General features: G+C 37.7%; 2 protein-coding genes and 1 pseudogene across 10 annotated transcripts; 2 read left to right on the forward strand and 1 right to left on the reverse strand.

Moving 5' to 3' along the window:
• Positions 1 to 5,549: 5,549 nt before the first annotated feature.
• On the forward strand, positions 5,550 to 210,648 carry KLF8 (KLF transcription factor 8). 9 transcript variants are annotated; one of them, XM_074323664.2, is made up of 9 exons: positions 5,834 to 6,342; positions 25,366 to 25,424; positions 73,549 to 73,644; positions 80,225 to 80,352; positions 134,814 to 134,887; positions 153,007 to 153,571; positions 157,112 to 157,223; positions 157,894 to 158,033; positions 204,332 to 210,648. In XM_074323664.2, the coding sequence occupies exons 5-9, from the start codon at positions 134,816 to 134,818 to the stop codon at positions 204,511 to 204,513; spliced, it is 1,071 nt and encodes a 356-aa protein (XP_074179765.1). In that variant the 5' UTR covers positions 5,834 to 6,342; positions 25,366 to 25,424; positions 73,549 to 73,644; positions 80,225 to 80,352; positions 134,814 to 134,815; the 3' UTR covers positions 204,514 to 210,648. The 9 variants fall into 9 exon arrangements, with proteins under 9 accessions (XP_074179763.1, XP_074179765.1, XP_074179764.1 ...); XM_074323662.2 differs by lacking the exons at positions 73,549 to 73,644; positions 80,225 to 80,352 and adding an exon at positions 5,550 to 5,827 and having other exon boundaries at positions 6,222 to 6,342; XM_074323663.2 differs by lacking the exon at positions 73,549 to 73,644.
• Positions 210,649 to 227,567: 16,919 nt separating this feature from the next.
• LOC109438891 (exosome complex component CSL4 pseudogene) lies at positions 227,568 to 229,084 on the reverse strand (annotated as a pseudogene).
• Positions 229,085 to 241,095: 12,011 nt separating this feature from the next.
• UBQLN2 (ubiquilin 2) lies at positions 241,096 to 244,536 on the forward strand. Its single transcript, XM_019719056.3, has one exon. The coding sequence runs from the start codon at positions 241,386 to 241,388 to the stop codon at positions 243,258 to 243,260; it is 1,875 nt and encodes a 624-aa protein (XP_019574615.2). The 5' UTR covers positions 241,096 to 241,385; the 3' UTR covers positions 243,261 to 244,536.
• The last annotated feature ends 43,822 nt before the right edge of the window (positions 244,537 to 288,358 follow it).

Here is a 288,358-nt window from a genome sequence, read left to right on the forward strand (position 1 = left end):
CTTGATTGTGGTAATCATTTCACAATGTATACATATCATCACGGGTACACTTTAAACATATGTAGTTTTCTCAGTTATACCTCAGTAAAGCTGGAAAAATATAATTTGCTTTAAGATGACTCACTTTCTCCATGTTGATGGCTATTTTTCTTAAAATTTATAAGAGCACTTTATATATTAAGGCCATTAACCTTTTGCTGCATGTGTTCCAAATACTTTCACCCAATATGTCCTTTGCCTTTTAATCTTTTACTTTGTGGGGTTTCCACAAGTGTCATGTTTTAAAATAGCTTTCCCATTCAATTAAAAAATTTTTTTTCAATTATAGTTGACATACAATATTATATTACTTTCAGGTGTATAGCATAGTAATTAGACATTTATATATACCTTATGAAGTGAGCACCCTGATAAGTCTAGTACTCATCTGATACTATACATAGTAATTACAATGTTATTGACTATATTTCCTATGCTGTACTTTATATCCCTGTGAGTGTTTTTATAACTGGCAATATGTTCTTCTTAGTCCCTTCCCCTTTTTCACCCATCCCCCAACACCCCTCCCATCTGGCAACCACCAATATTTTCTCTGTATCTATGAGTTAATTTCTGTTTTGTTTGTTTGCTAATTTTGTTTTTCTAGATTCCACATGTAAGTGAAATCATATAGTACTTGTCCTTCTCTGTCTTATTTCACTTATTCTCCTCTGTTCTTTACAGTTTTTTAAAACATTGTTAATGGGCTTCAGTTATGTAGAATTGGATTAATGATAATCCTTGGCTCTTGACAAAATATCATTATTGACTCTTTTATGTCATTTATTTAATGTTCTAAGAAATATCTGTGAACCCACCTCTCAAAGCAAAACCTAGTGCATTACCAATAACTCATATCTACCTATGGGTATCTCTTCTCTTCCATTCTCTTTTCCCCTCTCAGAAGTACTCTGAATATTGTATCTATCCTTCCCTTGCCTTAAAAATAGTTTTATCTCATATATATATATATATATATATATATATATATATATATATATATATATATATATATGTATGAATAGATAATAAATTGCTTAGTTCTACTAAATTGCATGAGACTACAGTTAATTTTCACTTGAATAATTAATAGAAGCAAGCCGGGTAAATGATAATTAGAAGAGTACTTCAGGTGGAAGAATAGCATGTGTTAAGGCCCTGAGATGTGAAAAAGAATGAGTCTTGAGGGACTATGTAGAAAGGAACTCCAGTGACTCTGGAGTACTGAGGCCTAGGGGAAGAATAATTGAAGATGAATTAGGAGCAGCAGCCAAGGGCCAGATTACATAGTGCTTTTGGATCGTGGTAAGGATCTGGGCTTTTACCCTAAGTGCAATGGAAGTCATTAGGCAGGGAAATGACATGGTCTGGTTGGCCATTTAAAAAGGTTAATATGGCTACTCACAAAAAATAGATTGAGAAGAAGAGGTAGATTGAGGTGGGTACTATTATTGTCCCCATTTTACAAATGAGAAAACTAAGGCTCAGAGAGAATCCATATATGGATCTAGAATTCAGAGAGGTTTGGTTTTGAGACACAGATTTAGGTATTCATCAGCTTATATACAGAGCCATAGAACTGAATAATATCACTTAGGGAGAGAATATAGATAGAAAAGAACAAAGGGTTAAGCAGAAGCCTTGAGGCACTCTAACATTTAGACTTAGAGGAGTAGAAAGAGACTAACATGGAGTAGTCAGTGAAGTAAGAGTAAAACCATAGAATTATTTTTGCATAGAAGCCAAGTGGAAAACAAGAACTGCTTCAAGAAAACAGCAGTCCCACATATCAGTGAAATAATAATATAAAAATGAAAGCAACAAAGGAACAAGACAAACAAATGAAGAAACAAAAACTCATAGACACAGACAACAGTTTAGTGGTTATCAGAGGGTAAGGGGGAAGGGGGCAGTAGATGAGGGGAAAGAATCAAATATATGGTGATGGAAAGAGAACTGACTCTGGGTGGTGAACACACAATGTGTTGTATAGATGATGCATTACATAATTGTACACCTGAAATCTATGTAACTTTACTAACAAAATGTCACCCCAATAAACTTTAATTAAAACAAGAAAGAAAGAAAGCAGCAGTGGTCAACTATGCCAAATGTTGCTGAAAAGTAAGGTGAATTAAGGACTGAAAAATGGCCATTTGATTTACCAACATGGAGATGGTCAACCTCTACTTCCTTAGCCATCTTAGGGCATGCACAGAAGAGCTTGAGAGAAATATTATTATCTCCTGTGTTTTTGTGTGAAGAAGCTAACGCTCAGAGGGGTTAGGTAACTTGCCTCAAGTAAAACAGCTAGGGAATGGCAAACTTGGAACTGGAAGTCTTATTCAAAACCCAGTCTTTTTTCCACTACACCACAGCTCTTTTCATATCTGGAAGGTTTTTTTGGTTTGCTACATGACTGACTGAGTGTGTATTGCAGACCTGAATTCATTTCAACATGCCTGGAGTGTATATTATGTGCAAAGTTCTGTGGTAGTCACTGCAAAAGATTCGAAGCTGAAAAAGACACAGACCATACTCCAAAGGAGCGTGTACAGTCTTGTAAGATAACATCTGTTTAACTATGTTCTAAGACAATGTGGAAGTAATGGAAGTATAGAAAAATGAGGATTTGTGTTAGGTCTGGACCAATGAATTGATGGAGAGCTTGTTCATCTTTCTATTTATTGCTATACACTCACTATGTGCCTAGCAAAAAGTTGGATTTAGTAAATATTTGTTATAACACGTATTAAATAACAACTTTTTGACAGGTACATGGTGATTATATAGCAGTAAATAGGAAGTAGACTCTGGCTAAAATAAGTAATAATAGTAAAATAAAAAACACATTAGGTTAATAGGGAACATTGAAAAGATAGTGAGGTATCTCAGAGGTAAGGGAAGAATTGACTCAAAGGGCAGGAATAAAGTCAGCTCTAGGTATAAAAGCAATATGAATTTATTGATCTTCTCTCCAGCTTTAATGTGACTTCCCCACCAGTAACCCCAGATTCTGTTTCAATTCAAAAGGTCATGTGCCCAGGAGAGAGAAACTGATTGTCCCAGTTGAGTCAGGGGTCTTCCCCTGGAATGTTATTATGCCCAAAGGTTCACATATCACTGACATCAGACATATCCATTACAGAACAACCTATGATTTCAAACCACTTACAAAGAAGGTAAATCCTTGCTAATTGAACATCCACTACATTCTATGTTATATCTACTAAAATCTGACATCAATAGGAATGTGTTCACTTTTTCCAGAAGATTGATATTCTAAGCCTTTTACTGTCATAAGAACTTCCTGACATCAGTAAGTTGACCAAAAGGAACTGACAGGGAATTTCTGAGATAGAAGGAGCCTATGGTAACCATTAATTCAATCTCATTGTATAATGAGAAATATGAGGCCCTTGCATGCAATCTTACATGCAGCCACACAGCAAATAAGTGGTAGAATTGGGTTATAGGAAAGTTCTGACCTTCAGTTCTGTGGGCCCTTTTTTTGCCTATACTCCACAGTGCTTAGCACTGTGCTGAGAATATAACCATGGTATCTTTCAAACCCACCCATGGTATCATGCTCAGGTATATGCAGCGACATAGCAAGAGGTATCTGTCATCCATGGCCACAAGTTTAGAGAATTGGGCCAAGCTGAGTAGCTTCTATGAGCAGGCGGATAGCTGAGTTAGGACACACGATGGATAAGCAATCAAGGACATGTCAATGACAGCTTAAGACAGGCCTAAAAGACAGAATTTTTATCATTCTCAGTTTTCTCTTCTTGAAGCTAATCAGCCCTAGGTCCTTCCATTGGAAAGGGGAGTGATTGCCTCTTATGACTTGTATCAGGTCATAGCTTACCGAATTGCTCAAATCATCCTCCTTGCTTTTGGTAACAAATGTCCATAATTACAGCTGCTCCCCTTCATCTTTAACCAATTAAGATCCAGCAGCTGGGGTGTCTGCTCTTCCCAATATCATGACTGACTATAAGGTTAGTTGAGGAAATACAGTGTAGTGGGAAAATATGTGTATCTGGAGCCATATTACCAGTTCAAATCCCAGCTTCACCATTTCCTAAGGTGTAATTTTTGGCAAGTCACTCTAGCTCCCTGGGCTTTTGTTTTCTCACCTGTAAAATGAAGATAATTATACCTGCTTCATAGGGAGGTTGTGAGAATCAAATGAGTTAATACATCCTTGGGAACATGAGAGAACATAGAGAGGTATTCTGACTACAAAGTAAGAAACACATCTTGAGACAAAGATTCTATTCATTCAGATGACCAGGCCCTCAAGAACTATGCTTCCTAGAGCTGATTTGACAAAACCAAAGACATTTAAGTCAACCACCAGAAAGCAACTGCAAACCTTAAGAGCCAACATAAAAGTACTCTGCCACTAGGTCACTGTTCCAACTACCATTTCTAACTCAGCCCAGAGGCAAGGTATCCAGATGGATGTTCTAAGGGAGAATAGATTGGTCAAGTGGTTCATAACAGGTGCATCTCTTTTTGCTGCCTTTTTTTAAATTTGATTTTTGTTTAAAAACAGATAACACCCAGCTAGATCACAGAAGATATCTCCTTCAATCATTCTTTCATCAACTATTTAGTCCCTACTATATGGCAGCCACTGTTCAGTATGCTGAGGATAGTGCAGAGAACAAACAGATGAAATCCCTGCTTTTACTGAGATTATACTCTAGTGGGAGAGACACTTTACCACACAAGCAAATACTCATATAAGATTCTTTTAGATTGTCATCAGTGGTATCATAAAAACAAAATGGGATATAGTCACAGAGAGTGCCTGGGCCATGTGTTACTTTAATCTGGGTGGTCAGGGAAAACCTCCCTGAGATCTGAAGGATATTGGAGACCACTATGGGTAGAATCAGATAAAAATAAAATGTATTGCAAAGTCCCGGAGGTCAGACAGATTTTAGCATATTTGAATAAAAAGGAGATCAGTGTGCCATATGGAGAATGAGCAAGGTTTTTATAAATCAAGTCAAAGGTAGGAAGGAACTGGATATAACAATGGCGGCTGGGACCAGAGTGATAGTAACAGAAATGGCGGCAAGTTGTCAGATTCTGGACATATTTTTAAGACAGAGCCAACAAGATTTCTTGAAGAGTTGGATGTGAAGTGTGAGAGAAAAAGAGGGAGTTAAGGATGACTCAACGCTTGGTGCTGCGCAACCAGGTGATGCCATTAACTAGAATGGTGAATTGCATTAAATATGATTTCTGATGATGCATTCTGGAGTTCCACTAATAATTGTGGATGGGACCTCAGGGCCCTTCTCTGACTTTAAACTGCCTAGTTATGGAGTCCAGTGGTGGTGGTGTGGGACGGTTGTTTTGGGTGAGTTATAGGCATGAAGCACATTTCTGGGAATCCCTGCCCTTTCTCCCCCAATTCTAGTCTGAAATCTCGAGACTTACACAGATGAGAGACAAAGAAGACTGAGCATACCGGGCTAGGCCAAACGGAAAGGCCCCAGAGACAAGGGATCTGCTGTAGCCACTTCAGTCCATCAACTATACGGAAGTGGGCGGCGCCAGAGAGGGCGCTGCAGAAACTTTCTTGGCGATTTGGCAACCTAGGGAACCACTTTTACTAGAAACAAAGTAAAGAGATGGGGTTGGGTATGGCCGGGCCTGGCCCGCCCGGAAGGAGTCTGGGTGGAGCCAACTATGAAAGCTTCGGAGCAGAGGGGGAGGGGAAGCCGCCACTAGCAACTAACCTCAGCTTCCCAAACTCAGCAGAAAGGTCGGAAGCATTTTTGGAAAGGCCAGGAGCCCCGTGATTCTGTCTGCCCGCCAAAGACAGACGAAAACCCAAGTTGTGCGATGCAGCTTTAAAGGGGCTGGTGATTGACAGAATGTGTAGCAGTGGATGGGGTGGAGCCGCTGGGTGGGGTCTGGGACCGGCAGCTGGGAGAAACCAAAAGGAAGAAAAAAGAAAACCATTGCCCCTGATATCGCTAATGCCGGGCGGGGGAAGCTAGCTAGAAAGGGAGGAAAAGAAGGGCTTTAGAGCTCACCTCCATTCCTACCCACGGTCAACTCTCTCAAACCCTTCTGTCTCCTTTTGAGATAATTAAAATCGAGTAGACACCGGCCCTAGTCGGTGCCCATTCCCTCTAACTCTTCCACTGAACTAGGTTTGTAGTACGAAGGAGTGAGGACCCCGAGTCCATCAGCTCAACCCCAGCCCCGCCCCGTCCGTTGGCCCTGGCCCCGGGCTGGATGAAGAGGATGCCTTCGGAGGCGCAGAATCCGAAAGTAAGTCCCTTTCATTTTGATTACCCACCCCTCCCCTTCCTTTTGCCCCCCCTCACTGGGGTATCACTGGACAGCAAAGAGCCGCCTTATAGAAGGAGACTCGTTCATGGAGGATCCAGAGGGTGGAGCAGGGTGGGGTAAGAAAAGGAGGGAAGGGGAGGAGGGGTGGCGCTTCAGAACCTAGGGGAGCTGCTACCCACGGGATAGGCGAGCTCAGTTTGATGTTTGTATGGTTAGAGCCTGGGTTTCCCCTCAAGTCATTAGAACCTCGACTTACCCCTCCAGGCGTTCTTTCTTTTTGTCACACTCCAGCATCCTTATCAGGTTGCTTAAAGCCTCTAGCTGTGAGTTGGGAGGGCTCCATCTTGCCTGACTTCTTAAAGGGACAGTGCACTAGTTCAACTGAGGGAAATCTGTACTGGAAATTCAATTTCGAGAAGGATGGCAGTGACTCGCCTTACTATGCAACTACGAGTGTTGTGGGTATTTGTATGGAGAGGACAGCTTTTTCTCCATACTAGCCTCCAAACTTGGTTCCAATATCTAGTTGATTGTCAGGTTGTGCACCCTGAGCAATGTTGCCAAGTTACACATTAGTTAACTGCAGTCAATTGGCAGTTTTAGCTGACAGATAAAATTTCTGTTTCCTGAGACATGCCATGGCAGTGCAGGTGATTTGAAAAAGTTAATTCATTCTACAAATATTTATTGAATGCCAGATTCATTGCCTGTGGCTGATCCCACTAAGTGGTGTCTATAATATGTCCAGACCTCATAGAGTGGTGTCACTGACTCCATTCTTAACAGATTGGTGGCCAGGGTTTGTTCCTAGGATATAGAGATGAATGTGGGAGTTGATTTCCAACATTTACCTAGCGTCTGTCATGTGAAAGTTCCGGTGGTTCATGTTTATTGTCTTTCCTTTAGTACCAGTCATCCACATGCCCAAGCCCAAGTGACTGGGAGATCCAGCAGGAAGAGATAGGAACTCAAGTCAAAATGGCATGCAAAAAGAGAGGGGCAGGATGCTTCAATAGGGAAGCCAAGCATAGCTTGGCTCATCTGCCATTGTCATGTCCATGTCCAGTCAGGAATATTGTGTTGGGGAGGAGGGCTTCACTATCTCTGTTCTGATGTTAAATAAAAGAACTGATGTGATGGAGACTTGTTAGAAGGCTTCAGATGAACCAGCGACATCTCTTCCATGTTTGTCTCTCACTTTTCTGCTTGGTGGTGGGGAGGGAGGACTGGATGGAGCCTAATGATATCACACAGGTTAAAGAGATAAAAATGTGTTGTTAGAGGTTTTAGGGCTAGTATTTCACTCTGAAAGTTTCTGTTTGGTCAATGGAATGATCCCAGTGCTCTGCAGTTTACCAATTTAGCTGTCTCTGATATTAAATGCAAGTCACAGAACCCCTCCTTTCTTTAATGTGTTGGGTTTCATTGCATCCCTAGTGCCAATTTGCATCAAGGGCATGTGTTAGTTCTAGGTTCCTAGGCAATATTTAGCTGAAGTAACTTCCTCCATCTCCTCTCTCCTCAATTGGTCTTCCAAACCTCAAAAGGACCTTATTCTTTTTTTTTTTCCCATCAGGTTCTCTCTCTCTCTCTTTTTTAAAGTACCCTGTTTCCCCGAAAATAAGACTTAACTGGACAATCAGCTTGAATGCGTCTTTTGGAGCAAAAATTAATATAAGACCTGGTATATTATATTATATTATATTATATTATATTATATTATATTATATTACATTATATTATAAAGACCCAGTCTTATATTATAGTAAACTAAGACCGGGTCTTATGTTAATTTTTGCTCCAAAAGATGTATTAGAGCTAATTGTCCAGGTAGATCTTATTTTTGGGGAAACATGGTAGTTTCAGGTGTACAAAACAATATAATAGACATTTACACCCCTCACAAAGTGATAACCCCCCTCCCTCAATTTACTACCCCTCGGACATTGTGTATAGCTGTTACAGTTCCACTGACTCTGTTCCTTATGCTGTATTCCACACCCTGTGACTATATATATATAAAATTATAGTTGACATTCATTGTTATTCAGCTTCAGGTGTACGGCACAGTGGTCAGGTATCTACACCGTCCATGAGGTGGTCTCCTTAATAAGACAAGTAAAAGGATCTTATTCTTAATGGCCATATCATTGAGTCCACTGGATTCAGATAAAGAAGAAAGCCTCACTTAGGGTTCTTTCTCCCTAAAGTCACTGGCCTATGGGCTCCTAAAAAGAAAGGATACATTAATTCAACTGGAACTCTCCTTGTTACTTTCATCAGTGGGAGTACAGTCTTGTCCCAGAACCAAAAACCACTTGTACATGTCACACCCACTGAACTCTGCTATCCACATGCTTGCATGGAGGGTGGGGAAGGAACTATGTGCTGGTTCCATAGCCAGCCTTCTGCATTTGGTATGCATGGAGTATGTTAGAGACTGCTGTGCTTCCATTTTAACATTTGATTGTCCCTTTGTGTTCATGTTGGTTTATTTTCCTTTGGGAGAGTTTCTAGTTGCAGGATACGGGAAACAGGCAGTTCATAGCTGTCATAAAATACCATCGCTGAAATATAGTTATTTTCTTCCTAGGACAATGAAAGGTTTGTGAACCCACTAACAAGTACCACAGGCAAGCAATATAAATCCTTCTCCAAGGTGTTGGAGTGGCTTCCCCAGAGCAATTTAAATTGTTTGGTGTCATTCATTCTGCTTCCTGGGATTGGAGAGAATTTCTGTTTATGTGAAGGCAAAAAAGGGTTCATGGGGGATAATTGCAAAAAAGACATTTTGTTTTCTCTCTCTCTCTCTCTCTCTCTCTCTCTCTCTCTCTCTCTCTCTCTCTCTCTTTCTCTCCTCACCCCTGTCTCCCTCTCCCTCCTTCTCTCCCCTCCTATTTTGCTAGTAGTTTTGACCCCCATTTCCCCTTCTAAAATGCCTATATCTGGTGGGCTAGGCTATTCTTGCCTAGACTAGTACAGCTTGCCTATGCATTTACTTTGGTCTGAGTTCCTTCCTAGTTGCTGCTCAGCCTTCAAGGGTAGGGAGCTGTGATATACAAAGGTATCTACACAAAAGTACATTGTGTTATAATATTCATTAATTAATCCATTCAACAAACACTGAGAATCCACTCTGTGCCATCACTGCACAAGACTGGGACATCTGAGCAATTAACAAAACAAAGCCCCTGCCCCTTTGAAGATTATATTCTAATGAGGATGGGTTGATGGAGGGGAAAGCCATTAAACAATAAAGGTGTTTGTTGGGCCATGATAAGGTGGGAGGAAAAAAATAAGGCACTTGAGATTGAGGAGATGTATGTGATATAGTTAAGGAAAACTTCTCTGACATGGTGATATTTAAGAATATATCTGAATGACGTGAGAGAGCCAGGCATGAGAATACATGAGGGAAGGATGTTCTGTACAGAGAAAATAGAATGTACAAAGGCTTGGTGTGTTCAAGGAATAGTAAGAAGGCCAGTATCACTGGAGTGGAGAAAAGGAGAATGGTAGGACAGTGCAGTTAGAGAGACAGAGAGGGTCTGATCATATACTACCTTGTAAAGATTTTGGCTTTTATTCTGAGTAACATAGAAAGCCATTTTTAAAGAAAATAAATAAATAAATCAACAATTATTTTACTTAAAATTCTACTCTAGTAAGGAGGCTGAATCTTCAATTGTTCACCTTAACATAATCAAGATGATTTATATTTTTATGCTTTGGGTACAATATTCCTTTGAAGAAAATTGCTGAATTCATGTCAACTAATATAATTTAATTTCATATTAACCATTGTTTTATAGCATAATTATCTTAAAAAGGTTTCAAACACATTTGAAACTACTTAAATTAAAAAAGTCTTTTCAACATACTTTAATAAAAAAATCACACTAAATTTATTAGCACTAGAAGAATGTTTAACCTTTTTAAGAAAACATCATGAGATTTTGTAGCACTGTTTTACTCTGTCGTGAAATTGTGAAAATTATTCACTCGGAAACTTAACTTTCAGTCTGGCTGGCACACATTATTTCTTCTAAGCTATTCACTATCCTTCTCCCCAAGTCCTTCCCAGTGGGGAAGTGTTTTCATGTATTGTTTCATTTAATCCTCATAATAACCTTGTAAAGTAGGTACTATTATCACCATTTTATAGACAAAAAAAACGTGAGGCACAGAAAAGTAAAGTAACTTACCCAAGGTCACATAGCTAGTAAGTGGAAGAGGATCCATTCTCTCCTACACCTTCTAAGAAGTTGTTCCATCAGCTTCCTTCTCTCCTCTCTTCAATTTCTTTTTCTTCTTTGGTTCTCCCACCTGCCCATCTGCCCCTACCTAATATCTCTAAAATTTATTGAAGACCTACTCTGTGCCAAGCCCTGTACTGAATACTTTACCAGTATAAATTCATATAATGCTCACAACAATCCTATGCAGTAAATACTATTATTTTCTACATTGAAATTGGGGCACAGAAAAGTCAAGCAACTTGCCCAAGTTTGCACAGCTAGTAAGTGGAAGAGCTGAGATTTGAACCCGAGTCTACAAATTCTATACTTTGAATGATATGCTATACTGCCTAATGTTCAGCTTGCAAACACATTAGTTCCCTGATCTAAATCAATCTTTCTTTCTTCTTCTTTTTTTTAAAGTAATTGGGGTTTTTGCAATATTTTAACCTTTTTTATTTTATTTTATTTTTTTTTAAGATTTTATTGGGGAAGGGGAACAGGACTTTATTGGGGAACAGTGTGTACTTCCAGGACTTTTCTCCAAGTCAAGTTGTTGTCCTTTCAATCTTAGTTGTGGAGGGCGCAGCTCAGCTCCAGGTCCAGTTGCCGTTGCTAGTTGCAGGGGGCACAGCCCACCATCCCTTGCAGGAGAGTCGGGAGTCGAACTGGCAACATTTGTGGTTGAGAGGAAACGCTCCAACCAACTGAGCCATCTGGGAGGCAGCTCAGCTCAAGGTGCCATGTTCAATCTTAGTTGCAGGGGGCGCTGCCCACCATCCCTTGCGGGACTCGAGGAATTGAACTGGCAACCTTGTGGTTGAGAGTCCACTGGCCCATGTGGGAATCGAACCGGCAGCCTTTGGAGTTAGGAGCACGGAGCTCTAACCGCCTGAGCCACCGGGCCGGCCCTAAATCAATATTTTCTTTAACAATACTCACTCAAATCACCACCCCATTTTTTTTTTTTTTTTGCAGTTCCGTTTAAATCATTAATGAAACTGCTTTTGCAAAGTTACTTAAAGATCTCCTAAATATCATGTCCGGTACTCTCTCTTTAGCTTTTCAATATACTTGACGACTACATTTGAGGTTGTTGTACATTCCTTCCTTCTTTAAAACCTTCCCTTCCTTGTCTTACATGACAGTACTCTATCTTGGATTACCACCAACCTCTCTGACTGCTCTTTTCATTCTCTTCTCTTGCCACTCTATAATCCTTATTTGCGCTATCTCATCCACTTAAGAGTTTCAACTTCCATTTAAATGCCTGTATGACAAATCTGCATCTCCAAGCTGAATGTTTTTCCTGAGCCTGGAGCCACCCATTCATTCATCTGTTAACTGAACATCTTAACTTGATACATGACATTTAATATGTCTAAAACTGAATTTATCATCAAACCCTCCACTCTCATTTCTATCCCTGACCAATAATCACATAACCAACCAAACAAGAAAGCCTAGAGTCATCTATGACTCTTCCTTCTTCCATTCCAGATTTTGCTTCTTGAATCTTTGTATCCTCTCCATCCCTACTTGTAGTCTTTGCTTAATTTTTCATCATGTCTGACCTGCCCTATTAAAATAGCTACTTTACTGTTTTGTCTGCCTCCAATTTCCATGACCTTTGTTATGGGTTGAATAATGTCCCTCATAATGTGTTGGAGTCATAATTCCTAATACCACAGAATATGACTGTATGTGGAGACACAGTATTTATGGAGGTAATCAAGTTTAAATGAAGTTGTTAGGACAGGATTAAGATCCAGTATGACTGGTATCCTTATAAAAAGGGGAAATGTGGACACAAAGACAGACTCACATAGAGGGAAAAATGATATGAAGAGACATAGGGAGAAGACAGCTGTCTGCAAACCAAGGAGAGAGGCCTAGAACAGATCGTTCCCTTACAGCCCTCAGAAGGAGCCAACCCTGCTGATCCCTTGATTTTAGACTTTGAACCTCCTCCAGATCTGTGAGACAAATTTGTGAGATAACAAATTTCTGTTGTTTAGGCCACCCAGTTTTTAGTACTTTGTTATGGCAGCCTGAGCAGACTAATAGAGATTCCAAACTGGTCTACATATTAGGATATTTCTAAAGTACATGTTTTTATCTTGCCAGTCCTATGATCAGAATCCTTCAAAGACTCTACATCACTTACAATTTAGGATTAAAATCCTGCATTTTCGTAAGACACTTCACAGTCTGTCCTCAACCTACCTTTCATGATTATTGCCTGTGACTTTTCCTCATCACAGGAGCTACATTAAACTAACTGCTACTACTTGAACGTGCCATGGTCTTTCATAAATACCATGTCTTTGTTCATGCTATCAGCACTTCCAGAAATGTCCTCCTTCTTACAATATGTATTACCTCACCTCCACCTTTCCTTCTACCCCATCCTTCTCTTTTTGGTAAGCTCCTATGCATATCATGATAACCAATTCAAGTGTTATTTTCTCTGTGAAGCCTAGCTGCACCTTGAAGTATAGGTAGGATTTGGATAGCCAGAGTGGAGCGGAAAGGATATTCTAAGCAGGAAAAACCACATAACCAAAGGCAGTTAATGAACATCAACATAATGTGGGCTAGAGGAGAATGGAGTAGGGTTAGGGAGGGTAGGAGGTTAGAGAACTCTTTGCTTTTGGTGATAATATAGGTGGGGCAAAAGCAGCTGCTAGAGAGAGCAGCAAGGTCAGTATTCTCCCTCCATAGTGTCTCAGGGAAACAGCTAGTTCTCTAAGAATGTTATTATCTAGCTAATATCACCTGATGTGAGATGGTTTGTATTTTGTTCCTTGGAAAGTTGTATGTATTTCTAATAGCTCCCTGAGTGGGGAGCACTTTTGCTGGTCATTGATGGCATTGTAGTAGAGCAGTATATAAAAGGTGGAATATTTCATGAAAATATAGGTTTGCAGCTTTCTTGAAAAACTTGAAATGTATTGCATCACTGGGCCTATACTATTGCATAATGACAGTCACCAGAAACTGAGCAGCAGCTGCCCCTTTAGACATTTTATGTATTCATTTCTATTATTTGGTTGCAAAAGGCAGAAATTAGCTGGAGCTAGTTGAAGTACAAGAGGAATGTGACTGGATCTTGGGAATGAACTGGGTTTTGAAAATGGGAAGTTACTGGGAATCCAAGTTGATTTTCTTTCTATGTTTCTTATCTGCTTAACCCTGCATATCTGCTTATTTTTTCTCTCTTAGCATATTAGAGCACAGAGTGGGTAACAGATAGCTCCTTTATCTGCTGAGTTCATATGTTACAGTTCCGTCACACAGAAAGGTACTGGCTGGCTGTTTCAGTTCCAATTACCAAGTAACGGAATGTGCACTGATGGACCTGGCTTAAGTCAGTTGCCTACCCCTAGATAAACGATCTCTGGCCAGGAGGCTAGGGTCATATAATATAAACTAGGGGCACACATTTGTAAATCAGAGAGGAGTTGTAAAGGGATCATTATGTGTGGATCAGACTTCGAAATGTGTCCCCTGTGCCAAGCATTATTTTGGTCCACTTTGTAGCAGCTTCTTATGTTCTCATGGAGGTCTTTCAACCTACTGCAGACAGCCTATACGATCTGCTTGCGAGGTTAAGTCCTGTTATTTTGGGAGTGTGTAGGGTTCAATGCACCCCCACTGGACTGGTCCTTTCTTGTGATGAATCTGTTCCTATTACTATACAGAGCAATTTGTTTTGGCCAAAGTTGCCAGAAGACCTCTCCCTGGCTTTCTTTTAGTACTTTGAATCCCACAGGGCTTCCTTCTTCCAGTAGCTTAAAATCATCTTATCAATCATTATAGTCACCTAAAGGCCAGTGAATAGGTCCTGGTGAGTGCATTCTTAAGGAGTTAACAGCCCTGGATAACAAGGGGTGGTAGTCTAAATGAGAGCACCTAATGGTGATATGCCCAGGACTGAAGAAATAGCAAAAGTTTCATTCATAAGTGTAATGCCTGGGCTGTAGAATTATACAGGATGACAGGGATTTACTGTGTTTTTCTTTCTTAGATACCCTTGACTCACAGGAGCTTTCCAAGTTTTGTGGTTTCCAGCTAAGGCTTTGCACACTTGTTGTTTCAATGATATTTTTTCTTTCAATTTTTTTGTTATTACCAAGCATTATTTAGTAATAGTGTCAGGTATACAAAGCAACGTAATAGTTAGACATTTACACCCCTCAAAAAGTGATAACCCTCCTCCTCCAATCTACTACCCCTCTGACATCTTATATAGCTGTTACAGTTCCATTGACTATCTTCCCAATGCTATGCTCCACCTCCCATTTATATATATATATATATATATATATATATATATGTAAAATTATAGTTGACATTTAACATTATTCTACTTCAGCTTCAGGTGTACAGCACCACATTGGTCAGGCATCTACACAGTCTATGAAGTGATCACCCTGATGCGTCCAGTGCCCATCTGGTACCTTACATAACCTTTGTAACATTTTTTATTATATTCCCCGTACTGTATTTCATATGCTCATGACTATATTGTGTCTACTAATTGGCACTTTCTAATCCCTTCACCTTCTCCCCCTCTCAGCACCACTCCTGTCTAACAACCAACAGTTTTTTTTCTATGTCTGAGTCTATTTCTGTTTTGTTTGCTCATTTACACTGTTCTTTAGATTCCACATATAAGTGAGATCATATGGTATTTGTCTTTCTCAGTCTGACTTATTTCACTTAGCATAATATTCTCTAGGTCCATCCATGTTGTTGCAAATGGTAAGATTTCATTCTTTTTTATGGTAGAGTAATACTCCATTGTATAAATGTACCAGTGTCTTTAGCCAATCATCTATTGATGGGCATTTCAGTTGTTTCCATATCTTGGCTATGGTGAATAGCGATGCAATTAACATAGGGGTGCATATATTTTTTTCAGAGTAGTGTTTTATATTTCTTTGGATAGATACCCAGGAGTGGAATTGCTGGGTCATAAGGGGGTTCTATGTTCAATTTTTTAAGGTACTTCCATACTATTTTCCATAGTGGGGGCATGAATCTGCAATCCAACCAAGAGTGCATGAGGAATCTCTTTTCTCCACATCCTCGCCAACACTTGTTGTTTGTTGATTTGATGATGATTGCCATTCTGATAGCAGTGAGGTGGTTTCTCATTGTGGTTTTTATTTCTATTTCTCTAATTAATGAGGATAAGCATTTTTTCATATGTCTGTTGGCCATCTGTGTGCCCTCTTTAGAGAAATGTCTTTTCATGTCCTTGGCCCATTTTTTTATTTTATTTTATTTATTGATTTTTAATTAAAGTTTATTGGGGTGACACTTGTAAGTAAAATTACATAGATTTCAGGTGGATAATTCTGTATTACATCGTCTATAAATCCCATTGTGTGTTCACCACCCAGAGTCAGTTCTCATTCTAACACCATGTATTTGATCCCCCTTACCCTCATCTTCAACCCCCCAGCCCCCTTACCCTCTCGTAAACCACTAAACTATTGTCTGTGTCTATGAGTTTCAGTTTCTCATTTGTTTGTCTTGTTCTATTATTGTTTTTGGTTTATATACCTCATATCAGTGAAATCATATGGATCTCTGCTTTTTCTATCTGACTTATTTCGCTTACCATTATACTCTCAAGATCAGTCCATGTCGGCACAAATGGTCCTATACCATCTTTTCTTACCGCCGAATAGTAGTCCATTGTGTATATATACCACAACTTCTTTATCTCTGGGTGGTGAACACACAATGGGATTTAGGATGATGTAATACAGAATTGTACACCTGAAATCTATGTAATTTTACTAACAATTGTCACCCCAATAAATTTAATAAAATAAAATAAAATAAAAAGTCTTATAGTTTTCAGCATATAGGTCTTTCACATCCTTGGTTAAGTTTATTCCTAGGTTTTTTTTTTTTTAAATTTTATTTTATTAAATTTATTGGGGTGACAATTGTTAGTAAAATTACATAGATTTCAGGTGCACAATTCTGTATTACATCATCTATAAATCCCATTGTTTGTTCATCACCCAGAGTCAGTTCTCCTTCCATCACCATATATTTGATCCCCCTTACCCTCATCTCCCACCCCCCACCTCCCATCCCCCTTACCCTCTGGCAACCACTAAACTATTGTCTGTGTCTATGAGTTTCTGTTTCTCATTTGTTTGTCTTGTTCTTTTGTTGTTTTTGGTTTATATACCACATATCAGTGAAATCATATGGATCTCTGCTTTTTCTGTCTGACTTATTTCGCTTACCATTATACTCTCAAGATCAGTCCATGTCGGCACAAATGGTCCTATACCATCTTTTCTTACCGCCGAGTAGTATTCCATTGTGTATATATACCACAAATTCTTTATCCATTCATCTATCGAAGGACATTTTGTTTGTTTCCATATCTTGGCCACCGTAAACAAAGCTGCAAAGACATTGGAGCACACGTGTCTTCATGTATAAATGTTTTCAGATTTTTTGGGCAGATACCCAGGAGAGGGATTGCTGGGTCATATGGTAATTCTATTCGTAATTTTTTGAGGAACCTCCACACTGCCTTCCATAACGGCTGCACCAGTCTGCATTCCCACCAACAGTGTATAAGGGTTCCTTTTTCTCCACAGCCTCTCCAACACTTGTTACTATTTGTCTTGTTGACAGTAGCCATTCTGACTGGGGTGAGTTGATATCTCATTGTGGTTTTGATTTGCATTTCTCTGATGATTAGTGATGTTGAGCATTTTTTCATATGTCTATTTGCCATTTGTATGTCCTCTTTCGAGAAATGTCTCTTTAGGTCCTCTGCCCATTTTTCAATTGGGTTGTTTGTTTTTTTGTTGTAGAGTTGCATGAGTTCCTTGTATATTCTGGATACTAGTCCCTTATCGGAGGCACTGTTTGCAAAAATCTTCTCCCATTCAGTTGGTGGCCTCTTTATTTTGTCAATGGTTTCTTTTGCTGTGCAGAAGCTTTTAAGTTTCATATAGTCCCATTCGTTTATTTTAGCTTTTACTTCCATTGCCTTTGGAGTCAAGTTCATAAAATGCTCTTTGAACCCAAGGTCCATAAGTTTAGTACCTATGTTTTCTTCTATGCAGTTTATTGTATCAGGTCTTCTACTTAAATCTTTGATCCATTTTGAATTAACTTTGGTACATGCTGACAAATAGCAGTCCAGTTTCATTCTTTTGCACGTGGTTATCCAGTTCTCCCAGCACCATTTATTGAAGAGGCTGTCTTTGCTCCATTGTATGTTTTTAGCTTCGTTGTCAAAAATTATCTGTCCATATTTATGTGGTTTTATTTCTGGGTTCTCAATTCTATTCCATTGGTCTATGTGTCTGTTTTTCTGCCAATACCATGCTGTTTTGATTATTGTAGCCCTGTAGTACAAGCCAAAGTCAGAAAGTGTGATATCTCCATTATTGTTCTTTTTTCTTAAGATTGCTTTGGCTATTCGGGGTCTTTCGTGGTTCCAAACAGATCTGATGATTTTTTGTTCTATTTCTTTAAAATACGCCATTGGGATTTTGATGGGGATTGCATTGAATTTGTATATTGCTTTCGGTAATATGGCCATTTTAACTATGTTGATTCTTCCAATCCATGAACACGGAATGTCTTTCCATTTCTTTGTGTCTTCTTCAATTTCTTTCAAAAATGTCTTATAGTTTTCAGCATATAGGTCTTTCACATCCTTGGTTAAGTTTATTCCTAGGTATTTTATTCTTTTTGCTGCAATTGCAGAAGGAATTGTTTTTTGTATTTCTTTTTCTGAGATTTCATTGTTAGTATATAGGAATGCAATGGAGTTTTGTACGTTGATTTTGCAGCATGCAACTTTACTGTATTCGTTGATTGTTTCTAATAGCTTTCTGGTGGAGTCTTTAGGGTTTTCTATATATAGCATCATGTCACCTGCAAAGAATTTAACTTCTTCATTCCCTATTTGGATGCCTTTTATTTCTTTCTCTTGCCTGATTGCTCTGGCAAGGACTTCCAACACTGTGTTGAAAAGCAGAGGTGATAGGGGACAGCCTTGTCGTGTTCCTGAACGTAGAGCAAAGGGCTTCAGTTTTTCTCCATTAATTATGAGATTAGCAGAGGGCTTGTCATATATGGCCTATATTATGTTAAGGTATTTTCCTTCTATACCTATTTTATTAAGTGTTTTAATCATAAATGGATGTTGTATCTTGTCAAATGCTTTTTCTGCATCAATTGATATAATCATATGATTTTTGTCCTTTATTTTGTTTATGTGATGTATCACATTGATGGATTTGTGGATGTTGAACCATCCTTGTGCCCCGGGGATGAACCCCACTTGGCTGTGATGAATAATCTTTTTAAGGCATTGTTGTATTTGATTTGCTAGAATTTTCTTTAGGATTTTTGCATCGGTATTCATCAGAGATATTGGTCTGTAGTTTTCTTTTTTTGTGCTGTCTTTACCAGGTTTTGGTATCAGGGTAATGTTGGCCTCATAAAATGAGTTAGAGAGTACTGTCTTTTCTTCAATTTTTTGGAAGAGTTTGAGCAGGATTGGTATTAGATCCTCTTTGAAGGTTTGGTAGAATTCACTGGTGAAGCCATCTGGTCCCGGACTTTTGCTTTGGAAAGGTTTTGGATGAGTGATTCAATTTCTTTACTGGTGATCGGTCTGTTTAGATTTTCCAGGTCTGCATGGTTCAGCCTAGGCAGGCTATATGTTGCTAAGAACTTGTCCATTTCTTCTAGGTTATTGAATTTGGTGACGTATAGTCCTTCATAGTATTCTTGGATGATCCTTTGTATTGCTGTGGTGTCTGTGATAACTTACCCTTTTTCATTTCTGATTTTGTTAGTGTCTTCTCTCTTTTTATCCTAGTGAGTCTAGCCAACGGTTTGTCAATTTTGTTTGTTAATCTTTTCAAAGAACCAGCTTTCGTCACATTAATTTTTTTCTATTGTCTTTTTGTTTTCTATTTCATTTAGTTCTGCTCTGATTTTTGTTATTTCCTTTCTTCTGCTGACATTGGGTTTCATTTGTTCTTCTTTTTGTAGTTCTTTTACGTGTAACATGAGGTTATTTATTCGGGATTTTTCTTGTTTCTTGAGATAGGCCTGTAACGATATAAATTTCCCTTTTAAAACTGATTTCGCTGCATCCCAAAAATTTTGGTAGGATGTATTTTCATTGTCATTTGTTTCTATGTATCTTTTGATCTCTCCTCTAATTTCTTCTTTGACCTGGTTTTTCTTTAAAAGTATGTTGTTTAATCACCATGAATTGTGTTTTTTCCTGCTTTCTTTTTTCAGTAGATATCCAATTTCAAGGCCATGTGATCAGAGAATATGCTTGGTATGATTTCAATCTTGTTAAATTTGTTGAGGCTGATTTTGTGTCCCAATATATGGTCTATCCTTGAGAATGTTCCATGTGCACTAGAAAAGAATGTATAGTCTGTTGTTTTAGGATGAAATGCTCTATACATGTCAATTATATCCATATCATCTAATCTGTCATTTAGGGCTGCTATTTCGTTATTTATTTTCTGTTTGGATGATCTATCCATAGCTGTCAATGATGTATTTAAGTCCCCTAGTATAATTGTGTTTTGGTCAATTTCTCCCTTTAGTTCTGTTAGTAGTTGCTTGGTATATTTCGGTGCGCCCTGATTAGGGGCATAAATATTGATGACTGTTATGTCTTCTTGTTGTACAGTCCCCTTTACCATTATGAAATGTCCATCTTTGTCTCTTGTTATCTTTTTCACCCTGAAGTCTCTTTCATCTGATATCAGTATGGCTACACCTGATTTTCTCTCGATACCATTTGCTTGGAGTATCAATTTCTGTTCTTTCACTTTGACTTTATGCTTGTCCTTTTAGCTGAGATGTGTCTCTTGGAGACAGCATATGGTTGCGTTTAGTTTTTTGATCCAGTCTGCTACTCTGTGCCTTTTTATTGGTGAGTCCAGTCCATTTACATTTAAGGTGATTATTGATATGTAAGGATTTCCTGCCATTTTATCTTTAGTTTTCTGGGAAGGCTGTTTCTCCATTATTTCTTTGCCTTTTTGTTGTTGTCCATTATTTCTGTGTGGTGGTATTCTATAATGTTTCCCTCTGTTTCTTCTTTTATTACAGTACATATTTCAGTTCGGGATTGTTTTTGAGTGGTTACCCTTAAGTTTATGTAAAAGAAAGTTTGATATTTAGAGTATTCCATTTTCTTCAGCACGCTTCCTCTCTCCATTCCCATATTCCAGTTCAGGCCTTTACTCTCACCCTTTTCATGCTGTGGTTTGCACAGATTGTCCTTGTTGATGGTGGTCTAATAGCCTCCTTTAGTATTTCTTGTAGTGCAGGTTGTGTGTTGGAAAACTCCCTCAACTTCTGTATGCTGGAAAGGTCTTTATTCCTCCTTTATATCCAAAGGATGTCTTTGCTGGATATGTTATTCTTGGCTCATAATTTCTCTCTTTTAATAGTTTGAATATTTGGTTCCACTCCCTCCTGGCTTAGAGTTTCTGCTGAAAAATCTGATGATAATCTAAGGGGCTTTCCTTTGTAGGTTACCGTCTTTTTTCCCTGGATGCCTTTAGGATTCTTTATTTGTCATTGATTTTAGACAGCTTCAATACAATGTGCCTTGGAGAAGGCTTGTTGGGATTGAGGTAATTAGGTGTTCTATTTGTTTCTTGGATTCGAGGATCCAGTTCTCTCCACAAGTTTGGGAAGTTCTCATCGACAATTTGTTTGACTGTATTCTCTGTTCCCTTCTCTCTTTCTTCTCCCTCTGTTATGCCCATAATTCTTATATTGCTCTTTCTGATGGAGTCAGAAAGTTCTTGTAGAGTTCTTTCATTTCTTTTAAGTCTCGAGTCTCTTTCTTTTTCCATCCGTGTCATTTCCAGGTTTCTATCTTCGGTGTCACTGATTCTTTCCTCTGTCTGGTCAACTCTGCTACCTAAGCTGGCTATTTGATTCTTAATTTATTCTATTGAGTTCTTAATCTCCAGAAATTCCATTTGGTTCTTTTTCTAAATTTCAATCTCTTTCGTGAAATGCTCATGTTGTTCTTCGATTGTGTTTCTGAGTTCATTAAACTGCTTTTCTGTGTTTTCTTGCATCTCGTTGAGTTTTTTCAGAACTGCAATCTTGAATTCTCTGTCATTTAAGTCACATATTTCCATGTCTTTAAGTTCCTTTTCTGGAGACTTTTCACTTACTTTCTGAGCTGTCTTGTTGCCTTGGTTATTCATGGCAATTACTCATTTATTATTTCTCTTCCTAGACATCTACAGGAGTGTCTTCTGCAAGAGGTTGATAGGAAGAGGTCTTTCTTTTGTTTTCCAGTACTTGCTGGTAGAATGTTTTATTTTCTCTTTGACTGCAGGCTTTCTTTTTCTCTCACACGGTAGTGCTATGTTTTCTCCGCACTATTGCAGCTTCTCGCACAATGGGGGGATTCCCTGAAAGATGGGCTTCTCCTCTGTTAATAGTTCGCTTGGGTCACAGGACGCAGTGTCCGTGTGGGTATGCGTATAGGTTTGAAGTTCCAAAGCTCTTCCTGCACCAGATTCAGAGCCCGTGTGTTTCAGCAGTTCTGTTTACTCCTGTAGGGATCCGCCCTGATAAGTGGGGCCAGGGGTGGGGTGAGTTGTGAGAGGTGGCCCAGAGCAATGGCTGCGACCACCACCACAGTGGGTCCTGTTTCCACAGCTCCCTCCCCTCGCCAGAACTAGTTGGGCTGGGAATCTGTGTCTGTGGTCCACAATTCTCAGAACAGCAAATATTGTGTTCTTTTGATCTGACACTGCTATTGTTCGGCTTCTAGCACTTGTCAGGTGGGGTCTGGGTGAGCTCTGGGATGGTAGGGAGGCGGCAGCTTGTTTCAGTGCCTAAGGCTTTCATTTTCTGCTTGGCAGTGAGAGTTTAAATCACCGTTTTCAGCCTTCTTCTCTCAGTCTTTTCTGCAAGGTCTCTGCCGTGAGCATTGGGTTCAGCTGTGTTATATGCTGCCCCCTCAGCCCTGTGGGCCATAAGCAGAGCCCTAGCAGTCCGAGTTCTTCCCTCTCCCGCAGCTGTGGAAGTTCCGGGATGCAGCGAGCTCGGAGCACTCAGCTAGGTCTGAGTCCTGCACCTGCGTGGCTCCGTCTCCGCACTTCACCCTTCCCTCCTCCTCCAGTCTTGAGATCGCCCATCTTTAGGTGAATTTAGCAGTGGACCTTTTCGTCTTGCCTCTCTGCTGTGCAGGGAGTCCTTTGTGGAGTTATGGTTGTTCTATTAGTTGTAAATTCCAGGGGAGATTTACAGAGGTTCACCTCACACCACCATTTTGATGATGTCTCCCCAATTCCTGTTCTTTTTCATTAAACCCAAAGGTCATGTTTAGAGTAAAACTGTAACCCTTGTACTTTGTCAGATCTCCCCATGCACTCTCTCATTGCACCTTGTCAGATCTCCCCATGCACTCTCTCATTGCACTTTGTACTTCTCATTTTTAGCACATATAAAATTTTAATTATATCTTCACAAAAAAAAATGTTTTCAAAATTTTGTGTAAATACTCATGTGAGGGATTGCTGGGTCATATATTAATTCTATCCTTAAGTTTTTGAGGAACCTCCATATTGCCTTACGTTGAGCTTTATTTATAGTGGCCAAGACATAGAAACAACCAAAGTGTACTTTGATAGATGATTGGATAAAGAGAATGTGGTATATATACACAAGTGAATATTATTCTGCTATAAGAAAAGATGAAATACTGCTATTTGTTACAACATGGATGGATCTTGAGATTAGTATGCTAAGAGAAATAAATCACACAGAAGAAGTCAAGAACCATATGATTTCATTGATTTGTGGGATATAAAACTGAAAGCAACAAAGGAACAAGATAAACAAAGAAACAGAAACTGATAGACACAGACAATAGTTTAGTAGTTACCAGAGGGTAAAGGGAGAGGGAGGTGGTAGATGAGGGTAAATGGGGACAAATATGTGGTGATGGAAGGAGAACTGACTTTGGGTGGTGAATACACAATGTGATATATAGATGATGTATTATAGAATTGTACACTTGAAACCTATGTAACTTTGCTAACCATTGTCACCACAATAAAATAATTAAAATTTTCAAATTAATTAGTGTTCATTTTTAGTGTCTACCATCCCCACTAAACTTGTCGTCTCTGAGAGCAAAGACTGTTTTTGTTTTATTCATCAAAGTACTTAAAATGGTTTCTCCACATGGTTGACACAATATTGGTTGAATCAATTAATAGGTATCCTAAAGCATTTGAGTGTTTGGTGCAGAATAGGTACTCAATTAATATCTCAAGAAAAGATGAAATAGTAGCATTTGTGACAACATGGATGGATCTTGAGATTATTATGCTAAGCGAAATAAGTCAGACAGAAAAAGTAGAGAACCATATGATTTCATTGATATGTGGTATATAAAACTGAAAACAGCAGAAGAACAAGATAAACAAATGAAAGAACAAAAACTCATAGACATAGACAATAGTTTACGGGCTACCAGAAGGTAAAGGGGAGGGAGCTCTAAAAGAAGATGGACGTGGTCTAATATATGGTGATGGAAATAGAACTGACTCTGGGTGGTGAACACACAATGTGAGATATAGATAATGTATTACAGAATAGTACACCTGAAATATATGTAACTTTATTAACAGTTGTCACCCCAATAAACTTTAATTAAAAAAAATAAAAAACCAAAAAGAAGTTGTGGTATATATACACAATGGAATACTATCCGGAGGTAAGATGATATAGGAACATTTGTGACAACATGGATGGATCTTGAGAGTATAATGCTTAGCGAAATAAGTCAGACAGAAAAAGCAGAGAACCATGTGATTTCACTGATATGTGGTATATGAACCAAAAACAACAAAAGAACAAGACAAACAAATGAGAAACAAAAACTCATAGACACAGACAATAGTTTAGTGGTTACCAGAGGGTAAGGGGGCTGGGAGGTGGGAGATGAGGGTAAGGGGGATCAAATATATGGTGATGGAAGGAGAACTGACTCTGGGTGGTGAACACACAATGTGAGATATAGATAATGTATTACAGAATAGTACACCTGAAATACATGTAACTTTACTAACAGTTGTCACCCCAATAAACTTTAATTTAAAATAAATAAATAAATAAATAAATAAATGTCTGTTGAATGAATGAATGAGTGAGTGAATGCATAGATAAAGGCTACAGGTATGTTGTTCTAACTTGTCATGCTATGCCTATAAACTGCACCTTAGCTCAATAACTAACCTCAATCCAATTTACTCCCATGACTTTGAAGGATCCACTAAGGCTATCAGTCTAATTCAGAATGGCTTTCTTTTCAGATATTTAATTTGTGCTTAGACCAATATGATTCAAAAGAAAGAGAATGGTCTTCTCTGTTCATTGGGAGAATATGAACATATACGAAACAAAAAGAACAATCCAAAACTGTGTATGGTATACAATTTAATTGCATGGCAGTGTGGAGTGATTGAAAAAGTACTGGACAAGATGATCAAAGACCTCATTTCTAATTAGACATTGTTGATTTACATCTCTGACATATCTTCTCATACTTTATTTCTTCATTCCTCTTCCTGGTGGCTGATTTTTAACAACCTTATAAAACAGATTTATGTTTTGCTTATTGTGGACTGTTGCTGCCTCTCCTTTGAACAATCTATGTTTTAACCTTTTTTCTCATTACTCTTTGTAGCCTGAAAATTATTCTTCATGACAGAAGGACAACAACAACAAAAAAGAAGAAAATGGAAGGTGAGGAACAACTTTCCATATGACATTTATCAAATTTATACTACTGACCTTTTGCAAGTTTCTACCTATTCCTTGCTTATTTTGCTCTGAACATAACCAAAGGATGGCCTTTCTGTTACCGTTATTATTATTTTTGCAACTATGGAGGGAAATCAGTTCCAATTTCTTTTCAGAGTAAATGGGAGAGGAAACTATCTGGAACAGAGATTAAGAAACCAGAGATAAAATGATTTGTAGAAAAGAAAATAATACTTATAGAGTAGTTGTAAAGGTTTAAATGCACCAGTAAATGTTAGGTGTTTGGAATAAAGCCTAGCACACAATAAATACTTAATAAATGTTGGCTATTACTATTTGGATGGTAACTATGATGGTAGTTGGATCAGTAAGTATTCCAGCAAAAAAATAGATGCCACACTCATATCGAGTAATTTAAGGATAGTTTAATACTAGAACTACTTACAAAGGTGTGAACAAGGGATAAGGAAACCACAAAGGGTAATGTAATACCCTGAGAATAATAACAGTAGGTGCTATTAGTACTCTTATGCCTGAATGGGTGCAAGTAGGGAGTGATTCCTGTAACTCTGAATGAGTAGCTACAGCTATTCTCCTAGAAGCTGGGAGAATAAATGGCTCAACCACACTCTCTTCTCTCCTTCCAAATCCTGCTGGTACCTCTAATTGGCCAAACCTCAACCAAAAGCAAGAGAAGAGTGGAGCCTGTGGATGGAGTACATATAAGCTAGCCTCCAGGGACACAAAGCAGGGTGGACAAGGTCGAGGTGTGGATCTGGAGAACAAAACAGGAACTATCACCACAGTCATGATACAGGTATAGAAGGTATGGTCTTCTAGGTATAGAAGATAAGTTGTAAGGAATTTATGGTATGACCAACAACTCACCTATGGAAACACCTGGAGATTTCTGTGGGAAGATATGTATATTAGTATACAAATAAAAGTCACCCACTTTGTCCCAAGGTTTAAGTAATGACTAACCCAGAATGCTGCTGCCCTGATGGAAGCTTGTCTATACTCTATAAAGGTTATACGTATATTTCTTTAGACTTTTCTTAGTCAAATTACCTTAGACCACTCTTGAAATCCTTTGTACCATTTTAAAGGAGCAGCTGTGTTGCTGGTGTTTAAGCGATGACTGAGGAAAGCGGTATGTAAAAGCGAGAAGAAGGTTGTTTCACCAGCTGATACTAAAAAATGACTGTAGGCTTAAATAGTCAACATTGTACACCTCTCTTCCTCCACCACTACCTTTCCTGATACTCCATTATTTTATTATCAAGGAATGATATGGCTACATACAATTAAGAGGTAAATTGTGCCTGAAGACTTCAGAGAACACTTGAGTTGTTAGAAATCAGGGACAGTTTTATGAGAAGTATGACTTTGAGCTAGGCTTCGAATAATAGATAAAGGCTTTTAAAAAATATAAAGCCAGTATTTTTGTTTTATCTCATCTTATTTCCTATATGATTTAAAAGATAAATTCATAAATCATAATTATACATCTATGTTAATGGGAGCGCACAGGGTAAAAATGTGTTTTTCTACATGTATAAAGATATCCTTTGTTGCTGTTGCTTTTTTTAATAGTGCAACTTATGTGTTTCAAGAGGACACAAAGTTGGTAGTATTTACAGTCTTTTAAGATAAACTGCTTTTCAATGAGAGCTTGGTTTCTGGTACTTTGAGGTTCAGAAGACATAGCTAGAAAATCTACTACTGTGAAAAATGAAGACTGCTAAAATCAAATGGGAGGGGGTACTCTGTGTGTGTGTGTTGTGTTTGTGTGCATATATTTTGATTGCCATCTGTCCTTCAGGCATCAGAAGGAATTTAATATTTTGTCTAGATATCGTTAGGCACAAAAGATATTGCAGTACAACTTTGATGCTATATGCATTCTGTCATTTTGCTAGCACTGATATGGTTCTCAGGTCCACTATTCTATTAGATCTATTAATCCATTTATGTTATTTTTTGTTGTAACTCTCACAAAGTGAAGTGCTTTTTACCAAGAATGTGCTTCAGGTCTACTTTCTATTTTTAAGACTTTGTATTTAGTTTTCATAAATTGTCCAAGATTGTGGTGGCTATAATTTTGTATTGGTCATAGCTCCTTTTCTTTTTTTTGAGGTAAGAACACAACATGAGATCTACCCTCATGTTAATTATGACAGTATAATGTCCTCAGTGTTCTCCCACTTTGTCATATATGGCTGGATTTCCTTATATTTTAAGGCTGAATAATATTCCGTGGTGTATGTATGTGTGTGTATGTATACATATATATGTATATATGTGTGTGTGTATATATATACATGTACACCATGTACATATAACATTATACATATACACACATATATATACATATATACATATATACATATATATATATATATATATATATAAACACACACATGTGGTGCCAAAAATGTATACACATCTTAAGAAAGGAAAAAAATATTAAAATTGTAATACTCAATATATACTGATAACAATGGATGAATACAAGTCACATTTGACTTTTGCAATTACAAGAGGTGCTCAAAGTGGTTACCATCAGCATAATTTTAATACAGTTTTTTCCTGTCTTAAAATACATATATGCTTTTTGGCATCGTGTGTGTGTGTGTGTGTGTGTGTGTGTGTGTGTAAATATATATTGTAGAAATTTCTTTATCCATTCATGCACATGGACATTTTGGAGGGACATTTAGGTTGTTTCCACATCTTGGCTATTGTGACTATTACTACAGTGAACATGGGAGCACACATATCTGTCATCCTAATTTCAATTCTTTTGGATAAATAACCATAGATGCCATTGCTGTATCATATAGTAGTTCTATATTTAATTTTTTTAGGAACCTTCATACTGTTTTCTATAGTGGCTACACATATTACATTCCCACCTTAGGTAACGAGGGTTCCCGTTTCTCCATATTGTCACCAAAAGTTGTCTCTCTTTTTTAAAATTTTTATTGAGGAATATTGGAGAACAGTGTATTTTTCCAGGACCCATCAGCTCCAAGTCAGGTCGTTGTCCTTCAATCTAGTTGTAGAGGCCACAGCTCAGCTCCAAGTCCAGTCACCGTTTTCAATCTAGTTGCAAGGGGCACAGCCCAGCATCCCATGTGGGAATTGAACCGGCAACCTTGTTGTTAAGAGCTTGCGCTCTAACCAACTGAGCCATCCGGCCACCCTAAGTTGTCTCTTTTTAAAAAATAATAGCCATTCTAACAGGTGTGAGGTGATATCTCATTGTGGTTTTGATTTACATTTCCCTGATGATTAGTTATGTTGAATATTGAGCACATTTTCATATACCTGTTCGCCATTTGTATGCCTTCTTTGAAGAAGTGTCCATTCAAGTACTTTGCCCATTTTTTAAATTCTTTTCTTTTTGCCAATGAATGGAAACAATTTCTTAAATATTTTGTATATTAACCCCTTATCAGATATATGGTTTACACATATCTATCCCATTCTGTAGATTGCCTCTTCACTCTGTTGTTTTTCTTGCTGAACAGAGAAGCCTTTTTCAGTTTGATGTAGTGCCACTTGTCTAAATTTGCTTTTGTTTCCTTTGCTCTTGGTATCACATCCAAGAAATTATTGCCAAGATCAGTGTCATAAAGTTTTTCCCCTAAGTTTTCTTGTAGGCATATTACAGTTTCAAGTCTTACATGTAAGTCTTTAATTAATTTTGAGTTGATTTTTGTTTATGGTGTAAGATAAGGGTTCAATTTCATTATTTTGCATGTGGATATCCAGTTTTCCCAATATCATATGTTGAAGAGACTATCTTTTACTCATGGTGAATTGTGGGAGTCCTTGCTGAAGATTAGTTGATGTGTGGATTTATTTTTGTGCTCTCTACTCTGTTCCATTGTTATATATGACTATTGTAATCTCAGTACAATACTGTTTTAATTATTGTAGATTTGTAATATATTTTGTAATCAGAAAGTGTGTTGTCTCCAGGTTTGTTTTTCTTACTCAAAATTACTTTAGCTATTCAGGTCTTTTCTTGTTCCATATGAATTTTTAGAATTGTTGTTTCTACTCATGTAAAAAATGTAATTGGGATTTATGATAGGGATTGCATTGAATCTATAAATTACTTTGTGTACTATGGACATTTTAACAATGTTAGCTCTTCCATTTAATGAACTTTGGATAGTTTCCATTTGTGCTATTTATTTATTTATTTATTTATTTTTAAACATTAATTTTTTAAAACAAATTTTTATTGGAGAATATTGGGGAATAGTGTGTTTCCCCAGGGCCCATCAGCTCCAAGTCCTTGTCCTTCAATCTAGTTGTGGAGGGCACAGCTCACTGGCCCATGTGGGAATTGAACCAGCAACCCTGTTGTTCACAGCTTATGCTCTAACGAACTGAGCCACCTGTCCACCCTCCATTTATTTTTGTCTTCTTTAATTTCTTTCCTCAATGTTTTGTAGTTTTCATGTACAAGTTTTTCAGTTCTTAAATTTATTCCTAAATATTTTATTCTTTTGATACTATTATAATTGGGAATGTTTATTTTTTAATTTCTTTTTTGGATAGCTCATTGTTAGTGTATTGAAACACAATTGACTTGTGTATTGATTTTGTATCCTGAAACTTTACTGAATTAATTTATAGATTCTAGCAGGTTTTTTTTTTTTGTTTTTTTTTTTGGTGTTTTTTTTTGAGTCTTTAAGGTTTTCTATACATAAGAACTTGTCATTTACAGAGCTAATTTAATTTATTTCCTATTTGGATGCATTATATTTCTTTTCTTCCCTAACTGCTCTGGCTAGGACTTCTGGTACTATGTTGATTGAAGTGATGAAAGTGGGCATCCTTTCCATGTACCTGATCTTAGAGGAAAAGTTTTCAGGTTTTTATTTATTTATTTATTTTTTAATTTTTTTACCATTGAGTGTGTTGTTAACTGTGGGATATTCATATATGACTTTTATTTTGTTGAGATAATTTTCTTCTGTTCCTAGTTTGTTGAGAGTTGTTATCATGAAAGAATGTTGAATTTTGTCATATGCTTTTCTGCATCTGTTGAGGTAATATTGTAATTTTTATTCTTTGTTCTGTTAATATGGTATCATATTGATTCATTTTCCTATGTTAAAACATCCTTGAACCCAAGGTTAAATGCAACTGAATGGGAGAAGATATTTGCAAACAACACCTCTAATAAGGGGCTAATACCCAAAATATATAAAGAACTCATACAACTGAACAACAACAAAAAACTCCAAACAATTCAATTAAAAAATGGGCAGGCCACCTGAACAGACTTCTCCAAAGAAAACATACTAATGGCCAACATATATATGAAAAATGCTCAACTTCACTAGCTATTAGGGAAATGCAAATCAAAACAACAATGAGATACCACCTCACACTTGTTAGAATGGCTATTATCAACAAAACATGTAATAAGAAGTGTTGGAGAGGTTATGGAGAAAAAGGAACTCTCATACACTGCTGGTAGGAATGTAAATTGGTACAGCCACTATGGAAAACAGTATGAAGTTTCCTCAAAAATTAAGAATATGGGTGCCAGGGGTGGCTGGATGGCTCAGTTGGTTAGAGCACGAGCTCTGAACAACAGGGTTGCCGGTTCAATTCCCACATGGGCCAGTGAGCTGTGCCATCCACAACTAGATTGAAGACAACAAGCTGCCGCTGAACTTTCAGATGGGCAGCTGGAAGGCTCAGTTGGTTAGAGCATGAGCTCTCAACAACAAGGTTGCCGGTTCAATTCCTGCATGGGATGGTGGGCTGTGCCCCCTGCAACTAAAGATTGAAAATGGCAACTGAACTTGGAGTTGAGCTAAGTCCTCCACAACTAGATTGAAGGACAATGACATAGAGCTGCTGGGCCTGGAGAAACACACTGTTCCCCAATAAAAAAAAATTAAAAAATATGTTAAGGCTATAAAAAAAAAAGAATACGGGTTCCGGTCAAGATGACAGAGTAGGTAAATGCTGTGCTTGCATCCTCTCATGACTACATAAAATTACTACTAAACTACAGAACAACCATCAATGAGAATCACCTGAAGTCTAGCTGAACCAAAGCCCTACAACTAAGGACATACATTAGAAGACACCTCAAGACTGGTATGAGGGGTGAAGACATGGAACAGGATTGTCCCATACTCGTGTGTGACCATTAAAAATTGGGAGAGATATCTCAGCTAAAGAGGTCCCCCCTGAAGAAGCAAGGGGTTCCAGTCTCACACCAGACTCCTGAGCCTAAGGTTTTAGTGCCTGGGAGAGAAATCCTCTAACTTCTGATTGTGAAAACCAGTAGAGATGTGGCTGAGTGAGACTAGGATGGCTGCATTTCCAGGTGATCTTCTTAAAGGGCCCACACATGGATTTACTTGCTGATGCACTCATTTACTCTGAGCTCCAGCACTGGGGCAGCAGCTTGAAAGGTGTCAGGGACATACTGGGAGGAACTGAATTATCTGGCTTCAGGGCCAGGGCTGAAGGAGCAGCTTTCTCCTGGATGAAGGAGCTGGCAGAAGCCGTTGTTTCTTTGTTGAGCCCTTCCCACTCCTGGCATGCAGATGCAGACATCCACCATGTTTGAATCTTCATCAACTTGGCTAACACCGTTCGTTTGCCCCACCCTGGTGATTCTCTGAGACCTTGCCTCACCCAACTTTGGACACAACTAAGCTACTTCCAGTGGCTTTTCCATATATATGGTCTGCATTGCCTCATGCTGCTGACTTTCCTAAAATCTCTCGAAGGTTCACAAAACCCAAACAAGCAGCATCTGGCTTCGGCATGTTCCATACATATGGCTGAGCAGCCCTAAACCCAGACCTAGGGACACATGGCTTTGGTTTGTGGCTTGGCATCTCAAGGCACCTCCAAGCCTAGTGTGGGCAATGGCCATCTATGGATTGCTTTATGGCTCATTTCAGGTGGTCCTGGGCAGAACACAGGCTGCATCTGAACTTGGCTTGAAGTGTGTCCTCTCCCAGGAGCCTTGGGGCTATTATGTCCAGTGGCCAGTTTTGTACCGAGCCAGAGCATCACCCAGCTACCTTCAAGGATAACATACCCTCAAGGCAGACTGAGCAGGCACCAGAGCCATGCTAAAGTGAATCCTGTGCTTAGTGTCAGCCCCTGCGGAACAGTTCCTCCTCTATAATCATAGCCAATCCTCATAACCAATCAGCCTGAGTGTTAATATCTCCCATTGAAATTACAACAAAATTAAGACAACACTACAAGATGAGGGCACACACCACCCACACAAGGGACACACCTGGAGCACCCAGCTCTGGTGACCAGGGAGACTGTGGTACTGGACCCCAAAGGACACCTACTACATAAGGCCACTCTACTAAGACCAGGAGACATAGCAGTCTATTTAACATATAGAAACAAACACAGGGAAGCAGCCAAAATGGGGAGACAAAGAAAAATGTTGCAAATAAAAGAACAGAACAAAGCTCCAGAAAAAGAACTAAACAAAATGGAGACAAGCAATCTACCAGATGCAGAGTTCAAAAGACTGGTTATAAGGATGCTCAGTTAACTCTGGGAGAACTTCAACAAAGAGATAGGAAACATAAAATTGGGGCTAGAAAACATAGAAAAGAACCAGTTAGAAATAAAGACTACAATAACTGAAATGAAGAGTATATTAGAGGGAATCAGTTGTAGATTAGATGAAGCAGAGGATCGAATCAGAGATTTGGAAGATAGGGTAGCAGAAAACACCCAATTAGAACAGCAAAAAGAAAAAAAGAATCCCCCCAGTTGACGATAGTTTAGGGGGCCTCTTGGACAACATCAAGTGTACCAACATTTGCATCATAGGGGTACCAGAAGGAGAAGAGAGAGCAAGGAATTGAAAACCAATTTGAAGAATGATGGAAAACTTCCCTAACCTGGATAAGGAAATAAATATACAAGCTCAGAGAGTACAGAGAGTCCCAAACAAGATGAATGCAAACAGGCCCACACCAAGACACATCATAATTAAAATGCTAAACGTTAAAGACAAAGAATTATAAATGTAGCAAGAGAACAGCAGGTAGTTACCTACAAGGGAGTTTCAATATGAATTTCAGCTGCTTTCTCAACAGAAACTTTGCAGGCCAGAAGGGATTGACACAGAATATTGAAAATGATGAAAACCAAAGACCTACAAAAAAGATTACTCTACCCAGCAAACCTATCACTTAGAATCGAAGGACAGTCGAAGAGCTTTCCAGACAAGAAAAAGCTAAAGGAGTGTATCATCACCAAACCAACATTACAAGGAACATTAGAGACTTTTTTAAGATGAAAAAATAAAAATAAAAAATATGAATAATAAAATATATAATGGCAACAACTGCATATCAATGAACAATTACTTTCAATGTAAATGGATTGAATGCTCCAACCTAAAGACCTAGGGTAGCTGAACGGATAAGAAAACAAGACCCTTACATATGCTGCCTACAAGTGACTCACTTCAGATTGAAAGACACACACAGACTGAAAGTAAAGGGATTGAAAAATATATTTCATGAAAATGGAGCCCCCTGCCCCCCACAAAAAAAGCTAGGGTAGCAATACTTATACTAGACACAAATAGATTTTTTTTTTTCTGAAACACATTTTATTTTTTTTTAATAGATTTTTAAACAAAGACTATAACAAGAGCCAAAGAAGGACCCAGTAATCCCACTTCTGGGTATTTATCCGAAGAAACCGAAAATGCTACATCGAAGGGATGTGTGCATCCATATGTTCATTACAGCATTATTTACAATAGCTGAGATGTGAAGGCAACCTGGGTGAACCTGAATAGATGAATAGATAGAAATTAGGTGTGTGTGTGTATATATATATATATATATATATATATATATATATATATATACACACACACACACACAATGGAACATTACTGAGCCATAAAACAGAATGAAATCTTGCCATCTGCAACAAAACAAATGGATCTAGAGCAGGGGTGTCCAAACTGCGGCCCACGGGCCAACTGCAGTCCATGATCCATTGTTAATTGGCCCGCAGCAAATTCCAAAAATATATTGAGTTTACTTAAATAAACCAGGTGAGGCAATACGTACTTCACCTCAAGTGAGTGGCCCGGCTGTTTGTGTATTTTACCGCATATGGCCCTTGGTGAAAAACGTTGAAAAAAGTTTGGACACCCCTGATCTAGAGGGTATTGTGCTCAGTGGAGTAAGTCAGAGAAAAACAAATGTCATATGATTTCACTTATAAGTGGAATCTAAAGAACAAAATAAACAAACTAAGTAAAGAGAAAGAAACTCATAGACTCAGAAAACATTTTGATAGTTGCCAGATGGAAAGGGGTTGGGGGTAGGTGGAAAAGGGGAAGGCATTAAGAAATACAAATTGGTTGTTACACAATAGTCATGGATCTGTAGGGTATAGCATAAGGACTATAGCCAATAATATTATAATAACATAACAGTACACTGATTAAGCATTTATTACCATATGACCCAGCAATGGGTCAACCCAAATAATCTAAAATCATTATCTGTAATGGTATGTGTACCTCTGTGTTCATTGCAGCATTATTCATGGTGGCCAAGACATGGAAACAACCCAAGTGTCCTCCGATAGATGATTAGATAAAGAAGATATGGTACAGAACAAAATAATATTATAATAATGTATAGTGTCAGATGGGTACTAAATTCATCAGTGTTTATGGGAGGGGGTTGGGGGGCAGGGTGATAAAGGTGAAGGGATTAGAAAGTAAAAATTGGCAGTCACAAAATAGTCACGGGGATGTGAAGTACAGTATGGGGAATATAATCAATAGTGTTGTATAAAGACTGTGTGTAGGGTGTGAGATGGGTACTGGATTCATTGGGGGGATCATTTCATAGATTATATAAATGCTTAACCAGTGTGCTATATACCTGAAACTAACATAATATTGAAGGTGAACTATAATTAAAATATAAATATTATATATATGTGTGTGTGTATATATATGTATATATAGACATATATATATATATATATATATATATATATATATATATATATATATAGACATATATATATATATATATATATATATATATATATATATATATATATGATCATGGGATGTAAAGTACAGCACAGGGAACATAGTCATTGGTATTGTAATAGCTATATACGCTGTGAAAGAGGTAGTAGACTTGGGGGTCATCACTTTGTGAAGGGTATAAATGTCATATGTGGGATATAAAGCTGAAAGCAATAAAGGAATAAGACAAAAACAAACAGGCAAAATCCGATAGACATAGACAACAGTTTAGTGGGTACCAGAGGGTAAAGGGGTGGTTGGGTGATAGAAGAGGGTAAAGGAGGTCAAATGTATGGTGATGGAAGAACTGAATCTGGGTGGTAAACACACAATGCAATGTATAGATGATCTAGTATAGAAATGTACACTCGAAACCTATATAATTCTGTTAGGTTGGTGCAAAAATGATTGTGATTTTGGCAGTTATTTTTAATCTTTTAAACCACAATTACTTTTTAAATTTTGTTTATTTTTTAGTTTTGTATTTTTTATTAGTTTCGGGTGTACAAAACAATGTAATAGTTAAACACTTATACCTCTCACAAAGTGATAACCCCCTCCCCCAATCTACTACCCCTCTGATATCGTATATAGCTGTTACAGTTCCACTGACTCTATTCCTTATGCTGTACTAATTATATATAATTATAATTGACATTCATTATTATTCAGCTTCAGCTTCAGGTGTACACTGCAGTGGTCAGGCACCTACACCATCCATGAAGTGGTCTCCTAAACCGTAATTACTTTTGTACCACCTAATACTAACCAATGTCACACCAATAAATTTAATTATGAAAATGGGCAAAGGACTTGAAAAAAAAGCAGCAATGGTAAAAAGAAGCAAAGTAGCACATAATTAGACTTGTCATCCAGAACTCTATTCAGAGAACTGTAGTAGGTCAGGCTGGATCTTATGGTTAAGTGCAGAGGCCTATGGGGCCTTTTTCCTCTACCTAAACCCAATCCTGAATCTCAGGGCCTTACTTGACAGTTGGCTGCAGTGTGATAAGAGACCACACAGATGATCCTGATCAATAAAGGAGAGTAAAGAATTGACCACAACCATGTTCTGATGTATCCTGGCATCTGACCAGTCATACAAGTATTCATTTCTCTTAGAGAGGAGTTTAGAGGTGGATGGGAGGAGCAGCAAAGAGTGTCCATGTATTATCTCTATCATCTAGAATTCAACATGTACTAAACATCAAGGAATTGTCATGTAGTATTTGAATGTAATGGAAATCAGTATGTAGTTAGTAGGGGGCGCTGTTTAAGACAGCCGCTTTGTTTAGAGAAAGCAAGGGCTCTGGGGTCAAAAAGGTTGTGAAGGACAGTATAAGGCATGTTAAGGATTTTGGTGTTTATAAACATCATGCTGCAGCAGTGTGGAGTATTCCTAGAAGAGAGGAGAGACTAGTGGCAGCAAGACTGTGTAGAGGCCTTTGTAATATTCCAAATGTAAGATAGTATAGGTCCTTAACTAAGGTAGTGGGCACTGGGCTGAAGAGAGGTAGGTATATTCTTAAAATTAAATAAGATGAGGTGATGTCATCAAGATTTGGTTATTGATTTATTGTGGGAGGGGGGAGATAAAGGTGATGCCCATGTTTCTGATTTGGGCAGTAGAGTGGAGAATGATACCAAGATAGCAAAGGAAGAGCAAGTTTTACTGTGTGGATGCAGTATCTGACTGCAGATGTTTTGTTTCAGAGTGTCCATGTTGAGATGCTTCTGGAACATTCAGACAGATGACTTATTTTAAATATACCGTGTTTCCCCGAAAATAAGACCTAGCTGGACAATCAGCTCTAATGAGTCTTTTGGAGCAGAAATGTATATAAGACCTGGTCTTATTTTACTATAAGACTGGGTCAATACAATACAATACAACACAACACAACACAACACAATACACAATACAATACAATTAATATAATGTAGTCCTGGGTCTTACATTAATTTTTGCTCCAAAAGATTCAATAGAGCTGATTGTCCAGTAAGGTCTTATTTTGGGGGAAACACGGTACATACATGCAATCGTTTTGCATTTTATTAAGTACTTTCATTCTATTCCTGAAATGAAAGGCTTGATCTACCTCTCCTCCCTTCCCTATAAGCATAGCTGTGTACCTGCTCCACTAAACTAATCACCATTCCAATAATATAGCATGCTTCTTCACTTTTGTATGTCGTTTCTTTTGCCTCAAGTGCCCCCTTTCGCTCTCTCTTCAATCAGAATATATATGTTAACATTCTGATTTGCTGGTATTTTATTGTAGTATAGTATACATATAAGAGACTGCAGAAATTATACATGTACAGCTCAATGAATTTTCATAAACTATACATATCTGTGAAACCAGCACCCAGCCAAAAGAAACAGAAAATTACCAGCCTTTTTAAAGCACACCTAGCTGCCCACTTCCAGTTACTACATCCCAAGGGAAATCATTACCCTGACTACTAGCATCATAAATTAGTATGGCCTGTTTTTTGAATTTTATATGAATAGAACTATATGGTCCATATTCATTTGTATCTAGCTTATTTTACTCAACTTTAAGAGATTCACTGATACTATTGTATGCAGCAGTGGTTTGTTTTTTTCATTGCTCAGTCATATTCCATTGAATGAATATACCATAAATTATTTAATCTTTCTAAGGTCAATGGACATTTGGATTGTGTTCAGTTTTGTGCTATTGTGAGTAACTCTGTATGAGCAATTATGTGTATGTTTTTTGCTACATATGTACACTAATTTCTGTTGGGTATATATAAAGGAGTGAAATTGCTGTGCTATAGGTTGTGCATATGATTAGTTTTAGTCAATACTGTCAAACTGATTTCCAAAGTGCTTATATTGATCCATTCTCTTTTTACCCTAACTTCAAAAATACTGTTTCTTTCAATTAAGTCTTTGGCAATTGAGTAACAGAGATGCCAGAATTAGGGTATCTGGTAGGAAATATATATTTCAGAAATATGACTTAATAGGCAAATGAGTAGTATGTAAGGTTGGTATCTTCTAATGAAAGTCCAGATTCTGAAGCCATATATGTACCTGAACATGTAATAGCCTCCCCTTGGCATTGAGCTTGGCCAAGGGAATAGCTGTGTGCAAGTCCAAGATATTCCTCAGAAACATTTTGTAGCCTCATTCAGGACATGAGAATTGAGGAACTGAGGTCCCAACAATTTGTATACAGGAGCATAGAGTAAAATAATGCAGCCTGGAAAAAAATCAAAGCAGGTATTAATAATATTCAACCAAATCATTAAAAAAAACAAGAAACAAAAATAATCCTCACATAAAATATTTGAATTTAATAATGTAGTATCTTCTGTGACATAAGCAAGAATGGTGGAACTAGGGCTGCCAGAATACCTCTCATCCATGAAAGCAATGAAAGCCCTGGCCAAAATGGTCAAAATCAATGTTTTCAGAGCTCTGGAAATTAACCAAGCCTTGCAGAAGTCCACTGAATATTTATTTAAAACTTCTAAATCTCAGTAACAGCAGTAAGTTTTGTAACATTTTAACTTGTTCTATTCTAACGCCTCCTTCCCAACTTCACAGTAGTCTTGAAAACTAACAGTATGCAATCACAGTGGAAACCAGCCACCAGGAAGCCAGTAGAGGGAGCAGAATGGGGTTGGAGCTTCTTCAAACTCTCATTTCCAGAAAGTTGTTATTTGATCTCTCTGGCAGTTCCCTACAAGACCCCATATGCAAGGCTGTCTTTAACTGACCCAAGAGCTTCCCCAGTGTCAGTAGCCAATTTAACTCCCTTGGGGCATTTGTCAAAAATAATCAGATAAGATTATTTAACATCATGACTGCCTAAGGTACTAGGTAAGAGTTCCTGAGCAAACAATAGGTAAGCCAAAAAAGCTCAAAAGTAAAATTAGATGTCCATACGTGTTTTGATGGCCATACAATGTATAAAGATGTAATGTGTAGGAAAATTATAGTACAAAATATGGAGAAGGAAATTGAGCTTTATAGGAGGAAACTTTTTGTATACTATTAGAATTATTTAAAAATATAGTAAAAGAAACAGGGAATTAAGATGGTATGTTGCAAAATATTTAATGGAAGAAGAAGCAGTAATGGAGTAGAGAAACAAAAAAGTAATAAAAAAAAGACATATAGCAGAATGGCATATGTAAATCTGACTTTATCAGGAATTACATTAATTATCAGTAGATAAATTCTCCAAACAAAAGGAAGAGATTGGAACAATGGATTTAAAAACATGACCCAACTATATGCTGTCTGCAAGAGATACACTTTAAATTCAAAGACACATATAGGTTAAAAGTAAAAGGATAGAAAACACATATCAGGCAAAACAAACTTTAAGAAAAAATTGTTACTACATGCAAAGAATGACATTTTATAATGATAGAAGGGTAAATGGACTAAGATAATATAATAATGGTAAATATATATTATATATTCACCTAAAAACTGAACCCCAACATACATGAAACAGAAATGTACAGACTGAAGGGACAAATAGGCCAATCAACACTGAATAGTTAGAAACATCAATACCTAACTTTCAATAATGGATTGAACAAGTAGACAGGAGATCAACAAGTTAATAAGAGACTTGAATGTCATTATAAACCAACTAGATCTAGCAGACATCTATAGAAAACTCCAACAACTCATTCTATGAGGCCAGGATTACCCTAATACTGAAACCAGATGAAGACATTACAAGAGAGGAAAGTACACACCGGTATCATATGCTCATGAACATAGAGGAAAAAATCTTCAACATAATATTAACAAATTGAATCTAACTATGTACAAAAAGAGTTATACACCACAACAAAGTGGGATTTATTCCAGGTATCAGGTATGCAAGACTTCCAAATATATATATTAGAATATGAATATATATATATACATATATATATATATATATATATATATATATATATATATATATATATATTTGGTATCAATAGATGCCAAAAAATATTTGATAAAATCCAACAAACATTCATGATAAAAACTTTCAGCAAACTAGGAATAGAGAACTCCCTCAATTTGATGAAGAATATCTACAAAATTCTACAGCTAACATCATACTTTCATACTTACTGGCTAGGAACTCAATGCTTTTCTGCTAAGATCAGGGACAAGGCAAGGATGTCTGCTCTCACCTCTTCTATTTCAACATCATATTGGATGTCCTACCTAATTCAGTAAAATAAGAGAAGGAAATAAAAGGTATACCTATTGGGAAGAAATACATAAAACTGTTTTGTTGTTGTTGTTCTTGCAGATGACATGAATGTTTATGTAAGAAATCCCAAAGAATCAAGGAAAAAAAAAAAACATCTCCTGGAACTAATAAGTGATTATATCATGGTTGGAAGATTCAAAATAAATAACAATAGTCAATTGCTGAAGTTTATACTATTAATGAACAATTGGAATTTGAAATATAAAACACTGTCATTTATATTAGCACCAAAAAAATGTAATATGTAGTTACAAATCTAATGAAATAGGTACACACACGATCTATATGAGGAAAACTACAAAACTCTGATGAAAGGAATCAAAGAATATGTAAATATATGGAGCAATATTCCTTGAACATGGATAGAAAGATGCAATATTGTCAAGATGTCATTTATTTCCAACTTGATATATAGATTCAACACAATCCCAATAAAAATCCCATGAAGATTCTTGTGGATATTGACATGCTGAGTCTAAAGTTGATACAGAAAGCTAAAAACAAAGAATGGGCAACACGACATTGAAAGAGAAGAACAAATTTGGAGGACTAACACTACCCCATTAAAGACTCTTTTATAAAAGCTACATTAGTTAAAATATAGTGGTGTTGGTGAAAGAACAGGCAAATAGATCAGTGGAAGAGAACAGAGGGCACAGAAACAGGCCCATACAAATACAGTCGAACTGATCTTTGACAAAGGAGCAAAAGCCAGTCAATGAAAAAAGGATGGTCTTTCCAACAAATAGTTCTGGAACAACTGGATATCCCATGCAAAATCATGAGTCTAGACACAGACCTTATGTCTTTCACAAAAATTAACTCAAAATGGATCATACACTTAAAATGTAAAGACCAAAATTATAAAATACTTAGAAGATAACATTGGAGAAAATTGTGATGACCTTGGGTTTGTAATGACTTCTTAGATACAAAACCAAAAGCAAGATAAATGAAAAAACGATAAGTTAAGACTTCATTACAATTATAAACTCCTGCTCTGCATAACACTGTTAAGAAAATGAAAAGACAAACCACCAACTTCAAGAAAAATATTTGCAAAACACATATGTAATAAAAGACAGGTATACAAAATATAAAACATACTTAACACTCAACATTAAGAAAATGAACAACTGGATTGAAAAATGGGCAAAAGATTGCCAAAGAAGATATATAAATGGAAAATAAACCTATGCAAAGGTGCTCAACATCATATGCCATTAGGGAATTGCAAATTAAAAAACTATGAGATACCACTCACTACACACCTATTAGAATGATGAAAACCCAAAACACTGACAATGCTAACTATGCAAGAGGAACTCTCATCCATTGCTGGTGAGAATACAAAACGGTACTGCCACTTTGGAACACAGCAAGACAGTTTTATTTTATTTTTATGTTTTGTTTTTTCACAAAACTAAACATACTTTTACCATACAATTCAGTAATTGAAGTCCTTGGTATTTATCCTAATGAATTGAAAACTTATGTCGACACAAAAACCTGAACATAAATGTTTATAACAGCTTTATTCATAATTGCCAAAACTTGGAAACAACCAAGGTGTGCTTTAATAGGTGAAAGAATAAACAAGCTCTGTTTCTATATTCTATAAAATGGAATATTATTCAGCAATAAAAATAAGTGAGCTATCAAGCCACAAAGTAACATGGAGGGACCTTAAATGCATGTTCCTAAGTGAAAAACACCAATTTGAAAAAGCTACATCTGTGTGATTTAAACTATATGATGTTTTGGAAAAGACAAAACTATGGAGACAGTAAAAATATCACTGGTTGCAAGGCATTCAGAGAGAGGGTGGGAAAACCAGGTGGAGCATAGGTGATTTTCATGGCAGTGAAACTGTTCTGTATGAAACTGTAATGGTGGATACATGCCATTATACATTTGTCCAAAACTATAGAATATATAACCCAAAAAGTGAACCTGAATGTAATCTATGGATTTCAGTTAATAATAATGTACCAATTTGGCTTGTCAATTATAGCAAATGTACCTCACTAATGCAAAATATTAATAATAGGGCAACCAAGGGGTATGAGGTGGCTAATAAAGGAACTCTCTATACACTTAAATTTTTAAATCTAAAACTATATTTAAAATAAGGTCTATTGATTTAAAATTTTCTGTATGTATTTTATTTGGTTCAGATTCTGAATTCTTCATTGATCTATTAAAATTAGTAGCAGATTTATTTTATTATACCTTTAAAATGCATTTTTATATATGTAATAGTCCTGTCTCATCTGTCAGAAATATCTTGTCAATTCTTATAGATTTGTTTTTCCGAATGAATTTTGTAATTGGCTTGCCTAGTAAAAGAATCCCATAGAGTTTACAGTAAGATAATATTGAATTTATAGATTTTATGAGAAAAACCTGTATCTTTAAAAAATTGAGTCTCCTTACACAAGAACAGAGTATCTCTTTGCATTTATTTAAATATTGTTCTATCTTCTATAGTAATTTAAAATTAGTGTGTTTATATAGGTCATACACATGTATTTTTAGGTTCTTTCTTGAGTTCTTTTATTACATTGCTAATATGAATGAGATCTTTCTTTTCATAGTATTTTCCATCTATTTTAAATGTAGATTTTGATTTATGTATATTAACACGTTGCGTACGGATCAAGAGAATCTTCATTTTTTTCTGAGCCATGCGTTAAGGACGGATAATGAGAATTCTCGTTTTTACTGTTGACTCTTTTTACTTTGCATATTTTATTGAATTATTTGTGTTTCGTTAATATCTAACGGGCAAATGTCGTTAATGAATAAAGTCTGCATCATATGTACACTTTTTAGAATTCATATTATTTTTTTTTCTAAAAAAATAGTGATTTTGAATCGGATACATTTTTTCACCCATGAGTCATTTCACGTGTTACATTCACAACAGTGGATGTGCGAATAAACAGAGTTTTCCAGAACTGGAGTGATTTGTTTATAACATTTGGAACCTTAGTATCCCTTAAGCGATTTTGAATTATGTTATTTTTGGAAAAACATTGAATTATTTTATTTAATTCTTCGGTGATACCTCATGAAATACATACTGTCCCACTGCACAAAGGAAGCTGCTTTCTGCAGTATCACACCAGGAGGGATTACTAACATCATAGGTGAGTAAATCCTAAAAAATTCCATAGAAAAATAATAAATGACATAGAAGCATTTACGCTTTATAGAGAACAGTGCATTCTAAAGTAGTTTCTTTTAAAAACCTGCCGGAACAGAGGGGTATGAGGGATTTAAACCCCGCCGTACGCAATGTGTTAAGTTTATAACAAGCTGTAAACAATAGTTTTGGACAGTAATTTAAGAGTAAACCTTTCTAAGTACATTCTTAGCGTGTTACAATAAGGTTATGCCGTCTGACATAGGTCACTTGTCTTGATTTTCAACTTTTGGCTCGATCATTGATACCCAATGATGAAAATACAAAATAAAAACAGATAGGATGGTGATAAGAGGGAATGCATGCTGGTTTTAACTTACTCCAGTTTATTGTTTGGACAGCGAAAAGGTCATTCCTGCCCAGTTTGACTCAATGAATATGTTAAAGTCCTACATAAGTATTTGTAATTAAGTGTGTGTGTGTGTGTGTGTGTGTGTGTGTGTGTGTGTATATATTTATATATATGTAGTTTATATATATATATATATACATATATATACATATATACATATATACATATATATATATATATATATATATATATATATCCCATAAAGTTTCACTAATGATAAATTACTTCACACAGAGTCAGAGTTGAAGAAAAGGCACCTCCAAACACCTTCCAAGGGTGGGGAGGGTAGAAGACTAAGAATAAAGGTTAATAAACTTAAGCCCATCTTATGAAGACTCTGAACCTGTAAGACTTAAAATTGTTAATGAAGGAACTCAAACATTTTAATTTGAAATAATAATAGCAGCTTTGTTGATTTATCAGATTATAAAAATAGTACATGCTTATTTTTATATCAACAAATACAGAAAAGTTAATATAAAAATTTAAAATGTCTGTCAAATAGAGGATTAACATTAAGATTGTGGTGTTGGGCAGAGGACTTGAAGAGACATTTCTCCAAAGAGGACATACAAATGGCAAATAGACATATGAAAAAATGCTCAACATCACTAATCATCAGAGAAATGCAAATCAAAACCACAATGAGATATCACCTCACCCCAGTCAGAATGGCTATCATCAACAAGACAAATAGTAACAAGTGTTGGAGAGGCTGTGGAGAAAAAGGAACCCTCATACACGGTTGGTGGGAATGCAGACTGGTGCAGCCGTTATGGAAGGCAGTGTGGAGGTTCCTCAAAAAATTACGAATAGAATTACCATATGACCCAGCAATCCCTCTCCTGGGTATCTACCCAAAAAATCTGAAAACATTTAGAGATAAAGACACGTGTGCTCCAATGTTCATTGCAGCTTTGTTTACGGTGGCCAAGACATGGAAACAACCAAAATGTCCTTCGATAGATGAATGGATAAAGAAGTTGTGGTATATATACACAATGCAATACTATTCGGCAGTAAGAAAAGATGATATAGGAACATTTGTGACAACATGGATGGATCTTGAGAGTGTAATGCTGAGTGAAATAAGTCAGACAGAAAAAGCAAAGAACCATGTGATTTCACTGATATGTGGTATATAAACCAAAAACAACAAAAGAACAAGAGAAACAAATGAGAAACAGAAGCTCATAGACACAGACAATAGTTTAGTGGTTGCCAGAGGGTAAGGGGAGTGGGGGATGGGAGATGAGGGTAAGGGGGATCAAATATATGGTGATGGAAGGAGAACTGACTCTGGGTGGTGAACACACAATGGGATTTATAGATGATGTAATACAGAATTGTACACCTGAAATCTATGTAATTTTACTAACAATTGTCACCCCAATAAATTTAAAAAAAAAGAAAGAAGATTTTGGTGTTGATATCAGTCATTGACTCTCTTGATTTGCCATGACATAAAACAAACCCTTATAAATTCAAAAAGTAAAAGTGGTACATATTGACTCATGTAATCAATTGGTGGTTTGTTCAAAGGAGGAGCTGGCCTCAGCAGGGAAATGAGATGTTATCGTCTTTTTCTGTGTATTTATGTGTCTGTCTCTCTAACTTTACCACTGTGTTACTCTTTGAATGTTTCTCTGCATTAGTAGTTTCCAAAATATTTGGGCCTTGGATGCCAAAAGACTTTGTTTACGTGGGTTTTGCTATTAAATTCACTGTATTAGAAATTAAAGTTGAGAATTTTAAAAAGAAGTATGTCAAAAAGAAATAATTAAATTATTCACAATTCAATAAGCAGGAAAAAAAACGCAAAAAAGGAACAAAAGAAAGATGGGGCAAATAGAAAACAAATAGCAAGATAGTAAATTTAACTATTACCATATTAGTAATCATATTAAATGTAGGTTGTATAAAAACTGCAGATCAAAGGCAGTGACTGTCCCACTGGTAGAAAAGCAAGACCCAACCCTACAAGAAAAAAAGAACACTTTAGAAATATGAAGACACAGATAGATTAAGAATAAAAAGATGTAAAAATATGTACTATGCAAACACTAATCAAACGAAAGTTGAGAAGGCTATATTTATTTAAGGCAAAGAATATTATCAGGGATAAAGAAAGTAATTTTATAGTAATATAAATTCATAAAGAAGACATAAATGTGTTTATACAACTAATAGAGCTTCAAAATACTTGAAGCAAAAACAGAGAAAACTGAAAGGAGAAATGAACAAAGTCACAATTATAGCCAGAGATTTTTCATCAATTACTTTTAATAATTGATTGAAAAATAGAATTAAAAATGTATACAAGACTATAAGATCACTACACTATCAAACAACTTGACCAGATATGAATAGAACATTCTATCTAAACAGAGCAGGAAACACATTCTTTTAAAATGCAATTGGAACATTTACCAAGATAGTTTATGTCTGAGGTCATAAAACAAGTCCCAATAAATTTAAAATGATTCAAATTCTACAAAGTATATTCTCTGATGATCAGAAATGATTATTTTTAAAAATTTAATAATGGAAAGATATCTGGAAAATCTCCAAACATTTGGAAACTAAACAATGCACTTTAAAGTAACCCAGTAATCAAAATAGAAATTCGAAAGTAATTGAATAAAAATAAAAACATGACATCAAAATTTTCCAGATGCAACTAAAGCAGTTTTTAAAATTAAATTTCTTGGGATGACAGTCATTAGTAAAATTACATAGGTCTCAAGTGTACAATTCTATAATACATCAGATTATATATATATATATATATATATATATATATATATATATATATATATATATATATATACACATTTTGTACTCACCACCCAGAGTCAGTTTAGAGGCAAATTTGTAACACTAAATGACTATATTAGAGAAGAAGAAAGGTTTCAAATCAGTGATGTCATCTTTTACATTATGAAACTTGGAAAAGAATAGCAAATTAATTCCAGAGTGAGCAGGATGAAGTATAATAAGCAGAAGAACAGAAACTATTGGAAGAGAAAACCAGAAAAGCAATGTAGAATAGCAGTGGTTCCTAGAGAAGATAATAAAATTGATAAACATCTAACTTGCCTCAGGGGGAAAAAGAGAAAAGAGAAATTATTGGTATCCACAGTGAAAAGGTGGACATCACTACTGATCCTATAGACATTAAAAGGATAAAGAAGGACTACTGTATAGAATTTAATGCCAAGAAATTTGACAACTTTGATGAAATGAACAAATTCCTTCAATGGCACAAATTATCAAAACCAACTCAAGAAGAACTAGATAACCCAAATTGCCCTATATTTTAAAAATAAATTGTTTTTTATAAAATAAAACTTTCCTAGAAAGAAAACTCTATGTCCATATATCTGGTGAATTACACCAAACATTTATAAAAGGAGTAATACCAAGTCTACACATTTTTTTCCCAGGAAATGCAAAAGAGAACATTTCCCAACTCATTCTATGAGGCCCTGATACCAAAACCTGACACAAGCATTGTAATAAAAGAAAACTACACACCCATATCCCTCTTAAAATTTTAGCAAATCAAATCTAATAATGTATTAAAGGACACTATATCATGATCAAGTAAAATTTAGCCCAGGAATGCAGGATTGGTTTGACATTTGAAAAATCAATCAGTGTATTCTTACCATATTAACAGATTAAAGACAAAAAACATGATCATCTCAATTGATACAGAAAAAGTATTTGACAAAATTAAATATCTATTCATGTGGAAAATTGTCAGCAATGTTAGATTAGAAGGGAACTTCCTCAATCTGTTGAATAGCTACAAAAATTGTGCTGTCATATTTACTGGTGGAAACTAAGTTATTTTCCCCTAAGATCAGAAGTGATGCAAGGATGTCCACACTGCTTCTATTAAACATTTTACTCAAGATTCTAGCCACTATAATAAGACAAGAAAACTAAATAAGAGACAATCAAACTGGAAAGAAAGAAGTAAAACTTTGTTTATAGAAGACATGATTGTCTACTTGGAAAACTAAAAGGGCTCTACAAAAAAATTAATATAACTAAGAAGTGAGTTTAGCAAGGTCACAGGATACTAATATTAATTGTATTTACCTAAAGCATCAATGGACAATTTGAAATAAAAATTTAAAAAATACCAATTAGAATAATATAATAATGTTATGTAATTAGATATAAATTTGATAAAAGATATGCAATACCTGTATACTAAAAATCAAAACATATCACTAAGAAGAATTAATGAAGATCTAAATAAATGAAGAGATATACCATGCTCATGGATTGGCGCACTCAATATTAAGATGGCATATCTCCTGAAATTGATCAATACATCCAAAGCAATTCCAATCAAAATTCTAGCAGGATTTTCTATAAAATTTGGCAAGCTTGTTCTGAAATTTATGTGGAAACATAGAGACCTTAAAATAGCCAAACAATTTGCAAAAAGAAATGACATTGGAGAATTCGCACTACCTGATTTCAAACTTAGTGTAATGCTACAGTAACCAGAACATTGTGATATTGATGTAAATATCACTGTATAGATCAATGGAACAGAAAAGAAAATCCAGAAATAGATAAACATATATATGTTCAATTGATTTTCAACAAAGTAGTCAAGGTAATCCAAAGGAAAAATATAACATTCAAAAAATGATACTAGAATAATTGGATTGTCACATGCAAAATAAATAAATAAACAAACAAACAAACAAATAAATAACCTCATTCTTTACATCATACCACAAAAATTAACTCCTTAGAGATCTTAGATCTAAATGGAAGAACTAAAATAATAAAATTTCTAGAAGAAAATATAGAAAAAATTCTCATTGACATTGGGTGCGGCAAAAATTTCTCAAAGTTTCTTAAATGGAACAAAGAAAGCCATGTGAGTCCAAAAAAATGTAGACTTCATCAATATTTAAAACTTTATACTTCAAAAGACCCTTTTAAAAATTACAAAATGGGGAAAATATTCGTAAAGCACATATTAGATAAAAGAACTGCATCTAGAATGTATTTAAAATTCTTACAACTCAATAACAAAAAAAGATAAATGAACTAAAAAAATTGGCAAAAGGTGTGAAGAGATAATTCACTAAGGAAGATATGTGGATGGCAAATAAGGACATGGAGAGATAGTCAAAATCTTTAGTTATAGAAATGCAAATTAAAACTACAATTAGATGCCACTATGTACTCTCAAGAATGGCCAAAATTTAAACAATAACAATGACAATAACACACATATGCACACTGATCATACCAAGTTTTTTCATGAATATGGGGAAAATAGAGCTCTCATTCACTGCTGGTGGGAATGTAAAATGTAGAAACACTTAGGAAATCTTTTGGGCAGTTTTTAATGAACTTATACCATATGACCCAGCAATCACATTCCTACAAATTTATCGAAGAGAAGTAAAAGCACACAAAGTTTTGCACATGAATATATACACGTATATTTCATCAGTTGTATTTGTGATAGCCAAAAACTATAAACAACTCAAATGTCCAGCAATAGGTGAATAGATACATTTGTGGAATATCCATAAAGTGAAGTAATACTGTAAACTGTTGGTAAAATGAAACAACAGAGATGCATCTCAGAATAATTATCCTGGAGACGTCATCAAAAAGGGGGTGTGAAGTGAGCCTCTGTAAATCTCCCCTGGAATTTACAAGTGGAACAACTGTAACTCCACAAAAGACTCCCTGTACAGCAGAAAGGCAAGACGAAGAGGTCCACTACTGAATTCACCTAAAAGTGGGTGAATCGCACTAACAGGGGAGGCGGGAAGGGAGAAGTGCAGAGACGGAGCTGCGAGGGCGCAGGACGCAGAACTAGCTCAGTGCGCCGAGCTCGCTGCTTCCCGGACCAATCGCAGCTGCTGGAGAGGGAAGAACTCAGACTGCTAGGGCTCCGCTTATGGCCCACAGGGCTGAGGGGACAGCATATAACACAGCTGAACCCAACGCTCGCGGCAGAGACCTCGGACAAAAGACTGAGGGAAGAAGGCTGAAAACGGTGGTTTAAGCCCTCACTGCCGAGCAGAGAATGGAAGCCTTAGGCACTGAGACTAGCGGCCCCCTACCTACCCTACCTGAGGCCGCCCCGCCCCCACCTGCCCTGTGCTAGAAGCAGAACAATAGCAGTGTCAGATAAAAAGAACAGAATATTTGCTGTTTTGAGAACTGTGGACTCAGATGAAGATTTGCAGCCCAACTAGATCCAGCAAAGGGCACGGAGCTGTGGAAGTAGGACCGGCTATGGTGGTGGTCGCCACCATTGCTCTCGACCACCTCTCACAATTCACCCCGCCCCTGGCCCCACCTATCTGGGCATATCCCTGCAGGAGTAAACAGAACTGCTGAAACAAATGGGCTCTGAATCTGGTGCAGGTAGAGGTTTGGAACTTCAAAAGCTCTCCACATACCCACACGGACACTGCGCCCTGTGACCAAGGCGAACTATTAACAGAGGAGAGCCTGTCTCCCAGGGAATCCCCCCATTGTGTGAGAAACTGGAATACTGCAGAGAAAACATAGCACTTCCATGTGAGAGAGAAAAAAAGGCTGCAGTCAGAGAGAAAATAAAATATTCTACAAAAAGTACTGGAAAACATAAGAAAGACCTCTTCCTATCAACTTGTTGCAGAAGCCACTCCTGTAAATGTCTAGGAAGAGAAATAATAAATCAGTAACTGCCAGGAATAACCAAGGCAACAAGACAGCTCAGAAAGAAAGTGAAAAGTCACCAGAAAAGGAACTTAAAGATATGCAAATATGTGACTTAAATAACAGAGAATTCAAGATTGCAGTTCTGAAAAAACTCAACGAGATGCAAGAAAACACAGATAGGCAGTTAAATGAACTCAGAAACACAATCAAAGAACAGCATGAGCATTTTAAGAAAGAGACTGAAATTTTAAAAAGGAACCAAATAGAATTTCTGGAGATTAAGAACTCAATAGAAGAAATTAAGAATGAAATAGCCAGTTTAGGAAGTAGAGTTGACCAGATGGAGGACAGAATCAGTGACATCGAAGATGGAAACCTGGAAATGACACAGATGGAAGAAGAAAGAGACTTGAGACTTAAAAGAAATGAAAGAACTCTACAAGAACTTTCTGACTCCATCAGAAAGAGCAATATAAGAATAATGGGCATACCAGAAGGAGAAGAAAGAGAGAAGGGAACAGAGAATATATTCAGACAAATTGTCAATGAGAACTTCACAAACTTGTGGACAGAACTGGATCCTCAAATCCAGGAAGCAAATAGAACACCTAATTACCTCAATCCCAACAAGCCTTCTCCAAGGCATATTGTATTGAAGCTGTCTAAAATCAACGACAAAGAAAGAATCCTCAAGGCAGCCAGGGAAAAGAAGACAGGAAAACTACAAAGGAAAGCCCATTAGATTATCATCAGATTTTTCAGCAGAAACTCTACAAGCCCGGAGGGAGTTGAACCAAATATTCAAACTATTGAAAGAGAAATTATGAGCCAAGAATAATAACCCAGCAAAGATATCCTTTAGATATGAAAGAGGAATAAAGACCTTTTCAGACATACAGAAGCTGAGGGAATTTTCTAATATACGACCTGCACTACAAGAAACACTAAAGGACACTATTCGACTGCTATCAACAGGGAATATTGGTAGCAACCAAAACGAAAAAAGGGGGAGAGTAAAGGCCTGAACCAGAATATGGGAATGGAGAGAGTAAGTGTGCTGAAGAAAATGGAATATTCTAAATATCAAACTTTCTTTTACATAAACTTAAGGGTAACCACTCAAAAAACAATCCAGAACTGAAATATGTACTGTAATAAAAGAAGAAACAGAGGGAAACATCATAGAATACCACCACACAGAAATAATAGACAACAACAAAAAGGCAAAGAAACAATGGAGACACAGCCTTACCAGAAAACTAAAGATAGAATGACAGGAAATCCTCACATTATCAATAATCACCGTAAATGTAAATGGACTGAACTGACCAATCAAAAGGCACAGAGTAGCGGATTGGATCAAAAAACTAAACCCAACTGTATGCTGTCTCCAAGAGACAAGTCTCAGCTACAAGGACAAGCATAGACTCAAAGTGAACGGGTGGAAATTGACACTCCAAGCCAATGGTATCCAGAGAAAATCAGGTGTAAACATACTGATATCAGATGAAACAGACTTCAGGGTGAAAAAGGTAACTAGAGACAAAGATGGACATTTCATAATGGTAAAGGGAACTATACGACAAGAAGACATAACAGTCATCAATATTTATGCCCCTAATCAGGGAGCTCCGAAATATACCAAGCAACTACTAACTTAACTAAAGGGAGAAATTGACCAAAATACAATTATACTAGGAGACTTAAATACATCATTGACAGCCATGGATAGGTCATTCAAACAGAAAATAAATAACGAAATAGCAGCCCTAAATGACACATCAACTGAAACGGACATAATTGAGATATATAGAGCACTTCATCTTAAAACATCGGACTATACATTTTTTTCTAGTGCATATGGAACATTCTCAAGGATAGACCATATATTAGAACATAAAATCAGCCTCAGCAAATTTAAGAAGATTGAAATCATACCAAGCATATTCTCTGATCACAAGGCTTCGAAATGGGATATCAACTGCAAAAAAAGCAGGAAAAACACACAAATACATGGAGATTAAACAACATACTTTTTTGTTTGTTTGTTTTTTATTTCAGGTGCACAAGACAAAGTAATACTTAGACGTTTATCATTTATATCCCTCACACTGTGTGAACCCCCTCCCCCCATCCACTATCCCTCTGACAACGCACAGAGTCATTACAGTTCCACTGTCTCTATTCCTAATGCTGTATTCCGCTTCTTGTAAGTATATATATGCATATATGTATATATGTGTGTGTATATATATATATATATATATATATATATATATATATATATATACATATAAAATTATAGTTGGCTTTCATTATTGTTCAGCTTCAGGTGTACAGTGCAGTGATCAGGCATCTACATCATCCCTGAGGTGGTCTCCATCGGATGTGTCCATCGGATACCCTACAAAATATTTACAACATTATTTATTACGTTCCCCAAATTAATTTTCAAAACCCCGTGGCCATCTTGTGGTTACCGACTGTTTTCTAATCCCCTCACCTACCCCCTTATCCCCACACCCCCGCCTATCTAGCAACCCTCAGTTTTTCCTCTATGTCTCCAAACCTGTTTCTGTTTACTTCATTTACTTATTCTTTTCTTTAGATTCCGCATATAAGTGAGATCATATGGTATTTGTCTTTCTCTATCTGACTTATTTCACTTAACATAATATTCTCTAGGTCCATCCATGTTGTTGCAAATGGTAAGATTTCTTTCTTCTTTATGGCTGCGTAATACTCCATTGTATAAATATACCACAGTTTCTTAATCCAGTCATCTACCGATGGGCATTTCCGTTGTTTCCATGTCTTGGCTATCGTGTATAGTGCTGCAATAAACATAGGTGTGCATAAAGAGTTTTGAATTGGAGTTTTGGATTTCTCTGGATAGATACCTAGGAGTGGGATTGCTGGATCATAAGGTAGTTCCATTTTCAGGTATTTGAGATACCTCCATACTGTTTTCCATAGTGGCTGCACCAATCTGCATTCCCACCAACAGTGCACAAGCGTTCACTTTTCTCCACATCCTCACCAGCACTTGTTGTTTGTTGTTTTATTGATGATAGCCATTCTGATTGGGGTGAGGTGGTATCTCATTGTGGTTTTATTTGCATTTCTCTGATGGTTAGTGAAGTTGAGCATTTCTTCATATGTCTGTTTGCCATCTGTATGTCCTTTTTAGAAAAATGTCTCTTCATGTCCTCTGCCCATTTTTTAATTGGGTTGTTTGTTTTTTTGGAGTTGAGTTGAGTGAGTTTTTTTTATAAATTTGTGATATTAACCCCTTATCAGATATATCATTGGCAAATATCTTTTCCCATTCAGTAGGATCCCTTTTTGTTTTATTGATGGTTTCCTTTGCTGTGAAAAATCTTTTTAGTTTGATGTTATCCCACATGTTTATTTTTTCTCTTACTTCCCTCTCTCGAGGGTATATATCACTAAAAATCTTACTCCGGGTAATGTCTGTGAAGTTTCTTCCTATATTTTCTTCTAGGAATTTTATGGTTTCAGATCTTACATGTAAGTCGTTAAGCCATTTTGAATTTATTTTTGTGTATGGTGTAAGGAGGTGGTCTAGCTTCATTTTTTTGCATGTGTCTGTCCAGGTTTTCCAGCACCATTTATTGAATAGACTGTCTTTACCCCACCATACATTCTTGCTTCCATTGTTGTAGATTAAATGGCCATATAGGCATGGATTTATTTCTGCACTCTCCATTCTGTTCCATTGATCTATGTGTCTGTTTTTATGTCAGTACCATGCTGTTTTGATTACTATAGCCTTGCAGTATAATTTGATGTCAGGTATTGTTATACCTCCCACTTTGTTCTTATTTCTCAAGATTGCTGAGGCTATCCGGGGTCTTTTATGGTCCCATATAAATTTTAGGATTGTATGTTCTACTTCTGTGAAAAACGTCGTTGGTAGTTTGATAGGAATTGCATTGAATATGTATTTTGCCTTAGGCAGTATGGACATTTTAACTCTGAATTCTTCCTATCCATGAACATGGTATATGTTTCCATCTATTTGTATCTTCTTTCATTTCTTTCTTCAGTGTCTTATAATTTTCTGAGTATACATCTTTTACTTCTTTGGTTAAATTTATTCCCAGATATTTTATAGTCTTTGAAGCAATTGTAAATGGGATTGCTTTTATAATTTCTCCTTCTGATGTTTTATTATTGGTACATACAAATGCAACTGATTTCTGAATATTAATTTTGTATCCTGCTACTGTACTAAATCCATTTATCAGCTCTAATAGTTTCTTGGTGGAGTCTTTAGGGTTCTCTATATATAGTATCATATCGTCTGCATATAATGACAATTTTACTTCCTCCTTACCGATTTAGATGCCTTTTATTTCTTTTTCTTGTCTGATTGCTGTAGCTAGAACTTCCAGCACTATGTTGAATAAATAGAAGTGGAGGTAGTGGGCAACCTTGCCTTGTTCCTTATCTTAAGGGGAATGGTTTTAGCTTTTCCCCATTGAGTATGATGTTAGCTGTGAGTTTATCATGTATGGCCTTTGTTATGTTGAAATATGATCCTTCTATTCCCACTTTCTTAAGGATTTTTATCGTAAATCGCTGCTGGATTTTATCAAGTGCTTTTTCTGCATCTATTGGTATGATCATGTGATTTTTATTTTTCATTTTATTAATGTGGTGTATCACATTAATTGATTTGCAGGTGTTGAAGTACCCTTGCATACCAGGGATGAATCCCACTTGATCATGGTGTATGGTCTTTTAATGTATTGCTGAATTCTGTTCGCTAGTATTTTGTTTAGGATTTTTGTATCTATGTTCATTAGCGATATCAGCCTATAGTTTTCTTTTTTTTGTGGTGTCTTTGTCTGATTTTGGGACCAGGGTGATAGTGGCTTTGTGAAAAGTGTTTGGGAGACCTCCCTCCTTCTGGATTTTTTGGAAGAGCTTGAGGAGAATAGGTGATAATTCTTTTTTGAACGTTTTGTAAAATTCACCTGTAAAGCCATCTGGTCCAGGGCTTTTGTTTGTTGGGAGATTATTGATTACTGATTCAATTTCCCTGGTGTTAATCAGTCTATTCAGGTTTACTGTTTCTCCTTGAGTTAGCCTTGGAAGGTTGTGCGCCTCTAGAAAATTGTCCATTTCTTCCAGATTGTCATATTTGTTGGCATATAGTTGCTCATAGTAATTTCTTAAAATTTTTTGTATTTCTGTGCTGTCTGTTGTCACTTCTCCCCTTTCATTTCTGATTTTATTAATTTGGGTCCACTCTCTCTTTTTTTAATGACTCTGGCTAAAGGTTTTTCAATTTTGTTTATCTTCTCTAAGAACCAACTCTTGGATTCATTGATCTTTTCTATTGTTTTTCTGGTTTCTAGTTCATTTATTTCCACTCTGATCTTTATTATCTCCTTCCTTGTACTCCCTTTGGGCTTTTTTTGCTGTTCTTTTTCCAGATCCCTTAAGTGTGAAGATAAACTGTTCTTTAGTGATTTTTCTTGTTTGTTTAGGTAGGCCTGCAATGCTTTGAATTTCCCTCTTAGGACTGCTTTCGCGGCATCCCATAGATTTTGGGTCGTCATGTTTTTATTTTCATTTGTCTTGAGATATCTTTTCATTTCTTTCTTGATCTCCTGCTTGACCCATTCATTATTTAGTCACATGTTATTCAGCCTCCATGAATTTGTGTGTCTTCCAGTTTTTTTCCTGTAGTTCATTTCTAATTTCATAGCTCTGTGGTCAGAGAAGACAATTGGTATGATATCAATTTTCTTAAATTTATCAAGACTTGTTTTGTGGCCTAACATATGGTCTATCTTGGAAAAAGTTGCAGGTGCGCTGTAGAAGAACATGTATTCTTCAGCTTTGGGGTGAAATGCTCTTAAAATATCTATTAAATCCAAGTGGTCCAATGTGTCATTTAAGGCCATTGTTTCCATATTGATTTTCTGTCTGGAAGACCTGTCCCTTTTTGTCAGAGGTGTGTTGAAGTCCCCTACTATGATAGTGTTACTGTTGATCTCTGTCTTTATGTCAGTCAACATCTGTTTTATTTATTTAGGTGTTCCTATGTTGGGTGCATAGATGTTTACTAGGGTTATGTCCTCTTGTCAGATCGATCCCTTTATTATTGTATAGTGCCCATCTTTGTCTTTTAATATGTTCTTCATTTTAAATTCTATTTTGTCAGATATAAGTGTTGCAACTCCACCTTTTTCCTCATTTCCATTTGCCTGAAATATCTTACTCCAACCCTTCACTTTCAGCCTGTGTGTGTCTTTTGATCTGAGGTGAGTCTCTTGTATACAGCATATGCAAGGGTCTTGCTTTCTTATCCTCTCAGCCACCCTATGTCTCTTGATTGGAGCATTTAATCCGTTTATATTTAAAGTGATTACTGATAGGTACCTAGTTATTGCCATTTTTAAATTTGTAGTTAGATTGTTTTCATCTTTCTTCTATTTACAGAAGTCCTTTTAGTATTTCTTGCAATGCTGGCTTTGTGGTAATAAATTCCTTTAGCTTATTCTTTTCTGGGAAGCTCTTTATTTCTCCGTCAAATTTAAATGATAGCGTTTCTGGATAAAGCAATCTAGGTTGTAGGCCTTTGTTTTCCATCACTTTGAGTATCTCCTGCCATTCCCTCCTGGCCTTCAATGTTTCTGTAGAAAAGTCATTTGATAGTCTTATGGGAGTTCCCTTGTATGTAACCCTTTCTTTCTCTTGCTGCTTTTAGGATTCTCTCTTTGTCTTTCACCTTTCCCATTTTAAGTATAATGTGTCTTGGTGTGGATCTGTTTGGGTTTATCCTGGTTGGAACTCTCTGCACTTCCTGGGCTTGTATGTTGGTTTCCTTCATCAGGTTAGGGACGTTTTCGGACATTATTACTTCAAATATGTTCTCAATCCCTTGCTTCTTCTCTTCACCTTCTGGTATTCCTATGATGCGCATGTTGTTGCGCTTGATGTTATCCCAGAGGTCTCTTAAACCATCTTCATTGTTTTTTATTCTTTTTTCTTTCTGTTGTTCTGTTTGGGTGATCTCTGCTAACTTGTCTTCTAAGTCGCTGATTTGATCCTCTGCTTCATCTAACCTGCTGTTAGTTCCTTCAAGTGAGTTCTTTATTTCGGTAATTGTGTTCTTTATTTCTAACTGGTTGTTCGTTATGATTTCTACATCCTTCTTGATGTCGTCTCCAAGCTCCTTAAACATTCTTAATCAGCAGTGTTCTGAACTCTGTCTCTGTTGGGTTGGTTTCCTCTGTTTCATTTGGTTCCATTTCTGGAGGTTTCTTCTGTTCTTTTATTTGGAACATGTTTCTTTGTTTCCCCATTCTGGCTGACTCTCTGTGTTTGATTTGATGTATTAGTTAGATCCCCTAGAGTTCTTAGTTCTTGCTGGGTTATCTTATGTAGTATGTGTCCTTTATATTTGACTTGCACTACTTCATTCTTCTCCTTTGCGTGTGTTCCAAAGGTGACTCTTGCGTTGTGTATATTGTCCTGTTAAAGAAGATCTTTAATTGCTTTTCACTTGTGAGTAGGTGGGGTTAACTCCTAGGCTGACTAGTTGGGAGACTTGGCTCTGCCCACCGCAGGGTGTTCTCCTGCATGAGGGCTGACAGCTTAAATGTGGTTTGGCCTCTATGGGCTCTTGTGCCTGTAGAGAATTCCCTCTGGGTGTGTCACTTGTTTGTCAAACCCGGTAGGCCTCTGAATATGTTGAATCTTGTGCCTCTTAAGCTGGGCCCTGGTAGGGTAGTTTCAGAACAAAGAAAATCACCAAGCACAACAACAACTACAAGAAAGAAAAAATCAAATACATTCACGTGTAAAAATAACCGACAACCCCCACTTAACACAGGCAAAGATATCAAAGATTTAAAGACAAAACAAAAGAAAACAAAAAGCAGTGCCAGACTTGGCTTAAGCCCACCAAGTAATCTCTAAGTTGTCCTCTGCTGTACCAAAGAGTCCCCTGCGTATTGTGCAGGCAGAGCCGGTCACCTCGTGCCCAGAGTGATGTTGGGACTGCAGATTTAGATGCAGGGGCTGAGGGGTGTGGATGGTAGTTTTTACAAATACAGTGCAATTTCTGCCCTTGCCTGCACATACGCACACTGAGAGTAGCACCACCAGCCTTGTATCCAGTTCTCCTGAGTCTTAGGGCACTTCTTCCGTGTGTGTGTGTGTGTGTGTGTGTGTGTGTGTGTGTGTGTAGCAGGCATGAGATTTCTGAGCTGCTGAAAGCCCAGAGCTGCGCCTGCCACTTACTGCTGATCCCTGGGGGTGCCTCCACAGTTGTAATTACCCCACCCTAGGCAGGCCAGACAGGGTGGGGGCTGGGGATGGAGGGGTCTTCTCTCTCCCAGCCCAGCCATGTCACCCTCTTCCCGCAGGCCAGAAAAGGTGGTGGCTGGAGGTCGAGGAGTCTCTTCTCTCCTAGCCCAGCAAAAATCACACACTACCCAGCCTCTTCCCTGGGTCAGAGCTGCCCGACAGTCTTCCCAGAGCCTGAGCACTAAGGCTCCTCTGTAATCTCACACTACTCCTCAGTTCAGGGGCCAGTTTAAGTGTCTGGAAGGGCGGGGGTCAGATTGGAACAGCGGGGGTTGGGGTTGGGGGAGGAGGGGCCCAGGTATGGAGTTTGTGTCCTTGTCCGGCCTAGGGCACAACTGGAAGTATCAGCTGAGGTTATTGCCTCAAATGCTGGATATGCTGCCCCCTCGGCGGGAGAGATCAGCTGTGGGATGCATGGAAATAGCCCACCTCCTGGCTTTTGTGTTCTCTTTTCCGTCCTGGAATCCCCTGCATCTCTGCAGCTGCAGATCCTGGCGGTGTTTCCATTGCTGCAGATGCTGGCCGAGGTGCCACAGCCGAAGGTGCGGGCCACGTCCCCACAGGCACAGGTGCGTACTGCAGTTTCCACTGCCGCAGATGCGTACTGCCTCCCCACAGCCGTAGATGCAGGCCACGTCTCCACTCCACTCCCATCCCTATTCCCCTGGTCGTCCAATTTGCCCACCTGCAAGTAATCCTTGAACAAGTCTCTTAGCTGTTCTGCGTGATGAGCAGAGAGCCCTTTGATGGGCTATATGTCCCGTTTGTGATAAGATCCGGAGGAGAATTCAAAAAGTGTGCCCTGCTGCCGCCATTCCTATGATGTCACTCCAAACAACATTTTTAAAGAACGACAGGGTCAAAGAAGAAATTAGAAGAGAGATCAAAAGATACATAGAAACAAATGACAATGAAAATACATCCTACCAAAATTTTGGGGATGCAGTGAAAGCAGTTTTAAGAGGGAAATTTATATAATTACAGGCCTATCTCAAAAAAGAAGAAAAATCCCAACTATATAACCTCACGTTACTTATTGCAGAACTAGAAAAATAAGAAGAAATGAAACCCAAGGTCAACAGAAGAAAGGAAATAACAAAATTCAGAGCAAAACTAAATGAAATAGAGAACAAAAAGACAATAGAAAAAATTAATGTGACAAAGAGTGGTTCTTTGAAAAGATTAACAAAACGGACAAACCCTTGGCTAGACTCACTAAGATAAAAAGAGAGAAGACACTAATTAACAAAATCCGAAATGAAAAAGGGGAAGTTATCACATACACCCCAGAAATACAAAGGACCATCTAAAAATGCTATGAAGGACTATATGCCACCAAATTCAAAAACCTAGAAGAAATGGATAAGTTCTTAGAAACATATAGCCATCCTAGGCTGAACCATGAAGAAATGGAAAATCTAAACAGACCCATCACCAGTATCGAAATTGAATCAGTCTTCCAAAACCTTACCAAAAGCAAAAGTTCAGGACCAGATGGCTTCACTAGTGAATTCTACCAAACCTTCAAAGAGGATCTAATACCAATTCTGCTCAAACTCTTCCAAAAAATTGAAGAAGAGGCAGTACTCCCCAACTCATTTTATGAGGCCAACGTTATCCTGATACCAAATCCTGGCATGGACAGCACACACAAAAAAAAGAACTACAGACCAATATCTCTGATGAATACAGATGCAAAAATCCTAAACAGAATTCTAGCAAATCGAATGCAACAATGCATTAAAAAGATTATTCATTACGACCAAGTGGGGTTCATCCCCGGAGCACATGGATGGTTCAACATCCGCAAATCAATGTGATACATCATATAAAAAAAATAAAGGAAAAAATCAAATTATTATACCAATAGATGCAGAAAAGGCATTTGACAAGATACAGCATCAGTTTATGATTAAAACAATAATAAAATGGGTATAGAAGGAAAATATCTTAACCCATTATACCTTAATAATAAAGGCCATATATGACAAACCCTCAGCTAATATCATAATTAACGGTTAAAAACTGAAGCCCTTTGCTCTACATTCAAGACGAAGACAGGGTTGTCCCCTATCACTACTGTTTTTCTTTTTTTTTCTTTTCTTTTTTTAAATTTATTTTTTAAATTTATTGGGGTCACAATTGTTAGTAAAATTACATAGATTTCAGGTGTACAATTCTATATCACATCATCTATAAATCCCATTGTGTGTTCACCACCCAGAGTCAGTTATCCTTCCATCACCATATATTTGATCCCCCTTACCCTCATCTCCAGCCCCGACCCCACACCCCCCTTACCCTCTGGTAACCACTAAACTATTGTCTGTGTCTATGAGTTTTTGTTTCTCATTTGTTTGTCTTGTTCTTTTGTTGTTTTTGGCTTATATACCACAGATCAGTGGAATCATATGGTTCTCTGCTTTTTCTGTCTGACTTATTTCACTTAGCATTATACTCTCAAGATCCATCCATATTGTCACAAATGTTCCTATATCATCTTTTCTTACCGCCGAATAGTATTCCATTGTGCATATATACCACAACTTCTTTATCCATTCATCTATCGAAGGACATTTTGGTTGTTTCCATGTCTTGGCCACCGTGAACAGGCTGCAATGAACATTGGAGCACACGTGTCTTTATGTATAAAGTTTTCAGATTTTTTGGGTAGATACCCAGGAGAGGGATTGCTGGGTCATACGGTAATTGTATTCGTAATTTTTTGAGGAATCTGCACGCTGCGTTCCATAGCGGCTGCATCAGTCTGCATTCCCACCAACAGTGTATGAGGGTTCCTTTTTCTCCACAGCCTCTCCAACACTTGTTACTATTTGTCTTGTTGATGATAACCATTCTGACTGGGGTGAGGTGATATCTCATTGTGGTTCTTATTTGCATTTTTCTGATGATTAGTGATGTTGAGCATTTTTTTCATATGTCTATTTGTCATTTGCATGTCCTGTTTGGAGAAATGTCTCTTCAAGTCGTCTGCCCATTTTTCAATTGGGTTGTTTGTATTTTTGTTGTTGAGTTGCATGAGTTCTTTGTATACTTTGGATATTAGCCCTTTATCGGAGGCACTGTTTGCAAAAATCTTCTCCCATTCAGTTGGTGGCCTCTTTATTTTGTCAATGGTTTCTTTTGCTGTGCAGAAGCTTTTAAGTTTCTCATAGTCCCATTCATTTATTTTAGCTTTTACTTCCCTTGCTTTTGGGGTGAAATTCATAAAATGCTCTTTGAACCCAAGGTCCATAAATTTAGTACCTATGTTTTCTTCTATGCAGTTTATTTTTTCAGGTTTATGCTTAAGTCTTTGATCCATTTTGAATTAATTTTGGTACATTGTGACAGATAGCAGTCCAGTTTCATTCTTTTGCACGTGGCTTTCCAATTCTGCCAGCACCATTTATTGAAGAGGCTGTCTTTTCTCCATTGTATGTTTTTTGCTTCTTTGTCAAAAATTATCTGTCCATATTTATGTGGTTTTATTTGTGGGTTCTCAATTCTATTTCTTGGTCCATGTGTCTATTTTTCTGCCAATACCATGCAGTTTTGATTATTGTAGCACTGTAGTACAAGCTAAAGTCAGGGAGTGTTTTACGTCCAGTATTGTTCTTTTTTCTTAAGATTGCTTTGGCTATTTGGAGTGTTTTGTGGTTCCAAACAAATCTGATGTTTTTTTGTTCTACTTCTTTAAAAAATGCCATTGGGATTTTTATGGAGATTGCATTAAATCTGTATATTGCTTTGGGTAATATGGCCATTTTAACTATGTTGAGTCTTCCAATCCATGAGCACGGAATGTCTTTCCATTTCTTTTTGTCTTCTTCAATTTCTTCTAAAAATGTCTTGTAGTTTTCAACATATAGGTCTTTCACATCCTTAGTTAAGTTTATTCCTAGGTATTTTATTCTTTTTGCTGCAATTGCAAAAGGAATTGTTTTTTGTGTTTCTTTTCCTGAGATTACTACTGTTTTTCAACATAGTATTGGAAGTCCTAGCCAGAGCAATCATGCAAGAGAAAGAAATAAAAAGCATCTGAATTGGGAATGAAGAAGTTAAGTTTTCACTTTTTGCACATGACATAATGCTATATATAGAAAATCCCAAAGACTCCACCAAAATGATATTAGAAACAAGTGAATACAGTTGCCTTCTACAAAATCAATGTACAAAAATCCACGGCAATTCTATATGCTAATGATGAAATCTCAGAAAAAGAAAAAAATTCCTTTTGCAATTGCAACTAAAAGAATAAAATACCTAGGAATAAACTTAACCGAGGATGTGAAGGAACTGTGCAATGAAAACTGTAAGACGTCTTTAAAATAATTTGAAGAAAACACAAAGAAATGGAAAGACATTCCGTGCTCATGGATTGGAAGAATCAACATAGTTAAAATGGCCATATTACCCAAAGCAATATACAGGTGTAATGCAATCCCCATCAAAATCCCAATGGCATTTTTTAAAGAAATGGAACAAAAAATCATCCGATTTGTATGGAACCACAAAAGACCCCAAATAATGAAAGCAATCCAAAGAAAAAAGAATGATGCTGGAGGTATCACATTCTCTGATTTCAGCTTTTACTACAGAGCAGAAATAATCAAAACAGCATGGCATTGGCAGAAAAACAGAAATACAGACCAATGGAATAGAATTGAAAACCGAGAAATAAACCCACATAAGTATAGACAGATAATTTTTGAGAAAGGAGCCAACAACATGCAATGGAGAAAAGAAAGCACCTTCAGTAAGGTGCGGGGGCTTTCCAGTAGTGCAGGGAGAATTGGAAAGCCACATACAAAAATGAAAATAGACTGCTATCTGTTACTGTGTACCAAATTAACTCAAAATGGGTCAAAGACCTAAATGTGAAAAAAAATAAAGAGGGAACAAACTGAATGAGAGAATGTTTTTTCAAACAACACCTCCAATAAGGAGCTAATATCTAAAATATGTAAAGAACTCATACAACTCAACCACAACAAAACAAACAATCCGATTAAAAAATGGGCAGAGGAATTGAATAGACATTTCTCCAAAGAGGACAGACAGATGGCCAATAGACATATGAAAAAATGCTCAACATCACTAATCATCAGAGAAATGCAAATAAAAACCACAATGAGATATCCCCTCACCTGTTAGAATGGCTATCATCAACAAGACAAATAGTAACAAGTGTTGGAGAGGCTGTGGAGAAAAAGGAACACTTATACACTGTTGGTGGGATTGTTGATTGGTGCATCCGCTGTGGAAGGCAGTGTGGAGGGTTCTCAAAAAATTAACAATGGAATTACTATAACCCAGCAGTCCCTCTCCTTGGTATACACCCCAAAAATCTGAAAAGATTTATCCATAAAGATATATGTGACTTGATGTTCATTGCAGCTTCATTTACGGTGGCCAAGACATGGAAACAGCCAAAGCATCCTTAGATAGATGATTGGATAAAGATGTGGTATATATACACAATGGAATACTACTGTGCCTTAAGACAAGATAAAATAGTGCCGTTTGTTACAAAATGGATGGATCTTGAGATTATTATGCTAAGTGAAATACAAGTCACTCAGAAAAAGTCAAGAACTGTATGATTTCACTGATATGTGGGATATAAAACTGAAAGCAACAAAGGGACAAGAGAAATAAATAAAGGAACAAAAATCATATACATAGACAATAATTTGGTGGTTGCCAGAGGGTAATGAGTGAGAAGGGTGGTAGATGAGGGTAAAGAGGGTCAAGTATATGGTGATGAAAGGAGAACTGACTCTGGGTGGTGAACACACAATGTGATATATGGATGATGTATTATAGGATTGTCCACTTGAAACATATGTAATTCTACTAACCATTGTCACTCCAACAAATTTTAATTTTAAAAAGGAGGGGGAGGAAAACAGTGTATCCCACCATGGAAAGTCACTAATTTAGAAAGATAAGCAGAAACAGAGGGGTAAAGAAACAATGAAAATACAGAATAACCAGAAACGAATCACTAAGATGGCATTAGTAAGTCCTTACATATCAGTAATTGCTTTAAATATAAATGGATTGAAGTCATTAATCAAGATGCACAGAATGGCTAGGTGGGTAAGAACACAATATCCAACTATATACTGCTTACAAGAGACTCACTTCAGCTTTATGAACACACATAATGTAGGGATGCATCTCATGCAGGTGGAAAACAAAAGAAAGCAAGGGTAACCATACTTACATAAGACAAAATAGTCTTAATGGTAACAAGAGACAAAGAAAGTCATTATGTAATGTTAAAGGGTTCAATATATCAAGGAGATATAACAATCATAACTACATCAGAGACAGAAAATGTATTAAGCGAATACTAACAGATTTGAAGTTAGAAATAAGAGGACATCACTACCCTATCCCACCTTTAGGAATAGATAATTTAAACAAATATCAATATGAAAATGATGGACTTGAACCATACATTAGACAAAATGGACCTAACAGACATAGAGTATTCCACCCAACTGCGGGAGAATACACATTCTTCTCAAGTGTACATGGAACATACTTCAGGATAGATCATATGATAAGACACAGAACAAGTCTTGGCAAATTTAAGAGGATTGATTGAAATCATACCAACTATCTTTTTTGAGCACAATGGTATGAAAATAGATTTCAACAGCAAGCAAAAAGCTGTGAAATCTACAAATACGTGGATATTAAGCAACACACTCCTGAACAACCACTGAATCAAAGAAAAACTCAAATAGGAAATTTGAAAAAAATCTTGAAACAATGAAAATGAAAAAAAAAACCAGCAAATGCTGTGAGATGCTGCAAAAGCAGTTTTGACAGGAAAGTTATAGAAATAAATGCATGTATTAAGAATTTAGAAGGATCTGAAATAAACAACCTAACTTAACACCTTAACACCTCAGGAAGTAGAAAAAGAACAAAGTAAGCCCAAGTTACCAGAGGCAGGAAATCATAAAGATCAAAGTGGAAATAGAGTCCAGAAAACAATTTAAAGAAATCAACAAACCCAAGAGCCGTTTTTTTTTTTTTTTTTAAAGTTAACAAAATTTGTAAACCTTTACCTAGATTACCAAGAAAAAGGAGACAAAACAAATCAGAATTGAAAGAGGAAACATTACAACTGATACCTACAGGACTACATAGGGTAATAAGAGACTATTATGAACAGTTATATGCCAACAAATTAGATTACCTAGAAGAAATGGATAAATTCCTAGACACTTAACAACCTAGCAAGACTGAATTAAGAAGATGAAAAGCAAAAAGACCAAGAGTAAAGGAACTGAATCAGTAATAAAAAGCCTCCCAACATAGAAAACACCAAGACCAGTTTCACTGATTAATTCATCCAAACACTCAAAGAAGATTTAATGACAATCCTTCTCAAAATCTTCCAAAAAAATAAATAGGAGTGAACACGTACAGACTCATTCTACAAGACCAGCATTACCCTGATACCAAAGCAAGATAAGGACATTACAGGAAAAGAAAACTATAGACCAACATTACTAATAAATATGGATGCAAAAATCCTCAACAAAATATTGACAAACTAAATTCAGAAACACTTTAAAAACATTATACACCATGACCAAGTGCAATTTATCCCTGGGATGCAAGGATGGTTTAATGTATGAAAGTCAATAAATGTGATACACCACATTAATCGAAGGAAAGATAAACATTGCATGATCATCTCAATAGATACAGAAAATGTATTTGACTAATACAGCATCCTTTCGTGATAAAAATGCTCAACAGATTGGATGTACAATGAGCTTATTTTAACATAATAAACACCATATATGTCAAGCCCATATTTAACATGATACTCAATGGTGAAAACTTGAAAGCTTTTCCTTTAAGATCACAAACAGGATGAGGATGCTTATTATCATAACTGTTACTTATATGATACTGTACCACTGAAACTAATATAATATTGAATATTAATTGTAATTTAAAAAAATACTAAATCTCCCACTTACTAGTTTTCAACATTAGGCAAATTACATCACATTTCTGTGCCCTAGTTTTCTTTTTCTTCTTCTTTTTTTTTAATCTGTAAAACAGGGATAATAATAATAACTACACAGGATTGTTGACTTAATATTTGTTGACTTAGTAAAGTGCCAGGATCATAGTAAGCACTCAGAGCATGTTAGCCATGATTATTATGATCTCATTACTCTGCACTCTTGTCTGGGTTCTCATCACTTCACACATGATTTACTACAATAGCCCTTTTCCCCCTTAATTTACTTAATTTTTTAAAGATTTTTATTACAATATAGCTAACATACAACATTATATTAGTTTCAGGTATAAACCATAGTTATTCAACATTTATACACCTAAAGCAATGATCCACATGATAAGTCCAGCAACATCTGACACCATACCATGCTATCACATTGCTGACTGTATTTCCTATGCTGTACATTACATCCCCGTGACTTATTTGTTTTATACTTGGAGACTTCAACCTCTTATTCCTGTTCATCTTTACCCCCCTTTTTCAATTGTTTTCAACTACAGTCGACGTTTAATATTATTTTATATTAATTTCAGGTGTATAGCATAGTGGTTAGACATTTGTGGAATTTAAGAAATGATCCCCCTGACTAGTCTAGTACTTAACCTGGCATTATACATAGTTATTACCACATTATTGACTACATTTCCTATGCTTTACTTTACATCACCATGACTATTTTTTAACTATCAATTTGTACTTCTTACTCCCTTCATCTTTTACACCCTGCCCCCCAAATCACTCCCATATATCACCCCAACCAATCTGGTACCCATCTGACACCATACATTGTTATTACAATATTATTGACTATATTCCTTATGAAATATCCTACATCCACATGACTACTGTGTAACAACAAATTTGTACTTCTTATCCCTTCACGTTTTTTCACCCTGCCCCCAACACTCTCCCATCTGTCACCCCACCAAATCTAGTACCAATATGACACCATACATAATTATTACAATATTGTTTACTATATTCTTTATGCTATACCGTACACCCCCATTATTACTGTGTAACAACCAATTTGTACTTCTTAATGCCTTCCCCTTTTTTACTCATCCCCGACCCCTCTTCCATCTGGCAATCATCAGAATGTTCTCTGTATCTATGAGTTTCTTTCTGTTTTGTTTATTTTGTTCTTTAGTTTCTACATATAAGCGAAATCTAATTGCATCTGTTTTTCTCTGTCTGACATACTCCACTCAGCACAACTCCCTCCAGGTCCATCTGTGCCATCACAGATGGCAAGAACCCATTCCCTTTCCTGGCTGAGCAATATTCCATTGTATATATGTACCACTTTCTCTTTATCCATTCCATCCACAAACACCCAGGCTGCCTCTACATCTTGGCCATTGCAAACAATGCTGCAATGAACATATGGGTGCATATGTCCCCTCGAAGTAGCATTTGAGTTTCTTCAGATATATACCCTGAAGTGGGATTACTGGTTCTTTCTTTCTCTCTTGTTATAGCCTTTGTTTTAAGGCCATTTTGTTTGGTATAAGTGTTGCTACTTCAGCTTTTTGTTTTGTTTTCCGTTTTTATCATTTCCATTTTCATGAGATATCTTTTTCCATCCGTTTACACTCTGTCTGTGTGTGTCTTTCACTCTGAAATGAGTCTCTTGTGGCAGCATATGTAGGGGTCTTGTTTTCTTACCCATTCAGCCACTCTATGTCTTTTGGGTGAAGCATTTAATCCATTTACATTGAAAGTAATTGTTGATAGATATGTAACTATTGCCACTTTATTATTCATAATTTTGATCTTTTTGTTTTTCTAACTTAAAAATGTTCCTCTGACATTTCTTGTAATACTTGTTTGGTGATGATGAACTCCTTTCGCTTTTTTTTTTTTAAATTAAAGTTTATTGGGGTGACAATTGTTAGTAAAGTTACATAGATTTCAGGTGTACAATTCTGTAATATAATGCATCATCAATATATCACATTGTGTATTCTTGTCTGGGAAACTCTTTTTCTGTCCTTTGATTCTAAATGATAGTTTTGCTGGGTAGAGTAATGTTGGTTGTAGGTCCTTGCTTTTCATCACACTGAATATTTTGTTCCAATCCCTTCTGGCCTGCAAAGTCTCTGTTGAGAACTCAGCTGACAATCTCGTGGGAGCTCCCTTATAAGTTAATACTTGCATTTCTCTTGCTGCTTTTAGGATTCTCTCTTTGTTGTTAACCTTTGCCATTCTAATTATAATGTGTTTTGGTGTGGGCCTGTTTGGGTTCATCTTGTTTTGGATTCTCTGCACTTCCTGGACTTGTGTATCTATTTCCTTCACCAGATTAGGAAAGTTTTCAGTCATTATTTCTTCAAATAGTTCTCATGGTCTTGCTTTTTCTCTTCTCCTTCTGGTACTCCTATGATGCGAATGTTGTTATGCTTGATGTTGTCCCAGAGGTCTCTTAAACTATCCTTATTTTCTTTTTTATTCTTTTTCTTTTTGCTGTTCCAATTGGGTGTTTTCTGCTACTTTGTATTCCAAATTGCTGATTCAGTCTTCTGCTTCATCTAGTCTGCTGGTTATTCCTTCTAGTGCATTCTCATTTCAGTTATTGTGTCCTTCACTTCTGACTGGTTCTTTTTTATGGTTTATATGTCCTTTTTATGCTTGCTATCTCATTGTTGAAGTTATCACTAACTTCCTTGAGCATCCTTATAACCATTGTTCTGAACTCTGTATCTGGTAGGTTGCTTGCCTTCATTTTGTTTAGTTCTCTTTTGGAGTTTTCTCTTGTTCTTTCACTTGGGGTGTATTTCTTCATTTCCTCATTTTGGCTGCCTCTCTGTTTGTTTCTACGTATCAGTTAGATCTGCTACATCCCCCAGTCTTGTCCGGGAGGCGTTATGTAGTAGGTGCCCCATGTGGCCCTGTGGCACACTCTTCCCGGTCACCTGCACTGGGTGCTCCAGGAGTGTCCTTTGTGTGGATTGTGTGTGCCCTTCTATTATAGTTGAGCCATGGTTTCTATTGTCATGTCAGTGGGTGGGATTGATTGTCAGGCTGACCTGCTGTGGAGTTTGGCCGCACCCACAGCTTATAAGTTGTTGTGCAGGGGGCTTACACCACTGACTGGGATTCACTCCAGTGGGCTCTGGTGCCTGTTGAGACTGCCCTTTGGGTTTGCCGCTTGTGGGGCTAATTTTGCAGTGCTCTTATATATTCTAAAGCCAACCTCCAAGTTTGTTGATTCTAGAGCCTCTTGTGAGGGGTTCCACTGCAGGCCCAGGTCACCCACTGCCTGTGACTGGCCGGGGACTACCTGGTAAGAGCTACAAAATGATCTGTGGTTGGCCGCTGCCTGTGTTAACCTGGAGGCATGTGGGAGAGGCCACACTGTGAACCAAGGATGTCTACCACCAGTACCAGGCCTGGGGTAGTTCTCCAGAGTTCCAGGACACCCCAAGGCCTGCTGCCACCTGCCAGCTCCCTTAAGGCTCAGCCACTGATAAAGCCTTGTGCAGTATGCAAGTTGGGTGAGGCAGGGTCTCAGGGAGTTACTAGAGTGGAAAGAGTTGTGGTCACCAGGTAAATGTAAATTCTGGTATGGTGCCAATGCTGCGCCTGAATCTACTCAGGAAAAGTCTCAGAGCATAAATGTTGTATAACTATTGTGTACACCTTAAGCTATTATAATATTGTATGTTAGCTATATTATAGTAAAAATCTTAAAAAACATAAAAAAAGGGTCTCAGAGCACACCAAGGCCAGTTACCTCCCACCTGTGGCCTGTGGAATAGTTTTCCAAGGTTGAGTGCAATGCAGGTTTGGCTGGCTGCTCTTAGAGAAAGTGCCTCTGATGTTGGGTGGGGTGGGATCCCATTGATTCAGCATGGCAGAGCTTCAGAGCTCACTACACCAGTCACATTCAGATTTGGCCATAAGCATAGGAGGAGGGCTCAACACAGGAAAGATGGTACCAGCCTGCCAGCTGCACACTAAGAGGATACCTCACAGGCAAAATGCTGACTGTCCTCCAGCCCTGTCCCAAGCCACACAACTCAGTCAGCCCCCTGTATGTCTTCGACACTTCCCAAGTTACTGTCCCTCCTCTGGATCCCAAAGTGAGTGCCTGGGAGTTAGAGAGTCTGTGCACAGGCCCTTGAAGAGGATGCCTGGGTTTCCTGCTGCCTTCCATCCCACCTGGATGGTTGGAATCCCCACTGTTTTTCACAGCTGGATATTGTGGGGGCTCCTCTTCCTGGCACCAGTACTCTGGGCTGGGGAGGCTGGTGTGGGATGGGTCCCTCACTCCTCTGGGAGGAACTTCCACTGCTGAGATACCCCTTTTTGTTCTCAACTGTCACATGGAGGTTTGGGGTTAGCCAGTTCCGTGTCTCCACCCCTCCTACCAGTGTCCACGTGGCTTCTTTTTCATATCCTTAGTTACAAAACTTCTGTTCAGCCAGACTTAAGATCGTTCTCCAGGTTGTTCTATGATTTATTTGCAATTTTAATTTGTTCATGGCAGGAAGCAGGCCCAGTGTTTTCCTACCCTACCATCTTGGATCTCTGCAGTAGCCTTTACATGAGTTGCCACACACATTTTTTAAAAGCATCTTCTTGTCTCATTACTCTTCTGTTCAAACATTTGAACAGATAGTTTCCTGTTTATCAAATGAATAAATACCTGTGTGAGAGGATCTTTGTGTACTTAGTGAATATTAGATAGGATGAGTGAAGAATATAAGTTAAATAATGTGTGGACTAGGTTCTGGTAGAGAGTACATTGTTCAAATGCTGAAAAAAAGTGGCTTGTGCACTGACATGCTTGCTCACAGAGTTATGGGTGCCATTTATAATGGACTCCAAGAAAGGGAATAATACACTAAATTAAAGAATAAAGATGTACACCAAGTCAATCTTCGCTCCCCATTTGAAACAAGTACTGGATTGCTTTCTATGTTTACATGTCAGTAATCATTTTATATTTTATATACTCACTAAATGTGTTAAAATTGTTTTTTAAAGTAGGGAAAAGAAAATTTGATATGAAGTCCTGGTTCTGCTACTTGTTAGCTGTGTGAACTTGTACAGCAGTTGCCAATGAGGCAGCAATCAGTTGCCTCATATGTAAAACATGAATAATGATACCTTGTTGGTACCACTTCATCAAAGCATATAATAAGTGTAAGCATCTAGCCTGACAACATTATTCATCCTCAACAATTGGAAATTGTCATTGTTAGTATTTTTATTCAATATCTATAGCAATCAACCAATTCATAGTGGAGACAAAAAATAACAAGATAAACAAGTAAGAAAATTTCAAATAGTGATGAGCACTATGCAGAAAGTGAAAAAAGGTAATGTAGATAGAGGTATAAATGTGGTTGGAAGTATAGTCAGGAGGCAAGTCATGTAGGACATTATAGACCAAAATAATGAGTATAAATTTTAAGTATTGGTTAGCCATTGGAGGATTTCAAAGAGTTTTTAGATTATTGGTTGACATGGAAAGAACACCAGAGCCATTTGTGATGGAAAGCTGAATTGTTTGATAAGCACATTTACTAGCCAAGCACCTCTCTTCAGCACACAAACTGCACAAGTATAAAATGTGAGAGTTGTAGTACAGTAGTAGTATCCATTTTTAAAATTAAGAATGGTACTCAAATTTAATTTGAATCAGCAGTGAGGTATGACTATAATGATGATTCTCAAGTATTAGCATGCAACAGAATTACCTGCAGGACTTGTTAAAACACTCTTCCAGATTATTTGACTTAGTGGGTCCAGAGGTGGGACCTGAAATTTTGTATTTCTACAGGTTCTTAGGTGATACTGATGTTGCTAGTTGTGGGACCACACTTCGATAACTGCTGGGTTACAGAAACACAAAATAAACCTCATGAGACCTAGGCTATATTAAAATGCATCCAGTACATCATTGGTGTTTGAGGATTTAATATTCATCTTTTCAGTTATTCATGAGTGAGTCCATAACTTATAGTAATTTGTGACATCTGGCTCTTTTTGTGCATCTTGAGTCTATATTACCTAGCACTGGCACCATCTTCCCTATTTCTATCTTTAGGATAAGATGTTCACTTTCTTCCAACGTTCCTGGATGGTCAAATCACCAAGTAGTCATTGTCAGCAATCAATGAATATAATCATTTGCAAAATCATGGTAAGCAGTGGTTACGAGTGTTATTGGAGTATGAGCAACATTTCCAAGACTTTAGCGATATACAGAGGGTGCCAAAAAAATGTATACACATTTTAAGAAAGAAAAAAACTATATTAAAATTGTGATACTCAATATATACTGATAACAAAGGATGAATACAAGTCACGTTGGACTTCTGCAATTACAAGAGGTACTCAAAGTGGTTACCATCAGTGTAATTTTAATACAGTTTTTTTCCATTCTTAAAATGTATATACATTTTTTTGGCACCCTCTGTATATAGCATCTTCAAGACTTTTGCCAGATTAATGTACTTCTATTTTATTAATGGTTTTGTTTATATCCACTCCGTTGGGTTTTTGTTTATAATTTTTATTGGGGAATGTTGGGGAACAGTGTGTTTTTCTAGGACCCATCAGCTCCAAGTCAAGTCGTTGTTTTTAATCTAGTTGTGGAGGGTGCAGCTCAGCTCCAAGTCAAACCGTTGTTTTCACTCTAGTTGTCGAGGGTGCAGCTCACAGGCCCATGTGAGAATCGAACCGGTGGTGACCTTGGGGTTATGAGCACTGCATTCTAACCCACTGAGCCAACCAGCCACCCCCACTCCTTTGTTTTTGCTTAGCTTTGTCCTAAGTGTTGATGTTCATAATTTATGGATTAGATGTGCTAGTAATGTGGGCGTATAGTAAAATAAATGTATACTATTAAAATAAACCATTATTTATCCATGTAGCAACTAAAAGCATCTCACATACCAGCAGTGATATACATGTCAGGGTTTGGGAAGTATTGGAGTAGAGCAACCTTTTGATAGTGCCTAATTAATTCATTCAAAAATTATTTGTTGAATCTACTCTGTACTGGGCACTGTTATAAATGCTAGGGATACAGCAGAAAAAATCCCTTTCTTTATGAAGATTGTCTAGTGGGATAGAAAAAAACATAAATAAGATAATTTTTCAGATATTAATAAGTGCAATCTTCCCCCACACCCACCCACACACATGCACACTGGGATAGCAGGTTAAAATAATGTCAAGGGAGATACTTTAGCTATAACGGTTATGGAAAACTCTGGAGAAAGGACATTTTAAGGAGTAACAGCCGATACATAGGCTCTGAGGAGGAAACAGAGGGGACTATTTGAGAAACAGCCAGAAGGCCCATGTGGCTAGAAGCATAGTGAATGGGGGAACATGTTAGTAGGAGTTAAGGTTGGGCATGTAGGTTGGGTCAGAACATGTGGGACTTTGTAACCCATGGTCAAAGGTTTGAATTTTATTCTAATTGCTGTTGGAAACATTGGACAGTAGTAAGCAGGAGAGTGATATAATATGATCAGCATTTTAAAAAATCACTCTGTCTGCTCCAGAGAGTGGATTCTAGTGGAACTGGAAAAACCAATTAGGATTCTATTATAGGTGAGAGATGATGGTAGCCTAGAGTAACCTAGTAGCAGTGGAGATAGAAGTGGTCAGATATATAATAGGTTTGGGGGCTGGAATTGATAATATGTGGTGATGGATTGAATATAGAGTAGGGGAAAGGGGAGGGGGAAAGAAGAATCAAGGATGGCTTCATGGTTTTTGGCCTGAGAAATTGAAAAAATGACATTGTTATTAATTGAGATGGGGAAAACTACGGAAACAGAAGGTTTGGGGAGTAAATCAATGTTTCTGCTTTGGACATGCTAAATTTGAGATAGCAATTAAACATTGATATGGATCTATGAAATGGTCAACTATGTATACAAATCTGGTGTTCAGGGAAGAGGTTCAGAGTGGAGATACAAATTTGAGAGTCATTATCATCTAGATGATATTAAAAAGCCATGCACCTGGATTTAAATGATCATGATAGAGATTATAGATATAGAAGAGGGGCCATGTCTGAACCTGGAGGCTTCAGTATAGTGAGGGATATTAAACTAATCACACAATAAAGAATTGCAAACCAATATAGTTTTATACATGATTATTTCACGTTCTGTGGAAGAACTAAGGTACAGCAATGATAATAGCACTGAACTCTGATTTATAGGTCTTGCTCTGACACTAACTTGCTAGGTGACCTTGCATAAGAAATTGCTCCTTTCTAAGCCTCAGTGTGAAATGAGGAGGGTTTGCAATTATATGACTTCTCAGACCTCTTACAACTTTGATTCATGGACTTCTATAGTCCTGCAGATGAGACAGTAAACTTTGGGTGTGACTACCTATGCCAAGAAAAATGAAAAGTACAATCATTTCATATTGCTCATGGACATAGACTAGCTTTTTATATAAAATGCCTGGGCCGAAGCAAGTAACTTCTCTGTACTTCAGTTTGCCTATCTGCTTTGTGAGAAGGATAAAGTACTTAGAAAATTTTAGTTCGTTATTCTAGAAATGACTTATTTTCTCAAGTTTCCTGAGGTGAGAGTGAGGGATACATGGGGTGGCGAAAAGAAGCATTAAAATTTTATACCAACAAACGAAAGGTGGTGTGATATAAAATATAATTTAATTTGGCTTCAGGAACCTTGGGTTCTAGTGTTATTTTTTTACCCACTAGGCTGGTTTATTTTGTGTGTTGGTCTTTTCTCTGCACTTCAGTTTTTCTTATCTCTAAAATGGAGAAGTTCTACAAACTTACTGCTTTCTAGTAAACTTTTAAAATTTTGAACAGTTATGGATTTCTTTGAATGTGTACTAATATGTATGGTAGAAGATTCTGGTTTTCCATTGGTAATGTATTCTCATTTTAAAATTATTTAATTGTTATATGAGTCAATTAAAAAAACCTATTAAGTAAATAGTCAAAGTTATAAAGGTGAACAGTAGATAGGCTCTGAGCGGTCTCTTTATTATTTTGTTCTTGATGGCTTAGGTGCATTTTATTGGTTTTCCCTGAGGTCTTTTTCTGAGCCTCAATGAGTCTCAATTTTTCTCATCCTCAAGATGGAAACAAGACAAATTTGTAAAGGAGCATCTGCTGAAATGTTTATGACTGGGTCTAAGTTTGAAAGTCTACAGCTAAAGTTTCTTTAACATGCTGGAAGACATAATCAAAGAAATCTTTATTCCATATGCATTTTGAAGTGATATCATTCCTAATTAATGAGTGATAGAGGTGGACTTTACTATTTAAAGGAGCTAGGAGCGGTTTTAACTCATACAGGCGTTGAGGGCAGGCATTATATAGTAAAATATCTTTAAGTGCACCAGATGTAGCTTTAGTGGACTGAAATGGTATCTGGGTAAGCAGAGTCCAAAGCTGCCATTTCTATAATTATATCACTTACTGAGTACTTACCTTGTGTCAGGCAAAGTTCTAGGTGCTTTATATCGAATGTCTCATTGGATATTCATGACAACTTTATCAGGTAAATGCTATTAATGTTACTTTTTCAGATGAGAACACTTAGGCACAAAATGATTAAATACTATCCCCAAGGTCACATAGCTAATAAGTAAAAGAGTTTGAATTCAAGCGTGCATCCTTTCCTGTCTCTTCTGAGAAGCTGTTCCATTAGCTAATCCCCCACAAAAGTTACCAAATATACTTGATTAAATATGAACCCATTTAACTCATGGTCAGGATATATCTTCAGCAACATTTTCCCCCCTGATCTGTCTCTTTACCCTGTGCTTTCCCAACTCTCTTCTTTGGGACCTAGACTGCTTATGCTCTAAAATTAAAGTGGATATTGTATGGCATTGGCAGCTTGAGATGTAGCATTTGGCTAAAGGGATCCTACAGGCTTGAGTCCTCACATGGAGCTGGACCTGGTACAGGCAGGTATGATGAGTTGGAGCCAGACAGGGACTCTGAGAGGAAGACTGGTTCTGTTCCGATATAGTACTTATGAGAGAAAGGGTGGCCTGATGGAATCCAATGATAAGAATTAATGAAACGGCTAGTGAAAAAGAATTACTTTCATCTCCACTCAGTTAAGAGCTGATTATGAATTCTTCCTTTCCCAATGGTGGCCTTGTTTTCTGCCAGAAAATGGTGTTGTGGACAAAAGGCCAGAAACTGTAAGTTCCTAAAGAGAGCTTCGAAAACTGGGGGGTATTGGGAAAGAGGGTGAGCATCAGTTTGGTGTGGTTATATTCTTCAATATAAATAATAAAAATGTTTTTTAAAAATTTTCCAGTTTTATTGAGATATAATTGACATAACATTGTGTAAGTTTAAGGTATATAACATGATTTGATACATGTATATATTGCAAAAGGTTTATCACAATAAGGTTAATTAACACATCAATCACCTCACATAATTTTTTGTGGTGAGGCCATTTAATATGTTCTCCTAACAACTTTCAAATATATAGTACAGTATTGTTAACTATAGTCATCAGGCTGTACATTAGATCCCCACAACTTATTCATCTTTTAACTGGAAGTTTATACACTTTGACTACCATCTCCCCACTTCCCCCACCCTCCAGCCCCTGCCAAGCACGATTTTATTCTCTGCTTCTATGAGTTTGACTGTTTTATGTTATATATATAAGTGAGACCATACAATGTTTGTTTCTTGGTCTGACTCACTTCACTTAAAATAATGCTCACAGGGCCGGCCTGGTGGCTCAGGCGGTTAGAGCTCCATGCTCCTAACTCCGAAGGCTGCCGGTTCGATTCCCACATGGGCCAGTGGGTTCTCAACCACAAGGTTGGCAGTTCAACTCCTAGAGTCCTGCAAGGGATGGTGGGCTCTGCCCCCTGCAATTAAGATTGAACACGGCACCTTGAGCTGAGCTGCCTCCTGGATGGCTCAGTTGGTTGGAGCATGGGCTCTCAACCACAAGGTTGCCAGTTCAATTCCTCAACTCCCGCAAGGGATGGTGGGCAGCGCCCGCTGCAACTAAGATTGAACACGGCACCTTGAGCTGAGCTGCTGCTGAGCTCCTGGATGGCTCAGTTGGTTGGAGTGCGTCCTCTGAACCACAAGGTTGCCTGTTTGACTCCCGCAAGGGATGGTGGGCTGTGCCCCTTGCAACTAGCAACGGCAACTGGACCTGGAGCTGAGCTTGCACCCTCCACAACTAAGACTGAAAGGACCACAACTTGAAGCTGAACAGCACCCTCCACAACTAATATTGAAAGGACAACAACTTGACTTGGAAAAAAGGCCTGGAAGTACACACTGTTCCCTAATAAAGTCCTGTTCCCCTTCCCCAATAAAAATCTTTTTTTTAAAAAATAATAATGCTCACAAAGTCTATCCATGTTGTTGAAAATGGCAGGATTTCCTCTTTTTCATGCCTGAATAAAATTAGACTGTATGTATTTCTATACACACAAATACATATATGTGTATACATGTATACATACAAGCATACTGTGTGTATATGTGTGTGCACACACGCATGCGTGCACGTGTGCATGAGATCTGACAATTAAGTTTGCGAACTTGTTGTAACTATGTTGCTAACCTTTTTTGATATCAGAAGGATTATTCATTATGAATTTGTAGCAACTGGACAAACAGTTAACCAAGTTTACTATTTGGAAGTGCTGAAAACGCTGTGTGAAAAAGTTAGACGGCTTGAACTTTTCACCAACAATTCATGGCTCTTGCATCACAACAATGCACCAGCTCCCAGGGCACTGTCTGTGAGGGAGCTTTTAGCCAGTAAACAAATAACTATTGGAACACCGTCCCTACTCACCTAATCTGGCCCCCCAATGACTGCTTTCTTTACCCAAAGATAAAGGAAATATTGAACGGAAGACATTTTGATGACATTCGGGACATCAAGGGTAATACAACGACAGCTCTGATGGCCATTCCAGAAAAAGAGTTCCAAAATTGTTTTGAATGGTGGACTAGGCAATGAATGGGTGCATAGCTTCCCAAGGGGAGTACTTCGAAGGTGACCATAGTGATATTCAGTAATGAGGTATGTAGCACTTCGTCTAGGATGAGTTTGCGAACTTAATTGTCAGAACTTGTGTGTGTGTACATACTGTGTGTGTGCACTGTGTGTACATATGAGATATATTTTATATAATAAATATTACTATATATGATAAATTGATGATATGTATTTGAGATATATATAATCACATTTATTCATTTATCCATCAATGGACACTTAGGTCATTTCCACATCTTTGCTATTGTGAATAATACTGCAGTGAACATGGGGATGGAGAAATTTCTTCAAGGTAGTGATTTCATTTTCTGTGGATATATGTGGAATTGCTGGATTATATGGTAGTTCTATTCCACTCAGAAGTGGAATTGCTGGGTTATGTGGTAGTTCTATTTTTAATTTTTTGAGGCATCTCCATACTCTTTTTCATAGTGGCAGTACCAGTTTACATTCCCTTCCACACTACACAAGGGTTCCCTTTTCTCCACATCCTCACCAACATTTTTTTATATCTTGTCTTTTTTTATAATGGCCATCCTAAAGGAGTGAGGTGATATCTCATTGTGGTTTTGATGTGCATTTCCCTGATTATTAGTGATGTTGAGCCACCATATTATAGAATTAGAGTGTTCTTATTTGACTATATACTTACCTCATTGTGTGTTTTATATTTTTGTATGTATCATGTTATTAATTATTGTTCTTTTCTTTCAGCTTGAAGAACATTTCTTTCAGCTTGAGAACATTTCTCGTAAGGCAGGTGTAGTGGTGAAGAACTCTCTCAGTTTTTGTTTTTCTGGGGAAGTCTTTATCTCGTCATTTCTGAAGGACAACTTTGCTGGGTAAAGTATTCTTGGTTGGCAGTTTTTTCTCTTTCAGCACTTTGAATATATCACCCCACTCTCTCCTTGCCTACAAAGTTGCTGCTGAGAAATCTGCTGATAGCTTTATGAACGTTCCCTTGAATGTGAGGGTTTTTTCTTCTTGCTGCTTTTAAAATTCTCTTTTTCTTTGATTTTAGACAGTTTTATTATAATGTGTCTTGGAAAAGGTCATTTTGTGTTGAAAATTTGGGGGTAACCTATGAACTTCATAAATCTGGATATCTAAATCTCTCCCTAGTTTTGGGAAGTTCTCAGACATTATTTCTTTCTAAGCTTTTTGCCTCTTTCTCCTTCTCTTCTCCTTCTAGGACTCCAATAATATTAGGTTGGAGCAAAAGTAATTGTGGTTTAAAGGATTAAAAATAATTGCAAAAACCGCAATTATGTTTGCACCAACCTAATACATAGATTCGTTCTTTTAATGGTAGCCATAGTTCACAGTCTTTCTTCATTCTTTTTCCTTTGTTCTCCTCTGAATAAATAATTTCAAATGACCTATAATCCATGCTACAGATTCTTCTGCTTGATCAAGTCTGTTGTTGATGCTCTCTGTTGCATATTTTTAAAAATTTCATTCATTGTGTTCTTTGGCTCCAGAATTTCCGATTGGTTCTTTTTATAGTTTTTATCTCTCTGTTAAACTTCTAGTTTTGTTCATGTATTGTTTTCCTGATTTTGTTTGCATTATGTTTTGGTGTTTTCTTGTAGCTCACTGAGATTCCTTTAAACAGCTATTTTCAATTATTTATTAGATATATAGCAGATCTCCATTTCTTTGAAATCAGTTACTGGAAAATTATTGTGTTCTTTTAATGGAATCATTTTTTCCTGATTTGTCATGTTCTTTTGTGTCTTGTGTTGCTGTCTTTGTATTTGAAACGGTTACCACCTTCCATCTTAATTGATTGGCTTAAAGGGAAAAATACCTTCTGTCTACTCTGTTAGGGATTCTGAGGGACTTTTTCTATAGTACACATGTTCCACACTCTTTGTCCCCTCTTCGGGGGGAATTCTTAAGATTGTGTGCCTTTTCTCAGTACTGAAAAGCCAGTCTGAGTGCTGACAGCTGCCTCCCTTCTTGCTTTCCCTAAGGTGGCACTGAATGCTCAAGCTTGTGTGGTTTCTCCCAATACTGTAGAGTTGGACCAGCTTTCTGTGCATGCTCACTGGCTGTCTGCAAAGGCTCCTTCTCATTGTCCTTGAAGGGGGGCATGGAAAAGGAGTTAGCCATGGGGTGAGGGTGTGTGTGGCTGAGGCATGTGGAATATTGGGCGTGCCCATGGGCCATTTCTGGGTCTCTGAAGGTTAGGTATCCCCAGCAGTGCATGGGCATACCTGTTGATGAAGTCCATGAAGTGGTTAATAGGATACATGTCTCTTTGATGGCCTCCGAGAGCCACTTCCTGCCCCTCAGTTGTAAAGCATACCTCAGTTTTTTGGTTGGGTCAAGAAATAAATGGGTCTTTTTGGCAGTGTCGCAGGTGAGGAAGCTGGTCCCTCACTCACATGCTCTCACTTTTTTTCTGTGAGCAAAATCATGGGTCAAGAAAGTCTCTCTTGACACTGAGCTGTGTCACTTGGTGGAAGTGTGACACAGGTAAAGTGAAACTGCTACACTTAATCCTTTCAATGCGTCTACACTTAGATGTTTCTGCTCCAACATTGTGACGGACTTTTCTGCTGGACTCCAGGACTTCCACAAATGTACTCTTGTCCATGGGTGATTGTCAAAATCAGTGGTTTTTGTTTTGGGCATTTTTGTTTGTTTGTTTTTGCCAGAGAAGCTGGTAGAAAACTCCTACTACCATTTTGATGATGTCATTCTTCAGTTTGCTGTGACTTGGAAACTGCATTTAGGCTGTCTATCTGGCTTCAGATAGAGGCTCTGTGAATCTCCCATTGTGGCAAGAGATTTATTTTACTTTGGAATTATTTTCTAGAAAAAAACCATTTGGATATAATCTTAATTTCTGTGAGAAATTTCACTGTGTTATTGTGGACAGAGGATGGATGAACAGACATGAAGCCCCACAGGCAATCCAGAGTTAAAGGTCACACTTCACAAACTGAGTCCCAGATTACCGCCTGCTTTTCTCATTATTCCTGTCAAATGGGCCTGCATTAAGGAAATTAACTGGGACTAGGTGGTACACTTGGACCAGGATATTAGTGTAGAGTGTGGAAGCATTTGAAATAGTCTTCCCTTAAAGTATTTTAATGGTTCATGGACATCATAACTTGGTAGAACTTCCATCTTACACTTTCTTTGGTGCAATATCATGCTCTAATAAATTCCTATATTGTGTTTTTGAGTGGTCTTTCTGATGAGCTAGAATTCTCCAAGCCCAGAAACACCTTGTAAGAACCAGAGACATTGATATGACTGGCCTAGCTCATTTCAGTGCAAGTTCCTACCTTCCTATTTCAACTTCCTGCTCTCCTACATTTGAGCCCCCTCTCAAACTTTATCAAGTCTATTTTTCGTTGCAATCATATCCATCCAGCAAATACTCCCTGAGCACCTACTGTACTGCAATGCTTTTGCCGAGTGCTGAGCAGCAAATTCAGGTGCCTTAGAACTGAGATATTACATTTGCTGGGTTTTTGTATTCTGTGACAGAAGCACGATCCTGACTGCTTACAGAATTATAGTCTATCTTGGTCAGCTTTATTGTCTCTGGAAAGGAGGACAAGAAGAGCTTGGATGATTAAAATACATCTAATCGCTTTCTCTGTCTAACGTATTTCACTTAGCATAATACCTTCTAGGTCTATCCCTGTTGTCACAAATGGTAAGATTTCATTCTTTTTTATGGCTGAGTAATATTACATTGTATGTGATTTCACTTATATGTGGAACCTAAAGAACAAAATAAACAATCAAAACGGAAACAGACTCAGATACAGAGTACAAACTGATGGTTTCCAGATGGGAGGGGTGTTTAGGGGGCTGGGTGAAAAAGGTGAAGGGATTAAGAAGAACAAATTGATAGTTACAAAATAGTCACAGGGATGTACAGTATAACATAGGGAATATAGTCAATAATGTTGTAATAACTATGTACTCATATAATGGCAGGTGGATACTAGACTTATTGGGGGGATCACTTTGTAAGTTATGTAAATATCTAACTACTATGCTGTGCACTGGAAACTAATATAAAATAATATTGAATGTCAACTGTAGTTAAAAATTTAAAAAACACACATCTAATCTCAAGTTGCCATTGATTTCAACCTTTTCCTCAAATTAGAACTATTAATTAGAAACGGAAAGGCAATTTATTTTACCTTCTTGTTAAATATGTCACTTGCAGGTAGCAATATTTTAGAAGTAAAAATTCCCAAAAGCAAGAAGTCTGCAAGATCATAAGTTCTTGATTAACTGAGAGATTGGCTGTCTCCCTGTAGTGTTCAAATTCATTCATCTTTCACTTTTTAAATCTAATTTATGTAATAATGTGGTATGTTAGGCTCTGACGTCAGACTACCTAAATTTAAATCCTAGCTTCTCTGTTTCTTAACTGTACGACCTTAGACAAGTTACTTAGGTACTCTGGGTACTCACTTTACCTACCCTATTGAGCTGCTGTGAGTTTCAAAAAGGGCCTAATAGCTGCAAAATACCTGATACAGTGTCTGACATTTAGCGCTTAATATAAGTTAGCTATTATTATCAATGTGTGCCATGAGAAGGGAACTGCTAAATTCTATTACACCATGAATGACTTGGAAAATCAGATATACCTTAGTCTGAAATAGAAGTGATAAATACTTATGATTATTACCTTTTCTATTATTCTTAAAATATATTTTATTTGTTATCTTTTTTTAAGCCTCTCAGTGTTATTTCCACTTGCTCACTATAACATCCCTATAGTATAGGTAGACTGGAGATTTTTTAAATTAAATTTGTCTAGGTAACATTGGTTAATAACATTATATAAATTTCAGGTCTACAACATTATAAGTCTATATCAGTATATTCTATTGCATACTCACCACCAAAAATCTAGTTTCCTTTCATTACCATATATTTGATTCCTTACACCCAGTGGTAACCACCGTTCTATTGTCTTTATCTATAAGTTTGTTTTTGTTTTGTTTTGTTAGTTTATGTGTTACTTTTTGGTTTGATATCCCACATATGAGTGAAATTATCTGGCTTTTGTCCTTTTCTGTCTGACTTATTTCACTTAGCATGATACTCTCAAGATCCATCCATGTTGTCATACATGGCAATATTTCATCTTTTTTTTCTTTTTTTATGGTTTAGAAGTGTTCCATTGTATTTCACATCTTCTTTGTCTTCTGGTGTGTGTGTGTGTGTGTGTGTGTGTGTGTGTGTGTGTATCACATCTTTTTTATCCATTTATCAGGTGATGGACACTTAGGTTGTTTCCATGTCTTAGCTATTGTAAATAATGCTACAATGAACATAGGGGTACGTATGTCTTTACAGACTAGTGTTTATATATTCTTCAGTTAAATACCCAGAAAAGGGATTGCTGGATCATGGATCATATGGTAGTTCTATTCTTAGTTTTTTAATGAACCTCCATACTATTTTCTACAGTGGTTGCACTAATTTACAATCCCACCAGCATTGCACAAGGGCCTTTTCTTCGCTTCCTCTTTGACATTTGTTATTTCTTGTATTTTTGATAATAGCCATTCTAACCGGTGTGAGTTGATATCTTCTCCCATTTGGTTGGTTGCCTTTTTGTTTTGTTTATGGTTTCTTTTGCTGTTCATAAGCTTTTTAGTGTGATGTAGTCCTATTCGTTTATTTTTTCTTTTTGTTTCACTGGCCTTTGCAGTCAAATTCACAAAAACACCATTGAGACCAACGTCCAGAAGCTTAGTGCTTATGTTTTCTTTTACGTATTTTATTGTTTCAGGTCTTACATTCAAGTCTTTAGTCCATTTTGAGTTAATTTTGTGTGTAATATAAGATAGTGGTCCACTTTTATTCTTTTGCATTTGGCTGTCCAGTTTTTCCAACACCATTTATTAAAGAGACTTTTCTTTCACCATTGTGTGTTCTTGGCTACTTTGTCATAAATTAATTGCCCATATATATGTGGGTTTATTTCTGGGCTTTTAATTATGTTCCATTGGTTTGTGTGTCTTTATTTCTGTCAAAACCATACTATTCTGATTACTATACCTTTGTAGTATAGTTTGAAATCAAGGAGTATGATACCTCCAGCTTTGTTTTTTCTTCTCAGGATTGCTTTGGATATCCAGGGTCTTTTGTGGTCCCATGCATATTTGAGGATTTTTTTGTTTTATTTCTGTAAGAATGGCATTGGGATTTTGATAGGGATTTCATTGAATCTGTAGTTTGCTTTAGGTAATATGGACATTTTAGCAGTGTTAATTCTTTCAATCCATGAACACAGGATAGCTTTCCATTTCTTTATGTCTTTTTCAATTTCTTTCCACAATGTCTTTTAGCTTTCAGCATACAGATCTTTTACCTCCTTTGTTAAGTTTATGTCTAGTTATTTTAATCTATTTGTTGTGGTTATAAACGGGATTGTTTTCCTCATTTCCCTTTCTGATATTTTATTGTTAGTGTATAGAAACTCAACAGATATTTTTATATTGATTTTGTATCCTGCAACTTTATTGTATCTACACATATTTATTATTTCTAATAGTTTTTCTTTCTTGGTGGAGATTTTGACCTGAGTTAACTGAGGTTTAAAAAGATTAGGTGATTTGCTTGGAGTCACATTAGAGAGCCCAGATCTCCTAACTCCCAGTTTCAGATTCTTCCACCACACAACCTATTGTTCTCTGTTAGTTATCAATGTAAATGTTAATTGTCATTTTTATCATCAATAAAATATAATGGAAAAACTTGTATGGGGTGATTAAATTTTGCCAAAAGTATTTTTCTTCTTCTTCCTGGCTACATAATGCAAGCTTTTTAGAAGTAGTACACAATTATGCACGTCTGGTTTCCCTTTTTACCACTGTTTACCTTCTTTGATAAAGGCTGAATATATATATATCTAAGCTGAATCTGTGATACTGTGCCAGAAGTTTCTAATTTAGTTTGTTTTTGATAGTGTGTGTATATTCATTGGCTGTGTATGTATATCTCAATCATGATCTCTATATATGTAACATAAACTCATAGGTTCACAGATGGGTGGGAGATCTGAAAGTCTGAAATAGGGGGGAATTCCTAGAAAAGGTGTGGCTATAGAGCAAGTTGCGTGTAATTTTCTTTTGCCAGACCCAGCCTGGCTTTTATTAAATCTGTGAGGGCTGCTATCATCTGAGCCCTAGAATCAAGAAGTATTTGACATAGTTTGAAGTGAGAAGGCCTGTGTGTGAAAGAGAGGGGAAAAATGAGAGACTGGTCTACTTCCCACAGAGTGTTCTTCCCTCCTACAGGGGTCCTCTTTGACAGGAGAGAGCTTTGATTTCCTTTCCTTTCCTTTTTTTTTTTTTATTAGTTTCAGGTGTACAAAGCAACACGAGAGAGCTTTGATTTTCTTTGCCAAGCCTGAGGAGGGGAAAGATAATGGAGGGCAAGTGAAAACACTGCCACCGTCTTTGCTGCCCAATCGCCAGGGAGCATGATGGATGTTGTGAGGAGGCAGTTGAGGAGAGGCAAGCTAGCTATAAAAAGGCAATCACATTGCCACACCAGGTTCCATTTATTTCCAATCATTTAAAAGCCTTTGGGTTTTGATTTTTGTTTTAGTGTAGCATAGTTTTTGGATGATGATTAGTTTCTCAGTTACCAAAGGAGATGGCTTCTCCAGTGTGCCTGCAAACAGAAGAGTGAGTTGTGAGCTTTCAGGTCTGAGGTTGCATGAGGTAGGAGCCATATTCTTTGGCTACCAAGAAACTGGGAAGACCACAGGTGGCCACCTCATAGGTGATAGCTACTCCATTTGGAAATTTTTACCTAGTGGAAGGTGTTTAAAAAGGCACCTATAAAGAATGTGTATGTGTATGTGTGTATATGTTTTCTTATCTGTTGAAATCTATGTGTGTTTGTATTTCGTTAGCTTTAGTTCCTCAATGGCCCTTAACCACAATTTCAACTTGCATCATGGCTATTCCCATTCTTATCTTTCTTCCTATGATTGTTTGGCTACCTTAGAGGCCCTGGCTTCCCCACTCACCATCTCACTCCAGCTCTATGTCCATGCCAAAGGGTGACTCCTCCATAAATTCCATCCATGCCCCCTAACCATACCAAATAAAAACGATAAATTTTAAATGGCTAATTGACAGTCTCTCAAATCAGTGTAAACAAAAGCATCCCTGAAAACTTTACTTTTAACTAATCTGTAATCCACAATCTAAGTAAAACAGTATTCTTACAATGTAAATGCAGTTTCAAGACAAGTCCTTTAGTCTCCCTACCTTCTCTCCAACCCAGCTTACTGCCCCTAAGCTTCTCTAAAGTGAGAATTCTAGATGCTACCACTGCCTTGCCTCCCTTTTCTCCTATTGTGCCATGCAATTCCATTTTTACTCCTAACCTGGATGCAGCAGTGCCCAGCTTTAGGTAGGATACCCAGGGAGATTCAACTTCCAGCGATGACCCTCTTGGAGGCTTAGAATCTCACTTTTTAGCCTTGGTAATACACGAAACTTTTGTTGAATCCTTTCTATTCTTAAACTAACACTATCGCTCATTGTTCAGCTGACCTTTGTGCAGTGGCTTATCTTAAGGAATAACCTATTCCAAGCAGCTGGCCAGATGTCCACCTAGTTTTGTGTGCTCCTCTACCTGCACAAAGGACTGAGGATAGGGAAGAAAAGGAAAAATATTCTCCAGTTGCTCCCTTTATGCAAGCTGTGCAAAAATTTCCATCATCCCCTAAGCCCTTGGATGATGGGGATTGCCAGTCCTAGCAAAATGCCTTTGCTTGTACCTTCCTGACTCCTCCCACTAGTCCATCAGGGTCTTTCCCCTCCTTTTTATCAGAGTGGTAGAGTTAGAGAGTATAGCCCACCTTCTTTCCTTTGAAGCCCTAGGGAGAATAAATGCTGCGTTCTGGAGGACATTTTTCCAAGGGAGGATGAGAGTTTCACCTTTCCCGTATTTTCTCAGGGAATCCTGCTTCATGTTGAGCAGTGTGACTGCAGCATGCCCTGGACCTAACTAAAACAATATATTCAAACCCTATACAATAAGGCTTCCTGTCCAAGACTGTGAAAGGGATATTCAAGAAAAAAAAAGGATAAAAGGCATGGGAACGGGAGAGGATGGAGTGAGAGTCTAGAAAGGAAGAGGTTGGAGGAAGTGTAGGCTGAAGTAAGAAAAAAAAGGAGAAAAGTAAAGAAAGGGGTGAGAAAGGGAAAAGAAAAGGTCCCTGAGTGGGCAGGACTTACTTCCTTGTCTGTTTGTGCTATTTTTGCTTTTGGATGTCTGTCCCGAGTCCTTTGGTTTTCATCTGGCTATAATTCTCTCAGCCTTCCCTGAAAGTTTAGTTCTTCTGACCTACATATTTTTTTCACAGAGACAGAAAAACAGAACTGTGATTTATCCTGTCATGCTTCTGCCTTCTTTAGCTTTTTCAAAGGCAGCCCAGTATGGCAAAGAGCCATGTAGCCTACGTTGGCTGAACTTTAGGTTTAGATAAAGACTTCTTGCCCCAACAAGTGCCTCATGGCTTTCATTAACACAACAGCACCTACCATGTTTCCTCAAAAATAAGACCTAGCAGGACAATCAGCTCTAATGTGTCTTTTGGAGCAAAAACTAATATAAAACCCAGTCTTATTTTACTGTAATATAAAATATTATATTATATAAGACCCAGTCTTATTTTACTATAACATAAGACCGGATAATATAATATAATACCAGGTCTTATATTAATTTTTGCTCCAAAAGACTCATTAGAGGTGATTGTCTGGCTAGGTCTTATTTTCGGGGAAATAGGGTATGTAAATTTGATGTGGTTTGTAGCATACTTCAGAAATCAGTTAATGGTGCTTAGTTAATATGGTCTTAAATGGAAGGGTTCTCAGTTCAGCGAAATACCTCCATTTAAATACCTTGAAAATTTACTTCCAAATGTATTGAAGATAGGAGAGATATCTTGTTGAGTGTCTTTATTGTACAAGTCCTTGCATTTAGTAGATGCTCAGTAAGTTTATGGAACCAGTATCTGTGTCTGCAAAGAATACGTGGTAGTTTATTCTCTGGCTATGTTTTAAGTAAAATTTGATAATTTTTATTACCCTTAAAGTTCTGTTCCTTGTCAACCAAAATGTTGGTAAAGTCACCAAAGTTTATGGGCCACTCACTAAAACATTATTAAAGTCAGTCGTATACCATGCCTTGTGCTATAAGCTGTAGGACAGATGAGAAAGAAAACTTAATGAGGGCTCATAGTCTATTTAAGGAGGTAAGACTCACATACAAAGAGCAAAATTTGGACACCTTATATTTGGAAGTCTACATGCTAAAGCGTAAAGGTTTGGGAGTCAGTCCAATCTGGATTACAAACTTTATCTCACTATTTCTAAGCTGAGTTCCTTTGGGCAAGTGACTTAACCTCTTTAAGCTTATGTTTTCTCATCTGTAAAAATGAGGGTTCCATACAGAAAGGAAATGAATGAGACGAAGTATGTAAAGCACCTGGTACCTGGTAGGCACTTCATAATGATAGTATTAATAATGACTATTATTCTAATACTCTTGTACAAACCTGCTCTAAAGAAAGATGAAGGTTCCTACATCATCTTTTCTTACCGCTGAATAGTATTCCATTGTGTATATATACCACAAATTCTGTATCCATTCATCTATCGAAGGACATTATGGTTGTTTCCATGTCTTGGCCACCGTAAACAAAGCTGCAATCAACATTGGAGCACACGTGTCTTTATGTATAAATGTTTTCAGATTTTTTGGGTAGATACCCAGGAGAGGGATTTCTGGGTCATATGGCAATTCTATTTGTAATTTTTTGAGGAACCTCCACACTGCCTTCCATAGCGGCTGCACCAGTCTGTATTCCCACCAACACTGTATGAGGGTTCCTTTTTCTCCACAGCCTCTCCAACACTTGTTACTATTTGACTTGTTGATGATAGCCATTCTGACTGGGGTGAGGTGATATCTCATTGTGGTTTTGATTTGCATTTCTCCGATGATTAGTGATGTTGAGCATTTTTTCATGTGTCTATTTGCCATTTGTATGTCCTCTTTGGAGAAATGTCTCTTCAAATCCTCTGCCCATTTTTTAATTGGGTTGTTTGTTTTTTTGTTGTTGAGTTGCATGAGTTCCTTGTATATTCTGGATATTAGCCCCTTATCGGAGGCACTATTTGCAAAAATCTTCTCCCATTCAGTTGGTGGCCTCTTTATTTTGTCGATGGTTTCTTTTGCTGTGCAGAAGCTTTTAAGTTTCATATAGTCCCATTCGTTTATTTCACCTTTTACTTCCATTGCCTTTGGAGTCAAGTGCATAAAATGCTCTTTGAATCCAAGGTCCATAAGTTTAGTACCTATGTTTTCTTCTATGCAGTTTATTGTGTCAGGTCTTATGCTTAAGTCTTTGATCCATTTTGAATTAACTTTGGTACACGGTGACAAATAGCAGTCCAGTTTCATTCTTTTGCACGTGGCTATCCAATTCTCCCAGCACCATTTATTGAAGAGGCTGTCTTTCATCCATCGTATGTTTTTAGCTTCTTTGTCAAAAATCATCTGTCCATATTTATGTGGTTTTATTTCTGGGTTCTAGATTCTATTCCATTGGTCTATGTGTCTGTTTTTCTGCCAGAACCATGCTGTTTTGATTATTGTAGCCCTGTAGTACAAGCTAAAGTCAGGAAGCGTGATACCTCCAGTATTGTTCTTTTTTCTTAAGATTGCTTTGGCTATTCGGGGTCTTTTGTGGTTCCAAACAAATCTGATGATTTTTTGTTCTATTTCTTTAAAATATGCCATTGGGATTTTGATGGGGATTGCATTGAATCTGTATATTGCTTTGGGTAATATGGCCATTTTAACTATGTTGATTCTTCCAATCCATGAGCACGGAATGTCTTTCCATTTCTTTGTGTCTTCTTCAGTTTCTTTCAAAAATGTCTTATAGTTTTCAGCAGTTTATCAGTCTTTCACATCCTTGGTTAAGTTTATTCCTAGGTATTTTATTCTTTCTGCTGCCATTGCAAAAGGAATTGTTTTTTGTATTTCTTTTTCTGAGATTTCATTGTTAGTATATAGGAAAGCAATGGACTTTTGTACGGTGATTTTGTAGCCAGCAACTTTACTGTATTCGTTGATTGTTTCTAATAGCTTTTTGGTGGAGTCTTTAGGGTTTTCTATATATAGCATCATGTCATCTGCAAAGAGTGATAATTTAACTTCTTCATTCCCAATTTGGATGCCTTTTATTTCTTTCTCTTGCCTGATTGCTCTGGCAAGGATTTCCAACACTATGTTGAAAAGCAGAGGTGATAGGGGACAGCCCTGTCGTGTTCCTGAACGTAGAGCAAAGGGCTTCAGCTTTTCACCATTAATTATAAGATTAGCAGAGGGCTGGTCATATATGACCTTTATTATGTTAAGGTATTTTCCTTCTATACCTGTTTTATTAAGTGTTTTAATCATAAATGCATGTTGTATCTTGTCAAATGCTTTTTCTGCATCAATTGATATAATCATATGATTTTTGTCCTTTATTTTGTTTATGTGATGTATCACATTGATGGATTTGCGTATGTTGAACCATCCTTGTGCCCCGGGGATGAACCCCACTTGGTCGTGATGAATAATCTTTTTAATGCATTGTTGTATTCGATTTGCTAGAATTTTATTTAGAATTTTTGTATCGGTATTCATCAGAGATATTGGTCTGTAGTTTTCTTTTTTTGTGCTGTCCTTACCAGGTTTTGGTATCAGGGTAATGTTGGCCTCATAAAATGAGTTAGGGAGTACTGTCTCTTCTTCAATTTTTTGGAAGAGTTTGAGCAGGGTTGGTATTAGATCCTCTTTGAAGGTCTGGTAGAATTCACTAGTGAAGCCATCTGGTCCCGGACTCTTGCTTTTGGGAAGGTTTTGGATGACTGATTCAATTTCGTTACTGGTGATCGGTCTGTTTAGATTTTCCAGTTCTTCATGGTTCAGCCTTGGAAGGCTATATGTTTCCAAGAACTTGTCCATTTCTTCTAGGTTGTTGAATTTGGTGGCATAGAGTCCTTCATAGTATTCTTGGATGCTCCTTTGTATTTCTTGGTGTCCATGATAACTTCCCCTTTTTCGTTTCCGATTTTGTTAATCAGTGTCTTCCTTCTTTTTATCTTAGTGAGTCTAGCCAAAGGTTTGTCAATTTTGTTAACCTTTTCAAAGAAACAGCTCTTTGTCACATTAATTTTTTCTATTGTCTTTTTGTTCTCTATTTCATTTAGTTCTGCTCTAATTTTTGTTATTTCCTTTCTTCTGCTGGCCTTGGGTTTCATGTGTTCTTCGTTTTCTAGTTCTTTAAGGTGTAACATGAGGCTGTTTATTTGGGAGTGTTCTTGTTTCTTGAGATAGGCCTGTAATGAGATAAATTTCCCTCTTAAAACTGCTTTTGCTGCATCCCAAAAATTTTGGTAGGATGTATTTTCATTGTCATTTGTTTCTATGTATCTTTTGATGTCTCCTCTAACTTCTTCTTTGACCCAGTCATTCTTTAAAAGTGTGTTGTTCAATCTCCATGTATTTGTGTTTTTTCCTGCTTTCTTTTTGCAGTTGATATCTAATCTCAAAGCCTTGTGATCAGATAATATGCTTGGTATGATTTCAATGTTCTTAAATTTGCTGAGACTGATTTTATTTCCCAATATATGGGCTATCCTTGAGAATGTTCCGTGTACACTAGAAAAGAATGTATAGTCTGATGTTTTAGGATGAAGTGTTCTATTAATGTCAATTGTGTCCATTTCATCTAATGTGTCATTTAGGGCTGCTATTTGGTTATTTATTTTCTGTTTGGATGACCTATCCATAGCTGTCAATGATGTATTTAAGTCTCCTAGTATAATTGTGTTTTGGTCAATTTCTTCCTTTAGTTCTGTTAGTAGTTGCTTGGTATATTTCGGTGCTCCCTCATTGGGGCATAAATATTGATGACTGTTATGTCTTCTTGTTGTACAGTCCCCTTCACCATTATGAAATTTCCATCTTTGTCTCTTGTTATCTTTTTCACCCTGAAGTCTGTTTCATCTGATATCATTATGGCTACACCTAATTTTCTGTGGGTAACATTTGCTTGGAGTGTCAATTTCCACCCTTTCACTTTGAGTCTATGCTTGTCCTTGTAGCTAAGATGTGTCGCTTGGAGACAGCATATGGTTGGGTTTAGTTTTTTGATCCAATCTGCTACTCTGTGCCTTTTTATTGGTGAGTTCAGTCCATTTACATTTAGGGTGATTATTGCTATTTGAGGATTTCCTGTCATTCTATCTTTAGTTTTCTGGTAAGGCTGTGTCTCCATTGTTTCTTTGCCTTTTTGTTGTTGTCTATTATTTCTGTGTGGTGGTATTCTATGATGTTTCCCTCTGTTTCTTCTTTTATTACAGTATATATTTCAGTTCTGGATTTTTTTTGATGGTTACCCTTAAGTTTATGTAAAAGAAAGTTTGATATTTAGAGTATTCCACTTACTTCAGCACGCTTACTTTCTCCATTCCCATATTCTGGTTCAGGCCTTTACTCTCCCCTTTTATGTTTTGGTTGCCACAAATTGTCCCTCTTGATGGTGGTCGAATAGCCTCCTTTAGTATTTCTTCTAGTGCAGGTCATGTATTAGAGAATTCCCTCAGCTTCTGTTTGTCTGGAAATGTCTTTATTCCTCCTTCATATCTAAAGGATATCTTTGCTGGATATATTATTCTTGGCTCATGATTTCTCCCATTCAATAGTTTGAATATTTGGTTCCACTCCCTCCTGGCTTGTAGAGTTTCTGCTGAAAAATCTGGTGATAATCTAATGGGCTTTCCTTTGTATGTTATCGTCTTCTTTTCCCTGGCTGCCTTGAGGATTCTTTCTTTGTCGTTGATTTTAGACAGCTTCAATACAATGTGCCTTGGAGAAGGCCTGTTGGGATTGAGGTAATTAGGTGTTCTGTTTGCTTCTTGGATTCGAGGGTCCAGTTCTGTCCACAAGTTTCGGCAGTTCTCATCGACAATTTGTTTGAATATATTGTCTGTTACCTTCTCTCTTTCTTCTCCTTCTGGTATGCCCATTATTCTTATATTGCTCTTTCTGATGGAGTCAGAAAGTTCTTGTAGAGTTCTTTCATTTCTTGTAAGTCTCAAGTCTCTTTCTTCTTCCATCTGTGTAATTTCCAGGTTTCTATCTTGGATTTCACTGATTCTTTCCTCCATCTGGTCAACTCTACTTCCTAAGCTGGTTATTTCATTCTTAATTTCTTCTATTGAGTTCTTAATCTCCAGAAATTCTATTTGGTTCTTTTTTAAAATTTCAATCTCTTTCGTAAAATGCTCATGCTGTTCTTTGATTGTGTTTCTGAGTTCATTTTACTGCCTATCTGTGTTTTCCTGCATCTCGTTGAGTTTTTTCAGAACTGCAATCTTGAATTCTCTGTCATTCAAGTCACATATTTCTGTATCTTTAAGTGCCTTTTCTGGAGATTTTTCACTTTCTTTCTGAGCTGTCTTGTTGCCTTGGTTATTCATGGCAATTATTGGTTTACTATTTCTCTTCCTAGACATCTACAGGATGTCTTCTGTAACAGGTTGATAGGAAGCAGTCTTTTTTGTTTTCCAATATTTGTTGGTAGAATGTTTTATTTTTTCTCCGACTGCAGCTTATTTTTCTTCTCCCACACAGTAGTGCTATGTTTTCTCTGCACTATTCCAGCTTCTCACACAATGGGGGGATTCCCTGGGAAGTGGGCTTCTCCTCTGTTAATAGTTTGTCTAGGTCACAGGGCACACTGTCCCGGTGGGTATGTGTAGAGCTTTTGATGTTCCAAAGCTCTTCCAGCTCCTGATTCAGAGCCCGTATGTTTCAGCAGTTTTGTTTACTCCTGTAGGGATCCGTCCAGATAGGTGGGGTCAGGGGCGGGGTGAGTTGTGAGAGGTGGCCCAGAGCAATGGAGGCGACCGCGACCAAAGCGGGTCCTGCTTCCACAGCTCCCTCCCCTTTGCTGGAACTAGTTGGGCTGCGATTTTGTGTCTGTGGTTCACAGTTCTCAGAACAGCAAATATCCTGTTCTTTTCATCTGAAACTGCTACTGTTCCGCTTCTAGCACCGGGCAGGTGGGGGCGGGGCGCGCTCTGGGCGGGTAGGGAGGGGGCGGCTAGTCTCAGTGCCTAAGGCTTCTGTTCTCTGCTTGGCAGTGAGGGCTTAAACCACCGTTTTCAGCCTTCTTCCCTCAGTCTTTTTTCCGAGGTCTCTGCCGTGAGCGTTGGGTTCAGCCGTGTTATGTGCTGCCCCCTCAGCCCTGTGGGCCATAAGCAGAGCCCTAGCAGTCCGAGTTCTTCCCTGTCCCGCAGCTGCAGTAGTTCCGGGAAGCAGCGTGCTCTGAGCACTGAGCCAGGTCCTCGTCCTGCGCCCGCGCGGCTCCATCTCCCCACTTCTCCCTTTCCTCCTCCCCCCGCTCCTGTGAATCTCCCACCTGTAGGTGATCTCGGCAGTGGGCCTCTTCGTCTTGCCTGTCTGCTGTGCAGGGAGTCCTTTGTGGAGTTATTGTTGTTCGATTCGTTGTAAATTCCAGGGGAGCTTTACAGACTCTCACCTCAGGCTGCCATTTTTCCTCGTCTCCTTTTCTCTTTCAAGATCTTCATTTCCCCAGTTGTAAAACTGGACAAAGTATACTATAAGTGGGATAGTTCAAATCCAGTTTATGGGCAATGGTATAGCGTAGAAGCACATTATGATCTTGGAGTATGATAGACTCTCTGGCCTTGCACTCAATGGTAAGCTCTCTGAACCTCAGCTCTATCATATGAAAAAAAGGGAAAAGTAATTTGTGTGTTGTAGTATTTGGAGGAAGATGAGATGAGATCATGCATACAAAGTTCCCACAGTGCCTGGTATTTGTTTTCTATTCAATAAATTGTAGTGATGTTTATATTTTTGACAGATTTTGGTTTTGTAGTTTTGTAATGAATGATACCTCAGAGAACACAAAAGTCAGGTAGACTTAAAATGCTTTGGGAAAGACATGAAAGCTGCTCATCTTCATCTGTTCATCTTAACTTGTCCCATTCTTAACCTAGCTAAAGCACAACTCAAAGTTCCCATGATTGTCACCAGCCTGCTCTCCCAGCTGCTCCTTTTTAGTAAATTGCAACTTCTTTCAGTTGATTAGGGAAAAATATTAGAGTCATCATTATATTCCATATGTAATAAGTACATTAGCAAATGCTGTTAACTTTAACCTTATAAAACAGAATATCCTAAATGCAAGCACTTCTCACCACCTCCAGCATACCACCCCTGGTCTGAGCTACCGCAGTGTATCCCCTAGCATATTGTAATAGCCTCTTAACTAGTTCCTTCTATTCTATCATTGACCCTAAAAATGTATTCTTAATACATCACCTGGAGTGATACTGTTATCACCTAAGTTAGATCAGGTCAGTACTCTGCTAAAAGCTCTCCAATGGCTTTCCATCTCACTCAAACTGAAAGCCCAAGTCCTTACCTTGGCATGTAAGAAACTTCATGATTTTGCTCCTGTTCTTTCTCTGACTCCATCTCCTACCCTCTCTTCCCATTCACTCACTCTGATCATGCTACAGGAACTTTGAACTTGTTATTCCTTCTGCTTAGAATCCTTTTCATTGCAATATCCAAATGTCTTATGTTTTCTTTCTTTCAGGCCTCTATTTAAATATTACCTCCCTAGAGAGGCCCATGTAAAATAGTAACACTCTCTCTAGCACTCCCCATCCCTACTACTCTGTCTTATTTTCTCTGACATACGAGGTTGTACAATTAAGTTTACAAACTCATCCTAGAAAAAGTGCTACATACCTCATCGCTGAATATCACTATGGTCACCTTCAAAGTACTCCTCTTGGAAAGCTATGCACTGACGCCAGTGCCTAGTCCACCCTTCAAAGCAATTTCGGAATTCTTTTACTGGAATGGCCATCAGAGTTGTCGTTGTATTACCCTTGATGTCCTGAATGTCATCAGAATGTCTTCCTTTCAATATTTCCTTTATCTTCGGGTAAAGAAAGAATTCATTGGCAGCCAGATCAGGTGAGTAGGGATGGTGTTCCAATACAGTTGTTTGTTTACTGGCTAAAAACTCCCTCACAGACAGTGCCCTGGGAGCTGGTACATTGTCGTGATGCGAGAGCCATGAATTGTTGGTGAAAAGTTCAAGTTGTCTAACTTTTTCATGGAGCCTTTTCAGCACTTCCAAATATTAAACTTGATTAACTGTTTGTCCAGTTGATACAAATTCATAATGAATAATCCCTCTGATATAAAAAAAGGTTAGCAACATTGTTGCAACAAGTTCACAGACTTAATTTTCAGACCTTGTATTCTGTATTATTTATTGTTCATTTCCCATGACTAAAATTTAACCTCCATAAGAGACCTTGTTATTTTTTTCACTATACCCCTGTGCTGAAGAAATGAGTGAACAATTTACTGAGTGCCCACTATGCTAAAGACACTATGTATAACCAGGACTACAGGTAATACATGAGCTCTAGCTTTGAGGAGTTCAAAAACTAAGGTAAGATGAAGGCCCTCAAATAAATAAATAAATACACAATTCCTATTATAATGCTAAATGCTATAATAAACATCTTTAGCAGGTGCTGTGTTAGTTTAGAGGATGGAGCATAACTGCATGAAAAATGACAAGAAAGTCTTCATCAGGAAGACTACAATTTGAGCTGAATCTTAAAGGATGGATATTCTCCAAACAAATGAGGCGCTGAGGGTGGTGGTGAGAGCGATGCATTGAGAAGGCATTTCAGATGGAGAGAAGAGCAAATAAAATGACATAGAAATATAAAATAAAACAGCAGCAGCTGTACATAAAGAGAAAGATTTAAAGATAGATTTGAGAAACACTTCAGGCTAGGGTATTGAGTGCACGTGGTGGGGGAGGGGGATTGTTGCTCATTTTTCTCGAGGGACTTATCTTTCCTCAGCCCAATCAAAGAGTAAAGGGAATAAGAAGAGCATGTGAAATGTGTAGTTTTACTCACTGGGGTGGAGCTCTGATAGACTGGAGGAGCTACTGATGCTTTTGAGTTATTTGAATTCTGTCCTTCAAGCCCGGATTATGTTTCTCAGGTCAGCATATCTTCTACTTCAGGTAAGGAACAAAACAAAAGAAAACATGTTATTAGAGTTAAACCTTAGTACAACTCACCAGATTTGGATAAAATTGTCAAGATGTCCTTTCTCCAGGGCTTTGACAAGTAAGTATATTAGTTAATTACTCCAGAGTAACTTTGCTTGTCCACAAGAGACCACTTGTCACCCTAATCCCAACCCCAACAGATGAAAGATGAAAACGCAAATGTATTTCCATTATTTGACATAATATAAAGAGCTTGCTCTTTAAATCAATGCCTTAGCATTTATCCGTTTGCCACTTTTGAGGACTTTATACCCATCTACGAGCCAACTGATACCCTCTGGTAATGTACCAAATGGGATAAAAATTATGTTATTTGTCTGTGTATTTAGTCTTGGGTGTGAAGGTTTCATTACACTGATAAATCAGATTGATCAGAAATACAAAGCAAAACGAACCAAAACCCAAATCCACGGTGCAGTTGGTGTGGAAATAAATACAGCTAATGAGAGAATTGGATTTAGTGTCATATTGTAAGGTGTTGTGAAATTCTCAAATACTCTTCATTGAACAGATGTGAATTCAGTGACAGCAGTGTGGAAGGAAGTATAATGAGGACAAAGAGAAGTAAAATACTAGCTGCACATTTAAAAAAAAATCTTATGCAAGATTATATTTGGGGTAGGTTAAAAGGGGTTCCAGTGGTAAAGTTGGGCAGTGAAGGTGATTCATTTTTCTATGTCTCCTAAGTCTAATTAGTTGTAAAATCAAAATGTGTCTTTTCTAAATCTCTATTATATCCATCTTTTCTTAGTTCTCAAGGTTTTCATGCTTGAACCAATACAGTTGTCTCATAAATAGTTTATGTGCCTCCAGTTTGACCTGATTCCACATATGCCTGAAGGGTCTCAAGTAATGTCATTTCCTTATGTTACTTCCATGTTTCCTGCTAATTATTATCATTAACCTGTGTCTGACTTCCATAAAAAGATCATTCCAATGGGAACTCTCCCTCTGGTCTGTCTGCTTTCTTCTCTCTCCCAGGAACAGAGTTTGCTCCTTTCTGTTCACACAACTTGCTTTAGCTAGAAACTTCACAATAATCCAGCAACAGTAGTTCAGATCCATGGTGGAGAAGAATACAAGGAGGTAGAGATAATGAAATAAGAGATGAGGTGGTAGAGTAGAATACAAAATTGTAGACACATGTAGGATGTGTATCAGCATCCAGTCTTCCAGGGTTAGATTGCTCAGGTTTGACTTTTAGCCTACTTTTAGGCTCTGTGAACTAGAGAAAATTACCTATCTTCCCTGTGCCTCAATTACCTAGCATGTAAAAGAAAATAATATGTGCCTATCTCAGAGATTTGTTATATTAAATGAGGTAACATAGGGAAAAATGCTTAGAACATTTCCTGGCTCATAGAAATACTCAACAAGTGATGATGATGATGATGATGACAACGATAACGTGGACATGTTTGTTCTATCTTTGGATACTTGTAAGCAGATTTCTAGACATTACATTTCTGGGTAAGAGGGTATTCACATTTTAAAATTTAATAAAAATACTGTACCAATTTACATAGTCACCAACTATGCATGAATTTGTCTGATTCTTCACACTCTTGCCAATATAGAGTATTATCAATTTTGTAAAACTCACCAATCTGAAAGGCTGAAAGCCTCTTATTATTTTTTAATTTGCATTTGTTTGACAATTAATTATGATTAACCTTCAGGCCATCTATACTTTACTGTGACTTGCCTATTTGCATTATTTGCTCACTTTTTGTGGAGGCGGAGAGTTCATTAAATTGTATTAGGTATAAGAATTTAACTGTTATTTCCAAACAAATAGCCAGTTGACTCAGTGCCATTTATTAAATAATCTATCTTTTTCCAGTGAATGTTTTTTAAACATTTGTGCCTTCTTTTTTAAAACAAATTATTGGGGAACAGTGTGTTTCTCCAGGGCCGATCAGCTCCAAGATGTTGTCCTTTAATCTAGTTGTGGAGGGCGCAGCTCAGCTCCAAGTCCAGTCGCCGTTTTCAATCTTTAGTTGCAGGGGGCACAGCCCACCATCCCATGCTGGAATTGAACTGGCAACCTTGTTGTTGAGAGCGCACGCGCTCTAACCAACTGAGCCATCCGGCCGCCCCTCCGGAAGCTCAGCTGCAGTTCATTGTCTTCAATCTAGTTGTGGAGGGCGCAGCTCACTGGCCCATGTGGGAATTGAACCAGGAACCCTGTTGTTCAGAGCTCACGCTCTAACCAACTGAGCCATCAGGCCGCCCCACTTTTTCTAATGAATTTTAAATGCCACCACATTTATCAAATACTAAACCCTCGTATATACATGTGTCGATTTTTAACCCTAATATTTCTGTTTATCTAATTATATGCCATTATCACACTGTTTTATCTTCTGTAACTTTATGGTATCGTTTTTGACATCTGGTAAAATAAGACTGTTTAACATTTTTGGGAATTATATTAATTGTATACCTTAACTGGGGGGGGGTACATAAATGCCTATTTAGTATAGTTTGAGGACAGTATCAAGCTCAAATGTTGCTTAATAAATATTATGTTGTGATGCCTTCACTACTACCTGGTAATGGTGAAAGTGACCAAAGGTCTCATCTGAAATTCTTCTCTCAGACTGCAAATGTAAGCAAAAATTCCATGCCAAGTATTCACCTCTCAAGAATCCTATAATTTCAGCTAAAATGGAATGCTTATTTTGCCTTGAACATCTTATGGAACTCAACACTTCTGTGCTCTTGTCACATGCTATTTCTATGTGGACTATCCCTCCTCTTTTTTCCAGCAAACTTGTATTTATCCTTTAAAGCTGACTCCATTTTATCCTTTCTCTGTTATGCTTTCTCTAATAGGCACGTAACTTTTGATGCAGCCTATAAAATAAACCATTAAACTATCTTTTTGTTTGTTATTTTTAACTATAGGCTTTTCTCCCCCACCACTCCACTGAAAATGTTCTTGTCAAGTTCACCAATGACCCCCAAGTTACCAAATCCAATAGTAAATTCTCAGTTTTCATATTACTCAAATTACCTGCAGGAAATGATAGCTTTAATCACTCCTTCTGCTGGAAAAACTTTTTTCATATGTCTTCTGTGTTTCTATGTTCTCTTGGTTTTCCTCCTAGCTCTCTGGCCTGTCATTTTAGTCTTCTTTCCTGAATCTTCCTTATCTCCCCCACCTCTAAACTTTGGAGTTTTACTAGGCTCAGTCTTTAGAGCTCTTCTCTATCTTTTGAGATGCTGTCATCCAGTTCCGTGACTTCACATACCATCTGTATGCCAGTGATTCCTAATTCTAATGATCTACTTGATATCTTGTATGTCTGTTAGACATCTCAAACTTAATACATCCAAAACTTAACTCTTGTTTTCCTCCCCTCATCACCAAACCTGCTAAACCTGCAGTCCTATATATTTCAGGTAATGACAATTCCATCCTTTCATTTGCAGAGACACAAAACCTTGAAGTAAACTCCTGGAAGTCTCTAAAACTCTACATCCTGTCCACAGCAGATCATATCATTTCTGCCTTCAGATTCTAATTTTCTCAACACCTCTCACTGCTTCCTTCATCCAAGCCATCGTCATCTTTCACCTGGATTCATGCAATAAATGACTTAGTGGTCTTTTTGCTTGTCCCTGGTCTAAAGTGATCCTTTTAAAACATGGTTATCACTCCTCTCCTCAAAACCCTCCAGTGGTTTTCCATCTTAGGCAGGGTAAAAATCAAAATTTTGACCATGGCTCCTAGGACCTTGTGCACTCTGGCCCTCTGCAACCTTTCTGATCTCATCTGTTGCCACTCTTCTCTTTGCTATTTGCACTTCAGCCACACCGGCCTCCTCACTGTTCGTAGAATGTGCCAGACATGCTGTCACCTCAGGGACCTTACACGGACTGTTCCCTTGCTTAAAACATTTCCCCCCAGATCTTGCTATGTCTTATTCCATTATTTCCCTCAGGTACCTGCTCAAATGTGACTTTTATAAAAAGGTCTTCTTTTATTAAAGTAGCAACACTTGTCTACTCACTCTCTTTTAATTTGCTTGCACTTAGCACTGTCAAACCTTATATATCTGTTTGTGTTTATTATCTATCTCCTCAACTTGAATGTAAATAACACAAGGGCGTGGATTGGTCTTTCTTATTCACTGATGTATCACACAGTGTCAGAATAATGTTTGGCACATATTAAATAAAGTGCTGATGGATATATAAATGAATGAATAAGTTAGTGAATAGTGTGCATGAGATGCCGTAATTTCATCCCACTTCTCTGTCATATCCTTGAGCTTAATTCCATTACTAGGTTTCACCTCATCCCTTATCAGTCTTCACTTCCTCACATTCCTGACCCAAGGGGTAAGTCCTAGTGATGGAATGAGAGTAATGGATGTGTGTTATATACATCACTTGAAAATAAAACAGGAAGAAATAAAAAATTTTTGAGAGATTCTTTTAGGACTTCTGGACAAGAGGGCAGAGTAGGCAAACTCTGTGATTGCCTTCTCCTATGATCACATCAAAATTACAATTGAATTGTAGAACAAACATCACTGAGAACCACTGGAAAAACAGCTGAACAGAATTCTTATAAGTGAGGATATGCAGAAGAAGCTGCAGCCATGTGGAGACTGGTAGTAAGGACAGAGATGCTGAATGGGCATATCACACACCCACCGTGTGCTGATTAAGAATCAAGAGGGATCCTAGCCCCACACCAGGGTCCACAGCTAGGGATACCAGTAATAGGAAGAGTAGTGCCAAAAACATCTGGTTGTGAAAACCAGAGGGGATTGCATCTCAGAAAGACAAAGGGCCGCTGGAGACTGAGATGAGCTGTTCTTAAAGGTCCAGCATACAAACTTGCTCACAAACTCACTTGCTCTAAGCTCCAGTGCAGGGGCAGCAGCTCAAAAGTGCCAGGGACATACAAGGAGAAACTAAATTGACTAACTTCAGACTGAGGGCTGGAGGGGCAGAGGTCAGGGCAACTCTAGGATGGAAGCACTGGCAGATTCCATAGTTCCTTTATGGAGCACGCCTCCCACCCAGTAGGTGGGCACCAAATGTGCTCTCCATTATCCTGGCTAACCTTGCTCTATGTTTCTCCAGCGGTCAGTCCCAGAACTAATAGCTAGAAATCTTTAAGAGGCATATTTCAGTTCAACGTAGTAATAGCAAAAATTCATATACTGCTTACTCTGTGCCATGTACTGTTCTAAGCATGTTACATGTACATGTATTAAGTTACATAATCCTCTCAATATCCTGTGAGTAGGTAGTATTATTAATACTATTTTATAAATGAGGACATGGAGGCCCAGATACATTAAATAATTTATCCAAGATCACCCAGCTAGTAAGTGGTGAAGCTAAATTTCACACCCAGATGTCGTGGCTCTAAATTATTCCATTCTATATAGTCAATAATGTTGCAACAACTATGAGTAGTTCCAGGTGGATACTAGAATAATCTGGGGGATCACTGCATAAATTATATAAATATCTAACCACTATGCTGTATACCTGAAACCAGTGTAAAATAATATTGAATGTCAACTGTAACTGAAAAAAATAAATTTAAAAATTATTCCATTCACAAACTTTTATTGGGTACTTGTCATGTGACGAGTACTGTGCTCAGAGCCAAAAGTGTAAAAATGATTGAACTACTGATGATTGAACTCCTGACTTCAAGAAATTGACAGTCAAATGGATGAGACTTCTATGAAAAGATAGATGTACTATAATGCAGTGAGCCCTATGACAAAAATATGTCAGAGTGCTATAAGGGCTGAAAGAGGGGCCCCTAGCCCAAACTGAAGGTTCAAGGAAAAATTCCTGTAGAAGTATGTTCATAAAGTATGTTCATAAAGAGTATAAGGCTTCATCTAGGCTTGGTGGAAAACTTCCATGATCTATTAGCAATTCTGCCATGGGCACTAAAGAGGAGGCAGGCTTGCTATATATTGATTTGGGAGTTAAACCCTCCTCTAAACCAAGGTGTCTAATAAAGGAACTTCTGAATTGGAAGGAGAATTGGATTCAATAATTGTTTGCTAAAATGAAATTATTTATATTTCACCTTTATGATTTAGACCATATTTGAGTATCAGCTGTACCATTATTTGCTTAATATGCTTTCTTAAATAAACTGACTTATTTTACTAGAAATTTTTTTCATCAAAAATAGCACTACCATAAATAAAAAGCCACTTTTGCTCTCCATAAATAGAATGCAACCATAAAAAATGCATACTATTAGAAACTATTTATGTATGTACCACCTAAGAATTCTTTATATCACTATTGGTATATATATATAATCTCACATGTTGAAAAACACTGGATGAAATAATCTCTTTGGGTCCCTCTCACAGCAACATTCTTTGCTTCGGTGACTAACTCTTACCTCCAATGTGTATTTCTAATGTTTTATTTTCAGCATATCTGTGTATATTATTTCTACCTGTTGTTCACATAGCTCTGATCGTTTTAGCTGTGTGTTCATACCAGGAAAAGAGGTGTAATTGCTTGTATCTCCATGATGACATACTAATTAGACTCTCATCCCAAATCAAGTCATTTATCTCACTTTAGAAAGTGAATTACTATTGCTAATCTTCCTGCCTTACTCTTTTAGATTCACTGCTAGCCTTACTTGAGAAGATAATGTCCTGTCATTGTGGCTTCATGGTAGGCTGCTCCAGTATTTGTTATTAACTTGAGGGTAGAGACTACCACAATACAGGGTTATTTGGGCAAACAAAGAGCAATAGAAGGAAAGAATAAAGGTGCAGTACTTCAATAGATGTGTTAAGAGAAATATTTTAAGAAAGCACCAAAGACATACTCCTCTCCTTCTTTCTTTTCTCCCTTTTACCTTGTTTCTCCGAAAATAAGACCTAGCAAGACAATCAGCTCTAATGAGTCTTTTGGACCAAAAATTAATTTAAGACCCAGTATTATGTTATATTATATTGTATTATATTATAAAGACCTGGTCTTATTTTACTATAAGTAAATATTAAAGTATTTTATTATAAGTAAAATAAGACCGGATCTTATATTAATTTTTGCTCCATAAAACGCATTAGAGCTGATTGTCCGGCTAGGTCTTATTTTCAGGGAAACACGGTACTTTCTGAGAGAAGTGATAAGACTCTAATGGGCAGAAGGATGAAGATAATCTCCCATTGGTTTGGGGGATAATGGGAGATGTACACAACCCCTCTGTTAGGAAAGTGAGAGATACTTGTAATACAAGGATGATAAGCATGAGCGTGCTTTGTAAGGCCTGCAGGGCCCTGACGTCTCTCTGGATTAACACAGTGATGAATAAGTTTCTGTTCTATTTATACATTTCCTTAGACAGTCTTGTATATTTATTTGTTTAATATGAAAGTAAGAATGCAAGTCTTTTTCTTGTACACTCATTAGGATCCTTCCCTGATTCAGGAATATACATTTTAGGGACCAGTCTAATGATGTTATTTTTTCCTGCAAATGAGGCTGAGGCTACCAGTTTTTCTGGTTTGGCTTGGTTGATGATTATAAAGCCTCTTACTTCTTCCAGTTTATGGGTGTGTAGAATCTAGGGTCTAAACTGGTACAAAAAAATCCATGCATGCCCAACACCCTACCCCCAACACACAAGATAAACACACACACACACACACACACACACACACACACACACACACACACAGATTCCCCTAGTCAAGCTCTTTGCTCATAAAGTTAGCAGCCTGAGGCACAACTAAACTTGTGGGAGTTAGCAGGCCTGCCAGAACTTGCCTGGGATGGTGCTCTTCAAGAAGAGTTTCAAACCCTGGTCAACTGTTCCTGGCCCATTGGCCATTCCTAAACTGAACTTTATTAATAATTTTATTATAATAATTTATTAATTATAATTTATTAATAATAATTTTATTTTAATAAATAAATTAATTATTTTATTAATTTAATTTATTAATTTAATATTAATTTATTAATTTAATAATTAAATTAATAATAATTTAAAATTATTAATAATGATTTATTAATAATAGTTATCCTTTATTGAGTGCTTTCTTTGTGCCAAACAGTGTGTTCTGTAGGCTATAATCTCCTAAGGGACAGATCCTGGATGTGGAGAGTCTGAAGCTGATACAATTTTGGGGACCCTTTTTAAGAAAAACACACCGTTTGATCCCTTCCAGGGTCTTGGAAAGTGCCAATTCAAATGAAAGGCCTTGAAGCTCAAGCTTCATTAATTTCACTGTAAAGCCACCTCTGCATTTTATTAATCTTTTTGACAATTCCGAGAAATAAGTACTAGCTGTATACCTTTAGAGAAGTGAAGTCACTTACCCAAGGTTGTACAGCTTATAAACTAAGTCATTGTTTTTCTCCCAGTCTCCTTCCAAGCTTTCTCCTCTCAGCTAACTCGATTTCCTTCTCCAAAATATCCTTATCCTTTTCGGACAGTAAGCTTAGCACTGACCTCTGGGATGTGTGAGGAACTTAACACTGCTTCAACATTAGCAGAGGGGCAAAAAGTCTAGAAAGAAGAATATGCCCTCTGGTAAGCTGCACAGCAAGAAGAACGTGGGTGAGGAGGGAAATTTTGTTCCTTGAGATAAGCTATGCACTGGTTTCAGCTCCACTTTTGTTGTTCCAGGAACAATTCCTTGAGAATGCAAGCTTTTCTGTTTATAAGCCGCTTGACTTCTTTCCCCTCCCAAGACCAGCTCCACCCTGCAGGGGTCCCCAACTCCCTTTGCTCTCCCCACCCTTCCTCATTTCACCCTATTCTGCTCCACCTTCCTCTCAGCCCCAGCTCCCAAAGCCTTTTTGTTGTCCTTGTTGTAGTGGGAGCAGGGAGGGTGGAGTCTTCTTGATGAGGCTTTTCCTCCCCTCCCTACAGGCCTCACACTGTGCTCCACCCTAGTAGTTTGTCAGCTGGCTTTAGTGAAAAGAATTCTGCAGGAGAATGAAGTGGAGGAGGGAAAGGGAAGAACAAGCATTTAGTGGGCCCTGACAAATGGGGTGTCTGCATATTTCTTAGCTGTTCATTAGGTTCCATGCTTAATTTAACTCTTACTCCTCATCTGAAATTTTGGGTATATAGAGGAAAACACAGGCCACTACTTCAACCAGGGAGTCTCCCTAAGGCTTATGGTGGGATGGAAGGAGTTGAAGATATTACCAATTGCTATTTGGTTTTTAAGCCATCTAATACGAAGGAGAACCTGTGATACTTCCTAGAAAGAGAGGGAAACTTATCACAATTTCTCGTTCTCCATACCTGCTCCCCAACATCCTTTGACTTATACAACACCAGCCTCATGCTGATTAGTAATGTGTCTAGAGGCAAAGAATATAAAAGAAATGTCTTGCCTTTGCCATTAACTGTGGTCATGGGGTACATAGTTCCATGTGAGCCATCTTTGAGTAGTAATCTGAGACAGAAGCCAGTTCTAAAAGACTAAAGGGAAATGTGAACTAATGTGCTGTGTATAGTGAACCAAGAGCCTCACTGGAGGCTCTCGGAGAAGATGGATGTTCTAATTTCTCCCCCTGACACCTAGCATGGTTCTTGATATAGCACAAGTGCTCAATACATTTAGTTGACTAAATGGATGGAAGAATGGACAGGAAAGAATTGGGGGTTTGTTTTTCCAAGTTTCAATAATTTATGTTTTTCAAAAACTGAATTTGCCATCTGAGGTCATGGTTTTCCCTAAAAATTAAAAGCAAATAAACAAAAGACATAGGACTTAAAATAAATTAGTAAAGAAAAACCTTTAATAAAAACATGAACTGTTTAGATATCTGTAAATGACTAAATATTCTTTTTTTCTTTTTGTTGTTTTGTTTCTTTAATTTATTTTTTAAATTTATTGGGGTGACAATTGTTAGTAAAATTACATAGATTTCAGGTGTACAGTTCTGTATTACATCATCTATAAATCCCATTGTGTGTTCACCACCCAGAGTCAGTTCTCCTTCCATCACCATATATTTGATCCCCCTTACCCTCATCTCCCACCCCCCACCTCCCTTACCCTCTGGTAACCACTAAACTATTGTCTGTGTCTATGAGTTTCTGTTTCTCATTTGTTTGTCTTGTTCTTTTGTTGTTTTTGGTTTATATACCACATATCAGTGAAATCACATGGTTCTTTGCTTTTTCTGTCTGACTTATTTTGCTCAGCATTACACTCTCAAGATCCATCCATGTTCCTATATCATCTTTTCAAATGTTCCTATATCATCTTTTCTTAACGCCAAATAGTATTCCATTGTGTATATATACCACAACTTCTTTATCCATTTATCTATCGAAGGACATTTTAGTTGTTTCCATGTCTTGGCCACCGTAAACAAAGCTGCAATGAACATTGGAGCACACGTGTCTTTATAAATGTTTTCAGATTTTTCGGGTAGATACCCAGGAGAGGGATTGCTGGGTCATATGGCAATTCTATTCGTAATTTTTTGAGGAACCTCCACACTGCCTTCCATAGTGGCTGCACCAGTCTGCATTCCCACCAACAGTGTATGAGGGTTCCTTTTTCTCCACAGCCTCTCCAACACTTGTTACTATTTGTCTTGTTGATGATAGCCATTTTGACTGGGGTGAGGTGATATCTCATGGTGGTTTTTATTTGCATTTCTCTGATGATTAGTGATGTTGAGCATTTTATCATATGTCTATTTGCCATTTGTATGTCCTCTTTGGAGAAATGTCTCTCCAGGTCCTCTGCCCATTTTTCAATTGGGTTGTTTGTTTTTTTGTTGTTGAATTGCATGAGTTCCTTGTATATTTTGGATATTAGCCCCTTACCGGAGGCACTGTTTGCAAAAATCTCCCATTCAGTTGGTTGCCTCTTTGTTTTGTCGATGGTTTCTTTTGCTGTGCAGAAGCTTTTAAGTTTCATATATGACTAAATATTCTTGAGGAGATTTTCCAGACTGAACAAGGAACTCATTATAACCTTCAGGCACACCTAGCCTAGACAATAATTCTAGTGGTTACTCTTTTCAAAATTTTACTTCAGTTATTTGCTCATTTTCATCTGCACATCACAAAAATGCATTCATTATTGACATAAACAGTTCAATGTCCATTAATGCACTTGAATATAAGAAAAAACTTTTCAGTGTTACTGAAAACAATGTTGGTTGAAGTGGTGAGAATTCTATGCTGAGTAGAACTCCCAAAATTTTATACATTGAAGTACTAAAGTTCCATGGGATAAAGTGATTTATTTTCAAATGCATAGAGAGTTGTACACTTGTCTATATGGCTCCATGCCAAAACATCTTATCTTGATAGCTGGGCAGATGGTAGAAAAATGTGATATAGTAAGATAGGGAGTTCTTTATTGAAACCTCTACTACAGGGATATTCTTTCATTCAACAAATACATACGCATGTTACTTAGTCTCTATCCCTTAGTTTTCTTATCTCTAAAATGGGGATAGTAATAATACCTACCCATAAGGTTGTCAGGATTCAATGACACACAGTGTACACACACACACACACACACACACACACACACACACACACACACTGTTGGACAAATAACTCATCCTTGAAAAACTGGTACATACCTCATTGCTGAATATCACTATGGTCACTTTCAAAGTACTCCCATTGGGAAGCTATGCACCCATGCCATTGCCTAGTCCACCCTTCAAAGCAATTTTGGAACTCTTTTTCTGGAATGGCCATCAGAGCTGTCATCGTAGTACCCTTGATGTCCTGAATGTCATCAAAATGTCTTCCTTTCAATATTTCCTTTATCTTCGGGTAAAGAAAGAAGTCATTGGGGGCCAGATAAGGTGAGTAGGGATGGTGTTCCAATACAGTTATTTGTTTACCAGCTAAAAGCTACCTCATAGACAGTGCCATGTGAGCTGGTGCATTGTCGTGATGCAAGAGCCATGAATTGTTGGTGAAAAGTTCAGGTCGTCTAACTTCCAAATATTAAACTTGGTTAACTGTTTGTCCAATAGGTACAAATTCATAAGGAAAAATCCCTCTGATATCAAATAAAGGTTAGCAACATCGTTGGAACAAGTTCACGAACTTAATTGTCAGACCTCGTACACATATATGGCTTAGAACAGAGCTTGGCACATAGTTAATGCTCAATAACTATTACTATTTTTAATAATGTTACCTGGCACCCATGTTACAGAAATGATGACACCTGGTGTCTAACCTCAGGGACTTTATAGTCTACTAGGGAAGAGCAATAATGTCAATGAATATGTGCCCTGAGGTAGAGAAGTTCACAGAGGAAGCAATAGTCAGTTCTGCCAGAAGAAATTAAGTAAGGAGGGGAGTTGATCTTGAGTTAATCCTTTCAACAAGGTAGACAGATTGCTTAGGCCATTTCAAACAGAGAAACTGAGGTAAGTCAAAGCATGGAGGATGGAAACAATCTGGCATTCTCAGGGATTTGTAATACAGGTAAGGCCCAGCAAAGTATCAGAAGTTCTGCTGCTTGAGAGGTACACAGGATCCAGATAACAGATTAGAGGATGAGTCCCAGGATTCTGCCTTGGATGTTGGCATGCGTGGTGACGTCATTCAGGTAGTTGGTGAACTACAGGAGGAAGAACAGACAGTTTGGGGCAGAGTAAGAGAAAGTGAGATGGTTAAAAGATAGGCAGAAATATAAAGCAAGTGAGCATATATGTGTTGGAAATACTGGGCTTTGAACATCAGTTTTCTTATTTTAAAAAAGGGGCTTGAAGAGTACATTAGTACCTATTTCCCAGGGTTGTTATCAGGAATAAATAAGAAATGATGAATACACTTGGCCCAGTGACTTGTCCATATGTATTAGGTACTGCATACAAGGTAGCTATCATTATTTCTCCTGTCTCTGCTCCCTCCCTCTCTCCTTTGTTTCTTGTCGCTCTTATCTTTCCTCCCCTTTAAAAGAATTGTGGTAGAGAAGAGGCACTGAGAAGGGACCCTGGTTGCTTGAGACTTCTTGGCCTTCTATTAAAATGAGATAGAAAGGGATTTTCAGGCAAGGGCAAAGAAATCCTGGAAATGTGACTGTTATCCTATGGATTTAGCTCTACAGGACTCTTCCCCAATCCCTGATTGAGAGGCAGGGCTTTGAGAATTCTATTCTTAGAGGACTGGTATCTGGGAGACTATAAAAGAGTCTTCTGTATTCACAATTCCTTCAACTCCCTCCTTTTCCCATCCATTCTTTCACTCTTGCATCTTTCCTATCTCTTGCTAGAAAATGCCCCCAGCTCCATTCTCCTTTGCTCTTAGTCTTCTCCCTGAGAAGATACTGTGACCTGGCTGTCCTTGCTGGTGTCTTACGGTTACCATGGAGAGCTAGGAGGGTAAATATGATTCTAGTTAACCAGCTTTCTGGCTTTTCCCTTTCCCCATTCCTCTCTTCGTAGACAGCCCACACCCCCAATCCTTGCATCCCTTTCACCCTCCCCTGATGAGTTAGCTTAACCCAAAAGGATAAGTGACCAAGCAATGTGCTTGGAAGCCTCTTTCAGGGACGGAAAGAACTTAAATCGACTCGGGTTATACCTCCTGTGGCTAGAGACTGGGACAAGCGACCTCCAGGGGCAAGGCCAGAGCTCTCCGCCCAGGGCCCCGCCCCACCCCCTCCTTTCTTCCTCCCTTTCTTAGCCGCACCCTTCTCCTACCAATTTACACTCTCCTCTGGCAGCCGTCTGTCCCTTTTAAGGAACTCCACCCTCACGATAGTCACACCTCTTTTGGGTGTAGCCTGGCCAGAGAGGAGTCACCCCACTCACTCAGGTTGCCCCGCGAGCACTTTAGGTTCTGCTCCGCAGGAACCGGAGGTCCCCAGTGGGGCAGCTAGGTGTCTCCAAGAAACCACACCCCAGAAGACTCGCAGAAGTTGTTGCCATTTTTCGCTGAAGCCCCTGCCCTGGCTGGGATGCCCCTATGTTTCCACCAATTGTAGGCATTTGCCCCTCCCTGCTTTCTTTTTAGGAAGGCGCTGGCGTGTGAGGTGGCTACGGCAGCAGTATAGGTTCCTGTCTTGAAGGAGTCCTTGTCCTCCTGAACCTTGCATTCAAGAAGTGCTTTGGAGTTTGAGTTGGTTTTCTTGGCTCCAAACCCGGGCCTTCTCCTCAAGGGTGTGTGGAGTTTAGAGGATGGGTGGAGAGTGGGCTTGGCCGGAACTGAATTGGTGGAGGTGAAAGGGGAGTGGAGGATTCTCAGCCTTGGCCACTTCGGCTCAGCGAACCCACTTTATTTTTAGCCGAGGAAAAGAGCTGCATTGGCAGCAGGAAGAAGATTTTAGGAAGTCGGCTTTCCTGGCCCCCCGATTTGGGGTTGCATGCTTGAGAGTTTTGTTTCCCTTGTTTCCAGGGTGGCCCAGCTTGGTCTGAATCGACTCCCTCTGCCTGGCCCTCCTCCCCATTTTCTAGCCAGGAGAAAAAGAGGAGGTGGGGGGCCAAGAAAGAGAAGGCGAGAGAGAGTTGCAGGCGCGCCGTCAGGGGCGGGTGTGAGGGAAACAGCTGTCTTGCAATCAGCTGAGGAGTATGAGCCTCCTGGAGGACGGCATGAGCTCCGGACACTGCAGGAGTCCCCAGCTAATGACATAGGCGGTAAGTGACTCCAGGATTAGAACCCACCCAATCTCAGCTTCTCAGCCTAGATTCTACCCCCCATCCCCACTTCTATTCTTTAGGTTTTAGCAGCGGGGGGGGCATGGGTGGGTTGGGGAGCAAGGGTACAAACTCTATGTGGAATCAAATTAAACTCGGGAAAATGACTGCTGAAGAGCTGAGCAAAGGGGCTGGGAAGTGGAGGGGTTCTTTGGGGGAGCCTCGTGGGAGAAATGGAAGGGGCCAAGAGTGGATGGATTTGTCTAATTTAGTCAACCCTGGCTCTGCACTCTTACTTCTCCTTAAGCAGTAAAGTTTGTCTTTGACTTAACCCAACCCAGCCAAAGTTGCAGCCAGAGAAAACAGGATTCAGAAGACCAAAGTTCCCAGATAACCCTGTTAAGCAGTAGCGGGTACCTAGAGATGTTTCTAAAAGGAAGGAGAAGCGGGTGTTGAGTTAAGGTTTGAGCCTAAGCTCTCGGGGGCACAGAGCAGCGAGGCCCTGGAGGTAGCCGTGGGGGAGGAGCTGTTTTGGGTGTGCTGGCTCTTTAAGAAGGGGCTGGGCTTGGTTGGAGGAGGAAGCCTTGGCCCTACCCTAGCTCTTTAAGACTTGGCCAAGACGGTTGGTTCGTAGGTTCCTGGGTTTGTGGAAGAATGGGCTGAATTGCTGGAGCTAATAGACTTGCAGTGGTCACTTGGAAGAGCTGTCTTTTTTTTTAACCTAAGAATTTGGGGAAAATTAAATCACAAAATAAATACAATTTATTCTTTGGAAAAATATATTCAAGGAGATGTTCAAAGGAACGCTCCCTTATTTCCTTTGGTATTGTCTACATTGTAAAGAAAAGCGTTTATTAAGCACCTGTGTGATGTCACTCTGTGATAATTACTGGGTAAACAGACTAATCTCTAAGTTTGGATTTGAAACTAATGGAAACTATGATGGTTTGGAGTAGCAGACATAACTGCTTTGAAACTCATACCACCGCTTACTTGCTGCATTACCATGGGTATTGCTTTTCTTCTTTAGAGAATGTGGATTAATAATCTTACATAAAAACATATTTTGGTAGATTAAATACCATTGGGTATGTGACAGAGGCTGCCTGCCACTCCATGTATAACTTAGTTTCACTTCCTTTTCCTACTATGTTTGAGTCTCTTCTTTCTGAAACACTGCTGATAGAATTAGTTTGCTGTCTATAAAACCCCTTTCAGATGGGGTGAAAGGAGACCTCAGAAGATTGAATTAGATTGCCCAAAGGCTGAAGTTAGAACATGAGTTTTCTTTACTTCTGATTTAACATTGTTCCCACTGGACTTTAGCACCTCTGAGAGAAAGGGCCACTAGCCTACCTTTTCCCTCATTCTTTGGGCAATTTACACAGGATGATACAACCAACAGGATGTTTGGACAACAGAAACCAGTGACTCACAAATGACCTAATCCCGTTCTTCAGAATTTTAGGGGAACCCTTATATATGAGGGTTTTTAATCTTTGGTGACTATTGGGGGACACACGAAATGGGCTGGGAACAGTGTCTTCAGGTTAGCTTGGCAGGCAGACAGGCAGGAAACATAGGAAAGACAGAAATATAAATTTAAAAGTAAAAGTGACACATGCATCTATTCCATCCTCAAAACCAAACTAGATAATGGCTCTACTTTCAGAACTCTGGGGAGCTACAGGTCCTTCTTATTTAAGCTTCCAGGATACATTGCAAAGAAAATTGGGGGGAAATCATTAACTAGATCACCACCACCACTCCTCTATCCCCCAACCCCTTCATTCTAGTATATGGATTTCTGAGATGAGGCCCTTGTTGGTGCAGCTAATTGAATTCCAATAATCAAGCCACCAAACCTAGTCTAGTCATCTTTCTCTAGGTTGTGTTTGCCTGGTGGTGAGGTAGAACAACCACTTATCCCTTCTCATTCTGGCTGGAGCTTTATTATTTGACACATTTATATATTCACCCTTGCCTTGAGTCAGTTATAGTTTAGTATGTCACTTAAATTGACAAATAATGAGAAGATTGCCTTTGGGTGCATAATTCATTTAGCAAATATCTATTGGCATACTGTGTGTCAGGCACTGAGAAAATTGTTTTCTATTCCTTCCATCTTAAATATCTTCTTTTTGCTCCCCTCCATCTAACCCCCAATCTTCCTTCAAGCCCTATTTTAGTTGTTAGCCCCACGTCAAGCCTTCCTTATTTCCTCAGCTGTTCCTTAGAAATTGTACATCACTGTTTATTCTGCTCAGTTGATACTTATCATAAATGAACTGCCTTAGAATGTACTTATTTTCATGATTTTTCCTTAAAACAGTATTGATAGTATTACCTCCATTGTTAATCCGAAATTAAAAGCCATCTCTATGACAACTTTCCTGGTCTTTGCATATGGAAATAAACTCTTTTGAGATTCCATATCACTTTACCTGCATGATCTGGAACCTAAACTACACTCCTCCCTATATTATGGTCATTTGTGTACATATCTAAACCCCTACTCCTTTTTCAGACAGAAATGTGCTTGAGGGCATGTGCTATGATTGTATCTTCAAAGTGTTTACCTAATTAAACACTGTAAACATATTTTATAGATGATCTTTTAAGATTTAGTTCCAAAATCACATGTTTTTGTCAGTGAAGGAAAACTTGATTGGGATGATTGACCTAGGTGATAATCTAGTACAATTGGCATCTCATTATTAAGTAGAGTGTGACTGAATAACATTGTATAGGACTCATTAGTTTACCAAAGATGATGTGTGCCTTGTTTGATTTACTTTCTGATTCTCATATAATAATGTTTCAATTTGGGTTTTATATCTGAAATTGGATTTCTGATGTATGTGTTATCTACAACTCTGCTTTATCATCTAGCCTCAGTTTACTCACCTGTAAAATGATGTGATAATTTGGGTGGGGATTGGAGGGATGAGTAGAAAAGGCAAAGGGATGAAGAATTGCAAATTGCCAGTTATAAAAACAGTCATGGGGATGTAAAGTACAGCATAGGGAATATAGTCAATAATATTGCAATAACTATGTATGCTGTCAAATTGGTATTAGGCTTATTGGGGTGATCTCTTTGTAAGTTACATAAATGTCTAATCACTGTGTTGTACACCTGAAGCTAATGTAATATTGTATGTCAACTGTAATTGAAAAATAAAATGATATGGTAATTTTTTATTACAAATAATGTAGGTAAAACACATTGGACCCAGTACCTGACTTCTAAATATTTCATAAGTGAAGGGTCTCATCATTTTTGTTACTTTAAATAATTTATTTAATTGAATGCTGCTTGTGTGTTTGGAGAAGAGGAAGGTTGGTTAGTTGGACAAGAGGCTGGATTTAAATGTCTGTAACATGCTAGGTGTTTTGTATAATAAACTTAAAGATATTATCTGTGCGCTTAGACAAGACAGATGTACTGTAGGCAAACCAAACTCTGTAGTTATTAAATACTTTAAATTAAGGAGCTATAACCTAACTCTAGAATCAAATCCAGGTATTTGATACATCAGATAACTAGCATTTTGCCATTTTGTTGTAACCTCAATCTCGTCATTTCTGAAATAGAATTTGTCATTATCCTTAGACTCTTCCCTCACCCTTCATTCAAGTCTTCCCTTTTTCAATTCCCTGGTTCTGCATCTTACCATCATCATAACTTGGTGAAGTTATTTAAACTCTATACTTGAGTTTTCTCATCCATAAATTGAGAATAATAGTAGAAACTACCTCAAAGGGTTGTAGTAAGGAAACTTAATTTTGTAAAGCACTTAGAAGAATATATGACAGTGTAGTAAGCAGTGGGGAAATATGGTTGTTGTAGTTCTTATGCACCATACTAAAACATCTGGCATTAACTTTCCCATCTTCCTCAGTCCCCTTATATATTTAGTTGCCAAGTGCTTTTTACCCCCTTTGTATCTGCCATCAGTTCCTTTCTTTTTATTCTATCTGACACCACCTTAATTTAGCCTAGAGGTACAAATAGCCTACAGACCAAAAACAGTGCACACATGTGTTTTGTTTTCCCTAAATTGTTAAAACTTTCATTAAAAATTTATTTTAAATTGGTAATAAACTCCACATTGCTCAAAATTCAAAATATACAAAAGGATATACAATGAAGAGGTTCCCTCCTAGCCCTATCCCCTAGCCTCCTATTTTGCCTTATTGGAAGCAACTAAAGTTATCTGTTTATTAGGAATCCTTCCATGGACATTTTATGCATATCAAGCAAGTGAGTATATATATATGGTGCCAAAAATGTATACACATTTTAAGAAAGGAAAAAAAAACTATTAAATTTGTAATAATATACGAGGTCAGAAAATTAAGTTTGTGAACTTACCCTAGAAAAAGTGCTACATACCTCATTGCTGAATATCACTATGATCACCTTCGAAGTACTCCTCTTGGGAAGCTATGCCCTGACACGAGTGCCTAGTCCACCCTTCAAAGCAGTTTTGGAACTCTTTTTCTGGAATGTCCATCAGAGTTGTCATCATATTACTCTTGATGTCCTGAATGTCATCCAAATGTCTTCCTTTCAATATTTCCTTTATCTTTGGGTAAAGAAAGAAGTCATTGGGGGCCAGATCAGGTGAGTAGGGAGGGTGTTCTAATACAGTTATCTGTTTACTGGCTAAAAACTCCCTCACAAACAGTGCCCTGGGTGCTGGTGCATTGTCGTGATGCAAGAGCCATGAGTTGTTGGTGAAAAGTTCAGGTCATCTAATTGTTTCACACAGCGTTTTCAGCACTTCCAAATAGTAAACTTAACTAACTGTTTGTCCAGTTGGTACAAATTCATAATGAATAATCCCTCTGATATCAAAAAAGGTTAGCAACTTGGTTGCAACAAGTTCGTGAACTTAATTGTCAGGACTCGTATACTGATAACAAAAGATGAACACAAGTCACGTTTGACTTCTGTAATTACAAGAGGTGCTCAAAGTGGTTACGATCAGTGTCCAGACACTTCTGATTACAGCAAACTACTGCTTGAGTAATGCTGACCAAAGTGTCCACTTATGTACTTTTTTTTGGCACGCCCGTTATTTTCTTCCCTGTTCCCTTTTATACACAGACAGTAACACACTCTCCATATATTGACACCTTGCTTTGTCTACTTAAAAATATACTTTGGAGAATTTTCCATATATGTATGTAAAAATATACCTTATCCTTTTGTGTGACTGCATAGTTTTTCTCTACCTATATGGATGAGTCAGTCTCCTATTGAATGACATTTAAGATATTTCCAAACTTTTCAGTGTTGTTTGTGATAGCAATAAAACAACCTTGTACATATGTATAGTGTTCTAGGGCTGTCATAACAAAATACTATAGACTGGGTGGCTTAAACAACAGAAATTTATTTTCTCACAGTTTTGGAGGCTGGAAGTCTGAGATCAGGGTGCCAGCATGGTCAGGTTCTGGTGATGTTTCTCTTCCTAACTTGCAAATGACTATCTTCTCCCTGTGTGCTCACATGACATCTTCTTTGTGCTCCTGGAAAAAGTGAGTGAGCTCTCTGATGTCCCCAGGGCACTAATCATATTGAATGAGAACACTACACCTATGACCTCATTTAAACTTATGCTTCCATAAAGGCCCTGTCTCTAAATACAGTTATATTGGGGGTTAGGGCTTCAACATATAATTTGGGCGGGACATAGTTCAGTCTATAGCAGTATATCAATTTGCCCAGAGCTACACTTTAAAAAAATGGTTGATTGACATTATGTTTCATTTAAAACTCTAGAATTCCATCTTCCCTTGAATAATGAGAACTGGACCAATGTCCCATTTTGTTAACAATTGCCTAGAATTCATGAACTGCTCTCTTCCTCCCCTTTTAGACAGGACATGTGTTCTCATGTTACCATATTCCTCATCTGGCCTAGGTGGCCTTAAACTTCCTGGCCTCTATAGGTATTGAGTTTGTGACACCTGTGTAAGCTCTTACCCTGATACGTATGAAATATCCCAATAGCTTATCATTCTACCTTGATCCTTTCTGCCTTCTCTATTTTATAGACCACTGCTAGGATATCTTCCTTAAACACTTTTTTTTTTATTATGCCACTCTCCCTTCACTCCACAATCATTTACTGGGTGCCTATAAAGTTTCAGGCATCATGCTTAAAATCTGGGGTTAGGGTGGTTCACAATTTAAATTGGAACCTTGCCTTCATAGAGTATATAGTCTACTCTTCTTCTTATCTAGATTTCCTTTCTGTCTCTTGACTGATCCTAGTTCCTCAAGGCCGATCTCACTACAGACCATTTCTTTGGAATATTTTTCTGACAATTTCACTTTCAGTTACCTTCTTTTTAAATTAGTCCTCATAACCTCAAATCATAATTCAGCACTGCAGCATTTATTATCTTGTAATGTTTGGTTGCTATTGTTTTATGCTATGTGGTGAGTTTTTATCTCACCACATAGATGGGGGATCTCAGTGAAGTATGTCTTATATAAAGGGGGCAGCCATTGATCAGCTCCAACTAATTTTTCTCTTGTGCCAATGTAGATTCCATGTTGTAAGATATTTTTAAGAAAAGCGAGAAATAGAATATTTTTAAAAAGAAACCTGTTTTTGAAAGGTTATAAGTTAATTTGATTTTAAGTTTTAACATCACTGTGAGAACCAGGCCAGCATCTGCAGTGGGCTGTGAATTTTGTCTGCCTGACCTATACTGCAAATTTCTTGAGGTAGAGACCAGGTGAAAACCTGGTAATATTTGCTCTCACACATACATACACACAGTGTCTACTACAGTGTTGGCTGTTTAGTAGGTTCTCTGTAAAGACTTGATTATCATCAGTCAGTACTTTAAGTGGGCTGTAATTTCCAGCAATAATATATCAGTTCTGCTTTCTCCAAATACCTAACATGTGCTTTTGAAAACAATTATCAGGACAGGCTTCTTTTTCCCTGCTTCTTTTTTTCTAACTGTAACCATCCACATTTCTTGACCTAGCTCCATTTTTTTTCAATTGATCCTTTATCTCTCTAGAGTTTCTTTCATTTTTTTCCGCTTTTCTCTTCTACATTTCCCTTAAAATACCAAGTAACAAAAAGAAACAATATCATCAAAAAGCTCTTCACAATGCTGAGCATGTACTTAACTTTTGATTATTTGGGGGCTGATATTCCAGCTCTTTTTGTTTCTTTCTGTGCTGTGAATGATCTTTGCGTAGTTGTTTCATCTTCAATTAGAATGGGAATGTGTGACGTGAATCTATTCATTGTCTCGATTTTTAAACTAGTTCTGATAAATATACACAATATACCTCTTCCAGTTTTTTGTAACTACATCCTAGAATCAATATGTAGCCTTGAAAATAAAATTATTATTATTAATTATTGGTTCCTTCATTCACCTGACATCCTGGGGTCCAACAAATTAAGATGTGTAAGGACTCTTCTAGGACTGCTTGAATTGGTATTCTTGAGCTGGGTAGCCCAGACAGTAAGTAGAAAGGCCTTTTAAGAGATAAAGTCTCTGCTCTTAAGTCCCTAAGCATAGACAAGGACTACTATATTGTTGTACATTCTTTTTGGTTGCTGCAATGGCACCAGGTTGGAGGAGACTGTTGCATGAATTAATGGTATAAAATAATGAAGTGGATTGCATGAAATTGCATGAAATTTTACATTATGTTATAGAGCAGTGAGATTGTACTCTTGTGGCTCTTTGTTGTTTTTCTAAACTGATGCTTCAGGGACATGCTGGAGCTCTGTATTCCTAGAGATTTTGTCTGATGATTAACATTGCAATTGGTGGAAATACTTTAATACTCTTTGCAAATATTCAGTAATAGAGCTGACTGCTAAGGTATAAGAATACCTCCATTATTATTATTTTCAACATCTTCAAACTATTGCAAAGTGCAGGATAGTAGCAATTACTTTAAGGGAGAAAATGAGCTTTGGTATCAGATATCATCCCTAGATTCAAATCCCAGTAATTTACCAGCTGTGTGATCTTGGAATTACTTAATTTCTCTGAGCAGAGGCTCATGTATATAATAGAATCAATAGTAGTGCCTATGTCCCAGGGATGGTGAAGACTAAATATGCCCCATTGGAAATGCCATAGGAATGAAATGACATAATATCTTGGATTTTCCTAAAAATACCCATTGAAGTTGGGGGCGTAAGTGGGTTAGGGGTACAGATGAAACAAGATTTTCCATGAGCTGAAACTATTGAAGCTTGTATTAGGCACATGGGCATTCATCTTTACTTTGGGGTACATTTAAAATTATACATAATAAAAAGTTGTTTTTTAATACTGTGGGAGTGAGGCTCAAGTTTACCTGATGGTTTGTGGAGAACGTAATTGTCCTTAACATCAGCCTCACAGACTGAGCAGAAACTTGGAAAGGCATTCCAGATCTTCCATCTATGTATTATAGAATGTTATAACTGGAAGAGACCTAATGTTATACTGGCTAAGTAGTTTACTCAAAATAACATTGCTAGATAACAGTGGAGCCTGGACTAGAATCCAGATTTTCCAGCTTCTAGTTAAAGATTTTCCCATTGTTTCACACTACCTTCTTTAACTGTAGCACTTTTAATATAAGTTCTATCAGTTTATTGTAAGATTAATTATTGTTTAAAAATAAATTTACCTACTTTCATTCTTTTGCATGTGGCTTTCTAGTCTCCCAGCCCCATTTATTGAAGAGGCTTTCTTTTCTCCATTGTATGTTTTTGGTTCCTTTGTTGAAAATTATTTGGCCATATATATGTGGCTTTATTTTTGGCCTCTCAGTTCTAATTAATTAGTCTGTGTGTCTGTTTTTCTGCCAAAACCATGCTGTTTTTGACTAGACTGTTATTAGTCACCTTACAAAAAATTAACTCAAAATGGATCAAAGACCTAAATATAAGATCTGAAACAATTAAATACATGAAAAAAAACACACACAAGTACCAAACTTATGGACCTTGGTCTTAGGATTTTGTGAATCTGATCTCAAAGGCAAGGGAAGTAAAAGCTGAAATAAATGAATGGGACTATATCAAACTAAAAAGCTGCTGTATAACAAAAGAAACCATCAACAAAACAGAAAGGCAACCAACTGAATTGGAGAAGATATTTGCAAACAACACTTTCAATAAAGGGCGACTATCCAAAATGTATAAAGAACTCATATAACTCAATAAGAAAAAACACAAACCAATTAAAAAATTGGCAGAGGACCTGAACAGAGATTTCTCCTAAGAAGACATACAAATGGCCAACAGATACATGAAAAGATGCTCAACTTCAGTAGCTATTAGGGAAATGCAAATCAAACCGCAATGAGATATCACCTCACGCTTGTTACAATGGCTGTTATCAACAAGACAAGTAACAACAAGTGTTGGAGAGATTGTGGGGAGAAGTGAACTCTTATACACTGCTGGTGGGAATGTAAATTGTACAGCTACTATGGAAAACAGTATGTAGGTTCCTCAAAAAATTAAGAATAGAATTACCATACAACCCAGCAATTTCTCTTCTGGGTATCTACCTGAAAAATGTGAAAATATTTATTCATAAAGACATGTACCCCTATGTTCATTGTAGCATTGTTCACACTGGCCAGACATGGAAACAACTGAAGCATCTTTTGATAGATGATTGGATAAAGAAGATGTGGTACATATATGCAATGGAATAGTACTCAGCCATAAGAAAAGATGAAATACTGCTATTTGTGACAACATGGATGGATCTTGAGCATATCATGCTAAATGAAAAAAGTCAGATGGAAAAGATCAAGAACCATATGATTTCACTCATGTGGAATTTAAAACTGAAAGCAACAAACAAACAAGACACACACATGAACAAAAACCTCATAGACACAACAGTATGGTGGTTAACAGAGGGAAAGGGGGGTCAGAAAGAAGGTAGAAAAAGGTACAGGGGGTCAACTATATGGTGAAGATTTGACTTTGGGTGGTGAACACAATGCAATATACAGATGATGTATTATATTAACAGTATGTACACTTGAAACCTATATAATTTTATTAACCAATGTCACCCCAATAAGTTTAATAAAATTTTTTAAAAAGAAAAAAATAAATTTACTTGTTTGATTGAGGTACAGTACAAGGGGACTTGTTCTAGAAATCTGAGGTTATATTTATGTAATACTTTTAAATCCGTTCTTTCAATAGATCCTCAGAATGATCCTGTGATGTAAGCTAGCAGAAGTTATTTCCACTTTCTGCATTAAGTGATCGGAATTGTCCAAAGTTATTCAACAATTTGATGATTAAATTAGAGCTAAAATTCAGGGCTAGAATTCACTGAACCTCACATCCAGTTGTATTATTGGTTTTAGACTTTTATAATAATTCCCCTTAACTTTCATCTTTTCCAGAATGAAGAATATTAATCTTTAGCACATTTCAAGGGATTTTTCTTTTGTATTCATTTTCTTTTTATGGAAAAGAAGATGGGACTTAGCATCAGCATCTGAGAAGGAAGGAAAGTGGCTGGAAGCACTGGTGGCTATGCAGGTGATTTTGTAGAACACGAACTCATGGGAGAATGGAGATAAATATATAAAAATCATAAGAGAGTTATTGTTATTACAAATGGTTTGGATCTTAAAATGTGACTGTATGTACGTTTATGTACTTTATTTTTGGATTTTCTGACAAAACTAATCCTAAAAACTTATATAGAGATTTTACATTTACATCTCATAAAAATTTTTTTACATGTGTCATTATGATGGTTTTCATGACATCCCTCTGAGGGGACAGGGCTAGGCTGATATATCTCCATTTTGCAGATAAGAAAAGTGAGGCATGGAAAAGTCAAATGGCTTGCCCAAAGTTATACTGCTCTCTTTTGGTGTTTCTTATCACTTTATCGTTTTATCGCATCACACTGTTTCACTACTTCAAGCTTAGTAATAATGCAATGTTCAATTTCATTCTTTCTTTCACTGTCATTCACACATGATATGCCTTGTCTGTCTTCACTTACTTTTGTGGTAATACAACTCGTATGTTCTCTCCTCTTAAATTCACATTCTTTTCAGCATTTAATTTGGCCCCTACCTCCTTTAATCTCATTCCATGAAAGCTGAGGAGGCAAGCTGCAAGTCTTTCCTGTCTTGAATCCACTTCTGAGTACCTGCTCTAGTGGTGGGTCTTATAATTTGGACTAAGTAACTCAGACACACTCCAGATTTTGTGTATTTTGAGACCCTTGAACGGGAAAGTCATAGTGAGCTACCTGCTGAGATGCTGCAAATGGGGTGTTTTAGAGTTTGGATTTTCCAATGGTTCCTATAGAGATATGTATGACCTTGTTTAGAGGAAATGAGAGAAATCTGAGGATTTTTCATTAGGTAGTTTGTTTCTAGCAACCATGTACCCTCCATCATGTGAGCTGCTTCAAGCAGAAGCTGGAGAATCCCCCTGGCACCCAGGTCAAGAAGCACTGTAGCTTCATTATAGCTCTAAACTGCTGAGGTTCAGATGTTATTCTGCCATTTACTCGCTGGGTGATTTGGGGATAAACTACTTCATCTCTCTGTTCTTGTTTCCTTATTTTAAAATTTTGGAAGTAATGTGCCTACTCTTAGAATAATGAGAATTAAATAAGCTAATATAAGTATTTCTTTTGGCGGCTGGTTGGCTCAGTTGTTTAGAGTGCGGTGCTCCTACACACCAAGGTTGCGCATTCGATCCCCACATGGGCCACTGTGAGCTGTGCTTTCCACAACTAGATTGAAACAACTACTTGACTTGGAGCTGATGGGGCCTGGATAAATAAATAAATAAATAAATAAAAAGATACCCAAGGTATGTTTCTACTTCTGAAATGTACCAATTAAAAAAATAATAAGTATTTCTTTTAAAAGGACAGTCCCTGGCACATAGTAAGTACTCAGTGAGTATTGACAATTATTGTTCCTTTATCACCATTCTATTTTTTTTGTTTTGTTTTGTTTTTTTCCAGATTTTATTGGGGAAGGTGAACAGGACTTTATTGGGGAACAGTGTGTACTTCCAGGATTTTTTCCAAGTCAAGTTGTTGTCCTTTCGATTGTAGTTGTGGAGGGTGCCGTTCATCTTCAAGTTGTGTCCTTTCAGTCTTAGTTGTGGAGGGCGCAGCTCAGCCCCAGGTCCAGTTGCCGTTGTTAGTTGCAGGGGGTGCAGCCCATCATTCCTCACTGGAGTCGAACCGGCAACCTTGTGGTTGAGAGGGCACCACTCCAACCAAATGAGCCATCCAGCTCAGTGGCAGCTCAGCTCAAGGTGCCGTGTTCAATCTTAGTTGCAGGGTGCGGAGCCCACCATCCCTTGCTGGAATCCAGGAGTCGAACCGGCAACCTTGTGGTTGAGAGCCCACTGGCCCATGTGGGAATCGAACTGGCAGCCTTCGGAGTTAGGAGCATGGAGCTCCAACTGCCTGAGCCACCGGGCCGGTCCATCACCATTGTGTTGTTAATGTCATGCTGCAGAGTAGCCTCAATTCTGAAGATTTTTCCAGAGGCCCATCCCAAAACTAGTCTCCATCCCCCTGGAAGATATACAGTTAAGCTATCTGAAAATATATGTGTACTCTAGTTGTTCTTTATCTTTTTCTGATATTAAAAATAGATAATAATTTTTAAAAACTACCTATAATCTCAGAACCCTAAAACATTTTTAGTAACCCTAAAACATTGGTTTTCATTTTTCAATAGTTCCAGCATTTCTTATGGGTCAGCTGCTGAAAGTGAATGATATCTGCTCAAGATCTTTCAAAATGACTAGTTTGTTGTCCGTAAACTTGTTTTTCTTTTAGTAGACAGGTTTGTTTGTTTGTTTAGAAAGCAGGTGCTCACCAGATTTGGGATATTAGAAAGTAGTGAGGGAACACTGTAATTTGAGTAAGAGGATAAGAGTTCTAGTTCTGATTCTATCACTTCTAAACTATGTGACCTTGAGCCTCCAAATTCATTATCTGTGAAATGGGAATGGTATGTGAAAGCTGTTGATTTCTCTACTGTAAAGCTATGTAGGTGCACATGAGGGATTATTATTTGTGTTGTCTAAATGCTCTATCTTGTTAAGATACTAAGTACTTTCTTAGGTCTGTGTCAGGGTTCCAAATGCTTGCCTTTCTTTTGAAGTTGTAGGCCTTAGTGACTCTGCTGTGCTTCCTTCCTTAAAGGTTTAACTTAGCACTTCATTACTAGTCATTTTTTCCCTCTCAGAGCTGGCCAAAGGGTGAGATTAGCCAGCCAACTGCTCCTTAAGAGGCACTGTTCACATTCATAAAACAAGCAGATTGTTATGGAAAATGCCAGTTGTGTAACAAAATAAACTTGGGAGCATAATATAATCTTATCAAATTTCTGTGGTCAGGGTCCCTGGATATCTCTCCTGCCTGTGTGATTCACATCTCAATAGCCCAAGACATACCCTAACCCCTTTGGGTATTTCCTCCCCACTTCACTGATGGGTTCTGTGCAGCTGTCTGTTCCAAGCACCTCCAACTCTAGAGAGAAGCAAAAGGCTTATAAAATCCTCTAAAAAAATTAACTGAGCTTTCTTTAAGACCATTCTTATAGGTCCTAATTTCCTTCAGTTTTAAATTTGGCTGACTAAATATTAAAGAAACATTTTTTTAAAGAGAAGGTTATAAACCTTCCTAATAGCTTTTTAAAAATATTCACTCCTACCAACATTTAGTATGTCATCTAAGGTTAACTAATGGCTATTCCAATTGACTGTCCTTTGGGTGAGAAAGCACTAACCAAAAATGGATGAGATATTCCTAATTGTCAACTATCCCCTTATGCCATTTGCCTAAAATATTTGTGATATGGATGGGACAAGAAGTATTTTTCATACTCCTTGATTATTGCTATTAAAATGTTTAATATTATAACATTATTTCTATTCAATAACCTTCCTTATTCCCAAGATCATTCATTCATTGGACATTAGCACATTGTATGGATGAGATACTCTGCCAAAATATAGGGTTACAGAGAAGAACAAGACTAGGTAACTGTTGAGGGGCTCACCTGATGGTGAGGGAAACAGACAGATAATGCCTCTTTGTGCAAGACACTGTTATAAACACATGAACACATATTAACTTGATAAACCCTCACAACAACCTGGCACTATTATTCCCATTTTACAGATGGGGAAACACAGGGAGGTAGAAAAACTTGCCCAAAGTCTTATGGTTATAAAGTTGCTAAGCCAGCATATGACCCTAAGGCACACACTTCAGATCTCACATGTTTTTACCACACTTGGGTAGCAATGTGGAGTATGGACTAGAAAGGGAAGTGACTGAGAGATGATGAAGGGCTATTTAAGAGATATTTCTGCAGTAGAATTTATTGCAGCTGATAACCAGTTGGCTAGAGATGGAGAGAGAGGAGTGAAAGGTGACTGACCCTCTGGTTTTTAGACTGAGACTGGGTTGATGGTGGTACTAAAAATTTAGATTGTAAATATAAGAGGGAGTAGGTTTGAGCCCATTGAGTTTATAAAGGACCTGTTTGATGACTAGGAGATATCCTTCTGTGCCAGAGCTAAAGATACTGGCCATCAACAATAATAATGGTGGTGATGATAATAATAACTAATTATATTGAGAACTTTTCATATGCCAAGAACTGTTTTAAGTACATTTATGTGTATTAATTAATGGAACCCTCACATCAACTCTATTAAATCTACCATTACCCCTCCTCTTAACAAGCTATTGATAAGCTAATAGCTTGTTAAGAGGAGGGGTAATGGTAGATTTAATAGCTAATACTGATAAGCTATTTAGCCCCTATGAACCTTAGCGAAGGTTCATAGGGACTAAATAGCTTATCAAAGTCACTCTGGTTCCTCAACCCTGCTATCTTGCAATCCATATGAATTGATGACCAGATGGGAGATGGCTCTTGTAAGTTGTCCCAGCTAGAAATAATGAAGTGTAATTGAAGGATATCTGAATGGAGAAGAACCGAATTCTCTCCACTCTCCTACAGATTTTTCTGGTAGCAACCAAGCAAGCTCTTTTGGCTTCGTGGTGCCTTCCTCTGGACTATATGAGAGTTATCTGACCTAACATTCTTTTTCTACCATTGCACCTCCTTTTTCACTCCTCCTTGAAATCAGACAATGCTGCCTTCTCTGGCACCTCATACTTCATACTTAATTACACCTCAAACATCTCTCATAATAACCTCTCTAATTTTCTTTCATTCTTTTACATTCCTGTCCAATTCCTATACTTAAGAAAACACATTTCCTTATTCTACTTTTCTGTCTCTCAAAGACCTTCAGAAATGTATTGAACACCTACCATGTGCCAGGCACTGTTCTAAGCCCTTGAAGTACATCACTGGGAAAAAACATCAAAGATGAAAATCTCTGCCTGCAAAGAGCCTACAGTCTAATGGAAATCAGAGTTTTCTGCATCTGACTTCTGTGCTTATTTCTTACTATACTTGTTCCTCCATTAACCCCCACATTTACTCCCAAGAGGCTTCATAGAAGCCTTAGGCCTTTGCAGAGAACAGTTTGAAATCTTTTAATCCTGGATGAAATTGAGGCTTAGAAAGAAAGAGGCTTTGACAAAGCTTGTGGGATGTGATTCCTGGGCATCTAACTCCCAGATCAGTGCCTTCTGCTACATTTGTTGACTCTCCATGTATGGTTGACGCATATCTAAAACTGATAACAACATGCCTACTATAACCTTTGACATATAGTAATTATGCAGTACCTATTTGGTGAATGATGGGTGTATATGTGAGCATTTCTACTCAAATGATTGGATCAAAGAAAAGAAAATCTACGCACTTTGGGATAAAATTGGAGATATATTAGTGTCAAAATTCTCCAAACTCTTTGATAGTGGCCCCGAAGTTTTCTCATAATCCCAATAGATGATACTTTTGTGTTGTTGCCATTTAAGTAGAACATGTTTCCATAATTCCTGACTTTCAATAAATAAAGGAATTGATTTTAGGTTTATCTTTTACTTTTTTATGGCTATGTTATAATATTATATTCTTGCTAATTGTACATTTGTTATATGTTAACTGCATTAGGTTTCTCTTAGAATATGCAACTATTTAAATTTTTTAAAGATTTTTATTAAAATATAGCTAATGTACAATATTACATTAGTTTCAGGTGTTCCATGAACTATTAAACATTTATATGCGTAAAGAATTGATCACCATGATAAGTCCAGTAACCATCTGATGCCGTACCACACTATTGCAGTATTATTGACTATATTCCCTATGTTGTACATTACATCCCCATGACTTATTTCTTTTATACCTAGATATTTGAACCTCTTATTCCTGTACACCTTTTCTCCCATTTTTAGTTTTTAATTACAGTTGACATTCAGTATTATTTTGTCTTTTTTTAAAAAAAATTTTTTTTAAATTTTATTTTATTAAATTTATTGGGGTGACAATTGTTGGTAAAATTACATAGATTTCAGGTGTACAATTCTGTATTACATCATCTATAAATCCCATTGTGTGTTCATCACCCAGAGTCAGTTCTCCTTCCATCACCATATATTCGATCCCCCTTACCCTCATCTCCCACCCCCCACCCTCCTTTATTTGAGATGTACAGCATTGTGGTTAGACATTTATATAATTTAAGAAGTGATCCCCCTTAGTCTAGTACACACCTGGAACGATACATAGTTATTACCATATTGTTGACTATATTCTTTATGCTTTACTTTACATCCCCATGACTATATTGCAATAACCAATTGTACTTTTTTTCTTTTCTTTTAAAAATTAGTTTCAGGTGTACAAAACAATATAAGGATTAGACATTTTCACCACTCACAAAGTGATAACCTCACCAAGTCTACTACCATCTCACTTCGTACATTACTATGACAATATCATTGACTATATTCCCTATGCTGTACTTTACATCGTGTGACATATATATATATATATGTATATATGTATGTGTGTGTGTATATATATATATATATATATATATATATATATATATATATCCGAAGAAAGTATATATATATATATACATATATATACACATATATATGTATATATATCCGAAGAAAGTATACACATTTTAAGAAAGGAAAAAAAGTATTAAAATTGTAATACTCAATATATAGCAATAACAAAAGATGAATACAAGTCATGTTTGACTTCTACAATTACAAGAGTTGCTCAAAGTAGTTACCATCAGGTTAATTTTAATACAGTTTTTTCCTTTCTTAAAATGTGTATACATTTTTTGGCACCCTGTGTGTGTGTGTGTGTGTGTGTGTGTGTGTGTATAAAATAGTTGACATTCAATATTATTTTATATTAGTTTCAGGCATACAGCACAGTGGTTAGGCATTTATATAATCTCTGAAGTGATCCCCCCAACAAGTCCAGTATCCATCTGACACCCTACGTAATCTTCACAACATTACTGATTATATTCCCCATACTGTATTTGACATCCTTGTGACTATTTTGTCACTACCCAATTTGTACTTCCTAATCCCTTCACCTTGCTCACCCATCCCTCAAACCACCTCGAATCTAGCAACCATCAGTTTGTTCTCTGTATCTATCAGTTTACTTCTATTTTGTTTGCTCATTTATTTTGTTCTTCGGATTCCACATATAAGTGAGATATTATGGTATTTGTCTTTCTCGGTCTGACCTATTTCACTTAGCATAATCTCCTCTAGGTGGATCCATGTTATAAGTGGTAAGATTTCATTCTTCTTTTTTTTCCCATTATACATTTTAACCCATTGCTTAATTTGACATTGACAACAGCTCTTTGAGGATAGTAAATGAAGTATTATTTCACCATGCTATAAAGGTCCGGGAAGGTAGGAACATTAAGGGACTCATCCAGGTTACACAGCAAATAATAGAACCAGAGCTAATCTAATTTCAGATTCCCAGTGCAGTATCCGTTTTACTACATCTCATCATGGATACCAACTGTGAGGGCTTAAGCTGCCATGCTTATTGAAGAATAAAAGTATGTTCTCTCCTTTTATTCCAGAACATGTTTATTTGTTTTGTTTTATTGTGTATGTGTATGTATGTGTTTTTTGTTTTTTGTTTTTTTATTTCATTTTTTTATGGCAGAGAAATACTCCATTGTATAAATTTACCACAGTTTCTTAATCCAATCATCTATTGACGGGGATTTTGGTTGTTTCCATATCTTGGCTATTGTGAATAGTGCTGCAGGAAACATAGGGGTGCATACATTTTTTCCAATTAATGTTTTGGGTTTCTTTGGATAAATACCTAGGAGTGGAATTGCTGGTCATAAGGAAGTTCTGTTTTTAATTTTTTGTGGAACCTCCATTCTGCTTTCCATAGACAGCAATTTGCAATCCCACCCAGTGCATGAGGATTCCTTTTTCTCCACATCCTCACCAGTACTTGTTGTTTGTTGATTTACTGATGATAGCCATTCTGACAGATGTGAGGTGATGTTTCATTATGGTTTTTATGTGCATTTCTCTGATCATTAGTGAAATTGAGCATCTTTTCATATGTTTATTGGCTATCTGCATATCTTCTCTGGAGAAATGTATATTCAGATCCTTTGCCCATTTTTTTAATTGCATTGTTTGTTTTTCAGTGTTTAGTTGTATGAGATCTTTATAAGTTTTGGATATTAACCCCTTATCAGATGTATCATTGGCATATATCTTCTCCCATTCAGTAGGATTTATTTTTTGTTGTTGTTGATGGTTTCCTTTGCTGTGAAAAAATTTTAGTTTGATGTAGTCCCATTTGTTTATGTTTTCTCTTGTTTCCCTTGCCCAGGGAAATATCTGTTTTCCCAAAAATAAGACCTAGTGGACAATCAGCTCTAATGTGTCTTTTGGAGCAAAAATTAATATAAGACCTGTTCTTATTTTACTATAATATAAGACCAGGTATAATATAATATAATATAATATAATATAATATAATATAATATAATATAATATAATATAATACTGGATGTTATATTAATTTTTGCTCCAAAAGGCGCATTAAAGCTGATTGTCCAGCTAGGTCTCATTTTTGGGGAAACATGGTATATCAGTTAAAATATTACTAAGAGTAATGTCTGAGAGTTTAATTCTTTTATTTTCTTCCAGGAGTTATGGTTCCAGATCTTTCATTTAATCCATTTGGAATTTATTCTTCACATGGCATAAGAACATGGCCCTGTTTCATTTTTTTGCACATATCTCTTCAGTTTTCCCAGCACCATTTACTAAACAGACTGTTTTCACTCCAATGCAAATTCTTCCTTCCTTTTTCATAGACTAAATGACTATATAGGCGTGGATTTATTTCTGGTCTCTCCATTCTGTTCGATTGGTCTATGTGTATGTTTTTATGCCAATACCATGCTGTTTTGATTACTATAGCTTTGTAGTATAATTTGATATCAGGTTGCATGATACCTCCAGCTTTGTTCTTATTTCTCAGGATTTCTGTGGCTATTTGGGGACTTCTATGGTTCAATATAAATGTTAGGATTATTTGCTCTAGTTTTTTGCAAAATGTCATTGGTATTTTAATAGGGATTGCGTTGAAGCTATATATTGTTTAGCATGGACACTTTAACTATATGAGGTCTGACAATTAAGTTCGCAAACTTGTTGCAATGATGTTGCTAACCTTTTTTGATGTCAGAGGGATTATTCATTAGGAATTTGTGCCAACTGAACAAACAGTTAACCAAGTTAACTACTTGGATGTGCTGAAAAGGCTGCATAAAAAAGTTAGACGACCTGAACTTTTTGTGAACAATTCATAGCTCTTGCATCATGACAATGTACCAGCTCACACGGCACTATCTGTGAGGGAGTTTTTAGCCAGTAAACAAATAATTTTATTGGAACACCATCCCTACTTACCTGATCTGGCCCCCAATGACTTCTTTCCTTACCCAGAGATAAAGGAAATATTGAAAGGAAGACATTTGGATGACATTTGGGACATCAAGGGTAATATGCCGACAGCTCTGATGGCCATTCCAGAAAAAGAATTCCAAAATTGCTTTGAAGTTTGGGCTAGGCTATGGCGTGGGTGCATAGCTTCCCAAGGGGAGTACTTTGTAGGTGACTATATTGATATTCAACAGTGAAGTATGTAGCACTTTTTCCAGGATGAGTTCGTGAATTAATTGTCTGACCTTATGTGCCCCTATGTACATTGCAACAGTAGTCACAGTCGCCAAGACATGGGAACAAGCAGTGTCCTTTGGTAGTGACTGGATAAAGAAGATGTAGTACATATATACAATGTGGTACATATATACAGAGGGTGCCAAAAATGTATACACATTTTAAGAAAAAAAATTATATTAAAATTTTAATACTCAATATATACTGATAACAAAAGATGAATACAAATCACATTTGACTTCACTTCTGCAATTACAAGAGGTGTTTCCAGTGGTTACCATCAGCATCCAGACCCTTCTGATTATGGTGAACTACTGCTTGAGCAATGTTGACCAAAGTGTCCACTTGTATACATTTTTTTGGCACCCCAGTACAATGGAATATTACTCAGCCATAAGAAAATATGAAACACTGCTTTTGCAGCAACACGGATGGATCTTCTGATCATTCTAAGTGAAATAAGCTAGACAGAAAAAGTTGAGAATTATACAACTTCACTCATTCTCGTATGTGGGATATAAAACTGAAAGCAACAAACGAATAAGGCAAACAAACAAAGAAACAACCACTGATAGACAGAGACAGCAGTTTTGTGGTTACCGTAGGGTAAGGGGGAAGTGGGTTGGTAGAGAGGGAAAAGGGTGTCAAATATATGGCGATAGAAGAGGAACTGATTCTGGGTTGTGAACACAGAATGCAATATATGCATTATGTATTATAGAAATGTATACTTGAAACCTATGTAATTTTACTAACCAATATCACCCCAAGAAATTTAATTTTTTTTTAAAAGGATGTAGAGAGATAAAACACTACTTTAGAGAGAATTGTTGCTAATGTGTAAACAAGTTCATTACGGTAAATATTCATACAGGAGTATGGAACACTTTAGAATGAGAACTAGGCCAGGAAGGGGCACATTCTGGAAACGATACAGCTATGCTCGTATTCCTATGGATGTTTCGTAGATTGGAGAATTTGGAAGAAACAGATTCACATATATACAGACTTTGAGGAAAGGGGACAGCTTATACCTTTGAGGAAAAGTCAGGGCCATCTTGATTAATAGAATATATAAATTAGAATGTTGTCCAAATAGTGACTTCTCAGTATCTAGTAAGTCCTGAAAAATAATGTTCATAGAACACAAACAGGTGTAACCAAGGGTAAATGGCATACAGTATGCACTGGGTTAGATAATATTTTAAAATTGTCTTTGTCTTGTCTCTTTTCCAGATATGGATCAATTTATAAACAACTTGCAGGTCCAACTTAATTCAGAAAGTGGCTCGATGCCTGTATTGAAACAGGTCAGTTGTCGAGAAAATAAGATACTAATATTCTGCCATAATAGTGCTGAGTACCTCATAATGATTTTAGAGCTGAAGGTCATTTTTCTTTCTAACAACATGATGGTTGCCTGATGGAAAGGGTTGGTTGGGAGGGTGGGTGAAATAGGTGAAGGATTTCAGATATACAAATTGATAGTTACAAAATAGTCATGGGAATGTAAACTACAGCATAGAGACTATAGTCTAACCACTGTGCTGTACATCTGAAACTAACATAAAATCCTACTGAATGTAAATTGTAACTGAGAAAAATAAATAAATAATTCTTTAAAAAGAACTACCAATTGGTTGTTACAAAATAATCATGGGGATGTAGGGTATATCATAAATAATATAATCAATAATATTGTAATAGCTTTGTATAGTTTCAGATGGGCACTAAATTTATCTGGGTGATAGATGGGAGGGGGTTTCGGGAGCAGGATAAAAATGTGAAGGGATTAAGAAATACAAATTGGTAGCTACAAAATAGCCATGGGGATGTAAAGTAAAGCATAGGGAATATAGTCAATAATATGGTAATAACTATGCATAGTTCCAGGTGGGTACTGTACTAGTCAGGGGGATCACTTCTTAAGTTATATAAATGACTGGGGGCGGCAGGATGGCTCAATTGGTTAGAGCGTGAGCTCTTAATAATAAGGTTGCCGGTTCAATTCCCACATAGGGATTGTGGGCTGTGCTCCCTGAAACTAAGATTGAAAACAGCGACTGGGCTTGGAGCTAATCTGCGCCCTCTACAATTAGATTGAAGGACAATGACTTGGAGCTGATGGGCCCTAGAGAAACACACTGTTCCCCAATATTCACCAATAAAAAAGTATTATATAAATGTCTAACCACTATGCTATTATGCTGTACACCTCAAATTAAGATAATAGTGAATGTCAAAAAATAAAATAAAAAGAGGGAAATTCTTATTCCTACAGGCCTACTTCTAGGACAAGAAAAATCTCTAATAAACAATTTAACCTTACATCTAGAGAAACTGGAAAAAGAAGAACAAACAAAGCCAAAAGTGAGTAGAAGGAAGGAAATAATAAAGATCAGAGCGGAAATTAACAAAACAAACATTAAAAAACAAAAGCAATAGAAATGATCAATGAAACAGGGCTGGTTCTTCTAAAGGATAAACAGAATTGATGAGCCTTTAGCCAAACTAATCAAGAAAAAAAATTGAGCAAATAAATAAAAACAAATGAAAGAGGAGAATTTACGACGGACACCACAGAAATACAAAGGATTATAATAAAATACTATGAACAACAAGTTACATGCCGATAAATTGAACAACCTGGAAGAAATGGATAAAATCCTAGAAATATACTATGTACCGAGACTAAATCTGGAAGAAACAGAAAATCTGAACAGATCAATAACTAGTAACAAAATCAATCAGTAATAAAAAAAACTCCCAAAAAAACAAAAGTCCTGGACCAGATTGCATTACAGGTGAATTCTCCCAAACATTCAAAGAAGAATTAATACCTGTGTTTCTCTAACTTTTCACAAAGTAGAGGGAAAGTTCCCAAGCCCATTTTTTTTTGTAGCCAGCATTACCCAAAACCAGACCAAGACACTGCAAAAAAAAACCTACAGGCTAATATCCTTGATGAACATAAATGAAAAAAATGTTCAATAAAATATTAGAAAACCTAATTCAGCAATACATTAAAAAGATCATACACCATGATCAAGTGAGATTTATTCCTGTGATGTGAGGTTGGTTCAATATCCACAAATCAATTAACTTGATACACCACATAAACAAATGAAGGGCAACATCATATGATCATATCAATAGATGCAGAAAAAGAATTTGACAAAATCCAACATCCATTTATCATAAAAATTCTGAGCAAAGTGGGGATAGCGGCAACATACTCCAGCATAATAAAGGGCATGTATGACAGACCCACAGCTAACATCATACTCAATGGTGAAAAGCTGAAAGCTTTTTCTTTCAAATCAGGAACACAACAGTGATGTCCACTTTCATAGCTTTTATTCAACACAATACTGGAAATCCTAGACACAGCAATCAGACAAGAAAAAGAAATAAAACCCATCCAAATTGGAAAGGAAGAAGTAAAACTGTCATTATTTGCAGATGACATAACACCACATGTAGAGAACCATCAAAATTCCACCAAAAAAGTATTAGAACTAATAAATGAATTTGGTAATGTAGCAGGATACAAAATTAATATTCATAAATCAGTTGCATTTTTCAATATTATATTAATTTCAGGTGTACAGGAGAGTGATTAGATATTTATATAATTTAATAAATGATAACCCTCGCTAGTCTAGTACTCAACTGGCACTATACATAGTTATTACCCTATTATTGGCTATATTCCCTGTGCTTTACATTCCAATGACTGTTTTGTAACTAACAATTGGTACTTCTTAATCTTTCACCTTTTCCATCCTGCCTCCCAAACCGCTCCCATCTATCACCCCAACAAATATATTAATAGTTCTAATATGACACCATACGTAGTTATTACAATATTGACTATATTCCTTTTGCTATACCATATATCCCCATGATTAATGTGTAACAGCCAATTTGTACTTCTTAATCCCTTCCCCTTTCTTATTCACCCCTAATCCCCCTCACATCTGGCAACCACCAGTATGGTCTCTGTATCTATGAGTTTGTTTCTGTTTTGTTTGTTTATTTTGTTCTTTAGAGTCCACATATAAGCGAACTCACATGCATCTGTCTTTCTTTGTGTGACATACTCCACTCAGCACAATACCCTACAGGTACATCCATGACACCACAGATGGCAAGAACCCATTCCCTTCCATGGCCAAGCCATATTCCAATATTCCAATGTATATATGTGCCACCTATTCTTAATTCATTCTTTCATCGACAGGCTGCCTCCACATCTTGGACATTGTAAACAATGCTTCAATGAACATGTGATGCACATGTCCCATCAAAGTAGAATTTGGGTTTCTTCAGATAAATACCTTGAAGTGGGACTACTGGGTCCTTTGTCTCTTATTATAGCTTTTGTTTTAAAGTCACTTTGTCTTGTATAAGTATTGCTGCCCAGCTTTTTTTGTTTTTGGTTATTTCATTTCTATTTTCATGAAATATCTTTTTCCATTCCTTTACTTTCAGTCTGTGTGTGTCTTTCAATCTGGAGTCTCCTGTAGGCAGCATATATAAGGGTTTTCTTATCCATTCAGCCCACCTATGTCTTCTGAACAGAGCATTTAGTCCATTTACATTGAATGTAATTGTTAATAGATATGTAGCTATTTTCATTTTGTTATTCATAATTTTGATATATATATATTTTTTCCATTTTAAAGAAGCCTCTCTGACATTCCTTATAATACTCATTTGGTGATGATGAACTCCCTTAGCTTTTTCTTATCTTGGAAGCTCTTTATCTGTCCTTCAATTCTAAATGATAGCTTTGTTGGCTATAGTAATGTTGATTGTAGGTCCTTGCTTTTTCATTATGTTGAATATTTTGTGCCAATCCCTTCTGGCCTGCAGTCTCTGTTGAGAAATCATCTGACAATTTTATGGGAGCTCCTTTATAAGTTATTGTTGCCTTTCTCTTGCTGCTTTTAAGATTCTCTCTTTGTCTTTAACCTTTGCCATTCTGATTATAATGTATCTTTGTGTGGGCCTGTTTGGGTTCATCTTGTTTGGGATTCTCTGCATTTCCTGGACTTGTATATCTATTTCCGTCGCCAGGTTAGGAAAGTTTTTTGTAATTATTTCTTCAAATAGGTTCTCAATCCCTTGCTTTCCTGCTTCTTCTGGTACCCCTATAATACAGATGTTGTTAGGCTTGATATTGTCCCTGAGTTCTCTTAAACGATCCTCATTTTTTGGATTCTTTTTTCTTTTTGCTGTTCTGATTGGGTGTTTTCTGCTACTTTGTCTTCCAAATCGCTGATTTGATCCTTTGCTTCATCTGGTCTGCTGGTGACTTTTTCAAGAGCATTCTTCATTTCAGTTACTGTATTCTTCACTTCTGACAGGTGTTTTTTTTTTGGTTTCTATATATTTTTTATGCTTGTTATCTCTCTGTTGAAGTTCTCACTAACTTCCTTGAAAATCATTGTTTTGGACTTGGTAGCTGGTAGTTCTTTTTCTGGAGTGTTCTCCTATTCTTTCATTTGGGAAGTATTTCTTTGTTTCCTCATTTTGGCTGCATCTCTGTTTCTATGTATTAAGTAGATCTGATATGGCTCATAGTCTTGGCCAGGTGTCCTTATGTAGTAGCTGCCCTGGTACTGTCTCCCTGGTCGCCTGTTCTGGGTGCTCCAGGAGTATCCATTCTGTGGGTTGTGAGTGCCTTCCTGTTATAGTTGAACCTTGATTGCTATTGGAACATCTGTGGGTGAGAATGACCCTCAGGCTGATTGGCTATTGAGTTTGGCCACACCCACAGCTTATAGGTTGCTCTGCAACCGCCTTACCCAACCAAGTGGGATTTACCCGATCAGACTCTGGTGTCTGTTTAGACTGCTCTTTGTGTGTGCTGGGTTAAATGGATAGTGCTCTGCTATGGTCTGAAGCCAATCTCCAAGTATGTTAGTTCTGAGGCCTCTTGGAATGGGCTTTGATGCAAGCCCAGGTCACCCACTGCCTGTGACAAGGTGGGGACTACATAGTAGGAACTCCAAAGTAATTTGTGGTTGTTTACTGCATGTCCTAAAGTTTTAGGCACATGGGAGAGGCCACACTGTGAACCGAGGATGGCTGCCACCATACCAGACCTGGGGTAGCTCCACAATAAGCCAGGACACTCCAAGGATGGCTGCCACCTGCTGGCACCGTTAAAGTTCAGCCACTGAGAAAGCCTCATATGTTAACGAGTTGAATGATGCATGGTTTCACGGATTCACTTGAGTAGGAAGAGTTGTGGTCACCCGATTAATGCAGACTCTGGTTTGGTGCCAGTACTGAGCCTGGAGCTACTCACCAAAAGTCTCAGAGCACATTGAGCCAGTTGACACCTGCCTGGTGCCTGTGGACACCAATAGTTTTCCAGTAAATAGTGCAATGTGTGCAGGGTTGGCTGCTCATGGAGAAAGTGCCTTTGGTGTTGGGTGAATTGGGTAGGGTGGGATCTCAGGGTGTCAGCAGGGTGAAGCAGCAGAGCTCACCAAGCCAATTAGATTCAGTTTTGGCCTGTGAGGGAGAGGTCAACAGAGGAAATATGGTGCCTGACTGCCAGCTCTTCGGGAGGAAGACTCCACACAGGTAAAATGGTGGCTGTCCTGCAGCCCTCATTCCAAAGCTACAAACCTCACTCTGCTCCCTGTGTGACACCTTCGAAGTTACTGTCTCTCCCCTGGAGCACAAAGTGAGTGGCTAAATGTGAGAGAGTCTGTGCACAGGCTGATTCAGAGGACGTCTGGGTTTCCTGCAGCCTTCTGTTTCAGCTGGATGGTTGGAATCCCCACTAGTTTTCACAGCCAGATGTTCTGGAAGCTCCTCTTTCGGGCCCCAGTACTCTGGTCTAGGGAGGTTGATCTGGGGTTGGGTCCCTCGCTCCTTTGGGGATAACCACCTGAGATATTCCTCCTGATTCTCAACTGCCACACAGGTTTGGGGCCAGCCTGTTTTGCATCTCCACACCTCTTCCCAGTCTTGATGTGGCTTCTTCTTTATATCCTTAGTTATAAAACTTCTGTTCAGCCAGACTTCAGATGGTTCTCTAGGTTGATAGTTCTATAATTTAGTTGTTATTTTAATGTGTTCATGAAAGAAGTCATACACACTATTTATCTACTCCACCATCTTGGATCTCTCTCAGTTGCATTTTTATATACCAACATTTAACTATTAAAAAAAGAAATTAAGAAAACAACCCCATTTATAATTTCATCAATAAGAATAGGGGTGGCCAGTTAGCTCAGTGGGTTATACTGTGGTGCTAATAACACCAGGGTTGTTGGTTCAATCCCTGCATGGACCACTGTGAGCTACACCCTCCTTAAATAATAATAATAATAATAATAATAATAATAATAATAATGATGAAAATAAAATACCCCAGGATAAATTTCACCAAGGAAATGAAGGACCTGTACTTGGAAAACTGTAAGAGAAGAAAAAAACTAAAGAAGACACAAATAAATGCAAGGATATACCATGCATTTGGATAGGAAAAAATATCATTGTTAAAATGTCCATGCTGTCCAAAACAATCTACAGATTCAATGCAATGCCTATGTAAATAATAATAGAATTTCTCACAGAAGTAGAACAAATAATGCTAAAATTTTTATGGAATGAGAAAAGATTTTCAAAAGCCACAGCAATCTTGAGAAAGAACAAAGTTTGACATATCACGCTACCTGATATCAAAACATACTGCAAGGTTATAGTAATCAAAACAGCATGATACTGGCATAACAACTCATATAGATCACTGTAACAGAGTAGAGAGCTCAGAAATAAACTGACACCTATATGGTCAATTAATCTACGACAAAGAAAACAGCAATGACAATGGGAGATGACATCATAAAAATGGCAGCATGAGGTGAGCCTCTTGAAATCTCCACTGGAATTTAAAACAAATTGAAGAGCTATAAATCCACAAAAGACTTCATGCGCAGCAGACAGGCAAGACTAAGAGGTGCACTACTGAAATCATCTAAAGGTGGGCAAATTACATGAGCAGAGGAGGAGGAAGGGAGAAGTGTGGTCATGGGGATACACGGGTGCAGGACGCAGACCTAGCTCAGTGCTCCAAGCTTGCTGCATTCCAGAACTACCGCATCTGCAGGAGAGTGAAGAACTTGGACTGCTAAGGCTCTGCTTATGGCCCACAGGGTGAGGGACAGCTTATAACACAGCCAAATCAAAACCTCATGGCAGAGACCACAGAGCAAAGACTGAGGGAAGAAGGCAGAAAATGGTGGTTTAAGCCCTCACTGTTGAGCAGAGAACAGAAGCCTTAGGCACTGAGCCTAGCCTCCCTCTCCCTACCCTCCCAGAGCTCAGCCCACCCCCACCGGCCCAGTGCTAGAGCGGAACTGCAGCAATTTCAGATGAAAAGAACAGAATATTTGCAGTTCTGAGAACTGTGGTCTGCAGACACGGACTCGCAGCCCAACTACTTCTGGCAAAGGGGAGGGAGCTATGGAAGCAGGACTGGCTGTGGTGGTGGTCGCTGCCATTGCTCTGGGCCACCTCTCACAACTCACCCTGCTCCTGGCCCCACCTATCTGGGTGGATCCCTGCAGGAGTAAACAAAGCTGCTGAAACACACGGGTTCTGAATCTGGAGCATGAAGAGCTTTGGAACTTCAGAATGTCCCACAGAGGCAGCGCCCTATGATCCACACGAACTATTCACAGAGAAGAAGCCTGCCTTCCAGGGAATCCCCACATTGTGTGAGAAGCCGGAATAGTGCAGAGAAAAAGTAACACTACAGTGTGAGAGAATAAAAGACTGCAGTCGGAGAGAAAATAAAACATTCTACCAACACCTACTGGAAAACAAAAGAAAGACCTCTTCCTATCAAACTGTTGCCGAATTCACTCCTGTATATGTCTAGGAAGAGAAGTAATAATCATTACTAGCCACGAATAACGAAGGTAACAAGATAGCTCAGAAAGAAAATGAAAAGTATACAGAAAATGAACTTAGAGACATGGAAATATGTGACTTAAATGACAGAGAATTCAACTGCAGTTCTTAAGAATCTCAACGAGGTGCAAGAAAACACAGACAGGCAGTTTAATGAATTCAGAAACAGAATCAAAGAACAAAATGAACATTTTACCAAAGAGATTGAAATTTTTAAAAAGAACCAAATAGAATTTCTGGAGATTAAGTATTCAATAAAAGCAATAAAGAATGAAATCGCCAGCTTAGATGGTAAAGTCTAAAGATGGAATGAAGAATCAGTGACATCAAAGTTAGAAATCTGGAAATGACACAGATGGAAGAAGATAGAGACTTCATACTTAAAAGAAATGAAAGAACTCTACAAGAACTTTCTGACTCCATCAGAAAGAACAATATAAGAATAATGGGCACACCAGAAGGAGAAGAAAGAGAGAAGGGTACAGAGTATATTCAAACAAATAGTCAATGAGAACTTCCCAAACTTGTGGAAAGAACTGGATCCTCAAATGCAAGAAGCAAATAGAACACATAGTTACCTCAGTCCCAAGAGGCATTCTTCAAGACACATTGTATTGAAGCTGTCAAAAATTAACAAAGGAAGAATCCCTAAGGCAGCCAGGGAAAAGAAAATGGTAACCTACAAAGTAAAGCCCATTAGATTATCATAAGATTATTCACCAGAAACTCTGCAAGCCAGGAGGGAGTGGAATCAAATATTCAAACTACTGAAGAGAGAAAAATGAGGCAAGAATAATATATCCAGCAAAGATATCCTTTAGATATGAAGGAGGAAAAAAGACCTTTCCAGACATACTGAAGCTGAGGGAATTTTCTAACACATGACCTGCACTACAGGAAATACTTAAGGAAGCTATTCGAGTAGTATAAATAGGGATAATTTGTGACAACCAAAACACGAAAGGGGGGAGAGTAAAGGCCTGAATCCGAATATGGGAATGGAGAAAGTAAGCATGCTGAAGAAAATGGAAGGCTTTAAATATGAAACTTTCTTTTATGTAAACTTAATGGTAATCACTTACAAAAATATAGAACTGAAATATATAACGTAGTAAAAAAAGAAACAGAGGGAAAAATCATGGAATACCACCACACAGAAATAATAGTCACCAACAAAGAGTCAAAGAAACAATGGAGATACAGTCTTACAGAAAACCAAGCATAGAATGCTACAAAATCCTCACATATCAATCACCCTACGTGTAAATGAACCAAACTCACCAACAAAAAGGCACAGAGTAGCAGATTTGATAAAAAAAACTATACCCAACCATATGCTGCCTTCAAGAGACACGTCTCAACTGCTAGGACAAACATAGACTCAAAGTGAAAGGCTGGAAAATGACACTCCAAGCAAATGGTGTCAGAGAAAATCAAGTGTAGCCATATTGATACCAGATGAAACAGACTTCCGCATAAAAAAGGTAACAAGAGACAAAGATGGACATTTCATAATGATAAAGGGGACTACACAACAAGAAGACATAACAGTCATCAATGTTTATGCCCCCGATCAGGGAGCACTGAAATATACCAAGCAACTACTAACAGAACTAAAGAGAGAAATTGACCAAAACACAGTTATAGTAGGGGACCTAAATACATCATTGACAGCTATGGATAGATCATTGAAACAGAAAATAAGGAAAGAAATACCAGCACTAAATGACACAGTAGATGAAATGGACATAATTGACATTTATAGAGCACTTCATCCTAGAATATCAGACTGTGCATTGTTTTCTAGTATACACGGAACATTCCCAAGGATAGACTATATATTGGGACATAAAACTAGTCTTAGCAAATTTAAGAAGATTGAAATCATACCAAGCATATTCTGTGATCACAAGGCTTTGAAATTGGATATCAACTGTAAAAAGAAAGCGGGAAAAAACACAAATACATGGACATTAAATAACATACTTTTAAAGAAGGACTGGGTCAAAGAAGAAATTAGAGGAGAGATCAAAACATATATAGAGACAAATGAGAATAAAATACATCCTACCAAAATTTTTGGGATGCAGCGAAAGCAGTTTGAAGAGGGAAATTTATATCTTTACAGGCCTATCTAAAGAAAGACGAAAAATCCTAAATAAATAACCTCACGTTACACCTTAAAAACTAGAAAAAGAAGAACAAATGAAACCCAGGGTCAGCAGAAGAAAGGAAATAATGAAAATCAGAGCAGACTAAATGAAATAGAGAACAAAAAGACAATAGTAATATGAATATGACAAAGAGCTGATTCTTTGAAAAGATTAATAAAATTGACAAAGCCTTGGCTAGACTCACTAAGAAAAAAAAGAAAAAAGGCAGTAATAAACAAAATCAGAAATAAAAGAGAAGTTATCACAGATGCCACAGAAATACAAAGGATCATCCACGAATACTGTGAAGGACTATATGACACCAAATTCAATAACCTACAAGCAATGGACAAGTTCTTAGAAACACAAAGCCTTCCTAGGTGAATCTCGAAGAATTGGAAAATCTAAATACAGTGGTACCGCGGTTTTTGGACGTCTCCATTGAGGAAGATTTCGGTTTATGAGCGCCGTAAATATTATGGATCTATGGTATCATTAGATAGTAAAATTCATGTGACGCTTGCAGTTTTAGGGGTTGGTTTTTAAGGTCTGGAACGGATTAATCCATTTTTCATTACTTTCTATGGGGAAATTGTGCCTTGGTTGTCGAACGTTTCAGAGCTCGAACAGTCTTCTGGAATGGATTATGTTCGAAAACCGAGGTACCACTGTACACCGATCACCAGTAAGGAAATTTAATCAGTCATTTGAAACCTTCCCAAAAGCAAAAATCTGGGACCAGATGGCTTCACTGGTGAATTCTACCAAACCTTCAAAGAGGATCTAATACCTGTCCTACTCAAACTCTTCCAAAAAATTGAAGAAGAGACAGTACTCCCTAACTCATTTTATGAGGACATTAACTGGATACCAAAACGTTGTAAGGATAACACACAAAAAAGAAAACTACAGACCAATGTGTCTGATGAATAGAGACGCAAAAATCCTAAACAAAATTCTTGCAAATCGAATGCAACAGTACATTAAAAAGATTCTTTGTAATTTTACTAACAATTGTCACCCCAATAAATTTAATAAAAAAAAAAAAAAAGATTCTTCATCACGACCAAGTGGGGTTTATCCCAGGGGCAGCATGATGCTTCAACATATGCAAATCCATCAATGCTATACATCACATAAACAAAATAAAGGGAAAAAATCGTGATTATATCAATTCGTGCAGAAAAAGCTTTTGACAAGATACAACATGCATTTATGATTAAAAATCTTAATAAAATAGGTATAGAAGGAAAATACCTGAACATAATACAGGCCATATATGACAAACCCTCAGCTAATCTAATAATTAACGGTAAAAAACTGAAGCCCTTTGTTCTACGTTCAGGAACACAACAGGGCTTACCCGTATCACTTCTGCTTTTCAACATAGTGTTGGAAGTCCTAACAAGAGCAATCAGGGAAGAGAAAGAAATAAAAGGCCTCCAAATTCAGAATGAAGAAGTTAAATTGTCACTTTTTGCAGATGACATGATGCTATATATAGAAAGTCCTAAAGTTTCCACCAAAAAGCTATTAGAAACAATAAACAAATATAGTAAAGTTGCCAGCTACAAAAGCAACGTACAAAAGTCCATTGCATTCCTATATACTAACAAGGAATTCTCAGAAAAAGAAATACAAAAAACAATTCCTTTTCCAATTGCAGCAAAAAGAATAAAATACCTAGGAATAAACTTAACCAAGGGTGTGAAAGACCTATATGCTGAACACTATGAGACATTTTTAAAAGAAATCAAAGAAGACACAAAGAAATGGAAAGATATTCCATGCTCATGGATTGGAAGAATCAGCATAGTTAAAATGGCCATATTGCCCAAAGCAATTTACAGATTTAATGCAATCCCCATCAAAATCCCAATGGCAGTTTTTAAAGAAGTAGAACAAAAAATCATGAGATTTGTTTGGAACCACAAAAGACTCCAAATAGCCAAAGCAATCCTAAGAAAAAAGAACAATGCTGGAGGTATCACACTCCCTGACTTTAGATTGTACTACATGGCAACAATAATCAAAACAGCTTGGTACTGGCAGAAAGGTAGACACACAGACCAGTGGAATGGAATTGAGAACCCAGAAATAAACCCACATAAATGTGGACAAATAAGTTTTGACAAGGAAGCAAAAAACATACAATGGAGAAATGACAGCCTCTTCAATAAATGGTGCTGGGACAATTGGAGGGCCACCTGCAAAAGAATGAAAGTGGGCTGCTATCTGTTATCATGTACCATATAAATCAAAATCAATCAAAAACCTAAGCATAAGACCTGAAACAATAAACTGCATAGAAGAAAACAGGAACTAAACTTATGGACCTTGGGTTCAAAGAGCATTTTATAAATTTGACTCCATAGGCAAGGGAAGTAAAAGGTAAAATAAATGAATGGGACTATATCAAACTTAAAAGATTGGGCATAGCAAAAGAAATCATCAACAAAATAAAGAGGCAACCTAGTGAATGGGAGAAGATTTTTGCAAACAGCCCCTCCAATCAGGAACTAATGTCCAAAATATGCAAGGAACTCATGCAACTCAACAACAACAAAAACAACAACAACAAACAGCCCAATTGAAAAATAGGCAGAGGACCTGAAGAGACATTTCTCCAAAGGACACATACAAATGGCAAATAGACATGAAAAAATACTCAACATCACTAATCATTAGATAAATGCAAATGAAAACCACAATGAGATATCACCTCACCCTAGTTAGAATGGCTATCATCAACAAGACAAATAGTAACAAGTGTTGGAGAGGCTGTGGAGAAAAAGGAACCCTCATACACTGTTGGTGGGAATGCAGATTTGTGTAGCCCGTATGGAAGGCAGTGTGGAGGTTCCTCAAAAAATTACGAATAGGATTACCGTATGACACAGCAATCCCTCTCCTGCGTATCTACCCAAAAAATCTGAAAACATTCATACATAAAGACACGTGTGTTCCAATGTTCATTACAGCTTTATTTACGGTGGCCAAGACATGGAAACAACCAAAATGTCCTTCGATAGATGAATGGATAAAGAAGTTGTGGTGTATATATACACAATGAAATACTATTGGCAGTAAGAAAGGATGAAATAGTACCTTTTGTGACAACATGGATTTATCTTTAGATTATAATGCTAAGCAAAATAAGTCAGACAGAAAAAATAGAGAAGCATATGATTTCACTGATATGTGGTGTATAAAACTGAAAACAACAAAAGAACAAGGCAATAAAATGAAGGAACAAAAACTCATAGACATAGACAATAGTTTAGGGGTTACCAGAGGGTAAGGGGTAGGCGAGTTCTAGAACAGGGTAAATGGGGTCTAATATATGGTGATGGAAATAGAGTTGACTCTAGGGTGAACATATAATGTGAGCTATAGATAATATGTTACAGAGTTGTACACCTGAAATCTATGTAACTTTAGTAACAATTGTCACCCCAATAAAGTTAATTTTAAAAAATGTACAATGTGATAAAGACAGTCTTTTCAATAAATAGTGTTGGGAAAACTGGACTCACACACACACACACACACACACACACACACACACACACAGAGCAATGAAATGAGACCATTTTCTTATACCATATACAAAAGTAAACTCAAAATGGATTAAAGTCTTAAGACCATAAAACTCCTAGAAGAAAACGTAGCCAATAAACTTTTTGATATTGGTTTTAGAAGTATTTTTTGAATATGTGTCCTAGGGCTAAGACAACCAAACCCAAAATGAGCAAATGGGATTACATAAAACGAAAAATCTTTTGCACCTCAAAGTAAACCATCAACAAAACTAAAAGGCAACCTCCAGAATGGGAGAATACATTTGCAAATGGTACATACTATATAGGATTAATATCAAAAATACATAAAGAACCTATACTGCTCAAAAAAATGCAATTAAAAATTGACAGAAGACATATGTATGCGAGACGTTTCTCCAAAGAGGACATATAGAGGGCCAGCAGACACATGAAAAGATGCTGAACATCACTAATTATCAGGGAAATGAAAATTAAAACACATGTCAGAATGGCTATCATCAATAAATCAACAAATGACAGGTGTTGATGAGGATATGGAGAATGGGAAGTCTCATGCACTGTTGGTGGGATTGCAGATTGGTGCAGCCACTATGGAAGACAGTATGGAGGTTCCTCAATAAATTAAAAATAGAACTACCATATGACCCAGCACTTCCACTTCTGTGTATTTATTTAAAGTCATCCAAAGCACTAATTCAAAAGGATATATGCATCTTGATGTTCATTGCAGCATTATTTACAATAACCAAGATATGGAAGCAACCTAACTATCCATTGATAGACAAGTGGATAAAGAAGATGTGGTACATGTACACAATCGACTATTACTCAGCCATAAAAAGAACAAATCTTGCCATTTCTGACAACATGGATGGACCTAGTTAGTATTATGCTAAGTGGAAGATGTCAAACTGGTAAGACAAATCCCGTATAATTTCATTTATATTTGGCATCTAAAAAACAAAATAAACGTATAACGAAACAGAAACAAACTTATAGATACAAAGAACATTTTGAAGGTTGCCGAAAAGGAAGGGGTTTGGCGTGATGGGTGGAATAGGTAAGGGATATATTTTTACAAATCGCCAGTTATAAAAACAGTCATGGGATGTAAAGTACAGCATAGGGAATATAATCAATAAAATTATAATAGCTATGTATGGTGTCAGATGTGTACTATTGGGGTGATCACTTCACAAGGTATATAAATGTCTAATCACCATGTTGTACATCTGAAACTAATAGAATATTGTATGTCAAGTATAATTGAAAAATAAATTCCATCCATGAGCAAAATAAGTCAGACAGAAAAAGCAGAGAACCATGTGATTTCACTGATATGTGGTATATAAACCAAAAACAACAAAAGAACAAGACAAACAAATGAGAAACAGAAACTCATAGACACAGACAATAGTTTAGTGGTTACCAGAGGGTAAGGAGGGTGGGGGTGGGAGATGAGGGTATGGGGGATCAAATATATGGTGATGGAAGGAGAACTGACTCTGGGTGGTGAACACACAATGGGATTTATAGATAATGTAATACAGAATTGTACATCTGAAATCTATGTAATTTTACTAACAATTGTCACCCCAATAAATTTAAAAAATAAATTAAAAAAAGAAAAATATATACACAATGGAATACTATTCGGCGGTAAGAAAAGATGATTTAGGAACATTTGTGACAACATGGATGGATCTTGAGAGTGTAATGCTGAGCGAAATAAGTCAGACAGAAAAAGCAGAGAACCATGTGATTTCACTGATATGTGGTATATAAACCAAAAGCAACAAAAGAACAAGACAAACAAATGAGAAACAGAAACTCATAGACACAGACAATGGTTTGGTGGTTGCCAGAGGGTAAGGGGGGTGGGGGGTGGGGGGTGGGAGATGAGGGTAAGGGGGATCGAATATATGGTGATGGAAGGAGAACTGACTCTGGGTGATGAACACACAATGGGATTTATAGATGATGTAATACAGAATTGTACACCTGAAATCTATGTAATTTTACTAACAATTGTCACCTCAATAAATTTAATTAAAAAAAAAAAAAAAAAGAAGTCAAAAAAGAAAAAAGAAAAAAAAGAAAAATAAATTAATAAGCTACTATTAATTCCAAACAACTGGCCTTCCAATATTTCTTTCAAAGTCTTGTGATGATGTCAGAAGAGGAGTAATGATTAAAGCCCTATTGCTAGATAGCATTTTTATGAAGAATTGGCAGAGCACAAGCTACGTTTAGTCTACAGAAGGACAACTCATGATGGTTTGCTGAAGTCGGGGCCTGGAACATCTTATCAAGTCAATAAAAATAGATTATTTTTCAATTTCTGTACTTTCATCATTCAGTTTCCATTTTGGATTTTCCTGAATAATATGTTTTTCAATAAAGTGAATAGCTATGGATCAAGTACCAGCTAAGCAAAAGACTATGAACTAATAGCATTATCTAGGCAACACTCATGGTGTTTGAGATGACACCTGTTTAACAAAGGACAGTAAGTTTGCTAAAGTAATCTCTATTTTATATTTAGAATTCAAAACTTTAGCTCCCTTATGTTTGTGGACCTAATGCATAGATTCCCAAAATCCCTAAATATTTAACTAGATTCTTTCTAATGAATATTGGCAGACTTAGTGTTTATTTCTACATCTCCATGCACAATCAATATTCTTTTAGAAAATGGTACACTTCACCTCTCCTTATGCTTTCTGTTGTAACTTTATTTCTCCATGTTGCTGACGTCCATGATAGAGAGCCTAGAGAAATACTTCTTCCTATTCTTTATTTTTTCTTTTTTTTAAATTTAATTTTATTAAATTTATTGGGGTGACAATTGTTATGGGATTTATAGATGATGTAATACAGAATTGTACACCTGAAATCTATGTAATTTTACTAACTTCTTCCTATTCTTTAGAGATTCTTAGGATTCTGCCTCTTTAATCTGGGAAGAGGACTAGTCAGATGAAGAGATACGTAGGAAATGTAGGGAAAATAGGAGCTTAAGCTGATTTAGGGAATTCAGAGGGTAAGGAATTTTTGAGTTCAGCCGAGCCATCCTTGACAACTTCCTCTCCCTATCCTCCCCCTCCCAACCACCAATAGAATTTTAGTGACCCGTTACCTGGGTGGAGCATATCCACCCATGAGGGATTACATTAGAAGTATGTGAAACAGTGGGACAAATCACAGGGGTAATGTCTTAGAGGAGCAGATTGAAGCAGTATTTGGACCACAGACAAGGCCAGAGTTGTGGTGGGAGGTGGTAAATTAAAAAACAAAAAAAAACAAGAGTGTCATAGCATAGTAGAGGTAGAAAGCAGATGTCAATCTGTCTAAATTCTGTAGACGAAACATAGATGCTTCTTTACTCACTCCCAGCATAGTCTAATGGTTTTTTAAATGAAGTCAGAATAAGAGGTCACTGCCTCTCCTTGACCCTCATCATTCTCTGAGTTCAGGCCCTTATTATCTCTTACCTAAATTTTTAAAAATCATAACTAATATATTATCTAACCTTTAAATATCAACAATAATTCTTAATATCATCCAATATCCAGTCAATATTCAAATGTCTCCAATTGTCTCAAAAACATCTCACCAAAATTTTCCTCTTGCTTCCTCTTTGGTCTCTTTAATTCTAGTCTTATTTCTCCTTCAATCTATCCTTTATTGAGGAGCTAGTTAAATCTCACAGAAATAGCTCTGCTCATGTCACTCCCCTTCTCAAAACAATTATATTTTATCAGCCAGCCATTCCTTGAACTCCACGTTCCCTCGTATTCCAAATGTACAAAATAAAAGATAGTTGGATTTTGTGTAAAAGATGCATTCTTGGACATCTCTCATAATTCAGAACTCCCATAACTTAAATATAATCCTGACAGAGAATGGAGCCTTGTTTTTTTACTGGCTAAAGTAGCACCACCATCTCCAAGGGCATCTTCAAAGTCCAGAGTGTTGCTCTGCAATGACCTATGCAGTTCACAGTACTCTTGACCTTTGAATTCATGGATTTCTTAGAAAGTTTTTAATTAGGTTGAGGTTTTATGTTATTTTATAACATATGAAGTTCTCATTTAATTTGTATTTTTTAAATTTAAAAGTTGGATAGTTTGATTTTGCGTATAATACAACTGACTGTGCTGCATCATTATTTCCTATGCATATTGTCTGTTATATCTCTACAGACAAGAGTATCTTTCTTACCACGTCTCTGTCTAGACAATTCATTAATTCTCTTAGACCTATCTAAAATTCAGTTCCTCTTTGAAGCCTTCCCTGATCCTGTCTAGGTAGAATAAATCATTCCATTTTCTTTTTCTAAAACACCTCCTGTATGTCTGCTGCATCACTTATTATGGTATGACTTTTAAGCTACTCACATAATTCTATCATTATAGTTAGTATATTAGTATGCACTTTGTGGCTATACCTTATTCATGTGTGCGCTCACTGGCTTAGCATCTATAGTGGATGTGGAGAAAGTGTTGACTTTAATTAATTTTTCATAATTATTGTAAAGATTAAAGAAAACAATCTGTATCAATTGCCTGATGCATTGCCTAGTACTGGTGCTCAGTAAAGTTTCCCTTCCTTTTTCGTCTTTAGTGTACTCCTGCTTCATTTCTTTCAACTCTATATATTCTGTCCATGAAAAGATAATGAAAAGTTCTTTCATTGCTCACAGATCTCTTCTTCAGGGCACTAACACTGACTGTTTTGCATCTCTCATTTGTTTATTTATTTATTTTATAGGTCACTGGCTCTGTTCAGATCAGAGATACCCCAAAGACAGCAGACAAAGGTAGTGTGACATCTCCACCACTCCTGGATGCTAGCCCCATGGAGAACTCATCACTTTTTAATGACATCAAGATTGAGCCACCAGAAGAACTTCTGGCTAATGATTTCAACCTGCCCCAGGTGGAACCTGTTGACCTCTCCTTTCACAAGCCCAAGGCTCCTCTCCAGCCTGCCAGCATGCTGCAAGCTCCAATACGTCCTCCCAACCCACAACCTGCTCCCCAGACTCCTGTAGTGTCCACATCAACATCTGACATAGGCACTTTAGCAAGCATCCCTACCGTACTGACTCCAGGCTCTATCCTGGCCTCCTCTCAGGGCACCAGTGGCCAGCAGATCTTACATGTGATTCACACTATCCCCTCAGTCAGTCTGCCAAATAAGATTGGTGGCCTGAAGACCATTCCAGTAGTGGTGCAGTCGCTGCCCATGGTGTATACTACTTTGCCTGCCGATGGGAACCCTGCAGCCATTACAGTCCCACTCATTGGAGGAGATGGTAAAAATGCTGGATCAGGTGAGCATCAATGTACCCCTTTCCTGGGCCTCACCTTCATCCATCTATTCTCTCTTTGAGTTGTTCTATCACCTCTTTTTACCCCCTCCAATTATCCTTGCACAGCTTCAAGAGTAATCTTTCATAAATACTGTTTTTTTCCATGTGTCGTCAATACTTAAGAATGTACAGTGACTCTTTTTTGTTTACCCCATGCTTCTCAAACTGGGGTATGCATATTCTTGAATGAAATACTACGTATCTTCCTGGAACCTATATATGATTTGATAGTAAATAATTCTAAAACATTTTATTTTTTAAAAATGATTTTGTTAAAGAGAAAAATGTAAAATTTGAATAACCTTTTAAGATAAAACACAAACTTCAAAAATAGTTTTAAGCTTACTAAGGCACCCACATTGGGATTTTCCAGAAGAATGTGTTTACTTTTCTGTGCCATTAGGAATGCTTTGGTGGACACGTTGAGAATGTTTCTAGCCCTACATACTTACCGTGTTTCCCCAAAAATACAACCGGGTCTTATATTAATTTTTGCTCCAAAAGATGCATTAGGACTTATGTTCAGGGGATGTCATCCTGAAAAATAATGGTAGGGCTTATTTTTTGGTTAGGTCTTATTTTCAGGGAAACACGGTAGCCAGCCTTAGCTCCTGCATATCCCAACACTGTACGTTTTCTCTTCCCTGCAGATAAAATAGTCTTTGAAATATTGCCATCTTCCCTGTGTTCCTCCTCATTTAGCATCTATTACCCTCCATTTTTCTTTTTTTCTTTTTTAATTGGGGAAGGGGAACAGGACTCCACTGGGGAACAGTGTGCACTTCCAGGACCTTTTTCCAAGTGAAGTTTGCTGTCCCCCCAATTCCAGCCGTGGAGGGTGCCGTTCAGCTTCAAGTTGCTGTCCTTTCAGTCTTAGCTGTGGAGGGCACAGCCCAGCTCCAGGTCCAGTCGCTGTTGCCAGTTTCAGCGGGCCCAGCCCACCATCCCTTGCAGGACTGAAGGAATCAAACTGGCAACCTTCTGGTTGAGAGCCCACTGGCCCATGTGGGAATCGAACCAGCAGCCTTCGGAGTTAGGAGCATGGAGCACTTACCACCTGAGCCACCGGGCCGGCCCCATTTCACTTTTTTACTTGCCTGTATTGCAAGTATATGGGCATTCTTCCCAACTGAATTAGTAAATTCCTCAAGGACAAGACTGCATCTTACTTCTCTTTGTGCATCTCCAGAGAACCTAACACAGTGGTAGTAGTTGTCTTGCAACAAATAATTTGATGAAAAAACTGGAAAATGTGTCCTGGAGAGAGTTCATATGCTGTAATGTTTCCTTTTGCTTTAATTTTAACAATAAGTTCAGAATCCAGAAAGGTATAAATTAAGTCTCCCTTCTACCTCAATCTTCCAGTCACCCTGTTCCCCTCCTGGAAGCATATCTACTTTAGTTTGTAATCGGGAATGATCAAAGAAAATTATATGACTTCTTGAAGTGGTTCAAGATATTTAGCTTCATCATGTCTGCAGAATTCCAATCAGTTTTAAATGTTGTGTCTTAAGAAGGATATTGGGAAATTGGAGTATAATTAGAGGAGAGAAATTAGGATGGTGAGAGGATTCAAATTCGTGTCAACTGAGGAACTGGTAAATGTTTAGCGTGAATTAAAAAGACCAAAGGGGGGCCGGCCCGGTGGCTCAGGAAGTTAGAGCTCCGTGCTCCTAACTCCAAAGGCTGCCGGTTCGATTCCCACATGGGCCAGTGGGCTCTCAACCACAAGGTTGCCAGTTCGACTCCCGCAAGGGATGGTGGGCTGTGCCCCCTGCAACTAGCAACGGCAACTGGACCTGGAGCTGAGCTGCGCCCTCCACAACTAAGACCGAAAGAACAACAACTTGAAGCTGAATGGCACCCTCCACAACTAAGATTAAAAGGACAACAACTTGACTTGGAAAAAAAAAAAAGTCCTGGAAGTACACACTGTTCCCCAATAAAGTCCTGTTCCCCTTCCCCAATAAAATCTGTAAAAAAAAAAAAAAAAAAAAAAAAAGGACCAAAGGGGAGATATGTGAGTGGAAAAGAATAGGAATCAGAATATGTTATATGTATACACACACACATTTACTAAAAGTTTTCTCCCTTTGAAATTCAGTGCCCTATGTTCATTCCATCACTGAATGTAGAAGGCTGAAAAACAATGTCCTAAGCATCAAGTTGCTGATACTTTGCAGTATTCTTTTGAATAAAAATGCCATCATTGGCTATTAGTTAGTTTTGGTAATGATAAGTGTTCATAATCATCTTGTTTTGGGGAATCCCCTGAGGGGGTTAATCAAAATATGGTTATCAGTTCTCAAATAGGGAGGGAGAGCCAAACGAAAAAGGAAATGGGAAAATAAAATTCTCTGTTTGAGAAGGTGCTAATATGAAGACAGTGATAGCACCAAGGGATTGTTTGACAGGGCTTTGAATTCCCCCCATAATGCCATCAGTCCACCAGAGCCACTCTAAATAAACAGAATAAATTTTACAAGTGTTTAATGTAGTTTCAAGCTAAGTTAAGACCATTATTATTAGCCCAGTGATCTCCCAAATACTTTGGGTCGGGGAGGTGCACAAAACAATTAGAGCACAAGAAGAAATTATCAAAATGTACATTTGCATTTTCTCACCCCTTACGTGTTATTTTTGCTTATTTTTGATAATATACACAAAATTTTAATATACATTTATATCACACACACACATGCAGACACACATGCATATTGAGATACTTGCTTAACACTTTTTAGTGAATGATACACAATCAATATATAGAGACAACTGCACTAGCCAAGTCCTCCCCAGTTCAGTCTTATTGCCACCCTTAAGTTTCTTCTATATAGAAGTTTTGAAGCTTTAACTAGATCTAGGAGACTGTTGACCATCTGATTGAGTTTTGTTAGGGGTCAGAAACATCAGTAATTGATAATAAGAAATATTCGAGGGCTTCTCCCAACATAGGTGGAAGGGAAGGATATAACATATATCAAGCACCTGCTAGGTACTAGGTATGTGTTTCATCTCATTGACTTGTTTCCATTTAGGAGCACAAAAGCCAAAGGATGTTCTCACCACTGGGGTGAGCCTAGATATTGATCTTAGGATAGTCATGGAACTATTTAGAGAGTTCGGTTCAATAAACATGCATTAAACCTGACTTTTCAGCAGACCCTGTCCTGGGGGCTGGAGATAGAGTTGAATCATAATTAGACTCTATCCTTGAGAAAGCTATCCTATCTCACTCACTATCCTAGAGAAGCTTATTCTAGTGGTACAAGAGTGTTCCTTAGTATACTTCCCTCAAAGGAATTTCTGTTCCCTGCTACGCTAAAAATTTCAGATGTTCTTCTCTTGCTTCTATATAACTACATTTCTTCTATCTTTGCTTTTTCATTATTTCTCTTTCTTGCTGCTACTTCTCATTGTGGGTCAAACTGGGAATCCTGGAAATGATGAAAGAGACATATATATTTTGTAGCCCACACTGCTCCTTTTCTTTGCTTTTAGTGAAAGTTGACCCCACCTCCATGTCTTCACTGGAAATCCCAAGTGACAGTGAGGAGAGTGCAAACGAGAGTGGATCCTTGGCCTTACAGGGTATTCAGGGACTACAGCAAGAGTGAGTACTTTTGTCTTTATTTCAGGTCTGTCTCTGGGTATATATGTGTGTGTCTGTGGTAGAAGTGGAACAAATTCTCAAACACAATAGTAAGAATTTGAGGACAATAAAATATAGGAAAACTGCCTTCCCAGTAGTGGTTTGAGTTTGTGTGCACACATGTGCATAGACATGCATGTTATGGCAGAGTTATGTTCTAATTATAGATCATCAGTTTTAACCCTTGAAAATTCTGCAATTTCCTACAAAGCACAGTTGCATACTATTTCTCTAAGTTTAAAGCAGCCTTTTCTTCCAGTGTTGGAACTAATGAAGTAGTTGGCTTGGGTTTTAGCAAAACATGTTGTATGAAAAATACCTTTCTTGAAACATAAGAACGAGACTTAGAGTGAAATGCTCACGCTGTTTGGGAACAGAACTACCCAAGGAAACATTGCCACTTCCTAGAACCTGCACTTACTGAGCAGAATGGCCTAGTTGAGGGAATTGCTTGAACTATTTCAATTATTTCTTTTGGGGGCCTAATGTTAAATTTGCACAAATTAAATGCATGTATGAGGTGGTCCCATTGTATATAAGTCTATTTATTTAGCCTCCCCTTTGAAATTATTCTTTGGCCCTATTTCTCTCTTTTCTTTTTTTCTTTCTTTTTTCTTTTTATTTTGCTCAGACCAGCAGCAATGACCCAAATGCAGGGAGAAGAGTCCCTTGACTTGAAGAGAAGACGGATTCACCAATGTGACTTTGCAGGATGCAGCAAAGTGTACACCAAAAGCTCTCACCTGAAAGCCCACCGCAGAATCCATACAGGTCTGCCCACCTCCACCCCACCCCCAACACACACACACACACACACACACACACACACACACACACACACACACACACACACACAGCCTGTGAGAGATAGGAAGAGAAGAAAGCTTCAAACAGACTGATCCATTTATACTCATGTGCACAGGCTCCATTCATGGCTTTTACTCTATGTCTTGTTCCAACTCTAAGGTAATTTTTATAAAGCCTGCCTATGAATACACTAAGTCTGGTGTCTTCTGAATAGTCATCATTCCATTGAGCACCTGGGTGTCTTTCTAATTGAGAAGTCATAACGCTTATGCAAAGATTAAGGCAGCTAAGACATTACTCCCTCCCTTGCTACCAGAGCCCCACAGGTTTTATGAGTATTGAAAAGCTCAAAGGTAGTTTAAACTAAGTGAAATTATAAGAAGCTTTTGGAGCTCAACACCAACCTATAATACACCTTTGTTACATTAAGAAAAATGGTGCACATTAGAAAAAATAAGTAAAGTAGACCAGCTGGGGATTGTGTCAAACTGGGGGACACCTTCCCCATCTGAAGGAGAACTGTCAATCAACTCCAACTACATATTACCAAACTTCTCAAATTTTAAAGAAAAGCAGCAAATAAAGGCTTTTATGTCAAATGTCCTAGACTTTGAATGTTAGCATCTAACTAAAAATTTTGTATAACACCATGAATTCAAACAAAACCTGCCTACATACCAGATATAGCTTGTCAGTCATCAATTTATACTCTCTGCCTGGGAGACTCCTCCTCCTCCCAAATCATCTCCAGCTAAGAATTGAGACTTGGACACCCTGGACAAGGAAGGGACCCTCCTGTCTTAGAAACATATGCTGTGTTACATTTGCTGTGTTAGGATTTGTATAGAAGGACCCAGAGTCCTAGTTGCTATGCCCAGAGGCTATGATCAGGTGACTGATCTCCAGGTTGCATTGCCCCAACATTCCCACGACAATCATCCTATTAATTGATGTTTTGTTTGCTTCCTCTCCATATTGAGTTGTTGGATGGAGTCTTATTCCACTAACTACAGAGGGTGCCAAAAAATTGTATACACATTTTAAGAAAGGAAAAAGCTGTATTAAAATTGTCATGCTCCACAGACAATGGTTTGGTGGTTGCCAGAGGGTAAGGGGGGTGGGGGGTGGGGGGTGGGAGATGAGGGTAAGGGGGATCGAATATATGGTGATGGAAGGAGAACTGACTCTGGGTGATTAACACACAATGGGATTTATAGATGATGTAATACAGAATTGTACACCTGAAATCTATGTAATTTTACTAACAATTGTCACCCCAATAAATTTAATAAAATAAAATTAAAAAAAAATTGTCATGCTCAAGATATACTAATAACAAAAGATAAATACAAGTCACCTGCAATTACAAGAGCTGCTCAAAGTGGTTACCATCAGCATAATTTTAATACATATTTTTCCTTTCTTAAAACGTGTATATAATTTTTGGCACCTTCTCTATATATGTATATGTGTATATATAGTTGAAGCTGTGAGATGGGAATAAGCTTGCCTTGCTCTAATAACTGACAGAAGTCTAGCATAGCTAGGACATATTTAGTGCAGTGACTGGTGGTGGAAGCCTTGAGGTGCAAGAGTGAAAGGGGGAAGACCACTTAAGAGGCTACTGTAATGATCCAGGCCATAAATGAATGAATGAATGAATAAGTAAATAAATAGAAATATATTTATAAACCTGAATTTTTAACATGTAAAAGTAGAATAGTTTACTGGACTCTCATGTACCCCTGTCCCAGCTCAACAACTGTATCAGTATATGGCTAATTTTGTTTCTTCTATACCCCTACCAAGTCCCCCATCCGCACTGCATTGTTGTGAACCAAATTTCAGACATTCTATTACCTTAGTCATAAGTACTTCATAATATATCTTTAAAAGACAAAGATTTAAAAATAAACACAATATTAGTAGTACATAAAAATTTCTTAATATCAAATTCCCCCAGTTGTCTAATAAATGTTTTTTTGAAAGTTTGTTCAAATCAATATCTAAACAAGGCTCTTACATTGAATAACATAGTTAATACAAGAAGGAGCCTACTGTGCAAAAAGTGTGAGAAAAGAGTGTTGTTCTTAGCTAGGTAGAGTACAAAAGCGGTGAGATGGGAATAAGCTTGCCTTATTCTAATAACAGAAATCCAGCATTGATAGGGCATATAAGTGCAGTGGTTGCTGGCAGAAGCCTTGAGGTGCAAGAATGGAAGCGGGAAGACCATTTAAAAGGTCACTGTAGTGATTCACGCAAAAAATGATGAGTCTTGCTAGGATGTTGGGAATGGATGTGGAGAGAAGGAAGTATATTGATGATTGAGAGGGCATTGATGACTCTCAAATTTCTGTTTTGGGTGACTGAGGTGGATATAGGTGCTATTTACAGAGATAGTTTGCCAATGATAACACAGTAAGTGGTAAAAAGCTACCTGGAATTACACCTTGGCATGCAACCTAGGTATACTTTTCTCTATTTCTGGTACTCCACAGGTTCTTTAGAACAGGAAATTGCAGAAACTCCTGATTCATTCCAAAGATTAAGGTTCATTTCAAGGGGTCCCAGAAAGTGATATATCTGTCTCTGGTAGATATTCTCTCAGCAGAGAGCCATGAGGCTCTTCCTCATCTGGATACTGCCTCTGGCATGCAATGAAGCCATTCATCTCTGAGTTGACAGTCATACAAAGCAGAAAATACTGATACAACAATTGCCGTTAATTATACTGTCAAGCCCCAGTTTTTAATAATGGCATCACCCATTCACCTAGACTCAAAATTTATCATTGATTAACATTCTCTTATGCCCTCAATTATGTGTTTCTAAAGCTGTATTATTTATTTCTTCAAATAGCTCTTTTATTGAGGATGTAGACATAATTTCCAAGAGCATATATTATAAAACTACACTTGTGGAGTTGACATCCCAGTCTACCATTCAGCTGAAAGTTACTTCACATTTTTTTGCCTCAGTTTCCTTATGTGGGAATATTAATAGTGTAAAAACACTTAGTGGAACATCTGGCATATAGTAAACACTCAGTAAATGTTAGCTATTATTTATGTTCTTTCAATTCCAGATTCACTGCCACCTGTTAAGCTTTTTGTCTTAATTTATTCTCCCCCCCAATTTTATTGAGTTATATTTGACCATTAAAAATATATATATATTAAAGATGTACAATTTGGTGATTTGATATACATATACATTGTGAAATATTAACTGCAATCAAGCTAATTAACATATCCATCACCTCACATAGTTACAGTTTTTGGAGTGGTTAGAATGCCTAAGTTCCACCCTTGTAGCAAATTCAAGTATAGGGTACAATATTTGTTAACTGTACTCACATTGTTGTACATTAGATCCCTGGGACTTATTTATCTTGCAAAACTGAAACTTTGTATTTCTTTACCAACATCTCCCCATACCCCACTCCTAGCCCTTGGTAACCACTTTTCTATATTCTGTTTCAATGAGTTTGACATTTTTATAGTCCACATATTGCATGAGACCATACAGTATTTGTCTTTCTCAATCTAGCTTATTTTACTTAGCATAATGTCCTCTAGGTTCATCCATGTTGTTACAAACAGCAGGATTTCCTTCTTTTTTAAGGCTGAATAATACTCCATTATGTGTGATCAAACAATATGGTGAATGTTTAAATAAAATAAAAAAAATTACAGTAAAAGACACATTGCCATTAATCCCCCTTAAAATAATCCCCCTCGCTTTGAATACACTTATACCATCATTCTTGCCACTTTCTGAAGCAGTTCTGGAAGTCCTCTTTTGTGAGTGTCTTTAGTTGCGCTGTCGTGGCTGCCTCAATGTCCTGAATCATTTTGACTTTGGGGAAGAGCCAGAAGTCGCACGGTGCCAGATCCAGTGAATAAGATGAGGACACACCGTAATGTTTTCATTTGACAGAAATTGCCGTATACCAGAAACAATGTGTGACATGGAGCATTGTCATGATGGAGGATGATTTATGGCACACTAAAACACACCTTCTCTGCACCACAGCTAACACCCAACTGACAGCACCAAACAAGTTGAAGCTTGTCACACACTGTTACTAAGGTTTGACATTCTGCTTCCTGTATTGAAGATCCCTGCCTTTCTGTTGGATGGCACTTGGCAGCAGCATTCACCATATATTGTGATCACAATGGAAAGGCTCTGTGTCACACATCACTTCTGGTATGGCAATGTCTGTCAAATAAAAATGTTATCACTTTGTGAGGGGTGAAATGTCTAACTATTACATTATTTTGTACACCTGAAACTAATAATTTTAAAAAAAGAAAACATTATGGTGTGTCCTCAATCACCTATTCACAGGAGCTAGCACCATGCGACTCTAGCTCTTCCCCAAAGTCAAAATGACCATGACAGGTAAATGTTTTGAAATGACTGAGGACATCGAGGTAGCCACGACAGTGCAACTAAAGACACTCACAAATGAAGACTTTGAGAACAGCTTCAGAAAGTGGCAAGAATGATGGCATAAGTGCATTTGAAACGAGGGGGAGTATTTTAAGGGATATTAATGGAAATGTGTCTTTTACTGCAATAATTTTTTTATTTAAACATTCACTGTATGTTTTGATATATATGTGTATATGTATATACACATATACATATAGAAGAAAACACATATACATATATGTTTTCTTCTATGCAGTTTATTGTTTCAGATCTTCTGTTTCAGTCTTTGATCAATTTTGAGTTAATTTTGGTACATGGTGACAGATAGCAGTCATTTCATTCTTTTGCACCTGTCTTTCCAATTCTCTCAGCAACTTTTATTCAAGAGGCATTGTTTTATTCATTATATGTTTTTGGTCCTTTGTCGAAAATTGCCTGTCCATATTTATGTGGGTTTATTTCTGGGTTTTCAGTTTGACTCCATTGTTCTGTGTGTTTGTTATACACACACACACACACACACAGAGTGCCAAAAGAAGTACACACATTTTAAGAAAGGAAAAACCTGTATTAAAATTGTAATACTCAATATATACTGATAGCAAAAGATGAGTACAAATCACATTTGACTTCTGCAATTACAAGAGGTGCTGAAAGTGGTTACCATAAGCATCCAGACAGTTCTGATTGTGGCAAACTATTGCTTGAGTAATGTTGACCAAAATGTCCAATTGTATATATTTTTGGGCATCCCTGGTATATATACAGAAGGTGCCAAAAAATGTACACATTTTAAGAGGTGCTATTTATGTAGCAGTAGTTCACCACAATCAGAAGTGTCTGGACACTGATGGTAACCACTTTCAGCACCTCTTGTAATTACAGAAGTCAAACTTGATTATATATTGAGTATTACAAGTTTGATACAATTTTCTCCTTTCTGAAAATGTGTATACACTTTTTGGTACCCTCTGTATGTGTGTGCACACAAACACACACACACACGAGATTGGACAATTAAGTTAACAAACTCATCCTAGAAAAAGTGCTACATACCTCATTGCTGAATATCACTATGGTTACCTTTGAAGTACATGCACTGATGCCAGCAGCTGGTCCACCCTTGAAAGCAATTTTGGAACTTTCTGCAATGGCCATCAGCTGTCACTGTATTACCCTTGATGTCCTGAATGTCATGAAAATATCTTCCTTTTAATATTTCCTTTATCTCAGGTAAAGAAAGAAGTCATTGGGGGCCAGATCAGGTGATTTGGGAGGGTGTTCCAACACAGTTATTTGTTTACTGGCTAAAAACTCTCTCACAGACAGTGATGTTTGAGCTGGTACGTTGTCGTGATGCAAGAGCCATGAATTGTTGGTGAAAAGTTCAGGTTGTCTTTTTCACGCAGCCTTTTCAGCATTTCCAAATAGTAAACTTGATTAACGGTCTGTCCAGTTGGTACAAATTCATAATGAATATTCTGTCTGATATCAAAAAAGGTTAGCAACATCGTTGCAATAAGTTCGCGAACTTAATTGTCAGAATGTGTGTGTGTGTGTGTGTGTGTGTGTGTGTGTGTGCGCGCGTGCGCATCATCCATCTACAGGCACTTAATTTCGTTTCCGTATCTTGGCTTTGTGAATAATGCTGTAATGAACATGGGAGTGCAGATATAGCTTTGAGGTACTGATTTTGTTTCCTATAGCTATATACCTAGATGTGGGATTCCTGGATCATCTGGTACTTCTATGCTTAATTTTTTGAGGAAACTTAATACTGTTTTTCATAGTGGCTGTACCAATTTGCATTCCCATCAACACTGTACAACAATTCCCTTTTCTCTACATCTTCTCCAACATGTGTCATCTTTTGTCTTTCTAATAATAGGTATTCTAACACATGTAAGGTGATATCTCATAGTGGCTTGCATTTGCATTTCCCTGATGATTAGTGAAGCTGAGCATATATCTGTTGGCTTTTTTATATGCCTATCGACGATTTGCATGTCTTCTTTTGAGAAAACTTTATTCATATTCTTTGTCAATTTTTAAATTGGGTTATTTGTGTTTTATGCTATTGAGCTGTATGACGGTTTTTTTGGAGTTTTTTAAAAATTAATTTGTTGGGGTTACAATCGTTAGTAAAAGTACATAGGTTTCAAGTGTACATTTCTATAATACACCATCTATGTATCACATTGTGTTCTCACCACCCAGAGTCAGTGCTCTTTTCATCACCATGTATTTGACCCACTTTACCCTCTTCTACCTCCCCCCTCCTCCCTTACCCTCTGGTAACCACTAAACTATTGTCTGTCTCTATGAGTTTTGTTTATTTGTTTGTCTTGTTCCTTTGTTGCATTCAGTTTTATATCCCACCTATGAGTGAAGTTACATGGTTCTGAACTTTTTCTGTCTTATTTTGCTTAGTAGTATGATCTCAAGATCCATCCATGTTGTCTCAAATGGCAATATTTCATCTTTTCTTGTGGTAGAGTAATAATAGTCCATTGTGTATGTGTACCTCATCTTCTTTATCCATTCATTTATCGAAGGATACTTTGGTTGTTTATATGTCTTGGCCACTGTAAATAATGCTGCAATGAACATTGTAATACAATATATTTGTGGATAAATGTTTTCAGATTTTTTGCGTAGATACCCAGAAGAGAGATTCCTGGGTCATATGGTAATTCTATTCGTAATTATTTGAGGAACCTCCACACTGCCTTCCATAGCGGCTGCACCAGTCTGCATTCCCACCAACAGTGTATGAGGGTTTCTTTTTCTCCACAGCCTCTCCAACACTTGTTATTATTTGTCTTGTTGATGATAGCCATTCTGACTGGGGTGAGGTGATATTTCATAGTGGTTTTTATTTCCATTTCTCTGATGATTACTGATGTTGTGCATTTTTTCATATGTCTATTTGCCATTTGTATGTCCTCTTTGGAGAAATGTCTCTGCCGGTACTCTGCCCATGTTTCAATTGGGTTGTTTGTTTTTTTGTTGTTGACTTGCATGAGTTCCTTGCATATTTTGGATATTAGCCCCTTATCAGAGGCACTGTTTACAAAAACCGTCTCCTATTCAGTTGGTTGCCTCTTTATTTTGTTGATGGTTACTTTTGCTGTGCAGAAGCTCTTTAATTTGATATTGTCCCATTCATTTATTTTAGCTTTTACTTTCTTTGTCTTTGAGATCAAATTCATAAAATCCTCTTCAAACCCAAGGTCCATAAGTTTAGTACCTATGCTTTCTTCTATGCAGTTTATTGTTTCAGGTCTTAGATCCATTTTGAGTTAATTTTGGTATACAGTGACAGACAGCAGTCTAGTTTCATTCTTGTGCACATGGCCTTCAAATTTTCTCAGCACCATTTATTGAAGACACTGTCTTTGCCTTTGTATGTTTCTTTGGCTCAGAAGTATCCAATTTCATCCTTCTGCATGTAAATACCTGGTTTTCTCAACCCCGCTTATTTTATTTTACTTTTTTATTAAATTTATTGGGGTGACAATTGTTAGTAAAATTACATAGATTTCAGGTGTACAATTCTGTATTACATCATCTATATATCCCATTGTGTGTTCATCACCCAGAGTCAGTTCTCCTTCCATCACCATATATTCGATCACCCTTACCCTCATCTCCCATCCCCCACCCCCCACCCCCCTTACCCTCTGGCAACCACCAAACCATTGTCTGTGTCTATGAGTTTCTGTTTCTCATTTGTTTGTCTTGTTCTTTTGTTGTTTTTGGTTTATATACCACATATCAGTGAAATCACATGGTTCTCTGCTTTTTCTGTCTGACTTGTTTTGCTCAGCATTACTCTCTCAAGATCCATCCATGTTGTCACAAATGTTCCTATATCATCTTTTCTTACTGCCGAATAGTATTCCATTGTGTATATATACCACAACTTCTTTATCCATTCATCTATCGAAGGACATTTTGGTTGTTTCCATGTCTTGGCCACTGTAAACAAAGCGGCAATGAACATTGGAGCACATGTGTCTTTATCTCTAAATGTTTTCAGATTTTTTGGGTAGATACCCAGGAGAGGGATTGCTGGGTCATATGGCAATTCTATTCGTAATTCTTTGAGGAACCTCCACGCTGCCTTCCATAACGGCTGCACCAGTCTGCATTCCCACCAACAGTGTATGAGGGTTCCTTTTTCTCCACAGCCTCTCCAACATTTGTTATTATTTGTCTTGTTGATGATAGCCATTCTGACTGGGGTGAGGTGATATCTCATTGTGGTTTTGATTTGCATTTCTCTGATGATTAGTGATGTTGAGCATTTTTTCATATGTCTATTTGCCATTTGTATGTCCTCTTTGGAGAAATGTCTCTTCAAGTCCTCTGCCCATTTTTCAATTGGGTTGTTTGTTTTTTTGTTGTTGAGTTGCATGAGTTCCTTGTATATTCTGGATACTAGCCCCTTATCGGAGGCACTGTTTGCAAAAATCTTCTCCCATTCAGTTGGTGGCCTCTTTATTTTGTCAATGGTTTCTTTTGCTGTGCAGAAGCTTTTAAGTTTCATATAGTCCCATTCGTTTATTTTAGCTTTTACTTCCATTGCCTTTGGAGTCAAGTTCATAAAATGCTCTTTGAACCCAAGGTCCATAAGTTTAGTACCTATGTTTTCTTCTATGCAGTTTATTGTGTCAGGTCTTATGCTTAAGGCTTTGATCCATTTTGAATTAACTTTGGTACATGGTGACAAATAGCAGTCCAGTTTCATTCTTTTGCACGTGGCTATCCAATTCTCCCAGCACCATTTATTGAAGAGGCTGTCTTTGCTCCATTGTATGTTTTTAGCTTCTTTGTCAAAAATTATCTGTCCATATTTCTGTGGTTTTATTTCTGGGTTCTCAATTCTATTCCATTGGTCTATGTGTCTGTTTTTCTGCCAATACCATGCTGTTTTGATTATTGTAGCCCTGTAGTACAAGCCAAAGTCAGGAAGTGTGATACCTCCATTATTGTTCTTTTTCCTTAAGATTGCTTTGGCTATTCGGGGTCTTTTGTGGTTCCAAACAAATCTGATGATTTTTTGTTCTATTTCTTTAAAATATGCCATTGGGATTTTGATGGGGATTGCATTGAATCTGTATATTGCTTTGGGTAATATGGCCATTTTAACTATGTTGATTCTTCCAATCCATGAGCACGGAATGTCTTTCCATTTCTTTGTGTCTTCTTCAATTTCTTTCAAAAATGTCTTATAGTTTTCAGCATATAGGTCTTTCACGTCCTTGGTTAAGTTTCTTCCTAGGTATTTTATTCTTTTTGCTGCAATTGCAAAAGGAATTGTTTTTTGTATTTCTTTTTCTGAGATTTCATTGTTAGTATATAGGAAGGCAATGGACTTTTGTGCGTTGATTTTGTAGCCGGCAACTTTACTGTATTCATTGATTGTTTCTAATAGCTTTTTGGTGGAGGCTTTAGGGTTTTCTATATATAGCATCATGTCATCTGCAAAGAGTGATAATTTAACTTCTTCATTCCCAATTTGGATGCCTTTTATTTCTTTCTCTTGCCTGATTGCCCTGGCAAGGACTTCCAACACTATGTTGAAAAGCAGAGGTGATAGGGGACATCCCTGTCGTGTTCCTGAACGTAGAGCAAAGGGCTTCAGTTTTTCTCCATTAATTATGAGATTAGCAGAGGGTTTGTCATATATGGCCTTTATTATGTTAAGGTATTTTCCTTCTATACCCATTTTATTAAGTGTTTTAATCATAAATGGATGTTGTATCTTGTCAAATGCTTTTTCTGCATCAATTGATATAATCATATGATTTTTGTCCTTTATTTTGTTTATGTGATGTATCACATTGATGGATTTGCGTATGTTGAACCATCCTTGTGCCCCGGGGATGAACCCCACTTGGTCGTGATGAATAATCTTTTTAATGCATTGTTGTATTCGATTTGCTAGAATTTTATTTAGGATTTTTGCATCGGTATTCATCAGAGATATTGGTCTGTAGTTTTCTTTTTTTGTGTGTTATCCTTACCAGGTTTTGGTATCAGGGTAATGTTGGCCTCATAAAATGAGTTAGGGAGTACTGTCTCTTCTTCAATTTTTTGGAAGAGTTTGTGCAGAATCGGTATTAGATCCTCTTTGAAGGTTTGGTAGAATTCACTCGTGAAGCCATCTGGTCCCGGACTTTTGCTTTTGGGAAGGTTTTGGATGACTGATTCAATTTCGTTACTGGTGATCGGTCTGTTTAGATTTTCCAGTTCTTCATGGTTCAGCCTTGGAAGGCTATATGTTTCTAAGAACTTGTCCATTTCTTCTAGGTTGTTGAATTTGGTGGCATATAGTCCTTCATAGTATTCTTGGATGATCCTTTGTATTTCTGTGGTGTCCGTGATAACTTCCCCTTTTACGTTTCTGATTTTGTTAATCAGTGTGTTCTCTCTTTTTATCTTAGTAAGTCTAGCCAAGGGTTTGTCCATTTTGTTAATCTTTTCAAAGAACCAGCTCTTTGTCATATTAATTTTTTCTATTGTCTTTTTGTTCTCTATTTCATTTAGTTCTGCTCTAATTTTTGTTATTTCCTTTCTTCTGCTGACCTTGGGTTTTACTTGTTCTTCTTTTTCTAGTTCTTTAAGGTGTAACATGAGGTTATTTATTTGGGAGTTTTCTTGTTTCTTGAGATAGGCCTGTAATGAGATAAATTTTCCTCTTAAAACTGCTTTCGCTGCATCCCAAAAATTTTGGTAGGATGTATTTTCATTGTCATTTGTTTCTATGTATCTTTTGATCTCTCCTCTAATTTCTTCTTTGACCCAGTCCTTCTTTAAAAGTATGTTGCTTAGTCTCCATGTATTTGTGTTTTTCCCCGCTTTCTTTTTACAGTTGATATCCAATTTCAAAGCCTTGTGATCAGAGAATATGCATGGTATGATTTCAACCTTCTTAAATTTGTTGAGACTGATCTTATGTCGCAATATATGGTCTATCCTTAAGAATGTTCCATGTACACTAGAAAAGAATGTATAGTCTGATGTTTTAGGATGAAGTGCTCTATAAATGTCAATTATGTCCATTTCATCTAATGTGTCATTTAGGGCTACTATTTCGTTATTTATTTTCTGTTTGGATGATCTATCCATAGCTGTCAATGATGTATTTAAGTCCCCTAGTATAATTGTGTTTTGGTCAATTTCTCCCTTTAGTTCTGTTAGTAGTTGCTTGGTGTATTTCGGTGCTCCCTGATTGGGGGCATAAATATTGATGACTGTTATGTCTTCTTGTTGTACAGTCCCCTTCACCATTATGAAATGTCCATCTTTGTCTCTTGTTATCTTTTTCACCTTGAAGTCTGTTTCATATGATATCATTATGGCTACACCTGATTTTCTCTGGGTACCATTTGCTTGGAGTGTCAATTTCCACCCTTTCACTTTGAGTCTATGCTTGTCCTTGTAGCTGAGATGTGTCTCTTGGAGACAGCATATGGTTGGGATTAGTTTTTTGATCCAGTCTGCTACTCTGTGCCTTTTTATTGGTGAGTTCAGTCCATTTACATTTAGGGTGATTATTGATATGTGAGGATTTCCTGTCATTCTATCCTTAGTTTTCTGGTAAGGTTGTGTCTCCATTGTTTCTTTGCCTTTTTGTGGTTGTCTATTATTTCTGTGTGGTGGTATTCTACGATGTTTCCCTCTGTTTCTTCTTTTATTTCAGTATATATTTCAATTCTGGATTTATATTGAGTGGTTACCCTTAAGTTTATGTACAAGAAAGTTTGATATTTAGAGTATTCCATTTTCTTCAGCACGCTTACTTTCTCCATTCCCATATTCCGGTTCAGGCCTTTACTCTCCCCCTTTTTGAGTTTTGGTTGCCACAAATTGTCCCTGTTGATGGTGGTCGAATAGCCTCCTTTAGTATTTCTTGTAGTGCAGGTCGTGTATTAGAAAATTCCCTCAGCTTCTGTATGTCTGGAAAGGTCTTTATTCCTCCTTCATATCTAAAGGATATCTTTGCTGGATATATTATTGTTGGCTCATGGTTTCTCTCTTTCAATAGTTTGAATATTTGGTTCCACTCCCTCCTGGCTTGTAGAGTTTCTGCTGAAAAATCTGATGATAATCTAATGGGCTTCCCTTTGTAAGTTACCGTCTTCTTTTCCCTGGCTGCCTTGAGGATTCTTTCTTTGTCGTTGATTTTAGACAGCTTCAATACAATGTGCCTTGGAGAAGGCCTGTTGGGATTGAGGTAACTAGGTGTTCTATTTGCTTCTTGGATTCGAGGGTCCAGTTCTGTCCACAAATTTGGGAAGTTCTCATCGACAATTTGTTTGAATATATTCTCTGTTCCCTTGTCTCTTTCTTCTCCTCCTGGTTTGCCCATTATTCTTATATTGCTCTTTCTGATGGAGTCAGAAAGTTCTTGTAGAGTTCTTTCATTTCTTTTAAGTCTCAAGTCTCTTTCTTCTTCTATTTGTGTCATTTCCAGGTTTCTGTCTTCGATGTCACTGATTCTTTGCTCCATCTGGTCAACTCTACTACCTAAGCTGGTTATTTCATTCTTAATTTCTTCTATTGAGTTCTTAATCTCCAGAAATTCTATTTGGTTCTTTTTTAAGATTTCAATCTCTTTCGTAAAATGCTCATGCTGTTCTTTGATTGAGTTTCTGAGTTCCTTTAACTGCCTATCTGTGTTTTCTTGTATCTCGTTGAGTTTTTTCAGAACTGCAATCTTGAATTCTCTGTCATTTAAGTCACATATTTCTGTATCTTTAAGTGCCTTCTCTGGAGATTTTTCACTTTCTTTCTGAGCTATCTTGTTGCCTTGGTTATTCATGGCGATTACTGGTTTACTATTTCTCTTCCTAGACATCTACAGGAGTGACTTCTGCAACAGGTTGATAGAAAGCGGTCTTTCTTTTGTTTGCCAGAACTTGTTGGTAGAATGTTTTATTATTTCTCCAACTGCAACTTATTTTTCTTCTCCCACACAGTAGTGCTATGTTTTCTCTGCACTATTCCAACTTCTCACGCAATGGGGGGATTCCCTGGGAGACGGGCTTCTCCTCTGTTAATAGTTCGTCTAGGTCACAGGGCGCAGTGTCCCGGTGGGTATGCGGAGAGCTTTTGATGTTCGAAAGCTCTTCCAGCTGCTGATTCAGAGCCCGTATATTTCAGCAGTTCTGTTTACTCCTGCAGGGATCCGCCCAGATAGGTGGGGTCAGGGGCGGGGTGAGTTGTGAGAGGTGGCCCAGAGCAATGGCGGCGACCACCACCACAGCCAGTCCTGCTTCCACAACTCTCTCCCCTTTGCTGGAACTAGTTGGGCTGTGAATTTGTGTTTGCGGCCCACAGTTCTCAAAACAGCAAATTTTCTGTTGTTTTGATCTGACACTGCTACTATTTCGCTTCTAGCACCGGGCAGGTGGGGGCGGGGCGAGCTCTGGGAGGGGAGGGAGGGGGCGGCTAGTCTCAGTGCCTAAGGCTCCGTTCTCTGCTCGGCAGTGCGGGCTTAAACCACCGTTTTCAGCCTTTTCCCTCAGTCTTTTCTCCGAGGTCTCTGCCGTGAGCGTTGGGTTCAGCCGTTTTATAGGCTGTCCCCTCAGCCCTGTGGAGCCCTGGCGGAGCCCTAGTAGTCCGATCTCCCACAGCTGCGGTAGTTCCGGGAAGCAGGGAGCTCGGCGCACTGAGCTGGGTCTGCGTCCTGCTGCCGCGCGGTTCCGTCTCCGCACACTTCTCCCTTTCCTCCTCCCTCCACTCGCGCGAATCTCCCACCTGTAGGTGATTTCAGTCGGTAGTGGGCCTCTTCATGTTGCCTGTCTGCTGTGCAGGGAGTCCTTTGTGGAGTTTTTGTTGTTCGATTCTTTGTAAATTCCAGGGGAGCTTTACAGAGGCTCACCTCACTCCGCCATTTTTCCGGAAGTCACCCAGTCTTCATAATTTCTTACGGGAAATTACTGCAGGTCTTTCCCCCAGACTTCATGTATCTGCAAGTAATCTTTGCACGAGTCTCTTAGCTGTTCTGCATGATGAGCAGCGAGTCCTTTGATGGGTTATAAACGTCCCATTTCTGATAAGATCCGGAGAACTCAAAAAGTGCGCCCCGCTGCCGCCATTCCTATGATGTAACTCTCAACCCCGTTTATTGAAGAATGTTTTTACCCCATTGTTTTTATTGGCATGTTGTTGAAGATCAATTGACTGTAGACACATGTATTTTTTTTAAGATTTTATTGGGGAAGGGGAACAGGACTTTATTGGGGGACAGTGTGTACTTCAGGACTTTTTTCCAAGTCAAGTTGTTGTCCTTTCAATCTTAGTTGTGGAGGGTTCTGTTCAGCTTCAAGTTATTGTCCTTTCAGTCTTAGTTGTGGAGGGCGCAGCTCAGCTCCAGGTCCAGTTGCCGTTGCTAGTTGCAGGGGGCACAGCCCACCATCCCTTGCAGGAGTCGAACCGGCAACCTTTGTGGTTGAGAGGAAACGCTCCAACCAACTGAGCCATCCGGGAGCTCAGCGGCAGCTCAGCTCAAGGTGCCGTGTTCAATTTTAGTTGCAGGGGGCGCTGCCCTCCATCCCTTGTGGGAGTCGAGGAATTGAACTGGCAACCTTGTGGTTGAGAGCCCATGCTCCAACCAACAACTGAGCCATCCGGGAGGCAGCTCAGCTCAAGGTGCCGTGTTCAATCTTAGTTGCAGGGGGCAGAGCCCAACATCCCTTGCGAGACTCGAGGAATTGAACTGGCAGTCTTGTGGTTGAGAGGCCACTGGCCTATGTGGGAATCGAACCGGCAGCGTTTGGAGTTAGGAGCACGGAGCTCTAACCGCCTGAGCCATCGGGTCGGCCCGACACATGTATTTATATGTTATCTCTCTATTCTATATCATGGATTATACATCTGTTTTTATGTCAGCACTACACTGTTTCAATTACTGTAGCTTTGTAATGTATTTTTTTATTAGTTTCAGGTGCACAAGACAAAGTAGTACTTAGACATTTATCATTTATATCCCTCACACTGTGTGAACCCCCCTCCCCCCATCCACTATCACTCTGACATCGCACAGAGCCATGATCTTTCCACTGTCTCTATTCCTAATGCTGTACTCTGCTTCTTGTAATTTATATATATATATATATATATATATATATATATATATATATATATATATATATATATATATATAACTTGTAGTTGACATTCATTATTGTTCAGCTTCAGCTTCAGGTGTACAGTGCAGTGATCAGGCATCTACATCATCCCTGAGGTGGTCTCCCTAATGAGAAAAGTGTCCATCGGATACCCTACAAAATCTTTACAACATTATTGATTACATTCCCCAAATTAATTTTCAAAACCCCGTGGCCATCTTGTGGTTACTGACTGTTTTTTAATCCCCTCACTTTCCCCCTTATCCCCACGCCCCCTCCCATCTAGCAACCCTCAGTTTTTCCTCTATGTCTCCTAAACTGTTTCTGATTAGTTCATTCACTTATTCCTTTCTTTAGATTCCACATATAAGTGAGATCATATGGTATGTGTCTTTCACTGTCTGGCTTATTTCACTTAACATAATGTTCTCTAGGTCCATCCATGTTGTTGCAAATGGTAAGATTTCTTTCTTCTTTATGGCTGCGTAATACTCCATTGTATAAATGTGCTACAGTTTCTTAATCCAGTCATCTACCAATGGGCATTTCAGTTGTTTCAATGTCTTGGCTATTGTGTATAGTGCTGCAATAAACATAGGGCTGCATACATTTTTTTGAATTGGAGTTTTGGATTTCTCCAGATAGATACCTAGAAGTGGAATTGCTGGGTAGTTCCATTTTCAGATTTTTGAGATACGTCCATACTGTTTTCCATAGTGGCTGCACCAATCTGCAATCCCACCAACAGTGCACAAGGTTCCCTTTTCTCCACATCCACACCAGCACTTGTTGTTTGTTGATTTATTGATGATAGCCATTTTCCCTGGGGTGACTTGGTATCTCATTGTGATTTTCATTTGCATTTCTCTGATGGTTAGTGAGGTTCAGCATTTCTTCATATGTCTGTTTGCCATCTGTCTGTCCTTTTTAGAAAAATGTCTCTTCATGTCCTCTGCCCATTTTTTAATTGGGTTGTTTGTTTTTTTGGAGTTGAGTTGAGTGAGTTTTTTATAAATTTGTGATGTTAACCCCTTATCAGATATACCATTGGCAAATATCTTTTCCCATTCAGTAGGATCCCTCTTTATTTTATTGATGGTTTCCTTTGTTTTGAAAAAAACTTTTTAGTTTGATGTAATCCCACATGTCTATTTTTTCTCTTACTTCCCTTGCGGGAGGGGATATATCAGTAAAAATCTTATTCCGGGTAATGTCTGTGAAGTTTCTTCCTATATTTTCTTCTAGGAATTTTATGGTATCGGATCTTACATTTAAGTCTTTAAGCCATTTTGAATTTATTTTTGTGTTTGATGTAAGGAGGTGGTCCAGCTTCATTTTTTTGCATGTGTCTGTCCATGTTTCCCAGCACCATTTATTGAATAGACTGTCTTTACCCCACTGTACATTCTTGCTTCCATTGTCGTAGATTAAATGGCCATATAGGCATGGATTTATTTCTGGGCTACCCAAGCTTTTTATATTCTATTCCATTGATCCATGTGTCTGTTTTTATGCCAGTACCATGCTGTTTTGATTACTGTAGCCTTGTAGTATAATTTGAAGTCAGGTATCGTTATACCTCCCACTTTGTTCTTATTTCTCAAGATTGCAGAAGCTATTCAGGGTCTTTTGTGGTCACATATGAATTTTAGGATTATATGGTCTATTTCTGTGAAAAACGTCATTGATAGTTTGATAGGAATTGTGTTGAATATGCATATTGCCTTAGGCAGTGTGGACATTTTAACTCTATTAATTCTTCCTATCCATGAACATGGTATATTTCCATCCATTTGCATCTTCTTTCATTTCATTCTTCAGTGTCTTATAATTTTCTGAGTATAGATCTTTTACTTCTTTGGTTAAATTTATTCCCAGGTATTTTATAGTCTTTGAAGCAATTGTAAATGTGATTGTTTTTTAATTTCTCCTTCTGATATTTTATTATTGGTATATACAAATGCAACTGATTTCTGAATATTAATTTTGTATCCTGCTACTTTACTAAATTCATCTGTCAGCTCTAATAATTTCTTGGTGGAGTCTTTAGAGTTCTCTATATATAGTGTCATGTCATCTGCATGTATGACAATTTTACTTCCTCCTTTAAGATTTGGATGCCTTTTATGTCTTTTTCTTGTCTGATTGCTGTGACTAGAACTTCCAGCACTATGTTGAATAGAAGTGGAGACAGTGGGCAACCTTGCCTTGTTCCTGATCTTAAGGGGAATGGTTTTAGCTTTTTTCCATTGAGTATGTTGTTAGCTGTGGGTTTATCATATATGGTCTTTACTATGTTGAGATATGATCCTTCTATTCCCACTTTCTTAAGGGTTTTATCATAAATGGCTGCTGGATTTTATCAAATTCTTTTTCTGCATCTGTTGATATAATCATGTGATTTTTATTTTTCACTTTGTTAATGTGGTGTATCACATGAATTGATTTGCAGATGGTGAACCACCCTTGCATACCAGGGATGAATCCCACTTGATCATGGTGTATGATCTTTTTAATGTTTTGCTGAATTCTGTTCGCTAATATTTTGTTGAGGATTTTTGCATCTATGTTCATTAGAGATATTGGCCTGTAGTTTTCTATTGTTTGTGGTGTCTTTGTCTGATTTTGGGATCAGGATGATAGTGGCTTCGTAAAAAGTATTTGGTAGCCTTCCCTCCTTCTAGATTTTTTGGAACAGCTTGAGGAGAATAGGTGATAAATCTTTTTTGAACGTTTTGTAAAATTCACCTGTAAAGCCATCTGGTCCAGGGCTTTTGTTTGTTGGGAGATTGCTGATTACTGATTCAATTTCTCTGGTGGTAATCAATCTATTCAGGTGTTCTGTTTCTTCTTGAGTCAGCCTTGAAAGATTGTGTGCCTCTAGAAAATTGTCCATTTCTTCCAGATTGTCAAATTTGTTGGCATATAGTTGCTCATAGTAATTTCTTAAATTTTGTTTTATTTCTGTGGTGTCTGTTGTCACTTCTCTTTCTGATTTTATTAATTTGGGTCCTCTCTTTTTTCTAATGAGTCTGGCTAAAGGTTTGTCAATTTTGTGTATCTTCTCTAAGAACCAACTCTTGGATTCATTGATCTTTCGTATTGTTTTTCTGGTTTCTATTTCATTTATTTCCACTCTGATCTTTATTATCTCCTTCCTTGTACTCCCTTTGTGCTTATTTTGCTGTTCTTTTTCCAGATCCCTTAAGTTTGAAGATAAACTGTTGATTAGTGATTTTTCTTGTTTATTTAGGTAGGCCTGCAATGCTATGAATTTCCCTCTTAGGACTGCTTTTGCTGCATGCCATAAATTTTGGGTCGTCGTGTTTTCATTTTCGTTTGTCTCGAGATATCTTTTGATTTCTTCCTTGATCTCCTGTTTGACCCATTGATTATTTAGTAACATGTTATTCAGCCTACATGACTTGGTGTGTCATCCAGTTTTTTTCCTGTAGTTCATTTCTAATTTCATAGCACTGTGGTCAGAGAAGACAATTGGTATGGTTTCAATTTTCTTAAATTTATCAAGATTTGTTTTGTGGCCTAACATATGGTCTATCTTGGAAAATGTTCCATGTGCGGTTGAGAAGAATGTGTATTCGTAGCATTGGGGTAAAATGCTCTGAAAATATCGATTAAATCCAAGTGATCCAATGTGTCATTTAAGGCCATTGTTTCCATATTGATTTTCTGTCTGGAAGTCCTGTCCCTTGTTGACAGAGGTGTGTTGAAGTCCCCTACTATGATAGTGTTACTGTTGATCTCTGTCATTATTTCAGTCAATATCTGTTTTATATATTTAGGTGCTCTTATGTTGGGTGCATAGATATTTACTAGGGTTATGTCCTCTTGTCAGATCGATCCCTTTATTATTATATAGTGCCCATCTTTGTCTTTTAATATGTTCTTCATTTTGAAGTCTAGTTTGTCAGATATAAGTATTGCAACTCCAGCTTTTTTCTCATATCCATTTGCATGAAATATCTTACTCCAACCCTCCACTTTCAGTCTGTGTGTGTCTTTTGATCTGAGGTGAGTCTCTTGTATACAGCATGTACAAGGGTCTTGCTTTCTTATCCACTGTGTCTCTTGATTGGAGCATTTGATCCGTTTACATTTAAAGTGATTATTGATAGGTATATAATTATTGCCATTTTTAAATTTATGGTTAGATTGTTTTCATCTTTCTTCTATTTACAGAAGTCCTTTTAGTATTTCTTGCAATGCTGGCTTGGTGGTAATAAATTCCTTTAGCTTATTCTTTTCTGGGAAGCTCTTTATCTCTCCATCAACTTTAAATGATAGCCTTGCTGGATAAAGCAATCTAGGTTGTAGGCCTTTGTTTTCCATCACTTTGAGTATCTCCTACCATTTTTTGCTGGCCTGCAATGTTTCTGTGGAAAAGTCATTTGATAGTCTTATGGGAGTTCCCTTGTACGTAACCCTCTGTCTTTCTCTTGCTGCTTTTAGGATTCTCTCTTTGTCTTTAACCTTTGCCACTTTAACTGTGATGTGTCTTGGTGCGGACCTGTTTGGGTTTATCCTGGTTGGAAATCTCTGCACTTCCTGGGCTTGTATGTTGGTTTCCTTCATCAGGTTAGGGAAGTTTTCGGACATTATTACTTCAAATATGTTCTCAATCCCTTTCTTCCTCTTTTCATCTTCTGGTATTCCTATGATGCGCATGTTGTTGCACTTGGTGTTATCACAGAGGTCTCTTAAACCATCTTCATTATTTTTTATTCTTTTTTCTTTCTGGTGTTCTATTTGGGTGATCTCTGCTAGCTTGTCTTCTAAGTTGCGGATTCGATCCTCTGCTTCATCTAATCTGCTGTTAATTCCTTCATGTGAATTCTTTATTTCAGTAATTGTGTTCTTTAGTTCTAACTGGTTGTTCATTATGATTTCTGTATCCTTCTTTATGTTGTCTCTAAGCTCCTTAAACATTCTTATCATCAGTGTTCTGAACTCTATGTATGATAGGATGGTTACCTCTGTTTCATTTGGTTCCATTTCTGGAGGTTTCTTCTGTTCTTTTATTTGGGATATGCTTCTTTGTTTCCCCATTCTGGCTGGCTCTGTGTTTGCTTCGATGTATTAGGTAGATCCTCTAGAGTTCTTAGTTCTTGCTGGGTTATCTTATGTAGAATGTGTCCTTTATATTTGACTTGCACTACTTCCTTCTTCTCCTCTGCGTGTGCTCCAAAGGTGACTCTTGTGTTGTGTATATTTTCCTGTTAAAGAAGATCTTTAATTGCTTTTCGCTTGTGAGTAGGTGGGGTTAACTCCTAGGCTGACTAGTTGTGATACTTCACTCTGTCTACCTCAGGGTGTTCTGCTGCATGAGGGTTGACCACTTAAATGTGGTTTGGCCTCTATGGGCTCTTGTGCCTGTAGACAATTCCCTCTGGGTGTGTGACTTGTAGGTCAAACCCGGTAGTACTCTGGTTTGGTCAGGAGTTGGCCTCTGGGTGTGTTGAATCTTGTGCCTCTTAAGCTGGGCCCTTCAAGTAATCCTTGCATGAGTCTCTTAGTTGTTCTGCGTGATGAGCAGAGAGTTTTTTGATGGGTTATAGATGTCCCGTTTGTGATAAGGTCCGGTGGAGAACTCAAAAAGTGTGCCTCACTGCCGCCATTCATAAATTACACCACCAGTGTTCCAGAGCTGCCTGGGGACTCTCGTAGAAGCAGTGATTCAGGACCCAGGATTCTTCCATGTTGTGACTCTGCCATCTGCAACCCAAGGCTTTGTAATGTATTTTGAAATCGGAAAGTTTGATGCCTCCAGCTTTGTTCTTCTTGCTCAGAATTGCTTTAGCTATTCATGGTCTTTTGTGCTTCCACATGAATTTTAGGATTTTTTTTTCTATTTCTGTAAAGAGCACCATTGGGTTTTTGATAAGAATTGCACTGAATCTGTAGATCACTTTGGGTGTTATGGATGTTTTAACAATATTAATTCTTCCACTCCATGTAGATCAGATGTCTTTCCATTTGTCTGTCTTCTTTAATTTTCTTCATCAGTGTTTTATAATTTACTGTGTACAAATCTTTCACCTTGTTAGTTAAGTTTGTTTCTAAGTATTTTATTTGTTTATGTGTGTTGCTATTGTGAATGTGATTGTTTTCTCGGTTTCCTTTTCAGTTACTTTTTCATTTGTGTATAGAAATGTTATTGATTTCTGTATTTTTGTTTCGTATATCACAAATTTAGTGAATTTTTAAGTCAGTTTTAGAAATATTTTTTGGTAAATCTTTTAACATTTAAACTCCTTATAAAGTGATAACCCACCCTCCAAGCTACTACCCCTCTGACATCTTATACTGTGTTTCCCTAAAAATAAAACCTAGCCGGACCATCAATTCTAATATGTCTTTTGGAGCAAAAGTTAATATAAACCTGGTCTTATTTTACTATAATATAAAACCAGGTCTTCTACTATATGAGACCAGGTCGTATATTAATTTTTGCTACAAAAGATGCATTATAGCTGACAGTCCGGCTAGGTCTTATGTTGGGGGGAACACGGTATAGCTGTTACAATATTATTGACTATTTTCCCTATGTTGTACTCCACATCCCATGACTATATATACCTATATATTTAGTTATACTTCACATTCAATATTATTCTACTTCAGCTTCAGGTGTATAGTGCATTGGATACAGTCTATGAAGTGATCCCCCTGGTAAGTCTAGTGCCCATCTGGCACCTTACATGATGTTTACAACGTTGTTGATTATATTCCCCATACTGTATTAACTACCAATTTGTATTTCTTAATATATTCACGTTTTTCACCCTGCCCCCAACCCCATTCCTATCTATCACCCTGATAAATCTAGTACCTATCTGCTGCATAGTTATTACAATATTATTGACTATATTCCTTATGCTATGCCCTACATCCCCATGACTACTGTATAACAACAAATTTGTACCTCTTAATCCCTTCCCTTTCACCCATCCTTAACCCCCCTCCCATCTTAAAGAAGTCCCTCTAAGATTGCTTGTAATACTTGTTTGGTGGTGATGAACTCCTTCAGCTTTTTCTTGTCTGGGAAACTCGTTATCTGTCCTTCAATTCAAAATGGTAGCTTTTCTGGTTAGAGTAATCTTGGTTGTATGTCATTGCTTTTCATCACTTGGAATATTTCCTGCCACTCCCTTCTTTTTTTTTCTTTTTTTTTTTTTTTTTTCCATTCACTCCCAGCTTTTTTTTTTTTTTTTTTTTAATTTTATTAAATTTATTGGGGTGACAATTGTTAGTAAAATTACATAGATTTCAGGTGTACAATTCTATATTACATCATCTATAACAAGACAAACAAATGAGAAACAGAAACTCATAGACACAGACAATGGTTTGGTGGTTGCCAGAGGGTAAGGGGGGTGGGGGGTGGGGGGTGGGAGATGAGGGTAAGGGGGATCGAATATATGGTGATGGAAGGAGAACTGACTCTGGGTGATGAACACTCCCTTCTTTCTTGCAAAGTTTCTGTTGAGAAATCAGGTGCCAATTTTATGGGGGCTCCCTTGTAGGTAACTAACTGCTTTTCTCTTGCTGCTTGTAAGAGTCTCTCTTTGTCTTTAACCTTTGGCATTTTAATTATGATGTGTCTTGGTGTTGTTCTCTTTGGGTTCATCTCGTTTGGGACTCTCTGTGCTTCCTGGGCTTTTATGTCTATTTCCTTCACCAAGTTAGGGAAGTTTTCTGTCATTATTTCTTCAAATAGATTTTCAATTTCTTGCTCTCTCTCTTCTCCTTCTGGTACCCTTATAATGTGAATGTTGGTATGCTTGATATTGTCCTGGAGGTCCCTTAAACTCTACTCAATTTTTTGGATTCTTTATGTCTTTTTGTTGTTCTGGGTCGGTGTTTTCTGCTGCCTTATCTTCTACATCGCTGGTTGGATCCTCTGCTTCATCTAATCTACTGTTTATTCCCTGTAATATATTCTTCATTTTCGTTATTGTATTCTTTATTTCTGTCTGGTTCTTTTCATGGTTTCCATCTCCATTTTTATGCTTCCTATCTCAGCTGAAGTTCTCTCTGGGATCATTGAGCATTCTTTTTTTCTTTTTTAAATATACTAAAATTAATTTCTTTATTGCTTTTGTAATTAATATTTTTTATAATTATTAGTTTCAGGTGTACAAAACAATGTAATAGTTGGACATTTATACCCCTCACAAAGTAACAACTCCCCTCCCCCAATCAACCACCCCTCCCACCCCTCCAACATTGCACATGGCCACCACAGTTCCACTGACCCCATTCCCTGTGCTGCACTCCATATCCCATGGCTATATATATATATATATATATATATATATATATATATATATATATAATAACCACAGTCGACACCCATCACTACTCATCTTCAGCTTCAGGTGCACACTGCAGCAGTCAGGCACCTACACCATCCATGAAGTGGTCCCCTAATAAGACAAGTGTCCATCAGATACCCTACAAAATCTTTACATTACTGATTATATTCCCAAACTGTCCTTCATATCCCCATGGCAATTTTGTGGTTGCCAATTATGCCTTCTAATTCCTTACCTTCTCCCCCATCCCCACTCCTCTCCCACCTAGCAACTCTCAGTTTCTTCTCTATATTTCTGAGACTGTTTCTGATTAGCCTGTTTATTTATTATATTCTTTAGATTTTACATATAAGTGAGATCATAGGGTATTTGTCTTTGTCCGTCTGACTCATTTCACTTACCATAATGTATTGAGCATTCTTTTTTTTTTAATTTTATTAGTTTCAGGTGCACAAGACAAAGCAATACTTAGACATTTATCATTTATATCCCTCACACTGTGTGAACCCCCTGAGCATTCCTATAACCAGTGTTTGGAACTCTGCATCTGATACAGTGCTTATCTCCATTTTGCTTACTTTTTTTTTCTAGAGCTTTATTTTGTTCTTTAATTTGGGACATGTTTCTCTGTCTCCCCATTTTGGCTGCCTCCCTGTGTTTCTTTCTATGTATTAGGTGTGGCTGCTATGTCTTCCGGTCTTAATAGAGTGGCCTTATGTAGTAAGTATGCTGTGGGGTTCAGTGGCACAGTCTTTCTGGTCACCTGAATCATGCAGTTCAGGTGCGTCCCTTGTGTGGATTGTGTGTGCCCTGTTATAGTTGAGCCTTGGTTGATAATTGCACATCAATGGGAGGGACTGACCCTTGCGCTCACTGGTTGTATGGACCGGACTTGACTGCAGTGGAAGAGTTGTTGTGCAGCGGCTGATCCTACAGTGCAGGATCTGCCTCAGCAAGACTGGTTCCTACCCAATCCGCCCGTTGTGTGTGTAGTACTTGGAGGCCGCTGGGTAATGCTCCAGCTCGTTTTGAGCTGGGGGCGCCAGCCCCTGGACCACCTTGGAGGGGACCCACTGTAGGTCAAGCACAACCACGGCCCATTTCCCACCTGGGGCCACCCGGTGGTAGCCACAAACAAATCCACAGACGGCTGCCACCTTGCTGTGCTTGGAAGTGCCTTAAGGGGCCAAACTGCAAACCAAGACTGGTTGCCACTAGTGCCACACTTATGGCTGCTCACCCAGAGGTACAGGACACGCTCAAGCCAGATGCTGCTTGTCTGGGTTCTATGAACCTTTGACAGACCCTAGGAAAGTCTGCAGCTTGAGCTAAGTCAGGCGGTTGGTCTGCAGGAAAAAAGTTGGGCGGGGCTGGGTCTCGAATTGCCAGGAATGTGCGGCCATCTGCGGATGCACGTGGGGAAGGAGGAGGACCCAATAAAGAAACAATGGCCTCCGCCAGCTCCTCCATCCAAGAGAAAGCTGCCTCTCCAAACCCTGGCCCAAGCCAGAAAACTCAGTTCTCCACCATATGTCCGTGCCTCCTCTCCAGCCGCTGCCCCAGAGCTGGAGCTCAGAGCGAGTGATTCCATTGGTGGGTCAGTCTCGTGCAGTCCATTTAAGAGGAGTGCCTTGGAGTTCAGCTGCCCTCAGTCTCACTCAGTCACAATCTCCACTGGTTTTAACAGACAGAAATTATGGGGACTTCTCTCTCCAGCAATGGAAACCTGGGCTGTGGTGGGGCTGGGACCTCTAGCTTTTCTGGGGGAATGGAGGAATCCCCACACCCAAAATAACCTTCCCGATCTTTAATGGTCACACGCGGGTGTGGGACCAGCCTGTTCCACATCTCTGCCCTTCCTACCAGTCTAGAGGTGGTTTCTTCTGCGTGTCCTTAGTTGAAAGGCTTCAGTTCAGCTTCACTTTAGGTGATTCTCAATAATGGTTGTTCTGTAGATTAGTTGTAATTTTGATGTAGTTGTGAGAGAAGGTAAGCACAGCATTTACCTGCTGCACCATCTTGGATGTCTCTTATTTAGTCTTTAAGTCATGGTGTATGATCTTTTTTGTATTTTACTATACATTTTTTTATTTTTCAATTACAGTTGACATACAATATTTTATTAATTTCAGGTGTATAACAAAGGTTAGACATTTACATAATTCAAAAAGTGATCAACTGATGTATGTGATCATATCATCTATAAATGGAGATAATTTCACTTCTTACTTTCCAATTTGGATGCCTTTTATTTTTTTTCTTGCCTAATGCTCTGGCAAGGAGTTCCAGTACTATACTGGAAAGAAAGGTAGGAGTGGACATCCTTGCCTTATACTGGATCTTAGGGGACAATCTTTCAGTTTTTCCTCATTAATTATCATGTTAGCTGTGGGTTTTTCTTTTTCTTTTTAAATTTATTGGGGAGACAATTGTTAGTAAAATTACATAGATTTCAGGTGTACAATTCTGTATTACATCATCTATAAATCCCACTGTGTGTTCACCACCCAGAGTCAGTTCTCCTTCCATCACCATATATTTGATCCCCCTTACCCTCATCTCCCACCCCCCACCCCCCACCCCTACTTTCTGGTAACCACTAAACTATTGTCTCTGTCTATGAGTTTCTGTTTCTCATTTGTTTGTCTTGTTCTTTTGTTGTTTTTGGTTTACATACCACATATTAGTGAAATCATATGGTTCTCTGCTTTTTCTGTCTGACTTATTTCGCTTAGCATTATAGTCTCAAGATCCATCCATGTTGTCACAATTGGTCTTATTTCATCTTTTCTTACAGCCATATAGTATTCCATTGTGTATATATACCACAACTTCTTTATCCATTCATCTATCGAAGAACATTTTAGTTGTTTCCATGTCTTAGCAACTGCAAACAAAGCTGCAATGAACATTGAAGCACATGTGTCTTTATGTATAAATGTTTTCAGGGTAATATTGGCCTCATAAAATGAGTTAAGGAGTACTGTCTCTTCTTCAGTTTTTTGGAAGAGTTTGAGCAGGATTGGTATTAGATCCTCTTTGAAGGTTTGGTTGAATTCACTAGTGAAGCCATCTGGTCCTGGACTTTTGCTTTTGGGAAGGTTTCCGATGACTGATTCAATTTCGTTACTGGTGATCAGTCTGTTTAGATTTTCCAGTTCTTCATGGTTCAGTCTAAGAAGGCTATATGTTTCTAAGAACTTGTCCATTTCTTCTAGGTTATTGAATTTGGTGGCATATAGTCCTTCATAGTATTCTTGGATGATCCTTTGTATTTCTGTGGTGTCCGTGATAACTTCCCCTTTTTCATTTCTGATTTTGTTAATTAGTGTCTTCTCTCTTTTTATCTTAGTGAGTCTAGCCAAGGGTTTGTCAATTTTGTTAATCTTTTCAAAGAACCAGCTCTTTGTCACATTAATTTTTTCTATTGTCTTTTTGTTCTCTATTTCACTTAGTTCTGCTCTGATTTTTGTTATTTCCTTTCTTTTGCTGACCTTGGGTTTCATTTGTTCTTCTTTCTCTAGTTCTTTAAGGTGTAACACGAGATTATTTATTTGGAATTTTTCATGTTTCTTGAGATAGGCCTGTAAATATATAAATTTCCCTCTTAAAACTGCTTTCGCTGCATCCCAAAAATTTTGGTAGGATGTATTTTCATCGTCATTTGTTTCTATGTATCTTTCCTCCATCTGGTCAACTTTGCTACCTAAGCTGGCTATTTCATTCTTCATTTCTTCTACTGAGTTCTTAATCTCCAGAAATTCTATTTGGTCCTTTTTTAAAATTTCAGTCTCTTTCGTAAAATGCTCATGTTGTTCTTTGATTGTGTTTCTGAGTTCATTAAACTGCCTTTCTGTGTTTTCTTGCATCTCGTTGAGTTTTTTCAGAACTGCAATCTTGAATTCTCTGTCATTTAAGTCACATATTTCCATATCTTTAAGTTCCTTTTCTGGAGATTTTTTACTTTCTTTCTGAGCTGTCTTGTTGCCTTGGTTATTCATGGCAATTACTGACTTATTATTTATCTTCCTAGATATCTACAGGAGTGGCTTCAACAGCAGGTTGATAGGAAGTGATCTTTCTTTTGTTTTCCAGTACTTGTTGGTAGAATGTTTTATTTTTCTCTCCGACTGCAGCTTTTTTTCTCTCTCATGGTAGTGCTATGTTTTCCCTGCACTATTCCAACTTCTCACACAATGGGGGGATTCCCTGGGAGACGGACTTCTCCTCTGTTAATAGTTCGCCTGGGTCACAGGGTGCAGTGTCCATGTGGGTATGCGGAGAGATTTTGAAGTTCCAGAGTTCTTCCTGCTCCAGATTCAGAGCCCATATGTTTCAGCAATTCTGTTTACTCCTGCATGGATCCGCCCAGATAGGTGGGGCCAATGGCAAGGTGAGTTGTGAGAGGTGGATCAGAGCAATGGCGGTGCCCACCACCACAGTCGGTCCTGTTTCCACAGCTCCCTGCCCTTTGCCGGAACTAGTTGTGCTGTGAATCTGTGTCTGCAGTCCACAGTTCTCAGAACAGCAAATATTCTGCTCTTTTGGTCTGACATTGCTACTGTTCTGCTTACAGCACCGGGCAGGTGGGGGCGGGGCGAGCTCTGGGAGGTTAGGGAGGGGGTGGCTAGTGTCAGTGCCTAAGGCTTCCGTTCTCTGCGGCAGTGAGGGCTTAAACCACTGTTTTCAGCCTTCTTCCCTCAGTCTTTTCTCCGAGGTCTCTGCTGTGAGCGTTGGGTTCAGCTGTGTTATATGCTGTCCCCTCAGCCCTGTGGGCCATAAACGGAGCCCTAGCAGTCCGAATTCTTCCCTCTCCCGCAGCTGCAGTAGTTCTGGGTTGCAGCGAGCTCAGAGCACTGAGCTAGGTCTGCGTCCTGCACCCGTGTGGCTCCGTCTCTGCATTTCTCCCTTCCCTCCTCCCCGGCTGGCACAATTCACCCACCTTTAGGTGAATTCAGTAGTTGGCCTCTTCATCTTGCCTGTCTGCTGTGCAGGGAGTCCTTAGTGGAGTTATAATTGTTCGGTTAGTTGTAAATTCCAGGGGAGCTTTACAGAGGCTCACTTCACGCCACCATTTTGATGACGTCAAGAACTAGCTGTGGGTTTTTCATATACGGCTTTTTTGTGTTGAGGTACGTTTTTGTATACCTATTTTGTTGACAGCTTTGATTATGAATGGATGTTGAAATTTGTCAAAGCTTTTCCTGCATCTATTAAGATTATTATATCGATTTTTTTCGAATTCTGTTAATGTATTGTTTCACCTTGACTTATTTGAGTACATTGAACCATCATTTCATTACCTCAAGGATAAATCTAACTTGGCCGTGATGTATGAATTTTTTTGCACTTTAATTTTGATTTTTCAATTACAGTTGACATGCAATATTATATTAGCTTCATGTGTACAACATGGAGATTAGACATTTACATGACTTACGAGGTGATTACCTGATAAATCTAATACCCATCTAACACCAAACATAATTATTACAATATGATTGACTGTTGCTATTCCTTATGCTATACTTTTCATCCTGATGACTGTTTCATAACTACCAGTTTGTACTTCTTAATCCCTTCTTCATTTTCGCCCATCCTCCCCAACCCCTTCCCAACTGGCAACCTTCGGAATGTTCTCTATATCTATTACTTTGTTTCTGTTTTCTCTGTTTGTTTATTTTGTTCTTTAGATTCCACATATTAGTGAAATCATATGGCATTTGTCTTTCTCTGTCTGACTTACTCCACTTAGCATAATACACTCTAGGTCCATCCATGTTGTTGCAAGTGGCAAGATTTCATTCTTCTTTATGGCTGAGTAATATTTCATTGTATATATGTACCACCTCTTCTTTATTCATTCATCCACTAATGGACACCCAAGTTTCCTCCATATCTTTGCTATTGTAAATAGTGCTGCAATGAATATAGGGATGCACATGTCTTTGTCTTTTCTAAGTAGTCTTTTGTGTTTCTTTATATAATTTCCCAGAAGTGGAATGACTAGATCCTTCTTTGTCTCTTATTATATAGCCTTTGTTTTAAAGTCTGTTTTGTCTGGTATAAGTATTGCTAACCCAACATTTTTTGTGTTTGCTTCTATTTTCGTGAAGTATCTTTTTCCATCACTTTACTTAATAGTAGGGATGGAAACACTTTGTATATTCTTGCCAGTCCCTTCTAGCCTGCAAAGTCTCTGTTGAGAAATCAGCTGACAGTTTTATGGGAGCTCCTTTGTAAGAACTGCTTTTCTCTTGCTGCTTTTAAGATACTTTTTTTGTCTTTAACCTTTGCAATTTTAATTATGATGTGTTTTGGCATGACACTCTTTGTTTTTTAGGACTCTGTGTACTTCGTGGGCTTTTATATCTACTTCCTTCACTCAGTTAGGAAAGTTTTCCATCATTATTTTTTCAAATGGGTTTTCAATTCCTTGTTCTCTCTGCACAATTTGATACCCCTGTGATGTGAATATTGAAATGCTTGAGGTTGTCCACAAGGCCCCTTAAACTATCCTCATTTTCAATTCTTTCTTCTATTCACTGTTCTGACTGGGTGTTTTCTAATATCTTATATTCAAAATCACTGATTCAATCCTGTGTTGATTAATGCAATCTACTGTTAATTCCCCCTAATGTATTCTTTTTAATTAAAGTTTATTGGGGTGCAATTGTTAGTAAAGTTACATAGATTTCAGGTGTACAATTCTGTAGTACGTCATCTATATGTATCACATTGTGTGTTCACCACCCAGAGTAAGTTCTATTTCCATCAACATAATTTTGATGCCCTTTACCCTCATCTACAAATCCCTTCACCTCTTAACCTCTGGTAACCTCTAAACTATTGTCTGTGGTCTATGAGTTTTGTTTCGTCCTTTGTTTGTCTTCTTCTTTTGTTGTTTTCAGTTTTATATACCACATATCAGTGAAATCATATGGTTCTCAACTTTCTCTGGCTGACTAATTTCACTCAGGATAATAATCTCAAGATCCAACCAAGTTGTCGCAAATGGTAAAATTTCATCTTTTCTTACCGCAGAATAGTATTCCATTGTGTATATATACCATAACTTCTTTATCCAATCATATTTTGAAGGACACTTTGGTTGTTTCTATGTTTTGCCCACTGTAAATAAAGCTGCAATGAACATTGGAGCACATATATTTTTATGGATAAATGTTTTCAGATTTTTGGAGTAGATACCCAGGAGAGGGATGGCTGGGTCATATGGTAATTCTATTCTTAATTTTTGAGGAACCGCCACACTACCTTCCATGGGGCTGCACTAATCGGCATTCCCACCAACAGAGTGTGAGGGTTCCTTTTTCTCCACAGCCTCTCCAACACTTGTTACTATTTGTCTTATTGATGATAGCCATTCTGACTGGGGTGAGGTGATATCTCATTGTGGTTTTTATTTGCATTTCTCTGATGATTAGTGATGTTGAACATTTTTTCATACACCTATTGGCCATTTGTATGTCTTCTTTGGAGAAATGTCTATTCAGGTCCTCTGCCTATTTTTTTTTTTTTTTTTAAGATTTTTTTATTGGGGACGGGAAACAGGACTTTATTGGGGAGCAGCATGTACTTCCAGGACTTTTCCAAGTCAAGTTGTTGTCCTTTCAATCTTAGTTATGGAGGACCTGGGTTCAGCTACAGGTCCAGTTGCTGTTGTTAGTTGCAGGGGGCACAGCCCACCATCCCTTTCGGGAGTCGAATCAGCAACCTTGTAGGTGAGAGCCCGAGCTCCAACATAATGAGCCATCTGGCTACCCCGGAGCTGGGCAGCAGCTCACTGATTTTATTCTAGTTGCGGAGGGCGCAGCTCGCTGGCCCATGTGGGAATCGAACCCATGTGGGAATCGAACCCATGTGGGAATCGAAGCGGCAGCTCTGTTGCCCAGAGCTCCTGCTCTAACAAACTGAGCCACCTATCCGCCCCCTCTGCCTATTTTTTAAGTTGATTGTTTGTTTTTTTTGTGGTTGTTCAGATGTGTGAGTTCTGTATATATTTTAGATATAAGTCCCTTATCAGAGGCGTTGTTTGCAAAAATCTTCTCCCATTCAGTTGCTTTGCTCTCTATTTTGTCAATGTTTTTTTTGCTGTGTGGAAGCTTTTTAGTTTGATATAGTCCCATTTGTTTATTTTAGCTTTGACTTCCATGCCTTTGGTCAAATTCATAAAATGCTCTTTGAACCCAAGGTCCACAAGTTTAGTACCTATGCTTTGTTCTATGCATTTTATTGTTCCAAGTCTTATGTTTAGGTCTTTGATCCATTTTGAGTTCATTTTCATACACGGTAACAGAAAGCAGTCTAGTTTCATTCTTTTGCACGTGGATTTCCAATTCTCCCAGCACCATTTATTGAAGAGTCTGTATTTTCTCCATTGTATGTTTTTTGCTTTTTTGTCAAAAACTGTCTGTCCATATTTATGTGGGTTTATTTCTGGGTTCTCAATTCTATTCCATTGGTCTGTGTGTCTCTTTTTCTGCCAATACCATACTGTTTTGATTATTGTTGTTCATTAGTACAAGCTGAAGTCAGGGTGTGTGATACATCCAGCATTGTTCTTTTTTCTTAGAATTGTGTTGGCTATCGGGGTCTTTTGTGGTTCCATACAAATCTGATGGTTTTTTGTTCTATTTTTTTTAAAAAAATGACATTGGGATTTTGATGGGGATTACATTAAATCTGTATATAGCTTTGGGTAGTATGGCCATTTTAACTATGTTGATTCTTCCCGTCCATCAACATGGATTGTCTTTCCATTTCTTTGTGTCTTCTTCAATTTCTTTAAAAAATGTCTTGTAGTTTTCAGTATATAAGTCTTTCACATCCTTGGTTAAGTTTATTACTAGGTATTTTATTCTTTTTGTTGCAATTGCAAAAGGAATTTTTTTCTGAGATTTAATTTTTAGTATATAGAAATAGAATGGACTTTTGTACATTGATTTTGTAGCCAGAAACTTGACTGTATTCATTTCTTGTTTCTAATAACTTCTTCATGGAGTCTTTAGGGTTTTCTAGATATAGCATCAGGTCATCTGCAAGGAGTGACAATTTGACTTCTTCATCACAATTTGGATGCCTTTTATTTCTTTCTCTTGCCTGATTGCTCTGGCAAGGACTTCCAATACTATGTTGAAAAGCAGAGGTGAAAGGGGACAACACTTTCGTGTTCCTGAATGTAGAGCAAAGGGCTTCAGTTTTTCACTGTTAATTATGATATTAGCTGAGGGTTTGTCATATATGAACTTTATTATCTTAAGGCATTTCCCTTCTATACCCGTTTTGTTAAGTGTTTTAGTCATAAATGGACGTTATATCTTGTCAAACCCTTTTTCTGCATCTATTGATATAATCATATGGTTTTTGTCCTTTATTTTATTCATGTGGTGTATCACATTGATCGATTTGCGCATGTGAACCATCCTTGTGCTCCTGGGATGAACCTCACTTGGTCGTGATGTATAATCTTTTTAATGCTTTGTTGCATTTGATTTGGTAGAATTTGTTCTGATTTTTGCATCCGTATTCATCAGAGATATGGGTCTGTAGTTTTCTTTTTTGTGTTGTCCATACCAGGTTTTGGTATCAGGGTAATGTTGGCCTCATAAAATGAGTTAGGGAACATAGTCTCTTTTTTAATTTTTTGGAAGAGTTTGAGTAAGACAGGTATGAAATCCTCTTTCAGTGTTTGATAGAATTCACTAGTGAAGCCATCTGGTCCTGGACTTTTGCTTTTGGGAAGGTTTCGGATGACTGATTCCATTTCCCTACTGGTGATCTGTCTATTTAGATTTTCCAATTCTTCGTAATTCAGCCCTGGAAGGCTATGTTTCTAAGAAGTTGTCCATTTCTTCTAGGTTATTGAATTTGGTGGCATATAATCCTTCACAGTATTCTTGGATGATCCTTTGTATTTCTGTGGCATCTGTGGTAACTTCCCCTCTTTCATTTCTGATTTTGTTATCTGTTTCTTTTCTCTTTTAAGCTTGCTGAGTCTAGCCAAGCATTTGTCAATTTTATTAATCTTTTCAAAGAACCAGTTCTTTGTCACTAATTTTTTTCAATTGTCCCTTTGTTTTTTATTTCATTTAGTTCTGCTCTGATTTTTATTATTTCCTTCCTTCTGCTGGCTTTGGGTTTCATTTGTTCTTCTTTTGGTAGTTCTTTAATGTGTGATGTGAGGTTGTTTATCTGGGATTTTTCTTGTTTCTTGACATAGACCTATAATGATATAAATTTCGCTCTTAAAACTGCTTTCGTTGCATCCCCAAATTTTGTTAGGATGTAGTTTCATTCTCATTTGTTTCTAGGTATCTTTTGGTCTCTCCTCTTCTTTCCCCTTTGACCTGGTCGTTCTTTAATAATATGTTGTTTAATCTCCACATATTTGTGGTTTTTCCTGCTTTCTTTTTGCAGTTCATATCCAATTTCAAAGCCTTGTGGTCAGAGAATATGCTTGGTATGATTTCAGTCTTCTTAAATTTCCTTAGGCTGTTTTATGTCCCAATATGTGATCTATCCTTGAGAATATTCCATGTACACTAGAAAAGAATGTGTAGTCTGATGTTCTAGGATGAAGTGCTCTATAAATGTCAATTATGTCTATTTTATCTAATGTGTCATTTAGGGCTGCTATTTCATTATTTGTTTTCTGTTTGGACAATCTATCCGTAGCTGTCATTGATGTATTTAGGTCCCCTACTATAATTGTGTTTTGGTCAATTTCTCCCTTTAGTTCTGTTAGTAATTGGTTAGTATATTTTGGTGTTCCCTGATTGGGGGCATAAATATTGGTGACTGCTATGTCTTCTTGTTATATATTCCCCTTTATGATTATGAAATATCCATCTTTGTCTCTTGTTAGCTTTTTTATCCTGAAGTCTGTTTCATCTGAAACAGGTATGGCTACACCTGATTTTCTCCTAATACCATTTGCTTGGCATTTCAGTTTCCACCCTATCACTTTGATCCTGTATTTTTCCTTGTAGCTGAGATGTATTTCTTGGAGGCAGCATATGGTTGGATTTAGTTTTTTGATCCAATCTGCTACTCTGTGCCTTTTTATTGGTGAGTTCAGTCCATTTACATTTAGGGTGATAATTGGTGTACGAAAATTTCCTATCATTCTGTCTCTGGTGTTCTGGTTGGTTGGTGTTTCCATTGTTTCTTTGCCTTTTTGTTGTTGTCCATTATTTCTGTGTGGTGGTATTCTATGATTTTCCCCTCTATTTCTTCTTTTCTATGTTGTATATTTCAGTTCTGGATTTTTTTTTTTTTTTTTGAGTGGTTACCATTAAGTTTATGTAAAAGAAAGTCTGAAATTTGGAGTACTGCTTTTTCTTCCCCATCATTCTTACTTTCTCTATTCATTTATGCCAGTTCAGACTTTTACTCTCTGCCCTTTTATGTTTTTCTTGTCACAATTTATCCCTATTTATGCTGTGAGTTGATTTCTGCATTGCAGTAGCAAGTTGTCTTTTCCTTTTTTTAAGTGTTTTTTCCCCCTACTTTTCCCTGTATGTTATGTTTTTGTGTATAATGTCCTATTTGGTGTAGGGGTTGCTATTTCCTGCTTCTGTCTGTTTGTAATACTACTCGTGGTTTTGTATTCTTTTGCTTTTTGTTTCAGGTCAAATAGCCTCTTGTTAGAAAATTCTTTCACCTTCTGTATGTCTGGAAAGGTTTTTATTCCTCCTTCATATAGAAAGGATATCTTTGCTGGATACATTATTCTTGGCTCATAATTTCTCTGTTTCAATAGTTTGAATATTTGGTTCCACTCCCTCCTGGCTTGTAGATTTTCTGCTGAAAAATCTGATGATAATCTAATGGGCTTTTCTTTGTAGGTTACTGTCTTCTTTTACCTGGGTGCCTTGAGGATTCTTTCTTTGTTGTTAACTATTTTTTACCTTTTATTTATTTTAAGTGTGTTTTTCCAGGACTTACCAACTCCAAGTCAACTAGTTGTTTCCAGTCTCGTTGTGGAGGGCACAGACTCACACTGGTCTAGCAGGTATTGAACTGGCAACCCTGGTATTACGAGCATTGTGCTCTACCAAACTGAGCTACTTGGCTGCCCCTCTTTGTCATTGATTTTTGACAGCTTCAATACAAAGTGCCTTGGAGAAGGCCTGTTGGGATTGAGGTCATTATGTGTTGTACTTGCGTCTTGGATTTGAGGATCCAGTTCTTTCCACAAATTTGGGAAGTTCTCTTCAACTAATTTTTTAATACACTCTCTGCTCTCTTCTACCTTTCTTCTCCTTTTGGTATGCCAATTATTCTTATATTGTTCTTTCTGATGGAGTCAGAAATTTTTTATAGAGTTCTTTATTTTTTTTCAACTCTCAAGTCTCTCTTTTCTTCCATCTGTGTCATTTCCAGATTTCTATCTTCAATGTCACTGACTCTCTCCTCCATCTGGTCAACTCTATTCACTAAGCTGGCTATTTCATTCTTCATTTCTTTTATTGAATTTTTTTTAAAAAAAAGATTTTTATTAGGGAATATGAATGGGACGTTATTGGGGAGCAGTGTGTATTTCCAGGACTTTTTATTGGGGAACAGTAGTGTGTTCATCACTACTGTTCAAGACTCATCAGCTCCATCCAAGTGAAGTTGTTGTCCTTTCAGTCTTAGTTGTGGAGGTCACAGCTCAGCTGCAGGTCCAGTCACCGTTGTTAGTTGCAGTGGGCGCAGCCCACTATCCCTTGTGGGAGTCGAATCATCAACCTTGTGTTTGAGAGCCTGCGCTCCAACCAACTGAGCCATCTGCCCACCCAGGAGTCAAGGAGCGGCAGCTCATTGACTTCATTCTAGTTGCGGAAGGTGCAGCTCACTGACCCATGTGGGAATCGAACCGGCAGCTGTTGTCCAGAGGTAGTGCTCTAACCAACTGAGCCACCTGTACTCCCTAATTGAATTTTTAATCTCCAGAAATTCTATTTGGTTCTTTTTTAAAATTTCAATCTCTTTGGTAAAATGTTAATTTTGTTCTTTGATTGTGTTTTTTAGTTCATTAAACTTCCTGTCTGTGTTTTCTTACATCTCATTGAGTTTTTTAAAAACTCCAACCTTGAATTCTCTGTCATTTAAGTCATATATTTCTGTGTCTTTAAGTTCATTTTATGGAGACTTTTCATTTTCTTTCTGAGCTGCATTGTTGCCTTGGTTATTCATGGCAATTAATAAATTATGATTTCTCTTCCTAGGCATCTAAAGGAGTGGGTTCTGCAACAGGTCCATAGGAAAAGGTCTTTCTTTGGTTTTCCTGTTGGTGTTGGTAGATGTTTTATTTTCTCTCTGACTGCAGCTTTTTATTCTCTCTCATGCTGTAGTGTTATATTTTTTCTGCACTGTTCAGGCTTCTCACACATTGAGGGAATTCCTTGGAAGGTGGGCTTCTCCTCTGTGAACAGGTCACCTGGGTCACAGGGTGATGCCTCCGTGAGGGTATGTGGAGAGCTTCTAAAGTTCCAAAGCTCTACCTGCAACAGTTTCAAAGCCTGTGTGTTTCAGCAGATCTGTTTACTCCTGCAGGTATTTGCCCAGATTGGTGGGGACAGGGGCAGGGTGGATTGTGAGAGGTCGCCCAAAACAATGGTGGTCACCACCAGCACGGCCAATCCTGCACCAAAGCTCTCTCCCCTTTGCTGGAGCTAGTTGGGACGCCAGTCCATGTCTGCAGGGCCGTAGTTCTCAGAACTACAAATATTCTATTATTTTTATCTGACACTGCTACCGTTCTGCTTCTAGCCCTGGGAGGGTCGTAATGGGGTGAGCTCTGGGAGGGTAGGAAGGGATCTGCTAGGCTCTGTGCCTATGCCTTCCATACTCTGCTTGGCAGTGAGGGCTTAAACCTCCATTTTCACCCTTCTTCCCTCAGTGTTTGCTCCAAGGTCTCTGCCATGAGCGTTGAGTTCAGCTGTTCTATATGTTGGTTCCTCAGGCGGTACTGTGGGCCAAAAGCAGAGCACTAGCAGCCTGAATTCTTCCCTAGCGTGTGACTATGATAGCTTTGGAACGTAGGGAGCTCGATCTCCGAGCTCCATCTCCACTCTGCGGCTTGCACTGCAGCCCATGTGTCCACACTCTCCACTCCCCTCCTTACCTGCTCACCCAATTTGTGCATCTCTACATCGTTTCTTTTTCTTTTTTTAAATTATAGTGTGTTGGGGTGAGAATTGTTAGTAAAGTTACATAGAGTTTCGATCATTTCAATTTCACGTCTCTTAGTATTTCGTGTCTACTGCGCAGGGAGTCTTTTGTGAAATTATAGCTGTTCAATTTGTTGTAAATTCCATGAGCGATTTCAACAGGCTCACCTCACGCCACCGTTTTTATAATGTAATTCTCTAATGTATTCTTTATTTCTATTTTTTCAGTTTTTTTTATTGATTTGGTTCTTTATGTTCCACATATTAGGGAAATCATATTGCATCTGTCTTCCTCTGTCTGATAAACTCCACTCTGCATAATAACATCCAGGTTCATCCATTTGGCAGCAGATGGCAAGAATGCATTCCCTTCCATGGCTAAGCAATATTCCGTTGTATATATCTACCACCTCCTCTGTATCCATTTATCCATTGATGGACATGCAGACCGCCTCCACATCTTGGCCATTGTAAACGATGCTGCAATTACTATATGGATGCACACATCCCCTTGAAGTAGAATTTTGGACTTATTTGTATAAATACCGCGAATTGGGATGACTGGATCTTTCTCTGTCTCTTGTTATAGCCTTTGTTTTAAAGTCTGTTTTGTCTGGTATAAGTATTGCTATTCCAGGCTTTGTTTGTTTGTTTCCATTTTCATGAAATGTCTTTTCCTATCCCTTTACTTTCAGTCTCTGTGTGTCTTTCTATCTAAAGTGAGTCTCTTGTAGGCATCATATGTAAGGGTTTTGTTTTCTTACCCATTCAGCCACCCTATGTCTTTTGATTGGAGCACTTAATCCAGTTACTTTGAAAGTAATTGTTGATAGATATGTAGTTATTGCCACTTTATTATTCATATTTTTTAAGTGGTGGAACTAAGATGTTTAATTCCCATATTCTTTAGTAACTGAAAAAATATATAAACAACCCAAGATACTCTAACAGTGTTTCTTAAATATGAGAAATATGTGAACCCCTTTTAAAGGAATAAAAAAGTTGTTACAGATTTCATCATCACCACATCCAAGGTCAATTTTTAAGAGGTGAAAGAGTAGACCCAGCAAGCTCAGGGGCCTACATGGCTTGCCTGACAAGCTCAGTGACTGAAAGTAACCACACAAGATGGTCTGATCATAAATTCCTAACTGGGCAGGCCATGCTGGGTAGCCATATCCAAGGCCAAGAGCGCCCTTAACAAAGGTCAATCTTTACCTTAAGTAGGCCTTTTCATTGAAGCCTTTATGCATCTAGGATAACTTATCTTTCAAATGTCAAAGTAATTTTCTTTTCCAGACCCCTTGGATGCACAGCCGCTGGCACCGAAGCACAAGACGACAGAACTCCTCATTGTTATCATGTAGATTTTTTTTCTATACACTTTTAAAACAAAATTAATTTCAGCTGTACAAAATAATGTAATAGTTTGACAATTTTACCCCTCACAAAATGATAACCCCACTCTCCCAATCTACTACACCTCTGACATCATATATAGCTGTTACAATTCCACTGACTCTATTCCCTATATGGTACTCCACATCCTGTGAATATATATAAAATTATAGTTGACATTCATTATTATTCAGCTTCATATTTTTTATCTTTTTTCTTTTTCTTCTTAAAGAAGTTGCTTAAACATTACTTGTAATACTGGTTTAGTGGTGATTACTTTTTTAGCTTTTTCTTTTCTTGGGAGCTATTCATCTCTTCAATTCTAAATGATAGCTTTGCTGGGTAGAGTAATCTTGGTTGTAGGCCCTTTGTTTTCATCACTTTGACTATTTTGTGCCAATCCCTTCTGGCCTGCAAAGGTTCTGTTGAAAAATCAGCTGAGAATCCTATGAGAAGTCCCTTGTAAGTAACTAGTTGCATTTCTCTTGCTGCGTTTAGGATTCTCTCTTTGTCTTTAACCTTTGCCATTTTAATTGTGATGTGTCTTGGTGTGGGCCTGTTTGCGTTCATCTTGTGTGGGACTCTCTGCACTTCCTGGTTTTGAATCTGATTCCTTCAGCAGGTTAGGAAAGTTTTCAGTTGTTGTTTTTTCAGATAGGTTCTCAATTCCATGCTTTCTCTCTTCTCCTTCTGGTACCCCATATGATGCGAATGTTGGTATGCTTGATGTTGTCCGAGGAGTCTCTTAAAGTATCCTCTTTTTTTTTTTTTTTTTTTATTCTCTTTTCTTTTTGCTGCTCCAATTGGGTGTTTTCTGCTACCCTGTCTTCCAAATTGCTGATTCAGTTCTCTGCTTCATCTAATCTGCTGGTGATTCCTTCTAGTTCATTCTTCATTTCAGTTATTTTATTCTTCACTTCTGACTGGTTCTTTTTTAAAGTTGCTATGTCTTTTTTTAATGCTTGCTCTCTTCTTGTTGAAGGTCTCACTAAGTTCCTTGAGCATCCTTATTACCAGTGTTTTGAACTATGTCTCTGGTAGGATGTTTCCCTCTGTTTCCTTTAGTTCTTTTTCTGGAGTTTTCTCCTGTTATTTCATTTGAGATGTATGTCTTTGTTTTCTCATTTTGGCTGTCTCTCTGTTTTTGTTTCTATGTATTAGTTAGATCTGCTATATGTCCAGTCTTGGACCCCACAGGGCAACCTTATGTTGTAGGTGCCCTGTGGAGCCCAGTGGTACAGTCTCTGTGGTCATCTGTGCTGTGTGTTCCAGGAGTGTCTCTTGTGTGGGTTGTGCATTCTCTCCTGTTATAGTTGAGGCTTGATTGCTATGACACATCAGTGGGTGGGATTGATACTCAGGTTGATTGGCTCTGGGTTTTGGCTGCTTCCACAGTTTACGGGGTGTTATGTGGGGGCTTACCCTATGGAGCACAATTTGCCCCAGTGGGCTCTTGTGCCTGTTGAGACCGCTCTTGAGGCATGCCATTTGTGAGGCTAGTTGTGTGATGCTCTGCTGTAGACCAAAGCCAACTTCCAAGTATGTTGCTTCCTGGGCCACTTGGGAGGGGCTCTAATGCCAGCCCAGGTCATCCACTGCCTATGACTGGCCAAGAACTACCTGGTAGGAGCTAACAAGCAATCCCGGATGGTCACGCCCTGTGTATAACCTGTAGGCACATGGAAGATTCTGCACTGCAAACTGAGGATGGCTGCCACCAGTACCAGGCCTGGGGTAGCCCCACAAAAAGCCAGAACACCTGAGGTCTGCTGCCACCTGCCAGCTCCCATAAGGTTCAGGGGTTGATAATGCCTCTTGTGGTGCATGAGTTGGGTGAGGCAGGGTCTCAGAGAGTCACCAGGGAGGGACAAGTTTTGTTCACCAAGTTAATGTTGATTCTGATTTGGTGCCAGTGCTTAGCATAGACCTTCACAGCTAAACTCTCAGAGCACACTTTGAGGCCAGCTACCACCCACCTGGAGCCCATGAACACTCAAAAGTTGTCCAAGAAAGAGTGCAATGGGCTGGATGCTCACCAATAAAATACCTCCAGCATTGAGCAAGCCATGTGGTGCAAGGTCCCAAAGGGTCACCATGGTGGAGAGAGCAGAGCTTGCTAGACCAGTTCAAAATCAGTTTTGGCCATGGGCATGGAGGGAAGGCTCATCACAGGAAAGATGGCCCCCACCTGCTGGCTGCATGGGAGGAGGACCCAACAGAGTGAAAAAAGTGATTATCTCTCCATTCCTTGCCCCGAAGCCACACAACTTAGTCTCTCCCCATATGTCCCTAATGCCCCCAAGTCACTGTTCCCAGTTCTCACTGTGTTCATCTACTCCTCCCCTAAGTTCATTGAGCATCCTCATAATCAGTGTTTTGAACTCTGTGTCTAGCAGATTGCTTGTCTCCATTTTGTTTAGTTCTTTTTCTCGAGCTTTGCTCTGTTCTTTCATTTGGCACATGTTTCTTTATCTCCCCATTTTGGCTGCCTCCCTGTGTTTGTTTCTATGTATTCAGTAGGACTGCTAATTCTCCTGGTCTTAGTAGAGTGACCTTATGTAGTAGGTGTTCTGTGAGGCCCAGTGGCAGTCTCCCTGGTCGCCTGCACCAGGTGCTCCAGGTGTGTCCCTTGTGTGGGTTGTGTTTGTCCTCCTGTTGTGGTTGAGCCTTGGTTGCTGTTTGTATGTCACTGGGAGGAACTGACCCTTGGGCTGATTGATTGTGAAGACAGGCCATGCTTACAGTGGAGGAGCTGTTGGGCAGGGGCTATCCCTACAGAGCAGGATTTGCTTTAGCAGGGAACTGGTGCCTGCCCAGTTTGCCATTTGGGTCTGTCATCCTTGGAAGCTGCCGGGGCTGGGTCTGAACCTGACCACTGAGTGTGTCAGCCCCAGGGCCTCCTCAAGAGCACCCAGTTTAGGCCATGTTCAACTGCAGCCTGTGCCCTGCCGGGTCCACCTGGCATGAGCCACAAAGCAATTTGTAGTTGTCTGCTACCTTTGCTAGGCTTAGAAGTGCCTCAAGAGGCCAAGTTGGAACGTAGGCGGGCTTCAGGCTGCTCAGCAAGTGATACAGATCATGCCAAAGACAGATGCTGCTTCTTTGGGGTTTCTCAATCTTTGAGAGATTTTAGGAAATTCCACAAGATAAGCCAAGACAGGTCATTTGCGTAGAAAATCCACTGGAACCAACTTGGGTGGGCCTGCACGTTGGGTGGTACCCGGTCTCAGGAAATCACCAGGGTGGGATGGATGAACAGTGTTAGCTAGGTTCATGGAGTCTCAGATATGGTGGCCACCTGCTTCTGCACACCTAGATGGGGGAGGGCTCAACAAAGAAACAATGGATTCTGCCAGCACTTATGTCTGGGATAAAGTTGACCCTGCAGCCTTTACTCTGAAGCCAGACAACTCAGTTCATCCCTGTATGTCCCTGGCATCTTTCAAGTTGTGCCCCAGTGCTAGAGCTCAGAGTGAGTGAGTCCATCAGCAAGTAAGTCCATGTGTGGCACCTTTAAGGGAACCACCTGGGAGTCTAGCCATCCTTCATCTCACCCAGCCACAATCTTTGCTGGTTTTTACAGCCAGAAGTTGTGGGGACTCGTCTTCTTGGCACTGGAACCCTGGGCTGGGGAGCTCTGTATGGGACTTGCACCCTTCGCTCCTCTGGGGGGACCTCTTCAGCTGACATCCCTCTGAATATTTAACTGCCACACGCAGGTGTGGGACTAGCTCATTCTTCATCTCCATCTCTCGATGGAGTCTCGAGTTGGCTTCTTCTGTATGTCCTCAGTTGTAGAACTTTGGTTCAGCTAGACTTCAGGAAATGATGGGTTTTCCATAGTTTAGTTGTAATTTTGATGTATTCATGAAAGAAGGTAAGCACAGCTTTTACCTACTCCACCATCTTGACTGGAAATATCCTAAGTCTCTCTTGAGTTCAAAATTTTTCATTGTTATCTGCTCCCCTCACCATTGCCTGCAGGCATTTGTGAACCAAGAGGGAGAGGGCTGTGGGAGCTCTGTGTCATGGGAGGAAAGACGATTTTATCATTGACATTGTTAGTAATAAGAACATGATTTTAACAAAGAGCAAATTAACTTTTAGTCTATTTTATTGTTTTTAATTTCTTTTTATATTCAGTGCATCTCCATTTGCCTATACCTGATGCAGACTACTCTAACTGCTTCCCTCTTTGTTATGTCCCTGGCTTTTATGCAAAAATCCAAATTCTTAGTCTAACCTTTATAATGGGTTATCTCACAGCACTTCTGTAAAGGTACCTAATGCTTCAGGGTATGCATTGTTCACTATATTGTCTCACCAGCTCATGCCCCCAAACTGACTGGGTTGCTTTTTGCCTTCTGTTCTACCCATCTAAAACTTATCCATACCTCCAGTACAATGCTTTCATATTACCTCACAAATTATTAGCTAGCCTTGGAACTTATATCACTCTTATATTTATAGTTTATATTTTGAATTAGTTTCCCTGTGTGTATTTTGTTCTTCAATTTAGATGATATGTTGAGGTAAGTCATAAACTGTATTTGATAAAGTGCATTGGCACACACTGGAGCTTGTTCAATGATAATAAAAGGTAACTGCTTTTGAAATAGGAGTATTGGTCTCCATGCTGAATTCGTGTACAGCGCAATGAACTTTGATCGCCACAGGATGTCACTGCTTTGTAAGTCAAATTTTCTTCGTTTGAGTGTAGAGAATATAGGAATTCTCAGGAGAAAATTTTGAGAGATTGCAACACAATTTATGGAAATGCAACAGTTGGGAGGTGTGGAGATCAATAGAATTATATACACCAAAAAGTGAAAATACCATTTACACACTCTTAACACCATCTACAGTTTCATTCTTCTTCCCACTGTTAATAATTTGCAGTGTTGTCTTTTAGACCCATTTTCCTTTGTCTGGTGTGTGTGTGTATGTGTGTGTGTGTGTGTGTGTGTGTGTGTGTGTGTAGCCATTTAGTAGCTTTCTCTTTACATTTGATAATATTTCACTGGCTATCTTTTGGTCTTAATATATACAACTTTATATTATTCTTTTAGAAGCTAATGCAGCAATTTATGAATATTGAAATGATCAGTAATTGACATCATTAGTCCTCAAAATGATTGCCTGAGTATGGTCCAAAACTGAATAAGAGTGAATTCCATTCTGTTGCCGATTTTTTGAAACTGTACAGTTAATTACTAAACACTTGGGAGGATTGGTAGGTGATGAGCAATAAATTGAAAAGCAGCATGTGCAAACCAGATTTCTACTAGAATTTAGAACAGCATAAAATTAAATGCCCTGGAGAATTTATACAAAAGAAGGAGAGAAAGAGCCACAGGTAGAAAGACCATTAGAATACCAATGCATTTTTAGTTTGCATTATTGCTTGTTCATGATTATAAAATAATACATGTTCATTGTACAATACAGGAAACATAGAAACGCATTAAGAAGAAAACAAACATCTGGGTGGTAAAGACACAATGTGATATATAGATGATGTATCACAGAATTGTACACCTGAAATCTATGTAACTTTACTAACAATTGTTACCCCAATAAACTAATAAAAAAATTTTTTAAAGAAGTAAACGAACAGATAGTTACTAGACTTAGCATGGTGATCACATTGTAAGGTATATAAATGTTGAAGCACGGTGTTGTATATCTGAAACTAATATAACATTGTTGTATGCCAACTATACTTAAATAAAAAAAGAAAACAAACATTACCCTAATTCTACGATCTAGGCTTAACCACAGTTTATTTTTGCTCATACAGCTTCTCACCTTTTTATTTAAAAAATTTGATGGGATTGTAAACTAGTGCAGCCACTATGGAAAATAGTATGGAGGTTCCTCAAAAAATTTAAAATAGAGCTACCATATGACCCAGCAATCCCACCTTTGGGTATTTATCCAAAGAAATTGAAAATACTAATTCAAAAAGATAGTTTCACCCTATGTTCATTGCATTATTTACAATAGCCAAGAAGTGAAAATAACTTAGTCGTCCATCAATAGATGAATGGAGATATATATCACATCTTTTTATCCAGAGCATTATATTCCATAGAATCTGAATGCAACTGGGGATACTGAGTATGGAACTATTTCAAAAAATTTGACTTGATGTTTCTCCTCACCCCATTCCATGTCCTTGAATTTATGACCTTACACAGAAGCCTTGTAGCCTGAGCTGAGGGCTAATTCTAGTGAATCATAGATTCTTCCTGTGTGTATGGCTCTATTTTATTCTATTTGTTGGTATGTGTTAGAAGAGAGGATATGGTTAATACAGTGGTACACTAGAAAATGTCAAAGATCTCGATTTGGATCCCAGTTTTATCATTTACTACCTGTATTCATAAAAGAAAATGGGTCAAACAACCCTGGATATATTTTTATCCCCCTTTGGAGATGATAAAACGGAGACCCAGCCAGGGAGAAGTGACTTAATTAACATCACACAGCTAGTATATAGTAGAACCAGGATTCAAGCAGAAGCCTGTTTGAGCCAGCACCTATGTGCCTTCCACTCTACCACGTCAGCTTCTCTTTAGGACTTCTGTGAAGGTGAAAGAGAGTATGTCTTCAAAGTGATTGCCTCACCTTTTTGACCAAAGCCTTGATAAAAGGTTATGTACTCTTTTACCTCTTCAGTATCCAAACATCTCTTCTCTGACTCCTCTTGTTTTTGTTTGTTTGTTTTGTTTTGTTTGTTTGTTTTTGCATATTCTCTTTTTTAGGAGAGAAGCCTTATAAATGCACCTGGGATGGCTGCTCCTGGAAATTTGCTCGCTCAGATGAGCTCACCCGCCATTTCCGCAAGCACACGGGCATCAAGCCCTTCAGGTGCACAGACTGCAACCGTAGCTTCTCTCGTTCTGACCACCTGTCCCTGCACCGCCGTCGCCATGACACCATGTGAGCAGCACAGTCCACACTAGAAGAGTTGCTCTGGTCTCATTCCTGTATATGAGCTGAGGTCGTGACCATCTTTTCCTCTTTGATTTCAGCTTGCCTCTAAGATGGGGTTAGAGCAGCTCACTGAGCCAGGTTGATGAAACTAGAGGAAAAGATATCTGGCTACCCATGGGGGCTCCTTATATTCCATCTTCACCTCTTCACTATCCAGTCCCCAGTTTTCTCAACCTCTACATAGGTTGAATAAAAGTGCAGCACCCATGATCTGCGATAGAACATTTTTTCTACAATAGCAAAACAGGAATCAAACTCAAGGCTGTGAACAAACATAAGCTGCTTTTTTTCCTGTTTTTTTTCTCTTGTTTTCTAGAATTCTTATATATATATATATATATATATATATATATATATATATATATATATATATATATATATATATATATATATTGTTTTTGAATCAGCGCTTAAAAGTGGTTGGTAATGTTTTAAAAAGACTTTTTCTAAGTTCCTAGATGGAAGAAGGCATAACAATGTAGTTGGTTGGTAGCATTTACATAGATTTGGGTCCTGAGTATAAGACACATGCTCAGTGAATAAGCTGAGTCCCACACAAAACTCAAAGGTTTTGTAAATTCAATCCTATTTGTTCTTACAGTTTGTTTTTCAGATAGTGCTGGTGCTTCTGCTCCTTAAGTCCATGGAAGGGAATGAAGGAATCTTCTTGTCTTTCTCCTTCTTCCTCTCCTTCCTCCTTCAGAATTAAAGATTTTACAGCACAATCACATTCTTTGTTAGGTAAAATTTGGACTAGTAGTCAAAGCACACATCAACATGCCAGTAGGATGAAAAGTGTTCCAGAAGAGTATGTTGGGCAGTGACAGGAACAAGCAGAATCAGGATGATCCTGAAAACAAATAGAGTGGGGCTTTCATTTGGATAGTATACTAAATGTGCTGTGATCACAAACCTCATTCAAATGGCAGCCTGTTCAGACAGTGTCTTGAGGGGCTGCACCTGTACTGTTTATCTTTTGTTTACATTAAGCAACTGTTACGAGCATATTGCATGTTGAGAAATCACACACTGGGGCCATTTTATAGAAAGGTGAGGGGTTGTAAGAAAAATATTTGTTTATTCTGTGGCATTATTAGCATGCATTCCTGTGTTTCAAATGGAATATAAGAGGCTTTTAGTAAAAACTGAAGTACAAAAAGCAATTTGATGTTTTGCAACTGCTATGAGCACTTAAGCCATTTCTTTTAGCCATTATTGCACATTGCATAATATACACATTTGATTACCCATTCCGACTGTTTCATAATAGTCTCTGGAACATAAAACACTGTGTTCCAGGCCCTGGACATCAGATCTACCTCCACATGGCATATTTCCTCTCTCCAGGAGGAGGGGGAGGTTTGCATCACTTAACTTTGGACTCAGCCTCTCTCCTAAAGGTTGTCTTCATATTGAACCCCTTTTCCCTAGCAGATATTCAACCAGTCCCTGCTTGAACACTTTAGATTACTACCTCCAAAGGCCATCCATTCTGACTAAATCATAGAATTCTAGCACCAATAAGGGTTCCTATTAACCATTTAGTACTACCCATCATTCATATTTTACAGATGAGATAAATACAGGTCAGATTCTTTCCCCAGATGTTTCCTTGAGGACTTAATAGACCTGCACACCCATTCTCCTGGGGATCATGTTATTAAAACAAATTAAAGAAAACTTTACATGATTGATTGCAGTATTTGTCCAATTCTATATGTTATGCTTCAGAAAACTTTAGACCAGTCACAAAATCATTTATGGTTGATTAAATAGTAAGTAAAATATTCTTGTTGTCATTGACAGATGACATTAGGTGCACAATTTTTCTCTTCTAACACTTTCTATAATATCTCAGATTTTATTTACCTCATTTCAACATACAATGTCTTTCCAGACCATAAACCCTCATAAATTCAAGGACTGCCTGTATTTTTCACAATGACACATGGATTTTTACTATTATTGTTATTTTGATATAGACTTTTCCCTGACTTTTGGTGTGCAAGTTCCACACTGTAGACTAATTATTAAAACACTAGAACATACCTAGGGCCAGTCCATTACAAGGAACTTCTATGTAGCTCTAAGACAGATTTCTAAATGTGAATTACCATCATACATTGGTTTAAGCTTATAACTGAGTAATTGACATGGTGTTTCACAGTAGAGTCCAAGAACTTACCCATTTTCTCTAGACTTTGAATCCTGAGACTCCCTTTTCCAGAGTTCATAACTATCCTGAGCCCTTAGACCTCAGGATCTTTTGCATTGGAGCGTATAATCTATTAATGAATAAAAGCTATCAAACATGCTCTTTGTACTAAGATGATCAAATTAAAATTCCAAATATTGGTATCCCTGACATCACTAAGCTTTTATTCAAAACTTTTCCTGCAATGAGGGACTTTGTTAAATGTTTTATTAATTGTCTACAGTCAGGAAACAATTCTATTCTTATTTCCCTCTCCCCTCCAAATAATGATAAAATTATTCCAATCATTTACATATTCCTTAAGAAATATATCAAAATTTATTAAGAGTATTTCGTAGAGGGATTCAAATACAGTACAATACAGTACTGCTCTAAAAGCACATAGAATTTTGCTAATAGTGAGATTAAAAGCAACTGTCTCTCTTAGATAGCATTTAGGATTAATTGAATATGCTGTGCTCACACCAGCAAAGCACCATTGTGTGGACAGTTGCCTGGGCATGGAAAATGGCCCTGTTTGATTGGATTGTATAATATCCTGGGATTTGTTGCAGTGGGCTTCCTCCATCAGTAGATGATTGGCAGTTGAACATAAGTATTGATGATTATGACTGGAAAATTTAGGAAAAACTGAGGAATGTGAACTGGTTTGGTAGATTAAGTGGAGTGAATTGTGGGCAAGACAGAAAGGTTTTGAGACTAACTTCTTTTTAAATAAAATTTTCATTTTAGAACAGTTTTAGATTTACAGAAAAATTGTGAATATTGTACAGAGAGTTTCCCTTTGTCCCACATCCAGTTTTCCCTATTATTAACATCTTTCATTAATATGGCACATTTGTTATAATTAGTGAAGTAATATTGATACATTATTAAGTAAAGTCTAAACTTTATTCAGATTTCCTTAATTTTTACCTAATATCCTTTTTCTGTTCCAGCATCCAATTCAAGATATTACATTACATTAAATAGTCATATATCCTTAGGCTTCTCTTGGTTTTGACAGTTTCTCAGATTTTCCTTGTTTCCTATGACATTGAGAGTTTTGAGGAGTATGTCCCCCAATTGAGATTTGTCTGATGTTTTTATCATGATTAAACTGAAGTTATTGGTTTTTGGGAGAAAGACCATAGAGGTAAACTGCTATTTTCATCACATCATATTAACATGACTTATATAATATCACATCATATTAGCATATACTTATTTTCTTGATGTTAAACTTGATCACCTGGCTGATATAGTGTTTGTCAGCTTTCTCCTCTGTACTCTCCACACCCCGCCCCCTACATTCCATACTGTACTCTTTGGAATGAAGTCACTATGTGCAGCCCACACATAAGTAGTTGTGAGTTATGTACCACATCCTTCAGTGTGAATATCTACAAAAAATTATTTGAAATTATCTATGGGAGATTTGTCTCTTCTCCCTCATTTATTTATTTATGCAGTAATTTACTTGTATTAGTATGGATTCATGGATATTTATTTTATACTTTGAGCTATAATCCAGTAAAACTATTTTGTTTGCTCAAATTTTTCCAGCACTGGCCATTGGACACTTTTTTGGATTGATTCCCAAGTCATTTTCTCATACCCTCATTTTTTTTAGCATATACTTATTTTCTGGCACTACAAAATGCTCCAGGTTCATCTTGCATATTTTTTGGCCCATTCCTGTAATCAGCCATTTCTTTAAGTGTCCTGGTTCCTTTTAATGGAGAATTGTATTAGAAACCAAGATATGGGCATTAGGTATACTTGTTGCTACTGGGGTGTTGTTGTTTCTAGGCAATCTCAGCTGACAGAGCAAGGAAATATATGTGTGTACACTAACTCGTGTATATATATATATATATATATATATATATATATATATATATATATTTCTATATGTAATCATCCATATCTTTATTAAGCTATGAATTCATACTGATGTCTCCAACTCCAATCCATTACCAAATGGATCATTCTCGTCTTTTCCATTTGCTTATCTGTAACTTCCCACTCAAACAGTGAGAAACCCGGCTGCCACACTCTGACTTTTATTTACTTAATTGTTCAATTCCAGTATACATGTATAGCGGTATCTGAATGGTTAACCTGTGGGTAACAACTAGAACACAGTGCTCATGTATATGATAGTAACATTTTCAGAACTTCAACAGCTCTTTGAAACAAAGTGATTTGCAAAATTCAGGAATAGGGATTTCTATGATCTGAGTTCCAGGAACTTGGGGGTCTATCCTGCCCCCAAAAGATTATCTCAAGAACCAAACCATTGGTAATTAACCTAACCTTAAATAAACCAAGGGAAATTATTGATGCTCCACAATGCTAATACCTATATAGAGATGTGGACACAGAAGAAAATGGGTGTGCCCAATTTAAAGATACACTTAGCACTATCCTCACTGAGAAATATGGCTGTCTGATAATAAGAGTGCTACCCTAAGTCACCTCTCTACTCTATTTTTCCCATCTCTCACTTGGCTGACTCTAGGCAAGTCACATCACCTCTCTGTGCCTCAGTTAACCCATCTATAAAATGGGGGTCTAAATATCTACCTCACAGGAATGTTGTGAGGATTCTTATTAAAGTATGTTGGCAAAAATGATGGCAGATCCTTAAATGAATAACAAAGTCTTATGATCATTACTATGATGATAATTATAGTACCCTATATTTACCTTAGAAAAGGGAGAGGATTAGGAATTATGGGTGATAAAGAGCTAAATTTGAATCAGTAACAAGAATAATTGAAGAATGGTCACTGGAAGCAATATTATTTCCTCTCTTCCTCTTACTTTTCTTACATTCTCTTCATTACTAACTATACGATTCTCATGTTTGCAGATTCGAAACATATTAGGGCCTAAAGGGATAGGTAGGCAAAATATGTTGCTTCAAAAACTTTTCTTCCCCTTTCCTCACTCTGCCTGGACCACATTGCATGTCACCCTGTCAGAAGCACAAAGGCAATTTCCCAGAGCCCTTCAGAAATTGGCCAGTTCAGCTTCACCAATTACATTTTATCTTTCCTGACTTATTGTCCTCTGAACAGTATAGGCAGGAGGTAAGTGGGGTGGGGTGGTTGGAGTGGGAGTGGGATGGAAAAGGATACAATTTATACCAGTGGCAGGATGTTTCTTTGATTCTCAAACACTGATTTCACCTTCCATTTCATTTTCTGGTGGTGGGTCAGGAGCAGGGGGAGAGAGGCTATTTTGTTAACTGTTAAGAAACTCCACTTCCCAGTAGATATTTCCCAGGGTCAGTACAAGTAGTTGTGGTGGACATTACTTTTGAACTATGTTGTATGCAGTGCTGTTTTCATCATATTTCTGAATAAAAAGAGGAAGAGAATACCTAGTGTTGTCCATCCCTGTTTTTTGGCAGGAGGCCCCAGCAGGAGAGCAGTCCCAGAAAGTGACTTCTATTTGTGTAGGGGAAAGAAGCCTGCTGTGAAGGGATTGATTTAATGTTTTTCCATTGTTACTTTGTTTAAAGAAATTACAGAACAGTATATAAGCTTTAGTCTCTATAACTCTTAAGTTTGTGCCTCGTTATTTCAGTGCTTTAGAGCACCACCCCATTTTCTCTCTATTTTATACTAGTTCTTGCTCCAGAAACATGGCTTTGAAGCTAGGATCATGAACTATCTCTTATATACAAGCCTGTTATGCAGCTGGAGGTAATCAAGAATTGCCTCAGATAGCATGGTCACTTAGAGGTTACTCTATTCTAACTTAATGGGACTCTCCCTCTGTGGCATCCAGGCAGGGTGTGTGCTTGGGTACTAAGTAAACTTGTTATGTTTGATTATTGTACTTTTTTATTAATAAAATAACTAAACTTCAGAAACCATAGATATTATTTTGACTTTGTCTCCATTTTATGTTTCCTCAACATGGCATGACATGAGTAGATCATTTTTTCCTCCTTAGCTGGGTGAAGTTTTGATGAAACGACTGTATATCAGCATGGGACAAGAAAGGAAGCTGATCGGTTTTAAATACAATAATTTCTCTGTTGAAACACATGAGGCCCTCCCCATTCTTGGGAATCTGGTCAGCAATGTCCCTGAATGGGGCTTCATGAAGACTGTTTGCTCTTTTTGTACATTTCCTACAAAGACTCCCACAAGAGTTTGTAAGATACAGACTCCATTGGCTAGCTTTCCCTGACCATCCCTGCTCGCCTCACCATTTTGTTTGTTTTTTCCTAAGAAAGAATGTTGGAGAGGAGGTTATTGGGATAGCTTTAAACTCAAAAGCTACCTCAGTATAAATACCACCCCTGGGTGGGGACGTGGGAAGCTGCCTTGTTCTAAGACTGCTTTGGGAAGCTTTGTCTTTCAGAGAGACATTGGGTGGTGAGGGAGTAGAAAGGGGGAAATCCTGTGAGAAAGATTGAGAACAAGATCTAGAAAAACAGATCGAAGAGTGACTGTTCCTGGAACTGCCAGAAAGGGATTTTTAATACAAATGATATAAAGTAAGACTTCTCAGAGCTTGTAGGTTTCCCAGTAATATTTCTTTAGTCATTTCTTTATTCTAAGAGTCATTGTCATTCCTTTGGGTTAAAAGCATCATCAACTTGATGCTACGAATATTGACTGAAAAGCTTCAAGCAATCCAGATTTTTTGCCGGTTGCTATGGAAATGGATAAAACACAGCTACTCTCAAGAAATTTACTTCCTAATGGGGGATACAAGAATGAAAACAAGCACAGTAGTGTTTTAAGTGTCATAGTAGATATATGTTCAATATTTGTGATGTATGTTCAATATTAAATATTAATTATATGTTCAATATTAAAGATTAATTAATTAAATATATGTTCAATATTTGTGATATATGTTCAATATTAAAAATGTGTGAACAACAAAAGGTACCATAAAAACTTAAAAGACAGCCACATACATAACACATAATTTATATTCAGCATATATAAAGAAATCATACAAATAATAAGAAAAACACAATATAAAACATGAATTAAATTAACAAGTAATCACAGATAGATTACATGAGTATATATAGTCAATAAACATAAAAAAGATGTTCAACCTCACTACTAATCATGTAAATAAAATTAAAATGAGAACTATTTTCAACTCACTTGAATGGCAAATATTTATGAGTTTCATAAGACCAAGTGTTGGCCAAATATATGGAAATGGGCAATTATAATACATTACTGGTTGGAGATAAAAAATGGAATTCATATTGGAGGGAAATTTTTCTGTATTTGTTATGACCAAAGAGACCATCTACCCTGTATCTCAGAAATTCTATTTTTTGTATGTCTACAATAGAGAAATTCTCATATATGTAGACGTTGGTGTATACACAATAAAGATGTTCATTTCAGCATTCATAATAATCATGAAAAATTATAAACAACCTAAATGTCTATCAATATGGGAATGACAATGGACTATGGTATAAACTTTGCTGTGGAATGTAATGCAACAGTTAATAGGAATGAGGAAGAGCTATATTAACCCAGATGGAATGATCTTCAAATCATGTTCTTTTAAAAGAATCCACACCAACTAGATTACTGTGTTATTGTATTGAAAGAAATGAAGGATTTAGGTTTGAGGGTTCAAAATAAGTCTGTGAGAATGCAGAAGGGAAACAACTTATAGGGCTGGCAAAGAATATGGTCAAGAGAACAATGAATACAAATGCACCTCTTTTCTGAATTATTTTATTGCAAAAAACAACAGGAGTTACTTGGGAGAGTTAATACAAAAATTTGTGTTTGAGCACTCACGAGTACATTATTCTAATTTATTGGGTTAGGTACAGTCACTGTGCAGAGAATGAATGGGGATAGGTAAGAATGGGACCAGGTACCTTTTGAAAATAATTAAAGTACATCGCGAGGGGAAGGTGCGTGTCCTGATGAAACAAAAGCAAAGAAATCATTGCATCTTGGCCAAGGGATTATAAAAAGCCAGAAGAGCTGGGAGTGAACGGCCTAGAATACAGACTTTTCACCCTTCTCACAAGGTGAGGGGTGAAAGGAGGACTGATCTGATGGCTTGGTTCCTCATGGTGAATATGTGGATCTGTTATTTTAATTCCATTGGTAGCCTGGATAGTTTCCTTCAGCACTTTCTCCAAATTTTATATATATATATATATATATATATATATATATATATATATATATATATATATACATATATATATATATATATGTATATATATATGTATATATATGATTTTTATTAAAATATAGTTAACATACAATATTATATTTCAAGTGTACACCACAGTTATTCAACAGTACCCACCTGCCACTATACATAGTTATTACCATATTATTGATTATATTTTCTATGCTAAAGAAGTGATCATGATAAGTCCAGCAATCATGACACTGTACCATGCTATCACAATATTATTGACTATATTTTCTAAGCTGTATATTACATCCCCAAGACTTATTTATTTTATACCTAGAACTGTGAACTTCTTATTCTTTGTCTTCCCACCTTTTTTTAATTTTTCAGAGTTGACATTCAATATTATTTTATATTAGTTTAAGGTGTACAGCATAGTGGTTAGACACATTTATATAACAAGTGATCCCCCTTACTAGTACCCACCTGGCACTGTGCATAGCTATTACCATATTATTCATTATATTTCCTATGCTGTACTTTACATCCCCATGACTACTCTGAAGCTACCAATTTGTATTTCTTAATCCCTTCATCTTTTTCACCATGCCCCAATCCACCTCCCATCTATGACCTCGATAAATATCTGATGTCATACATAGTTATTACAATATTATTGACTATATTCCTTTTGCTATACCCTACATCCCCACTACTACTGTTACACTACTGTGTAACAACGAATATGTATTTCTTAATAACTTCCCCTTTTTTAACCACCTCCAAACCCCCTCCCGTCTGGCAACCATTCAAAATGTTCTCTGTATCTATGACTTTGTTTCTGTTTCATTTGTTTATTTTGTTCTTTAAATTCCACTTATAAATGAAATCATATGTCATTTGTCTTTCACTGTCTGACTTACTACACTCAGCACAGTACCATCTAGGTCCATCCAGGTTGTCACAAATGGCAAGATTTTATTCTTTTTTACAGCTCAGTAATATTCCATTGTATATATGTGCGACCTTTTCTTTGTCTATTCATCCATGCAGAGACACCCAGGTTGCCTTAATATCTTAGCAACTGTAAATAATACTGCAATGAACATATGGAAGAGCATGTCCCCTCGAAGTAGCATTTTGGATTTTGGATAAATACCCAGAAGTGGGATTACTGGGTCCTTCTTTGTCTCTTGTTATAGTCTTTGTTTGAAAGTCTATTTTGTCTGGTATAAGTATTGTGACCCGAGCTTTTTGTTTGTTTGCTTGTTTCCATTTTCATTAAATATATTTTCCATCTCTTTACTTTCAGCCTGTGTGTCTTTGATCTGCAGTGAATCTCTTGTAGGCAGCACATGTAAGTGTCTTCTTATCCATTAATCCCCCCCCCATCTTTTTATTGGAGCATTTACATTGAAAGTAATTATTGATAGGTATGTAGTTATTGCCATTTTATTATTCATATTTTTAATTTCTTTTTCATCTTAAAGAAGTCTTTCTAAGATTCCTTGTAATACTGGTTTGATGGTGATGAACTCCTTTAGCTTTTTTTTTTTTTGTCTGGGAAGTGCTTTATCTGCTCTTCGATTCTAAATGATAGCTTTGGTGGGTAGAGGGATCTGGGTTGTAGGTCCTTGCTTTCCATCACTTTGGGTATTTCCTGCCAGTCCCTGCTGGCCTGCAAAGTATCTATTGAGAAATCACCTGATAGTCTTATGGGAGCTCCCTTGTAGATAACTGCTGTTCTCTTGCTGCTTTGAAGATTCTCTCTTTGTCTTTTTTTTTAAATGGTATTTATAGCGAAATTACATTTCTTTTTTTATTTTATTTTGTTGGGGACTATTGGAGAACAGTGTTTCTCCAGGGCCCATCAGCTCCATGTCATTTTCCTTTCAATCTAGTTGTGGAGGGTGCAGCTCAGCTCCAAGTCCAGTTGCCGTTCCAGTTGCTGTTTTCAGTCTTTAGTTGCAGGGGGTGCAGCCCACCATCCCAGGCTGGAATTGAACCAGCAACCTTGTTGTTGAGAGCTTGCACTCCAACCAACTGAGCCATCCAGCCGCCCCTCCATAAGCTCAGTGGCAGCTCGTTGTCTTCAATCTAATTTTGGAGGGCGCAGCTCACTGGCCCATGTGGGAATTGAACCAGCAGCCCTGTTGTTCAGAGCTCGTGCTCTAACCAACTGAGACATCCAGCCGCCCCCTCTCTTTCTCTTTAACCTTTGCCATTTAAATTATGATGTGTCTTGGTGTGGGCCTTTTTGGGTTCATCTTGCTTGGGACTCTGTGCTTCCTGGGCTTCTATATCTATTTACTTGGCCAGGTTAAGGAGGTTTTCTGTCATTACTTCTTTAAATAGGTTTTCAATTCCTTGCTGTCTCTCTTCTCCTTCTGGTACCCCTATAATGTGGATGTTGGTTCCTTTGATGTTGTCCCAAAGATCCCTTAAACTCTCATTTTGGGGGTTATTTTTTTTTGTTTTGTTTTGCTTTTCTGATTAGGTGTTTTCTGCTACCTTATTTTCTAAACCACTGATTTGATCCTCTGCTTCATCTACTTTATTTTTGATTCCCTGTAATGTATTCCTCATTCCTATTATTTTATTATTTATTTCTGACTGATTCTTTTTTATGCTTTCTATCTCAATTTTTATATTCCCTATCTCTTTGTTGATGTTCTCCCTGATATCATTGAGCATCTTTATAACCAGTGTTTGGAACTCTGTGTCTGGTAGATTACTTGTCTCCATTTTGTTCAGTTCTTTTTTTCTGGAGCTTTGTTCCATTCTTTTACTTGGGATATGTTTCTTTGTCTCCCCATTTTGGCTGCTTCCCTGCATTTGTTTCTATGTATTAGGTAGGACTGCTATGTCTCCCGGTCTTAGCAGAGTGGTCTTATGTAGTAGGTGTGCTGTGGGTCTCAGTGGTGCAGTGTACCTGGTTACTTGAACTGCACACTTCAGGTGTGTCCCTTGTGTGGGTTGTGTGTGCACTTCCTCTTGTAGTTGAGCATTGTTTGCTATTTGCACATCAATGGGAGGGATTAGCCTTCAGGTTGTTTAGTTGTGAGGACTGGCTGTGACTACAGTGGAGGAGTTGTGGTGCAGGGATTGACCAGCAGGGCTCTGGTGCCTACCTAATCCACCCCTTGAGTGTGTTGTCCTTGGAGGCAGCTGAGTGATGCTCCAGCTCATTTCAAATCTGGCCACTGGGTGCACCAGCCCCACGGTCACCTGGGAGGGGACCCATATCAGGTCAAGTTCAGGCACAGCCCTAATCCCACCTGGAGCCACCTGGAAGGAGCCACAAAACAATCTGAAAATTGCTGCTGCCTGTGATGTGCTTGGAAGTGCCTTGAATGGCCAAGCCATGAACCAAGTCTGGCTGCCTTTAGTGCCAGGCTTAAATCTGCTCATCCAGAGCTATGGGACACACTGAAGTCAGATGCTGCTCATCTGGGTTCTGAGAATTTTTGAGAGACTCTAGAAAAGTCTGCAGCATGAGCCAAGGCAGGAAGTTTGTACAAAAAAGCCACTGGAATAGTTTGGGTATGCCTGAACATTGGTTGGGATGGAGTCTTGAATCATCAGGCCATGGTGAACAAACAGCATTAGCCACCTTGATGGAAACTCAGATGTTGTGGCGACCTGTGTCTGCATGCTGGGAAGGGTAAGGGATCAACAATGAAACAATGCCCTCCACCAGCTCCTCTGCCCAGGAGAAAGCTGCCCCTCCAGTCCCCATCCTGAAGCCAGACAACTCAGTTCCTCAGCATATGACCCCACCATCTCTCCAGCTGCTGCTCCAGTGCTGGAACTCAGAGCCAGTTAGTCAACAGGTAAGTCCGTGTGTGTTCCCTTTAAGAGGATTGCCTGGAAGTGCAACTGCCTTCCATCTCACTCAGCCACAATCCCTGCTGGTTTTCACAACCAGAAATTATGGGGACTTCTCTCACTGGCACTGAAACCCTGGGCTGGGCAGGGGCTGGGACCCCTCACTCCACTGGGAGGAACCTCTGCAGCCAAGATGTCCTTGATTTTTGATGGTCACATGCAAGTGTAGGACCAGCCCTTTCCACATCTCTGCCCCTCTTAACAGTCTCGAGGTGACTTCTTCTGCATGTCCTTAGTTGTAAGACTTCAGTTCACCAAGATTTCAAGTGATTTTCAATGATGGTTGTTGTGTAGTTTAGTTGTAATTTTGATGTGGTCATGAGAGAAGGTAAGCTATCTTGACTGGAACTCCTAAATTAGTTTTTTTTTTCTGTATATTGTTAAAAACAGTTTTGCATTAAAATTTTTTCACACATTTTTTTTTTCATTTGTGCCATCATATACTTACAGTAACTTCCTAGCAGTGGGATTGTTAGAGCAACAATATATTTATTTTACATTCTGATGCATGTTGCCCAATGGCCCTCCAGAAGAACACTGATTTACAGTCTTAGCAGAAGTTTATGAACATTCCTGTTTCTCACTATTGGCATTAGTTAATCAAGTTGTGACTTCACTGTTCTTGATATTATGGGTGATTTTTTTATTGTATGATGGACACTTTTGCTATTATATTGAGGAAACCTTGATATTATTAATTTTTTTAAAAATTTAACAGGCAGCCCCCTTGTTTAGGGATGGCATGCAGGTCCTGGCCTAATTTTGTGTGGTGTGTGTCTCTGATAACAGTTAATTTTAAGAGCCTATGTAGTGCTATTTGGTCTGCTTCATTTTATCTCATGCAACTGAAGTTCTCCTTGGTCCCTAATGGTGCTGTTTGAGGAGGGCAGAAAGAGCTTCCACAGGATAGGCCAATGGTTTTCCTAGGTATAGCTAGGGATTCCCAGGCCTGGGACAGGATTTGGTGAGTGAGAGAACAAAGAGGACTTCCTAGACCTGGCACTTGTTATGGCAGGGTCACTTCTGCCCATGGAGTATGGAGACCATTTCCAGGGCTTAGTGGTTAAATAGCATAATTCCCTAGCCATGTGGTTGTCACTAAATATGGGGAGGTCTTTGCTTATATTTTTATGCTAATTTTAATTTTTTAAAATTTTCTTCAGTTTTTGTGTATCGGTAAATTTACCTTTCTTTTCTATCATATGTGTAACAAGTATTCTTCCCAGTTCATTTTTCAACTTTATTTTTGATATCGTTTTGTTAAGTTTATTTTTCCTAATGATTAAGAAGCTGGACTAAGTTGAGTTCACCACATTATAATTAATATCACAGGGTTTCTGCCATGCAATATCTAAAGTACAGATACTTTTATTGGCATCTCCTTCCAGGATGACATGTCAGACATAAAGCCCTTAGAACTAGATCATCTTGAGTTTTTTTCAATTTTTTTATTTCGTCATACCTTCTGACAATTCACCATAACAGTGATTCTTAACTGGTGATGTTTGAACTTCAATGGGTTTTTTAATCCTCTAAAATTGGCTACAATTTTTTTTGTGTGTTTATGCATATAAGGATATGTACTTTTTTTTTTCTCCCCCCCTCCCCGGAGTATCTCATTTTATTGTCACATTATCTCTTACATAAATAATATCCCCATTATTCATTTGAAGAAACAGAAGCACAGAGACATTAAGTGAATAGTCCAAGACTATGGGGCCAGTACATGAAGGAGCTATGTATGTTTAAATTGCAGGCTGACTGGGATTTGTGTATTTCATTGCTATGTTCTACTGCTAATTGACTGACTATATCTAAGTTGTCCTGCTATTTTGGTGGGCCCATATAATTCAGCCAAAGGAAGTTACCTGTGTGATTTTATTTATTTATGTTTATTGAAGTATAATTGACATATAACACTATATTAGTTTCAGGTGTACAGCATAATGACTTAATATTTGTATACATCATGAAATGATCACCACAATTAATCTAGTTACCATCCACCACTGTATATAGTTACAAATTTGTGGTTTTTTTTCTTGTAATGAGGACATTTAGGATTTACTTTCTTAGCAACTTTCAAATATGCAATACAGTATTGGTGACTATGGTTAATAATATAGGTCAATGCTCCTGTTATTTGACTAGTGGTATTTCTAATCAATAGCCATGTACAAATATAACCCCACTAATTTCATTGAAACATGGGCACACAGAGCCCAAGTCTGAGTCCATTCTGAGTCAGACTGACTAGGTTTGAATCCTAACTCTGCTGCTGTAATGTTTGGCAAGTAACTTAACACCTCCTTTTTCTCATTTATCAAATGGGAATAATGAGTACCTGTTTGTGAGAATGCAATAAACTAAATGCCATCCCTTAGCTAACGATCACCAAAGCATCATACTTATTCTCATAATTATTCACATAACTTTCGTATTTCCATTAAAACAATTGCTCTCACCAGACATATCTTCAAGTCCCTGCATGAACCGACAGTCATGAATTTCTTCTAGGAAGTGATGCACAATGTTTCCAAAATCCTGGATGCACAGCTACAGGAAAATACTTAGGTTTTGAAGCAATGTTGTCCGCACAATTGTTTCTTACACTAATTTCTAGAGAAAGTTTTAAATGGGATTCTTCCACAGGATGTATTCATATCCACAAATTTTTGGCCCTAAAGAGATTTTTTTACTAAAGTACTCTTTTTCACATTCAATATTACTTTATATTAGTTTCAGGTGTACAGCATAGTGGTTAGACATTTACATAATTTACAGAGTGCTCTCCCCCATGAGTCTAGTACCCACCTGGCACTATACATAGTTATTATAATATTATTGACTATATTCCCTATGCTGTGCTTTATATCCTTGCGACTATTTTGAAATTACATATTTGTACTTCTTAATCCTTTCATTTTTTTACCCAGCCCCCCCAACCCCCTCTCATCTGGCAACCATCAGTTTGTTCTCTTTATCTATGATTCTGTTTCTGTTTTATGTGTTCATTTATTTTGTTCTTTAGATTCCACATATAAGCGAGGTCATATAGTATTTGTCTTTCTCTGTCTGACTTATTTCACTTAGTATAATACCCTCTAGGTCCATCCATGTTGTCACAAATGGTAAGATTTCATTTCTTATGGCTGAGCAATTCCAACTTCTGGGTATTTATCCAAAGAAATCCAAAACACAATTTGAAAAGATATATGCAACCCTCTGTTCATTGCAGCATTATTTACAATAGCCAAGATACGAAAGCAACCTAAGTCCCTATCAACAGAGAACTGGATAAAGAAGATGCGGTACATATATACAATGAAATATTACTCAGTCTTACTCAAGTACTCTCTTGATCTACTACCAATATCATGCTTGTCCACATCACCAAGGACCTCCTGTCATTTTTCAGCCTCATCACTTTACTCTGATACATAATTGAAGTTTCCTCTCAAGAATAACTTGATTTTTCCCTGTTTTCAGATGAGTAACTTAATACCTGAATTAGCTTTCTTCCCCCATGGCTGCTTCATTTTCTAAGGCATATTATTCAGGAAATTGATTTTGCCCAGTCTTATACACATCAAAAATAACTCAGGTCTGTATCCCTTTCTTATTTTTTTTATCTCTTGAGCAAAAGCGATAGAAAACTTTAAAAATCCAACAACAAACAAAAATTGAGCTGTTCTCTTTGCCTAATGACCAGTAGGAAGTACCTCCCCCCAACCTAGAACTTGTTAGAAAATTTTGTAATCTATTTGTGTTAAACCTGGGTTCTTGCATCAGAGAAAAACCCATTTCCTCTTCTCTCAGAATCTTAATGGTATCTCTCAGTCTAGAGTCTTTATTCTGGTTCATGCCATGCCTCAGGCTCTGTACTGTTTCTCTTTTGAAGATAATTTGAGTCTCATGTAGAAACCCATTTCGAATGGAACTACCATTCAGATATTCTTTGTCTCATCTTCCATTTCATGACGTTTGGTATTCACTCCCCATCCCTTTCTGCCTATGTCATCATCTTCCAATATATCATATTTTGCCATGTATCATGCACACTTTTTTGCCCACATTTGTGAGGGAAAAATAAGGATGCACATTATACATGGGTAGTACTAACTCCATATCTATATAAATGTTTTTAAATCTTTTATTTATGCTTTTGAGTTAAAAGTGTAATTCTAGAATTCAATAATGATATCCATGTGCAAAATAATACCCTGGGATACAATAATAGGTCTTATTGAACTTACAACGAACTTGCAACAATGAAGAGTTCTTGGCCTTCTGTGATGTGTAAATATTGTAAATTTGTTACTGGTACATAAAATTTCTTGTACCTTGTATCTGTTCTTGTGTTTTGTAATTATTTGTTACATAAAACTTTTTGTACCATGATATGTTGAAAGATAAATGCTGAAATTCCTTTATAATACAAAAAACAAGTACATAAACATAAACAAATAAAAATTTGAATTAAAACAAGATTTTTTCCCCCTGAAAGTTTGGGCCAAAAACATGAGTGCACATTACACATAGCAAAATATGATACTTCTCACCCTGGCTAATGTCCTGTAGTGCATTTCCTCCAGAGTGCATTTCCTCCGGAGTGTATTTCCTCACGGAAGCTTACATCGCCAATCTTCTTTTTGGTCCTTTATAGGTTTTCCTCATCTAGCCAGATTTATTCCCTCTTCCATTTTATTTCCAACTTCTGTGTTACAGTTTTTCTCTTTGATTACTTTTGTATATTTTGAGTGATTGTTACACCATACACTAAATTCTTACCTACCTGTGGTGAGCTATGGATGTGACTATGTATTCCATCTGTCAACACAATCTTATGAAATTTTTCTACAACAATGTGTTACTGATTTATTAATATTAACTGGAAAAAAGTGTACTTACCTACTTCATTGATGTTGAAGCAGGGTCCAATTGGCACCCCCACAGTAGAGGCCTTGTAATGTCCCTGGCCTCACCTCTTCCTACCGTAGAGCTTAAGAGTTGATCAACCCCCTCCCTGCAGTTTGAGCTTGAAATGTCCCCTGTCCCAGTTCCTGAGCTTAGGTTGTCCCCTGTCCCAGTTCCCTGCTTTAGATAATTATCCTGAAACTTATGCTTGCCTACTGATCACAATCTTTATATCCTAGCATTCTTTCCAGGTTACTGTGATCACTGCTCCTGGGTTGATGACCACATTGGAGAACCACATCGCCAGAGGGAAGGCTCCATGCAGACCTCCCAGAACCATCACGTAGCCTCTGGAGGAATGCCCAGATTTTCCTTTAAATACCCCAAGCTGGACTGAGAATGTTAAGGCAGTTTTTGAAGGTGTTAACCTGCTGCTGCCTTCTCAGATCACCGGTGCTCTGATAATAAACACTTATTCTATGATCCAACTCCTATGTCGGTCTATTGGCTGAGTGGTGCTGGCAGCACGAGCTCCTGGACTCGTTTGGTGTCTGGTTTCAATGTTGCTCTTCCTGAGCAGCATTGTCAGTACTAGAGACTACAATGATGTTCCTTTCCACTGCACCCTACCTAAAGATCTACCAAAGGAGAATGGTTTGATTGCCTTTTGATAATTAAATTGTAGAATCTGCACATCATTAATCAAAGAAAAGAGATGCAAAATCATCAGAGGAGACAGAACGACTCTCAGGCCCCTGAAGAATACGTATACTATTACCTGATTAACTATATTAGCACCTTAAGAAAGAACGAGTGAGTCTGAAGGAGTTGGAGAGGTTGGTCAGCCACAAATACATAGGATGGTTTTGTCTCTCAAGTACATTGGTAGTACCCGATGGATAAAAGGTGCCTTAGCTATTAGATTCCCAGGATTTTTTATTCTTCAAATTAAAGTATATTGGGACGACAATTGTTAGTAGATTTCAGGTGTACAATTCTGTATTACATTATCTGTATCTCACATTGTGTGTTCACCACCCAGAGTCAGTTCTCTTTCCATCACTATATATTAGACCCTGTTTACCCTCTTCTAGAGCCCCGATCTCCCTTTCCCCTTTGCCCTCTGGTGATCCCTAAACTATTGTCTATGCCTATGAGTCTATCAGCATTACACTCTCAAGATCCATCCATGTTGTCACAAATGGTCCTATTTCATCTTTTCTTACTGCCGAATAGTATTCCATTGTGTATATATACCACAACTTCTTTATCCATTCATCTATCGAAGGACATTTTCATTGTTTCCATGTCTTGGCCACTGTAAACAAAGCTGCAATGAACATTGGAGCACACGTGTCTTTATCTCTAAATGTTTTCAGATTTTTTGGGTAGATACCCAGGAGAGGGATTGCTGGGTCATATGGCAATTCTATTCGTAATTTTTTGAGGAACCTCCACACTGCCTTCCATAATGGCTGCACCAGCCTGCATTCCCACCAACAGTGTATAAGGGTTCCTTTTTCTCCAAGCCTCTCCAACACTTGTTACTATTTGTCTTGATGATGATAGTCATTCTGACTGGGGTGAGGTGATATCTCATTGTGGTTTTGATTTGCATTTCTCTGATGATTAGTGAATTTGAGCATTTTTTCATATGTCTATTTGCCATTTGTATGTCCTCTTTGGAGAAATGTCTCTTCAAGTCATCTGCCCATTTTTCAATTGGGTTGTTTGTTTTTTTGTTGTTGAGTTGCAGGAGTTCCTTGTATATTCTGGATATTAGCCCCTTATCGGAGGCACTGTTTGCAAAAATCTTCTCCCGTTCAGTTGGTGGCCTCTTTATTTTGTCAATGGTTTCTTTTGCTGTGCAGAAGCTTTTAATTTCATATAGTCCAATTTGTTTATTTTAGCTTTTACTTCCATTGCCTTTGGAGTCAAATTCATAAAATGCTCTTTGAACGCAAGGTCCATAAGTTTAGTACCTATGTTTTCTTCTATGCAGTTTATTGTGTCAGGTCTTATGCTTAAGTCTTTGATCCATTTTGAATTAACTTTGGTACCTGGTGACAGATAGCAGTCCAGTTTCATTCTTTTGCACTTGGCTATCCAATTCTCCCAGCACCATTTATTGAAGAGGCTGTCTTTGCTCCATTTTGTTTTTAGCTCGGAGCACACTTTTCTTTATGGATAAATGTTTTCAGATATTTTTGGTAGATACCCAGGACAGGGATTGCTGGGTCATATGGTAATTCTATTCATAATTTTTTGATGAACCTCCACACTGCCTTCCATATCGGCTGCACCAGTCTGCATTCCCACCAACAGTGTATGAGGGTTCCTTTTTCTCCACAGCCTCTCCAACACTTGTTACTATTTGTCTTGTTGATGACAGCCATTCTGACTGAGTCCCAGTATTTTTTTTTTTTTTTTGAAGATTTTATTGGGGAAGGGGAACAGGACTTTATTGGGGAACAGTGTGTACTTCTGGGATTTTTCCAAGTCAAGTTGTCATCCTTTCGATCTTAGTTGTGGAGGGCACATCTCTGCTCCAGGTTCATTGCTGTTGTTAGTTGCAGGGGGTGCAGTTCACCATCCCTTGCGGGAGTTGAACTGGCAACCTTGTGGTTGAGAGCCCACGCTCCAACCAACTGAGCCATCTGGCCATCCAGGAGCTGAGCAGCAGCTCATTGACTTCATTCTAGTTGTGGTATATGTGCTGACCCATGTGGGAATAGAACTGGCAGCCCCATTGCCCAGAGCTTGCGCTCTATCCAACTGAGCCACACGTCCGCCCCTGATTCCCAGTATTTTTAATCCATGAGCAAGACTATCTCTGTTAGGTGATGGATATATAAGACTAGCATGAATATATGCCAATAAATTTTTGGTTTATGATCTTATGAATCACAGTTTACCTAACAACCATCTTACTACATCTCATCACCTATTCTTTAGATCATTTTGCCTATGTCTGATCTGATTAATGATGTGCTAGGCTTACAATTCACAATGATCCCTCACTTTGTTGGTCAGATTTGTTTTCGGTTTTCCATTTAGCTTTGCAGAGGGAAAATGTGCTGAATGCATAAATTTGAGTACTTCCAGTAGGTGTGAAAGTGCTATTTCTCAGTGGAAATTAATAAATCAGTGTTTTGGAGTCTATCTCAATATCATCCTCTTTTTCATTTTTGTGAGTCAGTCTCTAAGAGCCTTAAGCATTCAGGATTCTGATAAGAATGAGTCTTTGGACTTTCAAAGCAGATAACCAAAGGCAGAAGGCAGCCCTTAAATCATCAATCTTCAAACTTTTTTGCTTATATAGTCCGATAACAGAATTTTGAACCATTGCATACACCTGACATATATTTAAGTTGACATCTAAAGTTTGTCATCATATATTTAAATAATGGCAAATATATAATTTCTGAATTATTATGAATATTGACATTTTGAAATAAACTCTCACTCTCTTAAACATACCCAACAAAATCTGAATACTGTAGAAATTTGAGATTGACGATCATCTGTTTTTAAAATACATTAACAGACTTTTCTTTAACAATGGAATAATTTGTATTTTTTCCTCTGATGTATATTTCTATGTATTATAACCACAATAGTTTTGTCCTAATTATATATATTTTTATGTTAAGAAGCCTTTCATTAATTACACTATCATATATACTTCCCACTATAAAATTTATATAAATTGTAATTAATTTTAGGATTAAAACATTGTTCTGTATTTAGTTATTATAATTATCGTTATTATACAATTGATCAAAATAATATAAATACGTCACCAACTTTGATAAATATTAAATATGAAATGGGTAAAATTTCATTGGAAATTTATTTGAGGGCTTTTTTCCCTATTAGTTCATTTATCCAAACATGAATATTACTTATTGCTAGCAAGTCTTTTTCTTTTATTTGTTTTCGTAAATAAGAGCACTAAAATATATAATAAATAAATGAATATATGGGAATGGAAGGACTTTGTTATAGTAATTTCCTTCCATCTTTGTGTTCCTTCCTTATAATATGCCAAAAATCACATAATAATCCATCTTCATAAATTATCTTAATGACCTATCAGCTGACAATTAAACTAGGTCCTCCTTCAACGTTGTCCAAGGCAAAAATTGGAAATTATGAATTTACAAAATGATTTATTATACCCTAGTTCTTAGAGTCATTCAGTTTCTCAAAATGGACACCAATATATAATTCAAATGGTCCCTTCAGTGACTCAAGGTTTTTACACCCAGAGGCAATGCGACACAGAAAAATCTTGGATGTGTGACAGAAATATGCCTTTATTTTGTAAAGTGGGAAAAGGTCAATTGCAAAAGGGAATACCTTGACCTCAGGCATATTTTCTGGAAGATCAATTTTAGGAAAGAAGACATATGGAAATCAAGTATCTGGAAATCAAACATCTTTAAACTGTCTTTATTCTACTACTGTTTGAAGAGATTTTGTGTGGACAAACTAAAGTTTAAAGACTTTCCTGAGAGAATACTGCTGCAACTTCTATATGTTCTGTCACAACTGATAATTACCATCAACAATGAACATTACTTTTGCAAGAGTTTGACCTTTCCTAACTAGTATCTTTGTTTTACCCTCCATCTTTTATAGACTACAAGACTTTTCCATTAATCATTGCATTATCCTTTGATTTATACTTGGGTATTTATTATTATTATTTTATTAAATTTATTGGGTGACAATGATTAGTAAAATTATATAGGTTTCAAGCGTACAATTCTATAATACATCATCTACATATTGCATTGTGTATTCACCATCCAAAGTCAAATCTCCTTCTATCACCATATATTTGACCTCCTTTACCCTCTTCTATCTCTCCCCGCTTTACTCTCTAGTAACAACTAAACTGTTTTCTCTTTTCTCTGAGTTTTAGCTTGTTTGTTTGTCTTGTTCCCTTGTTACTTTCAGTTTTATATCCCACATATGAGTGAAGTCATATGGTTCTCGACTGTTTGACTTATTTTGCTTAGCATAATAATCTCAAGATCCATCCATGTTGTCATAAATGGCACTATTCCATCTTCTCCAATGGCAGAGTAGTATTCCATTGTGTATATATACCACAACTTCTTTATCCAATCATCTATCGAAGGATATGGTGGTTATTTCCATGTCTTGGGCACCGTAAATAACGCTGCAATGAACGTCAGAGTACGTATATCTTTATGGATAAATGTTTTCGGATTTTTGGGGTAGATACCCAAGAGAGGGATTGCTGTTTGTCTTATGGTAATTTTATTCTCAATTTTTTTGAGGAACATCCATACAGTTTTTCATAGTGGCTGTAACAATTTAATTTTCCACCAACAGTGTATGACGGTACCTTTTTCTCCACAGCCTCTGCCACACTTGTTATTATCTGTCTTGTTGATGATAGCCATTCTAAAAAGTGTGAGGTGAGATCTCACTGTGTTTTTTATTTGTATTTCCCTAATAGCTAGTGAAGTTGAGCATTTTTTTATATATCTGTTGGCCGTTTTTTCTGTCTTCTTGGGACAAGTGTCTGTTCATGTCCTCTGCCCATTACTTAATTGGATTGTTTGTTTTTTGTTAAGTTGTATGAGTTCTTTATATATTTTGGATATTAGCAGAGGCGTTGTTTGCAAATATCTTCTCCCATTTGGTTGGTTACCTCTTTGTTTTGCTGATGGTTTCTTTTGCTGTGCAGAAGCTTTTTGGTTTGATATAGTGCCATTCATTTATTTTAGCTTTTACTTCTCTTGCCTTTGAGGTCAAACTCGTAAAATCCCCAAGGTCCATAAGTTTAGTACCTATGCTTTCTTCTATGCAGTTTATTGTTTCAGGTCTTATGTTTAGGTCTTTGATCCATTTTGGGTTAATTTTGGTATATGGTGAGAGATGACAATCTGCTATATTTGGGTATTTTCAATGTCTGATGGGTTTGGATTGCAACATCATAATCCATCACTAGATGCCATCTGTAGATGCCAGTCTGAGGACTTCAAGCTATTAAAGGTAAATACCATCTGTCCTACTTATCTAATATACAGATTTGCCAATGAAAGTAGTCACCTTGGAAAGAGATTTACAATTTAACTACAATTCAACTCCCTTTATTTCTCTGTTGCCATTGGAGATTTCCAAGTACTGATACAATCTTGGGAATCCACTTGCAAATGCATGTGGAGGAATTATTTCCTCCCACTGCTGCCAAGTGTATTTCTGTTGGTATTCTGATTTGCATGTTAGAATCAGTTTTTACATACAATGTTTCCAATGGTGACACATTCCCATTTGACTATAATGTTGCTAACTGCCAAGTCTTAATCATGCTGCACATTAAATAGGCTTCATAAAGTTATCTTGAAAATGTAACCTCTGCTTTACCTAAGTATTTGAATGTTTATATAATTGTGTCAGTCCCAGAGCATTTTTTCCCTTTTAATAAAAGTGTTTTCTTTGCCACAGCAAAAAATAGGTATGTATAATACTGCCAGGAGGAATAGACTATTTCTGACATTATACACTTTGTTTATAGAGCCTCCAAAAGCAAAATTTATCACTCAAGAGAATGAAATCCACTGAAAGGTTCACAAGAAAAGTGTTCCACCTACAGAGTAAGTTTCTGGCAGACTTTTCTAGAGGTGGTTGCTGTCTGATGCCAAGTGTTTGAATAAAGACAATGGCATCTTCCTGTTACTTTCATACATGTACTCTTGTAAACAGCTTTTCTCCCTCCTTGGGGTAAAATGTGGCTTCTTAGGTCTACAAGAATTTGGGCCATACTCGGGTTACTTTCTGGAATTCTTTAGTGTGGGTCTTAGGGCACTGCATCTCACACCATCTGGACACCTGATTCACTGTGGGCTGCCATCACCTCTAGCTCATGTAGTTGGGCTGTGCATCACCTAGAGAGATCACTTTGGCCAAAGCAATGTCACCTGGGCAGAAAGTCTTATAAATTTCAACCTTGTCTTTTTCAGTACCTCGGACATCTTCCTTGTGGATAGTTTCTCGAAAAGTATTCTCAAGTGGTGTGGACCTTACATATAGGATGTGTACTTTGGCAAAGTGCTACTTGATGCTAGAGACCTTACAAGATACAAAAGCCCCCACATCTGGCAGTAATTGCAACTCTGCTTCTCTCATCACAGACAGGACAGGAAGCATGTGGTTTTCTCTGGTCTTCTTTATGCAGCCGGCAAGCAAGGGAAAGATGTAACCCTGCTGGTTGTAGGTGCTGCTGCTGCCTTCGCTGCCCTCCTCCAAGTTATACAGATATTTGCTGGGGATGCAGTACCTCACAGATAGCGCCATGCCTGCCACTGTCCCAAGCCCAAAGAAAAAGCAAGCCTACTACTTCGGTTCCAGAACATTTTTAATGCCTACCATACCTCCTATGGTCAACATTCTATCTTTAAGGGGATTAAGCTTTGATGACCTCTAAAATGATAGGTTTAGTTTCTCCTGACACTTTCACTTTGTCAACAAGTCTACCTTATTGGTATGAATGAAATTGAAAGTAGTTCTACTCATTTCTACATTCTGATGAAACACCTACTCTCTTGCTTTTCTTTTCCATGCCAGTCCTCCATGTTACTTATCTATAATTATACCTGAGTCTTTTCCTCCAATCTCTCATTTTCATTTTCCGTTTATTGATTTTATATATGTAGAAGGAATTTAGTTATTCCAATTTTTTTTGAAAAGCATTCATAATATGCAACTTATGCCATAGTTTACAACATGAAATCTCACTCTATCCAGCACAGTGAGGCAGACTTTCACTTCCATCTCATATTCTTCTCAAGTCCCAGTTTTTAGTTGGAAGTCCCTCAAGGTAATATAGCTGATGGTAAGAGCCATGGAAAGATAAATGGGCAACAAAGTATTAGTTGCTATCATCATCATCATCATCATCATCATCGAGTGCCCCAATACAGACATATTTATACTCCCCCTGAGGTGAATACCCCACCTTCTAATAAAGTGACCCAAGTGTATTATTGGTCTTTTCCAACTCACTTCAGTGTTTCAGTGTTTCTACTGTTTAGAAGATAGAGTGAGGGATGGGAAAACTTGAACTCTTCTATAAAGGGTTAAAAACTCCAATGCCTTTTGAACCAACTAGATAAGAAAATGAATGAAGTGGTCCTGGTAGAATCAGAATGAACGGCTTGCCTAAAAGGGACAGTCACTGTTCAGCTCCATTCAAATTGTGGCCCTTCAAGTATATGAGTCCAGTGTAGCCAGATTGTCCAATTTTGAAAGAGAAGCTTGAAATTTAGATTTATATGTGACATTTGTCAAGTTTTAGGTGTTGGTAGGCCAAAGCCAGCCCATGAGTTTCAAGTTTGTAATTTTTATACTATAGGTTAAAGTGGGTATCTAGCACTAGAATGTCTGGATATTCAAGAAAGCCTCATTTGTACATTTTTTCTTTATAGGTAAGCTAAATGAAAAAAATTCAAAATTATTAGAAGATTATAGGGAGCATGGAATCAGACCAAAAACTATGGATAATTTGAATATACATCTCCAGAACAGAATACATATCTGCCACATAGACTGCATCTCTGCTCTGATCCTTTAATGCTTTTTCTTTTTTTCATTTCCTAGTTTAACTTACCAAGGGTAAATTTATTTCACTTGTTTTATTTTCGGAGAAGATGGGGTGTCAGAGCAATCAATTTCTCTCTCAGGTATTTACTGACTGTAAATACAACCCTGAAGTGTATGTATATGAGTCCCATTTTTGCTGATGAAGAAACTGAGGTTCAGAGAAATGAAATCAACTGCACTAAGGTCATACAGCTGTAAGTGATCAAGCTGCAGTTGAAATTGCATCTTTTTGTCTCAAATCTGTGCTTTTGACACTATACCATGCTACTGTATCTCTAGTTGTCACGGCATTATTTGCCCCTCTGTGCATCAGTAGGAGTTAGGGATAATCATGAAATTTTCCTTAAGTTATATAGATACACTCCAGGAAGACAACACATTTAAGTAGTACAATCACTTCAAGACCTCAAAAATCTGGAATTGCTTCCTCAGGATAAAGTCCTAAAAGAGGAATTGATCAGTAAAACTGCACGTTTTATTAAGCATTTGGTGTTTATTAGCAAACTGTCCTTCAAATAAGTTTTACCAAATAACCTAATTTCCATCAGAGAATGAAGTACCTGTTTCTGTTAATAATGATAACAATAACGATATTTCATACAGTGCTTACTATGAATGGGGTATTGTTCTAAATGCTTGACATATGTTAATTTATTTGATTCCCAGCCTTTCATTTCACAGATGTAGAATGCTGAGGTACAGAAAGTTTAAGTTATTTGCCCAACGTCATGCAACTAATAAGTGGAACTAGTGGAGCCAAGATTTGTACCACGGAAGTCTAGATTGACTATGTCAAAACTGAATATTATGTCAGTCAATTTTAGAGACAAAATATTTCACAGTTATTTTAATTTGTATCTTTTTTATAAAAGAAAGTAAAATATTTCCTTCCTTTCTTCCTTCCTTCCTTTTTTCCTTCCTTCTTTCCTTCTATCCTTCTTTTCCTTTTGACCTCCCCTGCCTTTTGTAACATTAACATGTTAGTTAATGTTAATTCTTTGCCTACTTCTTAATCCTTTGTCTAATTTTTTCCCTTAAAGTGTTCATTTTAAAAAATTGATTTGTAAAATGTATGTTACGTCAAGAATACTAAGACTTCATGTGCTATAAATGTTGCAAACTTTTTGGTTTGATTTTAACCTTTTTTTTTTTTTTTAGGTATAGTTACAATTCTTTTTTTTTTTTTAATTAAATTTATTGGGGTGACAATTGTTAGTAAAATTACATAGATTTCAGGTGTACAATTCTGTATTACATCATCTATAAATCCCATTGTGTGTTCATCACCCAGAGTCAGTTCTCCTTCCATCACCATATATTCGATCCCCCTTACCCTCATCTCCCACCCCCCACACCCCTTACCCTCTGGTAACCACTAAACTATTGTCTGTGTCTATGAGTTTCTGTTTCTTATTTCTTTGTCTTGTTCTTTTGTTGTTTTTGGTTTATATACCACATATCAGTGAAATCACATGGTTCTCTGCTTTTTCTGTCTGACTTATTTCGCTCAGCATCACATTTTCAAGATCCATCCATGTTGCCACAAATGTTCCTATATCATCTTTTCTTACCGCCAAATAGTATTCCATCGTGTATATATACCACAACTTCTTTATCCATTCATCTATCGAAGGACATTTTGGTTGTTTCCTGTCTTGGCCACCTTAAACAAAGCTGCAGTGAACATTGGAGCACACATGTCTTTATGTATACATGTTTTCAAATTTTTTGGGTAGATAGTATTCTTGGATGATCCTTTGTATTTCTGTGGTGTCTGTGATAACTTCCCCTTTTTCGTTTCTGATTTTGTTAATTAGTGTCTTCTCTCTTTTTATCTTAGTGAGTCTAGCCAAGGGTTTGTCAATTTTGTTATTCTTTTCAAAGAACCAGCTCTTTGTCACATTAATTTTTTCTATTGTCTTTCTGTTCTCTATTTCATTTAGTTCTGCTGTAATTTTTGTTATTTCCTTTCTACTGCTGACCTTGGGTTTTACTTGTTCTTCTTTTTCTAGTTCTTTAAGGTGTAACATGAGGTTATTTATTTGGGAGTTTTCTTGTTTCTTCAGATAGGCCTGTAATGAGATAAATTTCCCTCTTAAAACGGCTTTCACTGCATCCCAAAAATTTTGGTAGGATGTATTTTCATTGTCATTTGTTTCTATGTATCTTTTAATCTCTCCTCTAACTTCTTCTTTGACCCAGTCGTTCTTTAAAAGTATGTTGTTTAATCCCCATGTATTTGTATTTTTTCCGGCTTTCTTATTGCAGTTGATATCCAATTTCAAAGCCTTGTGATCAGAGAATATGCTTGGTATGATTTCAATCTTCTTAAATTTGCTGAGACTGATTTTATGTCCCAAAATATGGTCTATCCTTGAGAATGTTCAGTGTACACTAGAAAAGAATGTATAGTCTGATGTTTTAGGATGAAGTGCTCTATAAATGTCAATTATGTCCATTTCATCTAATGTGTCATTTAAGGCTGCTGTTTCGTTATTTATTTTCTGTTTGGATGATCTATCCATAGCTGTCAATGATGTATTTAAGTCCCCTAGTATAATTGTGTTTTGGTCAATTTCTCCCTTTAGTTCTGTTAGTAGTTGCTTGGTATATTTCGGTGCTCCCTGATTGGGGGCATAAATATTGATGACTGTTATGTCTTCTTGTTGTACACTCCCCTTCACCATTATGAAATGTCCATCTTTGTCTCTTGTTATCTTTTTCACCTTGAAGTCTGTTTCCTCTGATATCACTATGGCTACACCTGATTTTCTCTGGGTACCATTTGCTTGGAGTGTCAATTTCCACCCTTTCACTTTGAGTCTATGCTTGTCCTTGTAGCTGAGATGTGTCTCTTGGAGAGAGCATATGGTTGGGTTTAGTTTTTTGATCCAATCTGCTACTCTGTGCCTTTTTATTGGTAAGTCAGTCCATTTACATTTAGGGTGATTGTTGATATGTGAGGATTTCCTATCATTCTATCTTTAGTTTTCTGGTAAGGCTGTGTCTCCATTGTTTCTTTTTCTTTTTGCTGTTGTGTATTATTTCTGTGTGGTGGTATTCTATGATGTTTCCGTCTGTTTCTTCTTTTATTACAGTATATATTTCAGTTCTGGATTTTTTTTTGAGTGGTTACCCTTAAGTTTATGTAAAAGAAAGTTTGATATTTAGCGTATTCCATTTTCTTCAGCACGCTTACTTTCTCCATTCCCGTATTCCCGCTCAGGCCTTTACTCTCCCCCTTTTTGAGTTTTGGTTGCCACAAATTGTCCCTGTTGATGGTGGTCGAATAGCCTCCTTTAGTATTTCTTGTAGTGCAGGTCGTGTATTAGAAAATTCCCTCAGCTTCTGTATGTCTGGAAAGGTCTTTTTTCCTCCTTCATATCTAAAGGATATCTTTGCTGGATATATTATTCTTGGCACATGATTTCTCTCTTTCAATAGTTTGAATATTTGGTTCCACTCCCTCCTGGCTTGTAGAGTTTCTGCTGAAAAATCTGATGATAATCTAATGGGCTTTCCTTTGTACGTTACCGTCTTCTTTTCCCTGGCAGCCTTGAGGATTCTTTCTTTGTCGTTGATTTTAGACAGCTTCAATACAATGTGCCTTGGAGAAGGCTTGTTGGGATTGAGGTAATTAGGTGTCCTATTTGCTTCTTGGATTCGAGCGTCCAGTTCTGTCCACAAGTTTGGGAAGTTCTCATCGACGATTTGTTTCAATATATTTTCTGTTCCCTTCTCTCTTTCTTCTCCCTCTGTTATGCCCATAATTCTTATGTTGCTCTTTCTGATGGAGTCAGAAAGTTCTTGTAGAGTTCTTTCATTTCTTTTAAGTCTCAAGTCTCTTTCTTCTTCCATCTGTGTAATTTCCAGGTTTCTATCTTCGATGTCACTCATTCTTTCCTCCATCTGGTCAACTCTACTACCTAAGCTGGTTATTTCGTTCTTAATTTCTTCTATTGAGTTCTTAATCTCCAGAAATTCTATTTGGTTCTTTTTTAAAATTTCAATGTCTTTCGTAAAATGCTCATGCTGTTCTTTGATTGTGTTTCTGAGCTCATTTAACTGCCTATCTGTGTTTTCTTGCATCTCGTTGAGTTTTTTCAGAACTGCAATCTTGAATCCTCTGTCATTTAAGTCACATATTTCTGTATCTTTAAGTGCCTTTTCTGGAGATTTTTCACTTTCTTTCTGAGCTATCTTGTTGCCTTGGTTATTCATGGCAATTACTGATTTACTATTTCTCTTCCTAGACATCTACATGAGTGGCTTCTGCAACAGGTTTACATAAAGCGGTCTTTCTTTTGTTTTCTAGTACTTGTTGGTAGAATATTTTATTTTTTCTCCAACTGCAGCTTATTTTTCATCTCCCACACGGTAGTGCTATGTTTTCTCTACTCTATTACAGCTTCTCACACAATGAGGGGATTCCCTGGGAAGTGGGCTTCTCCTCTGTTAATAGTTCGTCTAGGTCACAGGGCGCAGTGTCCCGGTGGGTATGCAGAGAGCTTTTGATGTTGCAAAGCTCTTCCAGTTCCAGATTCAGAGCTCGTATGTTTCAGCAGTTCTGTTTACTCCTGCAGGGATCTGCCCAGATAGGTGGGGTCAGGGGCGGGGTAAGTTGTGAGAGGTGGCCCAGAGCAAGTGCGGTGACCATCACCACAGCCGGTCCTGCTTCCACAGCTCCCTCCCCTTTGCTGGAACCAGTTGGGCTGCGAATCTGTGTCTGCGGTCCACCCTTCTCAGAACAGCAAATATTCTGTTCTTTTGATCTGACACTGCTACTGTTTTGCTTGTAGCACCGCGCAGGTGGGGGCATGGTGAGCTCTGGGAGTGTAAGGAGGGGGCGGCTAGTCTCAGTGCCTAAGGCTTCCGTTCTCTGCTTGGCAGTGTGGGCTTAAACCACCGTTTTCAGCCTTCCTCCCTCAGTGTTTGCTCCAAGGTCTCTGCCATGAGCGTTGGGTTCAGCTGTGTTTTATGCTACCCCCTCAGCCCTGTGGGAAGCGGAGCCCTAAGAGTCCGAGTTCTTCCCTGTCCCGCAGCTGCGGTAGTTCTGGGAAGCAGTGAGCTCGGAGCACTGAGCTAGTTTTGCGTCCTGCGCCCGCTTTGCTCGTCCCCGCACTTCTCCCTTTCCTCCTCCCCCGCTAGCGGGATTCACCCACCTGTAGGTGACTTCGGTAGTGGGCCTCTTAGTCTTGCCTGTCTGTGTGCAGGGAGTCCTTTGTGGAGTTTTTGTTGTTTGATTCTTTGTAAATTCCAGGGGAGCTTTACAGAGGCTCACCTCATGCAGGCATTTTCCCTCCTCCTTCTGTGTGTGTGACTTTTGGGGCTAATCGGGCTGTGCTTTGCTGTGGTCTGAAGCCAACTTCCAAGTATGTTGGTTCTGGGGCCTCTTGGGAGGGGCTCTGGTGCAGGCCCAGGTCAGCTACTGCCTGTGACTGGCCAGGGGCTACCTGGTAGAAGCTACGAAGTGATCCGTGGTTGTTCTCTGCCTATACTAAACATGGAGGTACATGGTAGAGGCCATGCTGCAAATCAAAGACAGCTGCCACCAGTACCTGGCTTCGGGGAGCTCCATAGAAAGTCAGGACACCCTAAGTCCTGTTGCCACCACCTGCCAACTCCCTTAAGGTTCAGCTACTGATAAAACCTCGTGTGGAATGTTAGTTGGGTGACACAGCGTCTCATGGAGTCACTAGAGTGGGAATTGTTGTGGTCATCAGGTTAATGTAGACCCTTGTGTGGTGCCAGTGCTGAGACTGGAGCAACTCAGCAAAAGTCTCAGAGCACACTGAGGCCAGTCGCTGCCTCCTGGGTCCCATGGACTATGATAGTTTTCCAAGAAACAGTGCAATTCAGGAGGGGTTGGCTGCTCATGGAGAAAGCACCTTAAGAAGTGCACTAGTTGGGTGGGGTGGTGTCCTTGCTCAGTCAGCAGACTGGAACAGTGGAGCTCAATCAGATTCAGATTTGGCCTGTGGGGGTGGGCTCAACATAGTTTGTGCCCATCTGGTGGTTGCATGGGAGGACCACTCACCTCACCTGTAAAATGCCAACTGTCCTCCAGTCCTCCCCCTGAATCCACACCCCAGTTTGCCCACTATATGTCTCCAAGGTCCCCAGAGTCACTGTACCTCCACCAGAGCCCAAGGTGAGTGCCTGCAAACAAGTTAGTCTATATGTGGGCTGTTTAAGAGGGCATTTGGTTTTCCCACAGCTTTCTGTCCCACCTGAATGTTTGGAATACCCACTGTTTTTCACAGCCAGATGTTGTGGGGGCCTCTCTTCCTGGCACCAGTACTCCGGGCTGGGAAGCCTGGTGTGGGGGGCTGAGGGCTACTCCTTTTGGCGGAATCTCTGTGGCCGAGATATCCCTCCTGAGTCTCAACCACCACACGGAGGTTTGGAGTTAGCCAGTTCAGTGTCTCCGCCCCTCCTACTAGTCTCTCCATGGCTTCTTTATATTTTTAGTTATAGAACTTCTGTTTAGCTAGACTTCAGATGTTCCCCAGGTTCATTGTTCTACAATTTAGTTGTAATTTTAATGTATCTTTTTCTTTGTTGTTCTAGAAAGGTCACCACCATGCCTAGGTTATATAAATATTTGCTCTAATGTTTTATTATTTCATTTTTTATCTAGAATTATTTGGTATTTATCATGAAGATTCATGGATTGCACTCTTTCCACCTTTTCAACACTGTTAGGGATTTATTATTTTTCTCATGTCATTTCAATTAACTGAATGGGATTTGCTAAAGAGAGGAGGTAAAAGCCTTAGCTCAGCCACAACCCTGAACAAGAAAGATGATTTTAAAATAACAAATTATTTGATTTCTTATTCTTTTTCTTACAAGTGTCTTACATGATCTGTTAAGGTGTTCTGCTTCTTATATATTTTGGTCATGTATATCTTCCTAGAAAATTTATAGAATCATCCGCTTTTCTTTGTTGTTAGCCAAGATTTTTACAAAGTATTATCATACTTTTAAAAAAATTATGCAATCCCAGTTTTTATGTATTTATCTTCTTGCTCGTTTCTTAAATTTTAAGATTAAGCTAATTGATGTTGTTCTTCTCACTAACAAAGGCATGTTCATTCAACCACTGGAATGTTCATTTTATTTAGTTGTAAGTAATTTAAAACATTACAATGGATATATTTTGAAACAAAACGCAAAATATCACATCATTTATTAAAAAATGGATAAAAACTCAAGGAAATGTGCTTTTGGTGGAACTCAGAAACATAAGTAGAGTAGAGTGGTGGTTGCCAGGGGCTGTGGGTTGGGGGGAAATAGGGAGATATTGGTCAAAGGGTACAAACTTCCAATTACTATTAGGTTGGTGCAAAAGTAATTGTGGTTTAAAAGGTTAATAATAATTGCAAAAACCACAATTACTTTTGCACTGACCTAATAGATGAATAAGTTCTGGGGATCTAATGTATAACATGGTGATTGTAGGTAATAATACTGTATTATATACTTTAAAGTTGCTAAGAGAGTATATCTCAAATGTTCTCACCACCACGAAAAAAAATAAATGGTCATTATGTGACATGATGGAGGTGTTAGCTCATGATACAATGGTAATAATTTTTCAATATACAAGTGTACCAAATCAATGAGCTGTACACCTTAAACTTACATAATGCTATATGGCAATTATATCTCAATAAATCTAGGGGGAGGGAGGAAAACAACAAAGGCCAACATAGCATGAAATCTCTAACATTGTCCGCTGAACCCAAACTGTGATTCCCCCATGGGGACATGCTCTTTGACAAGTCTTTTAGTCCCTCAGAAACTACCCTTCTATGAAGGGACTCCAGGATGATTGGTATTTATTCTTAATTCTGCTCTCTAACAAAGAGTTTACAGTAGGACAAAAAAATGTACTTTTGACTGACTAGAGAGGGTGACTCCTGCTGTTTTCTTTGGTGATGGACTTGTAATAAAATCAACTAACTAATAATGGTGTATCTATTTGATTTGCTTCTTCAAAGAACTTCTTAGATTCACTTAACAAACTTTATTTTTCTTTCTGTTAATTCATTAATGTTTGCTTTTATTATTTTTTGTTCAGCACCCTGCTTCCCTCTTTTTCTGTTGTCCTACTTGTTTGAAGGCCTAATTCATTTATTTTCACTTTTAATTGTTTTGAATTTGGTCTTTGAGTGTATAAATTTGACCCTGAGTTTATTCACATAGGACATGGTAAATCAAATATCATTAAACTGGAGCTTGGTAATAATGCAGTTTCCTGAGCACCACTTATTTTGGTAGGTTTATAGTGGGGCCTAGATTTACGTATTTTTTTTAACACAACCCTCAGACCACACAGGAAATTCTCATCATAATTATTGATGTATATATTCTCATTATTATCATTTTTCTAAATTCACTCTAATAAAAACTTTGATTTGCACTTTGTCCCCAAAGTGTGTAATGCTATTTTAATTTTCAAGTAGTTGACTTTTTCATTCACAGTTTCATTAATATCTAGGTTTGTTCTATTGAAATCAAATAAGATAACTTGTGATATTTTCTCATTTTTTTGAAAATTAAAAATCCCCCCAAATACAAGTGTATTATAATAAATACTCGTATCCCTATCATCTAGAATTAACTATTGCTATTTTGCCATATTTGCCATATTTTTCCATAAAGATGAATAAAATAAATAATTTCAAATTTATGTATTTTTACAGATTTAACTCAATTTCCTTTTAGTCACTATCCTGTGCTCTAGTCCATTTCCTCTTCCCCATGGATGCAAGTTTGGTATGAATCATTCTAGTATATTTCCGATTGCTCCACATAAACATGAATGCATCTATAAACACCATAGTGTTGTGCTAATTAATCAGGTTTTTGAGATCTATACATATTCATATGTTTAGATCTAGTTCATTCCTTTTATCTTCTGTATTCTATTAATCATATAAATCATACTATATTAATCCATTCCCCTATTGATAGACATTACATACTCATTTTTTTTTCTTTTCTTGAGCTATTTTAAGGCTTTTGTGACCTGATTATTTTCCAATGCTGTTAAATGCTGGCTGGATACTGGGAGGGAAAAGTATTTTCTGGATAGCATAAATTAGAGTTCAAAATTTATAATTTAATGAGTTAAATAAAATATTTGACAAATTTTCTTTTTTAAAAAAGTAATTTATATATAAATTTGAAATTATTTGTTCTATTATTCAAGTGTTACATCTTTATTTATCTCTCCTACTTATCTGTAACTAAATTAGTTAAATATGGTAATGTCTGGCACTACTATTGTATGCCTGTCAGTATCTATTTATAATCTATCCCCAAATGCCTTCTGATTTTTTTTAAAAATTATAAATGCAGTGCATAGTTATAAAAGCCATCAAAAAATCTAAAATTAAAAAGAGAAAGGAATAGTTATTCATAATTTCAGCACTAAGGAATCACCACCAGTAACATACTAATGAATAATATTCCAGATTTCTTTTTACACATACACTTAAAGACAGTTTATATACATAAACTGTTTCAAATAGTTTTAAAATAAACATATTTATTGTATTTTTTGGTATTGAAACAAACAGGCTTGTATAATTTCTACTCTATATAAATACTTAGCTGAAAGTGAAAATACTCTGCGATTTTCCAAGAACTACTGTTTATTTCATGTATACCTTTAAAGATACTTTATATCTTATGAATTAACCACCCATTTTTAAACATAGTGCATATTATTTTATCGTATGGCAATATTATATTTGACCAATCTTGTGTAAACAGACACTGATTATCTTTTAAAATAATTTTTTGAAAATACTGCAGTGCATATACATTTTATACATCTATATTTTTGCATTCTTATCCAATTATTTTCATAGGCAAGGTCTCTAAATGAGGTATTTCTAGAGAAAGGTGGAAATATTTAAAATGTCGATTTATATTTTCAAATTGCCTTGTGATTATAACTTACACTTCGATTAGCATGAGAGTGCATCTTCTCAGCTCTCTATAAGGTTTATCATTTTTCATCTTTGCAAATGTGACAAGGCAGAAGTATAATTTCATTGTTTTAATTTGGATTTTTTTTAATTACTGGTGAGCTTAATCATCTTTTTATATGCCCTTTGACCATTTGCACTTCTTTCGTAAAATGTATGCTTCTCCCCAGTCTTCTCCCATTCTCTCATTGGGGATGCTAATCTTTTCCTTTTTGCTTTGTTCTTTATTTTTCATTTTTTGTCTTTACATGGGGTCAGTTGGATTCAGGCTTTCATCCTTTTGCTGCCTTACGGACTTCAAATACATATATATACACACACATCTATATACACATATATAGATGTGTGTGTATATATATATACACACACACACACACACACACACACACACATATATATTTTTTTATTGAGATTAAGAGATTTATATATACATATATATATTTCCCCTATTGGTCTTCTAATGTCTTCTACAGAAGCTGGTTCCTTTTCCTCTCTCCCTCCCTCCTTCCCTCTTTTCTCTACTCTTTTGTCTTTGTTTCTTTCCCTCTCTGTTTCTCTGTTTCTCTGTCTCTCACTCTCTCTCTCTCCCGCCCTCCCCCTTTTTTTCAGTACAGAAGTTTTTTAATTTTGCTCGAGTCGTATCTATCATTCGGGGCCTGGCGCCGCGTCAGCAGAGGGGGGCGGGGAAGTGCGCGCGGCACTGGGGGAGGGGAAGGGGCGGGGAGGAACGGGCGGAGCGGCTGCGTGAGTTGCTGCGAGTGCGCGCGGTGGGATCACACGGCGGCGGCGGAGGCCCTGAGACCTGAACGCTGAGATCTCGGCCCGCGGCCTGCACCGAACCGTCTCTCCACCTGAGGATCAGAAAACCGCAATCTTCATTACAGAGGTACTGTGTTCCGCGCTCCCCGCCCGGCCCAGCCCAGCCTGCTGCGGCGGCGCCTCCTTCCTTCCTCCTTCCCTCGCTCTCTCTCTCGCCCGCCCGCGCCTTCCCTGTCTGCCTGCGTCACCGCGGCCGCCATGGCTGAGAACGGCGAGAGCAGCGGCCCCCCGCGCCCCTCCCGCGGCCCTGCTGCGGCCCAAGGCCCTGCCTCTGCCCAGGCCGAGCCCAAAATCATCAAAGTCACTGTGAAGACTCCCAAAGAGAAAGAGGAATTCGCGGTGCCGGAGAATAGCTCAGTCCAGCAGTTTAAGGAAGCGATTTCGAAACGCTTCAAATCCCAAACAGATCAGCTAGTGCTGATTTTTGCTGGAAAAATTTTAAAAGATCAAGATACCTTGATCCAGCACGGCATCCATGATGGACTGACTGTTCACCTTGTCATCAAAAGCCAGAACCGACCTCAGGGCCAGTCCACACAGCCTGGTAATGTCGCGGGAACTAATACTACTACCGCGTCGACTCCCAGGAGTAACTCCACACCTATTTCCACAAATAGCAACCCGTTTGGGTTGGGGAGCTTGGGAGGACTTGCAGGCCTTAGCAGCCTGGGTTTGAGCTCGACCAACTTCTCTGAGCTCCAGAATCAGATGCAGCAGCAGCTTCTGTCCAGCCCTGAGATGATGATCCAAATCATGGAAAATCCCTTTGTTCAGAGCATGCTTTCGAATCCCGATCTGATGAGGCAGCTCATTATGGCCAATCCACAGATGCAACAATTGATTCAGAGAAACCCAGAAATCAGTCACCTGCTCAACAATCCAGATATAATGAGGCAGACCCTCGAAATCGCCAGGAATCCAGCAATGATGCAAGAGATGATGAGAAATCAAGACCTGGCTCTCAGCAATCTCGAAAGCATCCCAGGTGGCTATAATGCCCTACGGCGCATGTACACTGACATTCAAGAACCCATGCTGAATGCTGCACAAGAGCAGTTCGGGGGTAATCCGTTTGCCTCCGCCGGGAGCAGTTCCTCCTCCGGGGAAGGTACACAGCCTTCCCGCACTGAAAATCGAGATCCACTACCCAATCCATGGGCACCACCACCGGCTACTCAGAGTTCTGCCACCACTGGCACAACCACGAGCAGTGGCAGTGGGTCTGGCAGTAGCTCCAGTAGTGCTACTGGGAACACCATGGCTGCAGCCAATTATGTTGCCAGCATCTTCAGTACTCCCGGAATGCAGAGCTTGCTGCAACAGATAACTGAAAATCCCCAGCTGATCCAGAATATGCTGTCTGCGCCCTACATGAGAAGCATGATGCAGTCACTGAGCCAGAATCCAGATTTGGCTGCACAGATGATGCTGAATAGCCCAGTGTTTACTGCAAATCCTCAGCTGCAGGAGCAGATGCGGCCACAGCTCCCGGCTTTCCTGCAGCAGATGCAGAATCCAGATACGCTGTCAGCTATGTCAAACCCAAGAGCAATGCAGGCTTTAATGCAGATCCAGCAGGGGCTACAGACATTAGCCACTGAAGCTCCTGGCCTCATTCCAAGCTTCACTCCAGGTGTGGGGGTGGGGGTGCTGGGAACTGCTATAGGCCCTGTAGGTCCAGTCACACCCATAGGCCCCATTGGCCCCATAGTCCCATTTACCCCCATAGGTCCCATTGGGCCCATAGGACCCACTGGCCCTGCAGGTCCCCCTGGTTCCACTGGCTCTGGCGGCACCCCTGGGCCCACCATGTCTAGCTCTGCACCCAGTGAAACCACGAGCCCAACATCAGAATCTGGACCCAACCAGCAATTCATTCAGCAAATGGTGCAGGCTCTGGCTGGAGCAAATCCTCCACAGCTGCCAAATCCAGAAGTCAGATTTCAGCAACAACTGGAACAGCTCAACGCAATGGGGTTCTTAAACCGTGAAGCAAACTTGCAGGCTCTAATAGCAACAGGAGGCGACATCAATGCAGCCATTGAGAGGCTGCTGGGCTCCCAGCCATCATAATTACATTTCTGTACCTTGAAAAATATGTATCTTATTTTTGATAATGGCTCTTAAATCTTTAAACACACAAAATCATGCTTTTCTTTCGTTTTGATTCTTTTAAATCTGTCTAGTTATAAATATAATATGATACATTTTAAGGTGGAGTCCATACCCCCATCCCTCTCTCCCTCCTCTTTTCCTCCCTCCCTCCCTCCCTCCCTCCCTCCCTCCCTCCCTCCCTCCCTCCCTTCCTTTTGTCCTCTCTCCCTTTTGTCCTTCCTTCATTTTGTCCCCCTTCCTTCCTTCCTTCCTTCCTTCCTTCCTTCCTTCCTTCCTTCCTTCCTTCCTTCCTTCCTTCCTTCCTTCCTTCCTTCCTTGTCTGTTTTGAATGGTGGGAATCAATGCTGTTTCACTCAAAGGTGTTGCATGCAAACACTTCTCTTTCTTCTGCATTTATTGTGGTTTTTGGAAACAGGTATCAAACTTCACAGTTGGGTGAACAAGTTTTGTCCTACAGATGTCCAATTTGTTTGCATTTTAAACATTAGCTTATAGTAATTTAATGTAGAATGAAAATATTAAAACCAGAAGCAAATTATTTGAAGCTCTCTAATTTGTGGTACAATATTGCTTATTGTGACTTTGGCATGTATTTTTGCTAGCAAAATGCTGTAAGATTTATATCAGTCTTTGATCTTTTTTGTTATATTTGTACACAGTACAGTAAGCACAATTGGAACTGTACATCTAGAAATATTACAACAATTTCTGAGCAGAATATGTAATCAAAATGAGAGAATATAAGAAATATTTCTGGAGCTAGGTATGTCACAATTTTGTAGAGTCTTACAGCATCTTTGATCAACTCAGTGAAAATGTTGGCTAGGCAAGTTCAGTTCAAATATAGTAGAAATGTTTATCCTGGTATTTCTAAGTATACATTTAATTGTACAGAAAACTACTGTGTGAAATTGTGTCAACATTTGCCGATTGACTGTATATGACCTTAATCTTTGTGCAGCCTGAAGGATCAGTGTAGTAATGCCAGGAAAGTGCTTTTTACCTAAGACTTCTTTCTCAGCTTCTCTCATAAAGATACCCTAATAATACACATTTTGATTTGTAATTAGAAATGTAACTTCCACTGAAAGTGTCATGTGATGTTTGCATTACTTTTAACTGCTATGTAAAGGAAACTGTATCTTTTGACTCTATCAGTTATTTCTCTTATGCACAGGGAATAATGCATTAAAATGACTAAAAAAATAAAAAATAATAATAAAAAATGGTTAAATCTTTTCCTTTTTGGCTTCTCACCCAAAGATCATGTTTAAAAGGATTGCTCCACCCCAAGATTATATAAAGCTTATACTGTATTTCTCTAATTTTAATGGTTTTGTTAAAATTTTCCTTTGCTCTTCTCCAATTATTTTGATGTATGGATTTAGGTATTTAACTTTTTCCCCCAAAGGGTTAGCCAGTTGTTAGCCAGTTTTTATCTCTTTGTGTACCCACCCTCCATTTGAAATGTCATACATATATAAAGAGATAAAAGCTCTTATTCAGTTTTTATCTCTTTGTGTACCCACCTTCCAGTTGAAATGTCATACATACATAAATTTTATTCTGTTTTTGAATTCTCTTTAGTACCACTGAACATTGTAGCCACAGCATACCAGCCTGTAGTTATTGAGTTAGAAATATGACTTCATGTCTGTTAGGGTAAGTCTTCCTATTGATCTTCTTTACTTTTCACAATAGTCTAATGATTCTGACATACTTATTTTACCAGATGAAATTTATAGTTAATTGTTTTCCCTTAAAAGTAAAGTGGGAATTTGCTTAGGACTGTCTTAAATTGATGATAGTGAGAACTACAGAATTGCAATGCTTTCCAGAAACATCTCATTTTTAAAAAGCTTTTTATGTCCTTTAAGGGAGTTTTATTTATTTAAGTCCTGTGTAATTTGTGATAAATGTATTGCTAGGTAATATAGACACAAGGACAAAATACTGTGAATGGAAGCTCTTATTCAGTTTGTTATCTATATAGTTATTTTTCCTATATAGTGGAAGAATGTATTTTCATAGAATAATTTTAAATTGGCAATTTACTGAAATCTGCTTCAGAGATATTCAGTTGATATCTTTGACTTTTTCCTGGTATGCAATTATATCAATGATAAGTTATGATAATATGTGCTCTTCAAAATTTATAACATAGTTTCTGACTGCATGGGTTAAACACTTCTAGAACAGTACTAAATAATCAAAGTAGCAGTGGCGTTCTTGTCTTGCTTTTCATTTTAACCAGACTATGTTTGCTGCAGCAATTCTAAATTGCATTTTTGAAAAAACATTCCTCCGGGAGATGTTCGAGTAGGTTTGCAAAATGTTGTATACTATAGTCCCTCTTGAAGAGTCATTGTGCAGTAAATATTGACTAATTATTTTTTAGAAGAAGTATATTCTTCAGTTTAAAGAATAAAAACTGTTTAATTCAGCACTTCTTTAAAGAACCACCTTTTTTCTTCTGAACTCACCTGATAACATTTGGCCTGTCAGTGTTCCTCAGAATACCAAGTTAGAAATGGTGATTTATTATTTCACTGCTGTATGATGCTGGATGTTTGAAATAATTACAAAGTCTGCCGTAAAAAAAATTCAGAATTGTAATGAATAACATGGATGATTTTATAGGGCAATAAATACTAAAATAAGCCAGTGGCATAGAAAATAGTAATTCAGTAGCTACAGGAAAAACGGGATGTTGTCTAAGGCCTGGCTTAGATAGTTTAGCAGGTAAATTTCTTTCAAACATTGAAGGAACATAGAATTCCTTAATTACTCTTGCTAAATGTTTATTATTTTTCCTCTTTACGCATTTATTTTTTTTGTTTCAGGTGTATAAAACAATGTAATAGTTAGACATTTACACCCCTCACAGAGTGATAACCCCCCAATCTACTACCCCTCTGACATTGTATATAGCTGTTATAATACCATTGACTATTCTGTGTGCTGTATTCCACATCCCGTGACGAGATTGTGTGTGTGTATGCATATACATATATATGTATGTGTGTGTGTGTGTGTGTGTATATATATATATATATATATATATATATATATATATATATATAAATTATAGTTGACATTCAATATTATTCAGCTTCAGCTTCCGGTGTACAGTGCAGTGGTCAGTCATCTACACAGTCTATGAAGTAATAGCCCTGATAAGTCCAGTGTCCATCTGGCACCCTACATACCTAATCTTTACAACATTATTGATTATATTTCCCAAACTGTTTCCTATCCCCCTGACTATATTGTGACTACTAATTTATACATTTTGTTTTCTCCCTGAAAATATCCAGGTTTTTTGTTTGTTTGTTTTCTAGTTCATTAGTTTTTGTTTATAACTTTATTTACTCTTTTTTTTTATTACTTTTAACTGTTCTTCCTCCATCTCTTATATGATATAACTTCTTCCTATTATTTTGCAAGTTCTTTTTCCAGGCTCTGTTTTTGTTTTGGGTTTTCTTTATCTATGATTAATTCAAAATTTATCAATTTTTTTCAACGTTGAATCAAGAAGGGTACATCCTGACCTGCCATCTCTTTCCCTCCACTAAGAGAGGGGCAATTGTTATATGCTTTCACTGTTTACTTGGTTGTCATCCCCTCCCTAAGCTTACACTGGACTGCTGGATGGTATGAGTTTATATTACTGGTGCTGTGATGCAGCAGGATGAGGTACTAGGGAGGGAGCGGGGGTTAGGGGCAACCCCAGCAGGAGAAGTTTACCTCAAGATGGCTTTTCTCATTTGTTCTTTTGGCCTCTCCTTCAGGTATGTGGTTGGTATCATATACAGTCTCATCACTTGCATGGGTGCGTGGTGATGGGGGGATTGGATATACAACATTGAAACAAGCCCTGCTGGCTCATTAAAGAGGACTCATATCAGGTTGATATCACCATATTTATTGAGAAACCACAATCAGAGACACTGAGCTTGCCCACTGAGAGTGGGCACCCTACTCCAAATTCTGTTAATCTGCAGTGTCAGAATAGCAACAAACGGAGTAATTCTAGTCAGGGGTTGGGGTTAAGGTATCAGGGAAGCCATTTGGCCTATGTCTCACGTTCACAAAGGAACTGAAATTTAGAATTGTGACATTATCCTCAAATGAATTGATTATTTCCGCTATAGATCCATACTAACCTGATGGAAAATGCTCAATATACAGCTTAATTTAGTAAATGTAAAAATTTTGAACTGTGGCAATTTTGATATTCCTAATTTGGCATTTAAAAAATACACTTGGAGGCTTAAATCAAATGGAAGTTACTCAGGCTTCCCTCAACTCATGAGAGGTTCTCATCCCAGTTTTTTCACTGTGTGCCCCTACATCCAGTCCTTGCTGTTTTAAACTAGAGAGTATTAGAGGTTTCCTGCCGGGATTTTCTTGCTTTGTCAGCATATAATGGAACTTCAGATTGGTGATATGCTTAGTGTGGCCCCATCAGCATCATGTTTTACAGAAGTTCCTTGGGAGTTCTCCCACCCTCATTGTACAAGTTTTGCTGACTCTTTGTTTCCCTTTCATCATTTCTGTTGATTTGTGGGAGAAAGGGAGGAATTGGGGACCTGTTCTAATGCTACTATTTTCCCAAAAGTCTGTTAGGAAACTTAGGGGAAAAGCAATTTTCTAAAAATAGAAGGGAGAAGCATGATTTAGAAGTCATGAGACTAAAGCCACCCCAAACAGCAGCTTCATTAGGTGGTGTATATGCTAACCGAGGCTTTAGACACTTTGATGATGGATCAAAACCCTTGGCAAAAGCTACTCTGACCCAACAAACTTAAAAGTTTGGGTAAGCCACCCTCAGATAAGTAGTTGTCCTGACATATAGGGGCAACATTAAATGGATATGTATTGAGACATATAGTTCCAGCTGTATTGAGGTATCTGAGCACAGATTTGAGCTCCCTAAGAGTACTTTCAAAGTCCAACTTCAGAACTTCTTGGCCCAATGTTTAGGTTAGCAAACTTAATTAAGGTATGTTTCAGGAGAGAGTCTATAATTTATTATTGCAAGAATTGTTGATGAGCATGAAAGGAGGTAGAAGATGATTACTTGGCCCTAATGTGGATTTCGTAAGATTGTCTTGCCAGACTAAATTAATGTCTTTGTTAGATGGGGATAACAGTAATATCTAATGTATTCATAGTTATGTTCCATTTTTATAACAACCCTATAAGAGAGTACTGTTGTTATCTTCCCAAGTTTAAAGATTAGGAAATAAACTAAAAGAGGTTTAGTAATTTTCCAGGGTTACACAGCTATTAAGTGAAAGCAAAATTTGAACTCACTTCTGAGATTCTAGAGTGTGCGCTTAAACAGTTTACTATTCTGCTTCCCTCTGAGTCTGTTAAACTATACCAGTCTATCTATCATAGAGATTTTATAATAAAATTATATACTAGCTGGCCTCCTGGGAGTTGTTGAGGAGACACAGTAGCTTTTGTTAAATGGGTACGTCTCTGCTGCTATTCACCCTGGATCATGTTGCATAAAAATGCGTATGTTAGAATCAGTTCTGTCACAATCAATAACTTCAATTTGGAGATTTGCCTTTCTGACTTTTCAGTTGTGGCTAATATTTGAAACTACACTTTAATACAGTTATCCACAGTGGCCTAATATATATGGTATGTCTCTGAACTGGCAATCACCTGGGCACTTGTCCTTCAGCTGCTCTGGATGTATGATACCTGCCTGCCTGTTGAGCTGCCTCCAAGAGATCTCAAAAGGCAATAAACATGTGTACCTCACCATGGCATTTGATAGTTTCTCAAAATGTCCTTGAGAATATAATGGTGTAACATGAGCTAGGTGATAATGACAGGACAATAGATGGGTTAGTAATTTGAATTGACAGTGTTCAATGTTGGGTCAATGTGGACAAAAGGTTTCCAAACTCAGTTCTGTCTCATTTAAGTTATTTTTCAATGACTAATATGAAACCATAAAATAGCTTGCCTATCCCATTGTAAATAGTGTAGTATTAGAAGGCAGAATAGATGTACTGGCTATCTCTAGCATGATCCAAAAAGTCCTTAATAGGCTAAAGAAAAAAATAGCCAAATCTAGCAGGATTAAATTGAATAGGATTAAATGTGAAGTCCTGTACTTGTATCAAAAACTCAGCTACCAAAAGTAGTGGTCATATGGCTTAAAATAATATATGTAAAGAAGACTCAGTGTTTTTAATTTATTCTAACATGAGCCAACCATATGAGGTTATAGTGCACACACATATAATGAAATCTTAGGTTCCTTTAATAGAGGCATGGTATCCAGAACAAGCAAGTCCTTCATAATGTTTTATTCTGTACTTGATAATTTATGTTGGGAGATTTGGATCATTTCAGAGTACCACAATCAATGTGGACACTAGTAACCTGGAAAGTGACCAAAATGGTGACTCATTTACGAATAAACACAGAAAAATTATTTTAAAAGGTCAAGAATGCTTTAATTTAAAGACTGGGGATTGTGAATATTCAAAGAATTAAAGCCCTTGTCAGATAGAAGAAGGGTAACATTTACTTGGTTAGTTCCAGAGGACAGATCAACTCAGATTTTACAAGAAGTCAGAATTTTGGCTTACTGTTAGGAACTTTCTAGCGATTAATTGAACCTAACCCTCCTTGCTGGAACTGTTTAAACAGAAGCCTATTTGACAGGAATGTTCAAGAATAGTTTTATGCATCAGGTAGAACTTTGAATTAGAAGATCTTCAAAATTCCTTCCAAAGCTGATATTCTCCCAACAGACTTTTCAACTTCTCAACTGAATATGCACGGTCTGGGATTAGAGTTCTTTCAGATTGAAGTCATGTTAAAGACTTCTGTCTTCCATTTCCTAGTTTAGTAAACAGCAACTGAGAAGATTGCACACCTTTGTTGACATAAAATCCAGGTAAATTCAATATTCTTTTATTTCGTGATACTACGCATGGGAAAAGGACTCAAAACTACAAGATCTTAAATTTAATGTCACAAAATGCTGAGAGATTGGGAGAAGGAAATAGGAAGGGATGCCTGAGGTCAAAGGACTCTGGTTTGAGGCTGAAGGTTACAGGGCTACTCTGACCTCCTCTTTCTCTTGGTAATATTTTCCTACCCTCTTATCATTTATAATGGTGGTTAAAGTGGTGGGAGGACACTGAAACTAAGAGTGAAATGTAAGATGTGATGGCAAAGTATATGTAGTATTTTGGTTAGAATGATCCTTTTGGAGCAGAAAAAAAATTTGTGCTTTGCTTTACATGATACCTTGGATTTAATTATATCAAATAAACGGTCTTCTGAGTCATTATCCTATATGTTTTTTGTAAGTTTCCCTAGGGTTCCAAAGGATCTGGGAAAGCATCCTGATACTGGGGACAGGCTGAAATGTGAGTTTCCTTATTTGAGGAAGGTGAATTGAATCTCAAATTTGTGTGTGTGTGTGTAACTTTGATTTTGCAAGCTAAATCAAGTTCCCCTCCACATATGCTTATACTGAACTACTCTCCTACATTCCCCATGTAGATATTTGCCTTCTTCATGCTTCGCTTAACACTCCAGCTTCCATTTCTGGATGTATTTCTATATGTCTAGATGGATTCAGCCCCTTTGACTTATTTTTAATAAATCTTTTATTTTAAAATAGTTTTAGATGTGCAGAAAAATTACAAAGATAGCATAGAGAGTTCCCATGTATCACACACCAACTTCCTCTATTTTTCACATCTTAACATTAGTATGGTATATTTGTTACAATTAATGAAGCAATATTGGTACATTATTAACATAAATCCATACTTATTTTAGATTTTCTTAGTTTTTACCTAATGTCCTTTTTCTGTTCCAGTATCCCATTCAGGATACCATATTACATTTAGTCATCATATTTCCTTAGGTTCCTCTTGGCTGAGACAGCTTCTCAGATGTTCCACGTTTCTGATGATCTTGATAGAGTGGAGGAGTATTGGTCAGGTATTTTGTGGAATGTCCTTCAATTGGGAATTTTTTGATATTTTTGCCATGATTAAACGATTTATGGATTCTGGGAAGGAAGATCAGAGATAAAGTAGTATTTTCATCACATTATATCAAGCATACCTATTATTAGCTTGACTTACTACTGTTGATGTTGACCTTAATCACCTACTTTGAGATAGTATGTATCAGTTTTATCCACTGTAAAGTTACTCTTTTACCCTCCTTTCAATAATGTTCTCTCTGGAAGGAAGTTACTATGTGCAGTTCACAGTTAGGTGGAGAGTTATGCTCCACCTCCTTGAGGGTGAAGTATCTACATAGTTTATTAGGAATTCTTCTGCATAAGAGATTTTTCTTTCCACCCATTTATTCAATAATTATTTATATTAGTATAGACTCATGGATATTTATTTTGAATTTTGGATTATAATCTGATACTATGTTATTTACTTCATTAAACTCAAACAGTTTTGACCATTGGGTGCTCTTTCAAGTTGACTTTCAAGGTGTTTTGCCATATCTCCTTCATTTTTTTGATCATTTTCTTTCTGGCACTACAAGGTACTCCAAGCTCATTTGTGTATTTCTTGGCTCTTTTCTCTTAGGAGCTGAACTTGCATTTAATTGGAGAATTTTATTGGAAACAAAGACCTGGGTGCTAGATGTGCTCGTTACTACTGGAATTTCATTGCTCCTAGGCCCTCTCAGCTGACAGAGCAAGGAAATGTGTGTGTGTGTGTGTGTGTGTGTGTGTGTCTGTGTGTGTTTGTAATAAATATTTTTTATGTAATCATCTGTATCTATTTAAAGCTAAACATGAGATCTTGCTGATGTCTCCAATTCTAATCCATTCCCCCAAAGACTATTAATAATACATTCGTATTATTTCAAACCTCCATCCCTTACTTATCTGTAACATCCCACTCCAACTATGAGAAACTTATCTCCCACTATATGCCATTCATTTACTCAATTGTTTAGTTCCAGCATATATGTACATATAGCAGTATCTGAATTGTTAACCCCTACGCCTGTGGGAAACAACTTTCTCAATTACAGTGTTTATGTATAGTTTCTTTGCCTTTAGTCTTATAGACTCCACCACTCATTTCCAAAATTATTTAAGTCAGCATGATTCTCCCCATATCTTTCAGTGAGATTGTTTCATATATCTGTAATTAAAATAAAATATTATTTAAAAAATAATTACTTAAGGGGCCACTCCAGTGCCTCAGGTGATTGGAGCTCCATGCTCCTAACTCCAAAGGCTGCCGGTTCGATTCCCACATGGGCCAGTGGGCTCCCAACCACAAGGTTGCCGGTTCAACTCCTTGACTCCCACAAGGGGTGGTGGGCTCTGCCCCTTGCAACTAAGATTGAACACAGCACCTTGAGCTGAGCTGCCTCCCGTATGGCTCGGTTGGAGCGCGTCCTCTCAACCACAAGGTTGCCGGTTGGACTCCCGCAAGGGATGGTGGGCTGTGCCCCCTGCAACTAGCAACGGCAACTGGACCTGGAGCTGAGCTGCGCCCTCCACAACTAAGACTGAAAGGACAACAACTTGAAGCTGAACAGCATCCTCCACAACTAAGATTGAAAGGACAACAACTTGACTTGGAAAGAAAGTCCTGGAAGTACACACTGTTCCCCAATAAAGTCCTGCTCCCCTTCCCCCCAAAAAAAAACAACTTAAAATACTTAAAAATAATTACTTTAAAAAATCAGTAAGGACTAACTTATTCTTTAAAAATAATTACTATATTATAAAAGGAATATATACTCATTGTAAAATAAATTTAAACTGTAAAATATAATGAAGAAAATAAGAAAGGCACTCATAACCAGAAATAATACAATAATTTTAAAGTTTTTACCCAGTTTTGTACATTTTAAAATACGAATTTTAAATTTTTGATATACTATAAGTAGGTTTTTATCTTTCTAAATTTAATTTTTTACAAACGATTTTCTCTTTCATGCCCAGATTTTCACTTTTGAATTTAAAAAGTGGCATATACTTCTTTCTTATAAGAACAAAAATAAATTAAGAAATGTATAAAGGAAAAAATCCTGTACCTACCCACTTCTAATTCCCAGGACAAAGATAAGACAGAGGTACATGTTAACATTTTATTTAATATATGATGTATATGTTTGTTATATATATCCCATTTTCTAGTATGGCATTTTTACATTGATATGCACACACACGCGCACAAACGTGCTCAAGGTCTGACAATTAAGTTCGTGAACTTGTTGCAACGATGTTGCTAATATTTTTTGATATCAAAGGGATTATTCATTATGAATTTGTACCAACTGGACAAACAGTTAACCAAATTTACTATTTGGAAGTGCTGAAAAGGCTGCGTGAAAAAGTTAGACGACCTGAACTTTTTGCCAACAATTCATGGCTCTTGCATCATGACAATGCACCAGCTCACACAGCACTGTCTGTGAGGGAGTTTTTAGCCAGTAAACAAATAACTATTGGAACACCCTCTCTGCTCACCTTATCTGGCCCCCAATGACTTATTTCCTTACTCGAAGATAAAGGAAATATTGAAAGGAAGACATTTTGATGATATTCTGGATATCAAGGGTAATACAACGACAGCTCTGATGGCCATTCCAGAAAGAGTTCCAAAACTGCTTTGAAGGGTGGACTAGGTGCTGGCATTGGTGCATAGCTTCCCAAGGGGAGTACTTTGAAGGTGATCATAGTGATATTCAGCAATGAGGTATGTAGCCCTTTTTCTAGGATGAGTTCACGAAATTAATTGTCCTATATTTTACTATAATATAAGACCAGGTCTTATAATATAATATAATATAATATAATATAATATAATATAATATAATATAATATAATAAATATAATATAATATATTATAACATAATATAATATAATATAATACCGAGTCTTATATTAATTTTTGCTCCAAAAAAATGCATTAAAGCTTATTGGCAAGTCTTATTTTCGGGGAAACAGGATATATATATATATATATATATATATATATATATATATATATATATATATATATATATATGGATATATATATACACACACACATACAGAAAAAAATACCTAGGAGTGGAATTGCTGGGTTATAATGTAGTTCTAGTTTTAATTTTTTGAGAAACTGCCATACTGTTTTACATAGTGGCTGAAGCTATTTGCAATCCCATCAGCAGTGCACAAGGGTTCCCTTTTCTCCACATTCTTGCCAATACTTGTTTGTTGATTTATTGCTGACATCCATCCTGACAGTATGAGGTGATATCTCGTTGTGGGTTTTATTTTTTTTTATCTCATTGTAGTTTTAATTTGCATTTCTCTGATTATTAGTCACGTTGAGCATCTCTTCATATGTCTGTGTATGTCCTCATTGGAGAAATGTCTGTTCAGGTCCTCTGCCATTTTTTAATTGGATTGTTTGCTTTTTGGTGTTGAGTTGTATGACCTTTTTATAAATTTTGGATGTTAACCCCTTATCAGATGTATCATTGACAAGCACCTTCTTCCATTCAACACCGTGTTTCCCCAAAAATAAGACCTACCCTGAAAATAAGCCCCAGTTAAGATCATCAACCAGACGGACACATTTAGTACATTGTGATGATGTTCCAGAAGATGACATGACTGTATTTGAATAAATGTAGATTATTGTACATGAAAAAATAAGACAGCTCCTGAAAATACACTCTAATGCGTCTTTTGGAGCAAAAATTAATATAAGACCCGGTCTTATTTTTGGGGAAATACAGTATTAGACCTGGTCTTATTTTCTGGGGAAACATAGTACGATGTCTTTCTGTTTTGTTGATGGTTTCCTTTGCTATGAAAATATTTTTAGTTTGATGTAGTCCCCTTTGTTTATTCTTTATTTTCCTTCCCTTGCCTGAGGAAATATATCAGAAAAATATTACTAAGAGCAATGTCAGAGAATTTACTCCCTATGTTTTCTTCTAGGATCCTGTTTTATCATTTTGGGTCTTACATTTAAGTCTTTAATCGATTTTGAATTTATTCTTGTATGTGGTATAAGAAGGTGGTCTGGTTTCATTTTTTTCAATGTATTTGTTTAGTTTTCCCAACATTTATTGAATAGACTGTCTTTACCCCGTTGTGTATTCTTGCCTACTTTGTCATAGATTAATTGAACATATAGGTGTGTGCTTATTTCTGGGCTCTCTCTTATGTTCCATTGATCTATATGTCTGTTTTTATGCCAGTACCATGCTGTTTTGTTTAATATAGCCTTGTAGTATAGTTTGATATCAGGTAGCATAATAGCTCTAATTTTGTCTTTCTTTCTCAAGATTGCTGTGGCGGGGGCCGGCCCGGTGGCTCAGGCGGTTAGAGCTCCGTGCTCCTAACTCCGAAGGCTGCCAGTTCGATTCCCACATGGGCCAGTGGGCTCTCAACCACATGGTTGCCAGTTCAATTCCTCGAGTCCCACAAGGGATGGTGGGCTCTGCCCCCTGCAACTAAGATTGAACACGGCACCTTGAGCTGAGCTGCCGCTGAGCTCCCGGATGGCTCAGTTGGTTGAAGCGTGTCCTCTCAACCACAAGGTTGCCCGTTCGACTCCCGCAAGGGATGGTGGGCTGTGCCCCCTGAAACTAGCAACGGCAACTGGACCTGGAGCTGAGCTGCGCCCTCCACAACTAAGACTGGAAAGACAACAACTTGAAGCTAAACAGAACCCTCCACAACTAAGATTGAAAGGACAACTTGACTTGGAGAAAAAGTCCTGGAAGTGCACACTGTTCCCCAATAAAATCCTGTTCCCCTTCCCCCCCCCCAAAAAAAAAAGAGAAGTACAAATTGGTAGTTACAAAATTATCATAAAAAAAAAAAGATTGCTGTGGCTATTTGGGGGTCTCTATTGGGTCCATATAAAATTTAAGGTTATTTGTTCTAGTTCTGTGAAAAATGCCATTGGTGTTTTGATAGGATTGCATTGAAACTAGATTGCTTTGGGTACTATGGACATTTTAGCCATGTTAATATTCCTATTTATGATCACAATATATACTTCCATTTATTTGTATTTTCTTCATTTTTTTTCTTCAATGTCTTACAGGTTTCTGAGTACAGATCTTTTACCACCTTGGTTAAATTTATTCCTAGGTGTGTTATTTTTGGATGCAATTGTAAATGGGATTGTTTTCTTAAGTTCTCCAAAATGCAATCAATTTTTGAATATTAATTTTGTATCCTGTTACTTTACTGAATTCATTTATCAGTCTAATAGTTTTTTTGGTGAAATCTTTTGGGTTCTTGTATATAGTATCATATCATCTACAAATAATGACAGTTTTACTTTTTCCATTTTAATGTGGATGCCTTTTATTTCTTTTTCTTGTCTGATTGCTGTAGCTAATACTTCCATTACTGTGTTGAATAAAAATGATGAAAGTTGGCATCCTTGTCTTGTTGCTGATCTCAAAGAGAATGGTTTTAGCTTTCCCCCATTGAGTATGATGTTAGCTGTGGGTTTGTTGTATGAGGTCTGACAATGAAGTACACAAACTCATCCTAGAAAAGTGCTGCATACCTCATTGCTGAATATAACTACGGTCACCTCTGAAGTACTCCTCTTGGGAAGCTATGCACTAACGCCAGTGCCTAGTCCACCCTTCAAAGCAATTTTGGAACTCTTTCTGGAATGGCCATCAGAGCTGTCATTGTATTACCCTTGATGTCCTGCATGTCATCAAAATGTCTTCCTTTCAATATTTCCTTTATATTCGGGTAAAGAAAGAAGTCATTGGGGGCAAGATCAGGTGAGTAGGGACAGTGTTCCAGTACAGTTATCTGTTTACTGGCTGAAAACTCCCTCATATACAGTGCCCTGTGAGCTGGTGCATTGTTGTGACGCAAGAGCCATTAATTATTGGAGAAAAGGTCAGCTCGTCTGACTTTTTCATGCAGCCTTTTCAGCACTTCCAAATAGTAAACTTGGTTAACTGTTTGTCCAGTTGGTACAAATTCATAATAAAGAATCCCTGTGATATCATAAAATAATCCCTCTGATGAACATCATTGCAACAAGTTTGTGAACTTAATTGTCTGACCTCATATAGGGCTTTCATTATGTTGTGGTATGTTTCCTCTAGTCCACTTTACTGAGAGGTTTTGTGTTTTTTTGTCTGTTTGTATTTTTCATAGTAAATGGATGCTGCATTTTGTCAAACACGTTTACTGCACCTATTGATATGATCATGTGATTTTTATCCTTCATTTTGTTTATGTGGTGTATCATGTTGTTTGATTTGTGGATATTTAACAAACATTGCATGCCAGGAAAAGATCCCACTTGATCGTGGTGTATGATTTTTTTAATGTACTGCTGAATTTGGTTTGCTGTTATATTTGAGTATTTTTGCATCTATGTTCATGAGGGATAGTGGCCTATAATTTTCTTGTTTTGTAATATGGTTGTCTAGTTTTGGAAGCATGGTAATGGTGGCCTCATAAAATGAGCTTGGAAGCTTTCCCTCCTCTTGAATTCCTGAAATAGTTTGAGAAGGATAGGTGTTAATTCTTTTTTGAATGTTTGGTAAAATTCAGCTGTGAAGCCATCTAGTCTAGGACTTTGGTTTGTTAGTTTTTTGATTACTGTTTTGATTTTGTTAGTAGTAATACGTCAGTTCAGGTTTTCTGTTTATTTGTAATTCACTCTTGGAAGATTGTATGTTTCTAGGAATTTTTCTACTTATTCCAGATTGTCACATTTGTTGGCGTATAATTGTTTATGATATTTCTTATAATCCTTTTTATTTCTGTGGTGTCAGTTGCCACTTGTATTTCATTTCTGATTTTATTTATTTGGGTCCTCTCTCTTTTTTTCTTGATAAGTTTGGTGAAAATTTTGTCAATATTTTTATCTTTTCAAAGTACCACCTCTTAGTTTCATTGATCTTTTGTATTTTTTTTAAGACTATTGCATTTCCTTCCACGTACTCACTTCGGACTTTGTTTGCTGTTCTTATTCTAGGTTCTTTAAATGTATGGTTAGATCGTTTAGTTGCAATTTTTTGTGTGTTTCTTGAGGGAGGCCTGTGTTTCTATGAATTTCCCTGTTAGGACTGCTCTCGCTGTGTCCCATAGATTTGGGGTTGTTGTGGTTTCATTTGTTTGAAAGCACCCTTTGTTTTTGTTTTTTTATTTTTTTATTTTTTAAGAAGGGTACAACTCACAGTGGCCCATGTGGGGATTGAACCAGCAACCTTGGTGTTATTAGCACCACACTCTAACCAACTGAGCTAATTGACCACCCCTGATTTTTTTTTTTTATCTAGTTGTGACCCACAGCATGTTCTTTAGCCTCCATGTGTTTGTGTGTTTTTCAGTTTTATTCTTGTAATTGACTTCTAGTTTCATACCATTGTGGAAGATGATTGATATGATTTCAGTCTTCTTAAATTTATTGAGACTTGTTTTGTGGCCTAACATTTAGTCTATCTTGAAGAATGTTCCATGTACATTTGAAAAGAATGTATATTCTGCCATGTTGTGGTGAAATGCTCTAAAAATATCAATTAAATTAATCTGGTCTAGTGTGTCATGTAAGGCAGCTGTTTCCTTGTTGATTTTCTGTCTGGTAGATCTTCAGTTGGTGTCAGTCAGGTGTTACGGTCCCCTACTATGATTGTATTACTGTCAATCCCTCTCTTTATGTCAGTCAATATATGCTTTATATATTTAGGTGCTCCTTTGTTGGGTACATAAATATTTACAAGGTTTATAGCATCTTGTTGGATTGATCCCTTTATCATTATGTGATTTTCCTTTTTATCTCTTATTATAGGATTTGTTTTAAAGTGTTTTTTCCTATATCAGTATTGCTACCCTATCTTTTTGTTGTTGTTGTTATTTCCATTTGTATGAAATATCTTTTTCCATCCTTTTACTTTCAGTCTGTGTGTCTTTCTACCTGAAATGGGTCTCTTGTATGGGTCTTGTTTTCTTATCCATTCAGCTACCCTGTGTCTTTTGTTTGAAGCATTTCATCCATTTACATGTAAAGTTATTATTGATCGATACATATTTGTTGGCATTTTATTATTCATAGTTATGTTCTTTTTATCCTTTCTTCTTCTTAGAGAAGACATTTTAGTATTTTTTGTGATACTGGTTTGGTAGTGATGAACCCTTTTAACTTTTTCTTGTCTGGGAGGCTCTTTATCTCTCCTTCAATTTTAAGTGATACCCTTGCTGGGTAGAGTAGTCTTTGTTGTAGGTCCTTGCTTTTCATCACTTTGAATATTTCATGCCAATCCCTTCTTGCCTGTAAAGTTTCTGTTCAGAAATCAGCTGACAATCTTATGGTAACTCCCTTGTAGTTAATTAACTTTCTCTTGCTGCTTTTAAGAGTCTCTCTTTGTCTTTAATCTTTGAGATTTTAATTATAATGTGTCTTGTTGTGGGCCTGTTTGGGTTCGTGTTGTATGGGATCCTGTGAGCTTTCTGGGCTTGTATGTCTATTTCCTTTGCCAGGTTAAGAAAGTTTACTGTCTTTAATTCTTCAAATAGATTCTCAATTCCTTGTTTTCTCTCTTCTCCTTCTTGTACTCATATGATGTCAACGTTGTTATGCTTTATTGTCTGAGTGGTCTCTTAAATTGTCTTCATTTTTTAAAATCTATTCTCTGTTCTTTTTGCTGTTCTTATTGGGTGTTTTCTGCAACCTTATCTTCCAAATTGCTGATTCAATCCTCTTCTTCATCTAGTCTGCTGGTGATTTCTTCTAGTGCATTCTTCATTTCAGTTATTGTATTTTTCATTTCTGACTGGTTCTTTTTTATGGTTTCTATATCTTTTTTAATGCTTAGTATCTCCCTGTTGAAGAGATACTAAGTTCCTTGAGCATCCTTATAACCAGTGTTTTGAACTCTGTATCTGTTAGATGGCTTGCCTTCATTTCATTTAGTTCTCTTTCTGGAGTTTTCTCCTGTTTTTTTCATTTGGGATATGTTTCTTTGTCTCCTCCTTTTGGCTGTTTCTCTGTGTTTGTTTCTAGTATTAGGTTATGTCTGCTAGTCCTGGCAGAGTGGCGTTACTTAGCTGGGGTCTTCGTTGTCCCAATGTTGCATTCTCCCTGATTACGTGGCTGGGTGCTCCAGGAGTACCTTTTGTGTGGGTTGTGTCTGCCTTCCTGTTGTCATGGAGCCTTGGTTGTTATTGGAACATCAGTGGGTGGGGCTCATCCTGAAGCTGACTGACTTGGAGGATTGGCCATAACCGTAGTATATGAGATGCTGTGCAGGGCCTGCACAGAGTGGGTTTTGCCCAAGTGAGCTCTGTTACCTGCTGAGACCACCTTTTGGGTGTGCCACTTGTGGGGTTAATTGGGTTGTGTTCTGTTGTGGTCTGAAGCTAACCACTGCTGTTTTTTTGGTTTGGGGGCCTCTCGGGAGAGGCTCCTGTACAGGCCAAGTTCAGCTGCTGCCTGTGACTGGCCTTGGGCTACCTGGTAGGAGCTGCAAAGTGATCCATGGTTGGTCCCTGTTTTGATGGATATGGAGGTGTGTAGGAGAGGAGATGCTGTGGAACCAAAACCAGCTGATACCAATACCGGGCCTGAGGCAGTTCAGTAAAAGACCCAGAGTACCCCAAGACTTGCCACTGCCTGCTAGTCCCCATATAGCTCAGCAGCTGAAAAGCCATAGGCAGTACTCTGTTTCAGCAATAGTGTTTTGATTACTAAACCTTTGTAGTATAATTTGAAGTCAGTGAGCATGATAACTCCAACTTTATTCTTTCTAAAGATTTCTTTGGCTATTCACAATCTTTTGTGGTTCTATATAAATTTTAGGATTATTTGTTCTAGTTTGGTAAAAAAAAAAAAAGCCATTGATATTTTATTAGGGATTGCATTGAATCTGTAGATCGCTCTAGGTAGCTATAGCCATTTTTTTTATGTTAATTCTTCCAATTTGTGAGCGTGGTATATCCTTCCATTTATTTATATCTTCTTCAATATTTTTCTTCAGTGTCTTACAGTTTTCAGTGTACAGGTGTTTTGCCTCTTGCTTAAATAAATTCCCAAGCATTTTAGTATTTTTTATGCAATTGTAAATGGGACTATTAATTTGTTTCTGTTAGTTTGTTATTAGTGTATAGAAATGCTGTAGATTTCTATATATTAATTTTGTATCCCTGTGACTTTATTGAATTCATTTAGTAGTCCTAAAAGTTTCTTTTTTTGTTTAGGTGTGTCTCTTTTTTTTTTTAAATTTATTGGGGTGACAACTGTTAGTAGAATTACATGGATTTCAGGTGTACAATTCTGTATTACATCATCTATAAATCCCATTGTGTGCTCACCACCCAGAGTCAGTTCTCCTTCCATCACCATATATTTGATCCCCCTTACCCTCATCTCCCACCGCCCCACCCCCCTTACCGTCTGGTAACCACTAAACTGTTGTCTGTGTCTATGAGTTTCTGTTTCTCATTTCTTTGTCTACTTCTTTTGTTGTTTTTGGTTTATATACCACATATCAGTGAAATCACATGGTTCTCTGCTTTTTCTGTCTAACTTATTTCGCCTAGCATTACACTCTCAAGATCCATCCATGTTGTTACAAACGTTCCTATATCATCTTTTCTTACGCCGAATAGTATTCCATTGTGTATATATACCACAACTTCTTTATCCATTCATCTATCGAAGGACATTTTGGTTGTTTCCATGTCTTGGCCACAGTAAACAAAGATGCAGTGAACATTGGAGCACACAAGTCTTTATGGATAAATGTTTTCAGATTTTTTGGGTAGGTACCCAGGAGAGGGATTGCTGGCTCATATGGTAATTCTATTCGTAATTTTTTGAGGCACCTCCACACTGCCTTCCATAACGGCTGCACCAGTCTGCATTCCCACCAACAGTGTATGAGGGTTCCTTTTTCTCCACAGCCTCTCCAACACTTGTTACTATTTGTCTTGTTGATGATAGCCATTCTGACTGGGGTGAGGTGATATCTCATTGTGGTTTTGATTTGCATTTCTCTGATGATTAGTGATGTTGAGCATTTTTTCATATGTCTATTTGCCATTTGTATGTCCTCTTTGGAGAAATGTCTCTTCAGGTCCTCTGCCCATTTTTCAATTGGGTTGTTTTTTTGTTGTTGTTGATTTGCATGAGTTCCTTGTATATTCTGGATTTTAGCCCCTTATCGGAGGCACTGTTTGCAAAAATCTTCTCCCATTCAGTTGGTGGCCTCTTTATTTTGTCGATGGTTTCTTTTGCTGTGCAGAAGCTTTTAAGTTTCATATAGTCCCATTTGTTTATTTTAGCTTTTACTTCCATTGCCTTTGGAGTCAAATGCATAAAATGCTCTTTGAACCCAAGGTCCATAAGTTTAGTACCTATGTTTTCTTCTATGCAATTTATTGTGTCAGGTCTTATGCTTAAGTCTTTGATCCATTTTGAATTAATTTTGGTACACGGTGACAAATAGCAGTCCAGTTTCATTCTTTTGCACGTGGTTATCCAATTCTCCCAGCACCATTTATTGAAGAGGCTGTCTTTCCTCCTTTGTATGTTTTTAGCCTCTTTGTCAAAAATTATCTGTCCATGTTTATGTGGTTTTATTTCTGGGTTCTCAATTAATTCCATTGGTCTATGTGTCTGTTTTTCTGCCAATACCATGCTGTTTTGATTATTGTAGCCCTGTAGTACAAGCCAAAGTCAGGAAGTGTGATACCTCCATTGTTGTTCTTTTTTCTGAAGATTGCTTTGGCTATTCGGGGTCTTTTGTGGTTCCAAACAAATCTGATGATTTTTTGTTCTATTTCTTTAAAAAATGCCGTTGGGATTTTGATGGGGATTGCATTGAATCTGTATATTGCTTTGGGTAATATGGCCATATTGACTATGTTTATTTTCCAATCCATGAGCATGGAATGTCTTTCCATTTCTTTGTGTCTTCTTCAATTTCTTTCAAAAATGTCTTATAGTTTTCAGCATATAGGTCTGTCACATCCTTGGTTAAGTTCATTCCTAGGTATTTTATTCTTTTTGCTGCAATTGGAAAAGGAATTGTTTTTTGTATTTCTTTTTCTGAGATTTTATTGTTAGTATATAGGAAAGCAATGGACTTTTGTATGGTGATTTTGTAGCCAGCAATTTTACTGTATTTGTTGATTTTTTCTAATAGCTTTTTGGTGGAGTCTTTAGGGTTTTCTATATATAGCATCATGTCATCTACAAAGAGTGATAATTTAACTTCTTCCTTCCCAATTTGGATGCCTTTTATTTCTTTCTCTTGCCCGAATGCTCTGGCAAGGACTTCCAACACTATGTTGAAAAGCAGAGGTGATAGGGGACAGCCCTGTCGTGTTCCTGAACGTAGAGCAAAGGGCTTCAGTTTTTCACCATTAATTATGAGATTAGCAGAGGGTTTGTTATATATGGCCTTTCTTATGTTAAGGTATTTTCCTTCTATACCTATTTTATTAAGTGTTTTAATCATAAATGGATGTTGTATCTTGTCAAATGTTTTTTCAGCATCAATTGATATAATCATATGATTTTTGTCCTTTATTTTGTTTATGTGATATATCACATTGATGGATTTGTGGATGTTGAACCATCCTTGTGCCCTGGGGATGAACCCCACTTGGTTGTGATGAATAACCTTTTTAATGCATTGTTGTATTCGATTTGCTAGAATTTTATTTAGGATTTTTGCATCTGTATTCATCAGAGATATTGGTCTGTAGTTTTCTTTTTTTGCGTTTTCTTACCAGGTTTTGGTATCAAAGTAATGTTGGCCTCATAAAATGAGTTCAGGAGTACTGTCTCTTCTTCAATTTTTTGAAAGAGTTTGAGCAGGATTGGTATTAGATCCTCTTTGAAGATTTGGTAGAATTCATTAGTGAAACCATCTGGTCCAGGACTTTTGCTTTTGGGAAGGTTTTGGATGACTGATTCAATTTCGTTACTGTTGATCGGTCTGTTTAGATTTTCCAGTTCTTCATGGTTCAGCCTAGGAAGGCTATATGTTGCTAAGAAGTTGTCCATTTCTTCTAGGTTATTGAATGTGGTGGCATATAGTCCTTCGTAGTATTCTTGGATGAGCCTTTGTATTTCTGTGGTGTCTGTGATAACTTCCCCTTTTTCGTTTCTGATTTTGTTAATTAGGGTCTTCTCTCTTTTTATCTTAGTGAGTCTTAAAAGTTTCTTGATGGAGTTTTCAGGTTTATTTTATTTTGTTTTATATGTGGTATTATGTCATGTGCATTTTGTGACATTTTTACTTCTTCCTTTACAATTTGCATGCCCTTTACCTTGTATGCTTGCTGTGGCTAGGTCTTCCAATATTTTGAATAAAAATGGTGAGAGTGGACATACTTGTTTTGGATCTTAGCAAAAATGCTTTCATTTTTTTTTGCATTGAAGTATGATGTTAGCTGTGTGTATTTTATATATGGCCTTTATTATGTTAAGGTATTTCCTTCTATACCCACTTTGTTTAGAGTTTTTATACTAAGTGAATGTTGAATTTGTCAAATATTTTTTCTCCATCTATTGAGATGATCATGATTTGTATCCTTTGCTTCAGTAATGTGGTGAATAATGATTGATATGCAGATATTGAACCATCCTTGCATCCCTGGAATAAATCCCAATTGGTCATGTTGTATGAGCTTTTAATATATTCTTGAATTTTGTTTGCTAATATTTTGTTGATTTTGCATCTGTGTTCACCAGGGACATTGGCCTGTAGTTGTTTTTTATTGTGTGTTTGGTTTTGGTACAGGGTAATGCTGGCCTTGTAGAATGAGTTTGGAAGCTTTCCTTCCTCTTCATTTTTTTTGGAATAGTTTGAGAAGGAGAGGTATTGATTCTTTAAATGTTTAGTAGAATTCTCCTGGAAGCCATCTTATCCTGAACTTTTATTTGTGGGAAGGTTGTTTGATTAGTGAATCAATTTTATTACTAGTTACCTGTCTGTTCAGATTTTGTGTTTCTTCCTGATTTAGTCCTCACATATTGTATGTTTCTAGAAATTTATCGTTTTCCTAATTTGTTCAATTTGTTGGCATGTAATTGTTCATAATAATGTCTTTTGATCATTTGTATTTCTGTGGTGTTGGTTGTCACTAATCTTTCTTTTCTGATTTTATTTAAGTTCTCTTTTGTTCTTCATGTGTCAAGATTTATTAATTTTGTTTATCCTTTTAAAGAACCACGTTTTAGTTTTATAGATCTTTTCTATGTTTTTGCCTGATTTTATTCTTTCTACTGTGATCTTTATTTTTTCCTTCCTTCTACTTACTTTGGACTTTTTCTTTTTTTACTAGTGTTAGTGGTAATGTTAGATTGTTTATTTGAGATTTTTCTAACGTAGTATCCTAACTTAGTCCTGTATTGCTATAAACTTTCCTCACAGAACTGCTTTTGCTATGTTCCATAGCTTTTGGAACATTGCGTTTCCATTTTCATTTATCTGACGTTATTTATGGTTTTTTTCTCTCTTGATTTTTTTTTGTTAACCCATTGTTTGTTTAGTAGCATGTTGTTTAGCTTCCATGTGTTTGTGTTTTCTTCATTGTTGTTCTTGTAATTGATTTATAGTTTCCTATTATTGTGTTCAGACAAGGTGCTTAATATGATTTCAATCTTCTTAAATTTTTTGAGACTTGTTTTGCAGCCTAACCTGTCATCTATCTTGAAGACTATCATGGGCACTTGAAAAGAATGTGTATGCTGCTATTTTTGGGTGGAATGTTCAGTAAATATCTATTAAATGCATCTGATGTCATGTGTCCTTTAAGGCCTATGTTTTTATGTTGATTTTTTTTTTATCTGGATGATCTATCCATTGATGTAACTAGGGTGTTAAAGTCCCATACTAAATTGCATTACTGTCAGTTTCTGCCTTTATGTCTGTTAATATTTGATTTATTTATTTAGGTGCTATGTTTGATGCATAGATGTTTATATTATCCTTTGTTGGACTGAACACTCTATCGTTATGTATCATTCTTCTTTGTATTTTGTAACAGTCTTCGTTTTAAAGTCTATTTTGTCTGATATGAGTATTGCTTCCCCAGCTTCTCATTTGCACTTGCATGAAGTATCTTTTTCCTTCTCTTCCCTATCAGTCTGTGTATGTCTTTAGGTCTGAACTGAGTGTCTTGTAGGTAGTATATGTATGGATTTTTTTTTTAATCCATGTGTCTTTTGATTGAGCACTTAGTCCATTTGCATTTAAAGTAATTATTGATAGGTATGTGGTTACTATCATTTTATCAATTATTTTCTAGTTGTTGTGGTAGTTCTTTTCTGTTATTTTCTTCTTTTGCTCACATACCTAATGCATTGATAAATTTCATTAGTGTTACGTTTGAATTTCTGTTTATTTTTTGTGTGTCTTTATAGGTCTTTTGTTTGCTGTTACCATGAGATTCATATGTAACATTCTATGTTTATAGCAGTCCATTTTAAGTTGATGGTCGCATAACTAACGTTGAACAAATTCTAAAAGCCCTACATTTATTTTTTACTCAACTTTCCCCCATGTTTTATGTTTCTGACATTTTAACTTTTTTTTTTTTCTGGATATTTCTCTGTGGTTTCTTTTTTGAAGCGACAGAACCCTAGCTTGCTAGTTTTTTGTTTGTTTGTTTTCTGGGGTTTTTTTTTTGGAGGGGGGAGAGGGGAACAGGACTTTATTGGGGAACAGTGTGTATTTCCAGGACTTTTTATTAGGAAACAGTAGTGTGTTTTTCCCAGGACTCATCAGCTCCATCCAAGTCAAGTTGTTGTCCTTTCAATCTTAGTTGTGGAGGGCGCAGCTCAGCTCCAGGTATAGTCGCCGTTGTTAGTTGCAGGGGGTGCAGCCCACCATCCCTTGCGGGAGTTGAACCGGCAACCTTGTGATTGAGAGCCCGCGCTCCAACCAACTGAGCTATCTGGCCACCAGAGAGCTGCGCGGCAGCTCATTGACTTCATTCTAGTTGAGGGTGCAGCTTGCTGGCCCATGTGGGAATCGAACCAGCAACCTTGTTGCCCAGAGCTCGTGCTCTAACCGACTGAGCCACCTGTCCACCCCTGACATTTTAAATTTTTTGTGTGTTTGTATGTTCCTTAATTATTATTGTTGATACAAATGATTTTACTACTTTTGTCTTTTAATCTTCATACTAGCTCTATAAATGGTTGATCCACTACTTTTACTAAATGTTTGCCTTTACCAGTAAATTTTTTTTTCTTTCTTATATTCTCTTATTTTTCGTTTTGACCTTTTATTTTTCCACTTAAAGAAGTCCCTTTATCATTTCTTGTTGTCCCAGTTCAGTGTTAATGAACTCATTTAGCTTTTGCCTGTCTTGGAAACTCTGTCTCTCCAATTCTGATTGATAAACTTGCAAGGTGTTTTTGGTTGCAGGTTATTTCCCTCTTGTATTGGTAAATATATTGTGTCATTTTCTTCTGGCCTGCCATGTTTGTGCTGGAAAATCAGTTTATGGACTTCTGGGTTTTCTCTTGTACATAACGTTGTTTTTCTCTTGCTGCTTTTAAGATTCTTTCTTTAGTTTTTTGACATTTTAAAAATAATGTGTTTTGGTGTGGGTATCTTTGGGTTCATCTTGTCTGGGACTCTCTCTGTGCTTCCTGGACTTGCATGTCTGTTTTCTTCACTGAGTTAGGAAAGTTTTCAGCCATTATTTCTTCAAATCACTTTTCTATCCCTTTCTCTCCTTCTTCTGGGACCCCTATGATTTGAATATTAGTACTGTTAATATTGTCCCAGAGGTCCCTTCAACTATCCTTAATGTTTTATTCTTTTTTTTTTCTTTTTCCATGTTTTGATTGGGTGATTTTCACTAGTTTGTCTTCCAGATTACTGATTCATCCTTCTGCATCATCTAATGTGTTGTCAATTACCTGTAATGTATTTTTCATTTCATTAATGCCTTCTTCAATTTGTTTTCTATCTTTTTGTTGAAGTTGTCACTGAGTTTATCTATTTTTCTCCTAAGTTTAGTAAACATCTTTATAGTCATTATTTTGAACTCTTTATCTGGCAGATTGTTTATCTCCATTTTTTTTTTCTTTTCTGGGGTTTGTCCTCTTGTTTAGAACATACTCTTCTGTCTGCTCATTTTGCTGATCTCTTTGTGTTAGTTTCTATGTATTACGTAGATCAGGTAGGTCTCCTGTTCTTAAAAGAGTGGCTTTATTTAGAAGGTGTTTTGTGGGGCCTAATGATGCAACCCCCCCACCACCCGTCACTGCAGCCAGGTGCTCCAGGGGTGACTTCTATGTGGGATGCATGCACCCTCCATTTGTAGTTTAGCTGTGATTACTGTAGGAGCACAAGTACATGGGTTTAGTCCCCTGGCCTACTTGCTGTGAGGACCTAGCATAACTGGAGTGAGATCTGTACTGAGGGTCTCCAGATCTAGTCACATCTGCCCACCGGGTGTGTTTATGCTGGAGATGCTTGGGTAAGGGGCTTCAGTGCTGGCTGAGGATGCCCACCAAATCTATAGCATCTTGCATAGGGCTTTGGGTTGGTCCCTGGCTGGCCAGCATGTGTGCCAGAGTTGGAGTCACATGGGAAGAGCTCTGAGGTGGTCCAAGCCTGGCTTCCAAGTGTGTTAGGGTTCAAGTTGCTTGAGAGGCCCTTTGACCTGCACAGGAAGATTAGGAGCGGTGGGTCCTCAGGGGAATATTGTAGCAGGATGAACAGTATTAGCTGGGTTGATGGAGAGTGTCAGAGTCAGTGCTCTCCTGTGTCTGGATAGCTACGAGTGATCAAACAATGTGGTGAATGTTTAAGTAAAATATATGTGTGTGTTTGTGTGTGTGTGTGTGTGTGTGTATAACAGTGAAAGACACATTGCCATTAATCCCCCTCAAAATACTCTCCCCTCACTTCAAACACACTTATTCCATCATTCGTACCACTTTCTGAAGCAGTTGTGGAAGTCCTCTTTGGTGAGTGTCTTTAGTTGCACTGTTGTGGCTGCCTCAATGTCCTAAATGGATTCAAAACATTTACCTTTCATGGTCATTTTGACTTTGGGGAAGAGCCAGAAGTAGCACGGTGTCAGATCTGGTGAATAAGGTGGATGAGGACATACCATAATGTTTTTATTTGGCATAAATTGCTGTACCAGAAGCGATGTGTGACATGGAGCCTTTCCATTGTGATCAAGAAATATGGTGAATACTGCTGCTGAGTGTCATCCAATGGAAAGGCAGAGATCTTCAACACATGTTGAACCTTAGTAACAGTGTGTGACAAATTTTAACTTGTTCGCTATAGTCAGTTGGGTGTGAGCTACGATTGGGAGAAGGTGTGTTTTAAAGTGTGCCAGAAATCAAGGATCATGGACAACACCTTAACATGAAATGGGCAAACAGTTTCATCCTCCATCATGACAATGCTCCATGTCACGCAGCACTTCTGGTATGGCAATTTCTGTCAAATAAAAACATTACAGTGTGTCCTCATCTACCTTATTCATCAGATCTGGCACCATGCAACTTCTGGCTCTTCCCCAAAGTCAAAATGACCATGAAAGGTAAATATTTTGAATCGATTCAGGACATCGAGGCAGCTACGACAGTGCAACTAAAGACAGTCAAGAAAGAAGACTTCCAGAACTACTTTAGAAAGTGGTAAGAATGAAGGAATAAGTGTGTTTGAAGTGAGGAGGAGTATCTTGAAAGGGATAAATGGCAATGTGTCTTTTACTGTAATGATTTTATTTAAACATTTACCATATCGTTTGAACACACCTCATATATCCCACATATGAGTGAAGTTACATATTCTCAACCCTTTGTATCTGACTTATTTGCTTAGCATGATAATCTCAGGATCCATCCCTATTGTCACAAATGGCATTATTTCATCTTTTCTTATGGCAGAGTATTATTCCATTGTGTATATATACATCTTTATTCAATCATCTGTCAAATGACGCTTTGGTTGTTTCCATGTCTTGGCCACAGTGAATAATGCTGCAATGAACATAGGGATACTTATGTCTTTATAGATAAATGTTTTCAGATTTTGGGGGTAGATATCCAGGAAAGGGATTGCTGGGGCATATGGTAATTCTTTTCGTAATATTTTGAGGAACCTCCACACTGCCTTCCATAGCGGCTGCACCAATCTGCATTCTCACCAACAGTGTATGAGGGTTCCTTTTTCTCCCCAACCCCTCCAACACTTGTTATTAATTTTCTTGTTGATAATAGCCATTCTAACAGGTGTGAGGTGGTATTTTATTATGGATTTGACTTGCATTTCCCTAATAGCTAGTGAAACTGAGCACTTTTTAATCTATCTATTGGCCCTTTGTATGTCTTCTTGGGAGAAATGCTTGTTTAGGTCCTCTGCCCATTTTTTAATTGGATTGCTTTGTTGTTGAGTTGTATGTGTTTTTTATGTAGTTTGGGTATTAGCCCCTTATTGGAGGTGTTGTTTGCAAATACCTGCTCCCATTCAGTTTGTTGCCTCTTTGTTTCATTGATGGTTTTAGTTTGATATAGTCCCATTCATTTATTTTTCCTTTTCTTTCCTTGCCTTTGAGATCAAATTCATAAAATCCTCTCTGAACCCAAGGTCCATAAATTTAGTGCTTATGCTTTCTTCTATGCAATTTATTGCTTCAGGTCTTATGTTTAGGTCTTTGATCCATTTCAAGTTAATTTTAGTATATGATGATAGATAGCAGTCTAGTTTCATTCTTTTGTACATGGTTTTCCAATTTCCCAAGCACCATTCATTGAAGAGGCATTCTTTTTCTGTTTTAAAAATAGTGATGAGTAGGTACAACCCCCAGATATTTTTAGTTAATTGCTATGGGGTGTGGCCTGGGCATTAAATGATTTTAAATTTACTTCACGTGATTCTAATGTACAGTCAAGTTTGAGATCCACTATGCCTGAGGAAAAGAGAAATAGAAAACAAAACAAAGGAAGTAGCTAACATTTAGTAGACTCTAATGTACTACCCTTCCAACCACCCTATGAATGTAGGTACTATTTATTAGTCTTATCCACATTTTATACATTAGAAAGCTGTAGTACCAAAGGCACAGAAATCTGCCTATGTAAGTCACACAGGTAAGTCTCACAACCCAGGTTCAAGTCCAGGTAGCCTGATTCTGGAGCCCAAGAGCTTAACCACTCCTCCGGGGCTTCTCCTCCTAAGTTCCAGTTTTGATCTTTGTCATTGATGCTTTCATTTCTGTAATTCTCAGTTAATTTTGAGGCCTAATAACTATTGGACATTCATCATATGAGGATTAGTAGAGTCTCTAAAATGCCTAAATGCCTATGGTCATTGGGTAAATAGCCAGCCAGTTAAGCGGGGAGAATAGTCTCAGGAGGTAAGTGAACAGCAATAAAGGGGACAAACGGGATTAGGTCACAGAGAAAACAAAAATACTACAATGTCAGAAGGAATGGCAATAGGAAACAAAAGTAGACAGACCCAGGAAAAGGAGTCAGGATTCCTGAAACTGTAGAAAGTTAAGAGTTACAATACTAGCAAGTCTTTATTATACTTTTGTCCAGGATTTGCATGAGATTGAGAGCAGAATATTCCCTTTGGATTTGGAGTACTGTGTAAGTATGGACTAGAGGCTAGAAACCCAGGAAGTTTGAATGAACCCTAGGATTCCACCTCCTAGGGAGTAAAGGGCAAGGCAGACATGAACTGCAGAGAATGGAAGTACTAGGTTGGACAATTAAGTTCACGAGCTTGTTGCAACGATGTTGCTAACCTTTTGTGATATCAGAGGGGTTATTCATTATGAATTTGTACCAACTGGACAAACAGTTAACCAAGTTTACTATTTGGAAGTGCTGCAAAGGCTGCATGAAAAAATTAGATGACCTGAACTTTTCTCCCAACAATTCATGGCTCTTGCATCCCAACAATGGACCAGCTCACACAGCACTGTCTGTGAGGGAGTTTTTAGCCAGTAAACAAATAACTATATTGGAACACCCTCTCTACTCACCTGATGTGGCCCCCAATGACTTCTTTCTTTACTTGAAGATAAAGGAAATATTGAAAGGAAGACATTTTGATGACATTCAGGACATCAGGGGTAATATGATGACAGCTCTGATGGCCATTCCGGAAAAAGAGTTCCAAAATTGCTTTCAAGGGTGGACTAGGCGCTGGTGTCAATGCATAGCTTCCCAAGGGGAGTAATTTGAAAGTGACCATAGTGATATTCAGCAATGGGGTATGTAGCACTGTTTCTAGGATGAGTTCGTGAACTTGTCAAACCTCATATTCTATTGTACTTTTTTATTATGGTAAAATGCACATAACATAAAATGTATCATTCTAACCATCTTAAAGTGTATAATTCAGTGACATTAAGTACAATTACAACTTGTGCAACCTGTACCACTATCTAGTTGCAGACTTTTTCATAACCCCAAATAGAAACACCTTAATCATTAAGCAGTCAGTCCCCATTCCCCCGTGTCCCCAGCCCTTTGGAAACCAGAAATCTGCTTTCTGTCTCTAAGGAATTGTTTATTCTGGATATTTCATATAAATGGAATCATATAATAATGGGACATTTTATGTCTGGGTTCTTTCACTTAGTATAATACCCACATTCATCCATGTCGTAGCATGTATCACTACTTCATATCTTTTTTATCTGAATATTCCATTTTATAGATATGCTACATTTTGCTTATTTTATTTGCTTATCCATTGGTGGATATTTGGGTTGTTTCTACCTTTTGGCTATTGTGAGTAATGCTGCTATGTATACTAATGTACAAGTATTTATTTGAACATTTCTTTTAAATTTTCTGGGGGTATATACCTAGGAGTGGAATTGCTGGATCATGTGATAATTCTATGCTTAAATATTTTAGGAACTGCCAAAATGTTTTTCCTTTTACATTTCCACCAGCAATATATGAGTGCGCCAATTTCTCCACGTCTTGTTAACACTTGTTATTTTTCATTCTTTAAAGCTACAGTCGTTCAACTGGGCATGAAGTGTTTTCTCATTGTAACTTGATACATTTCCCTAATGACAAATGACATTTATAATTTTGTCATGTGATTATTGGCCATTTGTGTATCTTCTTTGTAAGAGTGTCTATTCAAGTCCATTGTCTAGTTTTTGTTGGACTTTTCCTTAGTTTAGTTTTGGAGTGGTAAGAATTTTTAAATATATTCTATATACGGGTTATCTTTTCATTCTCTCTCTCTTTTTTTATTTATAAATTTTATTGGGAAATATTGGTGAACAGTGTGTTTGTTTCTCCAGGACCCATCAGCTCCAAGTTGTTGTCCTTCAATCTAGTTATGGAGGGTGCAGTTCAGCTCCAAATCCAGTTGCATTTTCAATCTTTAGTTGCAGGGGGTGCAGCCCACCATCCTATGCAGGAATTGAACCCGCAACCTTGTTGTTGAGAGTTCATGCTCTAACCGGATGGCCGCCCCTCTGGCAGCTCAGTGGCAGCTCGTTGTCATCAATCTAGTTGTGGAGGGCGCAGCTCACTGGCCCATGTGGGAATTGAACCAGCAACCCTGTTGTTCAGAACTCGTGCTCTAACCAACTGAGCCATCCAGCTGTCCTCTTTTCATTCTCTTGACAGTGTCCTTTGATATACAAAAACTTTTAATTTTGATGAAGTCCAGTTTATTCTTTATTTTGTTACTTATGATTTTTCGTCATATTAAAGAAAAATGTTGCCAAAACTATGATCATGAACATTTACCCCATGTATTTATGTAAGAATTTTATAGTTTTAGCATTTATACTTAAGTCTTTTATCCATTTGGTGTTTATTTTTGTTCATAGTGTAAGATAAGGGTCCAGCGTCATTCTTTTACAGGTTGATATCCTGCTGTCCCAGTAGCATTATTGAGTTATTCATTCATTCACATTATTCATTCTTCGTTGAATGGTCTTGGTACCCTTGCAAAATGTAAATTGACCTTAAACATATGAATTTATTTCTGAGATTTCATTCCATTTTATTGATTTTTATATCTGTCTTTATATCAGCACCAAACTGTTTTAATTTAGCTTTGTAGTAAGTTCTGACATTGGGGAATGTGAATCTTCAAACTTTGTTATTTTTCAAGATTGTTTTGGCTCTTCAGGTTTCCTTTCAATTTCATAGGAAATTTAGAATCAACTTTTCAATTCTACACATAAGACTGTTGGGATTAAGTACTTTATTATTTTAGATCCTATTGTAAATTTGTTTTCACTTAATTTTATTTTTGGATTGTTTGTTGCAAATTCATAGAAATAGAACTAATCACTGTGTGTTCATCTCATATTCTGTAATTTTGCTGAATTGGTTTATTACTGCTTTTGTGGATTCTTTAGAATTTTCTATATATAGGATTATGGCATCGGCAAATATAAATAAAAAGGTATTTTACCAATAAAGATACCTTTTATTTATTTTTTGCACCTAATTGTTATGGGTAGGCCTTTAGTACAATGTTGAATAGGCATGGTGAAAGCAGACATCCTTGTCTTGTTCCTGAATTTAGAGGAAAACCTTTCAGTTTTTTGCCATTTAATATGATGTTACATATGGGTTTTTCATTTATGCCCTTAATCACACTGAGGAAATTTCCTTCCACTCCTAATTTACTGAGTGTCCTTATTATAAAGTGTTGTTTAATTTTGTCAAGTTTTTGCATCAATTGAGACAATTATATGTCTTCTTAAAATCTTCATTCTATTACAGAGTATTTCATTAAATTTTTAAAATTATTTTTTAAATTTATACTTGACACTCTGTTGTGCGGGAGACCCTGCTCGCTGCGCCATTTGTCGTGCAGGGCGGCCTTGGGGGTCTCTGCTCCTGCTCCCCATACAAGAACGCAGGATATGGTGAGGCCAAAAAGGAACACCCACGGAGCCATAGGTAGGGGAGTCATACCACTATATTCTCGCTGGCGGCACTATACTCTCACTGGAGGCTGGATCCACACTGTCCTCAAACCGCCATCCACGCTTGCCAGCCCAGCCGCCATCTTCTTGCTAGCCCCCATTCTTTTCTCTTCCCTCCTTCTGCTAGCGTAGCCACAGCAGTTATATTAGTGGCCAATGGCTCACTGGTTACAGCTGACGGCCAACTAGCCACAGCTGATGGCCATACAATCACAGTTGATGGCCATTTACTACCTGAGCCAGGCACCTATCTATGTGAGGCCGAGAGCCTGGAAACTACTTTCTGGGGCTCTGCCCCCACACACTCAATATTGTTTTATATTCGTTTCAGGTGTACAGCATAGTGATTAGATATTTGTATCATTTGTGCACTGATTCCCTCAACTAGTCTGGCACACACCTAGCACTATACGTAGTTGTTGCAACATCATTGACTTTGTTCTCTATGCTGTACTTTACATCCCCATGACTATAGGTAAAAAAGGGGAAGGAATTAAGAAATACAATTTGGTAGTCATTATTATTAGTAGTAGTAGTAGTAGTAGTAGTAGTCTCTATTTTGAGCCACTGTTGTATTCTTGAAATAAATTGAATTAGTCATGATATATAATTCTTTTAATAATAATGCTGTTGGATTGGATTTGCTGGTACTTCGATCATGATTTTCACATCTACATTCATCAGAGGTGTTGGTGTAGTTTTCTTGTGATGTCTTTGCCTGGTTTTGATATCAGAGTAAAGCTGGCCTCATAAAGTGACTTAGAAAATGATCTTGCATATTCTTTTTTTAGAATTATTTGAGAAAAATTGGTGTTAATTCTTCTGTAACTGTTTGGCAGAATTTGCCAGTGAAGCCATTTAATCGTGGATTTTTTTTATTGTTTATTTTTTAATATATTCTTCAGTTTTTCGATTACAGTTGACATACAATATTATACTAGTTCCAGGTGTACGACATACTGATAACACATTTATATAACTTGTGAAGTGATCACCCCAATAAATTTAGTACCCTCCTGACACCATACATATTTATTACAATATTATTGACTATATTTCTTATGTTATATTTTACATCCCTATGACTATTTTGTGATTACCAATTTGTACTTCTAATCCCTTCACCTTTCTCACCTATTCCCCTAACCCCTCTCCCATCTGGCAACCATCAAAATGTTCTCTGTATCTATGAGTTTATTTCTGTTTTGTTTGTTTATTGTGTGAGTGTCTGTGTTTTAGATTTCACATATAAGTGAAGTCATATAATATTTGTCTTTGCCTGACTTATTTCACTCAGCCTAATACCCTCTAGGTCCATGCATGTTGTTGCATATGGCAAGATTTCATTCTTTTTTATGGCTGAGTAATATTCCATTGTATATATTTATGACCTCTTCATTACGCATTCACCCATTGATGGACACCAAGGCTGCCTCCATATCTTGGCTATTGTAAATAATGATGAAATGAATATATGGATACACATGTCCCTTCAAAGTAGTCTTTTGGGTTTCTTCAGATAAATACCTGGAAGTGGGATAAATGGATCTTTCTTTATCTCTTGGATAGTGGTTGTTTTAAAGTGTATTTTGTCTAAGTATTGGGCACCAGCCTTTTTTTTTTGGTTTGTTTACATTTGTATGAGACATCTTTTTCTATCCCTTTTAGTCTGTGTGTATCTTTTGATCTGAAGTAAGTCTCTTGTAGGCAGCATATAGAAACATCTTGATTTATCAATTCAGCAACCCTATCTTTTGATTGGAGCATTTAATCCATTTGCATTGAAAGTAATTGTTGATAGATATGTAGTTATTGCCATTTTATTTTTCATATTTTTGATCTTTTCTTTTTCTTCTTAAAGAAGTCATTTGAACATTTCTTGTAATGCTGGTTTGGTGGTTATGAACTCCTCTACATTTGCTTCTCTGGGAAGCTCTTCAACTATCCTTCAATTTTAAATGATAGCTTTGCTGGGTAGTGCTCTTGGTTATAGTTTCTTGCTTTTCATCATTGAATGTTTTGTGCCAATCCCTTCTGGTCTGCAAAGCTTGTGTTGAGAAATCAGCTGACAGTTTTATGGGAGCTACCTTGAAGGTAATTAGCTACCTTTCTCTTGCTGCTTTTAAGATTCTCTCTTTGTCTTTAACCTTTGCCATTTTTATTATGATGTGTCTTGGTGTGGGCCTCTTTGGGTTTATCTTCGGACTCTGCACTTCCTGGGCTTGTCTGTTTCCTTTGCCAGGTAAAGGAAGTTTTCTGTCATTATTTCTTCAAACAGGTTTTCAATTCCTTGCACCCTCTTCTCTTTCTGGTACCCTTATGATGGGAAGGTTGATACACTTGATGTTGTCCCAGAGGACCTTAAACTATCCTCATTTTTTTTAAATTCTCTTTTAAAATTTTTTTTTCAATTGGGGAATATTGGGGAACAATGTGTTTCTCCAGGGCCCATCAGCTCCAAGTCATTGTCATTCAATCTAGTTGTGGAGGGCGCAGCTCAACTCCATGTCCAGTCACCGTTTTCAATCTTAGTTGCAGGGGGCACAGCCCACCACCTCTTGTGGGAATTGAACCGTCAACCTTGTTGTTGAGAGCTCACACTCTAACCAACTGAGCCATCTGGCTGCCCCTAGATTCTCTCTCTCTCTCTCTTTTTTTTTTTTTTTTCAATTTTGTGTTCTGATTGTGTGTTTTCTGCTACCTTTTCTTCCAAATTGCTGATTCAGTCCTCTGCTTGATCTAAACTACTATTGGTTCCCTTTAATGTATTCTTTATTTCAATTATTGTATTCTTTATTTCTGACTAGTCCTTTTTTATATTTTCTATCTCTATTTTTATGTTTCCTATCTCTTTGTTGAAGTTCTCACAGATCATCGAGCATCCTTATAACCATTGTTTTAAACTCTGCATCTGGTAGATTACTTGTCTCCATTTTGTTTAGATCCCTTTCTGGAGCCTTGTTTTGTTCTTTGATTTGGAACATGTTTCTTTGTCTTCCCATTTTGGCTGCCTCCCTGTGTTTGTTTCTATGTATCAGGTAGGGCTGCTAAGTCTCCTGGTCTTAGCAGATTGGCCTTATGTATGTAGTAGGTGTCCTGTGGGGCACAATTGTGCAGTCTTCCTGGTCACCTGAAGTGGGTGCTCCAGGTATGTCCTTTGTATGGGTGGGGTTTGCACTCCTGTTGTAGTTGAGCCTTGGTTGCTGTTTGCAAATCAGTGGGAAGGACTGATCTACGGGTGATTGATTGTGAGGACTGGCTGTAACTACAGTGGAAGAACTGTTGTCCAGTGTCTGACCCTATGGAGCAGGATTTGATTTAGCAGGTCTTTGGTTTCTGCTTAGTTTACCCTTTAGGTGTGTTGTTTGTGTAGGCAGCTATGAGGTGCTTGGGCTTGTTTAAAAGCTGGCCACTGGGTGTGCTGGCTGTGAAGCCTCCTGGAAGAGGCCTCACTGTTAGTCAACTTCAGTCTCCACCTGTTCCCTGCCTGAAGCAACTTGGTATAAGCCACAAAGCAGATGCCTTACACCTGCACTGGAATGTGAGGTACCTGGTAGAGGCTAAGCTGTGAATTGAGTCTGGCTTCCACTAGTACCTGCCTTGGAACTACTTAGCAAGAGGTATGGGGCATGTAGATGCCAGATACTCCTTGTTAGGGGTTTCTAAACTTTTGTGAGATTTCAAGAAAGTCTGCAGCATGAGCCAAGACTGGCTGTTTGTATGGAAAAGCCACTGGAAGCAGCTTGGGTGGGCCAGTTAGTTGAGTGGGGAGTGGTTTCAGGAAATCACCAGGGGACGGTGAACAGTTTTAGGAACATTGATGGAGACTTAGATGTGGTGGCTGCCTGCATCTGTTTGCATGGAGTAGGAAGAGCTCAACAATGAAAAAAGTAAATCCTGCCAGCCCTCTGTCCAGGAAAAAGCTGCCCCTCCAGCCCTTGCCCTAAAGGCATACAATTCAGTTACCCCCATACATCCTCGGTATCTTTTGCACTGCTGCCACCAAGCTGGACCTTAGAGTGAATGAGTCCATGAAGAAGTAAGTCCTTGTGTGAGCCCTTTAAGAGGACTGCCGGGGACTCCAGCAGCCTCGCAAACTCCCCTTCACTCAACCACAATCTCCATTGGTTTTCAATGCCAGAACTTGTGGGGAGTTCTCTTTCTTGCACTGAAACCCTGTGCTGGGGTACCTAGTGTGGAACCAGGACCACTTCCTCCTCAGGAGTGACCTCTGCACTCAGGACATCCCTTCTGACTTTTAACCACGACACATGTGTATCAGGAACAGCACATTCTGCATCTCCCACGGACCCATATTCCTATAAGTCTTTACTTGGCTTCTTTTGTACATCCTTAGTTATAGGACGTCTTTTCAGTTATATTTCAGGCAATTCTCAGTGATGAGTGTTCTGTAGATTAGTTGTAATTTTGATGTGGTTGTGAGAATATGCAGTTGCAGTGTTGACCTATTTTGCCACCTTGACAAGAATTTTTTTTTTCACATTAAAGTTTATGGGGGTGACAGTTGTTAGTAAACTTACATAGATTTCAGGTGTACAATTCTGTAATACATTACCTATATCTCACATTGTGTGTACACCACCCAGAGTCACTTCTCTTTCCATCACCGTATGTGAGAACCTGTTTACCCTTTTCTAGAACTCCCCTCGCCCCTTACCATCTGGTAACCCCTAAACTATTGTCTATGTCTATGAGTTTTTCTCCCTTCATTTGTCTTGTTCATTTGTTGTTTTCAGTTTTATATACCACGTATCATTGAAATCATATGGTTCTCAACTTTTACTGTCTTATATTTTCACTCAGCATAATAATCTCACGATCCATCTATGTTGTCACAAATGGTACTATTTCATCTCTTCTTACCGCCAAATACTATTACATTGTGTATATATACCACAACTTCTTTATCCATTCACCTATCGAAGGACATTTTGGTTGTTTCCATGTCTTGGCCACCGTAATTAAAGCTGCAATGAATATTGGACCACACATGTCTTTATGGATAAATGTTTTCAGATTTTTTTGGGTATTGAGGAGAGGGATTGCTGGGTCCTATGGTAATTCTATTCTTAATTTTTTGAGGAACCTCCACACTGCCTTCCATAACGGCTGCACCAGTCTGCATTCCCGCCAACAGTGTATGAGGGTTCCTTTTTCTCCACAGCCTCTCCAACACTTGTTACTATTTGTCTTGTTGATGATAGCCATTCTGACTGGGGTGAGGTGATATCTCATTGTGGTTTTGATTTGCATTTCTCTGATGATTAGTGATGTTGAGCATTTTTTTTCATTCCTCTATTTGCCATTTGTATGTCCCCTTTGGAGAACTGTCTGTTCAGGTCCTCTGCCCATTTTTCATTTGGGTTGTTTGATTTTTGTTGTTGAGTTGTATGAGTTCCTTGTATATTTTGGATATTAGCCCCTTATCGGAGGCATTCTTTGCAAAAATCTGCCATTCAGTTGATGACCTCTTTACTTTGTCGATGGTTTCTTTTGCTGTGTAGAAGCTTTTACGTTTGATACAGTCCCATTCATTTATTTTAGCTTTTACTTTACTTGCCTTTGGAGTCAAATTCATAAAATGCTCTTTCAACCAAACATTCATAAGTTTAGTACCTATGTTTTCTTCCATGAAGTTTATTGTTTCAGGTCTTATGCTTAGGTCTTTACTCCATTTTTAATTAATTTGGTACATGGTGACACATAGTCCAGTTTCATTCTTTCACACGTGGCTGTCCAATTATCCCAGCACCAGTTATTGAAGAGGCTGTCTTTTTTCAATTGCATGTTTTTGGCTTCTTTGTCAAAAATTATCTGTCCATATTTATGAGGATCTACTTCTGGGTTCTCATTTCTATTCCATTGGTCTATATGTCTGTTTTTCTGGCAAACCATGCTGTTTTGATTATGGTTGCCCTAAAGTACAAGCTAAGGTCAAGGACTAGGATACCTCCAGCATTGTTGTTTTTCTTAGGATTGCTTTGGCTATCCAGGGTCTTTTGTGGTTTCATACAAATCTGATGATGCTTTGTTGTATTTCTTTAAAAAATGCCATTGGGATTTTGGTGGGGATTGCATTAAATCTGTAATTGCTTTGGGTAATACTGCCATTTTAACTATGTGGATTCTTCCAATCCATGAGCACGGAATGTCTTTCCATTTCTTCGTGTCTTCTTCAGTTTCTTTCAAAAGTGTCTTATAGTTTTCAGCATATAGGTCTTTCCCACCTTTGGTTAAGTTTATTCCCAGGTATTTTATTCTTTTTGTTGCAATTGCAAAAGGATTGTTTTATTTTATTTTATTTCTTTTTCTGAGATTTCATTGTTAGTATATAGGAATGCAATGGACTTTTGTGCGTTGATTTTGTAGCCAGCAACTTTACTGTATTCGTTGATTGTTTCTAATAGCTTTTTGGTGGAGTCTTTAGGGTTTTCTATATATAACATCATGTTGTCTGCAAAGAGTGTTAATTTATCTTCTTCATTCCCAATTTGGATGCGTTTTATTTCTTTCTCTTGCCTGATTTCTCTGGCAAGGCCTTCCAACACTATGTTGAAAAGCAGAGGTGATGGGGGCAGCCCTGTCGTGTTCCTGAACGTAGAGCAAAGGGCTTCAGCTTTTCACCATTAATTATGAGATTAGCAGAGGGCTTGTCATATATGGCCATTATTATGTTAAGGTATTTTCCTTCTATACCTATTTTATTAAGTGTTTTAATCATAAATGGATGTTGTATCTTGTCAAATACTTTTTCTGCATCAATTGATATAACCATACGATTTTTGTCCTTTATTTTGTTCATGTGATGTATCACATTGATGGATTTGTGGATGTTGAACCATCCTTGTGCCCCGGGGATGAACCCCACTTGGTCGTGATGAATAATCTTTTTTAATGCATTGTTGTATTCGATTTGCTAGAATTTTATTTAGGATTTTTGCATCGGTATTCATCAGAGATATTGGTCTGTAGTTTTCTTTTTTTGTGCTGTCCTTAGCAGGTTTTGGTATCAGGGTGATGTTGGCCTCATAAAATGAGTCAGGGAGTACTGTCTCTTCTTCAATTTTTTTGGAAGAGTTTGAGCAGGATTGGTATTAGATCCTCTTTGAAGGTTTGGTAGAATTCACTAGTGAAGCCATCTGGTCCAGGACTTTTGCTTTTGGGAAGGTTTTGGATGACTGATTCAATTTCGTTACTGGTGATCGGTCTGTTTAGATTTTCCAGTTCTTCATGGTTCAGCCTGGGAAGGCTATCTGTTTCTAAGAACTTGTCCATTTCTTCTAGGTTATTGAATTTTCTGGGATATAGTCCTTCATAGTATTCTTGGATGAGCCTTTGTATTTCTGTGGTGTCTGTGATAACTTCCCCTTTTTCGTTTCTGATTTTGTTAATTAGTGTCTTCTCTCTTTTTATCTTAGTGAGTCTAGCCAAGGGTTTGTCAATTTTGTTATTCTATTCAAAGAACCAGCTCTTTGTCACATTAATTTTTTCTATTGTCTTTTTGTTCTCTATTTCATTTATTTCTGCTCTAATTTTTGTTATTTCCTTTTTTCTGCTTACCTTGGGTTTTACATGTTCTTTTTTTTCTAGTTCTTTAAGGTGTAACATGAGGTGATTTATTTGGGAGTTTTCTTGTTTCTTGAGATAGGCCTGTAATGAGATAAATTTCCCTCTTAAAACTGCTTTCGCTACATCCCCAAAATTTTGGTAGGACGTAGTTTCATTGCCATTTGTTTCTATGTATCTTTTGATCTCTCCTCTAACTTCTTCTTTGACCCAGTCGTTCTTTAAAAGTATGTTGCTTAATCTCCATGTATTTGTGTTTTTTCCTGCTTTCTTTTTACAGTTGATATCCAATTTCAAAGCCTTGTGATCAGAGAATATGCTTGGTATGATTTCAATCTTCTTAAATTTGCTGAGACTCATTTTATGTCCCAATATGTGGTCTATCCTTGAAAATGTTCCCTGTACACTAGAAAAGAATGTATAGTCTGATGTTTTAGGATGAAGTGCTCTATAAATGTCAATTATGTTCATTTCATCTAATGTGTCATTTAGGGCCGCTATTTCGTTATATATTTTCTGTTTGGATGATCTATCCATAGCTGTCAATGATGTATTTAAGTCCCCTAGTATAATTGTGTTTTGGTCAATTTCTCCCTTTAGTTCTGTTAGTGGTTGCTTGGTATGTTTCGGTGTTCCCTGATTGGGGGCATAAATATTGATGACTGTTATGTCTTCTTGTTGTAAAGTCCCCTTCACCATTATGAAATGTCCAGCTTTGACTCTTGTTATGTTTTTCACCTTGAAGTCTGTTTCATCTGATATCATTATGGCTGAACCTGATTTTCTCTGGGTACCATTTGCTTGGAGTGTCAATTTCCACCCTTTCACTTTGAGTCTATGCTTTTCCTTGTAGCTGAGATGTGTCTCTTGGAGAGAGCATATGGTTGGGTTTAGTTTTTTGATCCAATCTGCTACTCTGTGCCTTTTTATTGGTGAGTTCAGTCCATTTACATTTAGGGTGATTAATGATATGTGAGGATTTCCTGTCATTCTATCTTTAGTTTTCTGGTAAGGCTGTGTCTCCATTGTTTTTTTTGCCTTTTTGTTGTTGTCTATTATTTTTGTATGGTGGTATTCTATGATGTTTAACTCTGTTTCTTCTTTTATTTCGGTATATATTTCAATTCTGAATTTATTTTGAGTGGTTACCCTTAATTTTATGTAAAAGAAAGTTTGATATTTAGCGTATTCCATTTTTTTTAGCACGCTTACTTTCTCTATTCCCGTATTCCTGCTCAGGCCTTTACTCTCCCCCTTTTTGAGTTTTGGTTGCCACAAATTGTCCCTGTTGATGGTGGTCGAATAGCCTCCTTTAGTATTTCTTGTAGTGCAGGTCGTGTACTCGAAAATTCCCTCAGCTTCTGTATGTCTGGAAAGGTCTTTTTTCCTCCTTCATATCTAAAGGATATCTTTGCTGGATATATTATTCTTGGCTCATGATTTCTCTCTTTCAATAGTTTGAATATTTGGTTCCTCTCCCTCCTGGCCTGTAGAATTTCTACTGAAAAATCTGATGATAATCTAATGGGCTTTCCTTTGTAAGTTACCATCTTCTTTTCCCTGGCAGCCTTGAGGATTCTTTCTTTGTTGTTGATTTTAGACAGCTTCAATACAATGTGCCTTGGAGAAGGCCTGTTGGGATTGAGGTAATTAGGTGTTCTATTTTCTTCTTGGATTCAAGTGTCCAGTTCTGTCCACAAGTTTGGGAAGTTCTCATCGACGATTTGTTTGAATATATTCTCTGTTCCCTCCTCGTTTTCTTCTCTTTCTGGTATGCTCATTATTCTTATCTTGCTCTTTCTGACGGAGTCAGAAAGTTCTTGTAGAGTTCTTTCATTTCTTTTAAGTCTCAAGTCTCTTTCTTCTTCCATCTGTGTAATTTCCAGGTTTCTATCTTCGATGTCACTGATTCTTTCCTCCATCTGGTCAACTCTACTACCTAAGCTGGTTATTTCATTCTTAATTTCTTCTATTGAGTTCTTAATCTCCAGAAATTCTATTTGGTTCTTTTTTAAAATTTCAATCTGTTTTGTAAAATGCTCATGCTGTTCTTTGATTGTGTTTCTGAGTTCATTTAACTGCTTATCTGTGTTTTCTTGCATCTCGTTGAGTTTTTTCAGAACTGCAATCTTGAATTCTATGTCATTTAAGTCACATATTTCTGTATCTTTAAGTGACTTTTCTGGAGATTTTTCACTTTCTTTCTGAGCTGTCTTGTTGCCTTGGTTATTCATGGCAATTACTGGTTTACTATTTCTCTTCCTAGATATCTACAGGAGTGGCTTCTGCAACAGGTTGATAGGAAGCGGTCTTTCTTTTGTTTTCCAGTACTTGTTGGTAGAATGTTTTATTTTTTTCTCCAACTGCAGCTTATTTTTTTTCTCCCACACGGTAGTGCTATGTTTTCTCTGCACTATTCCAGCTTCTCACACAATGGGGGGATTCCCTGGGAGATGGGCTTCTCCTCTGTTAATAGTTCGTCTAGGTCACAGGGCACGGTGTCCCGGTGGGTATGCGGAGAGCTTTTGATGTTGCAAAGCTCTTCCATCTCCAGATTCAGAGCTCATATGTTTCAGCAGTTCAGTTTACTCCTGCAGGGATCTGCCCAGATAGGTGGGATCAGGGGCGGGGTGAATTGTGAGAGGTGGCCCAGAGCATTGGCGGCGACCATCACCACAGCCAGTCCTGCTTCCACAGCTCCCTCCCCTTTGCTGGAACCAGTTGGGCTGCGAATCTGTGTCTGCGGTCCACCCTTCTCAGAACAGCAAATATTCTGTTCTTTTGATCTGACACTGCTACTGTTCTGCTTGTAGCACCGGGCAGGTGGGGGCGGGGTGAGCTCTGGGAGGGTAGGGAGGGGCGGCTAGTGTCAGTGCCTAAGGCTTCCGTTCTCCTCTCGGCAGTGAGGGCTTAAACCACCGTTTTCAGCCTTCTTCTCTCAGTCTTTTCTCTGAGGTCTCTGCTGTGAGCATTGGGTTCAGTCGTGTTATATGCTGCCCCCTCAGTCCTGTGGGAAGCGGAGCCCTAGTAGTCCGAGTTCTTCCCTCTCCCGCAGCTGCGGTAGTTTCTGAGCTAGGTCTGCGTCCTGTGGCCCCACGGCTCCGTCTCTGCACTTCTCCTTTCCTTCCTCCCCCGCTCGCGCGATTCGTCCACCTGTAGGTGACTTTGGTAGTCGGCCTCTTCGTCTTGCCTGTCTGCTGTGCAGGGAGTCCTTTGTAGAGTTTTTGTTGTTCGATTCGTTGTAAATTCCAGGGGAGCTTTACAGAGGCTCACCTCACGCCGCCATTTTTCCTCCCCTAAGCTGGCTATTTCATTCTTCATTTCTTTTATTGAGTTCTTAGTCTCAAGAAATACTATGTAGCTCTTTTTAAAATTTCAGTCTTTTTTTTAAAATGTGCACTTTATTCTTTGATTGTGTTTCTGAGTTCATAAAATGCCTGTCTGTGTTTCCTTGCTTCTCGTTGAGTTTTTTTAACAACTGTAATTTTGAGTTTCCTGTCATTTAAGTCACTTATTTCCATGTCGTTAAGTTCAATTTCTGGATACTTTTTATTTTCTTTCTGAGCTATCTTGTTACCTTAGTTATTCATGGCTATTAATGTTTTATTATTTCTTTTCCTAAACATCTTCAGGTGTGGATTCTGCAACAGGTTGATAGGAAGAGGTCTTTCTTTTGTTTTCCAGAGGGTGTTCCAGATTGTTTTATTTTCTCTCCAACTTCAGCCTTTTATTCTCTCTCACACTGGAGTGTTATAGTTTCTCTGCACTATTCCAGCTTATCACACAATAAAGGTATTCCCTGGAAGGCTGGTTTCCCCTCTGTGAACAGTTCACCTGGGTCATAGGGCATCACCTCCGTGGAGGGATGTGCAGAGCTTCTGAAGTTCCGAAGCTCTTCCCGCAACAGTTTCATAGCCTGTGTGTTTCAGTGGCTCTGTTTAATCCTGCAGGGATCCACCCAGATAGGTGGGGACACTGGTGAGGTGGGTTGTGAGAGGTGGCCCAGAGCAATGGGGGCGAACACCACCACAGCCAGTCCTGCTTCCATAGGGCTGCTTCCCCTCCCCTTTGTTGGAACTAGTTGGGTTGCATATGTGTGTGTGTGTGGTCCAGTTATCAGAACTGCAATTATTCTGTTCTTTTGATTTGACACCGCTACTGTTCCACTTCTAGCTTTGGGCAGTTGCGGGCAGGGCGAGTTCTGGGAGGGAAGGGAGGGGGCGGCTAGTCTCAGTGCCTAAGGCTTCCATTGTCTGCTCTGTAGTGCGGGCTTAAACCACTGTTTTCAGCCTTCTTCCCTCAGTCTTTGCTCCGAGGTCTCTGCCGTGAGTTTCAGGCTCTGAGGTGTTGCATTCTGATCCCTCAGCTGAGACTGTGGGCCGCAATCAGAGCACTAGCAGGATGAATTCTTTCCTGAGGCTGCATTGCGGTAGTTGGTAGTTCAGGAATGCAGCGAGCTCAGAGCTCTGAGCTCCAGTCTGTGTCTCGTGCCCCTGTGTCCTCTGTCTCCACACTTCCGCCTTTCCTCCTTCCCCGCTCACCCAGTTTGTCTACCTTTTGGTGATTTTAGGTACACACCTCTTAGTCTTGCCTGTCTGCTGCGTAGGGAGTCCTTTGTGCAGTCATAGTTGTTCAATTTGGTGTAAATTCCAGGCGCGATTTCAAGAGGCTCACTTCACACCACCATTTTTATGATATCTTTAGGTATCCTTTTTAATGTAAATGTTAACTACTGCTACTACTACTACTACTACTACTACTACACACACACACACACACACACACACACACACCTCTGAGCACTGCTTTTGACACATCTCATAAGTTTTGGTACGTTGCGTTTTTTTGCTTTTTAATTTTATTTGTCCCAAATTATTTTCTAATTTCTCTTGTGATTACTTGTCTAATCTGTTGGTTGTTTAAGAATGTGTTGTTTAATTGCCACATATTTGTAGTTTTATTGTATTTTTAAGTATGTGTCATAGTTAAGAATATTAACCTTGGAGCCAGATTGACTGGGTTGAAATCTGTGTTCCACCACTTACTGGCTATGTGACTTTGAACAAGTTATAACCTCTTTGTATTTCAATTTATTTGTGTAAATTGGTTTAATAATGTTACTATCTTCAAACGATTATTTTGAGTATTCAGTAAGATAATATAAGGCACTTATACAGTGTTAGGTAAATAATATGTATTCAGTAAATGATCACTAATATTAGCATTACATAAAACTGGAGTAGTAAAAACCAATTGACAAATCCTCGGGACACATATAACCATTATTTGGAACATAATTTTGAGGGGGAACTATTGGACAGGTACTCTTCTTTTAACCTAAAATGTGGTGTGATAACATCACACCTTACCATGTTAAATTCAGGTAAATTAGAGTTACGGGTTATTGTGTTTACATAACCATTGAGCTAGTTTTACTAGCCATTCCCATGGAATGTATTAATTTTTGTACACCAGTATGAGTGAAAATGAAGGATGTAAGAATGTGTGCTCAAAAATTAAG

The sequence above is a fragment of the Rhinolophus sinicus genome, chromosome 18 (assembly GCF_057876585.1).
Source record: "Rhinolophus sinicus isolate RSI-liver-muscle chromosome 18, RSI-T2T, whole genome shotgun sequence".
Taxonomy (NCBI): domain Eukaryota; kingdom Metazoa; phylum Chordata; class Mammalia; order Chiroptera; family Rhinolophidae; genus Rhinolophus; species Rhinolophus sinicus.

Excerpts from the sequence above, each read along its gene's own strand:
- KLF8 (XM_019719061.3), top strand. The coding sequence starts at position 113,081 with ATGCTTGAGAGTTTTGTTTCCCTTGTTTCCAGGGTGGCCCAGCTTGGT. Across the intron at positions 113,352-134,813 it reads CCCAGCTAATGACATAGGCG|ATATGGATCAATTTATAAAC; the intron begins GTAAGTGACTCC and ends TCTCTTTTCCAG. Across the intron at positions 158,034-204,331 it reads CCACCGCAGAATCCATACAG|GAGAGAAGCCTTATAAATGC; the intron begins GTCTGCCCACCT and ends TCTCTTTTTTAG.
- UBQLN2 (XM_019719056.3), top strand. The coding sequence starts at position 241,386 with ATGGCTGAGAACGGCGAGAGCAGCGGCCCCCCGCGCCCCTCCCGCGGC.